Genomic DNA, 288,358 nt, shown 5'->3' with positions numbered 1-288,358 from the left:
GTGTAATAAATGCAACGGCGCCTCGCTATATGCACATCCAGAGAGAAAACGTGAGAAAGCAAATGATTTATTTTACCTCAGTTATTCTTCTGTTTTTGTTCAAGTACGTCACCAGAAATGTTGAAAGTTTAAACCAAGATGGAATTATGGTGATGGACGTATGTACAAACGCTCGCTTGCTCTTCACGCGCTCATAAAGCGAACTTTACTTGTATATTAACACTCAAGTAGTTGGTGGTGAAAATATCTTTGAATGATTCTAAAGGTAAGTAGACCACGGATCGATACCGAAATCATAATTTGGTCTGGTGACTCCAAAGGATTGCCAATGCGTGTTGTAGATGATGGTGTATGGGGCAGAGAGTAAAAATCAAAGAATGTGCTATAATGGGAACAGCCAGTCTATTTACTGCCAGATCCTTGGGGCTGTTGACCCAGAAATTTACCTTAAAAGACCCTTCAGAGCCAGTTTACGAATTTGACTTCATATTCATAAAGAATCTTAAGGCACTTATATACATTCTAAAATTAAGTCCATGTAAAAATGATTGAAGTCCCTGAAAATCATCGATCAGTATCTGTCTCGGAGGCTCTAGGAGGCTGCAAATGATTATTTTCAAATCAGTCTGTTAGTCAGTAAATCGGTGACATGGGCATTTCTTGCCATGTCTCAGTGAGGTCTGGCAAAAATCCACCGTTACTAAGTGCTTTTCGCCTGCCTAGTAGAACAGGTCACTCCAAACCTTTTGTCCTGGACGATTTAGGACTTCATGAAGGAGGATAGGTGAAGGATCTTGAATGCCACTGTAAAGTAAGTTGCTCAAACACCACAGTTCTCCATGTACAGTACTGTCAATTTTCGGTTGGCATACCCGCCCAGTAAACAAGATCTTGTGCTCTCAATAGATATGGATGTATTCCAAGATGACCTGCATGAACTTTATAATTTATATCCTTCATCTTCCAATGATGTGATATTTAACATTCACTTCATTCTGCAGGCTTTGTCTCCAGACCATCTTTATTGGTTACCTCTCTTAGTTTAGCTAACGTGTCATCTTGCATTGTGGCACCTCTTATGACGTCAAGACAGTTTGGCATCATTGTACATTGTGCAACATCGTTTATGTGTGCCACCTTTGTCTATGGTGCATAATTTGTTGGAGTTGATAAGAGCTGGTTAGTCACTGATATATCATTTCCCAGCTTGTATGAGATTGAGAAATATTAGTTCTGAGCATCGGTGCCTGAAATATTTTGCGAGCTTTGGGGAGAGTTTTAACGTTGACTGCCGCCAGTGGCTTGTGATATGTGTGTACTTGAATATGACGTTAATAAATACAGCGATGTAATTTTCCCAGGACAAAAAGTACGGCTAGAATCTTACCCTATCCATTCCATCCCTTACATTGCATGCCTCTTTGATCCCAGATCAAGCCCACGTTAGTCATACCAGTAACACTTAACACCCTGGTGAAATGCGTTATGATAATGCCAGCTGCCATCCTTGTCATAAATGGGCTCTGTACCTAAGATTTACAAAGCTGTTCTAATGACTGTGTTGGGACATGGGATTGAGGGAAAAGATAAAGATGTAGACTAGTTCTCCTTTCTTTACTTTTTGTGGAAAAATTTACAGCAATTTTAGTTCACAGGAATACCTCCAGGTTCCACCCCTCTTTGGTTTATCTCTTTTCCTCCTCCATTTTTAACATGATGAAGGAAGGGGACTGGTCTGAGCATGTTACCTGTGCAGTGGGGTGATGAAGCCAGATACCATCGCATTAAGTTACTTTTTCCATACTATTCGTCAGTGGCCTGGTTGTTCTATGATTGAGACCTTCATAACACTGTTGCACTTATCGGCGGACTGTCCCATGCCTTGGCATATTTGACTAAGACTAAACTCTTGGTGTCACTGGAGTCCCTGCTTATGTAACAGATGACATGCAGCCCCACCATCCTGTGGGAGCACAGGAGGATGGCGACTGAGAATGTGCCTACATCACACTTCACGTAGCTGGTGTGGTAGTGTGACCACCGCCATCTTCAGCCTGGGAAGACCTCTTTTTACACACAGAGCTTCCCGAAGATTATGACCGAGGTGCCTCATTATGAATGAGATGGTCAAGCTGTACTAACCTTATTGCACCACTAACAAGGAGTGCATTCTCAGGCTGACTAGAGCCCTACCTCACTGGGCATGCATACTTGGGCCCCTTTCAGGATTTGCCCCCGAAATGGTCTAGCAGAACCCCAATAGAGATGGGGACACTAGAATCGCTGCCAAAAAGAGAGCAACAGTCGATGCCATTACCGCTGATGCCTCTATGTAAGCACAGTGACCGGGTATAGAGGGTTATAGATGTCATTTACACCCCACGCCAGGATTGTAAGGGGACCCTGCCTGAAGTCCTTCCTCTTATTCTTGGTTAATAACTTCGGGGAAGATGCGAGGGATGTTGTCGAACCATCCTGAAATATTCTAGTCCTTTCCAGGAAGAGGATGAGGGTTCTCATCAGCGACATTTTGCCACCTTGTTGCCACAGCCACTATGAAGAGGGCCATCTTCAAGACTAAGATATGGTTTGGTGTTCGAGGGATTGAGTACACAGGAAGCAAAGCAAGTCAAGGACCACTGCGAGGTACCATTTCGGTTCCCCCTGCCTTGATGGGAACCACTGATGGAAGAGACCTGGTCTCAGTAAGGCAGCAGTTTGTGGACAGGATTTGATTCCAAAGCTGTACCACAGGGGATCTGTGGGAGCTGCCAGGTAAGCTGAGATCGTGGTAGGAGTCCTCCCCTTCTTGTGTACAAAGTTCAGCAGGATGGAGAGAACCAGGGACCCTGTCACTGAAGGATCACGTGCTTCTACCCAGTGACAGAGGAAGGTGCTCAGCAGGACAGGTACTGCTTCATGGAGGAGGCCATTATTGCCCGAAACATTAAGGACTCTAACCTCGGCAAGTAATAGTAGGTTAGAACCTGACAGAGAAACACCATATTTAAAGGTTCAACACAGACTGGAGTTTCTATATCAGAGAGTTGATAAGGCACGTCTGGCCCAGGGGCAGTGGGTTGAGACAGGCCCTCTGTAACATCCCAGACTATGATGGGGTCATCTATCTGGGAGCTGCAGCAAGAGCTTTCCATCTGAAGGCTCGCAGTTTCTGGGCTATGATGAGAACCTCAGTTGCTGGTGGGAGGAACAGGTAAACGAATATCCACCTGTTCCAGTTCTCAATGCATCTGGACCCTCTGCTGTTGTCAGCTCCAGAAGGTCAGGAACCACAGTAGTTGGTGCTTGTCCTTTGCCATGAAGAGGGTGATCTAAGGTTTGCCCCAGTGGAGAATTAGTGAGCCATACCTGCTGTTTCTGAGGGTCCATTTGACCGAGACCTACTTGAACCTGGAGACAACCGGCACTAGTAAGCCTTCTTCTCTGTCAGACAAGCAGGGCAATCGGTCTGGTTGTGCCCTGCTCGCAGATGCAGTGGACCACAACCTGGTTGTCCAAATGGCACCAAACCACCGTCGTTAGTGTGGGATGGATCTCCTTTAGGGCTATGAGAGCCATCAGAAGTTCCCTGATATTAATGGAGGAAGCCATTTTCTCTTCTGACCATGCTTCTTGCTGCTGGTATCCCAGAGACGACTTCATGCCCCATCCCTGGTCTGAGGCATCTGTCACCACACCCAGGTGGTGAAACTCCAGTCCGTTTTGAACCTTCAAATATGGTGTTTCTCGGTCAGGTTCTAATCTTCTATTACTTGCTGAGGTTAGAGTCCTTAATGCTTTGGGCATTAATGGCCTCCTCCATGAAGCAGTACCTGTCCTGCTGAGCACCTTCCTCTGTCACTGGGTAGAAGCAAGTGATCCTTCAGTGACAGGGTCCCTGGTTCTCTCCATCCTGTTGAACTTTGTACACAAGAAGGGGAGGACTCCTACCACGAGTGGAGGGACTCAAGCATGGATCATAGGAGCCTTGTGATGCAGTGAGGCTCAGGTCAGAACACATCTTGTGATTTTCGCCCTACCAGCACCACTTTTTTAGCTTTTGTAAAGTTCAGTTCCCCAAAGAGCAATTCCCACTGCCTCCTGGTCATTGGCCCCAAAACTGTTGCCTTGTCTTGCCTGATGCCCCAATCCAGAACAAACTAGACCTCCTACTACGAGGGTTCGAGGGAGGATTTTTTTGAAGTTGCTAGGAAGACTTTGAAGCCACTATCTCCCACCAATTGCAGGATCCATTCAGTAGCTACAACACCTCCTCTCTGGTGTCCACAGGGAATAGCCAGCTGTCAGAGTACATCAGTTAGTCAACCCCCCTCTGACGCCAGTCTGCATGCCTGCACTTTGGTCAGTTTGAAGAAGACTTAAGGCAAAGACCACAAGGCAAGCACTTGGAAGTCGCGTTATCCACCTTAAATGTCAAGAACTTACAGAAATGCAAGTGAATCAATACATGACAGTGCATATCACTGGGGTTGGCTGGAGAACCGCTCTCCCTATTACAAATGGAGACGAATCTGAGTTGGTGTCAACATCTACAACCAGTTGATAAAAAATTTGTCAGGGCAACTCAGATCCACTATCAGTCTGTCCTTTATCGAATCCTGATTTGGAACTGTAAATGGCTGCTTCAAGAACACCAGCCCCAAACTGGGTTCGACCACTCCTTTTTGTAACATTTCGTTCACGTTTGGCCTCACCTTTGGGCGGACCTGCGAAGGCAATGATGGTACCCAAAGGGAAGGGAACCTGGTCCACAGCCAGATTAGCCCTCACTGTACCACTCCTGTTGCCCAACCCTGTTTGTAGCAGGGTATGACCATGACTGGACAGGGATCCAGGATTGGGCTTAAGGAAACTAGTCTCTTTTGGACCGCTGGTTAAAGAAGAGCTTCCCCTCGCCCCGTTTGTTGCCTTCTGCTTTGTTCTTCATGTGACAACAAAAAACCTTTTATGATGATCAAGACGACTTGAACATTTTGTTCCCCTGGCTGTCACTTCTTAGTGATGGGGACCATTTCCACTTAAGCACTGAGAGAGGAACAACTGCAAAGCAAACTGTGGAAGGGACGACAACATAGGGTTCATTTATCTTCTTCAGTGGAACGAAGAAAGCAGATTTATGGGCATCTGTTTTCGTCTTCTCAGTCTCATGAGTCTGTGAGTGGTGCCTTGTACATGGGGGATAACGACCAGGCCAGAGCTGACATCAAGGGGATGGTTGTCAGAGCAGTTCTAAAGTCATGGATGGTGCAGAGTATAGGAGCTGGCTGATAAGGCCTAACCATAAGGGAGGGAGGCCCCATCACATCCCCACATGACTCTCACACACAAGCGGCAAAGGAGAGGGCAGGCAGAGCAAAGGGCAAGAAACAAGCACAACACAAAACACTCTCAGATGCAGAAAAGTCAAACAGGGCAAAACGCCAACAGCAAATGCAGAGAGAAACTGTAGCACCCTGCAGCGAATAGTAGGAAAACAGACACAGTTTTGTGTCACGTGCATCCCCAAAACATAATGCACACACACACACACACACACACACACACACACACACACACACACACACACACACACACACACACACACACACACACACTGCATTCCAGAATAGGTCAGCTAACGCAACTGAAACACCTACTGTCGTGCAGGAACGAAAAAAAATGCAGGACCAGAGGATGAGTTGAGGAGTGACAAGATGTCTGGTCAGAAGAGCCGCACAGATGAAAAGGACTGCGCGCAGGGTCGAAGGGGCATGGTGTGTCGGGGATGGGATTGGCAGGGGAATTTCTGTTTTAAGCTACTGGCTTTAATTCACCAACGTTTTGGTGATTATGATCTTAATATATAAAGCTCATAGATGGTGGTGGTTCAGATCTGACGAATATGAGCCTAGGCCAGATCATTTAGGTTCATTATAATGAAATACCAATGACTGTTGTTCCATGAGGATAGAGGGGTGGGTTGTGTTGGTGTGCCGGAGGCAAATGCAGCTGTGGTCGGTTTTAGAGAGAGGAGTCGGGCTGGGTTGCAGGAAGGTTTGTGTGTGTGTGTGTGTGTGTGTGTGTGTGTGTGTGTGTGTGTGTGTGTGTGTGTGTGTGGTGCTCACAGGTGGGATGGGGTAGGGGATGTGAGTGTGATTGGATTCCAACAGGGGATGGAAGGGAAAGGGGGAGGGAGGGCAGAGGTGAGTGATGGTATCAGCTGGAGGCAATGAGTGCTGCCGGGGTTGGGGAGGGCTAGAGGGTAGGGAAGACCGAGAGAATGGAATGGGTCATGCAGCAGAGGGTGGGGTTTTTGATGATGCTGTTGGGAGGTTGATGGGACTGGGTATTGGTGTGGTAGGTCTGATGGACTTGGATATTGCTGCAGTGGACTTGTGTCAGGCAGATGGGCGGGCTTAATTCTGTCCAGAAATTGTGTCCCACTGCCCAGTTCAGTTGATTGTGACATCATGCCATGCATGATGGGACACGGATTTTCGAGGTTTGACAGGTGACATTCTCGTGCCCAGTGTTTGATGCGTCTCATACTGGACCATACCACTTATTTGCTGAGGAGGCGCTGTATGGCTTGTGTCACCAGGTGAACCAAAGTGTAAGTGATGGAGCACCATTTGGGGGAACTGTGGAGGAATGTATGGACGTATTTGACTACAAGATACAGTACACCAGAGTGTATGTGGGGAGCCTGGAGTGGAGCATTATTCAAGCCTCAGGGTACTGTTGCTGGCTAATAATACCTGAAGTTCTTTGTCACCTGCCTGGGTCAGTGTCAGTGTCAGTACGGCATAGTCAGTTGGGGTGGCAGATGGCAGGATGGGAGTATTGTCCGTGGCATCATACAGACCTCTGCCTCTGTGTGTGTGGTCTCTGGTGAGGCCTTATTCTTCACCAACATCCGTGGCCTTAGCACAAATTTAAACTCGTTCATTTTTTCCTTCATTCCATATCCCCTTTGGCCTTTTCCATACAGAACCACAAATCTCACCCTTTACTGATATATCCCCATTTTGTTTTCCCGGTTACCATCTCCTCACAAACTTCCTTAACAAGTGAGGCACCTGTTGTTATATCAATCCCAATATGCAGTTGACACTATTTTAAACTTCATTTCATCCTGTTTTGATTATTCATTGTATAAACTAAATTGTCAAAGTATTATCAAATATATCTGTGTAGTCTATTGCTCCCCCAGTGCTTCTTCGGAACCCAGCTTGTTTGATTTCATATCGACACAGTTAAGTAACCTTAACCTTGCCCCTAGCACCGAAATTACCATTTTGGGTGATTTTAATGTACATAATGTTGAATGGTTATTGCATTCTGCCAGGACTGACGACACTGGTCTAGAGTGCAAGCTGTCTGCAGAATCGTTTAATCTCACCCAGCTGGTAAAGCAACCAACCAGAATACCTGATAATCCTGACCATAATGCCCATCTTTTTTATTTATTCCTGACAAATAATACAGATCAATATAGGATAGAGGTACTGTCACCACTTGGATCCTCTGACCACAATCTCATCAAAGCCTTATTAGTTAGCCCCCCCCCCACACACCTCCCTGTTCTGAACCTGTCAGGGTGACCCGATGGCACTTTGATAGGGCAAACTGGGATGGATTTAGAAATTATCTTGCTGACATTCCATGGCAGTCTTTCTTCTCTAGTGATCCCAGTTCTACCCAGTCCCACATTTGCGACTTAATTCTAGCTGGCATGGATTTATTCTTACCAAATCAACAATTCACTAAGAGATCGAACTCTCCAAAATGGTTTGATGGCAACTGTGCCAGAGCAACAGCTCAAGAGTCATTAGCATATAACTCTTACTTAAAATCAAAGACATCTCAATCACTCTCTCAATTTAAAATTGCTAGAAATCATGCAAAAGCTGTAATAAATCTAGATAAATCAAACTTTTTTCAAAACCAAGCTTCAAAACTATTTAACAACCCTAATGACAATAGAATTTTCTGGTCAACTCTTAATTCTTTCAATAATAACTTTAACAAGTCATCATCCATTCCCCCACTAAAATCTTCAGATGGCAACATTACAAATGACCCGCGTGAGAAAGCAGATATTTTCGCCAGTACATTTGCCAGAAATTCTACCATAGAGGATGCCAGCCAGAATGTCCCAGTACTAGAACTTGACTCTCCCGAAACTGTTGCACATAAAATACAGACAAGATACGTAAAATCCATCGTAGACAGTTTACCTACCAACAAAGCTCCAGGCCCAGGTGGAAATCCGCCAATTGTTCTGAAAAAGTGTTCCCCTGAACTAGCCTCTGTTCTAACTAAACTATTCAGACTATGCATACGTACTTCTTCATTCCCAAATTCATGGAAAGAAGCCAATATCCATCCACTTCGGAAGAAAGGATGATCCTCTGACCCCTCTGATCACAGACCAATAGCTGTCACATCTCTTGGTAAGGTATTTGAAACTTTAAATATTATGCATATTGTTAAACATCTTGAATCCAGCAGCTTAATTAGAGATAGACAATATGGTTTTCGCCACAAAAGATCTACCATTGACATACTCAGTCTCCTAACTCATACCATCCATCAATCAATTGACCTACATGGAGAAACTCATGCAATAGCCCTTGATATTTCTAAAGCTTTCAACAGAGTATGGCACCGTTCCCTGCTGTCCAAACTCCCTTGCTATGGACTAACGTCCTTTGTTCCTTTGATTCCTCATATCTCAGTGACAGGAAAGTAAGAGTAAAAGTTGATGATGTATATTCCAATTTCCACTCAGTTAACGCTGGTGTGCCGCAGGGATCAGTTCTGGCACCAACCCTGTTCCTGGTTCATATTAATGATCTCTTATCTGTCACCCACAATCCCACCCACTCATATGCAGATGACACAACACCACATAGTTCATTCACACTCAGGCACCCATTTACGAAGTCTAATATTTCTACCTCTCAACTCAGTACAGCCATCTCCATAAATCAAGACCTATCTACAATCAGTGAATGGAGACAAAACAACCTTGTCTCATTTAATGCTAGTAAAACTAAATATATACAACTTACTAATAGACAGTTATTACCAGATTCGCATACTACCATCAGGGCTACTAATATTCCCATCTCCAAAAGTATTGAAATTCTTGGCATCTCACTTAACAATGCCCTCAGCTGGACCTCTCATGTTAGATCACTTGCAAACACCGCCTCAAAGAAACTTGGTTTATTGTACTGAGTCTGTAACTTCTTCACTGATGAGCAGTTAGCTATAATTTATAAGAGTCATGTGCGCTCTCAGCTTGAATATTGCTCACCCTTGTGGAATGGATGTGGAGAGGTTGCATTAAAACAACTAGACAAAATTCTGAACAAAACTGTTGGAATTATTAACAACCCTGCCATTACAAATAAACTACCTCCTCTACAAGTAAGAAGGAATGCTGCCTCCCTTGCATTATTTTACAGATATTTTTATGGCAAATGCTCAGACGAAGTTATGTCCATGGTGCCACCTCTTCATGCCTTCCCACGTGCTACACGGGCATCTGGTAGCGCTCATGACTGGGATGTCACACAGCCATATTGCAGAACTTCTGCCTATCAGAATTCTTTCATTCCTCGAACTGCATCTGTCTGGAACTAGCATCCCCAGAGCTGTTTCCCTCCAAACTTCAACCTACAGCTGTTCAAGTCTAACTGTTACAAATATTTTATGAACAGAGGACACCAGTGATCTGGTGTATGGATTATTTTTTTTTTATTCATTTGTTTTTCCTTCCTCTGTTCTGTTATTAAAAAAAAAAAAGAGAGAGAGCCACCTTTGCCCTACTCAGTCGTGCCTAGGGAGAGGGTGTCTGCAACCGCTTTATCCTGCCATTCATGTGTACTTCGAGATGAGGGCTGGTTGCCAAAATATCCGTGGGGAGAAGTTTTCACCACTTTGGGCCATGCTGTATGTCAGAGGTTTGTGGTCTGTTAAGAATAGGAATTCCCTGACCTTAAGAAGTGACAGGCGGTGGACGACTGTTATATGGCCAGCAGCTCGCTATGAAGGGCACTGTATTTCCTCTGCATAGCCTCTAGACATCGGCCGAAGAAGGCAGTGGGGCTGAGGGCGCCTTCAAAATTCTTTTACAAGACACTTCCTCTGGCTGAGGCAGAGACATCCATTATGGGAAGTGTGGGTGCACTGGGGCCAGGGTGGACCGGGAGTGTAAGCTTGATCAGGCGGTGTTAGATATTTGCGGTCACCGCATGTGCTTCCATGGTTCATAGAGAGCTTTGTCTCACGTTTGTTTCAGGCTCTTCAGGAGGTCTTTGAGTGGGGCCAGGATTGCCGCAGCTTGAGGTGTTAGATGATGGTAATAGTTGGCAAACCTCACACAATTTATGGGCCGATTGAGGCTGGGGAGAGTCCTTGAATGCCAGTACTTTCTACAGTAACGGATGAAGCTTCAGATATGCTAGATGTCTGAGGAAGTCCTTGGACGACACTCCCAGCGTACATTTAAAGGGGTAAATGGCGTATTTCCGCAGTCAAGAAAATGGTTGCCAGATGTGTTGCTCATTTGTCAGTGCCACTAAGATGTCACTGACGTATACCGTGACTGGTTGCGTTGCATAGATCAAAATGCACTGGTGGGTTCTCGCATAATCCAAATGGTGAAGTGACAGCTGCTTTTTGGATGAAGTCTGGAGTAACAGGGATTTGGCGAAATGCCTGCACTTGGTTGAATTTGGAGATTATGGTATGCCTCTAAAGCTTGGCATGGAAACTGAGTATAAGCAGTATGAGATTAAAGGTCAGGGCGAGTCTTAGCAGTAAGGGCCCGGTTATCCCTGCATACTTTCAGTCCTCCCTCCATAGCCTTTGGCACAGTGAGACGTGGTGATGACCAGCAGGAGTCAGAAGGGTGGATGATATATTCCTGAAGGAATTGGTTGAATTCCTTCATAGCTGTCCGCGTGCGTTCTAGTAGGAGGTGTCAGGGGAATGTGAAGCAGGGGAGGCCAAAGTTATTTAATTTATGCACCATGTCATGTTTCCATGTGGTTGTTAGATGCTTGAGGGTATTGAGCTTGAGGAACTCTTGTTGGAATGCATTGTTGGAGATCCTGAGCAGCGGTGAGTGATGCATTAGATGTCCTTCTCACTTCACGTTGCATTGGTTGAGTTTGTAGGTCTGTGGATGAGTTGTTGGTGTTTGATATTGACTAAGAGGTCCTGCACATACCAAAAATCCAGGCCTGGTATGGGATGGTTCACCTTACGGACAATGAAAAGCCGTGTGAATCTCTCCCAAAGGCTGATATTCAGGTGGATAGCTTTGGTGCCATAGGTGGCTGTCAGACTTCTACTAGCCGCCAAAAATTCGTATGAGTGTTGGCTGTGTACCGTGTCATCACTGAGGACAGTACAGTGCTGACAGTAGCCCCTTTGTCCACAAGAAAGTGTGTGCTGCATGCTGGCCGACGACATGAGAGTGCAGGATGTGGGAGACAGTGACACAGGGCAGACAGTAGTTACAGCCCCCCACTTTGTGCGTATTCCTGCCACTAACACGGATATGTACAACTGTACAAAAAGGTATCGTTATGACGTTGTGCTAAACAATATGACAAACGACGATGGTTTAGGAAAAACAGGCAGAGGGTTAGGAAACTGTTGGTACCTCTGTATATCCAACAGTGTTGGTTATGTATGGGATACAAGTGGCGTTTCCTGTGTATGAGGTAGTAAATGCGGGGAATCGCATAGGGGAAGCAATAGAGGTATGTGAAAGGCAGTGTTCTGTCTCGTCAAGTCGTAAAAACACGTTCACTAATATTGTCTTCCCGTTTTGTTGTAATGACACTTTAATATATTCTGCACACTCCTGTGTAATGACACTGCTAGGAGCTGGGGAGCTTTTTTTTTTTTTTCTTCTTCATTATTTTGTGCTGTGTTATTGTTTATGTCACTGAGGGATGTAATACGGTTTTGCACTGTATTTGGCATTTACAATACATAGAGCTGGAACTGGGTATGGGGAACTTGCAGGGACAGGCAGACCAGACCGGCCACCAGCCTCACTGGCGGTGAGACCTGTATACAGAGCATAAGTGAGCTGACCATATAGGCAGACCATTGCTTAGCCATACTCTCGTAGTGTGCCGGAGTATAGTAGCAGTGTGATTTGGTTAGCCGGATTTCTTGCACTGGCAGGTCTATTCTCGACAGTGTTGTGGGATTGAATGTGGGAGAGTAGCAGTGAAGTGCACTTGCTCTCTATCTTCTAAATGATGTAAAGTTCCTAGACGTTTGAAAGTTGTACTTTACCTTGGGTGTTTCAGAGCAGATTTTATGGCTTCATACAGCGATCCCATTGTATGTACAACTATAAGTTAACTTAGATTTCTACACATACGAAATTCGCGTATGTGAACTCCTATAGCTCATTGAAATATACCATAGCTAATAATTATGTTATCCTACCCTCCGGCCTACCGACCCCCAAGTTGCCTACTTTAAATCCACTGTGAACCTATCTTGGCTCCAGATATGCTTCCTAAGGCCAGCTGTGCAGAGGTAAAACAGACACAAGATAGTGACATAAAGACAAAACGAAAGACTAAGTACGAAATACTGAATTTAAGGCATAGAAAGTAGCAGAGAGAGTGAAAGATTCTTGGACGTTTCAGATAATATGGATGAGATGCATAAAATCGTAAAGCAGATGATCAAAACAAACCAAGATGTAATAAGAAAAAAATGTATTAAGAATGCGGATGATATTTCTTTTAATGACAGTGCAAAGAAGGAAGCATGGAAAAGCCACGATAGCCAGCAGTTGAACGACAAGATGAGTGAAGTAGAGATGATTTAATGCTGACCGAATCAATGCAAGGGCCTCCTGTTTGGACAAAACGAGACTGAGTCAGACAGATGATAACCAAAATGAAAAACAGTAAAGCAGTAAGACTGTTTTCATTGTGGTAGAAGTTTGAAAGCTCCTGGTGGGCCGGATACTGAACTAGTAAACACAATACTACATGACTGCATGGTGCCCAAGATCTAGGGGTGCAGGTACATTGTGAGCTGCTGTTAGGGTAAGGGTGATACTTTAGACCGAGGAAATAATAGAGACCTGAAGCTGATGGGTCATGTTTTGAAAGTGATGGAAGAAATAATGGACAGATTAATAAGGGAACATGTAGATACTGATGTGACGCAATACGGCTCTGTGCCATGCCAGGGACAACTACAGAAGTACCTGGCTAATGGTAAGATATTGTAGTGTGTATGTGTGGACCTGAAAGAAGTCTTTGACAGTTGTCCCAAGGAAAGAGGTAAGGTGGACAATGACAAGGTTGGGAGGTGAGGAGTATATTGTTGTGATAATGGCGATGTATGCGATTGTTAGAAGTAGCGTTAGAGTAAATGGGACTACTAGTGAAGGCTTTTAGATTAAAGTTGGGATAAATCAGGAATTAGTCCTGAGTCCACCTCTGTTTTAAATGGTAACGTAAATATTTTCACGAGGTTTCAGAGGTTACCCATGTACAGTGTTGTGCGCACTGCCTGCTGAAATTTGTGGCATTACCAGACTTGGATCAAACTGTGTCACTAAACTACAGCTACTTTTTGGTAATGTGGTGCACTACCGCTACCCAAGCCGTTACTGCTACTTTAAATACGTAGTCCAGACTGCAGACATTTGTGTAGGTAACACTTCTGCAGTAATTATATACCGACACTTCATACTGATGCTTCTATCAGTAAAGTACATCCCAAATGCAAGTTTTGGCTTTCATTTAGGCCTATTGAAAATCAAATCGCGAGCGAGAACACCAAATTTAGTCACAGTTTGGACCCTCGACATATGTACCCGAGCGAAAGCTTTATCGCATCAGCAAGAAATGGGGGCAGGGGTCGGGGGGAAAACTCCGTAGTACGGTAGCGAACTTTTTTGGATATCTTAGCCAATTTTGAAGTTACAAGAAAGATAGACACCAATTTGGAAATCACATAAAAATCCTCAATTATTTTCATTTCGTAGACAACCCGTAATTTCCCAATAATTTTTCCATAAATCGTGGAAACGATTTTTCATAAGGCAGATTAGCGTAACAGCCAGCTGCGCAAGAAGTAACGGTCTAAGGTTGCGTAAGTAATGCAGCAGTATTATCCGATGATTGCTGAGAGCAACCAGGTTTTGCCTTCTCAGTACAAGTAATACCTTCTGTTTGGCCTTTTTTTTTTTTTTTTTTTTTTTTAATTTTTGACTGAATCCGAGTCAGACTAATACAATACCCTGATTGATGAAAGAAACTCTGAATCTCTGATTTCTGATTCGGATCTGAGCGCACCGACAGATTTGGTGAAAGTAGTTTTTTTGAGTAAGCAAAAAGTAAAGTCAGCATTTGAATACTTTTACTACAGTGTACAGCTTACCAAGTTGCTGTCTTTCTGCACACAACTGCGGTAAAATGTCAGGTAAGCAAATTAAGCATTCGTTACATTTCAAGTATTGAAATCAAATATCAGTTGCATAAATGGTTACTGGATATTTCATTGTGGGATAATAATGGGTTAATGGGTTAATCAAACTGAAAATCAATATTTGGTTTACAAGTTAACCCGTTATTAACCTGCTAGGTCCCAAGCCCTAGACCTAAAATTAATACAAGAGGAGTATTGGTCTTAGGAAGTGTGAGGGAGTATTTTTGGTGTAACCTGATAAGTTCTTTTCAGTATTTTCGGGTCAGGAAATCAGAGGAAGATGCTGAGCTACATGAGACAATATTCAGCACTGCCTGACTTGCTCGCTCACTCACTCATACACGTTCCACACTTTCAGTGTGGGCGCTTATTACGTGTTTGTATATTTATTTCATTTACAGGGATTACTAGGGTCCTTCTGACGTCCACACATCACAGGTATCCGTAAATAGAGCTGACTGAGTTCACCCAGATGCTTAGCTCAGTACGTCACCCAGCTCTTCAAAGATATCAGTTTACATTTCAACTAGGTGGAATCATCGGAGACCCATGTCCCGCTTATAGAACAGACCCACACAACATCAAACGCATAATGCAGCACTGCACTGCACAGCACGCACAGCACATCCCACACTAAGATACAGACACGACATCGACGATGTAGAGAACAACCCAACAGGGATGGCTGGTTGTTTGTGGTCGATGGATTGCTTGGTCAGGAAGACCGAGGTTGAACTAAAACAACAGGATCCTCAAAATTTATCATCAGATTACTTTTTTCCGTACCACATCAAAGTTTACCGATATATATATATATATATATATATATATATATATATATATATATATATATATATATATATATATATATATATAGAGAGAGAGAGAGAGAGAGAGAGAGAGAGAGAGAGCAGTCACCATCCACTCACTCGATGTAGTGCTACTCTCGGGTGTCTGCCCTTTCCTCCGTTTCATCCTTCTTTTCTTCCATCCTCTTCTGTCTTTCTTTCCTTCATTCTTTCCTCTTCCTTCTGCCTGTGGGTGACTCTACACCGAGTGACAAGCCAGATGATTTCCTGTACATCAGAAAACCATTTACTACGCGGGATGGTAACCATATAACCAAATTTTGGCGCCTGGTGGTTTAGTGGGTAATAACTGCTCTCCAATCGGATTGAGCAGATGAAGATTTATTCCCAAGGAGTGGTTGGGGTTTGTTGCTTACGTAATGCCACTCAGGGATGAGTGAGGCTGGTCACTCTCATCTTAAATGTCAGGACCAACTGCCTAGCCCCGGGCTCCTACGCTCCTCATGGGGTAACGTAGGATTGGATGATAGATGGATGGATATATATATATCATTGCACGTCCACTGCTGAACAAAGGTCTCCTTCATCCTGCTCCACGAATTCCTTGACAGAGCCAATCTCTGCCACGTTTTGCCTGCAAACTTCTTTATCTCATCTCTCCACCTCCTGTCAGACCTTTTGCTACTACGCTTGCAGTCTCTTGGAGTTCAGTCACTTAGCTTCTTGTTCCATCGGTTATCCCTTATTCTTGCTACATGGCCTGACCACCTCTATTTTCCTGTTCATTTATAACTTCTCTAATGTCTTTGACTTTAGTCTGTTTTCTCACCCAGGTTGATCTCTTCCTCTCCGTCAAAGATATTCCCAACATTGACCATTCCATTGCTCATGAGAACGGATTAGTTTGTTTTCCATTGATTTTATCAGTTTCCATGTCTCACATCCCCCCTGTGGCGGGGGGGGACACAATCTGGCGGAACTAAGGGGTGGTACTATTACTCTGCGGCCAGGTTGTGTTAGGAAGAATACTGCCACCGTTTTCCCCGCGTGTCGAAAAAGGCGACTAAAAGGGGCGGGGTGAGGGGACTAGGGACCCCCTCCTGTTTGTTAGTTCCTAAAAAGAGACAGGCCAGAGAAAGGGATGGGGGATGGAGCTATCCCCGTACCCTGAAGATTGGGTCTATGAATGTGCGTGGATGTAGTACGATTGAGGCTAAATGAGAGGGGATTGGGAGAATGTTTGTGAGAAGAAAGTTGGATGTGTTAGCTTCGAGTGAAACGAAGATGAAAGGGAAGGGTGAGTCTATGTTTGGAAGTGGGAATGGAAGATTGTCAGGTGTTGACAGAGAAAGGGCAAGAGAAGGTGTGACCTTGTTAGTGAGTCCGGAAGTACAACAGTAGGTGATTGAATGGAAGGAGGTGTCATCGAGACTGATGAGGATGAAAGCGAAATTTGAATGTGAGGTGTGGGTATTTGTGAGTGCATATGGGCCTGGTAGTGAAAGGGATGAAGAAGAGAGGGAGTCTTTCTGGAATGATGTTGAAGAGTGTCTGCAGAGTTTTGGAGCGAATGTGAATGTGGTAATGATGGGAGATCTGAATGCTAGAGTGGGAAATGTAGCAGTTGAAGGTGTAGTTGGTATGCATGGTGTGCCTGGAAGAAATGAAAATGGGGAACGAATGATAGGGATGTGCGTTGAGCGAGAGATGGTGATTGGAAATACTCTGTTTGAAAAGAAAGATATTTATAAGTATACATGGGTGAGACAGGAGGGTGGAAGGGTTGTTGATAGAGCATTGATGGACTATGTGGTTGTGACCAGGAATGTAATAGGAAGTTTGTTGGATGTGAGAGTTCTGAGAGGGGAGGGTGGAGGTATGTCTGACCACTATCTGGTGGAGGGAAAGTTAAGAGTAGGTAAGAGATGGGTGAGAGCTAGGAGGGTTAGGTGTGGCAGGGAGGTTTTGAAAGTGAGTGACTTGGATAAAAGAGAGAAAATGATAGAGTATCAGGAGAAATTGAAAGATGAGTGGAACGCAGTGAAAGATCAGGAAAATGGCAGTCTGGAGGAGGAATGGAAGATGTTTAAGAGTGCTGCGGTGAGGCATGCGGAAGAGGTGTGTGGTGTGAGACGTGTGGGTGGTGGGAGACGTGTGGGTGGTGGTGTAAGAAAAAGAAGTGAATGGTGGTGCAAGGAAGTGAGTATGGCTGTGGCTGAGAAGAGATGTGCATATGAAGTGTGGCTGCAGAGGAAGGATGAGATGTCATATGAGAGGTATAAGGAAAAGAGGAATAGGGCGAGAAGGGCTGTGCATGATGCGAAAGTGGTAGCAGATGAGAGGTGGGGTAGGCGGCTGACTGAGAATTTTCAACAGAATAAGAAAATGTTCTGGAAGGAGGTGAAAAGGGTGCAAAAGGGAAAGTCTGGGAAGGAAGAGCGAGTAAAAGCAGAGGATAGAAGGATGTTAATGCAGATGGATGCAGTAAGGAAGAGATGGGCAGAGTATTTTGAAAGATTGTTAAATGTAGAGGAGGAAAGGGTGGCTGAGATTGTGGCGGATGGAAGGGTGCAAGGAATAAATGTGCTGGGAGAGTTGAATGATTCTTTGATCACAAAGGAGGAAGTGCAGGAGGCAGTAAAGGAGATGAAAAAAAGGAAAGCTGCAGGTATGGATGGGTGTGCCGTGGAATGCCTGAAGGGTGGTGGAGCGACTATTGTTGACTGGTTAGTAAGATTGTTGAATGTGTGCTTTTTAAAAGGTATGGTGCCAATTGACTGGGCAAGTGCTTTTGTGGTCCCGTTGTATAAAGGCAAGGGTGATAAGTATGAATGTACTAGCTTTAGGGGTATAAGTCTGTTGACTGTTGTAGGTAAGGTGTATGGTAGAGTGTTAATTAAGAGAGTTAGAGAGGGTACAGGGGGAGTGATTGGTGATGAGCAGTGCGGCTTTAGGAGAGGGATGGGAAGCGTGGATCAGGTGTTTGCTGTGAGACAAGTGTGTGGAAAGTATTTAGCGAAAGGCAAGGATGTGTTTTGGGCATTCATGGATTTAGAGAAAGCGTACGATAGAATTGATAGGGAGGCTTTGTGGACTGTTTTAAGATTGTATGGACTTGATGGTAGGTTACTAAAAAGGGTGAAAAGTTTTTATGTAAATAGTAGAGCGTGTGTAAGAGTGGAAAATGCTGTGAGTGAGTGGTTTCCCGTGAGAGTGGGGCTGCGGCAATGATGTGTAATGTCGCCTTGGTTGTTTAATATTTATATGGATAGTGTTGTAAGGGAGGTGAATGCAGGAGTTTTAGGTGGAGGTCTGAGTCTGGTGAATGTTGATGGTAGAGAGTGGAATCTGAAGCAGCTGCTGTTTGCAGATGATACTGCACTGGTGGCTGATTCAAAGGAGAGATTGAGACAGTTGGTAGAAGAGTTTGGAAGGTGTGTGAAAGGAGGAAATTGAAAATAAATGAGAATAAGAGTAAAGTGATGAAGTGTACGAGGTCGGTAGATGGTAGGGGGATGAATATAGTTTTGAATGGTGAGTTGCTTGAGGAGGTAGAGTGTTTTAAGTATTTAGGGTCACATGTTGCTGTGGATGGAAGAATAGATGCAGAAGTAGAGTTTAGAATGAATGATGTAGGAAAGGTGCTGAGAGGAATGAAAAAAGTGTTTAGATGTCGTTCGCTTAGAATGGATGTAAAGAGAAGGCTGTATGAGGTTGTTGTGGTACCGACTGCATTATATGGGGCTGAAACATGGAATATGGGTGTAGCAGAGAGGAAAAGTTTGAATGTAATGGAGATGAGGTGTCTGAGAAGTATGTGTGGAGTCATGAGTATGGATTGAGTGAGAAATGATGAAGTGCGAAGGAGAACTGGAGTTGTCCGGGAGATGGCTGGTAGAGTTGAGCAGAGAGTGTTGCGATGGTTTGGGCATATGGAGAGAATGGATAATGAGCGATTGGTGAAAAAGATAACTAGATCTGATGTGAGAGGTGTAAGGCTGAGAGGGAGACCACGAATAGGATGGATGGACAGTGTGAAGAGAGCGTTGGATGCGAGAGGGATGTCTGTTGAGCAAGGAATTGTGACTGTGAGTGACAGAAATAAATGGAGAGAAATTGTGAATGAACAAATTATGACGCAGCCCTGGGGGGATATTCTCCCGCATTTGGTCTGATCAGCTAATCAGGTTAGATGCGGGTAAGGGGATGGGTCTATTATGATGTGGCAGGGGTAAACCAGCTCTGTTGTCGGGCCCTGCTGCGGATGTCACTGATTGCACTGCGCAGTTGACCCTCGTGCGGTGTGGTGTGGTGAGGATCTGTCCCTTCTTCCCTTTGGGGCTAAGATGCGAATGAATGTGTTTGAATGGATGAGTACATGGGGAGTGTGTCGTCCTGTATCAGCTACCTCCCTCTCCTTAGGGGAGGCAGCCAAGGTATATAGATAGATAGATTTCTCACATCCGTACGTCATAGCTGGTAATGTACATACATTCGTTATATACTTTTCGTTTCGTACATACTGTATAGGCAAGCTACTTTTGATGATGTCTCAGTGTTTAACAAAACCTGTACATCCAACCGTAGTGTCTTTTCATTTCGTTTTCATGGTCTTTTGTTAGTTTTAGTATTTACTCCAAGTAACTGTGCACCGTAACTTCTTCAAGAATTTCTTCATTTATTTTGAGGCCCTTTGTTGTATTTAAACAAAAAATCACTATACTTTTTCCCCGGTTCATCTTTAACCCTCTTTGAGACTTTCTCTGTTTAGGTCATTTAACATTTCTTGCAGTGTCTCAGCTGCTTCTTAAATTATGGTAATGCCATTTGCAAACCTTAAATGGTTTGCGTTTTCTCCATCTATGTTTACTCTGTTTTCTCCTATTCAAGCTTTTTGAAAATGCTTTCAGTGGATGCTGTAGATATGAAATGTAGCGTTCCCACTGTTTCACTGTTATTAAAGAGTAGCGCATTACACCTATTTACCAAAAAAAAAGAAGAAGAAAAAAAGTTGCTCCGCTCTGTAGCGTCACTACTTGTACTGCCGCTACTCCCAATATTGCCAATGGAAGCAGGGTTGCGTGCTGATGGCGGAGAGTATAGAAGAAATGGTTGATAAATATCCAAAGATGAAGACAGGGTGTGGTCCAAAAGTCCTAAACACTGAGTAGACAAAGGCCATGATCTGTGGTTGTGACATTGGACCGGTTACGAATCTGGGTAACTGGCGATGCACTATATGTAGGAGGGTGTGAGTAATAGAAGCATTTTCAGTACTGGATGTAGTGATCGGGTTCACAAGAGATGTTAAGAAGTACGTGGTAGTCTGAAGCTGGTGGTGGATTTTAGGTGTTGTAGATGAGGGGGCGCTGCCAGACCACTCGATGGAAGACTAGTAAGATCCGTGGTGATAGGATATGTGATGCAGTTCAGGTACCTCAATGATGTCATCAATGCAGGGGGTGGTGCCGAGCACAGCGCCGTTGAAGGCTGCATAGTGGTTGGGGAAAGGTTCAGAGAATTGGAAGTTGCGAATGTTTTCATTGTCCGCAAAAGGGAAGGTGTTTGATGCCAGTGTTAGGAGTGTCATATTGTATGGCAGTGAAACATGAGGTGTAGAAGAGGAGGGTATATAGAGACATGGGCATGATCTGATAGATGTGTGGAGTGAAGACATTTGTCGGAATATCTTCAAAAGAGCTGAGAGGGCTGCCGGGTGTGGATATGCACTAGGAAGGAAGTAAAAAAGAGAAGATCTAGATATTTTGGACATGTTGAGAGGATTATCCCAGAAAGTTGGGTGAGGAGATGTAGTGTCTTTGTGGCACCAGGCCGTTGATGTAGAGGTACACCGAGGAAGACTTGGGACGAAGTGGTGTGTGCTGACCATAGATATGGATGTATTACAATAGAGCTGGTTGACAATGCACGATTAATGAGTGCTATCAGATGAACCTTTCTGGCCCACTTCACATGGAAATTAGACGTAAAACTGATTATAATGATTTAAGAGGCTAAAGTCAACAAATGGAAAAAGAGTTCCAAAAGGCATACTCTACGGTACATAGAGGAAAAGAAGACATAGGATAGTGACATTAAAGAGGCTCGTAGCAATAATTAGTGAAAAATAAGTAGTAAACCATGCACTTGGCATCCGTTTTCAGTGTGTACGGTGTTTCTGGTTGAGCGTTTTACCACTGTACACCGGGAATCCGTGCATACTGACCCCAAGCCACGCATACGGAAAGGTCGCTGAACTTACCTTCTGTGGATGGTGCATATAATTATGACGTCGTGTATACAGCCAGCCATATCCGCCAGGATGGCCCTTATCTCTGCGTGATGCTTCTGCAGGTCACTGAGGGTAGGGTCTATGAGGCAGGCATCAGCGTGAGGAAGCCAGGTAGAGACGGCCTATGAAACAGTGGCAAGGGACGGGCACTGCTATTGTTGTCATGTTTCCTGTGTACGATAGCTCTGAGAGTCACCGATGAATGAAAAATTCTTTATTATCAAACGGGGACAAGATCTAACTCAGCCCTTGTCATTAGTTTCTACATATTGGGTACAAGTTACAGCACACAGGTCACAGCACACATATACTTTATCAAAACCATTATAGGCGAGGGTAAGAGCAGTTGCAAGCGACTGTGTTTGTGTGTCAAGCTGTGGGTGTGAGTGACGGGGCTGCTGCTTGAGTGAGGGACAACTGCATGAGTTGCTATCTTCGAGATCGGCAAATTACTTCACCGCCAGTCAGAAAGTGTGGTGTATGAATAAAAGAAGAAGTGCCTAGTGAATGAATCAATAAGTTTAGTACATCACAACAGGGTCCGGTGAGAAGGGATGCGATAGAGAAAGGATGAAAGATGAGAGGAAACTGGGAAGGAGGGATCACGACAGGAGGTGAGAAGAAAGCGCAAAAGTGGTAGGGAAACGGGGAAGTGAGGAGGGGAAAGGAGGTAAGAAGATAAGGAAAGCATTTATATCATCTTCCATCACTTTTCGTCTTATCTTGGCACAATTTAATATCCTATATTCTGAAACAAACAAGGTTCTGAAGACTTCAATGATGGGTGGGTGACTGTGTGTCCGATTTCGCTAAACATGATGTAAATTGATCTCCCATTTTCTTTTTTATTTAATATCTGTGCGAAAGCCGGTATTTATTTGTACTCGACTTGTGTGTGTGTGTGTGTGTGTGTGTGTGTGTGTGTGTGTGTGTGAACAAAATATTACAGAAAGATTTCATCCGATTTTAATCCATCTGTGGAAGGGCTGAGGATTAGCCAAGAGGTTGACTTACCTTCTTCTTCCTTTTTTTTTTTTTTTAAAGAATAGGTGCAAGTTTATGGCTGTAGGACTAAGCTACAGTCTGGCTTCGCAAAACCTACTCAAACAAATTTAATCCAATCTAGACCAGAACTCGGTGGAACTGTTGGGGCTAAGTCAAAAACGAAGTGTGTCAGTTTGGGAACAACCAGTCAAAAGTCAGGGTCACAGGGCAAGGTCAGATTTCAAACCGTGTGTCGGTGTTTGAAGAAAATAACTAAAACACTTTTGATCTGACTAGAACCGAACTTGGAAGGGTTAAGAGTCAGCCAAGAGGTTGACCTGTAGTTGTTTGGAACAATTGGTTAGAGTTCAGGGTCACATGGCAAGGTCAGCTTAAAGTTTGTATCCGATGTAGACCAAGTTTGTGGAAGGGTTCAGGGTACGACAAGACTAAAGGAATCAGGTTTTTAAAATAGTTAAATGTCAACACCACAGAGAGAGGTCAAAGGTCAGGGTATGGCAAGGTCAGCTTAAACCGTTTAGATGTGATTTAGGCCAGACTTTGTGGGAGGGTTCAGGCCAACTCCAGGATGAAGGTATTTAATTTTCAGAGCAATCTGTTGAAGGTCAAGGCGCAGGGCAAGGCAAATATTCGGCCCTTAGACCAGTTGGTGGGCGCACAAGTATTGCACTTATTATTATTATTATTATTATCATTATTATTATTGTTATTATTATTATTATTATTATTATTATTATTATTATTATTATTATTATTATTATCATCATCATCATTATTATTATTATTGTTATTATTATTATTATTATTATTATTATTATTATTATTATTATCGTCATCATCATCATCATCATCATCATCATCATCATCATCATCATCATCTTTTTCCCCCTTATCTCTGTTTTCGGAACCAACCTCACCCTTGTTTTTTTGCGAAAATAAAGGTTGGAATTGTGATGATGATGATGATGATGAATCAGACCAAGAAGTAGACGAGTTCACTCTGAATGAACTTGGTGGTGCCTTGGTCACCACATGTCAGCTGGTAGCTGCGCTCGATTCTGAGATTTGTTAGACTGTTGAACTCCGTTTACTTCCCCCATGTCCCTCCTCACCCAGCAGTATAACTCAAAACGTGGATTTTAACCGAAGATTGCTGGTCACATTTTATGGGTAGATTGTGGCTTGGCAAAAACTGTCTATCCTAACCCTTCAGAGCCCTGGATTGCTGCACATGAGATTATGTGGGGAAAGTACTTAAAGTAGCGCACAACCTTTCTCTTACCAGTTCATGTTCACAGAGCTCATTTTTCACTAACAGGGGTACCCGGCGTTGCCAGAGAAAAACTCTATGATCGTGCATATACCGGCATTGCCTGGGACCATAGATGGCCACTCCCCCTGTGGGAGAGGAACCCCGGGGTCAAATTTTACCCAGTGAACCTTTGTTCCTCCTTGGGTCTGTTTCCCAAGGAATATATGGGCATATTCCTGTCAAGGTCCTATTTTCCTACTGCCCACCCACCCACCGACCTATTCCACCCACCCACCTACCCTACTCATCCACCCACCAACCTTCCACCACTCTGCAACCCACTCACCTACCCACGCTGCCTCACCACACCCACCAAACCCTGTCCACCGACGTACCTCACCCTATCATACCCACCTTCCAGTCCGACCATCCAACCGACCCGTTGTAGCTAATAATATTGTGGTGACAGAATTTGGAAAAAAGAAAGAAAAAAAAAAAAGTGGGGGGGGGGGCTCTACGAAAAAATTGACATCAAAAAATTAGTTCTAGTGTCGGTCATCAGGAGCGCCACTTTAGCATCTGTGATGTATTCGCTGTAAAAAGTCACCTCTGTTAAAGCCCTTTAGAGAGTTAAACAGCATATACATCCCCCTCGATTTTCATAGAGGACAGACAGACAGACAAACATTATATATATATATATATATATATATATATATATATATATATATATATATATATATATATATATATATATATATATATATATATATATATATATATATATATATATATATATATATATATATATATATATATATATATATATTTATATATGGAGCCTCTGTGGTACAGTGGTTGAGTGTGCGTTTCGCACGCTGGTGAGCGCGGGTTCGCCTCCGGCCAGAGTTGTATAAACTTTGGGAAGCGTTCACCAAGCCACTTGCTACTTTGGCGGACACAAGGGGTGCTGTGGTTGAACTAGTGTCACATACTAGTATGCTTGCACCCAATCGGCTTAAGGCGGGCTGATTACACTTGGTTCACAGACTACACACACATCCAAAACCACTACTACACTACAATTACACTTACAAGCACTTCTCACCCGACATACAATCTCTACCAGACAGCCTAAGCCACTTGGTAGAGATACATTGGCTGTATCGTCCCTGCTTCGGTAGGGATAGGCCGGTCCTGCAGTGGACCTCAACGGCTGAGGAGGATATATATATATATATATATATATATATATATATATATATATATATATATATATATATATATATATATATATATATATTTCTTTACACATTCTCTCTCTCTCTCTCTCTCTCTCTCTCTCTCTCTCTCTCTCTCTCTATATATATATATATATATATATATATATATAGAGAGAGAGAGAGAGAGAGAGAGAGAGAGAGAGAGAGAGAGAGAGAGAGAGAGAGAGAGAGAGAGAGAGAGAGAGATTATTTATATAATGCCCCACTCAGTTACATTTGGGTGATGCTGAGCTCGAGAGGGTTAGTGACTCCTCCACAGTTGAGGGGGTTAAATGCAATGTAACCTTTCTGTGTGTGTGTGTGTGTGTGTGTTATTACCGTTCTGGTGCGTGTTTCAGTGTTGACGTGGGAGGGGCCGGAGTTAGTGTTAGAGAAAGTAACGCGGGACGACATGGGAGCCTACCTGTGCATCGCCTCCAACGACATCCCGCCTGCCGTCAGCAAGAGAATGATAGTACAAGTCCACTGTGAGTATTATTTATTTCTCCTTCCTGTGAGATGTTGTCCATTTTTGTGTGCCAGATCCTTCTTATTCCTTTTCCGTAAGTTATATTCTTTCCTATGAGTAATGTTAATATCCCTGTAATCATGTTATACTTCATGGCCCATGCTCGCCATTGCCCGCTGCAGTGGGGTGGCGCCTGAAAATAGTAGAGATTAATTTATCATTCCTCCTTCTTAGTTTTTCTGCAGTAAATATTTTGCATCCCTACACCATCATTTTCTGGAACCCTATGGTGATAATCAGACTTATTTTTAGCTTAGTTAATCTTTATATGGTAGGTGGTGGCGTCTACTTTCAGGTGACTAAATGAGTGACAAGGCAAACTGTTTACTTTAATTCAGGAATCCGTTCACTACGTTCAGTGTGTACCATATAACCAAATGACTCGTTGTTATATAGTGAATTAAGGCCCTGTAATCGGATGGGGCCTCAGGGGTTTACATCCGAGGGAGGGTTGAAATTTACTGCTTATATAATGTCTCTCAGGGACAAGTGAGGCTCGCTTTAAATGTTGGGACCGAGTAGCCTAGCCTTGTATCCCACACAGTCTTGATAGGGCACAGTAGGATTGGGTGATGAACGAATGGGTATAGATTCGTGGATAAGAGTTCTTGTTGCGATATTGGATGCAAGGCTCTGGACCCACAAAACTCTTGAAGGACGATGACGTACTGCCGTTTATTTTATTCTTACACGACGCTATTATCCAACCCAAGGGAGACCTCTTATGATGAATGGGATAATAGCATCTGTATCTAATCTCCTCCGGCACGAAAAAGGTCTTCTCTTGGTTGAATAAAATCGTCTGGAGGTAGCAGCAATAATTTAATATAATACCTCATCTTAGTGAATGAGTTAACAAGGGCAAAATCATCATCTGATAGACCCACCTTCGAATCGGGACAGGCATAATGTAGACGATATGTTACACATTCAATAAAATCTGTTGTAAGAGTTGACATCAGTAGTATATTTCTGCCGTTATATGTTCCTCCTTACCCTTTCCTCATTTCTTGGATTACCCTCTACATACTATCATTGTCCCTGTCGTCCACATATTACCACTGTCCCTATCATCCACATAATATCACTCTCCCTATCATTAACATATTATCAACTGTCCCTCTCAGCTACATATTATCGCCCCCTTTACCTACGCCATCTATTACACCTTCTGCCTCGCCCATATCTCACTCCATCTTAACCTCTCCCCAAATTTAACCTCACTAGCACCTCCTCCTTCCCTAACCTTATTTAGCCCACTCACCCCCCATTTATCATCCCTCTCACCCCCCCATTCATCACCCCCTCTCACCACCCATGTATCACCCCTCTCACCCCGCCTCTCCCCGACAGTCCACCCTGTAATCCGGATCCCAAACCAGCTGGTGGGTGCGCCCCCCGGAACCAACGTCACCCTGGAGTGCGAAGTGGAGGCCAGCCCCAAGTCTATCAACTTTTGGACTAAAATGCTCGACGATCTGAGTAAGCATGTAGAGGGTAGCTGAGTTTGTCTTTAAGATTTATGGCGCTCTATAATTTGTACTGTTTCTTATTTGTACACACACACACACACACACACACACACACACACACACACTTCCCTATTATTGTACCAGTATATTCTTCTCTATCTCCCTCCTTCTTCCCCTCATTTCCTTCCCTTCGACACGCCTACTCACGCCTCCCACACTCCCATACATTCTCTCTCTTCTCTTTGCTTCCTTCCCTCCCAACCTCTCTCTTCGCCTTCGCTCTCCCTCTACTTACGTTGTCTTCCTTCCGTTGCCATCTTTTCTTCCCGTCCCTCACCCCATCACTCAGTCTCCGTCTCCCTCACCCCCTCTTAGCCCCACTCCACCCTCACTAGACCTCCTCTCGCCCCAGTCGCATTGTCATCATCCTTTTACTTTCTTCTATCCTCTTTCTGACCCCACTCCACTCTCCTCACACCCATCCTTTCTTCATATTCTTCTCTCCTCCCTTGCTCTCCCATCTCTGTCTCATCTCGCCCTCCACACTTACCCCCTCTCTTCTTTCCTCACCATTTTCTCCTCTCCCCTCATCATCTCGCCACACGCACACCTGCCTCCTTGTCTGTTCCACTTCTCTTCCCTCTCCCCATCTCCTCCCCAACTCCCCACTTTCCCCCATCCCCCTCTGCCACCGTCCATCTCCACAGCCTCCCCCTCCCCCCAATCATGGATTTCTGACAGTAAGTAAACAAGAAGGCTGTAGTTACTGTATTTTGTCTACCTTCTGTCTCTCTCATTTCCCTTGCCCTCTCCCACTCTCCCCTTAACATCTCTCCTCACAAGCCTCAAAATCGACTCGCGAATATGCGGGCATGAAACGACTCCAGGTATACTGTATTCACGTTAACTTGGCCCAGATTTTTGTTCTTTTGAGGCTTGTTTTACGTAGCTCAGCGCTAGAGAAAAAACAAATACTACGACATTACTTTCTTTTCATATCGTTTCTTCGTGACTAGCACATCCTAGACCAAATTAAAGCAAAAGGAGTATAGTCTTTCTTTTCCTTCTCATTTTTTCCATCTTCCTATACTGCCTCCCCTACCCCCTTCTCCCCACTCACACCCTCGTCTCCCTACAGGCCCTCAAATCGTGGACTCCCGGAAGTACGTGAACGAGGAGACGGTGGTTAACCAGTACACCCTCAAGATGCACCTCACCATCAGGGACCTCAAGGCAGACGACTTTACCAGCTATAAGTGCACCGCCAAAAACTCACTGGGCGAGGTGCAGGGATCCATTAAACTGTATGGTAAGTTACGATAGAGCGCTCTCTCTCTCTCTCTCTCTCTCTCTCTCTCTCTCTCTCTCTCTCTCTCTCAAACAGTAAAAATTTGAAATTGCTAGAGAAGTAGAGAAAATCTGGGTAGAGGAGAAGCGGACAGCAGTAGTTGCCCAGGTTAATGGCAACGACCTCTTCCTCAAGAACAACATAGTTGATGCTTCAAAAAAGACTATAGGTGATGCCATGACTCTAGCTGGTGAGATAAAACTCAGGACAAATAGAGGCATGACAATCGGCATATTGCCAAGGGTGTGTGGTGATAACTGTGCCATCAGTAAAGCAGTAGGCATAAATTCCACTTCAGCTGACTTTTGCGCCCGGAGAGAAGTGAAATTTGTTGACCCATTTGATGAGTTCTAAAGGCAACAAAAGTTTACCTTTGTGATAGTGTACATTTATGTGACAGTGGGAAGGCCCATTTTTGTGACTTCCTCGTCCACATCACTTTAGGTTGTTGAGGGCAAGCCATGATGTGGTGTCAAGCTGTCCAGTAGACGCACCAGACATAAACAGATTTCCCGCCAAAGTCAAAGAAACTGCCTCAGAAAGATAAAAGTTCCTTCCTCAGAAAGCCCTACAGTCTGTCCACCACAGATAAAAGATCCCCCAAGAAAGAGAAGTGACTTTCTGTCACGGAACTATTCCACCTCATTTGAGGACTGTCTCATGGCATCTGGCAGACTCCAAACCCCAGAGAAGCAGCCGTGCTCCTCAAGTTAGGAAACCACATTTGCTGAATTCATCCTCTAATGCTAAACAAGGACTGGCCCAAGAAAGAAAGAACTGCCTCCAGATATGCCAGTACCTCCGGGAAAAGGAGACAACTAAGGGGTTCTAGGAAAAGGCCGGAGCCCCATCAGATAATTTTCTCCAATACTAGGTCAGTTAGAAAAAAATTGTCCGAATTCAAGTCATTCATGGCTCCAGAATATTTCGATGTGTTGGCCATCACAGTCATGGATTCATAGTGATGGTAGAGATTCTGTTGGACAGTTTGACATAGCTAGTTACAAAACGTTTCATGAAGACAGTACTAGATAAGAAGGGGGCGGGATTTTAATGTATCTCAGTGACAACTTAAATCCTGTCAATTGTAAACTTATACTCCGTTTTTTTTATTGAGGCGAAGATGCACTTGACAGGTTGATGATGATTGGCTGATTGCAACATGTCCAAAAAATATTTACTAACCCAAATTTCCCTCTCAGATATTTGTTGTCGGTTAATAATGCTAGATTATGAAGTAATGTTGCATTCAGCAAATAATCATCAATCTTTCAAGTGCATCTTCGCCTCGAAAAAAAAAGAAAAACTGAGTTATAGGTCAGACCACGAAATGTTAGGCGTGGACCTTCATCTAAGCAACAGTACATATAAGTAAGTTTTTGTATACAGGCCTTCACATCAGCTCGCTGACAAGGATTAAAATATGTACAGAAGTTTGAGCAGCATAGTTAGCGGTAAAACATCTGTAATTCTTGGTGACTTCAACTGTCAAGTAAACTGGGACAACCGAACAATTGATGCTGAAAGTAGGCGTCTTGTAGACTTTGCTGATGATTTTTTTTTCCCCAGTGGGTTAACGAACCAACTAGAGGCAATAGCATCATAGATCTTGTGTTCACTACGGAAGATGAAAGTGTTACCATCTTGTCTGTTGGTGAACCACTGGGAGGTAGTGATCCCAACCTGATTAGGTTCTCTCCACGTATTTTTTTGCGAAAGATCATATGGATCTCGCTACAGCAAACTAGACTTCCATCAAGCCGCCTTAGCAGGTTTTAGAGAAAGATTATGATGGCAGTAATAGAGGACAGTAATGTAAATGCAGAGTATCACTCAAAGAGCAATTTTCAGAACGACAGGTTACATTCATACTCTCTAAGTCCACAACGCCAAACTCATTTCAGCCAAAGCGGCCTAATAATGAAGTGGCCACTGCAATAAAAGGGAGAAGAGCTGCATCCAAGAGGGTCAAAAGCAGCCAAGGACCATGAAGATTTGGACTCCTTCAAGACTGTATGTAGGAGAGTGAAAGCTCTGATAAAGTTGGCTAAAAGGAATGAAGAAGTCAGGATGGCATCGCGATGCAAAGAGCCCTAAAGATTTCTTTAGCCATGTAAACAGTAGGAAACCTTTCAAAGGTAGTACTGGACCACTTAAGGATCAATCGGGTATAATGCAAAGCTCAGGCTTGGATATGGCCAACACTCTAAATAACTATTTTGCTTCGATCTTTGCGATAGAAGATACTCATGACATGGCAAGACTAGTTCTAGTCTGTGAGAATGAAGATTCCCTCATCCTCTGATGTACATCTGAGGAGGTGGCAGTAAGAACTGACAAGCTAATATTTACAAGTCTTTGGTCCAGATTAAATCCCTCAGAGTTCTTAAAGATGTACATGTCCAGGTAACTCCTTTACTTTCAAAAATCTTCAACAAGTTGCTGGAAACAAGGAAAGTGCCAGATGAATGGAAGCTGACAGATGTGACCCCAGTCTTTAAGCGATAGGATCAGGAATGACGTAAGAATTGTCGTTCGGTTAACCTGACCTCTATCATGGTAAAAATGTTAGAAGGAATGGCAGCAAACAGACAGTCAAAAATCTTGGAAAATTTCAACCTGCTCGAATTTTTCCACAAAATGTTGAGTGTGTATGACAGGAATAAAGCACTAGACACCGACAATGCACCTCACCTCAGACTAGTGTGAAAAGTGCTTGCACTCGGTATATATACAATATATATATATATATACAATATATATATATATATATATATATATATATATATATATATATATATATATATTCATATATATATATATATATATATATATATATATATATATATATATATATATATATATATATATACATATATATATATATATATATATATATATATATATATATATATATATAGGTTTACACATGCGTTATAAAACTGGCTAACGGATGGGAAACAGCAAGTAGTTACCAACGAAATTTCTTCTGACTGAGCTTCAGTCACTTAGAGTTTCCCAAGGTGGTCCACTCCTGTTCATCATTTGTATTGGTGATATAGATGTTTGTCTGTTAAGTGTGATCTCAAAGTTTGTAGAGGATATCCAGATTGGAGCAAATGTAATCAATCTTCAAGGAATTGAAAAACCCCAGGCAGGCTTGTGTAGGCTAGGAGAATGGTCTGAGACACGGCATGTGCCATTTATATTGGAGAAATGCAAAACGATGCATACTGACTTTGACATTCCTAGTTCTGACTATTCACTTTTGAGAAGAACTCTGAGGATGACTGATTTGGAGGAAGGACTTAGATGTACTGGTCAGCAGTGACCTAAAATTTTCCAAACAGTATCGAAGTAGAGAAAAAGGCCAAGAAATTGCTAGGCTACATCCAGAGGAAGTTTCGTTATGGAAAATAAGAGATTGTTCTTAATATGACTGTTTCTGGATAACGCTGTGCAGTTCTGGTAACCTACTGTACACTTAGGAAAGATATAAACTGTATATATAAGACCTGAAGGAATTCAAGCTAGAGCTTCAAAGCTTACTCCATCCGTCAGGAAACTGAGTTATCAGGAATGCCTGAGCGTTTTGGGACTGTTTTCGTCAGAAACTCATAGACTACAAAGTCAGCTTATTGAAGTGTTTAAAATACTAAATGGGTGTGATAATCTTCACGTAGTATGTTGGTTAGTCTCAAAACGAACTCAAAACCCAACAATGGTTGGGAAGATTTAACACCACCATGTGTGAAAACTTTTTCACGTGCAAGGTCTGAGTATGTAGTGGGTATGCATTCCCAAGCATATACGAAGTACCACCTATACTCGGTTCCACGGAGTCTGACGCACTGATTTTGCCAGCCGAGGACAGGTGGATCTGGTAACACTGCGCGACGTACTCGGGCGGTGATTGGTGGATTTCCATTGTGTTTGAATGTGCTCCAAAGTGACTTTGTATTTCAACCAAGGCCCTCATTGATTTGTAAGATACCGGATTATACAGATACAAATTAAAGCAATGATATCTTTAATGTTAAATATGTGCCTTTAAAATTACTAGAGTTAAACCTGAACGACAATGATAACAAAAAGTAAGTAAAGTCGCGACTGGATGCAAACGGACAAGTCAGCGACTGATTTAAATTCATTTAATTATGTTTGATTTCGTTTATACTGCACGCGGTTTTATTATAGCAGCATATTTCAACTATTATTTTCTCATGGAGTTTGCTTTTATCTTACTTTCCTTTCTTCCACCATTAAAAAAAATTCAGTTCATTCTATAATGATGTAATCCATTACTTTCCCGGCTTTTTGTCGAGGGGACAGAGATACATGCTTGAGGATGCACTGTGACCAGGGATAGGATGTCCGTCTGTATGTCTGTCTCTTATGATACGAAAATGTTAGGGAAAATCAAACACCAAACTTATTCATGTAAGAAATAATTCTACTGAATCTGACTGGGAATACAAACAAATGCAGATTTTTAAAGGTACTGTTGCCTATGAAGGTAATGAAAATATGTATGTACACTATATATACTGAGAATGGAATAGCATGTATTGTCCCCAGTGAGGTGTGTGTGTGTGTGTGTGTGTGTGTGTGTGTGTGTGTGTGTGTGTGCTTACACAAATCATAATTATCAAAAGATAAGCTAAGCATATCTAGGGTCAGGTTGTATATTAGCAGATGGGGTAATGAAAGGCATGGTGAAGACTGTAGACTGTGACACTGTGTAGTAGTGGTAGGAAAAACATTCAAGCCTTCACAGGACCTCGGGACCACCTTGCTATGAATGTCTGAATTCCCGCCACAGTCGCTGACTTGTCCGTTTGCATCCAGTCGCGACTTTACTTACTTTTTGTTATCATTGTCGTTCAGATTTATCTCTAGTAATTTTAAAGGCACATATTTATCATTAAAGATATCATTGTTTTAATTTGTATCTGTATAATCCGGTATCTTACAAATCAATGAGGGCCTTGGTTGAAATACAAAGTCACTTTGGAGCACATTCAAACACAATGGAAATCCACCAATCACCGCCCGAGTACGTCGCGCAGTGTTACCAGATCCACCTGTCCTCGGCTGGCAAAATCAGTGCGTCAGACTCCGTGGAACCGAGTTTAGATGTGGACCGCAAAGACTTTAAGATACTAACTTTTTCCTGTAACTTCTTCAACTCTCTCTCTCTTTCTCTCTCTCTCTCTCTCATACAATTTATATCCTTTATTTATGCGAAAAAGTGTGTGAGTGAATGTGTATGCAGGAGAGAGAGAGAGAGAGAGACTTCTTATTCATTCACGTTTTGGAGGCGAGATAAGCCCCGCCCACATTATGTCTCAGTAACCAGTCACAGGCAGTGCACTGTATCCTGGTACAAGCGCTGATAAACCCCTCTGATTCGGTGCTTTTAATGAAGATCACCATCAGTGCCCTTCGCAAAAATGCATTAGCCGAGGGAAGGGTCGGAAATCCTATCGCCCGCCCGCTACCAGGAAAGAAGAGACCCAAGTTACAAGAGCATAACACTTTTCACTTCAGCTCTGAGTATACGTATCCGATTATTTTTTAGCTGATGTAAAAGTATAATGGAGATGAACGATAAGTATATTCAAGGAAGACGTTGGATTAGAGGAACGTAAAACAGCACTTGTAAAATCGACCCGGGTGGGCAGGGGTTATTTTGCCTTCGTGAAGTAAGTGAATAATGGACAGGTGTGAGGCAGTGAGGGGAGAACGCAGACAAGATTACTTTCTCGTCTGGCCACACTCAACGCCACGACGCCAGCGTTGTCCAGTATTTTTAGACCATTCACTGTACTGTAGAGGCTCTGTAGGTTGCCCCCGAATTCCCCTTTCACACACACACACACACACACACACACACACACACACACACAAAGCCATGTTATAATTTTTCCATTCAGCTAATCCCTTCAGTCCGGTTAAGTACTTAATATTACTATAATTGTACTCTACGATGTTCTCTCTACGATTACTCACATGTTCATGCTTCCTCCAGGCGATTTGATTCAGCTGAAGAGAGACTTTTCACTCTGGTGTGGTTATGCAGATCTTTAACTTATTCACTAAAGATATCTCCTATGAACTGAAAAAAAAAAAAATCATTTGGTGGTGACAAGAATAGAATAAAACTGCATGATGGGAGTGAAGAGGTTAAGGTCAATAATCTTTTACTAATATCTTGGGTTCCAAAATAAATAACCCCCGCATGGGTCGGAACAACTCTGGCTTTCGCTGCTTCTTAACATCAGACGATATTATTCATGTGAGAATGATTTACAGGAGCCTGAAAGTGATACACGGGATCCCAACCGTTTGACTATAGATTTTGCTGGTGTTAACGATATCTCATGCTGATAAGACATTTTACAGACTAAAGGCACTGCTGCGGAAAAAAAAAAAAAAAAAAAAAATTCTGGTATGAAACTTCTTAGCTACCAGTGAAAGAATACAGGCAGAAACAAGGTGCGGGTATTACGAGTAAAGGGGCTTGAGCCAGACCGTGATTGCACTTAGGACCGTGTTATTAAGCCTGGCGATTGAAGGTGTGGACAAGCCGATAATATTTACCATCATTTCTGATGGATATAATGATGACGCAGCGTGTCTAACCTTTCTTATTCCTTGTTGCCTGCACTCTAATGTGGCATGCAGGCTGATCACGTCTAACAATTTACAGTTGCAGGTGTTCCCTATATGTCCGTCACAACATAAAAATATTACTTGTTTCATCGCCCACTACTGCCGCCGTTTGATGCATATTACAACAGAGAAGCTAAATGTCAGACCATGCCTTAAGCTTTTTTACGTCATTAACCACATCACTCTGATTTTTCATTTTATTCTTGCTATCTTTAAGCGATTTTATTTAACTCAGGAGAGATTTTTCGAGGTGGAAGAGTTAAGCACATCCTTCATTCATCCCTTCAGTACGAGAGATCTTTCCTTAGCTGAACACAGTCGTCTGATAGTGCCAAGAATAAAGTAAGAATATATATAATAGGGCTGAAGGGGTTAATAGGACGCATGATAATGGTATGGGAGCGTTCATCACGTCGCTGATGTCACGATGTAAACAAACTCCGAACTAAGAGGCGGGATATAACGCTGGTTAAGTACCTACGCAGTTTTATTATGGTCAGTATTTTGAAATTAAATATCAAACATTCGGTGTACATCATCTCAGTCCAACTAATTATTTGTGCATTATGGTAGTTAAATAAGTTCACGTATTTGGTACCTTCATGAACACAAACCCTACAATAAATTTTTATATGTCAGCCTTCATCAGGACGCCATTATCCCCATTATCATCACCACGTGTCAGTCTTAATGTGATCAGTATTTCACCCTGGTGGCATAACTACCTAATCAGGTAGTTTGAGGAATGTCATTCAACACAATAACGTCATGATCAGTGAAGCACCGCAATCTAATTCTGTCATACAGCTGACGTCTGCCAAAGAGAAGCCAGCCCAGTAGTGCTCATTAATCAAATTACTTTATGTTTCTGATTTCTTATAAACAGGTAAAACGTTCACACTTCAGTTCTGACAAGGTTCACTAAAGGATGGGACATTTAGCCTTGACTGCAGTTCGAAAGCCCCATAGGGCAAATATTTTTTTACTGTTATTGTTTTACAGTAATCAGACTTAATCTAACCTAACCTAACCTGCCTTTCTCTTAAGCTAACCTAATCATACTGAACGTCACACAACTTTACTTAACCTAGTCCGAACCTCACCTCACCTCACCTAATACAAACCTCACCTCACCTAACCTAACACACCCCTCACCTCACTTTACCTTCTCTAACCCACCTAACTTAACTTAACGTAACCAAATGTAATTTAAATGTACGCTAACCTTAAATTAACGTAATCGAGTCTAATCCATCTTGAGAAAGAGTAATGTAAAAACAGGGGCTTTTGTCCTATGGGTATCTCCTAGGAGGCTTTTGTCCGGATCATTCCAGGCTTTTTCTTGCAATTTCTTGATACAGTGCTCTGTTTTAGATGTTGAATCATTTTCTTTGGGGTCAAGTTTTGGAATAAGCTTTAAAACCAAAGCAGTTCGATATATGTCCTGTCGTGACTGTAATCATGCCTGATGTGGCAATAGGCTACACTAATACCAGTAGTGTGCTCATTTAACAGCCTATATCTTGGGATACTCGTAGCTGCATCTGCTAGAGCAGCGTTTCTTAACCTGGGGTGCTAGCACCCCCATGGGGTGCTGAAATAAATTTTAGGGGGGTGCTGGAAAATGCTGCATTATATTTTTTCTTACTGGATTTGCTTAGTATTGGCGTCCTTGATTTTTTTTTTTTTTTTTTTTGAGACAGTATAAAATTCAGGTCAGGTGCGAGTAAGGGGATGGGTCTATTATGATGTGGCAGGGGTAAACCAGCTCTGCTGTCGGGCCCTGCTGCGGATGTCACTGATTGCACTGCGCAGTTGACCCATGCGTGGTGTGGTGCGGTGAGAATCTGTCCCTTCTCCCCTTTGGGGCTAAGATGCGAATGACTGTGTTTGAATGGATGAGTAAATGGGGAGTGTGTCGTCCTGTCTCGGCTACCTCCCTTTCCTTGGGGGAAGCAGTCTAGGTATATAGATAGATAGATAAAATAAACTGTCAGGCAGTACTTCACTTTACTTTAACCCTGCAGTAGTGTAGCAACTGCAGTCCCAGTAACCAGATGTAGAGGGGTGCTGGACTGAGACCTTATTACAAGGGGGGTGCTGAGGTGGGAAAAGGTTAAGAAACGCTGTGCTAGAGTATCTGACAGAGTTACAGGTGCTGGGTGTAAATGCTGCCTAACTCACAGCTGGTTGGGACATCTGTTAAACCTAAATGCGCACCTGCTTCCACTTAGATCAAAAGTGCATCTACTGTACATGAATACTGAGCACCTACATCTCGCATTTAAATCCAGTTATACTATGGAAACATTAGCATCCCCAAAGCTGCGCAGTTCTCTTGTTCCATGTTTCCAATTCTTGTTAGCATATGGGTCAAACATAAGTTTCTCATTAACTTTTAGCTTTGATGTGTATCTTGATTTAGCCCGATATCCTACTCCCCTAACATACAGAGGAATCCAGCCTATGTCTGACGAATCTCCCTCTGTTGATACGGGAGACAAAGTGGAGCTGGCGATGTTTTGCCCACACTGCTGCAAGTCGTGATGTCATTTGTTTACTAACGTGAACGCTCCCATAAACAGATTAGCCTGGCGACCTGGTTGTGCATTACATTAGCCTACTGAATACACACCGACCACATCCTCACAGACCTGTTCATATTTATCATCCGAATTTAGAGGAATGCCTTCCTTTCCACGTTCTTTACTACAACCATTTCACTCCGGTGATTTATTTAGTATTGTATTTTTGATATTTTCAGAGGGTTTTATTAAACTTAAGGGAGACGTGTTTTACTGAAGAGGTTAATGGAGACAATACCTGACCCATGGAGCTCAGAAAATCTCTCATGAGCTGAGAAAAAATCGTATGATGGGAACAAGAATACAAGACACGTCATGGTATTCAGTGGGTAAAAAAGAAAAAAAAAAAGCAGATTGTTCCATCGGCCATATTTTGAACAAATTGGGTATGAAACGTCTACCCCAAACTGTGTAATGTCTGGAGGAAACATATATGAAGCATCAAGGCGTCATTGTGCAGAAGGGATTAATGAAGATAGTTTCTCATCCCTTCAGTAAACGTGATGTGTCCGAGGCTGAGTAAAAGCATCTTGAGGTAGCAGTCTGACAAAGAAGGAAGTCATCGTACTGAATTATTTAAGATTGTGAGGATGAAGGTATTGTGACTGTCGTAATGGTACAGTAGGTCTGTGAGCATTAGATGCAGTCAGCTACACGTTACAAAGCACAATCGCCAACGAGATCGAGAAACCAAAACTTCCTTTATTCTCGCAGTTTACAGTTAGAGATTAGGGACATGTGTACACCCTGACGATCTCTGTTTTAAGAGTATGGCTGTCATTTATATGCTTTAAGTCTACAGAGTGGCCATCACCGCTTGCCTCATTACTACCAACACAGAATATAACTCGCAAACAGTCAACTATGCCCTCACTGTAAAGCAGCCCCCCACATCACAAATACTCACCTCATACACATCACTCTCACAGCACACATTGCCTTTCAACACAGTCTCAACAATAAATCTTTGTGAGTGCCTGGCTGAAGTGCTTGGTTTTCTGTTCTCCATGAGGTTCACGTCCAGATAACCCTGAGACCACAACAACAGCCCCTTCACTTCAATGACGTCTATGATATTCATTCTTGTTGTCTCCTAACGATTTTATTTAATATGAGAAAGACTTTTGAACTGGAATACGAGAGATTTTTCTTAAGCTGTTGCAGGGTCTCAGTGGAAGTGGCAGCAGCTAGTTGTTGACAATACCTGTGCAGTGGTGAGCATCAGCACCTGCTGGGGAGATACTGTCACACTCATAGGCCGTCACCCTCACTGCTGTTGCTGTGTGTGTGTGTGTGTGTGTGTGTGTGTGTGTGTGTGTGTGTGTGTGTGTGTGTGTGGTGATGATGAGGGGAAAAATAAGATGGTTTGGGTATGTTGAGAGGATGGAGGATGACTGTTCGGTGCGGAAGGTGAGAAGTGTGAATGTCGGGGATAGGCAGACCGAGCAGCCTGGAAAGTCGCGATTAGGTTACCAAGGCCGATGCATACAAGTATGTTTCGTTTCGTATCGTTTCTTAAAGGCTCCAACATGCTTGCAAACATCAACCTTGGTCACCTAATGGCGGCTGTCCATGCTGCTCGATCTCTGGCAGCTTTCCTGTTTAGTCCCTTATCTCTGAGGTCACACTCAATGTCCTCGTCTCAGGTCTTTCTCGGGCTACCTCTTGCAACCCTAACATTAACGCTTCTCACTGTCTGCACCCAATTATCATCCCCTATCATCTCCATATGCCCAAACCACCTCAATCTACCTCTCCTCATCACAACATCAATACACTTTAGTACCCCATCCTTCCTCTCAACTCTTCTGTCGTAAACCTAGCTCCCCCAGGCCTCGCACTCAAGGACGTACTCGTACTGCACATCCACCTAATCATTGTCATTTCTGTACGTTCAAGCCTGCAAATATCCTCTTCCTTTACTGCCCAGGTCTCACTACCATACATTACACTTCTAATACATACAGCATACAAAGATCCTTTTGCACGGAGAGAGAGCCCCCTCAATGTCAGGAAAGGCGACAGTTCCCTGAACTTCTTCTAACCACTCCTCACTCCGGCCACAGAGCTAGCTCGAGTCCCACTTCCAACACATGTCTCGCAAATAACAAAACTCTTCTACACACTCAAGACCCACCAGCAAGATCAGTCCTTTCACGCCTAACAATCGCCACATGCTCTCCCCGACACACCGCACATATGAAATCAGGATTATCTCGCAGTCTATCTCCAATACAATTACATCTCTTATGCTCCGACATATCACAAGGGCAAATCGCACATGGTCACTCTCCCTCCTTGACAGTACCGCCATCAGCCCTAGATACCATCACTTTTGTTGTGTCTGCATTTTTTCTTAGGCCCTTGTGCCCCATGCCATTTCACCACTTCCTAAATCTTTCCTCCGTCTCATTTCATTCTCTGCAGTCAACGCCAAATTATCGGCATACAACATCTCCCACGGGAGACCATTTCTGAAGTCACATGAAAGAGCTTCAAGTACTATGACAAACAACAGGGGGCTCAAGACGCTGATGCACACCAACATTCACGGAAAACTCATCACTCAAATCTCCATTTACTCCTAACTGGGTGCGAGCACCTACATACATGGCCAAAACCACTCTAACCATGCAGACACTCCTCGATCCCAAACTTTCTCACTCTCTGGGGACTCTGTCAAAGGCCTTCTCCAAATCAACAAAAACAGTACAGATCCCTTTTCTTTCCTATATATTTTTACAGAAGCTGTCGAACGGTGAATATGGCATCAGTAATCGCTTTGCCTGGCATAAACCCAAACTGCATCTCATCAATACTTACTCTTTCTCTAATCATACCTTCTAGAGCTCTGTCTATTACCTCTCCATGTTGGAGCCTTTATGATGGATATGAACTTAGGGAATAGCCAAGCCAGAAATTAGTTGTGCAATAGCCACAGTCCTTGACTGCTGAAGAAACTGCTGTTGTAGACGCTGGGAGAAGCGGATGGAAGTTTGTGTGTGTGTGTGTGCTAGTGTGTGTGTGTGTGTGTGTGTGTGTGTGTGTGTGTGTGTGTGTGTGTGTGTGTGTGTGTGTGTGTGTGTGTGTGCCATGCAGTAAGTACTGCTCTGTATTACAGAGATCGAGTTGCCCAAACCACTGACGACAGTGGGTGAGGCTGTGGTGGAGGGTGGCATGGATGATCACCTGCCTCCCTTCCACCCCTACAACGAGCTGCCCGCCCCTGGTCCCGAGGACTACCACGCCCCCAGCCCCCACCAGGGTCAGCCTGCTCTCACACCTCCGCCGCCCCCCTCCCGCCCCCACAATACCCACCAGGTGCCCTACTCCCCCACTCGGCCGGGGCTGGATCTGGGGGTCGCCGCGCCACCCCCAGCCTCGCAACACCTGCTGGTTCTACTGCTTCTCCTGCTGCCCGTCGCATGGGTATAGGTTCTCCCCTTCCTCGTCCCTCCACCCCCGCCTCCACCGCCCCAGTCCGGCCCCTTGGACGCTCAACACACCGGGACAGGGCACCCTTCATCCCCCCACCCCCACACCCTGTTGTTGTGTTTCTCCACCCTCATCCCTTCACCTCACACTCCATACCACACTGACCCCCACGTAGGACAGTGTTGAGTGGTTTCCCCCCTCCCCTTAACTCAGTCCCCTTCCTCACCCCTCCCCTTATACTTATACCCTTCACCCCGTCCATCTTTTTTCATCTTTCCTTTGCCTCCCCACTCCTAAATCTTTCACCCCTCATCCCTCCTCCCTCTCCATACCCCCTTCACCCCTCCCTGGGCCCTTCAAGTTCCTAACACCCCCCCTCCCTTTCCTCCCCCCCCCGTTCCATGTGTGTGTGTGTGTGTGTGTGTGTGTGTTTGTATGTGTGTGTGTGTGTGTGTGTGTGTGTTTCTCCCCGAGCTTCCTTTGTTCTGTGTGCCTGTATGTGCGTGTGCGCGGGTGTGTGCGTTTGTCCTTGTATAATACTTTATATAGCCTATATATAAACTACAGTACCGTGGTTGTTATATATGTACGTACTGTATGGTTGACTGTGCATTGACCGTGTGTATGTTTTGTATGTACATACAGAGGAGTCTATTGTGCGCGCTTATATGTGTGTGTGTGTGTGTGTCTGTAGGCCTAAGGAAATTTATGTATAATCATGTAGGCCTGTGAATGTTCTTGTGTGTAAGCGTATGTTTGCAGTCCATGTAAATATAAATCTGTGTGTGTGTGTTTGTGTGTGTGTGTGTGTGTGCGTGTGTTGGACTGTATATATATAGACTGTGTGTGATCATAAAAATGTACATGTATGTGTGTCTGCCTCTCCGTTATGTGTACCTTATGCATAAATTTTCCCTCCCTCTTACATATCAGCCTCTCCATCCCTCTCTCCATTTCCCTTCCTCCCTCCCTCCTTCCACCTTTTATTCCCTCCCCTCCCTCATACATGCCTTCTTTTTGTGTAAAAAAAAAAAAAATACAGTACATAAAAATCTGATCGTTTAAATCGGATTTTCTACCGAAATACAATTTTATTTAAGTTTGCATTAACCCAAAGCTATAATGGATACTACATCAAACAAGCGGCGTAGTGTACCGTGGCAATGCCTGTACGCGGCTGTAGTGGCTCCTAATCACGGCCATGAAGTCACACAGGAAGGAAGTTGGTGAGTACAAGACCGACTCCTTCCGGGAAAAAAAAAATAAATAAAAGCTGACAGTGTGGCAGTACTTTGATAAAATGCCTTCAAAATAATGCTAAGGAATTTAAAACCAAATGTACGTTACGTTATTTGGAGTTGAAGCTTTTTGTAAGGAAAAAAATGTTGGCAGCCTCGGTTTCAAATGCTTACCAAAATTAAATATTCCTACTTGTTTGAATCATAGGTTAAGTGTGCGTGGAAAAATGTAGACTGCCGTAAGAACATTTTATGATACTAATCTGAAAATCAGTGTTGGTTGTCCGTTACCAAGTAATTATGGTAATTTTTTTGTCAGAACACTAAAAAGTGAAAAGTAAAGAAGAGGATATTCATTGTATTATTTTAATTACATAAGCAGTAAGAATTGCATGTTCTGGTTCTGTGGGTGAGTGGCAGTACCAATCGTTATGTAAGTTTGTTTTTTTTCTTCCATCCCCTCCTGTGTATGTTCGAGTATAAATGAAACTGTAATATTTGAATCAGTTATTTCTTTACATAAAAATCTTGATTTTGTAATGATGCCAGGTATATGATTCAGCAAGAGTAATATCAAACAACTCTGCATTCCTTCCTCTCCTCTGTGCCATCTTTTCTTCCTTCCCTCTTCGTCATCCTTCCCTTCCTTCATATCTTTTCCCATTTCCATTCTTCTCTTCCTCTTTTCGTGTCTAATCTTTTTTCCATTTCTCCCTTCCACTTCTCTCTCCTTCCCTTCATCCCTCCCTCCTCTTTCTCTTCCTCCCTCCTCTTCATTCATTTCTTCCCTTCCTTCCCTGAATCCCTGTTTCTTCCTTCCATACATTTCTTTTCTCTCCCATCTTATATGCAGCCCCCCCCCCTCCCTCTCTCTGCAGACCCTCAGTCGTTTCTTTGTTTACAAATGTGTATTTTTTTCCATTTCCTTTCTTTTCATCATCAGCAGCAACAGCATCATCATCATCATCAGCAGCAGCAGCAACAGCATCATCATCATCATCATCATCATCATCATCATCATTCCGACCTCTTCTTTTTAATCTAAGGAGGGGGTGAGGCAATGGATCCAAAAAGTAAGGAAAGAGAAAACACGGTACGAGCAGAACTAATCAACAGCATGCCCAGTGAATTAGGCCAGCCACTCATCAACCCGCCATTCAAGCCCCCGAAACCCTGACATTACCTCACTGGCCTATCTCCACTTTTTTTTTTTCGCTTATAGATGCATTTCAAATAAATCCAGCGACTGCCATGTAAAAACAGGGGCTTCATGTGCTCCACTCTACATAAATCATCCAACCAACTTGAGCCTGTCAGTTCCCTGGCTTCACCAACTTCGTTTCTCTGTTCCTAGTTTTTGCTGCGTTCCTTTTCTTACCTCTGTGTCATGCCATCATAACCACCATCATCATCATCATCACCATTATCATGACCTAATTCCATACGTCCTTACCCCATTTCTGATTCTCTCTCTCTCTCTCTCTCTCTCTCTCTCTCACACACTTTTTCTTTTAACCTCTTTTTTTCTCCCTTTCGTACCTCCTTTCCTCCCTCTTTCTTCACCGATATATTTCCTCTTCTCTCCCTCTCATACCTCCATATTTTCATCTTTCTCCACTCTTCCTTCCTTCCCTCCCTCATTCCTTCCTCTTCCTATGTCCTCGATTTCTTTCTCACTGTTCCCTATGTTTTTTTTTTTCTTTCCCCTGATATCTATTTTCCTCTCTCTATCGTCACTAATACCTCCTTCCCTCCCTCTCTCTTTACTTTTCCCTCCTGATACTCTTTATAACCTTCTCTTCTCACCCCTATTACCTCCTTCCTTTCCTCTTTCCCCACTAATACCTCCTCCCCTCTCACCTTCGCCCTAATACTTCCTGGTTTGTTTTCGTAATCTCTTCTTGCCTCACTACAGACCATAACATCCCTCCTTTTCTCCCTGATTCTTCGCCAATGCATTCTCTCTTCCCTCTGTCTTCCCTACTACCTCCCTATCTTTCTCCTCAATCTCTACTTTCCTCTCACTCTCCTTCCTAGAGCCCTAACCCTTCATTTCTGTCCCTTCCTTTCCCCTCCCATTTCCCTTACTGTATCGGAGAGAAACTGTAATATACATTGTACATACTCACTAGGCTGTTTTGGTAGGTCGTAACCCCACACACTCCTATATCAGATGGTGTTACGTGTGCAGATGTGGACAGAGAATTTATATATAACGTATAGTGATGCTGTGACAATAAAAGTATTAAACAACAAACTTTGTCCATGTAGTTTTATTTATACATCAGTGCACTGTTGTAGTAATGGTAACTGCATAACGGGTAGAAAGAATACGTGTAAACATTACTCACCCCACAGTTTTGCCAAGTGGGTTGAAGTGCAATATTTCTCTTGGGTTTCAACTGGGTGGCCACTAACTGCAAATTAAGCCACGGCAGAGGTCCATATAATTTATTTTATCTTTTTAACACGCTGCAAGTAAGAGGATTAGTGAAAATTTTAAATGACAAGGGAATACTAACTCTCATAGGCAGATGAATGCTCCCAAAGTCTGTTTACTGTTTGTCCAGCCATTCAGCATGACTCCTGCAACTAATCCAGTCAACCACGACCCTTCTATCACATCACAGGACAACATGGCACTGGTGGCTGTGGAAGTATCGAATCTGGCCATTACTTACCATTAAATTATGAGTCTGAGATATTTCCAAATCATAATGCACAGTAAACAAGCAGATGACAGCAGCGAACCGATAAAGGAGGGAGTGTGGACTGTCACTGAAAACCAACATTCGCTGTTGACACCTGCTGGAGTTGTATTGGCCGTACTTCAGGTAAGACTGTCAACACGTCACCTTTCCCCGTTATATGCAGCTATGGTGTGTCATGCAGTTACTGTAGGCTTTGCTGATCTTTTCTGGTTTATCTTATTTTCACGGTGTAATTACTATTCTATGTCTCAAGAATCTAGATGTAACTTGCCATCGGCAGCAAGTTACGTCGCCTAATGCTTCTCCCTCCATTAACTTCGAAAATTAAGTCTCCTTAGTTCGTATTAACGAACGATGATGATACTAATCTGTGTCCAAAGAAAGTGGTCAGTATTGGTCGCTGCGAATTCACTAGACTGATTTTTTAAGTCAGTACTGACGAGAGAGGAGTAGGAGAGGCGACGGGACTTTTGCTGCTGACTATACATGTGGATAACTTTGTCACTAATTGTGCTCGTATAGCAGAGTATGAGGTAACAGTAGCCGAGCCAACCTAAATGAGTCATACCTAACCCGTTTCATCCACGCTGGTTATATTGGTGTGTGTGTGTGTGTGTGTGTGTGTGTGTGTGTGTGTGTGTGTGTGTGTGTGTGTGTGTTCGATAAGACATTTTTGAAAATATTATAGTTACTGACAGCTCTAGCAGTATATTAAAACACTGTATTTTAAGTCACATACGTATTTTCTGTTATGAAAATTAAAGCTTGGATTTACCGATTAGCAACTGCAAGTGGGCTAGGTTTACGATGGAAGGATTGAGCAGTAGGATGGGACTGGAGTGTATTGGTATTGTGATGAGGAGAGGTATATTGAGCTGGTTTGGGCATGTGGAGGGTATGGAGGCTGATAATTGGGTGCAGAAAGCGAGAAATGTTAACGCTAGGGTTAGGACTGCGAGTGGTAGACCGAAAAAGACCTGGGATGGTCACTGAGCGTGTCCTCAGGGATAAGGGACTGAATAGGAAAGATGCCAGAGATCGAGCAGCATAGAAAGTAGCCGTTAGGTGACCAAGACCGACGCATGCAAGCATGGTGGAGCCTTTAAAAACGAAACGAAATGAAGTGGTGGTGATGGTGTTGTAAATGGAAGCATACTTGTCTTGCAGGTGAGAGGTCCTGGGTTCGATGCTTGGGCAGACCATGGGACGTTTTAGACAGTATCCCTTGCCCTTGCCTGTTCATACTTAGAACTAAAATATGTATCTGGATGTAAATACACTTGGTCAGTCTTATTCTGGGGACAGAAGTTACAGATTTCTGTCACAAACAAAACGCGGGACACCAACTGTTTCACAAGCACCCACCTCTTCCCTACACACTCTTTTCCAACGCGACATAGGCTATCATGGAGAGGTCCAGGGCCTGCACATTCTGCAAGTATGTCACTATGCTGACATGAGAAACGGCACCCCGACAGGCTGGCCGAGGTCCTCCTCGTAGCAAGCAGGGTAGGTTTGGCACCCAAACTTGAAGTCACAGTTGTTGTTTCTCGTATGGGATGCACGGCGCCATTCCCTTCCAGCGTCATGGACAGGCTTTGGATAACAAAAAGAAACCCTCCTTCCTCTACAGACAGTGTATTAGATCAGCGATGTCCTATGTCTCCCCGGTATGGGCCGCGATCCAACCTAACACCCACAAAAATACCTTACAAATCACACAGAACAACGCCCTACGCATCAGTACTGGCTGCACTAACACAACTCAAACAGCTCACTTACACTTTGAACATACAGTCATCCCTGTTAGAGATTACCTTGATATGGATGACACACAATTCTACGCAGCAGCCTGTGCTGACACACAACACTCCTGTCATTATATGACAAAACCTCATAACACAATAAGGCACGTAAAACATCATCACACAAACGTTACTCAACAACTTCCCACCTCCAGACATTTCAACACTAGTAATGAAAAAACACCTTTATACTCCTGTCATGCGCAGGGCAATATAACACCTCGATCAGAACACTATACTACAAGCCCTCTCTCCTGACATTCACTCATTAGAGGTATTGTTAAACAGAACTGATCGAGTTCACCAACCTCAGCTTTGGTCAGGACATCACCCAGTCTTCCTCAGTTACCATCTTAACTTCGAGATGGGTGGCATCACAGATGACATGTGCCCAGCTTGTAAAACAGACCCACACAATATAACACACATCGTGGTGCACGCCACACTAAGACGCAGACACAACATCAACTGTGTACGTAACCTATGCGATGATCCCATAGGGGCAGTAGCTTACCTGCAGTCGACGGGTCTGCTTGACCAAGCGGGACGGGGTTAAACAACAACAACAATAATTGTGATGATGCATTTTTGTTACTTCCAGACGAGTTTGTTCAACTAAGTAAAAGTCTCGTACTGAAGAGGCTAATGAAGGCAACATCTAACTCTTCCATTTCTAAAGTCTCTCCGAAGGCGAATAAAATAAAGTCCTGAGGAAGTGGCAAGGAGAGAAAGAGGTGATCTGAATGGAAGGGTTAGGTACAGCAATAAGTTTCATGCTGAGGGTCGTATTCCACTTGCTGTGGAGATTTCGTAGCATCTCTTCCATCGTGATTAATTCTGCAAATTACACCTCAGTATCCTCCTGTATGTAACTGATGCGAAATATGTCCATATCAAAAAGATTTTAAAAGTAGAACTGGTTACGTTACCAAGCAATATACAAAATAAATCGGTGATTAAGAGATGCTACGGTCTCCTATGCCGTCTTCAGTGTTTTGCCCTGAGAACCGGTAACAGACGGCTGACCTAAATTACCCACTTCCAGGTTTAGGAGTTGTTATGCAGTGTTCTGTGCCCCGACTTCTCGGGTCCAGTCACGGTGTAACCCTGGGTCAGCACTAGCAGGGAAGGGAAACACAAACACCACGAGTAAACAGATACAGTAATATATTAACAGAGAATGATTACACACACAACGTTCTATGACCAAAGTCGAAATTACACAATGCCTTACACTGATATTGATCTCAATCACTGTCCACCTAGTTCAGCATCTTTGTCTCACATCTGGGTTATATCCTCAGAGTATCACAGGCATTATTTCACCAATATAGCTAGTACATCACCACAGACAGATTTACAGACAACACAGCACAATATATCCACAGGGACAGCTCTTCTAGTTGGGTCCTTAAGCCTAGGTACTCACGTGACAGACGGGTCCTAGCTAGTACATTATCTCCGCATGACGTGTACGGAAGTCTCTAGCTAACTTAGTCTATATACGCGTCACACAGGCCGGGAGTATACTGTAGGTCACATTGGGGGTAAGTGAGGGGGGAAAAGGGGCTTAATGAGGATAGGGAGGGTCTCTCTCTGTGGGGCCGGGTCAGGGGTAGGGAGGAGAGAGGAGAGGGTATAGCACTGAGATACACTGGGCTATTGCTGTGTTCCGTGAGTGATACGGGGCTAGATTGTCACCGTCCGAGAGGAGGGGGGGTTCAACTCGGGGCTGGGGTTATACACTCCGCATGTGATTCACAGGGGCTCGATTGATCGACAGGGAGGGACACTATGAGTGGGGGATGGTGTGTGCACGAGCACGGGGGTAGGGGGGAGGAACACAGGAGAGACTTCGCGCTGGTGAACAGCTCACTGGTAGTTCACTGCAGAGGGGGGGGACTCACAACACTGGGGAAGTATACAATCACGAGACCTGTTACTCACAGTTCTGACGGAGAGGGGACCCCGGCCCACAGGTGAGAGGGCCTATGCGGGGAGCTCCAGGTGGCAGCCAGGAGAGGGAGGCGGGCTGTCCGGGGAGCTGTGCAGGGCAGTGGGGCCCGTGGGGTTGCTACTAGTCCGGGAGGAATGGGGCGGCATCTGGGGCGGCTTCCTAGCCATGTCAGCCCTGCAGGAGGCAGGACTCTCGGGACTGGGACCGAAGAGGACCAGGAGTCGGGCTGCACATCGTTGGCCCTTGGTCATTTTTGGGGTCCAGGGGAGGGCCCGAGGGAGGCCCGGGCTGAGGGTCGGCTGGCAGGAGGGTGCCGCCGGGGCAGGGCGGCCTGCACCCCGGTCTGGGGCAGAGTCAGGGAAGAACTGCGGCCACCAGCATTGGGGGAGGTCCTTCAGCCACAGTGAGCACCTGGTGAGGCCTGCTGGCTCTGGGGACGGCGACCTCTGCTACAGGGGGACGCCGGTAGGGTAATTTTGCGGCCTCGGGTCCTGGCGGAGCCCGTCAGCGTCTGGGGTGGATGGGGCTCGAGGAACTGGACACTGGGCCTCGGAGAAGCCTCGTCTGGTCTGGACTCAGGTGGGGAGCCTGTAGGGGAATAGACTCCAGCCTTCCGAGGAGAGGGCTGGGGGGAAGGGTGCCTTGCTCTACCACCGGGGAGGTGGGATGAGTCAGAGATGACTCCCTTCGTCAGACAGCCCCATTTGACACTGCCTATGCTCCTACGTGGATCAGGGGCATGGGGGCGCTTCTGTCTTAGGACTAGGGCCTCCTGCCCCTGAGACGTCGGGAAGAAGAGGTTGGGCGTACTCTCTCGACTTTCACCACAGTTCCGGTAGAGCATGCCCTCCCTTCATCGGGGTGGAAATACCTGTCCCAGGGACGTCAGGAGGACGAGGTCGGACGAACTCTCGCGGCTTGTGCCACAGCTCTAGTGGAGCATGCTCTCCTTCCGTGGGAGAAGGTCTAGTGCCTGTAACGTTGGGAGGAAGAGATCGCACATACTCTCTCAGCTTTCACCACAGCTCCGGTGGAGCGTGCCCTCCCACTGTCAGGGCAAAGTTGCCTGTCCCAGGGGCGTCGGGAGGACGAGGTTGCACGAACTCTCGTGGCTTATGCCACAGCTCCGGTGGAGCGTGCCCTCTTTCCGTTTGGAAAGGTCTTGTGCCTGTAACGTCGGGAGGAAGAGGTCAGATGTACTCTCTCGGCTCATGCCACAGCTCCAGCGGAGCGCACCCTCCATCAGTCTTGGCAGGGGGATAGCAACCCTAGAGGCTCCTCCTGAGTTCTCAGTCAAATAGGAGGCCGATCCAAAGGACTCGGCATCCGAGGGTGTGCTTAGGAGCTTGCCACTGCAAGTCCCATCCCGATTCTGGCGAGCATTACCTTCACTGGAGAGTAGTGTACTTTCCCTGTACACTGCTGGGTGGTCTGGCTGCACGGAAGAGGGGTGCTGAGTCGCGAGGGAGATATGAAGTTGTTGCTGGGACATTGGCCCAGGTAAATTAGCCCCTACGTCGTCTCCTTGTGGGGTGGGTGCCACGCCCTCACTCTCTCCTCCTGGGGTGGTGGTGTCGGGTTCACCTCACCGTGCAGGTATTTCAGGAGTCTTGGGTTAAACCACTGTAGCCCATTACACATAAGGATTAATGACAAGCCTACTGTCCTTGACTGGCAATGAATGAACAAAAAAAATTGGGTCACATCGTGGGGATTAAACCTGTGCAAGGCCTTAACACTGACCAACATGCCAGTTAATGTTATCGCTCTCATGATTGGGAAAACTCTAGTAGTCTGTTCCAGCTACCGCCAGACAGTTTTACTCAGGTGAATCATTCAGGTGAGCCTGAGTGATAACCATTGCAACCATAATGTACCACAATAGTAACGCCTCGTAGGAAATCGCCTTGTGTGACGTAATTTATATCTCTTAGGTCGCCAGTGATCACAGAATAATTGCCTGATGAAGTTTCAGTGTAGTATCAACAAGGCTGATCTGCTGGTTCACCTGATTTACTGTACTAGATGAATGGAAAAGTTGTGATACTCTGAACACATACCTTATATGAGATTCACAAATATACTTATCAATTCTTCTAGCATGTTTTTTTTTTTCATCTATGCTGCCTGGCTTTTCGTAGGTAGCTCTTTCGCCTGGGTCTCACGGGTAAAGAAGGATGCCTTAAATGCAAAATGCAACTTTCCATGTCAATTAAGGCTCTGGATGGTTGGTACTGTGGTAGTTGGCATCATATTACATGTGTTAACCTCCATGATGATGATTTCACCTTTATGGCAAAGAAACGACCATAAGGTTATCCGCCAGTTCCGTTGCAGCTGCGGTGAAGTTGATAAACTCCTGAGTACCACTGAGGCAGGTCGGGAGGCTGGATCAGCTGACGAGGTTGAGACGTTTTTGATTGGTGCTTTTTATGATTTCATGGAGAATGTAATATCTTCGAGGATGAAAGCTCCGGAGGATACAATCAATGTTCAATAGCTTACCTCTCACGAGTCTTTCAAAACGTTTCTCACCATTATGAAACAGGAATGGAAGGAGTAACGGAAAAAAAAAAAAAAACGGGATGGTGCCAAGACACCATATCACAATTCATCTGGAAACTCTAGAAGTTTTTCAGGCCACAACTAGTTCAATGGAATAATTTCGCACCTACTTGCTGAGAAGCAATTCACGCCTACTTGTTAAGTAGTGTAAATCCCTCAAGTGTAATTAAGCACATCTGATGTCCCACGGGACACGCCCCTTTTCTCTAGTCCTCCCATAAATGTCCAGGAAGTGAGGCCGTAGCTCATTCTCTGTTCTCCTTCAGCCAGAGACAGATGTACACCGCGGCTCCTCCGTTAGCTTCTCCCATGGGAGCTCTCTCACCACTTCCTTTTTTACCTAATGTGGTGAGCTTGCAGTTTTCCCTCTCTCTTGGGCTTTTGGGAGTCAGAGTTCCAGTTTTCCTCAGCCTTTTTCCTGCTGTTTTCTAGCTACCCTTCCTTACTTCAGGCCTTTGGGCCTTTTCTTCTCCACTCATTTCAGTTTCCGTGACGTTGTCAGAGAAGTCCCGATGTGCCTACCCCAAGTGCACTGCTTCGTTAGTAGGAGATGGCCACCTGCACTGCATCTCCCACTCTTCTTGCATCCGGGACAAGTTCTTTGACCCAGTTCTCAGCCCGGTGTGTTCCCCGTGGCTCTCTCGCCTGCGGGGACAACGCCGGATGTGACATCTCTTCTCTTCAGGACGTGTAGCAAAGAGTTCACTCTTCAATGGGCCAACCCCCTCTTAGACGTACGCCTGCACCGGCGAGAGGCAAGATGTCCCCAGGGGAGGGCCCTTATAGCCTCCCCCCGGACACCAGGACTCGGACCCTAGGGGAAAACCCTCCCAGTCTTCCCCCCTAGTCCCCCAACCAGTTCCTGCCCTGCTTCCCTCGGGTTCTCCCCTCCGTCTTCAAGCGGTGGAGCTGACGGCGCTGAGCGAGTGGCAAGGGGTCCCCAGGGGAGGCCCCCCATAGCCTCCCCTCAGACACCAGAACTCGGACCCAGGGGGAGGACCCTCCCAGTCTTCTCCTTCGGTCCCCCAACCAGTCCCTGCTCCGCTTCCTTCGGGTTCTACCCTCAGTCTTCACCACTTCTGGTCCTGTCCCACTTCCCTTGAGTTCTACCCTCGGTCTTCACCGCTCCTGGCCCTGCCCCTCACCGATGAACTTAGGAGCTGAGCAGGAGGCACAGCGTGGCCAAGGGCTCCTTCCCGCTGCCTCCCCATAGACACATGGACACCATCCCAGGAGGAGCCCCCTCCTTCGTCTTTTCCATCTCCTCCCTTGTTGGGTTGCTCTACTGGGGGGGGGGGAGAGCGCTCTATTCTCCCCCTCACCTTCAGCAACAGGGGTAACCCGGCAAGCGGTGGAGCTGACAGCGCAGAGTGAAAGGCAGATGTCCTCAGGGGAGGCCCCCCATAGCCTCCCCCTGGACACCAGGACTCGGACCCAGGGGGAAAACCCTCCCAGTCTCCCCCCCCAGTCCCCCAACCAGTCCCCGCCCCACCTCCTGTGGGTTCTACCCCCACTTTCTCCCCGCTCCTGGCTCCTCCTCACCGCTGAACTCCAGAGCAGAGCGGGAGGCACGGCACGCCCAAGGGCTCCTTCCTGCTGCCTCCCCCCGGCCTCATGTACACCGACCCAGGTGGAGGTTCCCCTCCCTCCTTTGTCACTCCCTTTTCTTCCCTCGTTGGGCAGGCAGTTCAACCTGGGGAAGGGGGAGAGAGCTCTTCTCTTCCCCCCACTTTCAGCAGCAGGGTCGAGCGACGGAGCCGATGCACCTCTTCCCACTGGCTCAGTTATGGGCCCACCCCCCCACCTTTCCCAGCTGGGGGGCAGACCTGGGAACCTCTATTGCCTCAATGGCGAGACAGTCCTTGGAGCAGTTTGGATACCACGCCCCTCCCGAAGACAGAGGCATAATGCTCCCCCCCTCATCTTCACCCTCTTCCTCCTCCTCCTCCTCCTCCTCCTTGAGCTGCCTCTCGCTTCCCCCCCGTAGCAGAGCCCGCCTCGCATGGTGGGGAGGGCCATTCCCGACCAATCAGGGAGCAAGGCCTTGCTCTTCCCCAACACAGGATTCCCTCAGTCCAGTACCACCAATAACTCTCCTCTCCCCGCTAGGACCTGGAGGTGCGACGAGCAACGACAGAGTCAGGGGAGGAGATGTTTGAGTTACGCCGGACCCTGCTGTCCAGGGCCCCCTCAGGGCCTTCCCCTGCCCAGGCCCTCGACGAGGTAGAGCAATTGGCATCAGTGGAGGCTCTTAACCCTCTTCCTCCCTCCTTCGAAAAATTCAGAGGAACCACCCCAGCCCGGATTCCTTCCTCCTCCCCCCACCCTTAGTCTGGCATAGGTTGGACCTTGACGGGGACCTAATTTGGGCCTAGTTTGCGACAGGAGAACCTCGCAGGCTCTCCTTGCCCCTCCCCCCAGTCCCTCTGTTTCCAGGGGACAAGGCCTTCCCACCGGAATGGAAGGAATTTTTCTGGGCCCCTCGCCTCCAGGCTAAGGACTTGCCCTGGCAGGCCTCGCCGTGTCGCTGCCTCCTTGATCTCGGTGACTACAGGCCTGGAACTCTTAGTCAAATGGACCAGGGCTATGACGGATTCCCTCCAAGTTTTTTCCAAGCAGGAGGTTTTTAATGCCTCCACCAATTGGCGACACTTGCTGAGGCTATGGCCTCCTCCTCTGCACAGCACCCTTCACCGCCACACTCGTCCGTAAAGAAACTAGGGACCCACCTGAACAAACACAGGGCCAAATGTGTTTCGCGCCCTGGGCCTCCTTTCTGGCTGGCATGTGGCATTTTGCCCCCCTGGATTACCCGACTGGCAGCCGCCAGGTCTCAGCCATGGTGAGGGAGCTCGTGGAGATGCTAATATAGGGAGTGGTGGAGAAGGCAACAAGGAAAGTATTCCTCTCATGCCTATTCACCTTTCCCTAGAGAAACTCGGACAAGGACAGGCTGATTGTGGTTCCCAACATCCTGAACGGTTTCATTGGGACGATTATTTTCAGGATGACTAAACCTGCACAGGTATGCCTGCACCACCGTCCATGCTTGTGGCTCACAGTGGTCGATCTGCAGGACACTTACTGACACGTCCCTACTCACCCACGGTTCAGGAAATTCCTGGCCTTCCAGATAGTTACAGAAATGTTTCAGTTCACTGTTGTGCCCTTCGGTCTCTGCATGGCTCCTCGAGTTTTCACTCAACTTACAAAAGTGGCGGCTTCAGCCCTGGTTGCTCAAGGGGTCGATGTTATGATGTATCTGGACAACTGGCTACTCATGGCCCCAACAGCAGCCGAGTTAGAGACAGCTGTAGAGAAGACCCTCTCGACAGCTAGCTCTATGGGCCTCTAAGTCAACCTGGAGAGGTCTCACCTTTCCCCCATACAGCCCCTAGGCTGGATGGGGCTGCGATGGGACTCAGGTCGGACTGCCTTTCGTCTGTCGGAAGACAACACGAAGCATTTACGCTGCCGTCTCTGTTGCGAGGTTCACTCTGCCTCATTCACCCGCAGGAATTGGGAGGCCCTCATGGGCCCCCTGAACTTTGCTGCAGAAGTGGTGCCTCTGAGGAGGCTCCACCACAGGAGACTCACCCTACTAGGCAACAGGTGTTTCCCCAGGAGACGGCGGGACAAGCTGCCCCCTTCCCACCCTGCCTACAAGACCTGCTCCATCCCTGGCTCAACCCAGAGGCCCTGTAACACTGGCTCAGCATCCTGATTTTCAGCATCCTGAAAACACCAAGGAATTGTGGGTGGAGGCCCGGTTTATCTTGGACAATCCGGACAGTACTTCCCAAACTGTGAGGTTCCAGTTGGACAACATGACCGCGGTTCATTGCATTTACCGCCAGGGAACCTCAGAGTCGGAAGAGCTCCTAACCACAGTGGAGCTGCTGTTTCATTGGGTTGCAAAGAGGCAACTCCACCTGGAAGCCTCTTACATCCCAGGAGAAGAGAACAAGTGGGCGGATGCACTGTCATGCTTAAGGACACCTCAATAGACTGGACCATCTAGCTGATGATGTTCAGGTCACTCACGGCCAGATAGGGCACACCAGAGGTAGAACTATTTGCTTCCAACGAGTTAGCTCAGCTCCCAGACTACATCTGCCTGTCGGAACGAAAAGCAGCAGGAGGACCTGAAGCATTTCCAGTAGAGTGGAACAGATGGTGGTATATTTACCTGTTTCCTCCACCCTGTAGCTAAGAGTGCATCGAAAGCTCCACTCCTTTCAGGGCAGAGTTCTCCTTCTAGCTTCCCCCCCCCCCATGGCCAGCTCATCCTTGGTGCACAGACCTCTCCAGCTGGTGCCCCAACCCCCTCGTCCTAGGCTCGAGCTTTTTTCTGGAACGACATCCCCCACAGAATGACATCGAGCCTCCGCCTTCACGCGTGGAAATTTCACGTTCCACCCTCCGTCAATCTTTACCGGAGGAAGTAGTGAGGGCAGTCCTGGCTGACCTCGGACGATCGTCAACTCGGCAGTACGAGTCTTGCAGGGGAGTCTTCATCTCCTTCCTGCAGCAAGACGAAAGAGTACCGACCAAAATGTTGGTGCTCTCCTTCCTGTCCCACCTGGTGCATGACCGAGGGAAAGCACCACCCACAGTGGCAGTGCATGTGGCCACCTTAGTGGACCCTCTCCGATTCGGCTTTGGTCTGGAACTGAATGAGAGACTGCTTACCCTGGTCAAGAGAGGTTTATTCCATCTTCGCCCCCCTGCCCAGACGGGCTCCACTGAACTGGTCATGGCAGGAGGTCTGAGACCTACTGCAATCAGACCATTTCACCTCCAATGCTTCCCCCCAGGACCTCCTTGACAGGGCAATCTTTCTCCTTGCCTTAGCGACATGTTTCCGCTCCTCACAGCTCCGAGCTCTGACGGGATATTCCACCCGCACTAAGGTGGCAGAAGGGGATAAGGCTGTCTCTCTCTCCCCCTCTCCAAAGACACTAGTCAAGAACGAGAGGGCAAACTTCAGAATGAGGCCTACGTCAGTTCCTGCCTGGCTCACAGACGTGGCCCACCATCTGCTTTGTCCTGTGGCGGCACTTAGGCAACACATCAATAGTACCATCAGTGCCTCCAAACAGGTCCTATTCGTCCACCCCACCTCCCTCACGCCCCTACGCACCTCGGTCGTGGCAGCTCGGATTTGTGCCTGGATAAGAAGGGCAGACCCCTTGGCCAACCCTAGGGTTCGTGACATCAGGGGATTGGTCTCCTACATACTACTCTTGAGGTCAGGAAGCCTAAACACAGTGGTGGAGGCTGGGCAATGGCCATCCACCTCCACCTTCATAGAAAAATACCCGATCCATCGGGTAGTGGACGTCCCCTGCATAGCAATGACAATGCTACCTCACTCCACTCACGACCAGGAAAAAGTGAGTGCCTAATCCTAAGTGTCAAACAGCGTTGTGCATACCATTGCCTTACTTCACAAATGGGTTGGTGTGTTTATGATAAAGGGCCCCGGACAGTATAATAGACTTCACCGGTCCATTGTCTCAGACCCCAAGCCCTGGCTGCGCCAGTCACTCAGCCACAGATATAAGTTTACTGAGTTGTATGAGGTCTGAGGAGGGGCGATGAGTTCTCTGTCCCCCTCCTTCTCAGACCTCCCTTTAGTCTTACAGTACTCTTCTCGTTATTCCACTACAGGGGTCCCCGGGCAGAGTAATAAACTCCTCAATGCTCCTCGCCCCAGGCACGGATTACAGGATGTGTCTAACACCCAGTAATAGTGATTAACGTTACTGAACTGTAAGGAATCCGAGGCGGGACAATGAAGTCCACCCCCCCACTCGCATTTCCTATGGCCAACAGTACTGGTCACTTTGATATTTTAGTACTGGAGATTCTGGGCAGAGTAAAGAATTTACCCTATAATAGATAATAAGTATTACGAATGTGAAAGTCTGGGGCGGAGTAGTAAAAATCTTACTCCCTCCCCCTCAGGTTTGGTCCCGTGCCATTCATTGCTCCGCACCTTGTAAATTTACTTTACTACTTCAATCATAAACCAGATCTCAGCACAAAATTCCTTTATCGGTATCACACTTCCCCCTGACCTGTCAATGCTTTCACCTGCTACTCCCCGAGGCGAAGGTAGGGACCCCCCCCCTACCTCCGCCCTCCTAAGGTATTAGTGGATAAACAGCTTCGGGGATTTCCCCCCAGTCCTGGGTAAGTTATGGGATCACCTCTCTTTCCCCCCCCCCCATTCCTCGAGATTGGGGGAGGGGAGATCAAGGGACTTCCTCTCTCATCCTTTCCCTTTTGTTGGGGAACTTTTCAAGACACGAAAGGGTTGCGAGTGGAGCAAAGGTTTTTACCCTTGTTTCCATATACTCGTTCGTCATCATAACAGATTCTCGTGCCTCACCAGCTTGGAATTCAGCTATCACACTAGTGAGTCGCTGCTTTTAAAATACAGGCTTTGAAAACTTGAAAAGACCATTTTTAAAAGCAAGTCGAACTAGTGTGAATTTACTACCTCCCCAGCTACTGAACTTCAGTAGTTTCCCGCCCCGCAGAGAATCCTTGATTATTTCACTTTGGCATCTAATGAGCTACAGCCTCACTTCCTGGATATTTATGGGAGGACTAGACAAAAGGGTCGCGTCCTGCGGGACGCCCGGTGTGCTCAGTTATAAGCTTAAGGACTGACACTTAAGAGATTTACACGAATTAACAAGTAGGCGTGAATTGTTTCTCAGCAAGTACGAGCGAAATGATTCCATTGAACTAGTTGTGGCCTGAAAAACTTTTAGTCTTCAGATGAATTGTGATATGCTCACTCATAATTTCGCTCCCGTGACATTAAAAGGAGACGAAAGGTGCATACACCTATCACGTTAGTTCGTCTTGCTTTTAAAAATGGGCTTTTCAATTTTTCAAAGGCTGTATTATAATCCTGCCGCCGACCCCGAACCCCGCCCCACACTGCGGCAAAAGATCAGGAATTTTGGGGAGGGGGGAGAGGATGGTGAGGCAAGCGCACCATTTGCACAGGAAGGTAATGCCATATGAAAACGCTATAATCCATTTTGGTTTGGTTATATGGTTAATTTAACACACACACACACACACACACACACACACACACATATATATATATATATATATATATATATATATATATATATATATATATATATATATATATATGTATGTATTAAGGACCAGATGGAAGTAAGGATCAGATGGAAAGAATATTTTGAAAGCCTGATGAATGGGAATAGAGAGAGCAGAGCGGCTGTAAATATGATTGGTTTTGGGGGGGTGCAGAGAAGGAATGCAGTGCCAGGAGACGTGACACTCTCACAGGTGAAGAGTGCTGTGAAGTGGCTGAAAAGTGGGAATGCAGGTGGGGCTGATGAGGTGTATGCCGAGATGCTTAAGTGTAGTGAAGAGAGTGGAATGAAGTGCTTGTTGGAGATATGTAAGAAGACATGGATGAGTGAAGCTGTGCCTGCAGAGTGGATGAAGGCTGTGACTGTACCCCTGTACAAAAATAAAGGTGAGCGAAGTGAGTGCAAGAATTATCGTGGCATACGTTTGCTGAGCTTGGTAGGGAAGGTATATGGAAGAATTATTATAAAGTAAGAGAAATATCAGAAGTCCTAGCGAGTGATGAACAGGGTGGCTTCAGGAGTGGCAGAGGATGTGTGGATCAAGTATTTGCGGTGAGACAGATAGTACAGATGTAATGCCACAAGAGTCAAAACATGGAAGAGTCATGTAAGTTAAGGCTTTAGTACGTAAGCTATACATTTGTAGTTACCCTAATCCATTCTAGGCTTAAGGTATAGAAACATGCTTGTACCTAGTAGTTAATACATGTTCTTTTATTATTATTATTTCTGTAGCTGTAGGATCATAAATCTCATTTATGCTGTGCTAGTCCTTAAGAATATTTGTACATGTTGTAGGTAGAATATTTGTATATATTGTAGGTGAAGCGTTGCTGGGAGCATACGTGGGATATTTGAGTGGCGTATCGTCTGTACTCATTTTCTATTAAATCAAATCTGATGCAATCACAGTAAAGTCATAATGTTGTCATTAACATGCTTATAGAAGAAATAATATCGTATAGAGGGGGAAAACCGTTAAAAATTTTAGTTAGCTAGTGCCCGAGGACATGACGTAATAGTTGTATAATGTATTCCTCCGCCCAGAGGATGCTAGCGACCGCTGTTGATTCAATTTACGACTCTTTGTGTGGGATAATTAGAATAACTAAATTTTCCCTGTCAGATTGAGAGTAAAGAAAATTAATATCTGTATCCGTTCAGAATCAGAAGTTTAGAGTTGTGACCATCATGGGGTAAAGCAAAAAGTACCCTACACGTCATACAAGTCGATTAGTTTCCCGCATTTTGAAAAGTAACAGAGGGGGGGTATTAGCCAGCTCCTGACTCACTCTCAATTTTGCCCCCATGCTACGTACAGGTGAGTTCCATTACTCCGTTTCCTTCCCTTCCCCCTTGTTCATACTGGCGTTGTGAAAGTTCAGTGATATTATGTGTGCCGTTGTGACCTAAGTTGTTGTGAAACTGACTTTCAGTTTTGCCCCCGGGCCATGTACAGATGCTGTGAAGACGCCACCTCAAAAACTCCCTCTAACCGCCATTTTGTAACTGCCCTAGCAAAGTTCGTTAGGATTTACATTGTGCACTCACCATTTACACAAAACACAGTTATTAGTTCTTTTGATTATGTAATTGTTTAGTGAGTCCCCAAGGCAAACTCCCTCGCCTGATGTGCTCGGAGAAAGCCCTATATGCCCACGAGTGTAGGATGTGAAGTTTCACTGATGTTGGGGAGGAGTGAGATCTAAAGAGTGATAACATTTTGTTGGCTAACTGAGGTATATGTGCATGTATAAAATTCGTTGAGGAGAAAATTCTGTGTACTGTGAACAAAATGTTAAATGATTGAAAAATCTAGAGTTCTATCAAAAGTAAAGTTTCATCTCTTAGAGAAAAAATCAATTTACGTTGTCATTTATTAGTAAATTGAATAGTATAATGTAATGTGATTTAAAGAAAGGAGAGATATTAGTAAATTCAGCATTTTGAAAAGTTTATTGAGTTTCACTGTCATTCCTCTCTTATATCTCTCAAATCCTGTATAACTTCTCATAACCCTCGTGTCTTGGTGGGAATTGTTTTCGACCCCTGTGCTGAATCGGTTTTGGGAGTATAAAGTTGTTATTGCATTGTCACGCTACCCAAAGTTGTTATTGTTACGCTACCTAAAAATTCTCTTATTGTTACGCTACTCACGATCAAGCTACCAAATTTCTTTCTTATTAGTAATTATTCCGAACGGCCAATTTTCCTTGTGTGTGATATTTGATAGAGAGAATTAAATTAATTTTGAATAATCTCGGATCCCAACCGATTCCACAGTTACTCCAATAATATCAGGATAAGGGTCGAACGAACCCTAGGGGTACAATTGTGGTGCTTGTTGTAAGTCAGCCTCAAGCAACATCCAATAATAGGTTGTTTTGTTGTTGAAAGATTCCCTGCACATATAGTGCAGGCCGGGCCATACATTAGCCCGGTCAGTGGTGTATGGGCTGATAAATAAACAGTAAGTGGGGAGAACAGGACCTGGGGATTGCCCAGCACACACGTCCTGTCTCCTGACTGGCTTTGTGGTGTGTGCAATAATAGGGATCGGGCATTACACAGATGGCTTGTGAGAAGGACCATAAGGTGTTTATGACATTAATGGATCTGGAAAAAGCATATGACAAAGTGGACAGTGAAGAATTGTGGAAAGTTTTGCGCATGTATGGTGTAGAGGGTAAGCCGCTAGGTGCCGTCAAGAGTGTTTATGATGGTAGTGAAGCATGTGTAAGGGTTAATGGGCATCTAAGTGAATGGGTCACGATCGTTGTGGGCTTGCGACAAGATTGTGCGATGTCCCCATGGTTGATCAATATATATATGGATGGGGTGATGAGAGAAGTAAAACACGAGTAAAGGAGAGAGGGATGGCATTGGCAGTGAATGGTGATGGATGGAATATCTCAAATTTGTTGTATGCTGTTGATGCAGTACTGTTTGCAAGTACCGGACAAGAACTTGGTAGGTTAGTGCAGAGTTTTGCTGATGTCTGTGAGAGTCGTGCCTTGAGAGTAAATGTAGAAAAAAGTAAAGTAATGGTTATTGAAAGAGAAGGTGGGTCCCAATGCGATGTAACAGTGAATGGTGAGAGACTGGAATTGGTGAGAGTTCAAATACCTGGGTACAGTGATAGAAAAGAGAGGAAAATGTGCAAAAGAAGTTGAAAGTTGAGTGACACAAGGAAGAAAAGTAGCTTGTGCAATGAAGGCCTTGATAAGTGACAGAGGCTTGAGTGCTGCAGCTGCACGAGGCTTACATGGAGTGTTAGTGCCAAGTTTAACATACGGATGTGATACTATGCTGTTGTATGAAAATGAAAAGTCAAGAGTAAGAGCAGTGGAGATGGGACTGCTGAGAAATGTATATGGAGTACAGAGGGTGGATAGGATACGAAATAATGTGATTCGTGAAAGATATGGGGTGAGGAAGTCGGTGGACACCAGAATCGAAGAGAGTGTACTGAGATGGTATTGTCGTGTGGAGAGAATGGATAACAATAGAGTACTGTAGAGAAAATCGTACATCTGAGCGAATTTGAAGGAGGGAGGAGGCAAGGTAGGCCAAGAAGGTGGAGAGATATGGTGGATGAATGTGTGAGGAAGAGCGGTTTGGAAGTCGGTGAGGCTAGGGAACTGAAAGGAGGTCGAGCTGACTGGATGAATGTTGTGAGAAGAGGTGCGTGATCAGGGATATTGGCACCCCTTTTTTAACATGGCAGCATCTGGATTGACTCTGTCGGATACGATTATGTGAAGCTACAGAATGTGGTGAATATTTTTGGCATATATGATAGAGCCAGGATTCCGGGGGCTTGAGTGATGAGTGAATGGAAGTGTGGCCCATTGGATTGGGCAAATTCGGGCAGTCTGGACATTGCTGCTCCTCACCCTGGCCTAGGGTGGGAAAGGAGGTCCGGATGATGATATACACATCTCAAGCAGAGGGATCACTGATGCCATATTCATTGTTCGACAGCTTCAGGAAAAAAATATATAGGAAAGAAAAGGAACTGTAAATTGTCTTTGTTGATTTTGAGAAAGCCTTTGACAGAATCCCTAGGGAGATGCTGAAGTGAGCAGAGAGAAGGCTTGGGATCGAGGAGTGGCTGGTTAGATTGGTTATGATTTTGGATGTGAGTGCACGCACCCAGACGAGAGTGAATGGAAAAATGAGTGATGAGCTTTCCGTAATAAACTAGGAATATCATTTGAAATAATCACATCAGGAGTAACAGCTTGTTACAAGTTGTCACCCATGCTAGAATTGATGCATGACACCCCTTCAGCCATTTTAGCCTGGATGACACTTAATATTTTGATTTAGGACCCTGCCATGGGCCATTTGTTGAAGCATGTCATTCGAAATTTAACTTGTTTTTTACAAATTACTAAAATGCCAATAATATAACTAATCCTACTAAAATGCAGTATAGTGCTCCTGGAGGCGCCCAGACACCCCCACAAGAAGCCCACAGAGGAACAATGACCGCGACGGGACTCGGAGCGACAACGGCATAAGTTCGCCTGGGCCGTGCGCCCCTATGACCTGGAACTCGCCCACTGCCACCATAGCAGGAATACTAGACTACCTTCCGGGCGAGCCTTCTCCAACCAGCTTTGGGGTGGAGCTGTTTCTCCAGCTCCTACCAGCACCCCTGAGACAGCCTGTAGCCGCTTACCCCTCACTAAAGAGACTGCCTGTAGCCGCTCTGAGGGCAATAAGGAGATGGCCTGTAGCCGCTCCTACCTTCGTCAGGAGATGGCCTGTAGCCACTCTGAAGGTGTCTTTCTTGAGACGGCCTGTAGCCGCCCACCCCTTGATGAGGAGACGGCCTGTAGCCGCTCACCCCTTGATAAGGAGACGGCCTGCAGCCACTCTGAGGGTTATAAGGAGACAGCCTGTAGCCACTCCCACCTTCGTACAGAGACGGCCTGTAGCCGCTCCGAAGGTGTCTTCCCTGAGACGGCCTGTAGCCGGTCCGAGGGTAATAAGGAGATGGCCTGTAGCCACTCCTGCCTCTGTCAGGAGACGGCCTGTAGCCGCTCTGAGGGTGTCTTCCTCAAGACGGCCAGTAGCCGCTCACCCCTCCAGATGGAGACGGCCTGTAGCAACTCCCGCCTTCGTCAGGAGATGGCCCGTAGCCGCTTCAAAGGTGCTCCTCTCGAGACAGCCTGTAGCCACTCTGAGGGGAACCAGGAGACGGCCTGTAGCCATTCTGAAGGACTTTTGGGCCTGCTGGTAGCTGCTCACTCCCCCAGGCCACGGCCAGTTGCCGGGCCTTGGCGACGGCTGGTAGCCACGCCCCCAGAAGGCCACAGCCAGTAGTTGGGCCCTACGGCAGGAGATGGCCTGTAGCCACTCCATCTGAAGCCGACGCCTGTCCCCCGACCCATGACCCAGAGGGAGTCTCGGGCCTAGAGGAGTACTGGAGAGGCCCCTTGGTCTCCCCCGGCCTCTGCTCCCTACAACCAGATCTGGGGGAGACCCACCTGAAGGACCCCAATGCAGACCGGTGCCACAGCCCCTTCCTGACGGCGCCGTCAAGCCCTCAGGAACCCCAGACCGCCACCAGGACTCCCAGGCGAGAACTCCCCACACCTCGACGCCAGAGATCTTCGTCCTCCATCAGGAGCCTGAACGAAAGGTTCAGGCAGTTATTCGGCCCCAGCCCTGAGGGCCGTACTCCCGCCCCCAGCCCCGAGAATGTGGGACCCTTCACCACCCACAGCCCTAGACGAGAACGGACGCCCCTGCGCGTGATCCCGTGACCTCTGGATATAGAGGGCCCCGGCCGAACCCAGCCCTGTCAGCAGCAGAGCTGTGACACCTGCACTGCCCTTGTACCTGACCGCCACAACACCTGGATCCAAAAGGAGTGACAGTGATAGTACAGTGTCTGTGACATAGTAATATAGAGGCAGAACAGTGAACTAACCCTCTAATGGAATTCAGTAATGATGCCAAAGTGGTGGAGTGAGTAACAGTGACTGTAACCACTAATACGGCCACCCAGTGAGAGTCGGGTCTATCAGAGTGAATATGCTACCATCAGAAAATACCTCATGATACTAAGACCATGTCCAGGCCCCAGTGCCAAAGAAACACTTATCAGCAAGGAACAATACTAGCAACTCCACAAATATAGAAAACCCGGACTTCCCATAATAATACTCTGCTTCAAGTGCTATTCACTGTGATCCAAGCAGTATCCTGTGCGACTCTGATAACCCATATCTAGACGTAAGAGTTGTAATTGTCCAGTGTATCAGTGACATCTACTCGTTCCCCTGTCCAACTTAGCAATTCACGTGTAAGGTTGTTGCCATGAGTTTTTGTGTCCTACCTCTCTCCTGTTTGTCTAAGCTCCGGTCTAGGAAGAGAGCCCCGCTACACACTAGGTGTTTACGGGACGGGAAGCCGGACTGAAAACACCTAGCATTACAACTACACTTACAACCTTGCTCTTGGTGTCAAAATGTAGGTAATAACCAGATACCTTATGCCTTAAAAATATTGATTTAATATATGGGATATTTTGCTCAAGAAATCAGGAAAATATCCTCTGCGAAAAAAAATAGCTTTAGTTTCATCACTGACATGGAACAAAAATGAAAACTTCACAAATATATCATCTGAAAGCCTCCTAAATTCATTCATTCATTGCCAGACGCCATGTATCCCAAATGGGGTGGCCAAGGGCTTAGAGTTAATTGTTTTACAGGAAGGGTCACTAATCCTCCACCAACCCCACGAGTTAAAATCTGTACCACGCTCATTGGCCGACAGCAGGAAACCTACGTCCTACAAATAAAGCAGCACTGGCAAAGATCTTGGAGAAAGGAGTTACTGTTGATGTTCTGCCAGAGTCATCACATAAGACTTGTTCTATCATAGATGGTCAGGCCTTGGTACAAGCGATTGGAAAACCTACTACAGCTAGATCGATTGGAGATCTAGCTAATGCCTTCAATGCTGCCGCTTTCAGTCATTTCACACACAATTGCTCAAGAGTCAATGTAGTTTTTGATCGATACCGTAGCACATCAAAACAAGGAGAGAAGGATGTTTGCATTCAGTCCGTCACAAGATTGATGGTAGAGACATCCCACTACCTGCCAACTGGAAACAGTTCATGGACTTAGCTGAAAACAAGGCCAATCTTGCAAACTTCTGACTTCACAAATGATGCTGGAGGCAAAACAGAACCACCCAACTTGCGAGTTGATCACTGCTGGTGGCTTTGATGAAGAAACCGGTTGAGTCCTCAAAAATTTCTGAAGTAGAGTTGTTGCAATCCTAACATGAGGAGGCTGATACTCGTGTCATATTATATGCCAAGGCAGCCTGTTGAGAGGGTTTTGAACGTGTCATCATATCATGCAGGGACAGTGATGTATTGGTCTTTCTCACCCACTTCGCAGGACAATAAGTCTGGAACTTTGGCTGAGAACAGGCGCTAAGCAGCAGAGGAGCTATGTAGCTGTACACTATATTGAGCTCACAACTGCTATGCGGGCTAACATTCTGGCGTATCGCATGATCACGGGATGTGACACTGTCAGCCAACCCAGCGGATATGGCAAGAAAATGACGTGAAAAGAGTTCAGGAACACAGTGCACTTCTGAATGAATTGGAACATCGCACACTAAGTGAATCCACTGTTCGGAGCACTGAGAAGTTCTTTTGCAGAATTTATGCACCATGTACTGAAGAAACCAATGTCAATGATGTGCGCTATCGCATGTTTCAGAAGGGTACCAAGTATCAAGAGAGACTCCTCCCCACTCGCATGTGCCTCAAACAGCACATCCAACGTGCACATTACCAGACCCAGGTGTGGCTCTTCGCAGATGTTGCAAGACCTGAACTGGAATCACCAATTGGAAATGGCTGGTATGAGGACTCCACTATAGTGGCCAACTTCACCCACGCATAGTTGTTGATGATCCGTTTCCAATCGACTTTGCAGAAATTGTGTACTAGTACAAAACCTGTGCCACAGCCAGGTGTTCTTGTCGAGTGAAGAACTTGAAGTGTACAGGCGCATGTTCGTTTACTGATGGTGTATGCCACAATCCCCATAGTTGGGGTAGTGATTCAAACTCTGAATTAGACTTGGATTGAGCAAATGACCAGTTTAGGTTTCTGATTGTTGGAAATGACCCTGCAATTAATTTCTTTGTTAATGATAACTAGATCTGAAATTGGTTTTGCAGCATTAACGTTATTTTGTTCGAAATACAACCAAAGTGAACTTATTTTCATTAGGGGGGTAGGTCATGTTTGCTGATATTAATGAATTTTATATTTGCATGTATGCTAAATCTTGGATAATGATATGTGGGATAATAAGAGGAGATAACTTTGGCACGTGAAACACGTCAATATTTGATATATTTGTGAAGTTTTCATTTTTGTTCCATGTCAGTGATGAAACCAAAGCTATTTTTTTGTTTTTTCGCAGATGATATATTTTTTTAATTTCTTGTGCAAAATATCACTGATAGTATTTTAAATCAATATTTTTATGGTGTATCTGGTTATTACCTACATTTTGACACCAAAAGCAAGGTTGTTAGTTTAGTATTAGTTATTGGCATTTTAGTAATTTCGAAAAAACAAGTTAAATTTCGAATGACATGCTTCAACAAATGGCCCATGGCAGGGTCCCAAATCAAAATATTACGCGTCATCCCGGCTAAAATGACTGAGGGGGTGTCATGCATCAATTCTGGCATGGGTGACAACTTGTAACAAGCTGTTACCCCAGTGCTATTTTTAACCCCTTTTCTTGAAAACATTTCTAGTCTATGAATGTTGGCTTGCATCAGCGGTCAGTCTTGAGTCCCTTGCTGTTTGTCATGGTGCTTGAAGTTCTCTCACCTGACTTCAGAATTGGACTCCCATGAGAAATATTGTACTCTGATGACTTCGTGTTGATTTGAGAGAATGGGAGGCGAGGAAAGATTTAGAAGTGGCATGACGGAATGGGGTACAAGGATTTGAGAATAAATGAGGATAAAACAAAAGTGATGACGTCCTTGGCTGGGGACGGTACTATCAATGAAGAGGGAGAGTGGCCATATGCAGTCTGCCACAAGGGTATGGGAAGTAGCTCCTATTTGTGCAGTATTTGTGATAGTGGGTGCATCAGTGATATAGTGATGCAGGAGGTAGACTATAAGACAATGTTGATTTTGTGTGTGTGGTGCGTCGAGGAGAGCACGTGGAGATTGTCAGGTGTGAAGTGATTGATCTTGCTGGTTAGTCTCTTGAGCGTGTGAAAGGTTTCGTTATCTGGGGGACATGTTATGGGCTGGAGGTGGGGTTGTAGCTAGCTCTGTCACTAGGGTAAGGAATGGTGGAGGATGGTCAGGGAGCTGTTGCCACTCCCAACACTGAGATAGCTCTCTCTTTGCGCTAAAGGATGCGGCATGTGCAAAGAGTGTAATGCTGTATGGTAGTGAGGCCTGGGCAGTAAAGGAAAAGGATATTCGTGCGCTCAAACGTACGGAAATTACGATAATCAGATGGATGTGTAGTGGGACCTTAAATGCGAGACCTAGTGGGGCTAGGTTTACGATTCAAGAGATGAGAGGAAGGATGCGACTGGAGTGTGTTGGTGCTGGTTTGGTCATGTGGAAAGGATGGAGAATGACAGTTCCGTGCGGAAAGTGAGAAGTGTGAACGAGGAGATAGAGTTGCGAGAGGCAGACTGAAAAAGACCTGGGACAAGGTCATAGAGTGTGACCTCAGGGATAACGGACTGAATAGGGAGGCTGCCAGAGATCGAACAGCGTGAAGAAGCGCCGTTAGGTCATCAAAGCCAAAGCGTGCAAGCATGTTGGAGCTTTTATATATATATATATATATATATATATATATATATATATATATATATATATATGTTTGTATGAATACACACCGGGTGTCCGAAAATTATCTGTACAACTTCAACTTTTAATAAAATTGATGACGGCACACGTAGAATTATTAAACAAAGTTATTTAGAATCTGTATTTTCCAAAGTTTTTTTTTATTAAAGACACAATGTTACAAACATGCGATATGTGCATCATTAGTGATTCGCAAAATATCCAATCGATACTCTAAATGCTGCCATGTACGCTGCTGCATATCCACATCATTTCGTTTAATAGCAGCTGTGATTTTTGCATTTAAATCATCAATGTCTGTCACCCGCGAACTGTATAAAAGATTTTGACGAATCCCCAAAGAAAAATCACAAGGTATGGCGTCGGCAGCTCTAGTCGGCCAATGAATTGCGCCCCCACTGCCAATCTTCCTGTGTGGGAATGTCTCATTCAGAGACTCATGGACAATCAAGGTCCAATGTGGCGGTGCGCCAACTTGCTGAAGAATGATGCACGGTTGTAGTTCTTCCAGTTGCAGATAAAGTGTTGCAACATGCCCAGGTAGATACTGGAGGTTACTCTTGATTCACCAAAGAAGAATGGTCCAATCACGTGATCATGCAGCGGGCCACACCACACATTCACGTTAGGACTGTCTATAGTGTGCTCTTGTATGCGATGTGGATTTTGTGACCACCAGGAAAAATATATATTGTTATGAAGAGGGGATATGCCAGTTAGAAGTCTCGTACCTTCGAGACGTTTCTGGTACCGTAAGTTCCTGTACGAGTCAGAGTTGTCAGTTAGCCTGCTGTTTGTGAGCTTAGTAATTTCGTAAGTTATGCATCAGTGTTTGTACTCTTTTTCTTTATAATGTTTTATTTAAGTGATTGCTTGTTAAATCATACAGTTTAAGTTCGTATGGTAAATGATATAGAGTGTTATGTAATGTAAGACAACTCTATAATGTTTTGATGTCTCGTAGTTGGTAACTGTTGTTGCTAGGGGCTGATGCAAGACAGTATGTCCTAGAATGTTGGAGAAGTGGACGTTTCTAGAACAATGCAAGCTTATAGAAGGATGGAGAAGAGCTTAGTTAGTCAGTCAGTTTGGAGTTTAGTCGGGTTTCAGGTCAGTTTGTGTGAAGTGCAGTCGGTTTTGGTGCAGTGTCAGTGTCAGTGAAGGTTGTATATTTTTGGTACTTGTGAAAACAGTGGCAATCAGTGACGGGTTATTGAAGTTTGTATATCAGTGGAACTTGAGAAGACAGTGAAGTGTATTAAGTGTAATTACTGTCAGTGAAGATTACTTTCAGTACTTGTGTAATAAGTGAAGTGTTAGCAAGCATTAAGTGTACTAACTGTGAAATGTTGTTAAACATTAAGTGTAACTGCAATCTATAAAGTGTGTATAGCTCCAGTGCTTGTGAGAACAGTGAAGTTGAAAAGCATTAAGTGGAATTATTTGGAAAATAAAGACTGTGAACTTTAAGGAACCAGTGTTTATTTTCGCCTCAGCTGATCTTGTGTACTGCACACCTAAAGGCTGACCATAAGAAGAACAACTCACTGGACAACGTCCTTCCTGTACTGTACTATTGCTGTTGGAACCTGTGGCAGTGTGGGAACTGGGACGTAACACTGGTGTCAGGAGTGTGGGATTATTATTTCAGGGCTGCAGTGAGTCTAACCTTCGACATGGAAGCAGAAGGTGTTCGACAAGATCTCGAGCTGGGCAGGAGGAGGAAATTTCCCTGGCGACAATCGTGAAGCTAATGCAAGCACAGAGTGATAAGCTAGAGGCACAAAGTGAAGAACAGAAAAAGCTCAGAAACGAAATCAAAGAACAACTACAAGCACAGAACGAAGGACAGAAAAAGCTCGAGGAGCAGTTACAGGCACAGAAGAAAGAAATCAAAGAACAGTTGCAGGCACAGAACAAAGAGCAGAAAGAACGACATGAACAGCTTCGGGAGGCATTACAGGGGCAACTGGGGGAGGTGCAATTGAGAGTGTAAGGACGGCTAGGTGCATTCATAGGGGAGTTGAGTGAAGAACAGCAACAGCTTAAGGAGGAAGTAGATGCTAAAATAGAGCAGCAGAAGTATGAGGTAAGCAATAATGTGATGGAGTGTAAACTGCATGTAGACGATCAGTTGAAGTCAAATAGAGAGGAAATAATGAAAGAGTGCAAACAGAATGTAGACAACCAGCTAAAGGTTAGTGAGGGAATTGTTATAGGGTGCAGACAGCATGCAGATAGCCAGTTGACGCATGTAGTCGATCATGAGAAGATAATTAACAAGAATATGGAGGCTGTAGAGAAATATTGCACTGCTGAGCCTCAGGTTTGTATACAGAGAGCATATGAAAGAAGTGGACAATGTATGGTGAATCTTGGCGGATCCCGGGCATCTAAAGATGGCATTGCAGGGTTGAATAACCAGAATGTTGGAGGTTCATATTTTTGATGACTCAGTTTTTAGGCCCCAAACCAGTAAAATGCATGGCTATAATGGGGATCCAGTTAAGAAGAAATCTCAAGAAAGTGATGGTAGGGTATTTTGGGAAACTTACTGTGCACAATTTGAGTTACTTGCGAATCAGAATGGTTGGGATGATAAGAAGAAGGGTGCAGAAGACCCACCACTGAAGAAATGCAAGAGAACATTGATGAAGAGTGTGCGAGAAAACAGAAGGACAGACAATATGCAGCGTAGTAGGAATGGGAATCGTAGGAAGAAGTGCTGCTGTACTGTAGTGACGGGGCCGGCGTCAGACGGAGAAGACCTGGGGAGGATGCAGATGGAGGGTGCAGATTTGCAACCAGTACTGGAGTGGCTGCAGCGGAGTGTAGTGCGACCATCATGGGGAGGAGTTTCCAGGTTGGACCCTGTGACTAGGAGCTGCTGGAGTCAGTGGGACCTTCTTCGTTGCAACGGACTACTGGAGCGTCAGTGGGAGATGCCCAATGGCCTCAGCAAGTGTTGGCAACAGGTGGTTCTGAAGAAGATGAGGTCTGAGATCTTGGATGAGTCCCATAATCAGATCACTAGTGGGCACCTGGGGGTGAAGACAATTATAAGCCGGCTGTGACAGAGGTTCTATTGGATTGGCATGCGTCAGGATGTTGAAGAGTGGTGTCGGGCCTGTGATGTATGCTGCGCCAAGAAGGGACCCAAGAAACGTGATTGTGCCCCTCTCCAGCTGTACCAAGTGGGTGCACCGATGGAAAAATCGCGGTGGACATTGCTGGACCTTTGCCACTCACTGAGAGAGGAAACCGGTACATATGTGTTGCCATGGAGTACTTTACAAAGTGGCCAGAGGCCTATGCCATCCCCAATCAAGAGGCATCGACTGTTGCTCAGGTGCTGGTTGATCAGTTTTTCTGTCGTTTTGGGATGCCACAAGAGCTACATTCAGACCATTGTAGAAACTTCGAGTCTGCTGTGTTCTGTGAGTGCTGCAAGTTATTGGGGATCAAGAAGACCAGGACGACCCCCCTAAGGCCACAGTCAGATGGGATGGTGGAGAAATTCAACTGGACCCTGGGACAAGAACCGGCCAAGTACTGCGCTGATGAACAAACAGAATGGGACCAGAAATTACTTGCATTGCTGATGGCATATCGTTCTGCATCTCATGCGTCTAGCAGCTACACTCCTGCAAAACTGATGTTGGGCCACGAGTTACGCTTACCTGTTGACTTGTTAATGGGAAGGCCACCTGGTGAAGAGCTGCCTACAGACACCACTTGGTATGCGAAACACCTTCAGGAAATGATGGCTGAGGTACATTATCAAGTGCAAGGAGCCCTCAAATTATCAGGAAAGGTGATGAAGTGCAAGTATGATGTCAAGGCAAGTGAGGTGAGCTTCAAGGATGGTGACCAAGTTTGGTTATACAATCCTCAGCGAAAGAAAGGACAGTCACCGAAGCTGCAGAGCCCATGGGATGGGCCTTACATTGTGCTGGACCGCCAATCAGTTGTAACATATCGGATGCGGGGAGGCAGGAAGTCTCGCCCAAAGGTGGTACACGTGAACCGTCTATGGCAGTACCATGGGCCAGGAAAGTACAGCTGGGACGTCTCCGAGGAATTGTGCTCACACGCAGCCGAGGATGTTGAGGAGGACCAAGAAGCTGAAGAGCAAAGGGATGGTGACATTTCCTAAAGAGAAGTGCATCAAGAAGAGGACCAAGAACATCATGGAGGAGTGGATTGGGTGGAGTAGCAAGGACATCGTCAGAAGCATTGTAGAAGATTACCTGACAAGTTGAAGGATTATTTTGTGAATAGTTACATGTTTCATTAGGATTAAGATTTAAGTTAGTATATTCTGTGGAGTTTTGTCGGGACGAAACAAAGGACTCGGGAGGGGGTAGTGTTGTGGAGGGGGGATATGTCAGTTAGGAAGTCTCGTACCTTCGAGACGTTTCTGGTACCGTAAGTTCCTGTACGAGTCAGAGTTGTCAGTTAGCCTGCTGTTTGTGAGCTTAGTAATTTCATAAGTTATGCATCAGTGTTTGTACTCTTTTTCTTTATAATGTTTTCTTTAAGTGATTGCTTGTAAAATCATGCAGTTTAAGTTCGTATGGTAAATGATTTAGTGTTATGTAATGTAAGACAACTCTATAATGTTTTGATGTCTCGTAGTTGGTAACTGTTGTTGCTAGGAGCTGATGCAAGAGAGTATGTCCTAGAATGTTGGAGAAGTGGACGTTTCTAGAACAATGCAAGCTTATAGAAGGATGGGGAAGAGCTTAGTTAGTCAGTCAGTTTGGAGTTTAGTCGGGTTTCAGGTCAGTTTGTGTGAAGTGCAGTCGGTTTTGGTGCAGTGTCAGTGTCAGTGAAGGTTGTATATTTTTGGTACTTGTGAAAACAATGGCAAACAGTAACGAGTTATTGAAGTTTGTATATCAGTGGAACTTGAGAAGACAGTGAAGTGTATTAAGTGTAATTACTGTCAGTGAAGATTACTTTCAGTACTTGTGTAATAAGTGAAGTGTTAGCAAGCATTAAGTGTACTAACTGTGAAATGTTGTTAAACATTAAGTGTAACTGCAATCTATAAAGTGTGTATAGCTCCAGTGCTTGTGAGAACAGTGAAGTTGAAAAGCATTAAGTGGAATTATTTGGAAAATAAAGACAGTGAACTTTAAGGAGCTAGTGTTTATTTTCGCCTCAGCTGATCTTGTGTACTGCACACCTAAAGGCTGACCATAAGAAGAACAACTCGCTGGGCAACGTCCTTCCTGTACTGTACTATTGCTGTTGGAGCCTGTGGCAGTGTGGGGACTGGGACGTAACAATATATATAATAAGTTTCTCTGTAAAATGGGACAAAACTGAAATTTCTACACTTCGTGGTTGACTTTTAATAAGGGATAGAAATTGTATACATAATTTTCGGACACTCTGCATATATATATATATATATATATATATATATATATATATATATATATATATATATATATATATATATATAGTAAACAGTAGTGGAGAAATTATTATGGATTTTACTGAAAACAAGCATTTTCATGTCTGGAAGTCACTGAAACTCATTTACAAATAAAAGTGCATCTGTATTTTAGTAAACCTATATACACATATTCCCTTAATACATTTTTTGACCATCCTTTGCTGAAAGAAGTTTCCGGACACGTCGTGGCATTTCACAAATGTAGGATTGACACAATTACTTAATTTTTTCTGAATGGAACCAAACATGTATTACTTGCTGTATGATTTTTGTTTGTTATTGGTACTTCATGTATTTCATCTTTCAGTTCATTCCATAAACTCTCAACTGGATTCCTATCAGGTGAATTTCCAGCCCATGGTAACAACTGAATACCATTTTGCTTGCACCATGTCTGTACTTTCTTTGCTGTATAGCATGGGGTAGAGTCCTGCTGGAAAATCTCCACACCATTCCCTTTTTTGAGGCTTGAGGCAAGTTGTAAGACCTTGATGTACGTATCTTGGTTGATGATGCCACCAACAATGTGCAAACGACTCATACCATTCACTGATATGGCCCCCCATACCATGATTTTCTGTGGAAATTTCACGGTTTTCTTCAGAAATTCTGCCATTAATTTTTCTCCAGCTGTTCGTCAGACAGTCTGAATGCGATCGTCAAGTACTTGGATGGTGGACTCATTGGAAAACACCAACTGAAGCAAAGTGAAACAAGAAGCCATTAGAATCAATATAAGGAAACTAAATAAACTTCGTGACGTCTAGTGGTGTGTCAACAGAAATTTGAGATGAGGCAATATTTTTTGTGTAGATATCGTTCCATTCTAGTAAATTTCATATGATTTTTTTTTAAAAGCTCATATTTACACTTCAGAATAGTAAGTCAGACTGTTTTACCTTATTCCAGTCATCTGAAGTCTATTGAGCATGTTGCTTGGCCCATTCACAAAGGGACTGCATCACGGATTCACGGTCTTCGTAAGTCGCAATTACTTTCTCGGTTGATAGGCCTATGCACGCAACCCAGCTTCCAGAGGCCTGTTATTCACTGTTTTGGGATACAGATTTACTTCCTCTTCAGCCATCAAACTTACAATAGTTATACATGATAGTCATCGGTTCTCAAGAGCCATGTGTACAGTACTGTCTTCCTATCCATTCTGGGTGTAGTTTTCCTTTTTCTGCCATTCTCCCATCCTTTTTTAGTTCAAATTAGAATCATTTTCTGCTTTTTTTTTTTTTTTTAACAAACTGACAGCTTGTGGCGAAATGTTCAGTTTCATTGCAGTTTCATACATGCTTCTTGCAACAGAACCTTGATTTGCCCAACTTATCTAGGAATCAAATATGTACTCTTTCCCATTTTCAAAAAAAAACTTTTATAACAAAAAATATGCCCCTGAAATTAAAACCAACAAAAATAAATGCACATGGAGTTTAGAAATATAGAAAAAAAAAATCCTCATGCATATAAACGTTGTTATTGTAATGCTTGGTGTTTTAGGGTCGGCTTCCCGTCCCTCTAACGCCTAATGTGTAGCTGGGCTCTCTTTCTAGACCGGAGCTTAGACAAATAGGAGGGAGGCAGTGTTATGAGTCCATATTATATTTACAAATTATAATAGATAGATAGATAAATAGACAGATAGACAGCTCTATGCGAGCCTGGGAATGGGAAATGATCTTGCAAGTTAAACTGAGGAAAAGCTGATGACAGATTAGGAAGTAGCAATGTCAGGAGATGATGCAGTTAGTTTGTCAGCGAGATAGCAGGGGAACAAAGCCTAGTGACCATACACACACATACACACATACTCACACACAGGCTTCTAGAACTTTCCAACCACAGTGAACACACGTGACACGACCCCTGTTTCACCAGAATTTAGGAAAGAGAGCTCAGAAGGAGAAAGGCCATAGAATCGGCAGGTAGTGGGGAGAAAGGCTTAGCAACTTGGAAAAGAGAGAGAGAGAGAGAGAGAGAGAGAGAGAGAGAGAGAGAGAGAGAGAGAGATAGCGGGACTCTACTCACTCGTGTGTGAGAGACTTTGTTAATATTTCCAAGACAAATAAAAAATAGTCCCATACTCTTCTTTACCTCTCCTGTCATTGCATGACAAATGGGAACCAAGATTATCTTCTTACAAACAACTCAAGTATAACAACCGCTCGTCCACAAGTCTAATATATATATAACTTCTCTACAAGTAACTACAAAGTCGTTTATGACATTTGGTAGCAGCGAACGTATACGAACCTCGTCTACGAATCAACAGTGAATTCCTACAAAATATCAAGATTGAAAACAAAAAAATACCTCTCACAACCAACAACTCACAACCAGCTCCTGACAGTTCTCTCCAACCCCCCCTCCATCTCCCCGATCATCACGCTGATGTAGAGGTGAAGAAGTCACAGGACGCCTTGCAAGTAGATTAACAAAGTACTGATACAAACAATCTTGAAATTTCTACGACGAACCAACGAACTACAACCATCTACAATCAACTACAAGTAACAACTCTGTGAGTCGTCTGTATAATCTTCTACACACACCTACAAGTAGCGGCAGTCTTCATCTTACAACGAGTAAATCGCAAGAAAAAAGGACCGAGAATACATCAAGAAAGAAAAAACAAACAAACAAACGAAGAGTGAGATACGACTCACAACTCACAACAACCAGACCTCACCCCGCTCTCTCTGCTACACCCACCCAACCTCCACTGCTGACGCAGGAGTGAAGAGGTCAAGACACACAGCAAAACACCAGAGCCACATTTATAACGCGACTTACTCACCTTTCTTCACCCAGCTTAAGCATCGCTACTCAGTATTCACCACAGCTACCAGTGTGGGAAGCCGACGTCACCTTGTGCTGAGATGACATCACAACGCGAGTCTGCCACGCCAAGCAACGTGTGACTGACACCAGGCACTTCTCACCCACTACTCATTACTCATTATTCACATAGCTCCTACTCATACTCATTTATTTCCACAGTATTGAGTTGGAAATTCGACGTTCTATGCTGAGGTTAACCACCACAAGCACCAGGCCATGGAATTTCCTGAGTAATATCGTCCATCAACACAGCACTAGAATTATCAAGAGATCTTCAATCAATCCTGCATTTTTCTTCCGAGATCGACTTTTGTATCGACACACCTCTACGATCTGTATCAAGTGGGTAAAATTATACTTACTCATTTCTTCTCAGTGATAAAATTAGCTATATTCAAGTTTTTTACTTATTTCCATATATACACTTATACACTCACTATCTATCATTTATTGCAACTTATTTACTCATCTATTTTGTTAGGACATAAATAAACAAAAGGGCGTATTTCATAACACCATATCTTAATGACAGGAATATTTTCGCCACCACCCACGTTAATACCAGATGACACACAATTAGCCACAATAACAGACTCACAATTAAGAGAGCACCAAGGCAACCCACCCCTTGTACAAACCTCACCACAAACTAAAGACCAAGAAACAAATACGGCAGTTTCAGATGATAGTGGGAAATCTCCTCTGACGTAGCAAGTGAGGACTTTGTCGCTGACTTGCACACGTATGCCAATATACTTAACAGGGTTCACCGGTCCGGTCGTACATATTCCACCATTCCCTCACACAACGATATACACGTCTAAGTTGAATTAACAGAGCAAACAGTGAAAATGAATCAAGAAACAAATACCGCTGATCTAACAACCACACCCCAAGTGTTTGTGTATCACGAGGATAAAACTGCCCCAAAATTCTCTGGCACAGACAAAGATCGCATTGATGTCATTTCATTAGTCAGTCAGTGCGAACAAATGTTCATCAAGCGCCACATACTAGATGAACAAGAGAAAATTGCTATTTTTTCATCTTGCATAAGCCAGGAAAGATGTCCAGCAAGCAATTTATTGTGCTCAGATAAGCTCCATAAGGCTAGGACATATGATGAATTTAAAACTGAATTTTTGAAGAAATTTTCTGGAGGTATGAACTTCTTGCCAGGTATAATTCCAGAATTACATAAAATTGTAGATCTTGTAAGGGAGCACACTACAAACCATGTGCTCAGTGAAATAACTGCTGATGTCTCCACAATCAAAAGAACATTGTTAGTTACTTTGGAAAACTCAAATTGGATAACAGATGATGGAAAGATGTCCCCAGACCTCGTCGTGGACATCATTGGTTATGTAGCTGCCTTGTGTAAATTACCTGATAGGACCCTTAAGATCGCCAAGACGATCGCGTACACCCCAGGCATGTGCTTGCTAGACTTAATGAACGAGGTAGAGATGCAGTGCAGTAAAGCAGGTATGGTCGACACACATGCACATTCTAGTAGAATGAGGGTACCTGAGACAGTATCAGCTGTGAAAACATCTACACCGACCCCAAACAGAGAACAAAATCGATCGCGACCCGAAAGCAGGCAGACCAAACAACCAAACATGACAAGGCCTCGATCACAGACGCCGTGCTACAGGCAGTTTCATAAGTTTTCACGCAGCCCGAGCAGGTCTCGCGCCATAAACAACACTACTTATGGGAAATCACATCGTAGGTCACAATCAAGGGATAGGTCCATTCTATGTCATGATTGTGCAAAACCAGGACACACAAGGTATAAATGCTTTATCAAAGCAAAAGAGGACAAACAAAAGACACAAGGATTTGGTCCTTACTGTAGGCATCATAGATACCAAGGGCACTGGACCAGTGATTGCAAAACAGTAGAAAAAATTGTGTCTACGTTCAAATCGGGGGAAGACCAAGTCATGACAAAAAACGAACAAACGTAAAGAAAAACAAGTCTAAAATTCACATAGGAGGCATGTTGGGAAATGAGTGTATCTTGATACCAGCTGTATGTGAGGATCAAAACGTTTCCTTATTTATAGATACAGGCTCTCCAGTGAACTTAATAACACATGAAGAACTAAATGGAATTCTTAAAAATAAAAAGAAAGTAACTTTTCTGGATGAAGCTGATTTAGATTTATACACGGTAGATGGACAACAAATTACAGTGAAAGGTATGATAAGATTAAATATCAGTTTCACAGAGACTACAAGACCATTCTCTGCATTTTTCTATATCGTTGAAAACTTAGCTATTAAAGCTCATATGTTACTGGGCTTAAGATCCATGAGAGCTGAGAACATAACCATACTCCCACAAATGAATGGAATAGACTTTGACAATGAATTCATAAAGGAAATACCTTCAGAGCCCTCACCGATTGGTAAAAGAGCCAAAAAGAATTGGTAATATTAAAGGCTTAAACAAACATATGAGTTTATAGATCCACTCCCACCACCAACCCCATCCTCCAGAATTAGTGACCCAGATAACAATACTGATTTATCAATTTTTCCAGCCCATCTCACTAATGATTTAGTTATACCACCTAATTTCTACATGAAAGTTACCATAAAGAGCAAATTACGGAATAGTACTGTTCTTGTCTTACAAGAATTATGTAAGGTAAAGGGATTGTCAGTAGAAAACTCATTATGTCATACGAACGACGAAGGGCAAACTCAGATATTCATAATTAATCACATGAACAGGGAAGTTCAGTTGAAAAAGGGGACTTGCATAGTTAATATTGAAAAATGTCCTGCCCCTGTGAAGGAAATAGTTATAGCTGGAGTGACAAGTGAGATAAAATTTACGGATAGAGAAAGAATAAAAGAGAATTTAATTCACTCAGGTGAATTTGATGAAGAAAATGATTTGTTAACCCTGCTGGAAACACACAGGGACACCGTAGCATTGCCCGGAGAAAAATTAGGGTGTACTAACTTGATTAATCACATGATTAATGTGCACCCAGAAACACCACCAATTTTCGTACCAGCTTACCGCATACCACACTCCCAACGTACACTTGCAAATCAGTATGTCGATGAAATGTTAAAACTTGGAATTATTGAGCCTTCAGTCTCCCCGTGGAATGCCCCATTATTCTTCGTGCCCAAACGAAATGGAGAAATGCGTGCGGTAGTAGATTACCGTAAACTAAATAATCACACAATCCCAGACAGATTTCCCATGCCATTGCTAAGCGACGTTCTACAGAATATTGGTCCTGAGAATAATATATTCTCGACCATCGATCTCCTAAACGGCTATTATCAGATTCCGGTTTCGGAGGAGTCACGTAAATACACTGCCTTTTCAACAGAGGCCATTATCAATATACGAGAATGCCAATGGGACTGAGGACAGCCCCAGGCACATTCCAGCGTCTTATGAATTACGTATTGTCCGGAATTTTAGGACAAGGAATATTTGTTTATCTTGACGATATTATAATCGCAACGAAGAATATTAAGGATCATCTCAGGAAATTAAACTTACTCTTACAAAAGCTTAGTGATGCTGGTTTAAAAATCAAACTTTCTAAATGCAAATTTTGCTTTAAGGAAATAAATTTCTTAGGCCACAAATTAAGTTCTGATGGTATTCACACCACTGATGACAAAATACAGGCAGTGAGAGATTTTCCTGAAGCCACTACGACTGACGAAGTTAGACAATTTTTAGGTCTGGCTGGGTACTATAGGTCATTCGTACCACAGTTCTTTCATATAGCCTTCCCTCTATTCCAACTACTCAAAAAAGATGCTGTATTCCAATGGGAAGAAGAACAAAAAAGGGCATTTAACAATCTACAAATTAAACTAACAAATGCACCTTGTTTAGCATATCCAGATTACACAAAATAATTTCTTATTTGTACAGACGCATCAGTTAAAGGATTAGGGGCTGTACTGATGCAGGAAGATAAAAGAGGATGCCAGCAGACAAACAAGAGGTGCAGAGAAAAATTATTGCACTACAGACTTAGAGGCACTTGCAGTGGTTTTTGCATTACAAAAGTTTCGAGATTTGGTATATGGTTACGAAATCCATTTATTCACCGACCATAAACCACTGGTGGGTATGTTTAAAGAAAAACTCCTTTCTGGGAGGAGAGCAAGATGGAAATGTACAGTTGAAAACTACAATGTACAAATTCATTATATACAAGGTAAAATTCTTGTTTGTTTTTTTAGTTAGTTGTTTTCCGGGGAGGGGCACTAACCCTCCGCCAACCCTTTTAGTCGCCTTTTACGACAAGCAGGGATACTGGGGGAGTATTCTTGAAAACCCCCCTACCCCCAGGGGGGGTAGTACGTTTAAGTATTTGGGTAGTGTGATGAATAAGGATGGAGGTTTGGAGGGTGAAGTGCTTGAAAGGGTACAGCAGGGAAGAAAGGTTGCTGGTTCCTTGAAAGCAGTGATAAGAAACAGGGAAGTGAGCATCTATATATTCTATAGCCCGACGCCCTAATCCCGCAAAGGGTGGCCGCAGACAAAACGCCTCCACGTCACTCTGTCACCCACCATTTGACTCCCCTCCCCCCAACTCACCCCCCCTCCCTCATATACCTCTCAACTCCATCCCTCCACCTCATCCTCGGTCTACCCCTCCCTCTCCCTCCCTCCACCTCACCTACATACACCCTCTTAGTCAGTCTTTCATTCTCCATCCTCTCCACATGTCCAAACCACCTCAGTGTATTTCTCCTAATCTTTTCAGCCACATCCACATCTACCCCACAACGTTCCTTCACTTCTTCATTCGTCAACCTGTCCCTCCACGTCACTCCACATGCTCCTCTCAAGTAACTCATTTCCACTGCTCTCACTCTTGACTTGTTCCCTTCTTGCAAGGTCCACGCCTCGCTTCCATACGTCAGGGTAGGGATCACAATACCATCATGCAGTGACTTCTTAACTTCCATACTCACCTCCCTATTTCTCATCACTGCTTTCAATGTACCAACAAGTGAGCATGGAAGTGAAAAAGTTACTACATGACAGTATTGTGATACCAACTCTAACGAACGGAAGTGAAGCTTGGACATTGTTGGAAGGACACAAGTCAAGAGTGAGAGCAGTGGAAATGAGTTATTTAAGAGGAGCCTGTGGAGTCACTTGGAGAGACAGGCTGACGAATGAGGATATAAAGGAGCGTTGTGGTGTGGATGTGGATGTGATAGGAAGCGTTATGAGGAACACACTGAGGTGGTTTGGCCATGTGGAGAGGATGGAGGGTGAGAGACTGACGAAGAGAGTGTATGTGAGTGAGGTGGAGGGGGGAAGAGGGAGGGGGAGGCCGAGGATGAGATGGAGGGATGGGGTGGAGAGGTATATGAGAGAGGGGTGTGTGAGTTGGGAGCAGGGCAGTGAAATGGCGGGGGACAGGGCGACTTGGAGGCGATTTGTTTGTGGCCACCCCAAACGGGATTGAGGCGTCTGGCAATAGATAGATAGATAGACAAGGTAAAATGAACATAGTAGCTGACGCATTATCTAGGAACCCGAACACAAAGACTTGACCCAATATGGTCTAAAGTTATATACAAGTTAGAAAGTGGAGATGACATACAATTACCCAAACTGCATGTCCCACTCGAACAATTCACAATGGTCAATAATACATTATACAAGATTAACTCTAAACAACCAAAACGCCAAAGAAATACTAACCAGTTGGTAGTACCTAATGACATGATACCCCAAGTATTACGAACGATACACGATAGCCCACATGCAGGACATCCTGGAAAGGATAAGACATTCAACCAAGCCCAGCTGTTATATTACTGGCCTTCATTACAAAAAGATATAAACAGTCATATAGACAGATGCGAATCATGTGCGAAACACAAAGGATACCCAATCACACCTGCGCCGATGGGTAATTACCCTGTACCACATCAACCATGGGACGTTGTCGCTGTTGATTGACTCAAGATGCCATTATCATACAATAATAACCTATACTTATTCGTAGCAACGGATCATTTTTCCCGTTATGTCATTTTAGCTCCAATTAAAGATAAGACAGCAGAGACAGTAGCAAAGGCAATAACAGATAATGTAATATGTCGCTTTACTACCCCAAAGGTACTAATAAGTGATAATGGAGGAGAATTTAATTCTGAGATCATACAAGAAATATGTAAACAATACAACATAAAAAAGGTTAACGTTTTAGCCTATCACCCAGCATCGAATGGGTTGGTAGAGAGACAAAATAAAAAAGTATCAGATGTGCTACGACACATTCTCAGTGAAAATTATGCAAGCTGAGATGATTGGATTCCCAGAGTAGAAGCCTCAATTAATGGATCTATAAATAAATCCATAGGTGACACACCACATTTCATTATGTACGGAACAGATAAAAAACTACCATATGAGCTCCTAGAAGGTGACAGTATGCCCATATACAATTACGATGATTACTCTAAACTCCGTTTACGTGAATTCCAGGACATACACAAAAGAGTCAAAAAACAATTAACGATGTCCAAGGAAGAAATGACGGAGGCATTTAACAAGAAGGCAAGAGATTCACCTATCAGCTTAGGAGACATTGTTTACGGTATCATTCATACGAGAGAATAAATTATCCCCAAAGTTTGAGGGCCCATACAGCGTAATTAACATAAAAGCAAAGTTTTAATTAAGTCACTGTCAAGAGGCGAAGAGAAACAAGTTCATATTGACCATTTAAAACGAGTTTCGAGGGAATTATCCAATAATTATTCAGCCTCGGATACAACCGAACAGGCGAACGTACCTCAAGAAACCAAGCAAGAAAACAACAATGATTACAAAAAGAAATTAAGGTCATATACCAAACAATCGAACATAGGTGCAACTGTTCCAATAAAATCTACGGTACATCATTTACGAGAATTAAATATCGATTTAAGCTCCTTCTATAAATGAAATAACAATCAACCGTAACGCACATCATCACTATCATCGACCACAGCATGACCATATTAGGAAAATAATAGATTTTTTTTTTTTTTTCGGTAGGTTACGATGAAGGAACTTATGCTATGGATTCTCCTCTACATAGCAAGAGGATATGCGCACTTAGACCCCCAACACATAGTACGACATGGATGCCTCATAGCTCCAACGGCCACGACTACAATCGTTAAGGACGTCATGAGTACTGAAATAAGTCTAGATTACTTGTATGAATTACCTACTTATCTAGACAGCCTTGCGACGCCGATGCGAACTCTGGACTTCATGATAGGAAATTATGTTTCACAGGCACATAACACAAAGGAAGTGAATGAAATGGTAAAGTTAGCGAAATGGAAACTAGAACAGGCAAAGTCAACTATGCTCATCATGATCCAAGATCTCCCATCTTATGGAACGGAGGTACTGAGCGACAGGAACAACATCACACGTACTCGCCAAAAGCGCGGTTTGTTCGACGTGGATGGCGCAGTTCTTGGGAACATCTTTGGATTGGATACAGAGGATGACCTTAAAGAAATAAACAACAAATTTAATAAGATAGCTCAGATACTAACATACCAAGATAAATTCATCACAGGACAGAACTCAGCAATGAAGACAATTGTGAAAAATCTGAAAAAGGCAGAACACATAGCTCTCGAGAGTGTAGATAAAATAAATGAAATGGAAGAAAACATTACACTTTTCCAACACTTCTCCATCATCACAGAACATATTGACACGATTCTACTACAATTAGAGAACACTAGAGATCGTTTCAGGGCACTTTTGCAAGGAATTTCGAATGCTGGTGATGGCAAGATCACAATTGACTTACTCCCAGTTCATGAGCTACGTCAGATAATTAGTCAAGGCATACATAAACATAAATTGAAGCCGTAGTTCCGCATTAGGGAATTCATGCAATATTATCCATATTTAGAAGCAACACTAACACCAACATCAGTAGTAGTTCATGTACCATTCATAACTGAAGACCTGTTCACAGTATACCAAATACATCCCTTCCCCAATAAAAATAACAACACTTTGGTCATCATTAACATCAACACAGACACCGAACTCATCATGGTCTCCAAGAGACGGGACACTGTCACTTTCGCAAGTGAATCAACGATTGAACGAAAGTGCCGCACATCCTTACATGCTGTTCATCTTTGTCCTGCGTACATTTTCACGTTTCAGCCTACTGATACAATCCCTTGTGAAATGGCTATCATCAGAAATGACAATATTCAATAATCATTGCAACTTCACTTTTGCTTCAGATAAACTTGTACACCATCAACGCATTGGATACTCACAGTTTTTTTATTTCACTCATAATACATCAGTTTACATGGTCTGTCCAGATATACCACCATCTCATACTTCAGCCTCAGGATTATACATAGCACCAGACTACTGTGCGGTATTTACACCAGCCATGTCTACTTTATCCACCATCAATCACTACGCCATTCTCAGTCATACACACAAACCTTTCCACCCACTGCCTGATACGAACTTAAACATGAGCACAAGTATTAAGTTGACTTCACCTAAGTTTGAAACTATGCAACTGATCAATGAAACAATGAAGCCCTGGGAAGATCTGAGTTTGAGTATGTTCAACCCATATTATGTGTATAGCCCAGCACCTACTGTCTTTATAATCTTCTGCATTGTATTTGCAGTACTGCTGTTCGCAGTGCACAGAATGCATGCAAGAATTGCTAATTTGGAGTCAGTATTTAGTGGGGGGAGAGTTAACATCCAAGTTAACCCCCTTGAATGAAGTGTACATATTTTGTATATATATATATATATATATATATATATATATATATATATATATATATATATATATATATATATATATATATATATAAAGAAGAATGACCCATGTATGGCATACCAGTACCATTATCTTTAAATGAAATATCAATAACTCTTACCATAATCGTAATTTTAAACTTTTTTTTTTTCTTGCATGTATGCATTTCACTACAATAACCCAAGTACATACTGTATTACAGTTAAATAGTTTACTTTTAATGCATTTATTCAAATATGTATACAACTTGTTTAAAATGTAATATTACTGGATAATTACTATTTACTATGAATTTTATATGTATACAATATTATAATCAATATTATGTACTAATAGATTAGCATATGTCAATGATAATTGCTGTCGGAGGACCTTCAGCGGCGTGGGCCGAGCAATGTTATGAGTCCATATTATATTTACAAATCATAATAGATAGATAGATAAATAGACAGATAGACAGCTCTATGAGAGCCTGGGAATGGGAAATGATCTTGCAAGTTAAACTGAGGAAAAGCTGACGACAGATTAGGAAGTAGCAATGTCAGGAGATGATGCAGTTAGTTTGTCAGTGAGATAGCAGGGGAACAAAGCCTAGTGACCATACACACACATACACACATACTCACACACAGGCTTCTAGAACTTTCCAACCACAGTGAACACACGTGACACGACCCCTGTTTCACCAGAATTTAGGAAAGAGAGCTCAGAAGGAGAGAGGCCATAGAATCGGCAGGTAGTGGGGGAAAAGAGAGAGAGAGAGAGCGAGACAGGGAGATAGCTAGCGGGACTCTACTTATACTCACTCGTGTGTGAGAGACTTTGTTAATATTTCCAAGACAAATAAAAAATAGTCCCATACTCTTCTTTACCTCTCCTGTCATTGCATGACAAATGGGAACCAAGATTATCTTCTTACAAACAACTCAAGTATAACAACCGCTCGTCCACAAGTCTAAGATATATATATAAATTCTCTACAAGTAACTACAAAGTCGTTTATGACAGCAGGACACAAAAACTCAAGGCAACAACCTTACATGTGTATTACTAAATTCTACAGCGGAACGTGCAGATGTCACAAATACAGATATACTGGACAATTATAATTCTTAGGCCTTGATGTGGGTTATTAGTATCGCGCAGGAGATCAAGGTCGGGTAAGGTGAATAGTACTTAGGGCAGAGGGGTTATGCACTATTATTGCAGGATGTCCAAGTTTTATATATTCGTGGAATTGGTGGTACTATTTCACTGTGGGTAATTATTAATTTAACACTGGGGCCTGCGAATGATCTTAGTGTGGTGCGGCATTACTATTTGGTAGCGTATTTACTGTGATAAACCCGCATTTCACTGCCTTGCTGTGTTTGCTGTTTCACTGTGTCACTCATGCTTTTCTCATTGACTTCCTTTACACTGTTAATTCACTGTTCTGCCTTTACTTCACTATGTCACGGACACTGTGCTTTCACTGTCACACCTTTCGGGTCTAGGCGTCGTGATGGGCAGTTACAAGGGCGGTGGAGGTGACTTAGCCTCACTGCTGACGGGGCTGGGTTCCGCCGGGGGCCTCTGTGTTCAGGGGGCCAAGGTATCATGCGTAGGGGCGTCCTCTCTCATCCAGGGCTGCTGGTGGCAAAGGGTCCTGCGCTTTCGGGGCTTGGAGCGTGAGTCTGGCCCTCAGGGCAGGGCCGAATAGCTGCCCGAACTTCTCGCTCAGGTGCCCGGCGGAGGATGAAGATCTCCCAGGTCTGGGTGTAGGGAGGTCCCGCCCGGGGGTCCTGGGGGCGGTCTGGAGGTCCCAAGAGCTGTGGTCCCCAGTGTTCAGAGGTGCCATCAGGAGGGGGCTGTGGCGTCGGCCTACACCGGGGTCTGTCAGGCGAGTCCTCTCAGAATCCAGCTGCAGGGAGATGAGCCCGGTGGTAGTTACGGGGCCTCTCCAGTACTCCTACAGGCTCGGGGCTCCCTCTGGGTCATAGGTTGGTGAACGGCAGTCAGCACCTGACGGAGGAGCAGAGTGGCTACCGGCCGTCTCCTGCCGTAAGGCCCGGCTACTGGCCGTGGCCTGGGGGAGGGAGTGGCTAAATCCCATGAATGTTCTGTGATGGGGGTGTGTCCACGATGGCACGGAGCTCGTCTGGGTCGGGAGATATGCCAGCCTGGGAGATGACATGCCCCAGGAATGAGATGGTTCTGGCGGCCAGGACGCACTTGGAGGGCCACAGTTTGAGGCCTGCCTGTTGGATTCTGGTGAAAACCCAGTGGAGGCACTGCAGGTGGTCGGCCCAGGTCTGGCTGAAAACGATGACGTCATACAAGTAAGCGAGACAGATCTCCCATGTGAGGCCGCTGAGGACGGATTCCATTAGTCTGGAGAAGGTGGTGGGAGCATTACAGAAGCCAAAGGGTAAAACATTAAATTCATAATGTTTCCCGTTGCTGGTCAAGAAAGCGGTTTTGCCTTTGTCCTCCGGACACACTGGGACCTGCCAATACCCTGACTGGAGGTCGAGGGTGGAGAACCAGGAGGCACCGTATAGGGAATCCATGGAGTCATCTATGTGCGGGAGCGGAGTAGCGTCCTTGGTGGTCACGTCGTTAAGCCGGCGGTAATCGATGCAGAACCACATCATGCCATCCTTTTTCTTCACAAGGACGACGGGGAAGGAGCAGGGGCTGGTGGAGGGGGAGACGACTCCGGCTTCAATCATCTCCTGTACCTGGCGGTCTTCCTTTTCCCGCTGTTTTGGGTTCTTCCACCGGAATGGCTGTCGGATCGGTGGGCCCGTCGTGTGAATCTCGTGAGCCAGGTAGATGGTGTGTCCAATATCAGTGGGTCCTGCTGTGAACATCCTGGTAATCCAGGAGGAAGCAGCGGAGGGTGTCTGATTGGTCAGCAGAGAGATGGTCGGGGATGGGGGGGCAGAGGGGTGGGGGAGTGGGAGGGGGAGGGGATGCAGGGCTCGGCTTCCTCCATCTCTCCGATTATAAGCCCTTTAGGAAAAGTGAGGGGCGAAGGGGCAAGATTGGCAATCCGGACTGCTGTGTGATGAGGGGGAAGGAAGGTTGGGGGCAGGAGGCAGGCTGAGAGGGTTCTGGGTGGCAAGATTGGGGAGAACAGGACGGAGGTACCAGAGGGCCGGTTGGGGGGCACCCAGGCTTCGTGGTGGGGGGGAACGGTGACAGTGGAGGAAATGGTGGCGGGAAAAGAGGGGGGGAGGGAGGTCAAGGGGGGGAGAAGGGGGGGACATAGAGTCTTTCGGCCGTGGCCGTGGCGTGCAGGTGCAGACGGCCCGAGTGGGAGGGGGGGGTCGGATGATTTCCAGAACTGGAGCTGTCTGTTGTGGCAATCAATGGTGGCTCCTAACTTCTGCAACAGGTCCAACCCCAGATATCCATCGTAAATGCGGCAGGAAGAGTCGAATACGATGAACTTATGCTGTGTCAACGCCAGCTGATGGGTGTTGATGCGCAGGGCCCGTGTTTCCCCATGGATTGGCAGGGGGCCATCCCCTGCGTCCGCAAGGTGAGTAGCCACTGGGAATAGCGGGCCAAAGGTCGATTTGTGACGGGAGAGGTAGTAGCTATACAGGCAGGATCTGGCCACTCCCCTATTAACCAGAAGTCTGGCTTTCACCTTGTTCAGCTTCATCTTGTGGTAAACTGGGGGGCAGTATTTGGGAGAAGTGGCCCCTGCCACTGTGAGAAGATGCTGGGGTGGTCCTAAAAATCCAACTGCCGAGGACCTCTTTCTTCTTCCTCCGGCTCCTGCTCCCCAGGTTCGGTCTCCTCCTCGGGTGCAGGTTCGGTTCCTCATTCTCTAGAGAGGAAACTTTACCTTGGCCTTGGGTGGTGGTTTCCGTCTGGCAGCTTTCAGTTGGTCCCTGATATCGTGCAGTGGGCACCTGGAGCTGGAAGCAGAGAACTCCTAGGGATTCAACAGGATGAGGTTGGAGTTCTCCCTGTGACTCGGGTGCTGGTGGGTGGGGTGCACCCTCGGCAGGCTGGGTGCTGGGTGGGGCTGGTGAAGGCCATAGGAGGACGTGGCTTGACTGGGGGAGCCGGAATATTCGTGGGAAACTTTTTTACCACGTTGATTTGCTGGGGTGAAGGGCAGGAGGTCAGGAGGCGACGTATCAGTTGGATATCCTTATCCATGTCTCCAGTAGGGTCATGGATTGTAAAGTGCTCTTTGACCATGCTGGGGAGCATTCTTAGGAGTGTATTAAAGGTGTGTTACTCCCAGATTTCATCATCTGCCTCCAGGAAGGCAGCAGTGACCAGGCGTCTAACCAGGATTAGAGTATCATCCAAATTGCCACCGAAGGTCAGGCTATCCAATTGGGATAGCGCCACCATTTTACCTAGTGATGGAGTGATGGCCTGAATCACGAGAGTTTCGTGAAATTCTGCCAGGTGAGCCCCGGACCTATCTTGGGTGCTATATTAGCTGCCGCTTTGCCCAGTAGCGGGAGTGTGGCTGCAATTTTTTGCTTGTCATCCTCGAACCCGATATCTGGCAAAGGTTTAATAATTGCCAGGTATGTGTGAACATCATACTGATCAGGGTCGAATTTAGGTAACATCATACTGATCAGGGTCGAATTTAGGTAACATCATACTGATCAGGGTCGAATTTAGGTAACATCATACTGATCAGGGTCGAATTTAGGTAACATCATACTGATCAGGGTCGAATTTAGGTAACATCATACTGATCAGGGTCGAATTTAGGTAATTGCACATGCGGTTTGGTTGTCTTTTTTTCCGGTATCTCCTGATTACCTCTCTCGTATGCCCGGGTCAAGAACCACCGCTGTCCACCAGTGTAATGCTAGGTGTTTTAGGGTCGGCTTCCCGTCCCTCTAACGCCTAGTGTGTAGCTGGGTTCTCTTTCTAGACCGGAGCTTAGACAAATTTGAGAGAGGCAGGACACAAAAACTCACGGCATCAACTTTACATGTGTATTAATAAATTCTACAGCGGAACGGGTAGATGTCACGAATACAGATATAGCCTACTAGACAATTATAATTCTTAGGCCTAGATATGGGTTGTTAGTATCACGCAGGATACTGCTCGGGTCAAGGTCGGGTAAGGTGAATAGCTCTTAGGGCAAAGGGGTTATGCACTATTATTGCACGAAGTCCAAGTTTTATGTATTTGTGGAGTGGGTGGTAGGCCTATCTCACTGTGGGTAATTATTCCTTTAACACTCGGGCCTGTGTATGATCTTGGTGTGGTGTGGCGTTATTATTTGGTAGCATATTCACTGTGATAGACCGGTATTTCACTGCCTTGCTGTGTTCGTTGTTTCACTGTTACCTTACTTATTCCATGACTCTTTTATATTGTCACTGACGCTATTCTCACTGACTTCCTTTATACTGTTAATTCACTGTTCTGCCTTTACTTCACTAAGTCACGGACACTGTGCTTTCACTGTCACTCCTTTCGGATTTGGGCGTCGTGGCAGTCAGGTACAAGGGCGTCAGGGGTGACTCAGTCTCACTACTGATGGGGCTGGGTTCTGCCGGGGGCCTTTGTGTTCAGGGGCCCTGGGATCACACGTAGGGGTGTCCTCTCTCATCCAGGGCTGTTGGTGGTGAAGGGTCCTGTGCTTCTGGGGCTTGGGGCGGGAGTCTGGCCCTCGGGGCTGGGGCCGAATAGCTGCCCAAACTTCTCGCTCAGGCGCCTGACAGAGGACAAAGATCTCCGTGGTCTGGGTGTTGGGAGGTCCCGCCCAGGGGCCTGGGGGCAGACTGGAGGTCCTAAGGGATGCGGTCCCTGGTGTTCGGAGATGCCGTCAGGAGGGAGCTGCTACGTCGGCCTATGTTGGGGTCTCCCAGGCGAGTCCTCTCAGGATCCGGCTGCAGGGAGAAGAACCCTGTGGTAGTTATGGGGCCTCTCCTGTACTCCTCCAGGCTGAGGGCTCCCTCTGGATCGTAGGTTGGGGAACAGGTGTCAGCACCTGATGGAGGAGCAGCTACCAGCTGTCTCCTGCCGTAGGGCCCAGCTACTGGCCCCGGCCTGGGGGAGAGAGACTCAGGGGCACCTTCAGAGTGGCTACAGGTCATCTCCTGATGAAGGCAGGAGCGGTTGCAGGCCGTCTCCTGTAGGAGGGTTGAGCGGCTACAGGGCGTCTCATTAGGGGCACCTTCAGGGCGGCTACCGGCAGTCTCTCTGTTTGCCTCCGGACCGGCTGCAGGCCGTCTCCTGTAGGTGGGTCGATCAGCTACAGGCCATCACGTTAGGGGAACCTTCAGAGCGGCTACCGGCCATCTCCTGTTTGCTTCCTGAGTGGCTGCAGGCCATCTCCTGTTGGAGCATTGAGCGGCTACTGGCCGTCTCGTTAGGGTCACCTTCAGAGCGGCTTCTGGCTGTCTCCTGACGAAGGCAGGAATGGCTACAAGCCGTCTCCTGTTTGCCTCCAGAGCGGCTGAAGGCTGTCTCCTGTAGGAGGGTTGAGTGGCTACCAGCCATCTCAGGGGTGCTGACTGGAGCTGGAGTAACAGCTCCACCCCGTGGTTGTTGGTGGTTGGCTTGCCCGGAAGGTAGTCTCGTATTCCTGCTATGGTGGCAGCAGGTGAGCTCTGGATCATAGGGGCACATGGCCCGGGTGGACTTATGTCCTTGTCGCCCGGATTCCAGGCACTCTATATATGCTCCTTGGTGGGCTCCTTCTGGGGGTGCTAGGTTGCCCTCCGTGACATTATCCTTATAAAAGGATGGGGAAGACTAGAGGAGAGTTGGTCGGTTTTCAGTTCAGTTTAATGTAGTGCAGTGTCAGTGCAGTGTTAGAGAAGTTTGTATGTTTTCGGTACTTGTGAAAATAGTGAAGTGTTGTTGGCAAACAGTGAAGTGTTATTGAATTTGTATATCATCGGTACTTGTGAAAATAGTGATGTGTTGTCAAGCATTAAGTGTAAATGCAGTTAGTAAAGTTTGTATAGCTCCAGTGCTTGTGAGTGTTATGCTAGCTGTTTGTAGGTCGACTCCTCGCCCTAAGAACACTAGCTGTAGAGCCGGGGTTCTCTTTCGATACCGGAACTAGAATACACAACGAGAGGAACCCTGGGGAACAACCTTATACATGTATTATCTTAAATTCATAAGCCATCAGATACAATGCAGATATGACAAAGATATAATACACTGTCTGGGTACAAAATCAATATGAGGATGGGGGGGTTTATACAATGACAAGGACACAATACTCTGTCACACAATACACTTTTTGGGGCTGAAGTTAATCTCGAGACAGGGGAGGGGGAGTTTATATGATAACAAGGACACAATACACTGTCACACAATACACTGTCTGGGACTGAAGTTAATCTTGGGACAGGAAGGTTTATACAAGGCTGCTGAAATCCTGGACTCCTATAGGTGTTGGCTGGGTGTGGGAGGGGTCACATCAGGTGTGCTTTCCCTCAGAGGGCACAGGACCATCCTCAGAGTCTGTGTTATCTGGAGTGGGTTGCTGGGCGGGATGGAGAGAGACCCGTCTGTAGTGGGGCATCGGTGGGGGGTTCAGTCCCTAGGACTGGGACCGAATAGGGAGAGCAGGCGTGCTTGTCTGTGCCCGCCCTGGAAAGAGGGTTGTCGTCCCTTGGGGCTGGGGAGGTCACACCATGGGGTTTGTGGGGCGCCTCGGGGAGTTCAAGGGGTGCGGTCTCCCTCTGGCCAGGTCGCCGTCAGGTGTGGGCTGCAGCGTCCTCTCCTCTGGGAATCTGACAGCCGAGGTAGTCTCGCCTGGGTGCCAGCTAGATTGCTTTCAATCCTGGGGTCACGATGGTGCTTTGCCAGACCTCCTCCAGACAGGGTAGTTCTTCCTGGGGGTTGCCTCTATGGGGAGAACAGGAGGGACATCCCACTCGGCCACAGGTAGGGTGGGCTGAGCAAGGGACATCCTCTGGAGGGGAAGTCACAGGGGTTGAGAGCCGGATGGTAGGTGGTCTCTCCCTGACGTGGCTAGTGGCCGTCATCAAGGTCCCAAAGGCAACAGGGGTCTGGCGGCTAGTGGCCGTCCCTCTCCCGTCGGTGTGGCTAATGGGCGTCACCAGGGCCTGACTTCTGGCCAAGACTGAGGGTGAGGTGCAGGTAATGGCCAATGTCAGGACTGCAATTATTACAATTATGTAACTACAAACAATATGTAACAATTATGTAACGACAAACGATTGCATTATATTACACTTGCTACAATTATGTAACTACAAACAATATGTAACAATTATGTAACGACAAACGATTTCATTATGTTACACTTGCTACTATTATGTAACTACAAACAATATGTAACAATTATGTAACAGTTGGATTAACAAGATGTAACTTTTATGTAACTTTAACTACAATTATAAGGCCAACACAATTATGTAACAGTTGCATTAACAAAATGTAACTACAATTATAAGGCCAACACAATTATGTAACAATTGCATTAACAAAATGTAACTACACATTATAAGGCCAACACAATTATGCATTACCACAATATTATGTAACAATTCATAAAATGTTACAATTATGTATTACTACAATGTTAATACAATGTAACAATTACAATACAATTATGTAACAATTCACAGTTACAATTATGTATTACCACAATATTACCACAATAATATAAGTCATACAATTATACCACAATTCTGTATTACCAGTTTCATCATACAAGTTAGGTGAAATATTAGACATTACTATGTAATGTAATAACCTAGCAGTATTACCATTGCGCAATTATATGCGTATGTCTGTTATACATACACATCTTACAAATTCAAATATGTATACAACTTGTTTAAAATGTAATATTACTAGATCATTGCAATTTACTATGAATATTGTATGTGTACAATATTATAATCAATATTATGTACTAATAGATTAGCATATGTCAATGATGATTGCTGTCGGAGGACCTTCAGTGGCACGGCCGAGCAATGTCAGGACTCCATATTATAATTACAAATCATAATAGATAGATAGATAAATAGATGGATGGACGGAGCTCCAGGCAAGCCTGGGAAAGGGAAATGATATTGCAAGTTAACTGAGGAAATGTTGACAATACACAGGAAGTAGCAAGTCAGGGGATGATGTAGGTATATAGTGTGTCAGCGAGATAGCATATGAACAAAGCCGAGTGACATACACACATACTCACACACAGGTTTCTAGAACTTTCCAACCACAGTGTAACACACGTGACACGACCCCTGTTTCACCAGAATTTAGGAAGCAGAGGGCAGAAGGAGGCTAGCCATAGAACCGGCAGGTAGTAGGGAGAAGGGCTTAGCAACACGGAAGAGAGAGAGAGAGCGAGACAGGAGGTAGCTCGCGGGACTCTACTTAACTTCCCTCTGTGTGAGAGACTTTGTTAATATTTCCAAGACAAATAAAAATAGTCCCATACTATTCTTTACCTCTCCTGTCATTGCATGACAAAAAGGGAACGAAGATTATCTAATTACAAAGCTACTCACATATAACAACCGCTCGTCCACAAGTCTAATATATATATATATATATATATATATATATATATATATATATAACTAATCCACAAAACTCCACTACAAGTTTTTACAAAGTTACTGTGAGACCATCACCTGTCCACAAGTGCGGTTAATGGCCGTCAACGAGGTCCTGTGAGGGGAGGCGAGGCTAGTGGCCATTGCCTCTCCTCTGGCATGGCTAGTGGCCATCACCGGGGCCCTGTTCTCCTGACAGACTGTGAGCTGGGTATGGTTAATGGCCGTCACTCGTTCACTGGTGCAGCTAATGGCTGTCACTGAGGTTCTGGGAGGAGAGGAGAGGGCGGGCACAGTGCAGCTAGTGGCCGTCACCTGCCCGTTGGTGTGGCTAATGGCTGTCACTGAGGTCTCGCTCCCTGTGGCAGCTGCAAGAGGGGAGCAGCTAGTGGCCGTCTCTCCAGTTGTGCGATTAGTGGCCATCACTGGTCCCTGCAGAAGGGGAGAGATGCAGTTAGTGAGCAGCTAGTGGCCATCTCTCCACTTGTATGGCTAGTGGCCGTCACTCGGGTGCTGACTGGGAGTGAATATTCAGCCCCACCCCTAACCTAGAGAGGGCTGGTTCGGCTGGAGGGTAATGCCCTCGGACTGAGTACTCCTGGTTGGGTCCATTGCAGAGAATAAGAACGCAAGGTAGTAGGGGACTTAGGCCCATACTGCCTAGGTAGTGCGCGTGCCTTCGAAGCCCCTCCATGGTCTCCCCCTGGGGTGGGGGTCACAATGTCCTGGTGGTGCTTCGTCACAGGTGATAATTCACCACTGTCTTGAGTGGGAAAGTCACGTCCCAGTGGCTGGAGGTAGTAGGTGTCTGTGGTGGTGGTACTGTGATATGGTGTGAGGTGATGGAGGTTGGGTGGTCCAGTGGGGGGTGGCTGTGTCTTGGTCCCGGTGGTAGGCATACGTGATGTACAAGGTGCAGGTCTGGGCTGTTTCCTGAAGGAGCTGGAGGAGATGGTATGTCCCACGGATGCGCCGTTTCTTCCCGTGGGCTGGGGCCCAGGTGATGCATTGTACCTTCATAGCGGGTGATGGTGGGCGATTGGTGCTCCCTAGCTGAATGCTGGCGACTGGTGAGATGGTCGGGGTTTTATGCAGCCGTCCAGGATAGGTGCAGATGGGAAGTGGGGCTGGCAAGAGTTTCCACTGGGCCTTGTGTAGGAGCAATGTTATGGGGGATGTGTTGGGTGTGTGGGGGGTAGGAGTAGGACATCCTGATGGTGTGGGTGAGACTGGCGAGGTGGGTGATGATGTGGTGGAATATCTGGCCGGTGGGCGCGAGAGGTGGCCAGATCGAGTGGTGGTGGTGGTGAGGGTGGTCGTAGATGGCGAGGGGGGAGTGCGGCCTTGTGGTGTGGTGGTAGGGGCACTGGGGTGGTCCGGGTGTGTGGTGGTGATGCGGCAGGGGTGGCGATTGGGGAGTGGGTGGTTGGTTTGGCGTGGGCTGTGAGGTGAGAGGGGAAAGAGGGGGGAGATGGTGCAGGTGTAGAGGTGGCTGCGGGTGGTGTGTGGTGCTGGAGATGCGGTGGGGTGGCCGGGGGTGGGCTGGGGGCCCCTGGGCTGGCTGGCTGGGCCTGTGGTGGTGGTGAGGCAGCTGGATATGAGGTGTGTGGTGTGGCAGGGGAGGTGACTGGAGAGGAGGGAGTGAGGGAGGATGGCAAGGAGGAGGAGGGTATGAAGTAGCAGGTGCATGGGTCCAACAGGGAGCCTAGAGTGGTGAGTGTTGGTTGAATACTATGGATTACCAGTGTTATTGGGGATGTGTTGGGAGTGTGGGGGGTGGGGGTGGGAGGTTTTGGTGGTGTGGGTGATATTGGGAGTGTGGGTGAGGGTGTGGCTGCATACCTGGCTGGTGGGCGGGAGAAGCGACCAGATCTGGTTGTGGTGATGGTGAGGACAGGTGAGGGTGGTGAGGAGGTGGGGCCACGTGGAGTGGTCGCTGAGCGCGGGTGGGCAGTTGATTTTTTGGGCAGTGGAGTCCGCGTGTTCGGGGGTGGAGTGATGGTGGCGATGGTGGTGGGGATAAGTTGGTGTGTGGTTTGGTGTAGGTCGTGGTTGTGGAGCAAAGGGAGTGTGGGGAAGAAGACTGTGTGGGTGTAGGGGTGGCAGCAGGTAATGTGTGTAGCATCGGAGGCATTGTGAGGGGGTCGTGGATGGGGGGGGGTCTCTTGGTTGGGTGGCTGGGCCTGGGGTGGTGGCGTGGTGGTTGGAGGTGAGGCATCAGGTGAGGTCGCCAGGGATGCATTGGGGGTCTGTGGGGATGGTGAGGTGTGGGTTAAGGATGGGGTGGGGGAGGCGACCGTGGAATGGGAAGTGGATGAGGATGACGAGGAGGAGGGCATGATACAGCAGGCATATGAGTTAGTTGTGCTGGCGGGGGAGGTGAGTGGTGGTGCAGTGTGGTGGGTGGGAAAGTAGGTGTGGCGTGGCCGGGAGGCGGCGTGTGAGGTCAGTGATGAGGGGTGATAGGTGGGAGACAGTAGACAGGAGGAGATGGTTTCAGAAGGATGGTTAGGGAAGCATAAGGTATAGGTTCTGGTGGGCCTGTTAAGGTAGAGACAGGCCTTGTGCTGAGGGAGAACAGGAAGGGAGGAGGCGATGGTAGTGGGGAAAGTGGTGTGTGGAGGAGCGGGAAGGTTGGGAATAGGAGAGGGTAAGGTAGAAGATATAGCGGGGGGAGAGGACAGTGAGGTGAGGGAAAGGATGTGGGAGTGCACGTGCAGTGTTGCCGGGGGGGATCTAGAGACATCTGAAAATGGAGATGTCTCTTGTGGCAGTCAATGCTGACATGTAATTCTGCAGGAGGTCCAGCCCCAAGTAGCCATCATAGGCATGGCAGGTTGAGTTGAGGATGAGGAATCGGTACCGAGCTGACACATTCTGATGAGTGTCGGCACGCAGGGCCCGGGTTTCCCCGTGTAGCCTATAGGCAGGGGGCTATCCCCAGCATCCATGAGATGGGCTGAAGTGGGGAGGAGCGGGCCAAAAACTGAGGCATGGCAGTAGAAATGATGATAGAGGCAGGATCTGGCAGCTCCCGTATCGACCAGTAGCCTCGTTTTCACCCTGTTCAGTTTCTTCTTGTCATAGACTGGGGGTGATGTTTTCGTGAGGTGGCCTCCGCCAATGTAGGGAGGTGCAGGAGTGGTGTGGGGCATCTTTTTCGTCGAGCTCTGCCTCCTGGGCGCCTCCTTTGTTGAGCTCTGCTTCCCCCAGGATCGGAGTAATCGGCATATGAGGTGTCATCCTTGGCGCCCTCGTTGTCTGGTAAGGAGACTTTTAGGCCCCCTGGGTGGTTGTCCTGAGCAGCTTTTAGCTGCTCACGTATGTCGTGGATAAGGGCATCTGTGGCTGCAGACAAAGAACTCCCATGGGTTAATGGAGATGTTATTAGTATTTTCCTTGGAGATGGGTGTTGCTGCAAGGTTTGGGTGGGTGTGGGGCACTGTCCTCTGTATGAGGAATTTATTGATTGCGCCAATGTGCTGTGGGGTGAAACAGGTGGCTAGGAGACATCTCACCAGCTGGATGTCTTTAGCCAGGTCTCGTGTTGGGTCCTGTGTTATAAAATGTTCTCTGATGACACTGGGGAGGATCCTAAGGAGTGTGTTAAACATGCGTTGCTCCCGGGTTGCGGCATCAGTTTCCGGGTACACGGCAGTGACAAGCCACCTGGCTTGGATGAGTGTATCATCCAGGTTGCTGTTGTAGGTTAGCATGTCGAGCTGTGACAATGCCACGACCCTGTATTCATTTTCACCACCTGAGAAAACACGTCCTCTTTAATGAATGCGATGAGTTTTCTTGGAAAGATAAAAGGAGATAAAATCGTTGTGAGATATGTGATGAAATCAGCGCCGTGTTCATCTCGCAGCTATATCACACACGGTAAACATCCTGGCAATCGATAGTGATGCCGGTAAGCGATACACAAATAAAGTCAAAGCAATCATATGATCTCAAAGCCCGTATCGAACACTTTGTGGCAACTTTGATGAGCAAACCAGAAGACAGCCAGTGCCCATAGTGGAGGGAAATCGTCAGACATTTCCTGGTGGTCTGGCGCCGGCCATGAGCCAAGGACCCTGCCATCCTCAAAAAGTTGCCTCTTTAACCATATTGTTTTTCTGTACTTTTCATTGTTTTCTTTTTTTACAATTGCAACAATTTATATGCTACACGGAGTTATTTATTTATCTTTTCAACTGCCTTGCGCATGGTCATATTGCACTCAATCGCTTCCGACCACTTCTGACTACTGGTCGACGTTACTGCCTGACCAGCTACTTAGCAGTTTGGACAACATCACTTTCATGCCTGGCAGACTGTGACCGATGAGAGCACAGTCCGCCAGTTACTGCCCGATAGTCGAGAGTGTGGACGGGGCTTAACAACTTAGTCTACGTCCGGGGACTGACTAACGTCAAGCAACATAATTATGTATTAAAATGAGGGAACAACCTCACGGCTGCCAGTGTTAATTGACGCTAGTTACCCATTTGGTAGCCTCTTCATTCCACTGTCTTCATCGTTGTCTCTTTCCTACCATCTCCTCCAAGCAGTGTGGGGGAGGGATCGGTGTTGGTTAGGTGCTGCAAATGAAAACTGAATATTTGGTTGTGTAGTCACCTGTTGGATGTTATAGAACGATGTCTTATGCACCTCATGGACGTGAAAGTAATTAAGTGGAGCTGCTAGGAAGAATTTTAAGGTAACCATTTCATAATATATGAATGTTGCTGATTATCTTATTATATTTTTGCGTTTCTAATGCAATGCATTTATATTGAGAATGAGCCCCGAGAGGGGGTATTGTCTACGGAGACGTGGGCGAAAGGGTTTTGGCACCCCTTTTGTCTCGAATCAATCCTTTTCAGCTCGTCAACTGTCCCTCGTTTCTTTCTTTTTTCCTCGTGCTTGTTGTCCTTCTCTATTTCCTCCTCCCTTGTGCTACAAGGTCTTAGTGGCTTAGTACAGTCTTCTCTCTTCTTATTTCAGTATATTTGGTGAAATATAAAAGGTAGTGTAATGCTAGGTGTTTTAGGGGTCGGCTTCCCTTCCCGTAAAGGCCTAGTGTGTAGCAGGGCTCTCTTTCTGGAGCGGAGCTTAGACAAATAGGAGAGAGGCAGGACACAAAAACTCAAGGCAACAACCTTACACGTGTATTACTAAGTTGTACAGTGGAACGGGTAGATGTCACGGATACAGATACACTGGACAATTACAACTCTTACGTCTAGATATAGGTTAACAGTATCGCGCAGGATACTGCTCGGTTCAAAATGAGTAGCACTTGGGGCAGAGGTTTATGTGTTATTAGTTACAGGAAATCTAAGTTTTATATATTCGTGGAGTAGCTGGTGTTGCTTCACTGTTGGTGTCTGTGTACGGTTTTAGTATTAGGAAGTGTTATCAGATGGTAGCGTATTCACTATAATAGACCTGTATCTCACTGCGTGGCCGTGTTCACGGTTGCACTGTCACTTTTACTCACTCCACCACTTTGATATTATCACTGGTGCGTTCATACTGACTTCCGTGATGTGGTTAGTTCATTGCTCTGCCTTCATGTCACTGAGTCACGGACATTGTGCTATCACTGTCACTCTTTTCTGATCTGGGCGTCGTGGCGGTCAGGACAAGGGCGGCGGAGGTGTCACAGCCTTTACTACTGACAGGGCTGGGTTCTGCCAGAGGCCTCTACATCCAGAGGCCACGGGATCACGCGCAGGGGCGTCCTCTCTCGTCCGGGACTGCAGGTGGCGAAGGGCCCCAAGCTTTCAGGGCTGGGGGCAGAAGTACAACCCTCAGGGCTGGGAGCCCGAACAACTGCCTGAACTTCTCGCTCAGGTGCCTGAGGGAGGATGAAGATCTCTGGCGTCGGGGTGTGGGGAGATCCCGCCCAAGGGTCCTGGGGGCAGTCTGGGGTTCCCGAGGGCTGCGGTCTCTGGTGCTTGGTGGCCCCATCAGGTAGGGTCTGCGGCACTAGCCTACGTCAGGGTCCGTCAGGTGGGTCCTCCCCAGAGCCGGTTGTAGGGAGAAGAGGCCAGGGGAAGTCACGGGGCCACTCCAGTACTCCTCCATGCTGGGGACTCCCTCTGATCAGTCGTGGGTTGAGGAGCAGGAGTCAGCTCCTGACGGAGAAGCGGCTACAGGCCGTCTTCTGCCCTAGGGCCCGGCTACTGGCTCTGGCCTTCTAGGGGGGCGGCTATCGGCTGTCACCAAGGCCTGGCAACTGGCTGTGGCCTGGAGGAGGGTGCAGCTACCAGCAGACCCATGGGCACCTTCGGAGCGGCTGCAGGCCGTCTCCTTCAAGAGGGTTGAGCAGCTACAGGCCGTCTTGAGAAGGGCACCTTCAGAGCGGCTACAGGCCGTCTCCTGACGAAGGTGGGAGCGGCTGCAGGCCGTCTCCTGATTCCCCTCAGAGCGGCTACAGGCCGTCTCCTTCAGGAGGGTTGAGCGGCTACAGGCCGTCTCGAGGAGGGCACTTTCAGAGCGGCTACAGGCCATCTCCTGACGAAGGCAGGAGCGGTTGCAGGCCGTCTCCAGATTTCCCTCAGAGCGGCTACAGGCCATCTCCTTCAGGAGGGTTGAGCGGCTACAGGCCGTCTCCTGATGAAGGCGGGAGCAGTTACAGGCCGTCTCCTTATTTCCCGCAGAGCGGCTGCAGGCCGTCTCCTTATTTCCCTCAGAGCGGCTACAGGCCGTCTCCTTCAAGAGGGTTGAGCAGTTACCAGCCATCTCAGGGGTGCTGGCAGGAGCTGGAAGAACAGCTCCACCCCGATGTTGGTTGGGGAACGCTCGCACGGAGGTAGTCTGGTATTCCTGCTATGGTGGCGGCGGGCGAGCTCTAGGTCATAGGGGCGCGCGGCCCGGGCAGACTTATGCCATTGTCGTCCCGAGTCCTGGCGCTCTGTCGTTGCTCCTCTATGGGCTCCATGTGGGGGTGTTGGGTCGCCCCCTGTGGCACTATACTGCATTTTAGATAGTAAGACAACAAATAGTTTAGAATTAATTTACTGCCTATGTATATTAACAGATATCATGTGTTATAGAGCATAATAACCCTTCAAATTGATGAAATGTAATACCAGTATTACATTCGTTAAAGAAAGCATTGCTGGTTCTCTTCGTTAGAGGTCAACATCTATTAATCTGATTCACTAGACTTCGTTTCCACTGCTTCGAATATTATGAATAAACGAAATTACCGGCTGACATGCTACTCTTCTCTGCTATGTTGCCAATTACGTTTTACAAATTGTTGACGCTTATTACTCCATTATACTCCACGTTCGATCACGAAATACTTAAGTATTCTCTATACATTATTTCGTACCACTCATTACTTATTAACCTTGATTTACTTATAATATGATGAGAATTTGCTGCACCACCATTCGAAAGTTCAGCCAATCACGGTCCACCTTACGTAGGCTCTAGGTTCTGAGCAGTTCATTCATAAAAATACGTGGACTTACTACGGGGAACTACCAGATGTCTCCATATACCTCAATATTTTTTCGCACTTTCTACTTGCTCAACTGTACAAGCCAAGGTAGGGCAGTGGATGTTGGAGTGGCCCTAATGAGAGAGGGTAGTGTTTGGAAACTCCTTGTACTGTTGTTTGCAAATGATACTGTGTTGTAAAGTGAAGACGATGGGGAGCTGCAAGGCTTGGTGGTTGAGTTTGGAAGAGTGTGTAAGAAACGGAATCTAAAGGTGATTGTAGGGAAGAATAAAGTGATGATCTTTGAGAGAGGTGAAGTCAGTGAATGTACAGTGAGGTTGGATGGTGAGGAAAAATAGTAGAATGGATGTGGAAGATGTGCAGATTGGCCTGGGAGGAAGGTAGAGTCCCGGAGGATTGCAAGTCAGGTATAATTATTCCCTTGTACAAAGGAAAAGGGGAAAAAGAAGTGTGTGGTAATCATAAGGGCATTTGTCTTCTTAGTATAATAGGAAAAGTGTATGGTAGAATACTTATAGACAGAGTCAGAGAAAGAACACAGAAATTAGTTGGAGAAGAACTGGGAGGCTTTAGGAAGGGAAGAGGTTGTGTAGATCAGTTATTCATTCTTAGATCTTTAGTGGAAAAGTTTCTAGAGAAGGGAAAGAAGTTGTATGCAGCTTTCATGGATTTGGAGAAAGCATATGACAGGGTGGATAGACAAGGATTGTGGAAAGTGTTAAGAATATATGGAGTAGATGGGAAGTTGTTGAATGCTGTGAAGAGTATGTACGATGGTGCGAAGGCTGCAATGCGTGTGGATGGTGAACTGAGTGAATTTTTCTTCTTGAAAGTTGGTTTGAAACAGGTATGTGTCATGTCTCCATTGTTGTTCAATCTGTACATGGATGGGGTAATAAAAGAGGTACAAGGTAGGGTAGTGGATGTTGGAGTGGCCCTGGTGAGAGAGGATAGTGTTTGGAAACTCCCTGTACTGTTGTTTGCAGATGATACTGTGTTGTTGAGTGAAGACGAAGGGGAGCTGCAAGGCTTGGTGGATGAGTTTGAGAGAGTGTGTAATAAACGGAATCTAAAGGTGAATGTAGGGAAGAGTAAAGTGATGGTCTTTGAGAGAGGTGAAGTTAGTGAATGTACAGCGAGGTTGGATGGTGAGGAATTGGAAAATGTGAGTACGTTTAAGTACTTGGGTAGTGTGATGAGTAAGGATGGAGGTTTGGAGGGTGAAGTGCTTGAAAGGGTACAGCAGGGAAGAAAGGTTGCTGGTTCTTTGAAAGGAGTGATAAGAAACAGGGAAGTGAGCATGGAAGTGAAAAAGTTACTACATGACAGTATTGTGATACCAACTCTAACGTACGGAAGTGAAGCTTGGACATTGTTGGAAGGACACAAGTCAAGAGTGAGAGCAGTGGAAATGAGTTATTTAAGAGGAGCCTGTGGAGTCACGTGGAGAGACAGGCTGACGAATGAGGATATAAAGGAGCGTTGTGGTGTTGATGTGGATGTGATAGGAAGTGTTATGAGGAACACACTGAGGTGGTTTGGCCATGTGGAGAGGATGGAGGGTGAAAGACTGACGAAGAGAGTGTATGTGAGTGAGGTGGAGGGGGGAAGAGCGAGGGGGAGGCCGAGGATGAGATGGAGGGATGGGGTGGAGAGGTATATGAGAGAGGGGGGTGTGAGTTGGGAGCAGGTCAGTGAAATGGCGGGGGACAGGGCGACTTGGAGGCGATTTGTTTGTGGCCACCCCAAACGGGATTGAGGCGTCTGGCAATAGATAGATAGATAGATAGACTACGTTTAAGTACATGGGGGGTGTGATGAGTAAGGATGGAAGTTTGGAGGGTGAAGTACTTGAAAGAGTACAAGAAGGAAGAAAGGCTGCTCCTTGAAAGCAGTGATAACAGGGAAGTGAGCATGGAAGTGAAAAAGTTACTACATGACAGTATTGTGATACCTACTCTAATGTATGGAAGTGAAGCTTGGACGTTGTTGGAAGGACACAAATCAAGAGTGATAGCAGACGTGGAAATGAGTTATTCAAGAGGAGCCTGTGGAGTCACATGGAGAGTGTAATGCTAGGTGTTTAAGGTTCGACTTCTCGCTCCTAGAACACCTAACAGGGAGCGGGGTCCTCTTTCGAGACCGGGGGTTAGGACAAATAAGAGAGAGGCAGGACACAAAAACTTCAGGCAATAACCTTTGCACGTGTATTACTTAGTCAGACAAAGGACAACAGCAGATGAGACAGCACAATATTTGGTCAATTACAAACTCTTATAACTAGGTTCTCAGTATCACGCAGGATACTACAGTAGTAAGTAGGTGGGATAACACTCCAAGGGTAATGTACAGAATTAGTATAGTCCAGGGTATTGGTGCACGTGGAGGGGTGAGTGACAGGGCTCACTAGGGGAGGGTATAAGGTCTAATTGTATTTATAGTGGTATGAGGCAGAGGTTAATGACAGCACGTTCACATTGTATTTTCTAAGTACAAAGGGTTATTTGTTAATTATCACAATACTATCCGAGGTGGTGGCACGCGTGGGGGGAGGGGAAGGAGAATTTAAGGTAAAGCTCACTAGGGGAGGGTGTAAGGCACTGGGATCTAATTATGTTTATAGTAATATGAAGTGGAGGGTATTGATAGCGTGTTCGATTTATTATTTTCTAGGAGCAGGGGACTTTTAGATCAATTACTAATCTGAGTTCCACAGCTTTGTTGTTACACTGAGGATAATGTGGAGGGAGTCGTACACGAGTCTTATGCACTGTCACTTGGGTTTCACAGGGACTGCTCACTACTCTGCCCTTTCTGTATTTTAGGTCTTCATTTCCTTGTCACATAAACACTTGGCCTGGTGCTAAGAGAGTACACTATCTCCTTGTCACTGTTCCACTGTACTCAGGGCGAAGTCACTGTCTCACAAGTTACTTAGAGGTGGGTGCAGCGGGGAGACACGCAGGTGACAGCTCGGCCGGGGCAGGGGCACCGCCAGGGGAGGGTGTGCCGAGAGGGCACGGTATGGTGTGCAAGGGCATCTTTTCTCGTCCAGGGCTGCAGGTGGTGAAGGGGCCCCGATTCTTCCAGGCTGGGGACAGGAGTATGGCCCTCAGGACTGGGGCCGAACAATTCCCTGAACCTTGCGGTAAGGTCTCGGCCAGATTTGGAGGTCCTCCATCGTCGGGGCGTAGGGAGGTCCCGCCCGGGAGTTCTGGGAGGGGCCTGGAGTTCCCAGAGGCTGTGGCCACCAGAGTCAGGTTGTGCCGTCAGGAAGGGGCCGCGGCACCGGTCTGCGTCAGGGTCGTCAGGTGGGTTTTCTCCGGGGCCAGGTGTAGGGAGCAGAGGCCATTGGAGACGATAGGGCCTCTCCAGTACTCCCCCACGTCCACTGCATCGGGGGACAGGACACTCGTCTCAAGCTGGGGCGGCAGGACTGCTCTCTCCTGGTTCCGCCCATGGGGCCTGGCTACTAGCTGTGGCTTCCCAGGGGTGCAGCCATAAGGCGCCGAGGCCCGGCTACTGATCGTGGCCTGAGAGGGAGAATAGGAACCAGCGCACCTCGGGATATCTTCGGAGCGGCTACCGGCCATCTGACGAAGGCTGGAGTGGCTATAAGCCGACTCCTGCAGGAGGGGTGGGGAGCAGCTACAGGCCAACTCGAGGGCAGCACCTTCAGAGCGGCTACTAGCTGTCTGATGAAGGCAGGAGCGACTACAGGCCGTCTCCTTCTGCTGGTGTGGGGAGCAGCTACAGGCCGTCTGACGAAGGTGGGAGCAGCTACAGGCCGACTCCTGTAGGAGGGGTGTGGAGCGGCTACATAGGCCGACTCAGGGGCAATGCCTTCGGAGTGGCTACTGGCCGTCTGACGAAAGTGGGAGCAGCTACCGGCCATCTCCTTCAGGAGGGGGTGTGGAGCGGCTAACGGCTGTCTCCGGAAGAACACCTTCTGATGAAGGCGGGAGCGTCTACCGGCCGTCTCCTGATTACCCTCAGGTCGGTGCTGGACTGATTCCTTTATGAGGGGCGGACGGCTACAGGCCATCCCAAGAGGGAAGACACTTTCAGAGAGGCTACTGGTACACTCCTGTAGAAGGCGGGAGTGGCTACAGGCCAACTCATGAGGGGCGCTGATCGAAGCCGGACAGACAGCTGCACCCCGAGATGGTTTGGTGGAACCCCGCCCGGAAGGTAGTGCCGGATTCCTGCTATGACGGCGGCGGGGTGGCTCCAGGTCACAAGGGCGTATGGCCCGGGCTGGCTTGTGCCGTTGTCACGCCGAGACTCGGTGTGCTGCTGCTGCTCCTCCGTGGGGTCCTTGTGGGGATGTCGGCGAATTTCCGGGGGCACTATGCTGAAGCTCTGGTGTGGGGGATTGAGCACTCCCGGGGACACTATGCTGTATTTCACCACTGTCCCCCTTGAAAAAGTCAAGTCCCCATGACTGGAGGTGGTAAACGTGAGTGTCATGGGTGGCATAGGCGGGTTGGAGGTGCTTGAGGGGGGCTTGCCAGGTAGTGGTGGTGAGGTTCTCCTCCTGCTCCGCATCACAGGTGAGGAAGAGGGTGGAGGCGGTGGGGGAGGAGCAGAGGAGGTGGAGTAGGTGGTGCGGCCCTCGGAGTCTGCGATTCCTACCCAGGGTAGGTGCCCATACAGCTCGTCTGATGCGCATCATTGTGGTTGTTGCTGGTGGTGTGGTATGGTGCTGAATGCTGGTGATTGGAGGCAAAGTATATACTTTGATTGGAGGCAGGAGCTGGGTTTTGTGCCGGGGTAGTGCGGTGTAGGGTCTCTGGGGAGTATAGTTGGCTGGGATTTGGGCCTGATGTATCATGATGGTGTGAAGTTGTGGGGAGGCAGGTGGGGTGAGAGAATGAGTGTATCAGGCGGGTGGGCATGAGAGGCTGCCAGAGCAGGTGGCGGTAGTTTTGAGGGTGGGTGTGGGCAGTGAGGTGGGTGTGCTTGGTGGGCGGGGGCGGGAGGTGCGCACCATTGGGCATGGGGTTGGTGAGGTGTGGTGTGAGGAGGTGGGCGTGGGCGTGTGTAGGGGCAGTGGGTGGGAGGGGGTGGTGGTGGTGGTCGGGGGCAGTGGCGGTGTGGTGGCGTGGGCGGGACACGCGGAGCTGGGCGTGGAGGAGGGGGTGGTTGGAGGAGGTGGTGAGGGAGAGTGGTGGGAGGGTGGCTTTGCAAGCGAGCTGTCAGGTGAGGTGCGGGGTGGGGTAGCGGCCGGGGAGGCGGAGGTGGTAGGGGGAGTGGAGGGGGAGGGAGAGGGGGAGGAGGAAATGTAGCACTTGTATGTGGAAGGTGGGGGTGGTGCCGGGGTACGAGGAGGGATGGGGCGTGGGGCTGGGGCAGCAGGGGTCGGGGCGTGGAAGGGATACATGTGGCGATTCTGGAGAGTGCAAGGGGCGCCGTGGTAATCCACGGTAAATTGGTAAGGGTTGGGGACGCGGGTGATAGTGTGGGGGCCCATGAAGCGGGGGTCGAGTTTGTGCAGGATGGGGAGTTGCGCGACCACGATGGTGTCACCAGGACGGTAGGGGTTGGATGCTGTGTCAGGGCTGAGGTCCAGGTTACTTTGCAGGTGCACCAACCAGCTCTTAAGGTGGTGTAGCGGGTCTGTAGTTGGAGCAGAGGTGGGTGGTTGCAGGTGCTGCCGAAGGTGCAGTAGGAGGGGTGTCTCACCGAAAATCCGCTCGTAGGGTGAAACTGCATCTTCTCTGGGGCAGGAATTGATGCCTCATTGGACAATTTTGACATGAGCAGGCCAGTCGTCATTTTTAGTGGCCTCGATGCGTGTGCGAAGTTGGTTCATAAGGGAGTGATGGCTGTGCTCGCACACTGCGTTTCCTTTTGGCCAGTAGGGGGAGGAGTGGGAGATACTGTATCCGAAGATTTTTGCGAGTTCCTCCCAGACTTTGCCTGTGAACTTGGGGGCGTTGTCCGAATGGATGGCCTGGGGATTGCCAAAGTAAGGGAAGACGTGTCGGAGTAGGGCGTCCGCTACAGCGACGGCGTGATGTTCCTTGGCTAGGCAGGCTACTACGAATTTAGAGTAAGTGTCCACGAACGTGATCACGTACTTGTAACCCGATTTTGGGGGAAGAGGCCCCACCACATTGATTGCCAAAAGTTGCCAGGGTTTATGGGCGGTGATGCGGCCCGAAGGTCCTGCGGTCCGTGTGATGTCTTTCCCTAGCGCACAGGCGTCGCAACTTTGAATAATTTCCTTGGCGAGGGTGGAGGAGTTTGGTGCCCAGTATGTGTCATTGAACACCTGTAGCAGTTTTTTGGTACCCAGGTGGATTCCATTATGGGCGTGAAGGTGGCGTAAGGCGTCGAGAGCGGTGTCATGGGCCAGGATTATATGACCGGAGGGGGTTAGGAGGTGGTCACCCTGCCGGTGTAGATTTTTTAATAAGTGTGGGGGAATCCACGGGGGTCACTCCTTGCGGTGCCACTGCTGCAGGAGGTCGGTTTCTGGCTGGATGGTGTGGATGGGGAGCCGGGAAAGTGCGTCCGCGTTGGTATGGAGCTTGCCTGGTCTGTAGGAGATTTCATAATTAAAATCTTTTAAGGTCTCGCGCCACCTGATGAGCTGGGCATTGTGGGAAACCGATTGATGTAACCACTGAAGGGACTGGTGGTTCGTAATGATGGTGACCTGTGTCCCAGATAGATATGCCCTGAAATGCTGGAGGGCCCATACTGTCCCTAGGCATTCCCGTTTAGTGACGGTGTAGTTCTTTTCTGCCTGGTTCAGGGTACGGCTGGCGCAGGCAATGATGTGCTCGCGGCCCTCCTGAACTGTGCTAATACGGCTCCTGTGGCGGAGAGGGAGACATCGGTATAGAGGCGGAAGGGGAGGGCATAATCAGGGAAGGCTACAATGGGGGCAGAGACGAGTTTGTCTTTCATCTGCTGAAAAGCAGTTCGTCTTTCCTCCGTCCAGATGAACGGTTCCCCTTTCTGTGTTAGGTCATGGAGAGGTTTGGCGTTGTGGGCAAACCCCTTTATGAACCGGCGGTAGTAGGACGTCAGTCCTAGGAAGGCACGGATCCCGTGGACGTCCTGTGGTGGGGGTATGTCTTCAATGGCGCGGAGTTTGTCGGGGTCGGGGGAGATTCCTGCCCGAGAGATAACGTGTCCCAGGAATGAGACGGTCCAAGCGGCCAGGACACACTTAGAGGGGCGGAGTTTGAGGCCTGCCTGGTGAATTCTGGTGAAAACTCGGAGGAGGCTCTGCAGGTGGTCGGCCCAGGTCCGGCTAAAGACGATGACGTCGTCTAAATATGCTAAGCATATTTCCCACATCAGGCTGCTGAGGACAGATTCCATCAGCCTGGAGAAGGTGGCGGGGGCGTTGCAAAGTCCGAACGGCAAGACATTAAATTCATAATGCTTGCCGTTACTTGTTGAGGAGGCCATTTTGCCTCTGTCTTCTTGGCGAACGGGGACTTGCCAATATCCAGACTGAAGGTCCAGGGTGGAAAACCAGGACGCTCCGTAGAGGGAATCTAAGGAATCATCGGTTCGAGGGAAGGGAGTGGCGTCCTTGATGGTGACGTCATTAAGGCGGCGATAGTCAATGCAGAATCGCATCGTGCCGTCCTTCTTTTTCACCAGGACGACGGGGGAGGACCAAGGGCTGGTGGAGGGGGAAATGACGCCGGCCTCTATCGTTTCCTGCACTTGACGGTCCTCTTCTTCCCGCTGTCTGGGGTTCTTCCGCCGGGAAGGTTGTCGTATGAATTTCGTGCGACAGGTAAGTGGTGTGCCCTGTGTCTGCTGGTCCTGCCGCAAACAAATCCTGGAAATCCAAGAGAAGGCGGCGTAGGGTGTCCGACTGCTGAGCGGAGAGATGGTCAGGGATGGATGGAAGGGGGGTGGGGGAGTGGGAGGGGGAGGGGGCATAGGGCTCGGTTTCCTCCATCTCTCCGATTATGAGCCCTTTCGGGAGCGTGAGGGGGGAAGGGGCGAGGTTGGCGATGCGGACGGCCGTGTGGTGAGGAGGAAGGAAAGTGGGGGACAACAGCCAGGCCGAAAAGGCTCCTGGTGGCAGGAGGGGGAGAACAAGACAGAGGGGCCAGAAGGCCGGTTGAGGGGCACCCAGGCCTCGTGATGGGGGAAATGATAACGGCGGCAGAGACGGCGGCGGGGAACGAGGGAGGAGGGGTAGTGGGTGGGGGCACGGGAGGGGAGGGAGGATGAGGGGGGTGGGGGAGGGAGGGAGCGGGTGAGTCTTCCGGCCGGGGCCGTGGCGTACAGGTTCAGACGGCCCTGGTGGGGTTGGGTGGGGCGCGGAACTGGAACTGCCGGAAGCAGCAGTCTATGGTAGCTCCCAGCTTCTGGAGTAAATCCAGTCCCAAATACCCGTCGTAGCTCCGGCAGGAGGAGTCAAAAATTATGAACTGGTGCTGGGTCGACACCGGTTGGTGGGTCTCGACCCGTAGGGCCCGTGTCTCCCCACGGATGGGCAGGGGGCCATCCCCAACGTCCACAAGGTGAGTGGCTGCGGGGCGGAGCGGACCAAAGGTCGATCTATGGCGGGAAAAGTAATGGCTGTAAAGGCAGAATCTGACTGCTCCCGTATCGACGAGCAGTCTGGTCTTCACGCCGTTTAATTTCATCTTGTGGTACACTGGGGGGGGGGGCGATATTTGGGGGTAATGGCCCACGCCACCGTGGGTTGGTGCGGGGGCAGGCCTAAAAATCCAGCTGTCTGGGGCCTCCTGCTTTTTGTCCTGCTCCTGTTCCCCAGGATCGGACTCCTCTACGGTTGCCAGTTCGTCCTCGGGTCCCTCGTCCTCCAGCGAGGACACTTTGCGTGAACCCGGGGTTGTGGGCTTGCGGCGTGCAGCCTTTAGCTGGTCCCGTATGTCATGCAGGGGACACCGCGAGCTGCAGGCTGTGAATTCCCAAGGATTCACCAGAATCAAGTTAGGATTTTTCCTGGGGATGTGCTCTAGACGGGCTCGGCGCCGGGGTGAGGCTGGTATGAGGCATGGGTGGACGTGGCTTAACTGGGGGAGCCGGAGTCTGTGTGGGAAACTTTTTCACCACATTGATCTCCTGGGGTGTCGGGCGGGCGGTCAGGAGGCGTCGTATAAGCTGGATATCTCTATCCATGTCTCCGGTCGGGTCATGGATTGTAAAGTGTTGTTTTACAACACTGGGAAGCACTCTCAGAAGAGTGTTAAAAGTGTGTTGATCCCGGTTTTCCTCATCTGCCTCCGGGTAGGCAGCGGTCACTAGGCGTCTTGCCTGAATTAGGGTATTATCTAAATTCCCGTCAAATGTAAGGCTATGGTGTGGATGTGGACGTGATAGGAAGCGTTAGTAGGAACACACTGAGGTGGTTTGGCCATGTGGAGAGGATGGAGGGTGAGAGACTGACGAGGAGAGTATATGTGATTGAGGTGGAGGGGGGGAGAGGGAGGGGGAGGCCGAGGATGAGATGGAGGGATGGAGTGGACAGGTATATGAGAGAGGGGTGTGTGAGTTGGGAGCTAGGCAGTGAAATGGCGGGGTACAGGGCGACGTGGAGGCGATTTGTTTGTGGCCACCCCGTGCAGGATTGAAGCGTCTGGTAATAGATACATAGATAGAGTTTTCATCCTCTTGAAACCTTTCACCCTCTTTGTATGGACTACTTCCTGCTGTCCTTCCTTTCTTCTATTCCTCCATTGCACTTGAACCTTGACATTCACTACCACAAAGTGGTGGTCAGAGAGCCCATTCCCCCAACCTCTGTATGCTCTTGCATCCATTACATACTTTCTCATTCTCTCATCCACACACACGTAATCAATCATTGCCTTCCGTTCATTCAATTTACCACCCACCCTTCTCATCACTCGCCACATATGCCTGTAGATCATTTTGTGCCTAAAGAGAGTATTGGCTATCACCAACCCCCTTCCAGACACTAATATTCACTAGAACACTGTCATTTTCATCCACTTCTGTAGGAACACCCAACTTACTAACTACTCCATCCACCTCCACATTCCCTACTTTTCCATTCGTCCCTCCAATCAAAAACACTTTCATTCCTCTCAAACTTTTCTATGGATGCTTCCATATTTGCCCAGAACTCTTCTTTCACTCTGCTTGCATACACGCATACGTACACACAATCGCCCACGTTTGTAATCCTACTTTCAATCTTACCCACAAAATCCTTGAACCAACTGATTCATCCTCCATTGCACACAATACTGTACATGCATCCTCTTTCGCCCTCACATTCTTACCTTCTCCCGTGCATATAGTCCATCCATACTCCCACTCTCACTTATTTTCTTTTTTATCGTTCTATCGATTTATTGCATACCAAACTGTCATACCGGATTGTGACTGTATACCATAAATACTTATTTAGCAATGAGACTTTATGTGTAGTTAGAATTCATGTATGTTTACGCTGAGAGTCAGGGCAGGATCTGACCCGTCACATTATTGAGGAGACAGACATTGGATAATTGATACAGTACTGTAAAGGTTGTTTATCTGCTGGGACAGACAACAGTAATACTGCACCACTCATACACTGCAAAATGTTTCCCTATTAAGACTAGTACCAGGAAGTTTCAAACCATACTGTAGCACAATGACAGAACACAATGCATGTTATCTGCTCTATATAAGCTTCATCTTCTAGACCCAACAAGGTTGAAAAATAATACAACATTTCATATGCCACAAAAATAAATTTTATTCATTAATATTCTCTACCTTCTAATCTAGACACTACAGAGACCAAAAAATAGCCACAAGTTATTCTCAAGGATTGAAAACTAAAAGACTGAAAAAGGAAGTTCTTATGAGGCTGGAGGCAGGAAAAGACTGGGTGTGTATGGCACAAGGTGGGCAGCAGCAGGCAGGATCAATATACAGTACATTACAGCAGCAATTGGCTGACTGTCAGCTCGATGCCAAAGCATGTTTGGGACAGTATTAATAAAGCTAGACTATGGTCAGCAATGTTGGAGGCAGTACAGTATATGTCTGGGATTCAGCTGGCATAAACTAAGCAATCTTTATTGAGGTGGAATACATCTAAGATTTTGCTGGCATAAGCTAAGCAATCATTCTTAGGCAGTATATGTCTTGGATTCTTCTGGCATAACCTAAGCAATCTTTCTTGAAGTGGTGTATGTCTGAGATTTTGCTGGCATAACCTAAGCAAGCTTTCTCACAGTATACTGCAAATCTGGGATCTGTGGGTAAAAACTAAGCAATCTTTCTTTAGGAGGTGTATGTCAGGGAATCTGCTGGCACAAACTAAGAGATCTTTCTCAACTAGTTTCATATCATAATACCTCTGAGCTGTAAGCCAAGTTACAACTCTGGTCCAAAACACTGTGGCCACTGCCAAATGCCCATGTGAGGTCAAGGTGGATTATACTGTATTCTGAGCCAGTACTATATACAAAACTTGTTGTTTGGGTTTGGGGTCAGCATTTGTTCAGCAGGTGAAGGGATTGCTTAAGGACAAAAAAATTTTTGGCAAAAGGGGACACCTGAGCTCTTGTGCCAAACACACACCAGACTAAACTGTGTCTGCCTTCTGCCTTACTGTTCTGAAGTCTGATGCAAAAATAAGATATATGAAGTGAACAAAAAAATAATAAGGGATATAACTGATACTAAGAGTTCCAGTAAATCTGTTAATCAATGGGTGAGAAGATCACACATTTATTCGTTCGTCTCCTCAACCTTTGATCTTGGCATTGACATTTTCACAGGTATAACTTAATATTTGCTGTTTAATCACAAAATTCAACCTATGACACAATATTCTCTTCTTTCTTTCTTTTTTTTTTTTTTTTTTTTTAAAGATAAGTGTTTCTCCTTTTCCTTGCTGACTTTCTATATTAAGTCTATCAACAAGGGTAAATGATAATAGGGTACAGTATTATAATAACAATTTGGTCTCACTGGGTCCTGTGGAAATGCTCCTTAAATTAAACACTACAAGGGAAACTTGACTTAGATTGTAATCTGGGCCTCACTCCTCACCACTCCCACCACACAAACTGACTCACAGATGAAACAAGAGGTCAGTTTCACCTCAAGAGAAGTCACAAGCAACAACCAGGAAACAGAAAACATACAATGTTCTGGTGCTTTCGGTTCCTGATTGCTACATTGTCTTCTGTGTGGTGAATACTTCTCCGAATGAATTTATATTTTTTACATGTACATGGGTGTTATTACAGCATTATTAACATGGGCTTCACTGAATGATGACAAAGATCTTTGTAATTCAGTCCCAAGGGTTTGGTTTTAGTCAGAGTGCGGGAGGTGTGTGAGGGTGAGGGATAAGGAGGACACTTCTCGTCTTCCAGATGCATACAAAGAAATCACAAATATCAGGTAACAGAGGACCTTAACAGCTAATGAGGAGACACAATACTCCACTGATTTATTATTGGTTCCTGTAAGATTTCGGCCCCTCTCAAAGTTTACTCTCCTCCTACAACTTTTGGCTTGACAAAGGTCCGGGCCCACTTCTGTAAGATTTGTCCATAGCTTTTTGTTTGATGTGTTTAATGTTGCATAAAGAGCCCTGAAGTGTACTGGGGGTCAGAGGTGGTGCAAGTCAAGAGCAGAATCATACTGATGCTTCAAACTCAAGAGCAAATATATGCAGGCACTCCTTACTTTAATACCTAGACTGCATGAAGGTAAAATGCAAATTTAAAGTACTTTTAAGTTATAAACATACTGCATTTCTGGTTTTAACTTAAGAGCATCAACAATATAAAAACAAAAACACTAACTTCTAAAATACTTAATAGTGAAATCTGGACTAACTTATGTGATGGCAGGTGTTACATAATATGTGACTTAATAATGAAACACTGAGGACTGCCTGGAAACACATCTTCTTGGATATTCTCATAATCAAATGACTGAAGAAGCAAGTTTGTACATGATCAATGGCATTTCTGGATACAAAATTTATCAAGTTTGCCATCTGTAATATGAAATACTTATACCAAAACTTTCATGTAATACAGTCTTTCTATTTTTCTAATCAAAACTAAACGGCTGCATATGAGGGAAAAAGGGATGAAGATCCAGACCAGTGGAGCTCTCTTACATCAAAGCTTCAAATTATATGATAATATGTAAAGTGTTGTTTACATTAAAATCAGCACTGCTAAATCAAAATGCTGCAATGAACCAGTAGTTCTCAACCTAACAGGCTGGCTAAACTCTGAATCTCCAAACTGATATAGGGGTTGCCTTTGTACTATCATTATGAAATGTGGTAACCCAATCAAGTTATTTATAGAAAATATTGCTGAGATGAGATGATGAGTACTGCAAATCTGTTAAAGTATCTTATACAATGTTCCACCCATAAACTACAAAAGATAACAACTCTAATTTTACTGAACTTTCAGAAAATTACACTCTGGAACTGCTACTGGTCATGGAATAAGTTGTCTCCATTTAAGTTCATGAAAACATATAAAAAAGTTCTGAGTATCATATTCAGCAGCAATGTAAATGAAGTCACCAAGCTTGAAGTCGGTCAATTAGAGGGTTAAGCCATACATAAGAATACAGTTGAGAATTACTGGTGTAGAATTTAGTCACTGCTCCCTGGGTAAAATTTTCAATGTACTCTCCATTTAGGATGTCAGCTTTTCTGGGTTTGTGAAGAAACCACAAAAGTGGCATCAGCATCAATTGGATGAGGACAAGAGAAAAGAAGAGAAGAGCAAGACATGTAAAAGGATACAGAAAAGGAAGAACTGGGGAAGGAAGGATGGGGATGATTTAAGGGTAGATGAAACTGGGTTGGAAAAAAAGGGGAGGCTGAGGTAAGGCCAGCCTTGCCACCACCACTAGGACTCCCCCAGCCTGGGGCTTCAGCTGGTCTACAAAATACACACCACAAGTCACCTTTGTAAATGATCACTTTCAATATGTAAATTTTCAAAATTCCATTCACTTTGAAAAATCTGTCCAAGACACAAGTAGCATAAAGTACACATGAGCAAGTTACTGCTTTATGTGTGTACTGGACTCAGACTTTCATGTGTACTGACACTGGTAAGATACACACGTGTGGAGTAACACTGGTAAGATTGATACATGTGTGTACTTAATACTAGTAAGATTACTACACATATGTGTCCTGTGCTTGACACACTTAAGACTGGTACACTTATATGTGTGTACTTAACACTAGTAAAACTGGTTTACTTATGTTCTCTGTACTTATCACTAGAAGACTAATCCAGTGTCTGCATCTACAGCACTACAACACAACCGAATATCAGCCCCATTAGACTTAACTCTTGTCTGAAATGCTGTATATACAGTAGCAGACACTGTAACAACACCTGGGAAACCAATATAAATACAATACAAGGGTGAAGTGTAGTGGGCAGGTGTAGCAAGCCACTATCTTAGAGTGGCACCAGGCAAACACATTTACAGTTGTTGCTTTATCCCAGTCTGTCTGGCCAAGCAGGCCTGCCAACCACAGGTAAGCAACTGCTCCTGTGGGGCCATACAGCACATACAACGTGTAGCGATCCAGAGCTCCCGTGTGGTAGAAAGCACCTTACCTAGGTCAGACCAGGGTTCTTCCTACAGCAAGCTGCAGGGATGGTTTGGCTCTCGGGTGGATGCTGCAGCTGCTCCACCCAGGGTACACAGTGCCATCATGTGTAGGCTCTTCATCACTGCCACACATTTACAATACAACCAAGTAAGCACTTGGGGCTGTATCCTCCTTGGGTTAGAAGGCTTTCTATTACATCCTCCTTATGGATTTATCTTTCATAGTGCACCTCAATAATCACTTTATGTATTATTTACTTCTTTTTTTTCAGTGACAACATTTGCATATCACACGCCGAGAATATTAGAAGGCCACATGCAGAAGACACACAAGAAAAGCCAACAAAGAAAATACAGCCCTTCTCCACAATCTAGGTCAGCTCGACACACCTCAAACTGAATACTATACTGTACCTTCACACCACTACACTCCACCACCTATATTCTTAACTCTTTCTGCATAATGACCTATTCAGTACTTTTACAGTCAGATATTTTTACTCAGTTTATGGAAGATCTCTAGAAATGAGAGAATTCTGAAAACACACTCCCTTGGCCTCTTCACTATTAGATGTCTCCCCTTAATGAATATAATCATCTGACAACTGCAAGAATATAATATACAATGATGAAACACTGAAGGTGTTACAACCAAGACTGCATGGAGGAAGGAATCTCATTTCTATATAGTAGAGCTTGCCTGAACTTTCCGCCTCACTGCTGATCATACTCCACAGTCTGGCATGCTAGTTAATAACATTCTATTCTCATGTAATGCAAGGATGACAGTCAAAAATTAATCCCTTGATTCTGGTGGTGTGCTTTTTAGTTCATTTTTGTTATTTCCAAGATTATTTAACTCAGCTTTGGATTTAAACAAAAGAAATTAGATTCATTAACGCCTTCACTACTATACTGTGGATCCAATGTTGAAAACAGTTATCTGAAAGAGGAGGAATAAAATAAAATGTATGTTGCCAGACTGAAGGAGTTATACCTTCATCTCAACTACAGTGTATAGCAGTTAATATATCTTAATTTGGCAGCAATACCTTTGTAACCTATTTCCCACAGCTCAGTGGCACAATGTGACAATCCTGCACCTCTAAATTGTTTCCATGACACTTCTTCATGACCAGCCTCCTATTCTAGTCTGAATTTCTTGTTAACAGCTCAGCATTTAAGATGGAGAGATGACACTTTAAGGTCAGGGTAAAGTGGACAAAACATAGAATAGGTCATGGGACTTCATAAAAGGAATGATAACTGATGTGGAGTATCAGGCAGTACAAGAAAATGCATGATACTTTAAAATTATACCATCTGCATACTGTAAATCACAAAATATGCAGTACACAAGTAATGCTTAGCTAGCACTAAAGAACCAATTTATATTCCCTATCCTCACATACCGTTCAAACAACGTTCTATTAGCATATTTATGTATATTTATTACCTTTGCTGTTAAACCGCTTCAGTACAGTGTTTTTTCAACTTTATTCTTGCTACCACCATTTTTTTTTCTTTTTTCTTAAGAAATCTCTAAGTAAAGGGGTTAATGACAGTTATTTTTCACCCTTCCTGTTCATAAGGTTATTCCAAAACTGGAAAAATCTCTCTCTCTCTCTCTATATATATATAACTAGGCCCTTGCTATAATGAACTAATTAGGGGAAGCCAGATCCAATAAAGGTCACCATATCTGATGGTCCCTCCCTAAGGTGGGATTTCATGTATAGGTTAAAGAGAAAATAAGTACCACAGTATATTCTAGTATTAAAAATGAAAACTATAGCCTTTTCATACTAACCTGGCCCTAATTTCACTCTTTTCCAGTTTATTTCACATCCTTGTCACTGCACTTCTTCATGACTAGTATAGTATTACTATAGTCTGTTACTAAACTCAGCATTCATTATGGGGAGGGGGCAATTTCAGGCCAGGTTGGAGTTTAAGAGTAGGAAACACATGTACCGTGACCCACAGAATCCCATTTAACACATATTGTTCTTACAGCTGATAGAAGGTTAGTGGCCTTCGTAGTGTCCATTACATCCAATATCCGGTCAATCAAAGTCTGTTACAGTGAGGGTCTACTGAATGTAGGTACAGACAGATAGATAGATATGAGGAGTCTAGAATATGAGGGGTGCACTTGCCAAAACTAAGTTTTGAGATACAAGCATTTAAAGATTTCCAATAACACACAGCAACCACACTTTGAAACACACTGTCACAAATAAGTGCATGTTATTTTGCTGGTATTAACTATATTATACCTCAAATGCATCATTACTACTGAGTCTGTGCAACCTTCATAAAGTGAACACATCTGACAATGTGTCATTCCAGTCCCAAAGAAAATTGCCTACATGAAAAAGGGACATAAATACATGGCAAATATTATTTACATACCTTCCTAGGGAAGGTGCTGGGCTTATCTGATGTGTGTGTGTGTGTGTGTGTGTGTGGGGGGGGAAGGTTATTCAATAATTGAGGAGTCTTCTAGAATGACCTCCTCCTACTGCTATCTCCAGTCATTGTAGGGCCCTGCTCCTGCTACTTGAATAGGTGATGGTAATACCTCTTAAAAATGTCTGGCACATGGGAAAGCAGAGCCCTAAGGTCAGCAATCCTGTCTACAGAAATCCTTACAGGGGCTCAATGCAATGCAGGGAGGGCTTGAATGCCAAGGTTGATGGCAGACACCCTCTCTTTTTGCAATCTGATATTGCTTGCATAGCCACTGTAGGAGTGCTTACCCTCCTAACAGTGGCACTGTAAAGGACCAATCTGGCAACCTAAGTTGGCACCCCAGTCCTACTGTCTTGTTGCCAACTGTTGCAACACACTAAAGTCATATAAATGATCGTGCTGCAGTAACACAAGTAAATGGTTTTACATGCCTTGCCTCCCTGAAGTGCCCTTAGTGGGGTACACACATCAGCTGCATGGACACATTGTTCAATGTGGCCAAACTTCCTATGCATATTTCGGCTAACTAGAAGCAAACTGGACTTGGCACATTTTCATGGTCTGAAAGAGGGAGGACTGAAGTGTATTCAGCGATAAAAAAATGAAAATGGGGAATCTGGCGAGCTCATCCCTTGTATTCTAGACTTGTCATACATATATCTATAAATCTATATACAGTATATATATATATATATCCATCATCCAATCCTACATTGCCCCATGAGGAGTGTAGGAGCCTGGGGCTAGGCAGTTGGTCCCAACATTTAAGATGAGTGACCAGCCTCACTCATCCCTGAGTGGCATTACATGAGCAATCAACCCCAACCACCCCTTGGATATAAACATTCACTGGCTCATATATATATATATATATATATATATATATATACTGTACATACATATGTATATATATGTATGTGTGTGTGATTTGGGGTTTATTGCTCATGTAATGCCACTCAGGGATGAGTGAGGCTGGTCACTCTCATCTTAAATGTCAGGACCAAGTTTTCTAGCCCCGGGCTCCTACGCTCCTCTTGGGGCAACACAGGATTGGATGATGGATGGATGGATTATATACATTTATTAAGGCCCCCACTTATGGGTGTTTAATTTAAGCATTTCTCCATTTATGCAAGCAGCAAAATATTCATTCAAAAATTATCAGTTTATGCAAAATTAACTCATTTTATTGGGCTTGCTACACACAGTGGCCTAAATTCAGGGAGAAACACAATTATGCATGCACTCCATCATTTTATGCGAGGCTGTGGTGGCCTGGCTGGTGCCGGGCTGAGAAAGAAAGAGAGAGAGAAAGAGAGAGAGAGAGAGAGAGAGTTCGCCGAAAATCATAAAATTTTATACTTTATTCTCTGCCAATTTACTCATGTAATATCTATTTTAAAATAAAAGTAATAGAAAATAATTGATTACTGACCACAAAAGTAATCAAAATAATCGATTACCGGAAAAAGTGAGTATCGCCCATCACTAGTGGATGAGTGGAGTTGCCGCCAGCTGGTTATGCGTAGCTACTGCACCACTTGTGAGTCAGTTTCAGAGTTGGCCAATATTCTGCCACTCCTGCCATTTGAACATAGTGCTCAGTCTGCCCCTGGCTTGCCCTCCATTGACCTCACGATTGTTTGCCGGAAGCACAATTTCGCTTATTTTCGGACAGTCTGAGTTGCTTATCGTTTGGCTGCTATTATGCCGCTAAGTCGGAGGGAAACATAAGAGTATCACTCTACAGATGAAGTGAGAAGTTATCGAGAGAAAAGAGAAAGGAGAGGGTAATACAGCCATCAGCAAAGCTATGGGGTTGGGTGAATCATCAGTGAGAGCAATTAGGAAGAACAAGGTGGAAATTTTGAAAAGCATCAAGGCCTATGGCTTGTCTGGCCTAGACTCTCGCAGTTAAACTACAGATGATCAGTAGAATTACGGTAAACAACCACCTGTACATTGTTCTTTGTTTATTATTGTACTTTAGTTTGAATAAATATCATTGTTCTTTATAATGGAGGAGTATTAATGTCCATGTGAGTGTGAATATAATAAGTAATCATATGTCTAACCCCTAAAGTGGGGATCGTCTGTCCACCAAACTCCATTTTTCCCATAATGCCTGTGGTTCCAATTATGCGTTTCCCATTTATGCATGCTTGTTTGTCCACCAAATTGTTGCATAAATGGGGGCCCTACTGTATATATATATATATATATATATATATATATATATTACCTTCCAGCAGTCTAAATAAAAAAAGGCAGCACCGACGTTGTTAACCACTTCAGTGCCATGATGCTATTATATTATAATCTTGCTACAACTATACTACAATATTTTATTCAGTTTGAAAGAGAGGTCTGGTAGTACAGGGGGTTTCAAACTCTACTGACTCCTTATGAAGTCTCCTCTTGGCTGAATAAAAATCTGGTTGTAGTAAGAACTAGCTATAAAAGAAATAACTGAAATGAATTAGTCAGAAATACTGGCATCCACCGACCAAGAGTTAAGTGGCTTATATTCAAAAGCATGAGGCAGCACTGGCAGACAAATACAGTAGTATGCACGTGAGGGAAAATCTATGTGAACTAAAAAATATCTGAAATATCACTACACTGTGCAAAGTTCAGCAGGTATGGAAATGGAGAGAGAGAGGTGAGGTGGCTTGTGCAAGGAAACACACAAAGTCACACTTCTTTTCAAATCCTCTTCTTCCACTTTTTGTCCTCTATTAGACTCCATTTCTTTCACCTCAATACTCCATTTCATCTTGATCCCTCCACAAGTTTTCCACTCTCTACTATTCCACACTTCTTCCTTAATCCTTCACTACTCCACCACCACCTCTCCTCTCCCTCTCTCCAATTTTGCTGAGAGCATAAAAGCACAACTGCAAGACCAATCATGGATCAACAGACACTAACAAGGAGCCTCTATTTCATAAACAAGATAAAACAATACAATGCTTCCTGTGAAAGAACTTAAATTACTCAAATGACAACACTGGGCTTCTGAGGAGATCTATGGTATACTATGGGTAGGGTAACTAAATCGTACTCAAGGAATTGCATAGTAATATAACAGTGGTAACTAAAGAAATGTAGGGTCAAAACCTTAGTTACAGAATACTCAGTAACCCATTCACACAAAGTGCCCTGCACGTAATATTCAAAAGTATGTTTTCCTTGACTTTCAAAATGAGGCTAAATACCTCAACCAGCCCATATATACTTCTTATATTTTCTATTAGAATGGGTGAATGAAGAATCATAAAATCACATACAAAAGAAAAGTATGAACCAGCCCAGGCCAAACCACTACACTAGTCAAAAGAGGAATGTTGAAAAGAGGTACATGAAGTTATTTAATACAGAAAGTGACAAAGATATGTCATAATCTATCACACAAACACACACAAATGCAAACTTCATCAGGTGAACTTAAATACTTCTTACTGGCAAAACACACAGGGTATGATAAATCAATAGTAGAGTAGAATTAAGATAATGACTAAATGAAACATTAAATACATGTACTTCTTGGCACCTGGGACATGTGTGTGTGTGTGTGTGTGTGTGTGTGTGTGTGTGTGTGTGTGTGTGTGTGAGTGGGGGGGGGGGGAAATGAGGTGAAGGATGTGGAAAGGAGGGGAAAGGGAGAGAGGGGTAACAATGCAGACATCCTACACCACCTGATTCCCCTGTGTGCCTCTAAATACAGATCAACAAGCCCAGATAGCCAACATCACATTCTCAGACAGAGCTGTTCACAAGCTCCTCTGAGGTCAACTTCAGAAAACATAATCCTCAACAGGCAATACTGGAAACAATCCCACTGTAACATAACAACCCTAACATACCAATACCAGTAACAACTGATAAACAAAAAGAATCCTTCCTTGTAGGTCACCAAGTAAGCTGGTAACCTTGTTTTAATGAGTGTATCATAGAAAGACCAGGAATCTCACTAATCTGGTCATAAAACCACTTAAACTGGTGATACACACACACACACACACACACACACACACACACACACACACACATATATATATATATATATATATATATATATATATATATATATATATATATATACAGTATATATAATATCTATCTATCTATCTATTTATCTATATATACATACATATACTATCTATCTATCTATATATACTGTATATATACATATAACACACACACACACACACACACACACATATATATATATATATATATATAGTCCACTGCTTTGCAAAAGCAACACCAAATTATACACCACTGGTTTATCCAACACCCTAACCCAGCTGATGATCACTGATGCATATAGTGCATGCCCCAACAGATTCAGTGGTTCTAAGTTTCAACTGTTTGGAAACCATGTCTTAGAATACCAGGTCTCTCCCACAGTGGCAAAATTCAACAAACAGACGTAACTTGTATGAGAAACCTAATGTGGACCATGGCACACTACAGACAACAGAGGGAGCACAATGGGGGAACAGGGTGCAGGGAATAACATCAAATTCAGCATGACCCCAAACCTCTCCTAGGCTCTGTAGCTCCATGGGATGCGTGATTTTCACCCATACATGAACTTCAGCAACCTTATGGGGAAGTCGTAATATTTCTAGCATCTGGAGATGGATGGGAATAAGTCAGTTTGCCACGTACAGATCAGAGTGGTGTGATTTGCTTCCTAGTCTAAGTACATGCGTATATCATATTCTCATGGAGGATCCTAACCAACCTGTATTGTCAGCAAAAGGGATGCATGGATTACTATGACAATAAAGGTAAATCATATACATATATGATAAAATATATATATGCATATACTGTATATATATATATATAGCTATATTATATATCTTATGATCACACATTCCTCCTGTGGATTATCCAGGATACTATCAAGACCAGAACTGGTTGGTTACATTCATAATTCAAAGTAATGACAATGTATGGTATGACTGAGTACTGCATCGGTATTCCAGTTGCCCTGGGCAATTATTTGTACAAGCCAGTGGTCCTGCAACACGGTACTCTTCCCTGGCTGGGTTACAATGATGTGTCAGAGGTCCATACCTTTTAGTAAACAGATTTTGAATAAGTTCTATCACGGTGGTACTTCTGTCACCTGTCAAGCCAATGTAATCACTCTTGATTCTAGTGATATGTATGACAAGTTGATCATACCAATCAACTAAAGCTTGTGCTTTCACTGACTTGGTATGTGGCAGATGTAACATGATGGTACAAGTTGTACCAAGCCTGTTCACTACAGGGTCTCTTGTGTGAGACGGCAACACACTACCACATGCACAACCATATATTACACTCTAAGAGGGTTTCATGAATCAGTATGTTGCACAACTATCTGGTGATGTGCACTGCAAGTGGGTCAGGCCAAAGAGCAACAATGTGAAGCAAGAAATTTGGCTTTGTAGCTGCAGTTGAAGAAAACAGTTCATTTTAATTCAGAGGCACAGTATAGGTATATCAGAGTATGAGGATAGCAACTGCAAGACTGATTTGGTGACAGGTCTGCTCAGTAACAGATTGTGAGATGTGCATAATGTGGTTTGAGTTGTTGTTTCACATAAAAAATGGCCCATATGACTTACCATTAACCAGTCAGCATGGGATAAATACTACAGAGAGTGCACATAATCATCTTTAACTAAGGAGGAGCACAACCACTTTCCTTCACTTAAGCCTTATCAGGTACTTGTTGAGTGGTCGGGCCAGAGTCGGGGGGCTGGGGAGCTGGGGGAGTGACCACTGGACCATTCTGTGGGTCTTACTTTTAAAATATATTGCCAAGACTTTGCTCTTTCTGACAACTACACACTGTGCACATAGAAGCTACTTTCAGTAAACCACAGGTAATATGCTGTACGCATATTTCTACGGCAACATTTTGCTGAGCGCATGACAGGGGCAAAGCAACACCCAGCTTAAGTATTGAAAGTAAGACTCTGTGCTCTCTCTTACGATAGCTGTAATGCCAACACATGATGTGGGAGGTGAGGTGGGAAAGGCCATGTTCTTGACACCCTGGTACAGGGCACTACCAGTGGCAACTCAACTATGTGAAGAAACTTATATAACATGCTAAGGTTACTGCCAGTACAGAAGTGGGGAAGATTTGTGTATTTACAAATAAATTAATGTACACTGATGCAAACTGAATGCAGCGTGTACTAAAGGACTCCATAGAATATCCTAAACTCAAACATAACAATGTGTACTACTGCATACACATGCTTAAATCTCTTAAACTTATAATATCTAGCAAGCAACACTTAGGAATCCACATAAGTTTATAAACACCATTTTTCTTTTTTCCAAAGATAATTGTACTTATACCAGCACCTTAATCAATAATAAATCCCCTGAATTTGAAGTCCACACAAACCTCAGCTCGTAGGTCACCATTGGCTGCTCACTTCACAAAGATGATTATAATAATAGTAATAGTAATAATAATAATAATAATAATAATAATAATAATAATAATATTATTATTATTATTATTATTAATAGTAAAAAAATAATAATAAATAATAATAATAATAATAAACAATAGTAGTAGTAGTAGCAGTAGTAACTAGTAATAGTAGCAAGTAGTAGTAGTAGTAGTAGTAGTAGTAGTAGAAGTAGCAGCAGCAATAGTAGCTAATAAATTTAGAAAATCAACAAATAAATAGGCCCATGACCAAAACTCTGGCCAACCAGCAGCATATTAACTGTGGCACAGTAGTGTGTGGGATGACGGGCCCACCTGGCAGCTTGATGATGCGAGCTGAGATGGGGGAGTGGGGAGGGGTGGGCCTCAGTGGGGCAGCCACATTCGCACTCTACAAGGAATTACTTTGTGGGTATGGGTCTGTTTTGTGCTCCACGCTTCTCACCGGGTGAAGGTGTGTGAGCTCACTTCTATACTAAAGAAAGACCACAAGTACATGTAGTTAACAATAAGCATCCATATACAGTACTTCAAAAAAATAATCTTTGATTCCTCTTAGAACAACAAACATAAAGACCTTATTAGCCATTCCTTTGGATAAAGACTTAACTACTCCACATCCATTCACTACCTTCCTAAAATAAATAATATCACTACAATATTTTTAATTAATGTTGCACATTTCACACATAGGAAATGTCACCTAATCCACTACATAAAATTTGTATAAAAATCATTTTCTTTCCAAACTGAAAGGAAGTTTAAGACTTTGGTAAGACGATAAAAATAAATCTAATTTTCACTATGACCAAGGGCACTACCCAAGAGTATGATGCACAGCCACCACACCATCTTACAAAACCAACTACTATACAACTAGACTTTAAGCCACTTGTACACTCTCATCAAAGCCTACTGTACCTAATTGAAATCAATATTTTCACATTAAAATTTTCATTACACTTTGGTGCCTATATAGTTCCTTACAAAAAAAAGAAAGCTCTTTGTGCATATATAAATTAAGGTCCCTTACTAATTGAAAAGACTTTATACATGAGCTATAAGCTCAAACCAATTCAAAATTTAACATTTCTGGCCAAATTTCCTGATATAATTCATCAATTCCATAATACCTTCTACAGAAAATACTTCAGATCACTAATATGTCATATATTAAAAAGTATGAGAGATTTGTAAAAAAATAAAAAGGAAAAAAGAAAAAAAAGGAAGCAATGGACTGCCATAAAAATCAACAAAGGAGAAAAGTAAGCATTCTGACTCAAATGACAACTCATATTTACCTCTTCAGCATGAGGATCCCGTTACATTATTCTTGATATACCTACATGATTTTACTCAGCTTATGAGGTGTTTTCTGAAACAGAAGGGTCAGCTGTAACCTTCATTAATCCCTTCCTTATATAAGATCTTTCCTACAATGAATAAAATCATTTGAACGTATCATGAACAATCATAAATTCAGTCCTCAAGTTGAAGGGGTAAAGAGTTGCACCAGAAACGTGACCACTAGAAGCAGCACAAGCCACTGTGGATCTGCAGGCCACGTGACATAATATTATTTATAGCGCTGCAGCCAGGAAAATTATTGGCTATGAGAGCATCTTTACACAACTTTGCATTACTCCCATGGGCCACTCTACTAGCGTCTTCCTTTAATCTGGGTTATGAAATTCTGCTTCTCCTACTCCGGTACCACACTCTCTAGAGCTTCCTGTCTACAACATTTCTCTTCACCTCTCTTTCTGCCTCTATTCTCGATCATTTTTCCAAATATCTGCTTCTCAATTTCTGTTTTTCCTGTTAACACCATCAATCCATACATACTTCTCTAATTTCTCTCTACATCTCCTCTTTCTCGCACCAATATATTCTCATTTTCTTCTTTTTATCTGGGTTTTAAATTCTCCTGGATAAATTCTCCTATTACCAATTTCTCCATACCTTCTTGTCCCATCAATCTCTCTTTTTTATCAGTGTGTCTATCCATCTGTCACTCTGTCTCTGTCTGTTTGTCTGTTTCTGCTCCAATACACTCCTTGTCTGTGCCAAGCTTACTCTCGTCGTGCCCTCTTGGATCTTCCACCTGCATGTCCACTCTCCACCTCTCCTCCACTACCGCCACCTCCCCGTTTCTTGCTCATTGTCACCTGCAAGTACATGGTTAGCATATAATTAATTTATTCAATTAGATGTCAAAATATGGCAGAATGACTGGAGAACACTGCCAAAATAACGAATGGTACTATACATACAGCAGGGTTTATGCAGGGTATTTTTTTGGTTTTCAGTGATTTTTCTGCACAATTTTCTTGGTGTTTAACATTACTTTTGATATTCCTTTGTGTGTTTTGATGTCTAAATATGCCTGAATGACTGGAAAACACTTCCAAATTAAGTAAAGGTACCGTACAAATGGGTTAGTTATAAGTTGGAGCTTGGGTATAGGTAGAGTCTGGGTATGGTATTGGAATAGTGTCCATTATCCGGATGTTGCCACTACTCGGACATGCCTTAGGCTCTATTATTCTGGATAAATGAGGGATTACTGTATATATATATATATATATATATATATATACAGTAATCCCTTTAAGACCCGGATGCCCAAGTCCCGGACATTTAAAAAAAAAAAAAAAAAAATGTGTTCATCTCTAAATATGCTGCCCAGTGACGAACAGCTGTGTTTTGGTGTGTAGTTCCGGCGATGTCTGCTAGAGTGCCCCGGCACCCTCCCCAGTTCCTGCCTACCTAGTGTCGTTACTGCACGCTCGCCACGGCTGCCCAAGTCCTCGCTTTTGTGGTGGACAGTGAGTAAACTTCAATACCTCGCCACCAGGCCACATGGGAATTTACAGTGTTGTGCAATGTTAAGAAATTAGACTTCACAGTGCAAAGAATTAAGTGCAGAGAGCAACACTGGCATGTTGCAACTGGTGTGGTGCAAGTAAGAACAGAATGTGCAGTGTTAAACAATTACAATTCACAGTACTGTACAAAGCATTAAGTGCAGCACGACACTGGATTATATACAGTATGTGCTTCAAGTGCGAGCCATAGAGGAGGCACGTTAATCTTTGCGATGGTCACGGACATGTCATAAGTACCCCGTACACTACTTAATATTTTCCATGTTCACTTCTGATTTCTCATTCTCTGGTTCCTTTTCATTTATATTATGGTTTCTTTCCCTTATTTGTGTGAATAGGGTCTTAAATAGGTGCTGTGCATGTCTGGTAGGGAGTTATTTAGTTGGCTTTCAAAGTTAGGTTGGGTTGGTGTCTATAAGTACCTGTCCAGAGGTATTTTTCCCAAGTCCCGGACATGCCTTTGGCTCTATTACGTCGGATCTTGGAGAGATTACTGTATATACTACATATATATATATATATATATATATACTGTATATATAGACAGATAAATAGATAGATAGACAGATATATATAAAACCTTCAAATATATTCTCAACAGCCATAGGAACATCACACAACCCAGTCTCATGCCAACACTGATCATCAAAATTGACTTAGCTATCCACCTACCCCTATGCATGCTTCACTATCATCATAAAAGCTCTTAACAGGACTCAACTGTTTACCATCTGCACCATACAGGCACATAACCTTCCATAATCCCTCCTATTTACCCTGCAGTATGGTTTTCCAAATCCACAAATACCATAAATTCCTTTTGGTCCTCTCACAAGCCTTCTCCACTATCTGCCTCACTGCTAATATCTAATCCAAACATCCTCTACCACTCCTAGAGCCACCTTGTTTTTCATTCACCAGCCTCCTGATATAACATTTACTTTCTCTTTGACATCTCTTCCTTGTGCATTTCCTACAACACTCAAGAGATTTATGCCACAACAATTTTTGCACTCACTTCATTTGTTTTTATTCATGTACAGCCGTCCACACTGCCGCGAGGTACACCACAGAGCGGTGGCAACGCTGGGGAGACATAGTAAAGAAGCAAGTGAAACGCTTCGAAACCCTCCCCCCGATTAAAGCACAGGTGCGCGCTGAATATTTGTATTGAATATTTGTACTGAATATTTGTATTGAATGACCTCTTACATCACTCGTAACTCGTACGATATGTGGATTATGCCTCCCATTCCCATCTCTCCCTCCCACCAGTGACTGCATCGAATGAAGTTCGAAAACTTGAGGTTCCGGGTTACCGTCTTGGCCAGCGTTGCCAACGTTCTGTGATGTACCTCGCGGCAGTGTGGACGGCTGTACATGGCTGCATAGCCTTTTTCAACTCTGTCGGTGAGTTTCACTCATCCACACCTTCTTACAGATTTGTAATAAACACTCCATTCTACTCTCTCTACTACACTTAATCATCTCTGCATGTATCTCATCAACACCTGCTGTTTTCTCTTCTACTGTTTCACAGCACAGTCAATCCTTCATTAGTGCGCACTTTGAGTAACGTGTTTTTGTTCTAACACAGTCAGTATACTGCGACAGGTTGTAAGCAACACAGGGAAAAACTCAAGCTTACAGAGCTTACGCAGGACATCAGCTGGCCTGACAACAAAATTTAAAAGACGAGCTTGGTCGTATCACCCAGCAGACTTGCCATGATTGGCTGGTTCACATTCGGGTACCTGCCCTGGACACACTCAAGGCTGTATACTTAGATAAAAATTTATACGTCTGCAATCTTAGGGGACGAAATAGAACAAAAAAGTTTGCTAATCAGAAATAAATTATTCTTTCATCCACGTCCTCTCATAATATAGCGATCAGTTCCACATTCTTCGTTTGATTTCATGCTTCCCATTTTGGATTGACTAAGCATACGGCTACCAGTCCTTTTTCACATCTCATTGAGTTCTATCCATGCTGTGCAGCAGGATTTTTTTGTGTTTGAGTGTCGAGCAAGGACACTGACTCTTAGTCATGCTGCATGATCTGCCCCAGCCACCCAGAAAGCAGCACATCTTCACGTATGCCCAGAAGTATGCGATAGTAAAGGAATAAGAGCAGGGGAAGGGGCAGGCAGAAATGGCAAAAAAGCATGGCATGAATGAAAGCACCATCAGAACGATTTGGAAGGACCAGGAGAAGATAAAGAAGATCGTGTGTAGGAACCCTGGTGATGCAAACCTGGCAGCAGTGAAAGTTCGTAACGTTGTCCTGAAGTTGACTAAGAGGTTCAAAGAGTGTTATACGGAGCGCCAGTAAAAGAACAACGTCCCTACCAAAGGACGCATGATATGGGAGAAGACGAAACTTCATGACAACAACAACACTGGGGGTGGAGGGCCGGAGGGAGAGTGCAGGGGAGCTACACATCAACAACACATGGGTACCCAGCTTAACTTTTGTTTTTGTCAATGCTATTTTAAGAACATTCATGTTCTTAATCCATCCATCGATCATCCAATCCTACATTGCCCCAAGAGAAGCGTAAGAGCCCAGGGCTAGGCAAGTTGGTTCTGACATTTAAGATGAGAGTGACCAGCCTCACTCATCCCTGAATGGCATTATGTGAGCAATAACCCTAACCACCCTTTGGATATAAACCTTCACCAACTCCATCCGATTGGAGTGTCGCAATTACCCACTAAACCACCAGGCGCCATAATTTGGTTATATGGGTACCACCCAGTGTGGTACATGGTTTCCTGTGAAACCATTTGGCTTGTCACTCAGGGTCGTCACCATAGGCTGAAGGAATCGGAAAGAATGATGGAAAGACAAAACAGGGAGTGTAAAGTCACCCACGGGAAGAAGGATGAGGAAAGAATGAAGTAAAGAAAGACAGAAGAGCATGGAAGGAAAGGGCAGACACCCAAGAGCAGCACTACATTGAGTGAGTGGATAGTGAGCACCCCACCTACCACATAGAATGTTCTATTTCTCTTTCAGTGTTTTACCAGATGGTAAGTATAAGCAGAGTTTATCTGGGGTAAGGTGGAAAGAATGGGTAAAAGCATGTTTTGGAAAGCTGTCAGAACATGCAAACGTATTGCTTGAATGATGCAGATTTGAGTAGCATGGTCCTTGTCCAGTCCTTGTTGTCGATGACAGAGCATACTTCACTTCTGCCAATGTCACTTTTCCTGACATTACACTGCTTCTCTGTACACCACCAAAACCAATCACGCTCACAGCCACTCTGCTTTCACCATTCCCATTCATTGCCTTTCACCATACTCTTTCCATCTGCTCCTTACTTTACTTCCACTGGTTAGTATTCTTCCACTTTCATCCCTCACACTTTCACAGTTCTTTACACTTTCTCTTCTACATCTCTGCACCTCTTTCCAGAACAATTTCCTATTTCAGAGTAGTTTGCATGCATATTTCTTCCAATATCATCATTTACCTCATTTTTCCTCTTCACTAGTCTCTCTGCATGCATCTTATTCTCAATGTATTCTCCTCTTTCATTTGAATCCCCTTCCTGCATCCACCCCAACCACTTCGTCCTCTTTTCCTTCACATCTCCCTCCCCCCCTTTATGCCACTAAAACAGGAGTTCCCAACCTTTTTAGCACTGCGCCCCCCTTTGGTCAGGACCGTATTCATGATGCCCCACCCCACCCCTCTGATGCCAAAACAACGATGTTTTTTTCTGTTCCATATGGATGCTTAAGAGGCTTGGCAACACTACACATGGTTGCTTGAAATGACGGTTGTGAAGTTTTCCCATCAAAGTTTCTTATTCATACATATCTTTGGGAGTACCCTGTATGCATCTGAATGGCCTAGCCCTATGTTGAACTTTGATTACCCCACGCCCCCCCCTAGCAATCTCAAACACCCCCCTAGGGGGGCACGCCCCCCAGGTTGGGAAACGCTGCACTAAAATGTACCTTTCTTATTTGCTAACCTCATGATACCGCCCACTGCTACAGCATTCCTACCTAAACATTCCCTATATGTATTCCACAGTTTGTCCAGATCCAGCAGCTCCCAATTCACTGACTACAACTACTCCACTGCTGTAGCCTGTTATTCATCTCAGCTTCTCCACTTTCAGTCTTTTGCTCTGGCTACTTCTCTCTCTCTCTCTCTCTTTATCCATCTAACTTCTCCCAGCTTAAACTTGCATACCACAATCATATGATCAGACAGACTTCTGCATCGTCCTCTCACTGCCCTTGTATCAGCAACACTCCAAAGTATCAGTCTCTCTAGAAGTATGTAATCTATGAGGCTCCTTTCAGCATGGTCTCCATTCCCTCTGTGTCATGTATATTTGTGTGCGTCTTTATGCTTAAAACATGAATTACAAATATATTAACTCCTTTCCTGGCACATGCCCTTCAGCCACCTTCCATTATCATTCTCCTCTAATACTCCATAGTGACCCATTACAGTATGTCATTTACAGGACCAGTTTCAACTCTTTCATTCATGCTACTCACCACAATCACTTTACAACTCCTGGGCATCTGTCCCATTATGTCATCCAGCTGATCCTAGAACCCATCTTTTTCTGCCACAACCCTATCATCGTAAGGCACATGCACAACAAATGCTGCCGTATTCACCACCATGAACTGGAACTTGGCATTGATACCATACACCTGAGGCTGACATATCTGTAATCTTTACTCCCCTCTGCCACTCATGACTCATCAACAATGATGAGCATTTGTACCCGACCTTACACACTTCACATCCTCCAACTACTCCACTTCACACCCTTTCATATTCATTTCACACAGTGCCACCACAGTATACCTAGCAGTCTTACACACAATCACCACTTCTACCCTCTTATTCTCCTCATTCATGCCTCTAACATTCCACACCGCCAGATGAATCTGCCCATTTGGCTGGGGCCCTGAGCAGTTACTGGAGGGTCCGTGAATTTCTTTCCATGGTGATATGACTTAAAATATGGGAATCAGGAGGACATTACCCTGACCAAACCTCAGGTTAGAATTCGGAATTTTCCTTCTGGGTCGACTGCTGACCAAGGCTAATGAACATGTCAGCCTTGCACTCTTCTCCATCCAACCATCCATCATCCAATCCTAGGTTGCCCCATAAGGAACACAGGAGCCCAGGGCTAGGCAAGTTGATCCTGACATTTAAGATGAGAGTGATCGGCCTCACTAATCCCTGAGTGGCATTACATGAGCATTAAACCCCAACTACCTCGTGGATATACACCTACAAAGGCTCAATCCAACTGGAGCACCTTAATTACCCACTAAACCACCAGGCGCCATAATTTGGTTATATGGTTACCACTCAGCGTAGTAAATGGTTTCCTGGTGTACAGGAAACCATTTAGCTTGTCACTCAGTGTAGTGTCACCCACAGGTAGAAAGAAGAGGAAAGAGTGAAGGAAAGAAAGACAAAAGAGGGAGTGTAAAGTCACCTGTAGCCAAAAGGAAGCAGAAAGAATGAAGGAAAGACAGAAGAGGAAGAAAGGAAGAGAGGAAAGGACAGACACCCAAAGCAGCACTAAGCTGAGTGTGTGGATGGTGAGTCACCCACCTACCACTTTAAATAGATTTCAATACTCCACATCTTACATGAATATCTATGTTTCACAGCCTATTCACTCTACACAAACTAAAAACATTCCCTAACAATTCCACTTCCACTGCCCTGGCTCTCTGACTTTTCATACACATGCCATACACAACTGACATCCATATACTGATGTGCACAATAACAACTTCATGAAATTCTCTAGCAGCTTCCATACTCATTCCTCTGTTTTGCATCAAAAGGCTTTCAGAGTAAAGGCCCTCTCCTCCTCAAGCCACTCTCCATTTCATTTACAATCCTGTAAAGTAAAAAAAAACAATCAAATTTCCTAATAAGAACCTCATACCTGGCTCTGTGCAGTAAGCTGGAGTGAAATGGCCTGTGAATTGAGCTTGTCAGCCAACAGGAGGTCTCGCAGGCCTCGCATCTTTGCTGAGGCCAATCTCACAGGTGGCCACCGGTGTAGCAGCTCACTCGGCTCCATCTCCTATGTGGGTCAAGGTGGGAGTTGTCAGTGGTGGTATGGCAGGTTATCAGACAACTGTCTTAACTAAGTAACCCTTTTGAGAGAGTAGTGTCTTAAATAAGTCATGTTAACTTTTCAGTGGTTGTGGCTCTTAGAGTTAATATTTTGGATTAAGAGGACTCTCCCTTTGTGCTAAGGGATCTTCATATGAGGCATGTGTTAGGAGTAGTATACTGTATGGTAGAGACCTGGGCAGCTGAAGAAGAGAATAATCATAAACTCAAATGTACAGAAAAAACAATGATTGAATGGATATGTGGTGTGTCCCTGGATTTGAGGCCTGGGGGTGCTAGGATTGTGATTAATGAGTTGAGAGGAAGGATGGGACTGGATTGTATTGGTGGTGTCAAGAGGAGACGTAGACCAAGATGGTTTGGGCACGCAGAGAGGATGGAGGAAGATAACTGAGTATGAAAGGTGAAAAGTGTGAAGGTCTGCAAGAGGGAGACTGGAAAAGACCTGGGACAAGGTCATAGAGTGTGACCTCAGGGATATGGGAATGAATGGGGATGCTGCCAGAGATCGAGCAGTGTGGAAGGCCGCCATTAGGTGACCATGGCCAACACATGCAACTATGTTGGAGCCTTTATTAAACGCATGCATGCATGCACACACGCATGTGCGCCCTCACACACACACACACACACACACACACACACACACACACACACACACACTGGTAAAGATGAAGAAATAAGAAACAGAATCTCTACAGACCAAATGGAGATGGTAAATATAACGACCATGCTGAAGGAAGTATCTAATGACATCTGTGAGAATAACATAGAGGAATGCAAAAGGCTAGGGAAATATGAGAGAAACAAGTCAAGGTCTCTGAAAGTAACCTTCCAAAGTGTGAACATTGTAGAAGAAATATTGAAAAATGCTAACAAACTCATGGAAGCAGAGGAATTAAAAAAAGTATGGATGATGATGATGATGATGATGATGATGATGATGATGATGATGGATAAGAAGATGCCTAACTCAGGAGGAATGGGGATTACTAAAAGAAAAAAGGAAAGAAGCAATAACAAAAAATGAGGAAAAATCAGAGGAAGTGAGGAGTAAATTTTTATACAAAGTAGTACGGTTACATGTAAGAAAATGGCACATAAACAACAGGGACTAGAAAACAGGAAAGTAGTAGACTCATACTATGTCAAATATGTAAGCAACATGATTAAGATGATGTACTCAAATGTAGATGGAATGGTATCAAAATTATTAAAGATAAAGGACTATTACAAAGAAAAGGAACCTCATATTATTTTCTTAACTAAAACAAAATTAACCCCAAGGATATCCAATGACATCCTAAGCTTTGATGGACACAATATATGGAGAAGAGATATCCATCCATCATCATCCAATCCTACACTGCTCCATGAGAAGCGTAGGAGCCCGGGGCTAGGCAGTTGGTCCTGACATTTAAGATGAGAGTGACCAGCCTCACTCATCCCTGAGTGGTATTACACTAGCAATCAACCCCAACCACCCCTTAGATATAATCCTTCACCGGCTCAATCTGACTGGAGCGCAATAATTACCCACTGAAACCACCAGGCGCCAAAATCTGGTTATATGGTTACCACCCAGCGTAGTAAATGCTTTCCTGGTGTATAAGAAACCATTTGGCTTGTCACTTAGTGTAGAGTCACCCACAGCCTGAAGGAAGAGGAAAGAATGAAGGAAAGAAAGACAGAAGAGGGAGTGTAAAGTCACTCGTAGGCAGAAGGACAAGGAAAGAATGAAGGAAAAAGAGATATAAATTTGAAAAAAGGAGGAGTTATGATATTAACAAATAAAAACCTCCTAGTCAAAGACACTGAACTAGATATACCCTCATAAGCAGAATTATTGCAGTAGAGATCAACACATCTGAAGGGAAAATAATGATGGCAAATTTATACATGCCACCCAAAACAAATACTTGGGATAGAGGTGACTATGAGGACTTGGCAGAAAGTGTAATACAGAGTTTAAGAGCCCTACTACATAGAATGGAAAAGAAATTTGAAAAAATTATACAAACTGGAGATTTCAACACGAATATAAATTGGAATAATCTAGCTCTAAGAAGATAAGAAAGATATTCGGACCAAAAGCTCCTGGATTTTATTCAGGAGTTTTTCCTAACACAACATGTAGAGGAAAACACCAGAAAATGGGGACTAGAAGAAACATCTTTATTAGTTATTATATTTACTAAGCAATCTGTACATGGATGGAGTAATAAAAGAGGTACAAGGTAGGGTAGTGGATGTTGGACTGGCCTTGGTGAGAAAGGATAGTGTTTGGAAACTCCCTGTACTGTTGTTTGCAGATGATACTGTGTTGTAGAGTGAAGACGAAGGGGAGCTGCAAGGCTTGGTGGATGAGTTTGGGAGAGTGTGTATGAAACGGAATCTAAAGGTGAATGTAGGGAAGAGTAAAGTGATGGTCTTCAAGAGAGGTGAAGTTAGTGAATGTACAGTGAGGTTGGATGGTGAGGAAATGGAAAATGTGAGTACGTTTAAGGACTTGGGTAGTGTGATGAGTGAAGATGGAAGTTTGGAGGGTGAAGTGCTTGAAAGGGTACAAAACAAGGAAGAATGGTTGCTGGTTCCTTGAAAGCAGTGATAAGAAACAGGGAAGTGAGCAGGGAAGTTAAAAAATTACTACATGACAGTATTGTGATACCAACTCTAAAGTATGGAAGTGAAGCTTGGACGTTGTTGGAAGGAAACAAGTCGAGAGTAAGAGCAGTAGAAATGAGTTATTTAAGAGGAGCCTGTGGAGTCACATGGAGAGACAGGCTGACAAATGAGGATATAAAGGAGCACTGTGGTGTGGATGTGAATGTGATAGGAAGCGTTAGCAGGAACACACTGGAGTGGTTTGGCCATGTGGAGAGGATGGAGGGTCAGAGACTGACGAGGAGAGTGTATGTGAGTGAGGTGGAGGGGGGGAGAGGGAGGGGGAGGCCGAGGATGAGATGGAGAGATGGAGTGGAGAGGTATATGAGAGAGGGGTGTGTGAGTTGGGAGCAGGGCAGTGAAATGGCGGGGGACAGGGCGACGTGGAGGCGATTTGTTTGTGGCCACCCCGTACGGGATTGAGGCATCTGGCAATAGATGCATAGATAGACAGAAGATGATGATATTGACAACAGAGAGTATCACCATCCTTTTGGCAGAAGCAACCATGCAGTATTAAACTGCATCTTCAGGACTACACATGATACAGTTAGCAGTAATGAAAGTTACTAAAAGAGCCTAAACTACAAAAAGGGCAACTATCATGACCTAAAGCAGCATTCTATAAAAATAATAAAATATATTGGGAAAAGAAGCTTGGAGGGCACGATATAAATGTTGTATATAGAAAATTCTGTGAATTTTATGAAACATGAATCCAAAAATATATCCTTCAGCACAACGAAACAGAAATACAGATAAAGAAATGGTTTAATACAGAATGTAAAAGAGCAAAAGAGAAAAGAGATTTGCTGTGGAATAGATACAGAAGACACAATAGTGAGAGGGCATATAACAACCATAAACAAGCAAGAAATGATTATACAAGGATAAGGAGAGAAGCTCAAAGACAATCTGAGGAAGACATTATAAATAAAAGTACTGACCAACTAAAGCTGTTTTATGGCTACATCCAAAGCAAAACCAAAGCTAAAGATAAAATACAGTCCATCAGATGAGGGGAAAACCTATTTCCAAGAAGAAGATATTTGTGAAGTACTTAACAAAAATTTCCAATCTGTTTTTACAGATGAAATTATCTTTGAGCGAGATGATAAGGAACTCGAATGCCCACACACATCAATATCGGAGCAAAAGGTCCAGGAAGAGTTGAGCAAATTAGACAATGGAAAAGCAAATGGTCCTGTCGCGATTTCAGGTTGGATGTTACATGAATGTGCAGAAGAGTTAAGCAGACCAATACATTTAATATCCAAAGGATCCTTAAGTCAAGGTATACTACCTGATATTTGGAAGCAAACATTATTCCCCTATTCATGAAAGGAAATAAGAAGAATCCACTTAACTACCGACCAGTATCTCTGACCAGTGTTGTAAGATATTAGAAAAGCTGATCAGAAAAACTTGGGTAAAACATCTGGAAAAATGCAATATGATAACAGATAGACAGCTCAGTTTTAGAAAGGGAAAATCATGTGTTAGTAATCTATTAACCTACTATGACAGTTGCAAAAACACTACAGAAAAGTGAAGGATGGGTAGACACAATCCATTTGGATTTCATGAAGGCATTTGACTGAGCACCACACCAAAAACTTTTATGGAAACTGTATCAAGGAGGAATCCAAGGTAGCCTGTACTGTTGGATGAAAGATTTTCTCCCCCCCAAAAAAGGGACTTGAGAACCATACTAAGGGGAAATTTACTCATCATGGAGAGAAGTGACTAGTGAAGGCGCACAGGGCTCAGTGCTGGTTCCAATTATGTTTTTAGTATGGGGTGTTTCGAAAGTAACGCAATCCTGTGGGAAATTTCTAATATGTTTTACTTTTCCAGGTGGTAATAGAAGCACAGAACAGTACTGAGCCATGGTATACACACTGGAGCACAGAGTATTCACTGTGGAGCATTACATCAAGAGTGGAAGTTATGCAGCCACACAAAAGGCCTTCAAAGAAACTTTCGGCCCGGAAACGCCCGCACCGAAGAAGTCTAGCATCAAACATCTCTATGACAAGTTTAAAACAACTGGAATACTCATGAACGTACCAAAATTTGGTCGGCCCACAGTGCTGACAGAGGAAAAACTGATAGATGTCAGAGCAGCAATTTATGTGAGTCCAAGGAAATCCATCCAGAGGCTTTCAAGTCAGAGCGGTCTATCTGTCGAAAGCGCTCATAATGCCTTGAGGTCGTCATTAATAATGCATCAATACAAAATCCGCACCATGCAGCAGCTGATGCCAAGTGGTTTCAAGGCTCGCCAACATTATTGTCAATAGTTCATGGAAATGATCGCCCCTGATATGAAGGAACTTGATGACTGGTATTGGTCAGATGGAGCACGGCTTCACCCAGATGGATACATTAATGGCCAGAATTCTCAGATATGGGCAACTGAAAATCCCAATGTGTTGCATGAGACGCCTCTTCACTTTGAGAAAATCGGTGTAAGGTGCGCAATGAAGCACCGGAGGACATTCATGAGTTTCTTTCACAAAACGGTTAACAAAGCTCATACATTACGATGGTGGAACCAGGGCTGGGGTCAATTATGAACTGAATTGGAATGGATTTGGAAATGATATAAAAAAAAATGTGAATTGGAATTGAACTGGAACTGAGAATAATATAAAAATAATATTAACTGAACTGAATTGGAATTGATATAAATGAATTGACATGAACTAATGACAGAACTGATAAAACAATATTTTATACTGTAATATGCGAATTCATTATTGTACAATAATTAACTTACGGTATACTCAAATAAACAGTAAAATATGCAGTTTGCTATCACAAAAAAAAAAGTTGAAAATATATCACGTGAAGTAAACTATTAAATTTATACTAATTTTCATTTAACTGAGAAACTACTTCCTGCATAATTAGGAGATAAAAGATTTGAGTAACTTATGATGATCAGATGCAATCCTCAGCAACCTAGACTCAGTCTTGTTTTGTTTACTAATACTGTACAAAGAATTAAACAATTTGAACTTTTACCTGAAAAAGAATGTGATTAGTTTGTGTGGTTGAGCATTTTTGATAATAAATAAAGATGTTAATTAAAACCTCATTTTTATTTCTTTCTGTTAGATTAATAGTACTGGGTAGATTAAAACTGATTTTGAATTGAAAACATTTTAATTGAATGAAATATTGACCATAATGAACTGAAATGAACTGGAACTGCAGATTTCTTTTTTTAAGAATGAAATGAATTGAATTGAAACTGATTAATTCAAATTTTATTCTGAATTGGAATTGAATTGAACTGACAAAAATGAACTGATCCCCAGCCCTGGGTGGAACAGTTTGTGATCATGCTGTCGAAGGAAAACGTCGACAAGACATGGTTTCAATAGCACAAGCAAGAGCTCACATTGCCAGGGCAACAATGGATTACCTTGAAAGTGTGTTTCCAGGACAAATGATTTCAAAACATTGTGGCTGGCACGATCCCCAGACTTCTTCCTTTGGGGATATCTCAAGGATATAACATATTCAGATCATTCCCACACAACTCAACAGCTGCAGGCAAACATTCAATGGTGCGTGGACAAGACATCAACTGAGGCATTGCAGAGGGTGTATACAAACATGATTTGTCACGTATATTGTGTGAAATGCAAAATGGTGGACATTTCCAACATTTGTTATAATAAATGTTATGTCCCCATAGGGTTGCGTTACTTTCTGAACACCCTGCATATATAAATGATACTGAGAGCATCACTGGAAATGGATGCTATTTAAATATGTTTGCTGATGATGCAAAAATACAATGGAGAATTACAAACACAGACTCTTGCAGAAAACTACAAGAAGAATTAAATAAGCTTCATGAATGGAGACGGCAAATGGAATTCAATGCAGACAAATGCCATGCAATCAAGCTTGATAACAGTGGAAAAAGAACAGACTGCATTATAAACTAGGAAATTCAACCCTACACACATCAGAAAAGGAGAAGGACCTATGAGTGATAATCAGTAACAGACTACCTCCGGCTGACCACATCAATGAGAAAGTACGAAACATGTATACACTACTGGCTAATAATATTCATGAAAGAACTTTCACATATATAAATGAAAATACGCTAAGAAAGACAATCATATCATTCATTAGACCAATCCTGGAGTATGCACCAGTAGTCTGGAATCCACAGCTCAAAAACACAGATTAGATTGAAAAGGTGCAGAGGGCTGCTACAAGATGGGCACCAAGCTTAAGGGATCTAAGCCATGAAGAAAGACTGAAAAATTAAACCTATCAACATTACAAGAGAGAGGTAAAAGAGGAGACATAATTATGTTATATAATTGCATCACAGGGAAAGAGAAAATGGGCATAAACGAGTATATAACCTATGGGGAAGCATCAGCAAGAGAGCACTGCAATAAAACTGCATAAAAAGTGAGGTGATAAAGACATAAGGATATTCAATTTCCCAAATAGGGCAAATGTGGAATGCATTACCATTTGAAATAGTATGTGTCAAAGCTATTCACAAATTTAAGGATATGTATGATAGAAATGGTTCAATACACAGGACAGTGAGAGCTTGACCCATTCCTGTAAAGATACAATTAGGTAAGAACAATCAGAAAACACACACACACACACACACACACACACAAAGTTATAGCTAAAGGAAAGCCCTAACATTCAGCATATCACCATAACTATGGATATAATGCCTGTCACACAAGTGAGTTGTGTCAGGTAAGAAACACTCATTAACACTGTGGAAATATAATTAATCAGAAGTTTATTTATTCATTCACTGAATATAACTTCTGGTTAATGATGGAAATATGTTGGGTGGCCAGACAGGTGTATTCTTGTGTGACTTTACCTCACCTTATCAATGTCCAAAACCAACCTCCCTACAAAGTACACAAGCATACAAAGGAAAGCAAACAGCAACAAACCTAGTGGTCCATTTGAAGCAGTTTGTTACCGTGAGGACTATAACTGTGCTATCTAATTGTATAAGCTAAAGATAAGGATAGCAGAGCAAGACGATTCCCCCACCCATCCATCCACCAAACCCTGAAGTCCCGAACAACCTAAAAAACAAGACACTTGTACTGCCACTATAAACCACAGCAGGTAAATTACTAAGCATAAAACAGGACGAAATCATTATACTGTACTGTCAACAAACACACAGTCCAACTCCCACCACATGATCAGCTGTTAGGACTTGGTAGCTTCATACTACTGTTCACACACATCACACAATTTTCATCACTTCAGAGTCATAAAGAACTTTAATGCACATGATCATACTGATGATAACTATCACTAAAGGTAAACTACACTTTAATCTTGGGTAATGTAATCTAAACTAAACCTGAATCTGGGGTAATGTAATCTTTGTTCATGTGGTGGGGTACTGTGGAGGGCTATTTCTGCCAGTAATCAGCTGATGGGAGAACCTGGTAAATACAGTAGAGTCATCATACAACACGAGGTAGGTTATGCACAACCTCGTGCAAAATCGATTTCGCGCTAAACGTGACATATATTTACATGGAAACTGGAGGTTAGGTTCTAGGAGCCTCATATTTTTTCTTAAAAATATATTTAAAGATGGATTATTACAAATACATCTGCCTTAAGACACTGAAGGCTGTGTGTTTACTTACAATCCCACCGACTGGGCACATTAGTGCATAGCTACTGCATTCTAACCTAACTTAACCAATTAGTTTTGTCCCCTAATACTCCCCATAAAGCCACTTAGCCTCTTGAAAGACCTCATTAAAAATCAAGCAAAAACTTGACCTAAAGAACACGAATAATGGCTGCCCAGCATCACGCATATTTGGTCACGAATCACTTTCGGCACTCATTAAAAAAAAAAAAAAAGGCAGTGTGAAGCTTTTTGAAAGTCATTAGTCATCAACAATAAAGGAAAAAAAACTATAAAGAAGTCGTCAGCATCGAGTGACTGCGTATCTCACTTCTCAGATACACACAAATGCTGTAATCACGAAAAACACACAAGGCAGCCAAGCAGTATTATTTGTATGACAGTATAATTCACAAGAACTGAACTCACATAATTATCTTACCTAACTATTTATGTCAACACGTAGTGTCTTCACGAATTGTAAGATCCGAATTTACTTGACGAAAGACCGTCAGTTCATAACAAAGATCGAACACAAAGCTTTTTTTTTTCTTCCTCGTTGCACTACAGGTGAATACATGAATTTTACAGCTCCATCATTAACTTTTTTTTCCAACAAAGAAAACTATCCACATTGAAAACATCCCGACTCATTTTATGTCTGATTATTTGCATTTAAGCTCCAATACCACACACTACTTCGTCCAACAATTTTATATTTTCATTTAGAATAAATGCTCTGCTTGTGTTCATAGCACTTTCAGGGTGCTCAGGCTTAACTAAAGTTAGTTTGGAACCACGTGCTCAGAGTTCTGAGAGGAAACGAGGAGCAAGAAAATAAGGAAATAAACTTTTCATCACAGCGACCGTTCACGCAACACCGAGGTAGGAAGCAAGGTTCAGCAGGCTCGTGGCAGGTGGTATGGAGGTCATGTGGGTCGGGTTGGGTATAGGAAGCCAAGCAGTGACCAACAAAAGCATAAAACATGAGTTGTATCTGGAAATCCAATACCAAAACACCCATTTCCCAGAGTTTCTCTCGCGCAACTGAGTGGTATTACCGTGCTATTAGGTAATTATGGGAGAAATTAAAAGCCTATGTTTTTGTAAAATCATTGTTTCGTTTGGTCTTAAATCGCGACTCTGCTGTACCTCAATATACAGATACCCCGGCTTAATGATGAGGGTTGAAATACCACCATACTCTGCCTAACGATGGCCAAACCCCGATTTAACGATGGGTTTTGTTTTATCCCAAGTTTGATGATATTTTAGACTAAAACTGTGTGCTTAGGTTGATTTGTAAACTGTTTTTAGATTTAGATTAATTTGTTTTACCCATAGGTGGGGTGAACATTGCCATTTTGGGTTCCAGTTTACTATGCTTGATTTTTTTCCAGATGTAGATTTGATGATTTTCAGATTTTATTTGTTGGTTTTAGCGAGTTATTTACAGGTATTAGGCTTACGTTATGGAAGTGATGCTTGGACCTTTTTGGAGGGACAGAAGTCAAGAGTGAGAGCAGTGGAAATGAGTTCATTTGAAAGGAGCCTGTGGAGTCATATGGAGAGACAGACTGACAAATAAGGAAATGAAGGAGTGTTGTGGTGTGGACGTGGATGTGATAGGAAGCATTAGGAGGAACACAATGAGGTGGTTTGGCCATGTGGAGGGGATGGAGAGTGAGAGACTGATGAGGAGAGTGTATGTGAGTGAGGTGGAAGGGGGGAGAGGGAGGGGGAGGCCAAGGATGAGATGAAGGGATGGAGTGGAGACATATATGAGAGAGAGGGGTGTGAGCTGGAAGCAGGGCAGTGAAATGGCGGGGGACAGGGCAACATGGAGGCAATTTGTTTGTGGCCACCCCTTACGGGATTAAGGTGTCTGGCAATAGATAGATAGACAGACAGGCTTAGGTTAGCTTCTTTGACAGCTGTTATGCCATTTAGATTGGCTTTAAACTTGTTTTGGGGCTCATTTGGGTGGGTTTTGGGCTTGGTTTGGGGGGAAACCCAAGGCTGGTAAACACTCCACATTACTTTACACGTTAAAAGTACCCCGATATACGATACCTCGCCTAATGATGGGGTTTTACCTAACCAATTACATCATACAGGTATGCCTGTTATTTTATTAGTGCCTACATATTTTTATTTAATTGCTGTCACTTTCAAGTCCGAAAAATATGAACAGCAATTGATAATTATAAGGAACTGACCATATTTAGAATAAATATGTCACATTTTGACTTAAGGTGACATAATGATTGTCTGGCAGTAAGTTACAGTATTCCCACCCAGCTGTTCCTGTTATTAACCCCAATTTTTTTCGTCAAGTAGACCCATCAATTGCAGGCAAGCAACCACCCCTTCAGAGCTGTCCCATGCAGTGAACAGATTACAGCATCTTGTCACAGCAAGGCGCAGGAAGAGTGTGGAAGTTTGGCTCCTAGAAGGATGCCACATTTACATCTCCCCTCCCAGCTAACAGGGGCACCAAACTAAGTTGTATGGTTACCATCTAGAGTTGCAAATGGTTTCCTGGGTTACAGGAAACCATCAGGCTTGTCCCTCAGTGTAGACACACACACACACACACACACACACACACACACACAAATGTAATAAACAGTCACAGGAAGGATGGACGAAACAGCAAGAGAGAAAGGCAGAGAGAAAAAGAATGATAAAAGTGAAGGATGACATAGACAACACTACACCATGTGAGAAGATGACAGTGATACGGTGATCAGAGGATTTGATATTTTTATTATTCACACATATCATTCTATTTTTGCCACTTAAGAACTCAAAAAACATTAAACATCATTCAGAATTCCAATACACAGGTCTCAGAAAACATTACTGAACCCAATGGATTCAGAACCAATTGTAATGTTTTTCCACTGTGGCAACTGTTAGAACAGGAATGGGCTAACTGCTTACTTGAAAAGTGTTAAAAACTGGCAACCATCAAGGTAAAATAACGTATACCAGAAGATCATATAACAATGTGCACCTGTAAATACTATCTCTATCTATCTATTGCCAGACACCTCACTCCTGTAAGGAATGGCTACAGACAAATCGCCTCAATGTTGCCCTGTCTACCACCGTTTCACTGCCCTGATCCCAGCTCACATCCCCCTCTCATATACCTCTCCACTCTTTCCCTCCATCTCATCCTCGGCCTCTCCCTCCCTCTCCACCCCCTTCCAACCCACTCACATACACTCTCCTCATTAGTCTCTCACTCTCCATCCTCTCCACATGGCCACACCACCTCAATGTATTTCTCTTAATGCCTTCTATCACATACACCACAATGCTCCTTCACTTCCTCATATGTCAGTCTGTCTCTCCATGTAACTCCACATGCTCCTCTCAAACAACTCATTTCCACTGCTCTAATTTTTGTGTCCTTCCAACAAGGTCCAAGCTTCACTTCCAGACGTTAGGGTAGGTATCACAATACCGTCATGAAACGACTTTTTACTTCCATGCTCATATCCTTGTTCCTTATCACTGCTTTCAAGGAGCCAGCAACTTTTCTTCCCTTTTGTACCCTTTTAAGCACTTCACCCTCTAAACTTCCATCATTACTCATCACACTACCCAAGCACTTAATGCACTCACATTTTCCATTTCCTCTCCATCCACTGTACATTCAGTGGCTTTACATCTCTCGAAAGCCATAACTTTACACTGACCTACAATTGCCTTTAGATTCCGTTTCTTACATACTCACCCAAACTCATTCACCAAGCCTTGCAGTTCACCCTTGTATACAGTATCTGCAAACAACAGTACAGGGAGTTTCCAAACACTGCCCACTCTCATTAGGGCCACTCCACCATCCACTGCCCTACCTTCTACTTCTTTTATAACCCCACTCAAATACAGATTGAACAACCATGGGGACATGACATCCTTGTTTCAATCCAACATTTAGAAAAATTCACTCAGTTCACTGTCCACATGCACTGCAGCCTTAGCACCCTCATACATTCCCTTCACGGCATTCAACAACTTCCCATTTACTCCATGTATTATTAATACTTAGTGAGTAATTACGGCGCTCCAATTGGATTGAAGGTTTATATCGAAGAGGTGGTTGGGGTATGCTGCTCACGTAATGATACTCAGGGATAAGTGAGGCTGGTAACTCTCAACCTTAAATGTCAGGACCAACTTGCCTAGCCCCGGGCTCCTACGCCCCTCATGGGGCGATGGATTGGATGATGTTGATCTATCTACTTCCATCTATTGCCAGACGCCTCAATCCTGTTCGGAGTGGCCACAAACAAATTGCCTCCATGTCGCCCTGTCCCCCGCCATTTCACTGACCTGCTCCCAACTCACACCCCCCTCTCTCATATACCACTCCACCCCAACCCTCCATCTCATCCTCAGCCACCCCCTCCCTCTCCCCTCCTACACCTCACTCACATACACTCTCTTCGTCAGTTTTTCATCCTCCATCCTTTCCACATGGCCAAACCACCTCAGTGTATTTCTAATAACGCTTCCTATCACATCGACATCCACACCACAACGCTCCTTTATATCCTCATTTGTCAGCCTGTCTCTCCATGTGACTCCACAGGCTCCTCTTAAATAACTCATTTTCACTGCTCTCACTCTTGACTTGTGTCCTTCCAACAACTTACAAGCTTCATTTCCATAAGCTAGAGTTGGTATCACAATACTGTCATGTAGTAACTTTTTCACTTCCATGCTCACTTCCCTGTTTCTTATCACTGCTTTCAAGGAACCAGCAACCTTTCTTCCCTGCTGTACCCTTTCAAGCACTTCACCCTCCAAACCTCCATCCTTACTCATCACACTACCCAAGTACTTAAACGTACTCACATCTTCCAATTCCTCACCATCCAACCATGCTGTACATTCAGTGACTGCACCTCTCTCAAAGACCATCACTTTACTCTTCCCTACATTCACCTTTAGATTCCGTTTCTTACACACTCTCCCAAACTCATCCACCAAGCCTTGCAGCTCCCCTCATCTTCACTCAACGACACAGTATCATCTGCAAACAACAGTATAGGAAAGTTTCCAAACACTATCCTCTCTCACCAGGGCCACTCCAACATCCACTACCCTACCTTGTACCTCCTTTATTACCCCATCCATGTACAGATTGAACAACCATGGAGACATGGCACATCCCTCATTCAACCCAACCTTCAAAGAGAAAAATTCACTCAGTTCACCATCCACACACACTGCAGCCTTAGCACCATCATACATACTCTTCACAGCATTCAACAACTTCCCATCTACTCCATATATTCTTAATACTTTCCACAACCCTTGTCTATCCACCCTGTCATATGCTTTCTCCAAATCCATGAAAGCTGCATACAACTTCTTTACCTTCTCTAGAAACTTTTCCACTAGATATCTAAGAATGAATATCTGATATACACAACCTGTTCCCTTCCTAAATCCTCCCTGTTCTTCTCCAACTAATTCCTCTGTTCTTTCTCTAACTCTGTCAATAAGTATCCTACCATACACTTTTCCTATTATACTAAGGATACAAATGCCCCTGTGATTACCACACACTTCTTTTTCCCCTTTTCCTTTGTACAAGGGAACAATTATACCTGACTTCCAATCCTCTGGGACTCTACCTTCTTCCCAGGCCAATCTGCCCATCTTCCACATCCATTCTACTACTATCTCTCCCCCATGCTTCAGCATTTCACCACACACTCCATCAATTCCTGGGGCTTTCCCCAATTTAACTTTCTTCATTGCTTCCACAACTTCTATCCTATTGATTTCTTCCTGTCTTCTCACCTCCCTCCTTCCCCCAGCCACTTATACTCGCATTACTTCCATCCTCTGTGTTCAAAAATTCCTTAAAGTGTTCTCTCCATCTGCTCACTTTTTCTCCCTTCTCCACTAGTAATCTACCATTTTTATCTTTCACTCCCCTGCTAACTTCACTTTCACCCTGTCTTACTCTCTCCACCTCTTTCCAGAACATTTTCTTACAGTCCCTCCACTTTACACTCAAATTCATTCTAAATTCCTCATCCACTCTCTTCTTACTCTCTCTTACAAATCTTTTCACCTCTCTCTTTCTTTCAACATATAACTATCTCTTCCGCCTCCCAACTTCTTCCACGCCCCTATTTCTCATCCATTCACTGTATGCTTTCTTCTTTTGTGCCACAGCCTGTCTCACCTCTTCATTATACCACGCTGGTCCTTGCACCCCCCTCCGTCTTCTCTTCATCCCACACACCACATCACATGCTGCGCATATTTCTTCTGTGATTATCCTGCACACACCTTCCACATCCCCCATCTGCTCCAATTCATATTTGCCCAATCGTTCCTCCACTTCTCTCATATATTCTGCCTTTTTCTCATCCGCTTGTAACCTTTCCACTCTCCTTGCAAATACTCCTTCTTCCCATCCTTCCCTTCTTCTATTTCTCCATCTTATTTGTATCTTGATTCTGGCCACCACCAAGTAGCGGTCAGAATGTCCACTTCCCCAACCTCTATAAGCTCTTCCATCCATTACACATCTTTGCATCCTTTCATCCACACACACATAATCAATCATTGCCTTCCTTTCATTCAGTTCACCACCCACCCTTCTCATCACTCGTGAAGTATATCTGTGGATCATTTTATGCCTGACGAGGGTATTGGCTATCACCAACCCCCTCCTAGCACAAATGTCCACTAACGCACTGCCATTCTCATCTATCTCAGCAGGCACACCCCACTGACCAACTATTCCATCCACCTTCACATTCCCTACATTACCATTTATATCACAGATCAAAAACACTCTCTCATTCCTTCCAAACTTTTCCATGCAAACTTCCACATTTGCCCACAACTCTTCTCTCACTCTGCTTGCACGATCTTGCGTTGGCGCATACACGCACACAATCGCCCACATTTGTATTCCAACTTTCAATCTTACCCACACAATCCTTTACCCAACTGATCCATACTCTCTTATGTTCTTCTTCCATCTTTTACTCACAACTATACACACTCCTTTTTTTGCCCTCTCATTCTCACCTACTCCTGCACATATACCCCATCCATACTCCCATTCTCTCACACTCTCACCTCTCCATTTAGTTTCAGTTACTCCACATACATCAACTTCGCACCCTCAAGCACCTTTCCACATTCCTTGTCTATCCACCCTGTCATATGCTTTCTACAAACCAATGATGACTGCATTCAACTTCTTTCCCTTCTCTAGAAACTTTTCCACTACTGGCCTAAGAATGAATATCTGCTCTACACAACCTCTTCCCTTCCTAGAATCTCCCTGTTCTTCTCCAACTAATTCCTCTGTTATTTCCCTAACTCTGTCAATAAGTATCCTAACATATACTTTTCCCATCACACTAAGAAGACAAATGCCTCTATGATTACCACACACTTCTATTCCTCCATTCTTTTATACAGGGGAATAATTATACCTGACCTCCAATCCACCAGGACTCTACCTTCCTCCCAGCACAATCTGCACATCTTCCATATCTGTTCTACTACTATCTCCCCCATGCTGCAGCATTTCACCACACACTCCATCAATTCCTGGGGCTTTCCCCATTTTGACTTTCTTCACTGCTTCCACTATTTCTATAATGATTTCTTCCTCTCTTCTCACCTCCCATCTTCTCCCAGCCATTCCTCAGCCACTTATACTCACCTTACTTTCATTCTTTATGTTCAACAATTCCTTAAAGTGTTCTCTCCATCTGTTCACTTTTTCTCCCTTCTCCACTAGTAATCTACCATTTTTATCTTTCACTCCCCGACTTATTTCTTTATCACCCTGTCTAACGCTCTTTACCTCTTTCCAGAACATTTTCTTACATTCCCTCCACTTTTCACTCAATTTCCTTCTAAAAACCTCACCCACTCTCATCTTACTCATCACCATCATCTTCATCATCTAATCCTGTATTGCCCCATGAGGAGCATAGGAGACCGGGGCTAGGCAAGTTGGTCCTGATATTTAAGATGAGAGTGACCAGCCTCACTCATCCCTGAATGGCATTACATAAGCAATAAACCCCAACCACCCCTTGGATATAACCTGCACAGGCTCAATCCGACTGGAGCGCCTCAATAACCAATCAACCACCCAGTGTAGTAAATGGTTTCCTGGTATACAGGAAATAATTTGGCTTGTCACTCAATGTAGAGTCACCCATAGGCAGAAGGAAGAGGAAAGAATGAAGGAAACAAAGACAAGAGGATGGAAGGAAAGATGGAAGAGAGGAAAAGGCAGTCATCTAAGAGCTGCACTACATCAAGTGGGTGGATCGCGAGCATCCCCACCTACCACTAAGAATAATCCCCCGAGCTAGACCTTATTAGATCATATAGCCCTGCTAGGGTGACAGGAGAGCACTACACCTCCCAGCACGGCAGCCACCCGGGTGGGGCATGAACTCTCAACCTCATGGTCTCGAGCCCGACACCCTACTCTCCTACTAATCTTTTCACCTCTCTCTTCCTCTCTACATATAACTCTCTCCTCCATCTTTCAACTTCCTCCACGCTCCTGTTTCTCATCCATTCACTATAGGTTTTCTTTTGCTCCACAGCCTGTCTTACCTCTTCATTCCACCATGCTGTTCCTTGCAACCCCTTCACTGTGCTGTTCCTTGCAACTCCTTTACTGTACATATTACATCACATAATCCCTCAAAACACGAGCTACACCAGCATTTGAACAACACACCACACCACTCCTCCACACATCATCCTTTACACCTCAAATCACATCATTTCTCACACACTGCACCTACTATCAATCCACACACCACACCATCCATCAGGCTAAGCATCTGATCAAAACTCACCTCCTCTGAGAGATTGATGCAATCTGCAGCCATGTTACCATTCTGGTCTTGAGATGTTTTGGCCTCTGCAGTAACCTTCTCCAGACCAGGACCCTCACTCTCCTCCACTACCTCTGTTGATATAAATGGTGTTGAAAATGAAGTGATGTTATACACCATGCACACTTACAGAACCATACTAATTAGTATTCATATCTAACCCCATCCTATGGTGGGAAGGAGGTCTGGATGATGATGATGATTAAAATGATGACTGTCTACCAAACATAATTATAATAATAATAATAATAATAATAATAACAATAATAATAATTGTGGTAGGTGGGGATGCTCACCATCCACTCACTCGATGTAGTGCTGCTCTCGGGCGTCTGTCCTTTCCTCTCCTCCATCCTTCTTTCCTTCCATCCTCTTCATTCTTCCTTTCCTTCATTCTTTCCTCGCCCTTCTGCCTGCGGGTGACTTTACACTCTCTCATCTGTCTTTTATTCTTCATTCTTTTCTCTTCCTTCTGCCTGTGGGTGATTCTGCACTGAGTGACAAGCCAAATGGTTTCCTGTACACCAGGAAACCATTTTATGCTAGGTGGTAACCATATAACCAAATTTTGGCGCCTGGTGGTTTAGTAGGTAATTACGGCGCTCCAATCAGATTGAGCCAGAGAAGGTTTATATCCAAGGGGTGGTTGGAGTTTATTGCTCACATAATGCCACTCAGGGATGAGTGAGGCTGGTCACTCTCATCTTAACCCGCCCCGTCCCATCGATGTATGGGTACGTTGCAACATTTTGCATTTGCCAGTCCCGGCGACGTACTGGTAAGTCGTGCAATTGCAAGGTCCCTAATTTGCACAATTTTCAATTTTCGCACGTGATTTTTCGTACGTATACACGAAACACCTTCCTCTATTCCTCTACAAGATGCCAAGCAGGGACAATGCCTTATACCACATAACCTCTCTCCTCCCCCCCTCACGACATTGTCTTGGCAATTCACCTGTTACCAGTGACCTGGCCAGTAAAGATATTCAGGGCCAGAGTGATTCCCCAATCGATGACAATGTGGAGGACAAAGTTTACATAGCATTAGAAGAAGAAACAGTCAGATATAATGATCAGGTAATGTGGCAAAAAAAGGTCAGGTATGGTGATTAGTTAGTGAGTGAAACAATGCTTATAATGCCTATATTACTGCTTGAAAACCAATATACTCTCATACTACATATAAATTCGTACCAAGTAAATAAATAAATACCGTTTATGAGTTGTGTGAAATAGTTACCCTCCCATAGAACTCGTTTTCTTTGGTGCCAGCATGTTAGAAAACCCAGTCAGGTAAGGAGGAACTCCTACCTGGATCGAGTATTTTAAAGCTCAGGTGAGCAATTTCTCTATGAATTTTCAATGTTTCTCACCAAAAGCGGAGGTTTTAGCCAAAAAAAAAAAAAAAAAAAAAAAAAAAAAAAAAAAAATCCCTCGGGATTGGGGGATGTTGGAGGTACAGAAAACCTCGGGACGTGACGGGTTAAACGTCAGGACCAACTTGCCTAGCCCTGGGCTCCTACGCTCCTCATGGGGGATGCAGGACTGAATAATAATAATCCATCCATCCATCCGTCATCCAATCCTACGTTGCCCCATGAGGAGCGTAGGAGACCGGGGCTAGGCAAGTTGGTCTTTGCATTTAAGATGAGAGTGACCAGCCTCACTCATCCCTGAGTGGCATTACATAAGCAATCAACCCCAACCACCCATTGGATATATGTAAACCTTCACCGGCTCAATCTAATAATAATAATAATAATAATAATAATCCATCCATCGATCATCCATTCCTATGTTGCCCCATGGGGAGCGTAGAAGCCCGGGGCTAGGCAAGTTGGTCCTGACATTCAAGATGAGAGTGACCAGCCTCACTCATCCCTGAGTGGCATTATGTGAGCAATAAACTCCAACCATCCCTTGGATATAAACCTTCACTGGCTCAATACGATTGGAGCGCCGTATTTACCCACTAAACCACAAGGCGCCAAAATTTGGTTATATGGTTACCACATAACATAAAATGCCACTCAGGGATGAGTGAGGCTGGTCACTCTCATCTTAAATGTCAGGACCAACTTGCCTAGCCCCAGGCTCCTATGCTCCTCATGGGGCAACGTAGGATTGGATGACGGATGGATGGATGGAAAATAATAATCTGCCCTTTTGTTTCTCAAAAGCGCTAGTTCTTCCAAAGGGAATTCACTAGCGCCCGACTCCCATATACATTATTTTTACAATTATGTGAATTGTGACATCCCTCAAATACAATACAAACTTCATCAGAAAAAAAAATATGAAAGAGGCAATAATTAAACCCTATAATCATCCATCATAATACCTCTCTACAAGTCGTAGCAATTAGAAAAAAGAAAGGCTTTCAGCTGTCTCTTAAAGGATTCAACAGAAGAGAGTTGTCTCATGGATAATGGCCATCTATTATATAATCTAGGGGCTCTATACACAAAAGAACGATAAGAGCAAGATGACTGGTGAATGGTTACAGGCTCGTCAAGATGCAACAAATCACCTTCACTACCATACGTGACATCACACCTGGGAATGCTGATGGGAATTTTAATCATTCAGAAAGATACTTCGGTTCTCCAAACTTAAGAACCTTGAATGTAATAAGACACAGTTCAAAGTCTATTCTAGCCTTTACTGGTAACCAATGCAGCTCAATCAGGAATGGGATAGTTGAGGTTCTCGGGAGGAGACCAGAGATAAGCCTTGCTGCCCTGTTCAACACAGACTGAACTTACGTTAGTATATTATTTGGAAGACTTATCCACAGTGAATTACAATAAACAACAGGAGACAACACCACTGCACGGACCAATGTTAAGAGGCAATGTCTATTCAAGAATTCTCCCACAGAGTACAGATTTCTGATATGCAAATTACACCCCCCAACAACTTGATTAATACATTCTTTGTAATTTAACTGTGAATTGAAATAAACACCCTGAATTCAAACAGAACTGACTGGATAAAGCTGTGACACACGTGTTCAAGGCCAAGGCATTATCAGTGTCGTCATCCCTTCTGTTTCCTCTGATGATGACGATCTCAGTTTTACCATAATTCAGCTCAAGTTTCCTCCTAGCCATCCAAATCTTAATATCAGACATTAGAGATTCAAGTTTAGTCTTGGTCTCGTTAAAAACTGACATCTTAACAAAGAGCTGAGTGTCATCAGCATAAAAATGATAGGATACGTGAGCATCAAGTAAAGACAATAAACTACTCGTGTAGACAGTAAATAGAATTGGACCCAAACTGATCCCAGAGGGACTCCGAACAGAGGGGAAGCAGAATCAGAGCTAGTGTAATAAAAAATCACTCTCTGAGATCTGTCCAACAGATAGGACTTAAGAAGCAAAAGAGCACTATCATCTATCTATCTATCTATTGCCAGACGCCTCAATCCCATTTGGGGTGGCCACAAACAAATCGCCTCCAAGTCGCCCTGTCCCCCGCCATTTCACTGCACTGGAAAGTGGATTAGGGTGATGATGTATGGTATGGTACGGAATGTTCGGGATATGGGCTTACTGCTGAGGCAGGATGAGGGTGCTTGTAGGCCATTGTTTCTTGACAGCCATAAATTAACAGCTGCATATGATTTCTGACAATTAGTTATTTGGTTAGCTTGTGTAAGTAGCTAAATAGCAATACATTTAATGGTGATACTGTACATGTGTTTGGTGTATAGCATTGCTTGACTGTTAACATTATGATTATGTTACATTTGGTTTATTATTAGATAGATTAATAATATAGTGTATACTATGATGATCCCCTAAAAAGTTTTTAGTGTACATCTATCTATCTATCTATTGCCAGACGCCTCAATCCCGTTTGGGGTGGCCACAAACAAATCACCTCCAAGTCGCCCTGTCCCCCGCCATTTCACTGCCCTGCTCCCAACTCACACCCCCCTCTCTCATATACCTCTCCACCCCATCCCTCCATCTCATTCTCGGCCTCCCCCTCCCTCTTCCCCCCTCCACCTCACTCACATACACTCTCTTCGTCAGTCTCTCACCCTCCATCCTCTCCACATGGCCAAACCACCTCAGTGTGTTCCTCATAACGCTTCCTATCACATCCACATCAACACCACAACGTTCCTTTATATCCTCATTCGTCAGCCTCTCTCTCCATGTGACTCCACAGGCCCCTCTTAAATAACTCATTTCCACTGCTCTCACTCTTGACTTGTGTCCTTCCAACAACGTCCAAGCTTCACTTCCGTACGTTAGAGTTGGTATCACAATACTGTCATGTAGTAACTTTTTCACTTCCATGCTCACTTCCCTGTTTCTTATCACTGCCTTCAAAGAACCAGCAACCTTTCTTCCCTGCTGTACCCTTTCAAGCACTTCACCCTCCAAACCTCCATCCTTACTCATCACACTACCCAAGTACTTAAACGTACTCACATCTTCCAATTCCTCACCATCCAACCATGCTGTACATTCAGTGACTGCACCTTTCTCAAAGACCATCACTTTACTCTTCCCTACATTCACCTTTAGATTCCGTTTCTTACACACTCTCCCAAACTCATCCACCAAGCCTTGCAGCTCCCCTTCGTCTTCACTCAACAACACAGTATCATCTGCAAACAACAGTACAGGGAGTTTCCAAACACTATCCTCTCTCACCAGGGCCACTCCAACATCCACTACCCTACCTTGTACCTCTTTTATTACCCCATCCATGTACAGATTGAACAACCATGGAGACATGACACATCCCTGTTTCAACCCAACTTTCAGAGAGAAAAATTCACTTAGTTCACCATCCACACGCACTGCAGCCTTCGCACCATCGTACATACTCTTCACAGCATTCAACAACTTCCCATCTACTCCATATATTCTTAACACTTTCCACAATCCTTGTCTATCCACCCTGTCATATGCTTTCTCCAAATCCATGAAAGCCGCATACAACTTCTTTCCCTTCTCTAGAAACTTTTCCACTAAAGATCTAAGAATGAATATCTGATATACACAACCTCTTCCCTTCCTAAAGCCTCCCTGTTCTTCTCCAACTAATTTCTCTGTTCTTTCTCTAACTCTGTCAATAAGTATCCTACCATACACTTTTCCTATTATACTAAGAAGACAAATGCCCCTATGATTACCACACACTTCTTTTTCCCCTTTTCCTTTGTACAAGGGAATAATTATACCTGACTTCCAATCCTCCGGGACTCTACCTTCCTCCCAGGCCAATCTGCACATCTTCCACATCCATTCTACTACTATCTCTCCCCCATGCTTCAGCTTTTCACCACACACTCCATCAATTCCTGGGACTTTCCCCGATTTAACTTTCTTCATTGCTTCCACAACTTCTATCCTACTGATTTCTTCCTGTCTTCTCACCTCCCTCCTTCTCCCAGCTATTCCCCAGCCACTTATACTCGCATTACTTCCATCCTCTACGTTCAACAATTCCTTAAAGTGTTCTCTCCATCTGCTCACTTTTTCTCCCTTCTCCACTAATAATCTACCATTTTTATCTTTCACTCCCCTGCTAACTTCACTTCCACCCTGTCTTACTCTTTTCACCTCTTTCGAGAACATTTTCTTACAGTCCCTCCACTTTACACTCAAATTCCTTCCAAATTCCTCATCCACTCTCTTCTTACTCTCTCTTACTAATCTTTTCACCTCTCTCTTTCTTTCTACATATAACTATCTCTTCCGCCTCTCAACTTCTTCCACGCCTCTATTTCTCATCCATTCATTGTATGCTTTCTTCTTTTGTGCCACAGCCTGTCTCACCTCTTCAGTCCACCACGCTGTTCCTTGCACCCCCCTCCGTCTTCTCTTCCTTCCACACACCACATCACATGCTGCACATATTTCTTCTGTAAATATCCTATACACACCTTCCACGTCTCCCATCTGCTCCAATTCATATTTGCCCAATCGTTCCTCCATTTCTCTCTTATACTCTGCCTTTTTCTCATCCTCTTGTAACCTTTCCACTCTCCTTGCAACTACTCCTTCCTCTTGTCTTTCCCTTCTTCTATTCCTCCATCTTACTTGAATTCTAATTCTGGCCACCACCAAGTAGTGGTCAGAAAGTCCACTCCCCCAACCTCTATAAGCTCTTGTATCCATTACACATCTTCGCATCCTTTCATCCACACACACATAATCAATCATTGCCTTCCTTTCATTCAGTTCACCACCCACCCTTCTCATCACTCGCCATGTATACCTGTGGATCATTTTATGCCTGAAGAGCGTATTGGCTATCATCAACCCCCTCCCAGCACAAATATCCACTAACACACTCCCATTCTCATCTATCTCAGCAGGCACACCCCACTCACCAACTATTCCATCCACCTTCACATTCCCAACTTTACCATTCATATCACTGATCAAAAACACTCTCATTCCTTCCAAACTTTTCCATGCACACTTCCACATTTGCCCAGAACTCTTCTCTCACTCTTTTAGTACGATCTTGCGTTGGTGCATACACACACACAATCGCCCACATTTGTATTCCAACTTTCAACTTTACCCACACAATCCTTGACCCAACTGATTCATACTGTCTTATGCTCTTCTTCCATCTTTTACTCACAACTATACATACTCCTTCCTTTGCCCTCTCATTCTCACCTACTCCTGCACATATACCCCATCCATACTCCCATTCTCTCACACTTTCTCCTCTCCATTTTGTTTCAGTTATTCCACGTACATCCACTTTCGCACCCTCAAGCACCTGGACAATCTCTCTCTCTCTTTCACCTCATCATTCGCTCCCCTTACATTCCACGTTCCGATAACCACGTCCTTTGTCCGGTCCTTGGTCGTCATCGTTTGGTCAGTCCTTGTCCGAGGCTTATTGTTTGTTTTTTTAGTTAGCTGTTTTCCGGGGAGGGGCACTAACCCTCCACCATAAAAATACAGATCATCCAACAACAGTTTATGATCTATTGTATCAAAAAGCTGCAGATAGATCCAACAGAACTAGGAGAGACGGCATCCCACCACAGGTGTTTGCCACTTAGTCACTAAGAATCCTTGTTAACCCCTAACCGTCGGCTGAAGTGTATAGCAGTCACGATATTGGGCGCGGAGCAACACCAGTTGATGTGTATAGCCGCAAGCATCTTCCCATTACCCTTTGAACTTTAACTTAGGGACCACCTAGGGACGTAGGGATACTTTCAACTGAAAGAGGAAGAGTTGTTGATTCTTATGTACCTTAAATTTTTTCTCTAGCTGTTATAGTTTGGCAGTTATTAGGGTTTGAAGTAAGGGTATTTTTTTCTGTCACGGATATCCCCCATAGGGAGGAGCGTGCAACATCAGAAACCCCCCCCGCATGTAGGGGTTAATGCAGTTTCAGATGATTGGTATTTTTTATATGCTGACTGAACAACGGGAACAACTCTGTTATGTTCCAGTAGTGGTAGGAGTTGATCAAGTATGGCCTGCTCATTAATCTCGGATAAGAAAGACAGGTTAGAGACGGGATGATAACTTGTCATGCTCTCAACATCAAAGCCTGGTTTCTTGATTAGGGGCCTAAGTAAAGCACATTTCTCAGACTGCACAAAATTACTCTCTAAGAAGCATCTATTTATTGTGTTGCAGATAAAGTCTGCTGCGTGCTCATACACATCAGGCAGTTGTGACAAGTTACACGGATCGAGTGAACAAAATGTTTTGTTAAGTTCTCTAATGTAACATTTGACTTTATTTACATCCGGTGGGTGAAATGTTGAAAGGAAATGACCCTCTGTGCACCGTAGTTGGAAGTCAACTGAGTACACTTGACTAGAAGAACTGTTGTCTAAATCATTTATTCTACAAGATAGCTGTAAAAATGAAGCAAAATCAGAAGCCAACTGGGCATCAGACACAGACGCTGGTTTAACAATTACCTTCCTACGACCAACCAAACTGTTCACAACTGCATTTTTTTTTTTTTTTTTTTTAAATCACCACCACATGAATCAACTTTCCATCCAACCATCATCCAATCCTATGTCGCCCCATGAGAGGTGTGGGAGCCCGAGGCAAGGCAAGTTGGTTCTGATGCTTAAGATGAGAGTGACTGGCATCACTCATCCCTGAGTGGCATTACGTGAGCAATGAACCCCAACCACCCTTTGGATCAGGCTCAGTACGACTGGTGCGTCTTAATTACCCACTAAACCACTAGATGCCATAATTTGGTTATATGGTTACCACCCAGCATGGTAAATGGTTTCTTGGTGTACATGAAACCATTTGGCGTCTCACTCAGTGTTCAGTCACCCATAAGCAGAATGAAGGGGAAAGAGTGAAGGAAACAAAGGCACAAGAGGGAGTGTAAAGTCACAAGTAGACAGAAGAAAGTGGACAGAATGAAGGAAAGAAAGAAGAGGAAGGATGGAAGAGAGGAAAGGGCAGACATCCAAAGCAGCACCACATCGAGTGAGTGGATGGTGACCGACCCCACCTACCACTAAGAATCAACTTTATTTTGATAATACCTTGCCTCTTGGGCTTTTACAGTGTGAACAACTGCTCTTCTCGCAAAAACATACTGTAAACGAGTTAATTTGGTCTGTTACAAGTGCCACTCATGTTCTGCCTTCCTATGTAATCTATGCAAAGAATTAATAGATGGACCATACGACGGAGAATTATCACATACAATGATTGTTTTTACCATCTCAGGACAGTAATGATAAAAAATTGGCCTAAGCTCATTGTTCTATATATCAACCAAAACAACAGAAAAAAGATTTGAAGAATCAATGTAGTTTAAACGCTGATCAATTTCACATCAAATGGCGACCAACATTCTCGTAATTTCTAAACCTGATGACCTTTCTATAGGAAGGAGATTTTGGGATATCAAAACTACAAGTGAGCAGAGCATGGTCAGAGATGAGGAGGTCAACTGAGTCGACCTCCACATCAGATACACATCTGCAACCAACAAGGGAGAAGATCAAGTCAAGGACATGTCCCACGACATGAGTTGGATCAATCACATGACTGAAAAAATGATTCTGGGTGATCAACTCAAGGAATTCTGAAGAATGTGGTTTTGACTGCAGACTGTCAACCCGGTAACTGAAATCATTGGAAAAAAAATCCTCCAGATTTATGAGAAAACACTTCAACAAACTGCCTAAACTTCTCCATAAACCTTGATCTGTGCCCAGATGACCTGGTCAATAGACAACTGCAATTCTAATGGCATTCTGATGGAATTATATTGATATTTCCATAAATTCAAATAAAGATGGGGTCAGGTCTGAGTCCATGAGAGAAAGGGTTGCAAATGCTGCCGAGTAGATGAGTGCTACGCCTCCTCCCTGACAGTCTGCAGCAGGCCTGGGAATACTTATGACAGAATGTGTCTTAGGCAAAGTACTTATTAATATCACACTCATACAACCTGGTTTCAGTCAAGCACAAAATGTCAAGCTCGTGCTGATTTAGAGTTTCATTAAAATGATCTCTCTTATTACAGATGGAACGAATACTTAAAAGACCCATCCTTAACTGGTTCAAGAGAGACTTAGTCATTTTTTGAATGATCGAAATTGGTGTTTTCAATCACTCTATTCCCATGAGAAATCATAACTATACAGTTTCTGCTAGATGCAAAATGGGCAACTGACTGTGAGTTAAGTATTAGCTTCTTGATGTCTTAAGGAAGAGAAGTTGATGCATTTAGGAGAATTTCTGTCACTACAATCCTTAGATTTATGGGCTCCAGCACAAAAAACACATTTAGGTTCATAATTTTTTCTAGAACACCTCTCAGATGGATGACAAAAACTCTGACAATGATGATAGTGTGTAACCCAGAATCTGTCAAATGCACGGCATCTTGTAAGATCCACATAGATATAGTTGTCCTGTCTACAATGGAAGATCTCACTTCCGGCGACATCTAGACAGCGGTTATAGTGTCATTCCTTGTTCTTGAGAAGAGAAGGTTGAGGGTACAGCCTCGATCAACGAGCATCTTAATTTTATTGTTTTTATTCAGAATGTGTGGGATGATGTCAGAGTCGTCCAAGGAAGATGAAAGGCCTGTCACGGTCATTTCTGGCGGCAATTTCCAGCTCTGATATGCAGAAAGTGTCATCAGAGCCAAAATATCACTCAGTATCCCAGCCACTTCACCTTTAGCCTTGGCTGATGGAAATTTCATTACTAGGCCATCAGCCTTGGTCTTAACCCGTCACGTCCCGAGGTTTTCCGCACCTCCGACATCCCCCAATCCCGAGGTATTTTCGAAAAAATTTTTTTTGGCTAAAACCTCTGCTTTTGGTGAGAAACATCGAAAATTCATAGAGAAATCGCTCACCTGAGCTTTAAAATACTCGATCCAGGTAGGAGCACCTCCTTACCTGACTGGGTTTTCTAACAGGCTGGCACCAAAGAAAACGAGTTCTATGGGAGGGTAACTATTTCACACAACTCATAAACGGTATTTATTTATGTACTTGGTGCGAATTTATATGCAGTATGAGAGTATATTGGTTTTCAAGCAGTAATATAGGCATTATAAGCATTGTTCCACTCACTAACTAATCACCATACCTGACCTTCTTTTGCTACATTACCTGATCATTATTTCTGACTGTTTCTTCTTCTAATGCTATGTAAACTTTGTCCTCCACACTGTCATCGATTGGGGAATCACTCTGGCCCTGAATATCTTTACTGGCCAGGTCACTGGTACCAGGTGAATTGCTGAGACAATGGCGTGAGGGGGGGAGGGGGGAGGTTATGCAGTGTAAGGCATTGTCCCTGCTTGGCATCTTGTAGAGGAATAGAGGAAGGTGTCCCATGTATACGTACGAAAAATCACGCGCGAAAATTGAAAATTGTGTAAATTAGGGACCTTGCAATTGCACGACGTACCAGTAAGTCGCCAGGACTGGCAAATGCAAAATATTGCAACGTACCCATACGTCGACGGGATGGGGCGGGTTAAAGCAGCTATCAACCGGTACTGAGTCAAGTACATCTCTGATGTCTTCTGGTCCCATCTGACTCGTCACAGCATCAGCACCGCTCTTTGGTTTTACAATTAGTAGCTGTTGACCACGAGTGGCTTTTTCTGGACATGACCAGTGATCTCAATCACGCCCCCATGCAGATCCTTCCCACTCCCCACCAGAGACCCCTCAACAGCATCTGCAAATGACTTGGCCTGGTCTTGGGTAATGAGACCTTGGTCTCTAGTGCCTCCAGTCTGCTTGAAACATCTTTGATAGCCTGAAAGATTGGCCCAACAACCCCATCTTCCAGCTCCTTCTTAGTGAATTGTACTTCCTTCACCAGCCAAGACCTCATCCGCTGGTGCAACACACTGGTTGCACAGCCAGCGAAAGCCCAGGCGGTGGATCTTCTTCATAAATGGATAATCATTAGTATCCACATTTTCTCACGCCAAATGAAGCCACTCGCTGCAGTAGGCACACTTCAGTGCTTGCGCACTTTTTTCTGCAGACCTACTGCAGCAAGGACACTGGTGTTGTTTGCTCATGGATGGGTAAAAAAACTAAAAAAAAAAAAAAAACAATGACAACAGCAAAAAGTATATACAATACTACCCGAGATAAACCTGGGTAGCACTGCCCCCATCTGTGTCACCCTAATTTAGGAAAAAAAAAAAAAACAGGATGTCTGCGAGGTTACCACGAGCAGGTGGGGCACGACTTGACCACCCTTCTAGGAATGGTTACCTAAACCGAGGTGCTGCAGAAGTTCTGAGATGATATTTTACAACTTTTTCCCAAGTTGAGCTTTATGGCAGCAGCAAATACATCACTTAGGCAAGACCTCATTGGTTACAATACTGCCACTACATCAGACTGTGCAGCAATATCACACATCAACAACATGAAGCATACTATCCCAGAATGTATTATTATTTTATAATCTACTGCATATTCTGCAGCAATATCACACAACAAGGACATTTAGCATATTATCCCAATATGTATTATTATTTCATAATCTACTGTACAGTACTTACCTATCGTTAAAGCAATGGTTACACATCACAAATGTGTTGCTGTCATTACAGAAATGATGTAAAAGGTGGAAGAAGAGCATAAGACAGTATAGATCAGTTGGGTCAAGGATTGTGTGGGTAAAGTTGAAAGTTGGAATACAAATGTGGGCGACTGTGTGTGTGTATGCACCAACGCAAGATCGTGCTAGAAGAGTGAGAGAAGAGTTCTGGACAAATGTAGAAGTTTGCATGGAAAAGTTTGGAAGGAATGAGAGAGTGTTTTTGATTGGTGATATGAATGGTAGAGTTGGGAATGCGAAGGTGGATGGAATAGTTGGTGAGTGGGGTGTGCCTGCTGAGATAGATGAGAATGGGAGTGCGTTAGTGGACATTTGTGCTGGGAGGGGGTTGGTGGTAGCCAATATCCTCTTCAGGCATAAAATGATCCACAGGTATACATGGCGAGTGATGAGAAGGGTGGGTGGTGAACTGAATGAAAGGAAGGCAATGATTGATTATGTGTGTGTGGATGAAAGGATGTGAAGATGTGTAATGGATGCAAGAGTTTATAGAGGTTGGGGGAGTGGACTTTCTGACCACTACTTGGTGGTGGCCAGAATCAAGGTCCAATTAGAATGGAGAAATAGAAGAAGGGAAAGACGAGAGGAAGGAGTAGTTGCAAGGAGAGTGGAAAGGTTACAAGAGGATGAGAAAAAGGCAGAGTATAAGAGAGAAATGGAGGAACGATTGGGCAAATATGAATTGGAGCAGATGGGAGACATGAAAGGTGTGTGTAGGATACTTACAGAAGAAATATGTGCAGCATGTGATGTGGTGTGTGGAAGGAAGAGAAGACGGAGGGGGGTGCAAGGAACAGCATGGTGGACTGAAGAGGTGAAACTGGCTGTGGCACAAAAGAAGAAAGCATACAATGAATGGATGAGAAATAGGGGCGTGGAAGAAGTTGAGAGGCGGAAGAGGGAGTTATATGTAGAAAGAAAGAGAGAGGTGAAAAGATTAGTAAGAGAGAGTAAGAAGAGAGTGGATGAGGAATTTGGAAGGAATTTGAGTGTAAAGTGGAGGGACTGTAAGAAAATGTTCTCGAAAGAGGTGAAAAGAGTAAGACAGGGTGGAAGTGAAGTTAGCAGGGGAGTGAAAGATAAAAATGGTAGATTATTAGTGGAGAAGGGAGAAAAAGTGAGCAGATGGAGAGAACACTTTAAGGAATTGTTGATCGTAGAGGATGGAAGTAATGCGAGTATAAGTGGCTGGGGAATAGCTGGGAGAAGGAGGGAGGTGAGAAGACAGGAAGAAATCAGTAGGATAGAAGTTGTGGAAGCAATGAAGAAAGTTAAATCGGGGAAAGTCCCAGGAATTGATGGAGTGTGTGGTGAAAAGCTGAAGCATGGGGGAGAGATAGTAGTAGAATGGATGTGGAAGATGTGCAGATTGGCCTGGGAGGAAGGTAGAGTCCCGGAGGATTGGAAGTCAGGTATAATTATTCCCTTGTACAAAGGAAAAGGGGAAAAAGAAGTGTGTGGTAATCATAGGGGCATTTGTCTTCTTAGTATAATAGGAAAAGTGTATGGTAGGATACTTATTGACAGAGTTAGAGAAAGAACAGAGAAATTAGTTGGAGAAGAACAGGGAGGCTTTAGGAAGGGAAGAGGTTGTGTATATCAGATATTCATTCTTAGATCTTTAGTGGAAAAGTTTCTAGAGAAGGGAAAGAAGTTGTATGCGGCTTTCATGGATTTGGAGAAAGCATATGACAGGGTGGATAGACAAGGATTGTGGAAAGTGTTAAGAATATATGGAGTAGATGGGAAGTTGTTGAATGCTGTGAAGAGTATGTACGATGGTGCGAAGGCTGCAGTGCGTGTGGATGGTGAACTAAGTGAATTTTTCTCTCTGAAAGTTGGGCTGAAACAGGGATGTGTCATGTCTCCATGGTTGTTCAATCTGTACATGGATGGGGTAATAAAAGAGGTACAAGGTAGGGTAGTGGATGTTGGAGTGGCCCTGGTGAGAGAGGATAGTGTTTGGAAACTCCCTGTACTGTTGTTTGCAGATGATACTGTGTTGTTGAGTGAAGACGAAGGGGAGCTGCAAGGCTTGGTGGATGAGTTTGGGAGAGTGTGTAAGAAACGGGATCTAAAGGTGAATGTAGGGAAGAGTAAAGTGATGGTCTTTGAGAAAGGTGCAGTCACTGAATGTACAGCATGGTTGGATGGTGAGGAATTGGAAGATGTGAGTACGTTTAAGTACTTGGGTAGTGTGATGAGTAAGGATGGAGGTTTGGAGGGTGAAGTGCTTGAAAGGGTACAGCAGGGAAGAAAGGTTGCTGGTTCTTTGAAGGCAGTGATAAGCAACAGGGAAGTGAGCATGGAAGTGAAAAAGTTACTACATGACAGTATTGTGATACCAACTCTAACGTACGGAAGTGAAGCTTGGACGTTGTTGGAAGGACACAAGTCAAGAGTGAGAGCAGTGGAAATGAGTTATTTAAGAGGAGCCTGTGGAGTCACATGGAGAGAGAGGCTGACGAATGAGGATATAAAGGAACGTTGTGGTGTTGATGTGGATGTGATAGGAAGCATTATGAGGAACACACTGAGGTGGCTTGGCCATGTGGAGAGGATGGAGGGTGAGAGACTGACGAAGAGAGTGTATGTGAGTGAGGTGGAGGGGGGAAGAGGGAGGGGGAGGCCGAGAATGAGATGGAGGGATGGGGTGGAGAGGTATATGAGAGAGGGGGGTGTGAGTTGGGAGCAGGGCAGTGAAATGGCGGGGGACAGGGCGACTTGGAGGTGATTTGTTTGTGGTCACCCCAAACGGGATTGAGGCGTCTGGCAATAGATAGATAGATAGATGTACACTAAAAACTTTTTAGGGGGTCATCATAGTATACAGTATATTATTAATCTATCTAACAATAAACCAAATGTAACATAATCATAATGTTAACAGTCAAGCAATGCTATACACCAAACACATGTACAGTATCACCATTAAATGTATTGCTATTTATCTACTTACACAAGCTAACCAAATAACTAATTGTCAGAAATCATATGCAGCTGTTAATTTATGGCTGTCAAGAAACAATGGCCTACAAGCACCCTCATCCTGCCTCAGCAGTAAGCCCATATCCCGAACATTCCGTACCATACCATACATCATCACCCTAATCCACTTTCCAAAACTTATATGGCGATAATATTCTGAAAAAGATTCTATGACCTAAATAGGGACAAAAAACTGTAAGGAAAGGATGCTGCAGGTATAATAATAATTATAAGTCTTGCTCTAACTGTCACAGAACAATAGGTAAAAACTGTAACAGCAATCCCAACGTTATTCCTTCAAGATGCAGGAACCTAGGGCTAGCATACCATATGGAAAAAAAATAAATAAAATAAATAACTTGCCTTTGCAACTGATGGCATTACATCCATCCATCCATCATCCAATCCTACGTTGCCCATGAGGAGCATAGGAGCCCAGGGCTAGGCAGTTGGTCCTGACATTTAAGATAAGAGTGACCAGCCTCACTCATCCCTGAGTGACATTACGTAAGCAATAAACCCCAACCATCCCTTGGATATAAACCTTCACATGCTCAATCCGATTGGAGCACAATAATTACCCACTAAACCGCCAGGAGCCAAAATTTGGTTATATGGTTACCACCCAGTGTAGTAAATGGTTTCCTGGTATACAGGAAACCATTTGGCTTGTCACTGTGTGTACAGTCACCCACGGGCAGAAGGAAGAGGAAAGAATGAAGGAATGAAAGACAGAAGAGGGAGTGTAAAGTCATCCACAGGCAGAAAGACGAGGAAAGAATGAAGGAAAGAAAGAAGGAAGGAGGAGAGGACAAGGCATACACCCGAGAGTAGCACTACATTGAGTGAGTGGATGGTGAGCGCCCCCACCTACCACATGGCATTACATGATAAAAAAATCTCCAACCACCTCTTGGAGTTTATGACATGAATTTTACACCACATCCCAGCTGCTCAAGCCAGATGTCCCTTCCTCCTTCCCTCCTTACCTACCTACCTCCATCTCTACTCACCTGTGGAATCAGGGTCTACACAGAATATCTTGACGTGTGACCGAACGCGGGCATCAAACTTGGCTATGGTATTGAAAAGTGCCTTGGCCCACCCAATATGCAGGACAGGAGTGGCTGAGCCCTCTTCCCATGCACATATTCCATCATAGAATTCCAGCAGGTAACCAAAGCACTCAGGGTCCTTCAGGATGGAGCGCGCTGAGATGCCTGAACTCACCACTCGCATGATGTGTGGGATCAATTCATTTGCAATCTCCAGGAACTCTTTATAGATCTCTTCATCATCTCGGGAGTAGTTGTAACTGAAATGTTAATAAAATAATATGGTACATTAACTCTTTCAGTAAAATAAATGAATGAAGGAGGTGTTTACTCTTCTAGTACAATGACATCTAAATTTAGTTCTTACTATCCCAGGATGATTTAATGCAATTCGTACTGAAGCAATTATGGGAAATCGTTCTTATCCCCTCCAAGTATAAGACGTCTTTCATACTCTAAATAGTCATCATGTAATTGCGATATTGGGGGGGGGGGGGAAGAGAGAGACATCACAGTTGCTGAAAGCATTAAGATATGAAGGAGGGAATGCCAGGAACCTGTATAAGCATTGTATACATCGGTGTGGCTAAATTAGATCTGGTGATGTGGGCTGGACTTCTCATATTCATATCATACCACTTTCTCACTCAAATACTTATGTGAATACCTGCACAGCCTCATACAGTCTCTGCATTTAGTTTTCTGAGCGGTACATACAACTTCATTGAAATGCCATTTCTCTTCCTTGAGTCACTCACCTTTCCACTTCCTTGAAAACTCTTTACTTCTTTTAATATCAGCACAAAAGTACTTTAGTATTTTACTGATGGAAACTTAACTCCCAGTATTAGCAAGTGGAAGGAGAATATAAAAGAGTATGGAACAGTCGGTGCAAGGATTGTATGGGTGAGCATGAAAGTAGGTATACAAGCGTGGGCGATTATGTGTGCATATGCACCGACAGAGGACCAAGTGGCAAGAGTGAAAGATGAGTTTTGGGCGAGTGTAGAAGCATGTGTGGACAAGTTTGAGAGGAGTGAGAGAATGTTTTTGATTGGAGACATGAATGGCAAAGTCGGGAATGTACGAGTGGATGGAGTGGTTGGTCAGTGGGGTGTGCCAGCTGAAGTAGATGGGAATGGTAGTGCTTTGTTGGTCATCTGTGCTGGTAAGGGATTGGCAATAGCTAACACCTACTTTCGACAAAAGATGATTCACAGGTATACATGGAGAGTTATGACGAGGATGGATGGTGAACTTGTTGAACGAAAGGCAACGATAGACTGTGTGTGTGGATGAGCGAATGACAAGACAAGTGGTGGGTGCAAGAGTGTGGAGAGGGTGGGGAAATGGAGTCTCAGACCATCACTTAGTGATGGCCAAGGTAAAGCTGCAAAGAAAATGGTTGAAGAGATGAGGGGGAAGACAGGAGGGAACAGCTCCTATGAGAAGAGTGGAGAAATTGCAAGACAGTGAGAAAATGGCAGAGTATAAGAGCATAGTGGAAGAAAGATTAAGAAGGTATGAGTTAGTGCGAATGAAAGGGGTGGAAGACGTATGTAAGATATACACGGAAGAGATAGGCGCAGCGTGTGGTGGTTTGTGGAGTGAGGAGGAGATGTAGGGGTGTGCAAGGGACAGCATGGTGGAATGATGAGGTGAAACAAGCTGTCGAACAAAAGAAGAAGGCATATAGTGAATTGCTAGCAAGTAGAGGTAGGGGAGAAGATGAGAGAGAGAAGAGGGAGGTATATGTGAGCAGGAGGAGGGAGGTGAAGAGATTGGTGAAGGAGAGTAAGAAGAGACTGGATGAAGAGTTTGGGACAAATCTCAGTGTGAAATGGAGGGATAGTAAGAAATTGTTTTGGAAGGAAGTAAAGAAAGTAAGGCAGTGGGAAAGAGGTAATAGTAGGGGAGTGAAAGATAGGAATAAAAGATTGTTGGTGGAGAAGAGAGAGAAATTAAGGAGATGGAAGGAGCACTTTGAGGATTTGTTGAATGTAGAAAGTGAGAGCAGTTCAATTATAAGTGGTTGGGGAATGGCTGGGAGAAGGAGAGATGAAAGGAGGGAGGAAGAGATCAGTAGGGCGGAAGTTGTGGATCCAATGAAGAAGATCATGTTGGGAAAAGCCCCAGGAATTGATGGAGTGTGTGGTGAAATGCTGAGGTATGGGGGTGAGATTGCTGTGGAGTAGATATGGAAGTTATGTAGACTGGCTTGGGATGAGGGAAGGGTTCCGGTATAAATGTTCCTTTATACAAAGGAAAAGGGAAAAGAGAAGTATGTGGTAATCACAGGGGTATTTGCCCTCTTAGTGTGACTGGAAAAATATATGGTAGAATACTCATTGACAGGGTTAGGCATATAACAGAGGAGCTTGTTGGAGAAGAACAAGGGGGATTTAGGAAGGGAAAAGGGTGTGTAGATCAGATATTTGTTCTAAGATGTTTAGTGGAGAAGTATCTAGAGAAGGGAAAGAAAGTGTATGATGCCTTCATGGACTTGGAGAAAGCTTATGACAGAAGAGACAGACAAGGTATGTGGAAGGTATTGTGAATACATGGAGTGGAGGGGAAATTGTCGAGTGTTGTGAAGAGTATGTACGAGGGAGATAGAGCTATGGTGCGAGTGGATGGTGAGCTGAGTGAGTTCTTTGATCTCAGTGTGGGACTGAAACAGGGTTGTGTGATGTCTCCATGGCTGTTTAATATATACACGGATGGGGTTGTAAAGGAGGTGCATGGTAGGGCAGTGGATGTGGGGGTGGCTCTAATGAACGAGGGTGAGATTTGGAAGATTCCGGTGTTGCTGTTTGCTGATGATACAGTATTGTTGAGTGAAGATGAATGGGAGCTGCAAAGTTTGGTGAATGAATTTGGGACAGTGTGTGGGAAGAGGAATCTGAAAGTTAATGTAAACAAGAGTAAAATTATGGTGTTTGAGAGGAATGAAGTCACAGAATGTACAGTGAGGTTGGATGGTGAAGATATGGAGAATGTGAGTGCATTCAAGTACTTGGGTAGTGTGATGAGTAAGGATGGAACTTTGGGGGATGAAGTGTGTGAAAGGGTACAGCAGGGAAAGCTGTTGGTTCACTGAAAGCAGTGATGAGAAATAGGGAGCTGAGTATGGAAGTTAAGAAGTCACTGCATGATAGTATTGTTATCCCTACCCTGACATATGGAAGCGAGGCATGGACCTTGCAAGAGGGGAAGAAGTCAAGAGTGAGAGCTAAGGAAATGAGTTACTTGATAAGAGCATGCGGAGTGACATGGAGGGACACGTTGACGAATGAAGAAGTGAAGGAACGTTTGGATGTGGATGTAGTTGAGAAGATTAGGAGAAATACACTGAGGTGGTTTGGACATGTTGAGAGAATAGAAAATGAAAGACTGACTAAGACGGTGTATGTAGGTGAGGTGGAGGGAGGGAGAGGGAGGAGTAGACTGAGGATGAGGTGGAGGGATGGAGCTGAGAGGTATATAAGGGAGGGGGGAGTGAGTTGGGGGGAGGGTGGTCAAATGGTGGGTGACAGAGCGACTTGGAGGCGTTTTGTTTGTGGCCACCCTTTGCGGGATTAGGGCGTCGGCCTATAGATAGATAGATACACCAGCATGTGACATATGGAGTTAAACAACCTAATGCAGTACTCAAGTTACATCATCCATAAGAACAGAAAGGAATGAACAGAGATTTCATCACTATTATCATCATCATCCAGTAAGTATTCCCACTGCTATAAAGACTGTGTTAGATCAGATAACTAATAATAATAATAATAATAATAATAATAATAATGTGTGGTAGGTGAGGGTGCTCACCATCCACTCACTTGATGTAGTGCTGCTCTCGGGTGTCTGCCCTTTCCTCTCCTCCATCCTTCTTTCCATCCATCCACTTCTGTCTTTCTTTCCTTCATTCTTTCCTCTTTCTTCTGTCTGCGGGTGACTTTACATTCCCTCTTGTGTCTTTCATTCCTTCATTCTTTCCTCTTCCTTCTGCCCATGGGTGACTCTACATTAAGTGACAAGCAAATGGTTTCCTGTACACCAGGAAACCATTTACTTTGCTGGGTGGTAACCATATAAAAAAAATTTGGCTCCTGGTGGTTTAGTGGGTAATAAAGGTGCTCCAATCAGACTGAGCCGGTAAAGGTTTATATCCAAGGGATGGTTGGGGTTTATTGCTCACGTAATACCACTCAGGGATGAGTGAGGCTGGTCACTCTCATCTTAAATGGCAGAACCAATTTTCCTAGCCCCAGGCTCCTACGCTCCTCATGGGGCAACGTAGGATTAGGTGATGGATGGATGGATGGATCATTTTCGTTTTTGTTTTTAAAGGCTCCAACATGCTTGCATGCGTCAGCCTTGGTCACCTAATGGCAGCTCTCCATGCTGCACGATCCATTGCAGCCTCCCTGTTCAATCCCTTAAACCTGACGTCACACTTAATGACCTGGTCCCACGTCTTTCTCGGTTTACCCCTCATAACCCCACCCCCAATATTAACACTTCTCACCTTCCTCACCCAATTATCATCCCCCATCCTCTCTACTGTACATGTCCAAACCATCTCAATCTACCTCTCCTCATCACAACACCAACACACTCCAGTCCCATCCTACCTCTCAACTCTTCCACCGTAAACCCAGACCTTGAACGCAGGGACGCACAACACATCCACCTAATCATTGTCATTTCTGTACATCTGAGCCAGCGAATATCCTCCTCCCTCACTGCCCAGGTCTCACTACCATACAGCATTAAACTCCTAATACATGCTGCATACAGAGACCCCTTAGCACATAGGGAGAGTCCTCTCAATGTCAGGAGAGGCAAGAACTCCCTGAATTTCTTCCAACCACTTCTCACCCTAGCCACAGAGCTAGCTCCAGCCCCACCTCCAGCACACAACATGTCTCCCAAATAACAAAACTCTTCCACACACTCAAGAGATTCACCAGCAAGTTCAATCCTTTCACGTATGACAATCTCCACCTGCTCTCACCGACATGCTGTACACATAAAATCAGCATTATCTCGCAGTCTACCTCTGATACCACTACATCTCCTATGCACCCATTTATCACAAACACCGCACAAGATGGAATTACTTCCCACGCCCTTGTGGCAAACTGCACATGGCCACTCTCCCTCGTCTTTGACAGTGCCGCCACCAACCCTAGATATCATCACTTTTGTTTTATCTGCATTTACCCTTAAGCCCTTGTGCCCCATACCATCTCTCCGCTTCCTAAACCTTTCCTCCGCCTTCCTTTCGTTTTCAGCAATCAACACCAAATCATCAGCATACAATAACTCCCACAGGAGTCCATTTTTAAAGTCACATGAAAGGGCTTCAAGTACCATGATAAACAACATGGGACTCGAAACTAACCCCTGATGCACACCAACATTCATGAAAAACTCATCATTCAAATCTCCATTCACTCTTACCTGGGTGTGAGCACCCACATACATAGCCATAACCACCCTAACCAGCCACTCCTCCATGCCAAGCTTTCTCATTGCCCACTTCACCACCTCTCTAGGGACTCTGTCAAAGGCCTTTTCCAAATTAACAAAAACAAAATAAAGATCCCTTCTCCTACCAATATATTTTTCCTGAAGCTGTCGAACAATGAATATGGCATCAGTGGTCCCCCTACCTGGCATAAACCCAATCTGCATCTCATCAATATTCACTCTTTCTCTAATCATACCTTCTAAACCTCTCTCCATTACCTTCATTATCTGATCTAAAAGATTTATACCTCTATAATTTCCTCTTTCCAGGGCATCACCCATCCCTTTATACACATTTACAATTACAATCTTCAGCCAATCATCTGGGACAACACACTCATAAATAATCTTATTTATCAGGTCAGCGACTAACCTCACCCCTATATCGACTGAGGCCTTCAACATTTCGGCAGTCAACCCAGACACACCTGCTACCTTCCCCACCTTCATCCTGCCTATTGCCTCAATCACAGTAGCAGCATCAATCAAAGGCCAAGGGCCAGACACTGGATCTGTTGGCTCCAAACCTTCCCTATCCCAGTCAAACTCCTCATTCAACAACCGGTTATAATGCTCTCTCCATGCGTCTTTAACATCCTCACTGTTCACCACTACCCTTCCTTCATCATTCTTCACACACTGCACACCTATAATATACCGATTATCCCTCTTCACCTGACCTGCCACCCTAAATATCATATTTTTCCTTTCCCCATGATTTAGGTTATCAAGTAAAAGTCTCTGTGACTCAGACTTTGCCCTGTATACCTCTCTTCTAGCCCAACGCTTGGCAGCCAAATATTCCTCTTTGCTACCACCCTTCTTCCATTCCAGGAAAAGCCTTCTTTTCTCCTTAACTGCAACTTTTATACCCTCATCCCACCACCAAGTTACTTTATGTCTTGGTGGTCCTCTTGTCCAACCGCATGTTACATCAGTAACTCTTAAGAGATTGTTCTTGGGGGCTCTGTACTGTTCATTAACACCTCTGTCTACAGCTCCCTGTTCAGCCATCACTATCCTCAACTCGCTATAGAAGGCATCCCTTACTACTTGGTTTTTCAGCTTCCATATTTTCCTCCTAGGTACATAAGTCCTCTTTTTCATCATTCATTCTTTAAGCACCATATCACTAATCAAAAGTTTGTACTGCTGCACACACTCCTCAATTCCTAAAACTTTAACATCCCTCACTAATCTCCTATCGGCCCTCCTAACCAGAAAATAATCTATCTGGCTGCAATTTCCCCCAGACTCATACGTAATTAACCTACTGTCTCTTTTCCTAAAATATGTGTTGCACACAATCATGTCCATTGCCTCCCCAAACTTGAGTATCCTTTCCCCTTCAGCATTCCTTCTACCATACGCACATCTCCCAAGCACTCCTTCATGACCTTGTGCTGCTTCACCTACATGACCATTTAAGTCTCCTCCCAAAACCACTATCTCATCATCCCACATACCACCCACTACACATATTAAATCATCCCAAAATCTATCTTTCTCTGCTTCATTCAATCCTGCCTGTGAAGCATATGCCGATGTAATCGCAGCTATCTTTCTACCGAACAGAATTTTCACTACCAATATCCTATCACTTACTCTCATAACATTCATAACATATTCCACCCATTTCTCTGCAACCATCACACCAACACCTCCATATCCATCTGTCCCCCCCTGCCAAAACAACTTATAGCAACAGTCCTTCCCGACAATCTTTCTGGCTGATCCACCCCTGTACCGGACTTCCTGTAAACATGCCACATCCACCCACCTCCTACTGAATGCCTCAACGACTTCCCCCACTCTTCCCCTCAAACTTCCCACATTCCATGAACCCACCCTCATCCCCCTGGGTGATTCACTGTCCTCAGGATTGCTTTGAAACTTATTCTTGTGTTTTGTCATTTTCAGTATTAATAAAGGAGGATAGACATACCACAGGCCCCACTCACTGCACAGTCCCAGGTCCAGGCAATGGATCTGGGACCCCTAGCCCACCACCTTACCAGTGGCTGTGGTAGTGGATGGATAATAATAATAATAATAGTAACAATAATAATTCATTCATTCATTCATCATTTAATTACACGCTGCCCCATGAGGAGCGTAGGAGTCCAGGGCTGGGCAGTGTTGGTCCTGACATTTAAGATGAGAGTGACCAGCCTCACTCATCCCTGAGTGGCATTACATGAGAAATTCAGTTCAAATCATTTACATGGGCTCCAACAAACTCCCATGTGTCAGCCTTGGTCACCTACTGGCAGCTCTCCATGGTGCTCAATCTTTGGCAGCCTTGCTGTTCAATCCCTTATCCCTGAGGTCACACTCTATGACCTCATCCCAGGCCTTATTCGGTCTGCCTCTCGCAACGCTCCCCCCAACATTCACACTTCTAACTTTCCGCACCCAACTGTCGTCCATTCTCTCTACAGGCACAAACCATCTCAATCTACCCCTCCTCTTCACAGCATCAATAGACTCCAGTCTCATCCTTCCCCTCAACTTTTCAATCGTAAACCTAGCCCCACCAGGCCTCGCATTCAAAGATGCACTTCACATCCATTTAATCACTGTCATTTCAGTACGTCTGAGTCTACGAATATCCTCTTCCTTTACTGACCAGGTGTCACTACCATCCAGCATTACATTCCTGACACATGGAGCGTACAAAGATCATTTAGCATGGAGGGAGAGCCCTCTCATTATCAGGTGAGGCAACAGCTCCCTGACCACTCCTAACACTAGTGACAGAGCTAGCTCTAGCCATACCTCCAGAACATAACACGTTCCTCAAATAACAGAACTCTCTCGCACACTCACAAGACTCACAAGCAAGATCAATTCTTTCATATCTGGCAATCTCTATATGCTCTCCCAAACACATCACACATACAAAATCAGAAATTCTCACAGTTTACCTTTAATATCACTACATCTCTTATTCACCCACTCATCACAAATACTGCATAAGATGAAGTTACTTCCCACCCCCTTGAGGCAAATCTTCACACAGTAACTCTCCCTCTGCTCTGACAGTACTCTCATCAGCCCTAAATATCATCACTTTTGATATAGCCACACTGGCACCTGGTGGTTTAGTGGGTAATTAAGGCACTCCAATCGGATTGAGCCTGTGTAGGTTTATATCCAAGGGATGGTTGGGGTTTATTGCTCACATAATGCCACTCAGGGATGAGTGAGGCTGGTCACTCTCATCTTAACCCGTGGATTGCGCAGTTACCTTTTTTTATCCCACCCCGTAGCGTGCAAAAAATGAAGAAAAAAAAAATTTAGTTTCTGTTTATTATAAACTTGAAGATAAACATCCAGAGCATCATCTGGTAAAAAAAAATAATAATAATCTCTCTCTTGTCTCTGCGTAGGGCCTTGCATAAGTTTACGTAGAGGAGTCGTGAAAACATGAAAAAACAAAAAAACTTTTTTTTTGTTTTTGTTTACTATAAACTTGAAGATAAACATCCAGGGCATCATCTGGTGAAGAGAAAAAAATCTCTCTCTCTCTCTCTGCGTCTTTACATAGTGCCATACGTAACTTTGCATAGCGGTGGAGTAGTTAGCGGTGATGCACGGACAGCACAGCCTGAGCTGTGGCTCACAAGGGGACGCTACCCAGCCTGAGCTGTGGCTCACAATCCATGGGTTAAATGTCAAGACCAAGTCAAATAGCCTCGGGCTCCTATGCTCCTCATGGGGCAACATAGGATTGGATGATGAATGGATACTCTCAAATCCTTGTGCCTCATTCCATCTCTCCACTTCCTAAATCTATCCTCCACCTCCCTTTCATTCTCTGCAACTAACGTCAAGCCACCAGCATAAAACATCTCCCATGGGATTTCATTTCTGAAGTCACATGAGAGAGCTTCAAGCACCATGAAAAACAATATGGGGCTCAAGAATGACCTCTGATGCACACAAATATTCACGTAAAACCCACCACTCAAATTTCCATTCACTCTCACTTGGATGTGAGCACCTACATACATAGCCATAACCACTCCACTCCTTGATCCCAAGCATCCTCATTGCCCACTTCAACACCTCCCAAAGGGCTATGTCAAAAGCCTTCTCAAAATCAACAAAAACAAAGTACAGATCCTTTTTCTTTCCCATATATTTTTCCGAAAGCTAGTGAACAATGAATATGGTATCAGTGGCTCCTATGCCTGGCATAAACCTAAACAGCATCTCATCAATATTTTGGAGGCGGTAGCTCAGTCGGTAGAGAGGTGGCCTGTAGTCCTACCATACCCAGGTTCAAATCCCCGCTGGGACAGGGAACAGTTTAAGGATCTGAATTCAATAAAAACAGACTTAACTGATCTACCAGAAGACCTGCCGGCATGTCGTAAAAATACCCCCGCTAATACCAATACACCAGTCCTGCATTAGACAGCCCTAGCATGTGTTCAGTATGGACGGTGGGTGTTAGTACCCAAGTGGTGAGATGTAGAGGTGTATGGTATGTAGGAGGACTACTGGGCCTTGGGAGCAGGCTGTGAAGCCTATGCCCAGAGTAAAAAAAAAAAAAAAAAAAAAAAAAAAAAAAAAAACTAATCATACCTTCTACGACTTTCCATTACCTTCATTGTCTGGTCCAAAAATTTTATGCCTCTATAATTTCCCCTTTCCAGGGTATCAACGTTCCCCTTGTACACATTTACAATCATGACCTTCAGTCAGTCATCTGGGAATATAATCATATTTATCAAATCTGCAACTAACCCACTCCTATATCTGCTGAGACTTCAGCATTTCAGCAGTCAACCGAGACACACCTGTCACCTTCCAAAACTACATCTTGTATATTGCCCCGCTCACAGTAGCAGCATTAATCAAAGGCCAAGGGCCAAACAATGGATCTGGTGAAAAACCTTCCCAGTTCCAGTTAAATTCCTCAATCAGCAACTGTTTGTAATATTCCTTCCGGGTACAGTATCTTTAATATCTTCACAGTCCACTGCTACCTTTCCCTAATCATTCTTTGCTGCTCACCTAGGATATCCCTGTTTTGCCTCCTCATCTGATCTGCCACCTGCAATACCATATTCTACTCCTCAGTGCTATTTAGGTTATCCAGTAAAAGTCTCTGAGACTCAGACTTTGCTCAGTACACCTCCTTTCTTGCCCTATGCTTGGCAGCCAAGTATTCCTCTCTGTTATCACCCCTTTTCCATTCCCGGACATGCCTTCTTGTTTCCTTAACTGCTGCTTCTAAACCCTCATCCCATCACCATGTTACCTAATGTCGTAAAGAGCCTCTTGTCCATCCACACACTGAATCAGTAACTCTAAGGAAACTGTTCTTCAGAGCTCTGTACTGTTCATTCACACTTTTATCAACAGCAACCTGTTCAGCCACAACTCTACTCATCTTGTTATAGATAGCATCTCTCACTGCTTGGTTTATCAACTACCATATTTTCCTCCTACGTGGATAGGACCTCTTCTTCACCACCTGCTCCCACCACGTCGCGTATCAGTAATATATACTGCTGCACAAACTCTTCGCTCCCTATTACTTTAACATCCCTCACCAACCTCGTATCACTCCTCCTGACCAAGAAATAGTCAATTTGGCTACTATTTCCCCCAGATGCATATGGAATCAACCCACTCAGTTGAGTAACCTTGACCTTGCCCTTGGCAATGAAATTACCATTTTGGGTGATTTTAACATACACAATGTTGAATGGTTATTGCATTCTGCCCGGACTGACGACGTTGGTCTAGAATGCGAGCTGTTTGCGGAATCGTTTAATCTCACCCAGTTGGTAAAGCAACCAACCAGAATACCTGATAATCCTGACCATAATGCCCATCTCTTGGATTTATTCTTGACAAATAATCCAGATCAATACAGGATAGAGGTACTGTCACCACTTGGATCCTCTGACCACAATCTCATCAAAGCCTTATTAGTTAACCCTCCTACACCTCCCCATTCCGAACCTGTCAGGGTGACCCGATGGCACTTTGACAGGGTAGACTGGGATGGATTTAGAAATTATCTTGCTGATGTTCCATGGCAGTCTTTCTTCTCTAGTGATCCCAATTCTACCCAGTCCCACATTTGCGACTTAATACTAGCTGGTATGGATTTATTCATACCAAGTCAACAATTCACTAAAAGATCAAACTCTCCAAAATGGTTTGATGGCAATTGTGCCAGAGCAACAGCCCAAAAGTCATTAGCATATAACTCTTACTTAAAATCAAAAACATCTGAATCACTCTCCCAATTTAAAATGGCTAGAAATCATGCAAAAGCTGTATTAAATCTATCTAAATCAAACTTTCTTCAAAAGCAAGCATCAAAACTACTTAACAACCCTAATGACAATAGAATATTCTGGTCAACTCTTAATTCTTTCAATAATAACTTTAACAAGTCATCTTCCATTCCCCCACTAAAATCTTCAGATGGCAATATTACAAATGACCCACATGGGAAAGCAGATATCTTTGCTAGTACCTTTGCAAGAAACTCTACCATAGATGATACCAGCCAGAATGTCTCAGTACTGGAACTTGATTCTCTCGAAATTGCCCCACTTAAAATACAGACAAGATTCGTAAAATCCATCCTAGACAATTTACCTACCAACAAAGCTCCAGGCCCAGATGGAATTCCGCCAATTGTTTTGAAAAAGTGTTCCCCTGAACTTGCCTCTGTCCTAGCCAAATTATTCAGACTATGCATACGTACTTCTTTATTCCCAAATTCATGGAAAGAAGCCAATATCTACCCAGTTCCGAAGAATGGAAGTTCGTCTGACCCCTCCAATTACAGACCAACAGCTGTCACATCTTCTCTTGGTAAGGTATTTGAAACTTTAATTAATAAGCATATTGTTAACCCGCCCCGTCCCGACCACTTTTCGACCACTGGTACCCCCCAATCCCGACCATTTTTCGACCTTTTTTTTTTTTTGCTTAAACTTTCGCTTTTGGTCAGAAACAATGGTCGGTGGCAAAGAAATTGGTCCCCGGGGTCCCTAATTAGCTTAACCAGGTATGCCTTGGTCCCACCTGGTCCCGTGTTCTCCCTAGGTGGTCTGAGCCTCAAACGTTTTCTATGGTATTATAAGTCTGGGAAACCAATGAAAGTAAGTAGAAATGAATTTATTACAAACATAAAAACATGTGATAAAAGAGTATATTGGATTTTATACAAAAATAGAGCAGAAATAAGCATTGTACCATCGTGCGAAACGAGCAAAATTGGCCAACTTGGTCACGATGAATCGCTAACATTCTAAAATCATGATACATATAATTTTTTTTACTTACATAATACTTCTACAAAAACATTATACCATTTTACATTTTATTGAACTGTTTTTATGTATTCACAGGCCTTTTGATAACATTTGGCGTAATGTTAGCGCTTATTTACGTAGTGAGTGAACTCGCTGTGACTGTTGTTTCAACTCGTATTGTGCTTTTTCTACTTACATAATACATTTCTAATATTATTATACACTTTTCAACTTTACAGAACTGTTTTGAGATTATTTCAGGCCTTACGTAAATATATAGCATAATAATAGCGCATAATAACACACACGGTGAAGTCGCTATGACAACTATTTCAACTTACAACCTATTTTTGTACTTATATAATAATTCTCCACTAACATTGCACACGTAAACAATTGATATAATTGATATCACATCATTTCTGAACTTACGATGGAACTGAGCGTCATATTTGCGCATACTTACGCAGGGAGTGTTATCGCGATATCATCTGTTTCATCTTACACTAGTAATCAACTTATAAAATACCTTACTACTAACATTACAACATCTTCCACTGTATATAATTCCTATCACATACTTACTGACCAGAATGTGGGTGTACTCGTGACATCAATTATGACAACTTACAGTAATGTTCAACTTATACGTTTTATTCATGCTAACATTACACTCGTTTCAACTTTATTTCCTTGCTATCACATATTTACTGACCAGATTTACACAGTGGGTGTAGTTTTGATAACAATTCTTTCCACTTACACTAACCACGTCACCATCGTCCCCTTCGTCAGGGTGGGGAGGTGAGGGTGGTGGGGGAGGTTGGGGAGGTGGAGAGCGGCGCCTCTCATCACTCGCACTTCTCTTCCCTCTCCCTTTTCCTTTACCCTTTCCCTTCCCTTTCTTTCCTTTCCCCACATCCTGGGGCTGTGGGGAGGAAGTTTGGGAATATTCAGGGGCGAAAGAAGTGCTGGGGAGTGACTCAACCTCCTCTCCCCTAGGCCTACGAGCACCACGTGCTCGTGCTGCCTCCCTCACACCACTTGCCCCTTCACCCCGCACTACCCCCACACCACTCTCACTTTCACCCCGCGCTGCCGCCACAACACTTTCCCTTTCTCCCAGCAATCCCACCACACCACTTGCCACTTCCCCAGACAAAGTACTTTCACCATACCTTATGTGTCGTCTCACCCCACCTTCTGATCCTCGTGGTGATATTTTCTCTTTTCCCAACCACGCGGCGATATCACGTCCTAGGCCTCCGTCATCCTCATCGTCCTCATCCTCGTCCTTATCAGATTCAAGATGGAGAGATAGCTTTGCACATGGTTGGGGAGCAGGCTGGCCTTCCCTTGCCTTACGGTATGTCACATACCGCGTTTTTCGGGGCGAAGGGACCTCCTCATCACTGCTACTTATTTCTTCCCCTTCGTCAGGGTGGGGAGGTGAGGGTGGTGGGGGAGGTTGGGGAGGTGGAGAGCGGCGCCTCTCATCACTCGCACTTCTCTTCCCTCTCCCTTTTCCTTTACCCTTTCCCTTCCCTTTCTTTCCTTTCCCCACATCCTGGGGCTGTGGGGAGGAAGTTTGGGAATATTCAGGGGCGAAAGAAGTGCTGGGGAGTGACTCAACCTCCTCTCCCCTAGGCCTACGAGCACCACGTGCTCGTGCTGCCTCCCTCACACCACTTGCCCCTTCACCCCGCACTACCCCCACACCACTCTCACTTTCACCCCGCGCTGCCGCCACAACACTTTCCCTTTCTCCCAGCAATCCCACCACACCACTTGCCACTTCCCCAGACAAAGTACTTTCACCATACCTTATGTGTCGTCTCACCCCACCTTCTGATCCTCGTGGTGATATTTTCTCTTTTCCCAACCACGCGGCGATATCACGTCCTAGGCCTCCGTCATCCTCATCGTCCTCATCCTCGTCCTTATCAGATTCAAGATGGAGAGATAGCTTTGCACATGGTTGGGGAGCAGGCTGGCCTTCCCTTGCCTTACGGTATGTCACATACCGCGTTTTTCGGGGCGAAGGGACCTCCTCATCACTGCTACTTATTTCTTCCTCTGGCTGGACGTAATCACGATCCACCACATCATCATCGAGTGGAGAATCACTGTCTCCAGTGAAGGCTTCCAGGACGGATGCGATTTCCTCGTCTGAGAGACCTTTCCGCGCCATGTCTGACCTGGGTCACTGCTAGCAGGTGAGTGACCGAGACAAGGGCGAGCACGGGTCACGCGGGGTCTAGGACGCTGCCCGCCTGGCGGCAGGTAGGGGAGGCTTGGGTACCCGGGCGAAACGAAAATCTCGCGCGAATTTTGAAAATTGTGGAAATTATGAACCTTGCAATTGCAGGACGTTGAAGTACGTCCCCGGGATTAGCTGTGACAAAACGTGAGGACGTGGAAGTACGTCCCAGGGACGCCGCGGGTTAAACATCTTGAATCCAACAACTTAATTAGTGACAGACAATATGGTTTTTGCCACGAAAGATCCACCATTGACATACTCAATCTCTTAACTCATACCATCCATCAATCAATTGATCTTTTTGGAGAAACTCATGCAGTAGCTCTTGATATCTCTAAAGCTTTCGACAGAGTATGGAACTGTTCCCTGCTGTCCAAACTCCCTTGCTATGGACTAACTTCTTTTGTTCCTTTGATTTCTTCTTATCTTAGTGACAGGAAAATAAGAGTAAAAGTAGATGATGAATATTCAAATTTCCACTCAATTAACGCCGGCGTGCCGCAGGGATAAATTCTGGCGCCAACCCTATTTCTGGTTCATATTAATGATCTCTTATCTGTCACTCACAATCCCATTCACTCATATGCAGATGACTCAACACTACATAGTTCATTCACACTCAGACATCCATTTACAAAGTCTAATATCTCTACCTCTCAACTCAGTACAGCCATCTCCATAAATCAAGATATAGCTACAATCAGCCTTGTCTCTTTTAATGCTAGTAAAACTAAATACAGTAGAACCTCTTTGGTCCGGACCCCTTTAATCCGGATTTCTGTTAATCCGGACAAAATTTAAAATAATAAGCTCCAAAAATATGTTGAAAGTAATTCTGAAGTCATTTTCAGTATCGGCGCAGAAAACGATCGTCATTCGTTTAGTCTCGGATCACGCTAGGTCGCAACATGGGCGCCTGTTTAAACACACGCTAGCATTCGTTCCATCAACTAGTTCACCAACTATTTATATTTTTACGCTGTATTTCAAAAGTTAATCCTCCTTACCATGCTCCTTAATGCAAGTGTAGCTTCCGTAATGAATAAAGGTGTTAAAAGGAGGAGTTTGCTTACAAAATACAAAAAAATGGGTCAGAATATTCTGCAGTGTTTAGTGATTACTGTAGGTTATTTTTTGTACTTAAATGTGCTTTACTTGTACATCAAACATTAGCTTCTTGCCCATATGGGTGTTATCAATATGCCAAAGATGACAATGTATTTTTTGCCTACATAAGTTTTATTTTTATTCCAAATATTACAGTTAATTAATTTATTTATTTTTTTGCCTACACGGGCCTTAGTCACTTACTACAATTTAAAATGTAGGCTAGTTTCTTGTCATGGCCTTACCTGTAAATTATGCAATACAAAACTATCGTACATGATTAGTTTTGTTATTTTAGTACCGGTACCCTTTCATCTTTTGCAGTTACGTAGGGTTGACATATGCCACATATGTTAATAATTAACAAACATACCATATATAGATAGAGTTTGGTATGAACTGGAGATTACCCTGATGGTCCGGACAATCTGCTAATTCGGACAACCCTTCCCCCCACATAGTCCGAATGAGAGAGGTTCTACTGTATATACAGTTTACTAATAGACAGATATTGCCAGATTCGTACATTACCTTCAGTGCTACTAATATTCCCATCTTCAAAAGTATTGAAATTCTTGGTGTCTCACTTAACAGTGCCCTCAGCTGGACCTCTCATGTCAGATCACTTGCTAAAACTGCCTCAAAGAAACTTGGATTATTGTACAGAGTCCGTAACTTCTTCACCGATGAGCAGTTAGCTATAATTTATAAGAGTCATGTGTGCTCTCAGCTTGAACATTGCTCACCCTTGTGGAATGGTTGTGGAGAGGTTGCATTAAGACAACTAGACAAAATTCAGAATAAAGCTGTTAGAATCATTAACAACCCTGCCATTACATATAAACTACCTCCCCTGCAAGTAAGAAGGAATGTTGCCTCCCTTTCATTATTTTACAGATATTTTTTTGGCAAATGCTCAGACGAAGTTGCGTCCACGATGCCACCTCTCCATGCCTTCCCTCGTGCTACACGGGCATCTGGTAGCGCTCATGACTGGAATGTCACTCAACCATATTGCAGAACTTCTGCCTATCAGAATTCTTTCATTCCCCGAAATGCATCTCTCTGGAACTCGCTTCCCCAGAGTTGTTTTCCTCCAAATTTCAACCCACAACTGTTCAAGTCTAACTGTTACAGATATTTTATGAATAGAGGACACCAGTAATCTGGTGTATGGATTTTTTTTTTTTCCCCCATTTGTTTTTCCTTCCTCCGTTGTAAAAAAAAAAAAAAAAAAAAAAAAAAAAACTCTCTCCTTTCCTATAATGCATATAGCATACAATCATGTTCATTGCCTTCCCAAATTTTAGTATCCTTTCCCCTCCACATTCCTCATACCATATGCATATCTCCCACGTACCCCTTCATATCCTTGAGTTGCCTCACCCACATCATCATTTACAGTAACCCCCATTCCAAAACTACAATCTCATCATCCACCATTCCACTTACCACACGTATCAAGCCTTCCCAGAATCTATCTTCTTCTAAATCATCCATAAAGAAGAACATGACAAAGGAATGGCATCTCTGTATTAAAATTTGATAGCCAATGGACACTGGATTGATTATATGGAAGACAATGTTATAAGCATCCAGAAAAAAAGGGAAAAGATAAAAAAGATGAAAGTAAGCATGGATGGCTAGTTGTGTGAGGTAAAGCAAAATTCTGGGGGTTTGAATGGTGTGCGAGTCATTACAAAGCCCATTTCACTGGGTATTCTGTTGATAGCTCTCCTTCTTTCAAGTTTTCTCTTTCCCTGTTTTCTAGATTCTACCTTTACCCTATCCTTAAAAGGAAAAAATTAGTTGTCGTTTTCATGATGATGACGATGATGATACTGTAATACTAAAGAAAAAAATTCAAATAAAATGAACAAGTTTACTCACTTTCTGATGACTGATGCAGCACGCGCCCAGTATTCGAGAGCCAACTTGTACATCTTGTTGCGGTAGCAGTATCCACCAAGGTATGTGTATGGGTAGACATGCTGATCGTGGTAGTACTGTACAGCACTTGTGATGGCTTCCTTATACATCTTTGTGGCTGGGCATCGTCCCTTGGTTGGCATCATCTCTTCCAGGTCACCCAGGTTGTCTAATGTTGGAAGGCTTTAGTTACTGGCTGATAAATCTTTTATGAAAAATCTTTCCAATACTAATATAAACGGAATGGAGGTAGCGAGAATAATTACCATAATCCTAACACTACTTTCCACAAAATGTTGTAAGGATGCATATAATAAAAGCTATAAAATTATCAACAGACTGCCCAGTGAAATTAGCCACACATACTTTCACTCATTACTTGCTTTATGATGAAAAACTTTATAAACGCTTGCATGAGTCAGCCTTGTTCACCTGATGGATACTCCCACACTACTGGTGTACAATCTTTATCAGCATCATTATATCCCCTAAACTTGAGGTCATTTCACTGGACCTTATTTCACTTCTATTTCTTGGTGCTCCACCCACCCACCCAGCCACCCACAAAACCCAACCCACCAATGGCCATTGGGTACTTGGTGAGGTGTCCAGCATCATACAGGAGCCAGAGCAGTGCCTGCTGTAGCAGCATCACCTCCTCTGAGTCTGTTGTAGCATTTATACCTGGATTCATGTTTGACACTATTGTAGCCACCTGCAAGAAGAACAAAAGACTACTTAGAATAATACTGCAAGAGTCTAGAGGGCAAAAGAGCTGAGACTATATTTTCACCAACTTAGGATGCTCCCTAAAACTTCCCAACCAATTTACTTGTGTAAACTGCCTGAGACTATAATTCCATCAACTTAGGATGCTTCCTAGACCTTCCCTACCAGTTTACTCATGTAAATTGCCAGGGACTATATTTTTGTCAACTTCGTGGGCTTCCTTAAACCATCCTACCAGTTTATTTAAGAAAATGGCCAGAGATCATATTTTCATCAACATAGTAGGCTTCGTAAAACTTCTCAACCAGTTTACTTACAATAATGGCTAAAGGCTATATTTTCATGAACTCAGTACAGTAGGCTTTCTATAACCTCCCAACCAATTTACTTATGTAAATGGCACATTAATACAGACACACAATGCCATGCATTAACCCCCACCACACATTAATGTCACAGAAGTTCTACCGAGCAAGAGGAGATAAAAGTTCACCGAGCAAACTACTCTGCACTTTACCCTCATTGTAATGCAGCCCTGCACATCATCACAACATGTGTACTCACCTCATGCATCTCACATGCACAACACAGTCTTATCTTATGCAAAAACCTCAGCAAATGAATAAAATAATAAAGAAAGAAATAACAACAAACACCTAGCTAAAATGACCAATTTTCCACAGGCCACTGGGTTTACATCCAGAACATCCTAGGGCCACAACAGCAACAATGACCACAGATGTTCATAAGAGAAGCATATCAGGGGCGGTATTTTCATCAGGTTACAAGGTTCCACAGCATATCTTCCTAACCAATTTCCTTCCACATATGGCATGTAATATTCTCTTGTGAATTAGGACTGTTATCTATGTCTTTGTCAAACACACATAAGAAATAATCATGTCTATATCAAACTGACATTATAAATAATTTGTTCATATCAGAGACAATAAAAACATGCAGTATAATACTAAAGTGTAAAATGTAAAACAAATTATTAAAATTTGCCAGGAAGCCTCCTAGGCTCATGAAACAAAGTACCAAGAGGCACTTCTTAGTTCAGGAATATATATATATATATATATATATATATATATATATATATATATATATATCTATCAATCTATCTATCTATTGCCAGATGCCTCAATCCCGTTTGGGGTGGCCACAAACAAATCGCCTCCAAGTCGCCCTGTCCCCCGCCATTTCACTGCCCTGCTCCCAACTCACCCCCCCCCCTCTCATATACCTCTCCAACCCATCCCTCCATCTCATCCTCGGCCTCCCCCTCCTTCTTTCCCCCTCCACCTCACTCACATACACTCTCTTCGTCAGTCTTTCACCCTCCATCCTTTCCATATTTATAAATTTTGGCACCTGGTGGTTTAGTACAGTAGGTAATTATTGCGCTTCAATTGGATTGAGCCGGTGAAGGTTTATATCCAAGGGGGGGTTGGGGTAGATTGCTCATGTAATGCCACTCAGGGATGAGTGAGGCTGGTCACTCTCATCTTAAATGTCGGAACCAACTGCCTAGCCCCAGGCTCCTACGCTCCTCATGGGGCAATGTAGGATTGGATAATGGATGGATATATATATATATATATATGAAAAACAATGGAAACTTCATACAGAAGATACAAACTCTTCTTATGAAGGACCTATTGTACTCAGAATACTGTAAACATTTGAAGGCAATGGACCCTCTCACATAATGTCACTCATTCATTCATCATCTAATCCAATGTTGCCCCATGAGGAGCATAAGAGCCAGGGCTAGGCATGTTGGTCCTGATATTTAAGATGAGAGTGACCAGCCTCACTCATCCCTAGGTGACATGAGCAATAAAACCCAACCACCCCTTGGATATAAACCTGCAACGGCCCCATCCAACTGGAACGCCTTAATTGCCCACTAAACCACCAGATGCCTTAATTGGTTACCACCCAGCATAGTAAATGGTTTCCTGGTGTACAGGAAACAATTTGGCTTGTCACTCAGTGTAGAGTTGCCCACAGACAGAAAGAAGAGGGAAGAAGGAAGGAAAAAAAGACAGTAGAGGAAGGGTGGATAGAAGGAAGAAGAGGAAAAGGCTGGCAACCAAGGGCAGCTCTACATCATGTGAGGGGATGGGGAGTGTCCCCACCAACCACTAACGTAATACTGTATGTCACTGTTCATTACAGTATATCCCTTCAGGCTGAGTATATAATTGTTATATTCCAGCTACTACCTAATAATTTTGTTCAGCATAGGAAAGCATTCTAGTAACGAACTTGTTAATGAAAACTATCCCTACCCTTTCCAGTATGAAGTCTCATTACGCTGAATTAAATCACCTACAGCAACCATGAATAAGATAACAATAATGCACTGTATATGAAATGAAAGAGTTAAGTAGTGATGATGTCCAGTACTAAAGCAGGGTTGATATATCTTGCATTAGCATTTAAAATATCAGTTCATATTTTCCACTTGAAGTTTATCGTGATACACTATGAAGTTACTGTCCAGTCACAAAAGACTGTCCGTTGTGCTTATAACCTTTCAACCATGACAAAGAAGTACTGTACATATATAACTGTACTTACAGCTGCCTCACTCGATGTAATATTATGTGTTCCACTTCCTATACAGTGAACCCTCAATTATCCATTGTAATTCAGCCACGTCTCCTATACAGTTAACTCTCAATTACTCACTGTAATTCAGCCACACCCTATGCTGAATAAAGTACACCCCCATAAGCTCAACATTAGGTGTCAAGCATGATATCATGTTGATATCCATCTCAACCCCCTACCCTAAAAACTTTCCCATGTGTAAACAATTAAAATCATGCATAAAATACAATACAGTATTGATACAGTACACTCATAAGCACTAATTACTGTTCAGGGGTGACCCCTTCCTACCCCTGTATATCCACAGAAGAGGGGGGGGGGGAATGAGCTCCACATGCCTCTACCCCAGCTCCCAACCCTCCCCCATACTACTACCCAACCCCTAAATCCCCACCGGTCCTTCTTAATTGGCAGTTAAATCTCAAACTGACCTCCTACTTAATCTTGGTCACACTACTACTACACAAACATAAAACAATGCGATATATATAAAGTAAAGTACATAATATAATTATAAACATGCTGCAGCAAAAAACTAATGCACTACAGTATAATGCTGAGACTTTAACAATATCATAAACAATGGCCACCCCAGGCCTCATGCATTGGGGTTGCTTTATTTTGTTCTCTCACATGTACACACACACACACAAGAGAGCTGTGAGAGAGAGGATGTCACGTCACTTCGCTCTGCACTGGCCAGTGATGGCTGCAACTGGTCACACCTGAATAGCATCTTTACATGAGCCAAACTCTGTATTAGGTTAAATTAAGTGATGTTCTAATATAGTAAAGCAAGTATAAGCAAAAGTGTTGTCCAAATAAAAGGATACATCCAAGTTTGTGCAAGGAATCTACTGATACAATGCATCAGCTGGGTGTCGTCATTATCACCAGGCAGGTAGCAGGGAGATGCAAACTTGTAAGTAAAACTTATCTTTCTAGGTAAGAACTACCTTTCTGCATGATGACCATCTTTAGTAAAGTGAATATTGATGGAGTTAAAAGAAGGAATATAGGTGGAAAACAGGATGATGATTTCTACCCCAAACTGGTTGAAATGGAAACATACACTGTAATAAATTAGCAGAGAAAGAGAATACAATGGAGAAAACTTTTCATAGTAAAATAGATGAAATTAAGAAGGAATTATGCATGCAGAAGGAAGAAAATGAAAAATTAGTAAAAGAATTAAACAAAAAAGACACAACAATACATGAGCTGTCAGATGTGGTAGTTTCACTTAGAAGGAAGACTCGTGAAATGGCGTGTACAGTTATCAACCATGAGAGCATTATGGAGGAGTTCAGCAATGATAAAGAGACAATTAGGCAAGCAAGCAGTCTGATAGACCAAAGCAGTGATAATGAGAGAAGATAACTCAGGTGAAAGAAATGATGAGAAATTGCAAAAGATGACGTACAAACTACATATGCTGAAATGGTGAAAGTAAGGCCTTAGAAACAAATGTCGAAAAAAATGCATTAGAATGGAAGTGAAAGAAATCATTAAAAACAACCCAAAAGTGGTCAAAGATTCAGCAGATATCAACAAATCTCTAGTAATCACTAGTATAGATGAAGAAGAAATAAGAAACAGAATTTCGAGAGACGGAATGATGGCAAATAAAATGAACATACTGAAGGATGTATCAGAGGATATCTGTGATAAAGATATAGAGGAACACAAAAGGATAGGGAAATATGAGAGAAATATGTCAAGGCCCCTGAAAGAAACATTCCAGAGTGTGAACACTGTGGAGGATATACTAAAAAATGCAAACACATGGAAAAAGAGGAATTTAACCCACCGCATGCCAGTGCCATTTTAAAACGGTCTGACATAATGTCGCGGCCAGTGCCAGTGCTGTTTTAAAACGGTCTAAAATAATAAACTTCACTGTGACCGCATTTCTCAAGATTCGTGGGTAAAAATTGGCAGGCATGTAAGGTAACTGTTCCTCTACCATCCCCCAGGCTGTCAAGGCCATACACTCACTCGCTCCTCCCCTCACGCTTGCTCTGCCTCATTTTGCCTGTGTGCCTAACCCAGTGCTGTACATAGTGAAGGCATTTTGTAAATACAATATTTTCATGTAAGTGTAAGTTGTAAATATTTTCCTGTAAGAGTAAGGACTATATAGTGAAGTCAAGTTGTAAATACCTTCTTCTAAGTGCCAGGACTGTACGTAATGAAGTCAGGTTGTACCTATCTTCAAGTAAGTGTAAGATAATGCATTCACAGTGAGAAAGACACGCAAATTGTGATAGATGCTGAAGTAATAAGTGATCATACAAGTGTACTGAACATTGCTATACCTTCCCAGCATAAATACCTTAGTATACCTTACACAGAAAACGGCTTTCTCTCACGTACGTGGTGAGCATGAGAGAGCAGCTATACCTGTACACAAGTATGCAAGACTCAATAAAACTAATTTCCGAGCTTCGGTGAGCATATTAATGGTGAAATTCGTTGTTTCCAAATCAAAATCTATCATATTAGGGAAAAAAAAAAAAAAAAAAAAAAAAAAAAAAAGGCCGGCACTGGGTTGACCCAGAGAGCTAAAAATAGCCGGCACGCAGCGGGTTAAAAAAGTATGGATAAAAAGATGCCTAACTCAAGGAGAATTAGGAATACTAATGGAGAAGAGGGAAGAGACTAAAACAAAAAAATGAGGAAGGATCAGAGGAAGAGAGGAGTAATTTTTTTTTACAAAGTAGTGGGATTACAATTTAAAAAGAAAATGGCACATAAACAACAGGGACTATGAAAAACGAAGGTAGTAGACTCAAGCTATGGCAAATATGTAAACAACATGGTTAAGTTGATGTACTCAAATGTTGATGGAATGGTATCCAAATTATTAGAGATAAAAGACTATAGCAAAAAAATGGAACCACACATTGCCTAACTGAAACAAAATTAACCTCAAGGATATCAAATGTCACTCTAAGCTTTGAGGATTACAGTGTATGGAGAAGAGATAGAAATCTGAAAAAATGGAGGTGGAGTTCTGGTAATAACAAACAAAAATTCAAAAGCCAAAGAGATAGAACTAGAAATACCCTCACGAGCAGAATTAACTGCAGAAGAGATCAACACATCTGAAGGGAAAATAAAGGTGAGAAATTTATGCATGCCACCCAAAACAAACACCTTGAAAAGAGGCGAATGTGAAAACCTGGCGGAAAGTACAATTCAGAGTTTAAGAGCAATACAACTATGAATGGAAGAGAAATATGAAAGAATTATGTTAACTGGAAAATTCAATACAAATATGAATTAGAATACTCTTGATGTAAGATGCTATGAAAGCTACTGGGATCAAAAGCTCCTGGATCTTTTTCAGGAATTTTTCCTAACACAACATGCAAAGGAAAACACCAGAAAAAGAGGACTTGATGATCCATCATGACTACTGTATATATTATATTTGCCAGGCAAGATAACGATATCAACAACATAATGTGTCACCCTCCATTTGGCAACAGCGACCATGCAGTATTAACCCGCCCCGTCCCATCGATGTATGGGTACATTGCAACATTTTGCATTTGCCAGTCCCGGCGACGTACTGGTATGTCGTGCAATTGCAAGGTCCCTAATTTGCACAATTTTCAATTTTCGCGCGTGATTTTTCGTACGTATACACGGGACACCTTCCTCTATTCCTCTACAAGATGCCAAGCAGGGACACTGCCTTACACCGCATAACCTCCCCCCTCCCCCCCTCACACCATTGTCTCGGCAATTCACCTGTTACCAGTGACCTGGCCAGTAAAGATATTCAGGGCCAGAGTGATTCCCCAATCGATGACAATGTGGAGGACAAAGTTTACATAGCATTAGAAGAAGAAACAGTCAGAAATAATGATCAGGTAATGTGGCAAAAGAAGGTCAGGTACGGTGATGAGTTAGTGAGTGAAACAATGCTTATAATGCCTATATTACTGCTTGAAAACCAATATACTCTCATACTACATATAAATTCGCACCAAGTACATAAATAAATACCGTTTATGAGTTGTGTGAAATAGTTACCCTCCCATAGAACTCATTTTCTTTGGTGCCAGCCTGTTAGAAAACCCAGTCTGGTAAGGAGGTACTCCTACTTGGATCGAGTATTTTAAACCTCAGGTGAGCGATTTCTCTATGAATTTTCGATGTTTCTCACCAAAAGCGGAGGTTTTAGCTAAAAAAAAAAATTTTTGAAAATACCTCGGGATTGGGGGGGTGTCAGAGGTGCGAAATAGCTCGGGACGTGATGGGTTAAATTGCAACTTCAGGATTGCACATGATATAGTTAGCTGTAACAAAAGTTACAAAAATGGCCTACTCTACAAAAAGGGAACCTACTGGGACTTAAAGATGTATTTCACAGATATAGACTGGGAAAAGGAGCTTAGAGGACATATAAAGAAAATTATGTGAATTTTATCAAACAGGACTCCAAAATTATATCTCACAGCACAAAGAAACAGAAATTAAGATAAAGAAGTGGTTGAACATAGAATGTAAAAAAATAAAAAGAGAAAAGAGGCTTGCTGTGGAATAGATACAGAAGACACACTAGTGGGAGGGCATATAACAACTATAAACAGGCAAGAAATGATTATACAATGACAAGGGGTGAAGCTCAAAGACAGTTTGAAGAAAATAATGTATTATAAACAAAAGCAGTGATCAACCGAGAGGCTTTTTTACAGCTACATCTGAAGCAAAACCAAAGTTAAAGATCAAATAAAGTCCATCAAGGATGAGGGGATAACCAATATCCAAGAAAAGATATTTGCGAAGTTCTTAAAGAAAATTTCCAATCAGTATTTACCGAAAAGAAATTTTGAGAGGGATGACAGCGAAAATGAATGCTCATACATACCTGATTTACGAATATCGGAACAATAGGTACAGGAAGGGTTGAGTATATTAGACAAAGGAAAAGCAAATGGTCCTGACAAAATTCCAGGTTGGGTGCTACATGAATGTGCAGAAGAGTTAAGCAGACCAACATGATTAATATTCAAAGAATCCTTAAGTCAAAGTAAACTACCTGATAGTAGGAAGAAAGAAAAGTGTTCCCCTGTTTAAGAAAGGGAACAGACAGAATCCACTCAACTACCAACCAGCATCCCTGACCAGTGTTGTAAGCAAAGTACTAGAAAAGCTAATAAAAAAATTCGGGTAAACCATCTGGAAAGATACAATATGATAACAGAAAGACACTTTGGTTTTAGAAAAGGAAAAACATGTGTTACAAACCCATTACACTACTATGATAGAGCTGCAGAAACACTACAGAAAAAGACGGAAGGGTGGACAGTAGATTTTAAACCCTGCATGCCAGTTGATGTGTATAGCCATCACGATTTTGGGCGCGGAACAACACAGGTTGATGTGTATAGCCGCAAGCATCTTCCCGTCATCCTTTGATATTTAACTTATCCTCACCCATCGACAAGACCACCTGGAGACGTGGGGATACTTTCATTTGAAAGAGGAAGATTTGCTGAGTCTTAAGTATCTTTAATTTTTTCTCTAGCTGTTATAGTTTGGCAGGTATTAGGGTTTGAAGTATGGGTATTTTTTTCCATCACGGACATCCCCAGCAGGGAGAAGCATGCGACATTGGAAAACGCAGCACGCAGGGGTTAAGAAAGCATTTGATAGAGTACTGCACCAAAGACTTTTATGGAAACTGTACCATCAAGGAGGAATCGAAGGTAATCTGTACTATTGGATTCAGGATTTTCTCAGCAAAATGGAAATGAGAACAGCACTAGGAGGAAATTACTCAACATGGTGGGACGTGACTAGCGGAGTTCCACACGGCTCAGTGCTGGCACCAATAATGTTTTTGGCATACATAAATGATACAGACAGGAATATTGGAAATGGAAGCTATCTAATATGTTTGCTGTTGATGCAAAAATACAAAGGAGAATTACAAACACAAACCCTTGCAGAGAGCTACAAGAAGAATTAAATAAGCTTCATGAATGGAGCAACAACAAATGGAACTTAATGTGGACAAATGCCATGCAATTAAGTTTGGTAAAAGTGGAAAAGGGCCAGATTCGGATTATAACCCCCGAGCTGTGACATGCAGCTCTGAAGAAATCTGCGGTAGCCTGCGACATGCAGCTTGGAAGTGACTGTGCAAAATCAAAAACTGCCACCAAAATTTTGGTGGGGATATGACTGGTATTCATCCGCCGATGCTCAGGCTTGACATATCGCACCATTAGGTACCCTCGACCATATTATTGTATTATGCTTGTAAAGTAATGATTATGAAGTGCTAAACGAAATAAGTTATTACAGTGCAAAAAAAAAGTGTACATAAGTGGGGCATGTTAGAGGCCAGAGTGAGTGCATAGGGAGCAGGAGGCTGGTGGAGGGGTGGCTCGACTCACTCAGCGGCCTGGGAAAAGGCGAAACAAGTCCTTGCTTCAACCTACCCCTACGGCTACATTGGACAATCTAGCGCTTCACCAATGGCTCAAAGGTAAGTTGAAAGGTGTCGGCTCCTGATGCATTTTTTTTTTTTTTTAATTCCTTGTGTATTTATGAGAAAATTCGTCGAAGAAAAATAAGCAGTTTTCCCTCGACTGCCACACCAGGCATATGACATCACTGCCACAGCAGAAGGGATAAACTAGGAAGTTCATCTCTACACACAACAGAGAAAGAGAAGGACCTACGAGTGATTATCAATAAGAGACTATCACCGGCTGACCACATCAATGAGATCGTATGAAACATCCATACACTGCTTGCGAATATGAGAATAGCATTCATATAGACAAATGAAGACATGCTGAGAAAGATAATAACATCATTCATCAGACCAACCCTGGAATATGCATCAGTGGTCTGGAATCCTCATCTTAAAAAACACACAGATATGACTGAAAAAGTACAAAGGGCCACTACAAGATGGTTACCAAGCTTAAAGGATCTAAACTATGAAGAAGGACTAGAAAAAATGAACCTACCAACATGACAAGAGAGAAGGAAAAGAGGAGACATGATTACGCTATATAAATGCATCTCAGGGAAAGGGAAAATAGACATCAATGAGAATATAACTTATGAGGATGCATCAGCATGAGGACACTGAAAAAACTACATAAAAGGAGAGATGACAAAGATGTAAGGAAATTCAGTTTCCCAAATAGGGCAATCGATCACTGGAATGGACTATCGAATGAAATAGTGTGTGCCAAAACTATTCATAAATTAAATATGTTTGACAAAAATGGTTTAATACAAAGGACAGTACGAGCTTGACTCATTCCTGTAAAGAAACAATTAGGTAAGAACACACACACACACACACACACACACACACACACACACACACACACACACACACACACACGTTCGCATGCAAGCATGCACACGCATGCCTGGAGAAACACACATTCACGCACACACACACACACACCCATGCATATGCTCTCTCTCTCTCTCTCTCTCTCTCTGTGCTTATGTATGTACAGTATTTATATGTGTGTGTGTGAGAGACAAACAGAAAGAGAGAGACAGACAGAGACTGAAATGGAGACTGCAACAGCTAAAGAGCTAGCAGTACAGACAGGCACTGACATTAAAAGTGAGTGACAGAAAACAGAAGCATATGCAGAGAGAGACTACTGAAGCATATGCAAAGAGAGAGAGAGAGAGAGAGAGAGAGAGGCAGCTATCACACCCACCTCCATATGCCTGTTGCAAATGACAGGATGGCCATTAACATAGAGCCAGGACTTGCTGTACACATCATGCGTAACCGGAATGCCTCGCTTGTCTTCATTACCTTTACCTGCAAAACAACATGGATCAATATTATGCTGGATCAAATTATTATGAAGCTTGATAAACAACAGAGGAGATAAACATCATCCTGGATAAACATCAGACAGGATAAACACAATGATGTACACATTATGCTGAATAAACCTAAGGAAGAATGGATACGATAAAAATGAGAGTATACACAAGCATTTGGCCTGATACATACAAGACAGTATGAATAAAAATGAGAAGGTGGACAAACATCACACAAGAGAGAAATGCTAAGATGGATAAAGCAGGACAGGTTAACATTACACTGGATAATTAATAATGAGAACACATAAACATTGCACCGGATAAACATGAGGTACATAAACATTTGGCTGATGAGGCACACATTACACTGGATAAGTATAATAAATAAGTATTTGGTTGGATAAACAAGATTGATAAACATTACTCAATAAAGATGTGAGGAGAGACACAGCAATGGGCTGGATAAACATAAGAATATCTTTAAAAAAATAAGTAGAAAAAAAAAAAAATCAATCCCATACTATGGTATAAGAAAAATCCCAAAATGGGTAATGAGGATGGAAAGTGTTGGTGGAGTGAAGGGTCAAAATGAAATTTCAATAATGAAGAAGGACAAACCAAATGGTTTCTTGTAACCCAAGAGAGTGGAAACCATTTACTTTGATGAATGGTAACAATATGGTCTAGTAAGTTACAGTGTTCCAACCAGATGAGGCCTGTATGGGTTTACATCCAAGCGTTGGTTGGAGTTCAGTACTTACATACTAGTATTGCAACTGTGAGGCAAGTGACTCTGGTCACCTTCACCTTTAATATCAAGACTTGGCAGCCTAGCCCAAGGCTCCTACATTCTGGATGGGGCAGAAAACAAATGGATCATGGAAGGATGGGTGAAGGAAGGAAAACAAGAAAAATTAAACACTGAGGAAAAATTTGAGATATTAGGACAGCTCTATGTGGGTGATGAGAAGGAAATACAAGTCACATACAAACATGTATTCCTGACTGGTTTCGCATGGCGGCTTTTTCAAAGAAGCCAATGTGCAAAACTGGTCAGGGGGAAACGATCAGTGTGACTTATGTTTCCTTACACTGAAAAAGCCACTGTGCAAAACTAGTTGGGAATAAACATCTGTCTGCGATGTGTGTTTCCTTACACCAAAGACGCTACTGCGCAGAACTAGTCCAGAATAAATGTCTGTCTGTGACTTATGTTTCTGTACATCACCCAAATACAAATGATGATAAAGACAAAATTAAACTCAAAACAATTACTAAGAAGATGAACAAGAAATTAAAGGAGACAAAGATATCAAACTGAAGAAAAATGAGAATAATGACAATAACAACAACAACAATCAAGTACAATCACCAGAGTTACTGATTTTTCTTTTCTTTTTTTCAAATAACAGAAAAGAGGAAGGAAAAATAAATGAATAAAAAAAAAATCCACACACCAGATTACTGGTGTCTTCCATTCATAAAAAATCTGTAACAGTTGGACCTAAACAGCTGTAGGTTGAAGTTTAAGGGAAACAACTCTGGGGAAGCAGGTTCCAAAGAGATGCAGATTGCGAAATAATAGATTCCCGATAGGCGAAAGTTCGGTTATACAGCAGTGTGACATTCCAGTCATAAGAGCTGCCAGATGCCTGTGTAGCATGGGAAGACATGGAGAGGAGGCACAATAGATGCAACTTCATTTGAGAATTTGCCATAAAAGTACTTACCTGTAAAATAATGCAAAGAAGGCAACATTCCTTCTTACCTGTGGGAGAGGTTGTTTATTTGTAATAGCAGGGTGATCAATAACTCTAACAGCTTTGTTCTGAATTTTGTCGAGTAGCTTCAGTGCAACCTCCCTACATCCACTCCACAATGGTGAGGAGTATTCAAGATGAGAGTGCACATGACTCTTATAAACTATACCCAATTGCTCATCAGTGAAGAAGTTATGAACTCTGTACAATAATCCAAGTTTCTTTGAGGTGGTTTTAGCAAGTGATCTGACATGAGACATCTGGCTGAGGTCATTCTTATGTTAAACACCAAGACTTTCAATACTTTTGGAGACAGGAATATTAGTATCATTGTAGGTAATACACTACACGAATCAGGCAATATCTGTCTGTAAGTAAATTGTACATACAGTAAGACCTCACTAAAATGGACTAATTGGGGCCCAAGCCATTACGAAAAAATCAAAATTCCGATAAAAGTGACATCAGGACTTCCCCCTGCTAACCTAGACATTTTCCAATATATCAGACATTAGTCCAGAAAATGTGAAAGGGTGAGAGAATGGGAATACAGCTGAGGAATATGTGTGGGAGTTAATGAGAATGAGAGGGAAAGAGAGGGAGTATGTTTGATGATAAGCAAGAAGTGGAAGGAGAATATATGAGGGTATGGACCAGTGGGTGCAAGGATTGTATGGGTGAGGATGAAAGTAGGTATACAAGCATGGGCGACTGCATGTGCATATGTCCCGACAGAGGACCGAGTGGCAAGAGTGAAAGACGAGTTTTGGCCAAATGTAGAAGCATGTATGGACAAGTTTGAGAGGAGCGAGAGAGTGTTTTTGATTGGAGACATGAATGGCAAAGTTGGGAATGTACGAGTGGATGGAGTGGTTGGTCAGTGGGGTGTGTCAGCTGAAGTACTGTAGATGGGAATGGTAGTCCTCTGGTGGACATCTGTGCTAGTAAGGGATTGGCAATAGCCAACACCTACTTTCGGCATAAGACAATCCATAGGTATACATGGAGAGTCATGAGGAGGATGGATGGTGAACTTATTGAACGAAAGGCAATAATAGACTACGTGTGTGTGGATGAGCGAATGAGAAGGCAAGTGGTGGATGCAAGAGCGTGGAGAGGGTGAGGAATGGAATCTCGGACCATCACTTAGTGACGGCCAAGGTAAGGCCGCAAAGAAAATGGGTGAAGAGAAGAAAGGGAAGACAGAAGGAAACAGCTCCTGTGAAAAGAGTGGAGAAGTTGCAAGAGACTGAGAAAATGGCAGAGTATAAGAGCATAGTGGAAGAAAGATTGGGAAGGTATGAGTTAGAGTAGATGGAAGGGGTGGAAGACATATGTAAGATATTCACGGAAGAGATAGGCGAGTGTGTGAGGTGGTTTGTGGAGTGAAGAGGAGATGCAGGGGTGTGCAAGGGACAGCATGGTGGAATGATGAGGTGAAACGAGCTGTCGAACAAAAGAAAAAGGCATATAGTGAATGGCTAGTGAGTAAAGGCAAGGAAGGAGATGAGAGAGAGAAGAAAGAGGCGTATGTGAGCAGAAGGGAGGTGAAGAGATTGGTGAAGGAGAGTAAGAAGAAAGTGGATGAAGAGTTTGGGACAAATCCCAATGTGAAATGGAGGGAGAGTAAGAAATTGTTTAGGAAGGAGGTAAAGAAAGTAAGGCAGTGTGAACGGGGAAAAAGTAGGGGAGTGAAAGATAAGAATAACAGATTGTTTGTGGAGAAGAAAGAGAAATTGAGGAGATGGAAGGAGCACTTTGAAGATTTGTTGAATGTAGAGAGTGAGAGCAGTGTGAGTACAAGTGACTGGGGAATGGTTGGGAGAAGAAGAGATGAGAGGAGGGAGGAAGAGATCAGTAGAGCGGAAGTAGTGGAAGCAATGAAGAAGATCAAGATGGGAAAGGCCCAAGGAATTGATGGAGTGTATGGTGAAATGCTGAAGTATGGGGGTAAGATTGTTGTGGAGTAGATATGGAAGTTGTGTAGACTGGCTTGGGAAGAAGGATGGGTTCCAGAGGACTGGAAATCAGGTATAATTGTTCCTTTATACAAAGGAAAAGGGGAGAGAGAAGTATGTGGTAACCATAGGGGTATTTGCCTTCTTAGTGTGACTGGAAAAACATATGGTAGAATACTCACTAGCAGGGTTAGGTATATAACAGAGGAGCACTTTGAGAAGAACAAGGGGGATTTTAAGAAGGGAAAAGGTGTGTTGATCAGATATTTGTTCTAAGATGTTTAGTGGAGAAGTATCTAGAGAAGAGAAAGAAAGTGTATGCTGCCTTCATGGACTTGGAGAAAGCATATGACAGAATAGATAGGCAAGGTAGGTGGAAGGTATTAAGAATATATGGAGTGGAGAGGAAATTGTTGAGTGCTGTGAAGATATTGTACGAAGGAGCTGGGGCTACAGTGCGAGTGGATGGTGAGCTGAGTGAGTTCTTTGATCTAAATGTGGGACTGAAACAGGGCTGCGTGATGTCTCCCTGGCTGTTAAATATATATACATGGATGGGGTTGTAAAGGAGGTGCAAGGTAGGGCAGTGGATGTGGGGGTGGCTCTATTGAATGAGGGTGAGATGTGGAAGCTTCTGGTGTTACTGTTTGCTGATGATACAGTATTGTTGAGTGAAGATGAATGGGAGTTGCAAGGTTTGGTGAATGAATTTGGGACAGTGTAGGAAGCGGAATCTGAAAATTAATGTAAACAAGAGTAAAGTTATGGTGTTTGAGAGGAATGAAGTCACAGAATGCACAGTGAAGTTGGATGGTGAGGATATAGACAATGTGAGTGCATTCAAGTACTTGGGTAGTGTGATGAGTAAGGATGGAACTTTTGGGGATGAAGTGCTTGAAAGGGTACACCACGGAAGGAAGGTTGTTGGTTCACTGAAAGCAGTGATGAGAAATAGGGAGATAAGTATGGAAGAAGGCACTGCATGACAGTATTGTGATCCCTACCCTGACGTATGGAAGCAAGGCATGGACCTTACTAGAGGGGAACAAGTCAAGAGGGAGAGCAGTGGAAATGAGTTACTTGAGAGGAGCATGTGGAGTGACATGGAGGGACAGGTTGATGAATAACAAAGTGAAAGAACGTTGTGGGGTGGATGTGGATGTGGTTGAGAAGATTTGGAGAAATACACTGAGGTGGTTTGGGCATGTGAAGAGCATGGAGAATGAAAGACTGACTAAAAGGGTGTATGTAGGTGAGGTGGAGGGAGGAAGAGGGAGGGGAAGACTGAGGATGAGGTGGAGGGATGGTGTTGAGAGGTGTATGAGGGACGGGGGAGTGAGCTGGGGGGAGGGTAGTCAAATGGTGGGTGACAGAGTGACTTGGAGGCATTTTGTCTGCAGCCACCCTTTGCAGGATTAGGGCGTTTGGGTATAGGTACCAATACACCAGCCCTGTATGAAACAGCCCTTTCATGTATTCACCATGGACGGTGGGTGTTAGCGCCGAAGTGGTGGCATGTAGAAAGGTGTATGGTACCATATGTAGGAGGACTACTGAGCCTTGAAAGCAGGCTGTGAAGCCTATGCCCAGAGTCAGTCACCTAAAAAAAAAAAAAAAAAAAAAAAAAAAAAAAAAAAAAATGTCCAGATCGCACCAACGGTTTTTAAACTGTTTTCACTACCACTGCAGTACTGTACTGTATTATACCTTTACTATAATAATCAAATGGTATAATATATATAATAAAACTGTACTGACACTGATAAACATGTCTTTTATTTACCTTATCGTGGTGAACATAGCTGATGTGGTCAGGCAGTCCTCGCTGCTTGTGGCTTTATCGGACTTTTTCTGATATCTATTTAGTCCAGTAGCTCCTCGATTCTGATAAAAGCGAATTCCGGTCTATGGAAGCCCGTTATATTGAGGTTTTACCGTATTTGGTTTTACTAGCATTGAATGAGACAAGAATAAGTGTGGATGGACTTGGTGTCCCCCCCCCCCCAAGACAAACAAGTAACATGATGGTGGGATGAGGGTGAAGCTGCAGTTAACCCGCCTCATCCCGGCCGATTTTCCACCACTGACCCCCCCCCCCCCACTCCCGGCAGATTTTGGATTTTTTTTTCTTAGGATCAAACCTCCGATTTTGGTGAGAAACGATGGCAGATCACAGAGAAAATGCTTACTTGAGACTAGAAATGGTCAAAACAGGTGAGCCACCATGCACTTGGTACCGTATTCCGTAAAGGCACTCGGCTGCTGTCCCGTTTTCTATGGTTGAGGTACGTATTGGAAATCACTCAGAATTGGTAGATATTTATTAATTTGGAGCAAAATAACATGTACGACAAGAATATACTGGTTTTCACACAAAAATATAGGCGAAATAAGCATTGTTCCATTGAGTGAGCATAGCGAAATTGCCCAAATCGGTCACATATGATTCGCTATGACTGTTTTTCAACATAAATTTCATTTTCTCTTCTTATGTAATATTTTCCCACTAACATTATACCAGTTTCCACTTTATGGAACTGTTATCACAAATTTACAGGTCTTACGATTATATTTAGCGTAATATTAGCGCACATTTACACAGTGAGCGAACTCGCTATGACTGTTGTTTCAACTTATTCTTTTTTTTTTTTTTCAACATATATAATACTTTTCCACTAACATTACACCTGTTTCCACTTTACAGAACTGTTATCACATTTTACAGGCCTTACGATTATATTTAGCGTCATATTATCGCATATGTACGATGAAAGTCAAAACTATCTTCCCAGTTCCGTCCAAAGATAATCAACACCTGGCGAAATACAATGAAAAGCCAATCTCTACTACTGCGTCTTGCAAATGGTTCAATTTTTCCACTATATGTTCATCAAACTTTGGGAAGATGCTTGTGTCTTTGTACGTATTGAGTGAACTTGCTATGACTGTTGTTTCAATGTGCACTCTAGCTTTCAACTTATATAATACTACTCCACTAACATTATACCGTTTCCACATTATATAATTGTTATCACATATTTACAGGCCCCACTATTATACTGAGCGTCATATTATAGCATATGTACAATGAAAGTCAAAACTATCTTCCCAGTTCTGTCCAAAGGTAATTTACACCTGGTGAAATACAATGAAAACCCAATCTCTACTACTGCATGCTGCAAATGGTTCGATTTTTCCGCATTATGTTCGTCAAAATTTGGGAAGCTAGCTGTATCTGTACATAGTGAGTGTACTCGCTATGACTGTTGTTTCAACTTACACTTTGTTTTTTAACTTACATAATACTTTTCCACTAACATTACACCAGTTTCCACTTTATATAATTATCGCATATTTACAGGCCTTACTGTTATACTGAGCATCATGTTATCACATATGAACATAGTGAGTGAACTCGCTATGACTTGTTTCAACTTCCATTCTATTTTTCAACTTATATTATACTTTTCCACTAACATTAAACCCATTTCCACTTTATATAATTGTTATCACATACTTACAGGCCTTACTATTATATTGTGTGTCATGTTATCGCATATGTACAGGCCTTACTTTTACAGTGAGTGTCATATTATCGGAAGCACACACAGTATCAGTAATGTAACAAGGTGTGATATTCCTTGTCAGGGTGGGGAGGAGAGGGTGGTGGGGGAGGTTAAGGAGGAGGAGAGCTGGTGCCCTTCCCCACTCGTGCTCCTCTTCCTTCTCCCTTTTCCTTTCCCCCTTCCCTTCCCATTTCTTCCTTTCCCCACATCATGGGGCTGTGCGGAGGAAGTGCGGGAATACAGCTGGGCGAAAAACATGCTAGGAAGCGGCTCCTTCTTGCCTGCCTGCTGCCCATGTACATCATGTGCTCGCACTGCCTCCCTACCACCACCACTTTCCCTTTCACCACTCACTCCCACCACACCACTTTCCCTTTCAACCCTCACTCCCGCCACACCATTCATGCCTTCCCTAGACAACACAGAAGGACCATACCTTATTTTCCTTCTCGCCGTACCTTGCCTGCATATATGTACCAAAAATCACACGCGGAATTTGAAAAATGTGCAAATGATGGACCTCGTAATTGCAAAACGTATCGACATGTCGTCGGGTGTCACCGCGACAAAACGTGGGAACGTCGTCGGGACTCCTCGGCTTAAGGAGCAAAGAAGGCTTTTCTGGGAATGGAAAAAGGGTGGTAACAAAGAGAAATACTTGGCTGTGAAGCATAAGGCTAGAAAAGAGGAATACAGGTGAAAAACTGAGTCTGAGACTTTAACTATATAACCTAAATAGGGTGAAAAAGAAGAATATGATGCTTAAGGTGGCAAATCACGAAGAGGGAAAACAGGGATATCATAGGTGAGCACTGTGCGAAGAATTATGAAGGAAAGGTAGTGGTGAACAGTAAGGACATTAAGGATACCCGGAGAAGGCATTATACTGTAGAAGTCTAATTATTTTGCAGCTCACTATTCGGTAGATTGGATATTTTGGCAGTTTTGAATAATAGTCCCATTTACGAAAGTCTCTGATTGTTTGGCAGATGTTCGGAATTATCTCAGCAGTCCAGGAAGTGTTATCTGTGAATTGTAGGCCTACTGTGTCATCACACTTGTAATGCTCACTAATTTATATATATTTCAGATTCAGGTATAGTACTGTATTGAATACAGTATTGTACAGTTATCATACAGTATACACTACTCTCTCCAAACACATTTGTAATACTATAAGTGGTGATGACAATGTTCACCAGTACATATAAGGTGCTGAGTGGGTAGGTTTTTCGATTATTCGGCAAATCCAATTTCTCGGCATCGGCCTGGTCCGGTAGATGCCGAATACAGTAAAATCTCAAATTTCGATGGACATATGTACCAAAAAACCACATCTAAATTCAAAACATCGAAATTTAAACTGAACTTCTTATGTGAAAAATCAGTTTGGGTCCAGGGCCTCCCAACTTCACCACGTAGAATCATGATTTTTTGCCCACGCTCCCTGTAAACTTTATGAACTATAAATGTGGTTAAGTAACTGTAGTTCTGCACTATATTGCCATACTGTACTGTAGTGTAGAATACAGCAAAATTTGTTTCAGTTTGTCAGTATCCTGTCACAGTTTTTATTACAGTAGTTACAGCACACTGTACAGTACAGTACTAACCTTAGGTTATGGAATATTATCACTTGGCTGGCTGGTGTTGGTGGTGTGTGGCAGGGGTGGACCACTTAGTTGAAGTAGCCTCCTCTGTGGAGGTATCCAACCCAAATTCCTCAAAATGAAAATCATCCTTGAGTATCTGGACATCTGCAGTGTCAACATCTTCCTCCTCATCCTCTTGGATGGTTATATCTTGCAACACCCTAGTAATTGGCCTGAAGAAGGTGATGATCTTTGACTGTTTCTGCTTATGAAGCCATTGACAGCATCGAAATTCGCCATTTTGCACTGAAAAGTGAGGTAGGCAGACCACTCCAAAATGCATCTAAATTCGAATCATCGAATTCTAAACTGTCGAAATTTGAGATTTTACTGTAACTGGACTTTTACTGTAATTGGTTGCTGAATAAGGAATCTGACTGGAACAGAGAAGGTTTGAAGTCAGCAGATCCAGTATTTGGCTTGTGGCCTTTGATTGATGCTGTTATTGTGAGCAGGGCAATATGCAAGATGCAGGTGGGGAAGCTGGCAGATGTGTCTTGGATGACTGCTGAAATGCTGAAGGCCTCAGGAGACACAGGAGTGGAGTTAGTTATTGATTTGACAAAAAGGATTACATACGTGTTGTCCCAGATGATTGGCTGAAGAATGTAATTGTAAATGTGTACAAGAGGAAGGGTGATGTACTGGAAAGAGGAAATTATAGGGACATAAAACTTTTGGAACAGATAACGAAGGTCATGGAGAGAGTCCTAGAATGTATGATTAGAGAAAAAAATGAATGCTGATGAGATGCAGTTAGGCGTTATGCCAGGCAAAAGGGCCTACTGATGCCATATACAGTGTCTGACAGCATAAATATATATAGGAAAGAAAAGGGATTTGTACTTTGTTTTCGTTGATTTCACAGCAGCTTTGATAGAGTTCCTAGGGAGGTGGTAAAGTAGGCAACGAGAAAGCTTGGGATCTAGTGGCTGGTTAGACCAGTCATGACTATGTATGTGGGTGCTCGCACCCAAGTGATGGTGAATGGAGATCTGTGTGATGAGTTTTCCATGAATACTGGTGTGCATCATGGGTCAGTACTGAGCCCCTTATTACTTTTCATGGCACCTGAGGCCCTTTCACGTGACTTCGGAAATGGCCTTCTGTGGGAGATGTTGCATGCTGATGATTTGGTGTCGAATGTACAGAATGAAAGGGAGGCAGAGGAAAGATTTAGGAAGTGGAGAGATGGCATGGGGCACAAGGGCTTGAGAGTAAATGCAGATAAAACAAAGATGATGGTATTACTGTCTAAGAAATGGGTGAGCGACCATGTGCAGTTTGCCACAAGGGCATGGGAGGTAATTCCATCTTGTGCAATGTTTGTGACAAGTGGGTGCATAAGAGATGTAGTGGTATCAGACATGGACTGGAAGATAATGCTGATGTCATGTGTGAAGTGTGTCAGGGAGGAGAGCATGTGCAGACTGTCAGGCATGAAAGGATTGAGGTTGCTGGTGAGTCTCTCGAGTGTGTGGAAGGGTTTTGTTATTTGGGAGATATGTTCTGCGTTGGAGGTGGGGCTGAAGCTAGCTCGGTGGCCAAAGTGAGGAGTGGTTGGAAGAAGTTCAGGGAGCTGTTGCCACTCTTGACACTGAAAGGATTCTCCCTCAGTGCTAAAGGATCTTTGTAAGCAGCATGTGTTAGGAGTGTAATTTAGTATGGCAGTGAGGCCTGGGCAGTAAAAGAAAAGGATATTTGCAGGCTCAAATGTACAGTAATGACAATGAGTAGGTGGATGTGTGGTGCATCCTTGAATGCACGGCCTGGAGAGTCTAGGTTTGTGATGAAAGAGATAATTGGAAGGATGAGAGTGTATTGGTGTTGTGATGAGGAGAGGTAGAGTGAGATGGTTTGGGCATGTGGAGAGGATGGAGGATGACAACTGAGTGCAGAAAGTGACAGGTGTTAACATTAGGGGCTGAGTTGTACGAGGCAGACTTAAAAAGAGCTGGGGTGAGGATGAGGTCAGAGAGCGTGACCTCAGGGATAAGGGACTGAAAAGGGAGGCTACCAGAGAATGAGCAGCATGGAAAGCCAAAATTAGGTGACAAGGCTGATGCATGAAAGCATCCTGGAGCCTTTATAAACGAAATTAAACTAAACGAATAACAACATTTTAAAAAGGCATTGCTCTAACATACAGTAACCCCTCCATTATCTGACAAAACAGAGCCAAAGGCAGTAACCCCTCCATTACCTGACATAACAGAGCCAAAGGCAGTAACCCCTCCGTTATCTGACGTAACAGAGCCAAAGGCATGTCCGGGTAGTGCTGATGTCCGGATAATGATCAATATCCCCCTACTATACCCATACCCTACCTATACCCAACCTCCTACCTGTACCTAACCTATTTGTACAGTATCTCTGTTTATTTTGGTAGTGTTTTCTGGTCATTCTGGCATATTTATACATCAAAACACACATAGGAATACACCTATGAAAATTAATGCAAAATACTAAGAAAACCATGGAAAAAAAAAAAAAAATTTACATACAGTACCCCTCCTAAGTTTGGCAGTGTTTTTCCATCATTATGACACATTTTGACTTCAAAACACACATAGGAATATCCAAAGTAATGCTAAACACCAAGGAAACCATTCAAAAACAAATTAAACAAAAAAAATACCTACATGTACAGTACCCCTCCATATTTTGGCAGTGTTTTCTGATCATTCTGCCATATTGAGACATCAAAACACACATAGGAATAGCCATATTAATGCTAAACACCAAGAAAACAATGCATAAACAACAAAAATCCATAAAAAACCAGAAGATGGTTGGAAAATCAGTTATCTTTCTGGGACACGAGTGAAAGCTGCTCCCGGGGCACACACAAAAAATTCCACGGCCACATAAGCCACCGGAAATTGGTTATATTGGTATAAATGGCACAATATCATCTTCACTGGTGTTTATACTATAAAATAAGAAAGTAAAAACACAGAAAACTGATGAGTAACATGACAAAACTGCAGTGAGAATAAATGTTCTAATAAATGTTGTTCAAGAGTAAAACTTACCTTCAATTAACTTCCCACCATCCTAACACAAAAGATTTGCCTGCACCTTCCAAAAGCTAAGCATATGTCTAGATGCTGAATTTCATGAGCTTTCTCATGATGTTTTTTGAATTTTGATATGGCCAAGAGTATTCAAATACATCACCAAAAAATTTAAAAACTCATGGGTCAGTGCTTTCAGCACAAAGCAGGGAAGGGACTGAGGGAGTGAGGGGGGAGTCAGGAGGCAGGCCCAGCAAGGCAGGGGGCATGGAAGGGTATGGAGGAGGGACGAGAGGAGAGAAGAAGCAAGGCTGTGGGCAGAATTTTCACCCTTCCATCATGAGGTAGACAGGCGCTTTCACCTGACTTGTGGCTTGTGGTCTGTGTTACAAGCACGGTGGTAGTTGGGAAAGACTAATCCCAGTGGCTGCGCAACTTTGGACATTCGGTGGGGATGCTTACATGCGTTTTGGCACCGGTTATGGGTTACAGTCGGTATTACTCGGGTGCTGGAGGTTCGTAGGTAGTGGTCGGGCCAGTACGCAACTTTGACCATTCAGTACAGGAGCGAACAGACATTTTCGCTCAGGTTGTGGGTTACAGTCTATTTCCCATGCACGGCTAGAGCCCAGCGGCCACGATATCAATTGTCTGAACGCGTCGGCTGGCCGGCCAAAGTTCTCGGGGAAGTTTATGTTCAGATAATGACAAGTAAATTCGGATAATGGTTTAACAGAGCCAAGGCCCCAAGGTCCAATATCCGGATAATGAACAGGTCTGGATGCTGCATGTCTGGATAAATGTGGGCTTACTGTATGTACAGCCATGTACTGTACATACATTTGTCTCTCATTCCACCACTTCTGCTTCTCACTGTATACTGGTAGCTAACCTATCTATGCCAAAGGTGCCTTAAGTGTGTTTTCTAGCTAAAGATGACTTTCTTTGATGTGATGCTTCTGGGAGAAATGCGACTGACACACATTAAGTGTTAAGTACAATAAACCCTCGATATACCGAACCCTCTTTTAACAAATTTTGGATTTAACGACCACCATGAGCTGGCCAAATATTATGCTCATTTAATGAATTTTGTTTGGTAAAAGGATGGATGTGCGGAAAACATCAACCAGCATGGCTTCCCTAAACGGGCGTGCGCACACACACACACACACACACACACACACACACTCTGCATCCTGCAGAATGCCGCATCAGTCTCTGGGTGAACAGCATCGTGAGAGGAGCCATAAACAGAGCATTTATTGCGAAAAAGAGCCATTTAGACCTGTCTGTATGTTAATGCGTACGACTGTATGGCTGAACAACGCTCTATACAGTAAAACCTCACTACAATAGACTAATTGGGGCCCAAACCATTCCAAAGAAGTAAAACTCCGATAAATGTGACACCTGGACTTCCCCTTGCTAACCCAGACTTTTTCCAATACAGTAATCCCTCCACTTTCCGATGTAATAGAGACAAAAGCATGTCCGGAAAGTAGTCCCGTCCGGATAGTGGGCCCCAGCCTCCTGGACTTGTACTTATGGACCCTAACCTACCCTGACTCAGAAAAACACCAATACAACTCCCTCTGTACATGCATAGCACCTATTTAAGACCCTATTCACAACAATAAGGGACATAAAAGACTGAAATAAATGCAAAAGAACCAGAGAATGAGGTTTTAGAGGTGAATATATACAATATTAAACATTCTGGGTACTTACAACAAGTCCCTGGCTCCTGGACTGGTACTTATGGACCCTAACCTAGCCTAACTCATAAAAACACCTCCCTACTGCACATGCATAGCACCTAAGACCCTATTCACATCAATACGGGACATTAAAGAGTGAAATGAGGCTTTAGAGGTAAGTATGGAAAATGCAGTACAATATGAAACATTCTGGGTACTTACAACAAGTCCCTGGCCATCTCGATGAATAACCCACCTCCTCTCAGACTCTAACAGTAAAACGGAGTACCTGAAGCATCTGCAGTACACTGTACACGAAGTCTTGCACTGAACTTTGTCATTTGCCCTCAGAATTTCATTCTCTTAACACTGCGCACTCTAGTCTTACTTGCCCTTCATTGCATCTTAATGAAATAAATGTTGCACTCTGCACTTAAGTCTTTGCACTCATGAATCCATTTTCTTAACATTACACACTCTAGTCTAATTTGCGCTCCATTGAACTTCAATAAAATCAGTGTTGAACTCTGCACTTTAGTCTTTGCACTCACAATTCTAATTTCTTAACACTACGCACTGTTTTTTCACTGCACAACACTGTAAATTTCCGTGTGCTCTAGTGGCGAGTGCTTGCTGTTTATTCACTGTCAGAGTTTGAGAGTAGCTGATGCAAGTGGTCTAGGGGTGCGTCGCTGGGTTGTGGTGATGGAGTACCCACTGCAGATAACTCTGAAGAGAGGCGCAAACTCACATCAAGTGGTGACTCCACCGTGCCTGATGTGCTGGGCTGTGGCTCAGAGGATGAGGGCCTGTCTAGGGGAGGCAATGGTGTGGAGCCAGGGCTGGGCACAGCAGGGGTCACGGGTCTGAAAAAGTTGTCAATGGTTGATTGACGCAAGGAACGATGATTTTGGCGATTAATGATGCGCTGCCTGAAAGCGCACACTTCCTCCACAAGTCCCAAGGGTCCCATCTCCCTGTCACAGTTCGGGTGTTCCAGGTAGTCGAGAACGAACTCTACATATTCCCAGAGTGCGCTCAGCTTGGGGATGGCTGGAGTAGTGTCACGCTGAGAGGAGTCCGCATCATCATCGCTGTCCTCGTCGGAATCTTCAAGCTGGGTACTGACACCTGCAACTGAAGATGCGATCTCGATATCAGACATGGTCTGATACCCAGGATCGCCCTCGTCATCATCCAACCACCCACACACTTCGTCCACATCAACATCGTCGCCAATCGCACGTAGACATGCATGGAAGTCATCCATGTCAAAACTTAGGAAATCGTGCTCCACATCCGTTCCGAGAAGCAGAAGAGACCAACCATTTTCTAGAGTCTTGACAGGGACCTCCTTCCATGAACTGCCCCAGTTGTAAATGGCAGACTTGATGTTGTAGCGGAGAAGGTTTTCCAAAGTCTGCTGGCCTCGTGTGTCCTGTCCCTCCCTGAGTTCGTCCTCGAGAACAACCATCACTTTGTCCAGGAACTTCCTTCGGTACAGCCTCTTCGTGGCCACGATTACTGCTTGGTCCATTGGTTGGATGAAAGCAGTTGTATTAGGTGGCATAAACATGCACCTAATGCGCCCATTCTCAGCCACCAAGTCCTTGTCGCACGGGTGAGCAGGTGCATTGTCGAGGAGAAGGAGGGCCTTTACCTGGTCGCGTGGGATTCCCAGTGTGTTTGTCTGGTAATGGATGACCTCCTTGACAAAATGGCAGTGGAACCAGTCTTTGAAGATCTGGGCAGTGAACCATGCCTTCAAAGAATGGTACCAAATGATAGTAAGGACATCCATCACCCCACAAAGACACCGAGGCTGCTTTGCACGGCCAACAATAATGGGCTTAAACCGGTGCATGCCGTTAGCATTGGCACAACACAAAGCAGATATCCGTTGCTTGGAGAGCTTGCAGCCTGATACACACTTCTCCGTCTCCTCTGCTAGAGTGTTCATTAGCAAAGAGCATTGTAGACCTGTCCGAGAGTGAGGCCCTCCCTGTTAATCAAGCCCTTCACCTTGTGCTGAAACTCCTCTACTCCATCCTCGTTGGCGTCCAAAGCTTCGCCATGGGCCTTACGGTTGGTAAGGCCATGTCGTAACATGAATGCGACGAACCAACCCTCGGATGCCTTGAAGTCTGGGGCATCGTGAAGCCTTGCAAACTTAGCAGCAGCCTTCAGCTTCATGCCACGCACCAGCACACCAGCAGCACATTGTTGTCGATACCAAATCAATATGGAACAGTCGACTTCAGCATACCGGGGAGTAAACATCATCTTCCTCTCCACGTTGCGTTTGCTCTTCGGCGAGAAGTCAGCCGTGTACTGCATGAGTTTGTCTTGGGATCTCTCGATATCAAACAAAGTAGATCGGGCCAGGTTGAATCCACGGAGGATGCGTGAGGTTGACCATTCCGCGTCCACCTTATCCAATATCTCTCTCTTCTTCTCCAGAGTCAAAACCACTCTCTTCCTCTTCTCAGGCGGCGGGGCCATCATCACACACACTAACAAGAGGCAGGAGAGCAGCAGCAGAGCCTGCAGCAGGTAAGGCACCACCACAAAAGCGAGAACGTGGGCTGCCATGATGACGAGCGTGCACTCATGACAAGAGACGGGCAGTAAGTGGGGAGGATGCTGGGGCACTCTAGCGGACGGCGGCGGAACTACACACCAAAACACAGCTGATCCAGGCCGCACATGCCGAGTTGAAATTACAGGGGGAAAAAAGTCAGATTTTTTTCAAATCTTTTGCAATTTTTGGCCCATTTTGGGAATATTGGATCCCAGGACCAAAATATCCGGTAAGTGGGGATGTCTGGTAAGTGGGCGTCTGGATAGTACGGGGATTACTGTATATCAGACATTAGCCTGGATCGCACCAACGGTTTTTCACCGTGGCATCACCAACTGTTTTCACTACCATTGTAGTACTGCACTGTATTATACATTCACTACAATAATCAAATGGTCTAATACACAGGCACACCCTGATTTACGATACCCCTAGATGCGATACCCCAGAATAATGATGGGGATGGAAATAGCACCCTACCCTGCCTATTGTAGGCCTACCCACAGAGTTGCGATGGGTTTTGATTTTTTTATAATGATTTTGATGATATTTTAGACCTAAATTTTGTGTTTAGGTTGATTTATAAACTGACTTAGATTAATGTGTTTTAGTCACAGGTGGAATGAACACTTGTAGTTTGGGGTACAGATTCTTGCCCATCAGAAGAGGTACAAAACTGTGTGGACAACTAAGGTGACTCAACAGAGAATATTTCGTGTTTGACCACTGAACTGTCATCTAACCTATCGTGGAATACATAATAATAATTATAAATAAATATCAATAATTATGAAAACCTTGGAGAGTAAATATTTCATGCACTGATGAAAACTGTGACATCAATAAATCATGTGTTTATATTCGGGCTGTTCAGGGAAAAAACGCTTTGAAAATACAAAGGAATTTCTAAATAAATGTTGGAAAATAATAGAGAAGAAAATAATACAGGAGTTTAGCAACCAGAACATTAGCTAAAATGATGTAAAATGGAGCCGTTGAAAGGGCTCTCCCAATTGCATCACTGATCAATAAATCATGTTTTTACATTTGGCTTGTTCAAGGGAAAACACTTTGAAAATACAAAGGAATTTCTAAATAAATAATCAAAAATAAGAGAGAGGAAAATAAAGGAGCTCAGCAACCAGAACAGTAACTAAAACGACACAAACAGAGGCTTTGGAACAGGCTATACCGATCGCACCACAGACAGATAAATCATGTGTTAACATTCGGGCTGTTCAAGGGAAAACGCTTTTGAAAATACAAAGGAATTACTAAATAAATGTTGGAATATAAGAGAGAAGAAAATAATGAACCTCAGCAACCAGGACAGTTACAAAAACAACATAAAGAGGGGCCGTTCAAAAGGCTCTCCCGATCGCATCATCAATCTCATTCCCAGTCAACAGAATTCCCCATCAACACATCAACAATTCTCCATCACAACAATTCGCATCTTGGACAAATCTGTGTCATTCATACCTTACCTTCATACAGAGTTGTCTGGCTAAAAGGCTTAGGTCTGTATCTATCTATCTTTCTATCTACCTATAGCCTGATGCCCTAATCTCACAAAGGGTGGCTGCAGACAAAACGCCTCCAAGTTGCTCTGTCACCCACCATTTGACTACCCTCCCCCCAACTCACTCCCCCCCTCCCTCATATACCTCTCAACTCCATCCCTCCACCTCATCCTCGGTCTTTCCCTTCCTCTCCCTCCCTCCCATCTCACCTACATACACCCTCTTAGTCAGTCTTTCATTCTCCATTCTCTCCACATGTCCATAGCATCTCAGAGCATTTCTCCTAATTTTCTCAATCCCACCCACATCCACCCCACAACGTTTTTTCACTTCTTCATTTGTCAACCTGTCCTTCCATATGTTCCTCTCAGGTAACTCATTTCCACTGCTCTCACTCTCAACTTGTCCCCCTCTAGCAACGTCCATATGTCAGGGTAGGGATCACAATACTATCATGCAGTGACATCTTAACTTCCATACTCATCTCCCTATTTCTCATCACCACTTTCAGTGAACCAACAACCTGCCTTCTGTGCTGTACCCTTCAAGCACTTCATCCCCAAAACTTCCATCCTTACCCACCACACTACCCAAGCACTTGAATGCACTCACATTCGCCATAGCCTCACCATCCAGCCTCACTGTGCATTCTGTGATTTTATTCCTCTCAAAAACCATAACTTTACTCCTGTTTACATTAACTTTCAGATTCCTCTTCTTACACATTGTCCCAAATTCATTTACCAAACCTTGCAACACTCATTCATCTTCACTCAACAACACTCTATCATCAGCAAACAGCAACACCACATACACCTCACCATCATTCATGAGAGCCACTCCCACATCCACTGCCCTACCTTGCACCTCCTTTAATATCCCATCCACATATATATATTTAACAGCCATGGAGATATCACATATTCCTGTTTCAGTCCCACATTTTGATCAAAGAACTCACTCGGCTCACCATCCACTCGCACTGTAGCCCTAACTCCTTCGTACATACTCTTCACAACACTCAACAATTTCCCATCCACTCCATATATTCTTAATACCTTCCACATACCTTGCCTGTCTACTATGTCACATGCTTTCTCCAAGTCCATGAAGGCAGCATACACTTTCTTTCCCCTCTCTAGATACTTCTCCACTAAACATCTTAGAACAAACATCTGATCTACACACCCTTTTCCCTTCCTAAATCCCCCTTTTTCTTCTCCAAGTAGCTCCTCTGTTATATGCCTAACCCTATCAAGAAGTATTCTACCATACATTTTTCCAATCACATCAAGAAGGCAAATACCCCTATGGTTACCACATACTTCTCTCTCCCCTTTTCCTTTGTATAAAGGAACAATTATACCTGATTTCCAGTCCTCTGGAACCTTCCCTCTTCCCAAGCAATATATACACAACTTCCATATCCACTCCACAACAATCTCACCCCCATACTTCGGCATTTCACCACACACTCCATCAATTCCTTGGGCCTTTCCCATCTTGATCCTCTTCATTGCTTCCACTACTTCCGCCCTACTAGTCTCTTCCTCCCTCCTCTCATCTCTTCTTCTCCCAGCTATTCTCCAACCACTTGTATTCACACTGCTCTCACTCTTTACAATCAACAAATCCTCAAAGTATTCCTTCCATCTCCTCATTTTCTTTCTCTTCTCCACCAACAATCCCATCTTTCACTCCCCTACTATTTCCCCTTTCACAGTCTTACTTTCTTTACCTCCTTCCAAAACAATTTCTTACTCTCCCTCCATTTCACACTCAGATTCCTCCCACACTCTTCATCCACTCTCTTTTCTACTTTCCTTCACCAATCTCTTCACCTCCCTTCTCCTGCTCACATATACCTCTCCCTTCTCTCTCTCCTCTTCTCCCCTATCTCTACTCACTAGCCATTCACTATATGCCTTTTTCTTTTGTTTGACAGCTCGTTTCACCTCATCATTCAACCATGCTGTCCCTTGCACACCCCTGCATTTCCTCCTCCCTCCAAAAACCACCTCACACAGTGCGCCTATCTCTTTCGTGAATTTCTTGCATACTTCTTCCACCCCTTCCATCTGCTCTAACTCAGACCTTCCCAATCTTTCTTCCATTATGCTCTTATACTCTGCCATTTTCTCACTCTCTTGCAACTTCTCCACTCTTTTCACAGAAGCTGTTTCCTCCTGTCTTCCCCTTCGTCTCTTCACCCATTTTCTTTGCAGTCTTCCCTTGGCCATCACTAAGAGATGACTCGAGATTCCATTCCCCCACCCTCTCAACACTCTCGCATCCACCACTTGCCTTCTCATTCACTCATCCACACACACATAATCTATCACTGCCTTTCATTCAACAAGTTCACCGTCCATCCTCCTCATGACTCTCCATGTATACCTGTGGATCATCTTATGCAGAAGAAGGTGTTCGCTATTGCCAAGCCCTTACTAGCACAGATGTCCACCAGAGCATTACCATTCCCATCTACTTTAGCTGGCATGCCCCACTGGCCAACCACTCCATCTACTCGCACATTCCCAACTTTGCCATTCATGTCTCCAATCAAAAACACTCTCTCATTCCTCTCAAACTTATCTATACATGCTTCTACACTCACCCAAAACTCATCTTCCACTCTTGCCACTCGGTCCTTTGTTGGTGTATATGCACATACAATCACCCAAGTTTGTATACCTACTTTCATCCTCACCCATACAATCCTTGCACCCACTGTTCCACACCTTCTTATATTCTCCTTCCACTTCTTGCTTATCATCAAACATACTCCCTCTCTCGCCCTCTCATTCTCACCAACTCCCACACATATTCCTAAACCATATTCCCATTTTCTCACCCTTTCTCCTTTCCATTTAGTTTCAGTCAATCCACATACAGGGTCAGTCCACGAAGACATCAACCTTTTGTGTCAAAATCAGAATTGTTTGAAAGTATATAAATTATACATCATTTTAATGCATAATCATTGAATTTTATGCATCTGAAGAGAAAAAGAGCCTAAACTGTCAACTAAGGGAGCTGCATGAAATATTGTCACATTATGTATGCGCCAACGCAAGATCGTGCTAGAAGAGTGAGAGAAGAGTTCTGGACAAATGTGGAAGTGTGCATGGAAAAGTTTGGAAGGAATGAGAGAGTGTTTTTGATTGGTGATATGAATGGTAAAGTTGGTAATGTGAAGGTGGATGGAATAGTTGGTGAGTGGGGTGTGCCTGCTGAGATAGATGAGAATGGGAGTGCGTTAGTGGACATTTGTGCTGGGAGGGGGTTGGTGATAGCCAATACCCTCTTCAGGCATAAAATGATCCACAGGTATACATGGCGAGTGATGAGAAGGGTGGGTGGTGAACTGAATGAAAGGAAGGCAATGATTGATTATGTGTGTGTGGATGAAAGGATGCGAAGATGTGTAAAGGATGCAAGAGTGTATAGAGGTTGGGGGAGTGGACTTTCTGACCACTACTTGGTGGTGGCCAGAATTAGGATGCAAGTAAGGTGGAGGAATAAAAGAAGGGAAAGACGAGAGGAAGGAGTAGTTGCAAGGAGAGTGGAAAGGTTACAAGAGGATGAGAAAAAGGCAGAGTATATGAGAGAAGTGGAGGAACGATTGGGCAAATATGAACTGGAGCAGATGGGAGACGTGGAAGGTGTGTGTAAGATATTTACAGAAGAAATATGTGCAGCATGTGATGTGGTGTGTGGAAGGAAGAGAAGACGGAGGGGGGTGCAAGGAACAGCGTGGTGGACTGAAGAGGTGAAACAGGCTGTGGCACAAAAGAAGAAAGCATACAATGAATGGATGAGAAATAGGGGCGTGGAAGAAGTTGAGAGGCGGAAGAGAGAGTTATATGTGGAAAGGAAGAGAGAGGTGAAAAGATTAGTAAGAGAGAGTAAGAAGAGAGTGGATGAGGAATTTGGAAGGAATTTGAGTGTAAAGTGGAGGAACTGTAAGAAAATGTTCTGGAGAGAAGTGAAAAGAGTAAGACAGGGTGGAAGTGAAGTTAGCAGGGGAGTGAAAGATAAAAATGGTAGATTACTAGTGGAGAAGGGAGAACAAGTGAGCAGATGGAGAGAACACTTTAAGGAATTGTTGAACGTAGAGGATGGAAGTAATGCGAGTATAAGTGGCTGGGGAATGGCTGGGAGAAGGAGGGAGGTGAGAAGACAGGAAGAAATTAGTAGGATAGAAGTTGTGGAAGCAATGAAGAAAGTTAAATCGGGGAAAGCCCCAGGAATTGATGGAGTGTGTGGTGAAATGCTGAAGCATGGGGGAGAGATAGTAGTAGAATGGATGTGGAAGATGTGCAGATTGGACTGGGAGGAAGGTAGAGTCCCGGAGGATTGGAAGTCAGGTATAATTATTCCCTTGTACAAAGGAAAAGGGGAAAAAGAAGTGTGTGGTAATCATAGGGGCATTTGTCTTCTTAGTATAATAGGAAAAGTGTATGGTAGGATACTTATAGACAGAGTAAGAGAAAGAACAGAGAAATTAGTTGGAGAAGAACAGGGAGGCTTTAGGAAGGGAAGAGGTTGTGTAGATCAGATATTCATTCTTAGATCTTTAGTGGAAAAGTTTCTAGAGAAGGGAAAGAAGTTGTATGCGGCTTTCATGGATTTGGAGAAAGCATATGACAGGGTGGATAGACAAGGATTGTGGAAAGCGTTAAGAATATATGGAGTAGATGGGAAGTTGTTGAATGCTGTGAAGAGTATGTACGATGGTGCGAAGGCTGCAGTGCGTGTGGATGGTGAACTAAGTGAATTTTTCTCTTTGAAAGTTGGTTTGAAACAGGGATGTGTCATGTCTCCATGGTTGTTCAATCTGTACATGGATGGGGTAATAAAAGAGGTACAAGGTAGGGTAGTGGATGTTGGAGTGGCCCTGGTGAGAGAGGATAGTGTTTGGAAACTCCCTGTACTGTTGTTTGCAGATGATACTGTGTTGTTGAGTGAAGACGAAGGGGAGCTGCAAGGCTTGGTGCATGAGTTTGAGAGAGTGTGTAAGAAACGGAACCTAAAGGTGAATGTAGGGAAGAGTAAAGTGATGGTCTTTGAGAGAGGTGAAGTCAGTGAATGTACAGCAAGGTTGGATGGTGAGGAATTGGAAAATGTGGGTACGTTTAAGTATTTGGGTAGTGTGATGAGTAAGGATGGAGGTTTGGAGGGTGAAGTGCTTGAAAGGGTACAGCAGGGAAGAAAGGTTGCTGGTTCCTTGAAAGCAGTGATAAGAAACAGGGAAGTAAGCATGGAAGTAAAAAAGTTACTACATGACAGTATTGTGATACCAACTCTAACGTACGGAAGTGAAGCTTGGACATTGTTGGAAGGACACAAGTCAAGAGTGAGAGCAGTGGAAATGAATTATTTAAGAGGAGCCTGTGGAGTCACGTGGAGAGACAGGCTGACGAATGAGGATATAAAGGAGCGTTGTGGTGTGGATGTGGATGTGATAGGAAGCGTTGTGAGGAACACACTGAGGTGGTTTGGCCATGTGGAGAGGATGGAGGGTGAAAGACTGACAAAGAGAGTGTATGTGAGTGAGGTGGAGGGTGGAAGAGGGAGGGGGAGACCGAGGATGAGATGGAGGGATGGGGTGGAGAGGTATATGAGAGAGGGGGGTGTGAGTTGGGAGCAGGGCAGTGAAATGGCGGGGGACAGGGCGACTTGGAGGCGATTTGTTTGTGGCCACCCGAAACGGGATTGAGGCGTCTGGCAATAGATAGATAGATAGATGTCAACGAAGAAAAATCAATGCTGAATTTAGCAATCTTCATAACATCATTGGTCAGGGTATGTTATTGTTTGGAATGCTGACATTGTGTTTTATTGAAAAGGCGTCTGTTTGAGTTGTGACTGACACTACAGTTGTTTACATATATGTTGTGGTCAGAATATGGCATGACCTTTAAATGGAAGTATTTCAGGAGTAACGTGTCTCACGTTTTTTCCCCATTTTTCCCATACACAGCTAACAAATCGGAGAATACCAATGTAACTTTATATTATAAACAGGCATCCCAAGGCCTTAATAATGTAACGCTGGGATACTTTGAAACAAACCCTGGTAAGCAATATGGTCCATCACACACGTTACGTGCCCACTGTGAGCATTGTTACCTGAAAATGATGTAACGTTTCTCACGCACACCTCTGAACAAAAAATCAATCTGTGACTGTTTACACAGCAGTTGTTCATTATGTCAAAGATGGAGATTGCTACAAAGCCATTAGCAATAATTTCAAATACAGCCTCACACTCTAGCCCTGATGTTCAGGTGTTTAATAGTGATATTTTTGATTCTTTGATTTCTGCTGGTATTCATTTTACACATGTATCATTGTGGACCAATGGGGCAGCAGCCCACATCAAGAATAGGTATTCTATGGCAGCTCTAACCTATTACAAAGACTCCACAACTGCACTTCGAAATGAAACTTTCAAGAAAGTTATCATGGCAAGGGCCCTCATGATGGGATTGGAGCTTTACTAAAATGGAATGTCTACAGGCGAGTTTTGCAAGCTTGCTGTACAGTAAGGTCTGCTGTAGAATTTTATGAGGCTGAATAAACAACAGATAAAACTGAACTAATGTATGTGTCTACTGAATATATAAACATTGAAAGTCAAAATATGTATAGATCTGGAAAAACTGCAAAGCAGCAAAATCCATTCGGCAGTGCAGGTCAGTAAAACCTCTTGGCCACTATATCGTAGCATTGTATCATTTGACAGCAGACCAATCATCTTTTAAGCAGTGCTATCTTCAGGAGACTGGCTATGACCCACAATCTGACTCCAGTACTAGCAGTGATAGGGAAAGTACACCATCTCTTGCAGAAGTGTCAGTCATTCATGTCCCAGCCTGAGTCACAGAGTACTACTGATATTGAGGCAACACAAAAACCATCCCCAGGTAACTATGTACAAGTTCATTACACTACCAAGAAGTTGTAGAAGCATTATGTTGCAGTAGCAGAATCAGTTCCGGAGCCAAGCATGTTTGAAGTTAATTATTTAAGAAAGAGAGGCACTGACACAATGGGCAATAGCCAGTTTCATTTTCCTGACAACCCGGACAGAGACGAGATCTCAGAGGATATGGTTATGCAGGTATTGCCAACTCCTCATGTGTCAAGAATGACACACATTCAAAGGGGTGAACTTTCCTTCCTCAATCAATTAGTCTAAAAGGATGAATTTTCCATCTTCGATGAGCAAGTACTTGATCTTTAATTTTGGTGTTGTTTACATCACTGGTGTGATATACAGGTAACCTTATCATGTAACTTCCACATCAATTACTGGCTGTAGGGTTACCTACATGTTACAGGGTAATTTATGTTCATAATATTCAAAATTACATTGTAAATTTTCTCAATTCAGTAAAGGTTGCTTTCCCAAATTTGTATCTTCCCAGCCTATATAAAGCTCATCTCTTGGCACCACGTTTCCTCTTATCACCTGGAACCCAATGACCACATGATCACTTTTTCCTATAGGACACAGATATTTCAAAGATTCAGTTATGTCAGGTTCATTGGTTAGCAGTAAATCTAATCTTGCTGGTGTGTCATCACCTCGGAATCGTGTCTCTTCATTAACCCACTCCGTCATTACATTATTCATTGCTACATTTAAAAGTATGGTGACCCACAAATCTTCAGTGCCTCATGAGTCTCATTCCTTCCAGTTCACCTCTTTACAATTAAAATCACCCATTAGGTGGTAGGTGGTAGCAACCATCATCCACTCACTTGATGTTGTGCTGCCTACTTCTTCCTTAGCCTTTATCATTCTTTTTCTATGCCTGCCCTTCTCTCTTCCTATTTCTCCCATCTTTCCTGTCACTTCTTATTGCTTTTCTTTCCTTTACAGGTGGCTTTACATTGAGTGACAAGCCAAATGGTTTCCTGTAGGCCAATAAACCATTTACAACACTGGGTGGTAACTATATAACCAAACCATACGCTCCCTACGTGCCAAAATGAGGGTTGGTGGAGGGTTAGTCCCCCTCCCCGTAAAACAAATAACTCAAAATCAAATGGCCACCCCTTATGGGATTATGGCGTCTGGCAGCAGATAGATAGATAGACATTGTTCTTTTCCACTGCATCACCCTGCTTTACAAGAATCATGTTTTGGTTAATTTATCATGTGTTTCACATTAATACATGATTTACATTATTTTGTGATACTTACAATTACAGTAATCCCTCCAATATCCGACGTAATAGGGCCATAGGCAGGTCTGGATAGTGGTCCTGTCCGGATATTGGGCCCCAGCTTATGGACTTGTACTTATGGACCCTAACTCAGAGAAACACCTATACAACTCCCTCGGGACATGCATAGCACCTATTTAAGACCCAAATCACACCAATAAGGGACATAAAAGACTGAAATAAATGCAAAAGAACCATAAAATGAGGTTTTAGAGGTGAGTTTATACAATATCAAACATTCTGGGTACTTACAAGTCCTGGCTCCTGGACTGGTTTGAACTGCCAGTTTGCAGTCCACAGTTAATCCTCTGCACTCTAAATTCTAATTTCTTAACACTGCACAACACTGTATATTTCTGTGTGTTCTAGTGGCGAGGTATTGCAGTTTATTCACAAAAAACAAGCACCTGTGGCTTGCACTGCTATGAGCATCTGCTCTCGATTGGAGTTAAGCTGTGACTGTTGATGATGGCGGGGTAACAGAGTTGCCAGATCGCAACGGCCACAATACCAATCTCCTCAACATTCATTCACTCTCCTTATAATTAACACCATGTTGATTATTTTCACGCTATGTAGGGTAGCAGATTAATCAGAGAGAGCAAACAATCCACCATCTCCATCCTGTGTATCCTCATACATGTGAAAAATCCATCTGGTAATGCATTATTCTGATTCATTACCAAACGAATTTTTCATTACCAAATTGGCCCACACTTGGTAATGAAAAATACCAAATGGCAACCCTGACAGGGGAGGGGGGAGGGGGGAGGAAGGAAGGGGTGAAGGGACCATGGTGTAACAGCTGTTCGGCGCCAGGCGGCAATTTCAAATTACTGGTGGGAAAAAAGTCAGATTTTTTTCTAATTTTTTGCAGTTTTGGGCCCATTTTGGGAATATTGGATCCCAGGATGATTATGTCTGGTTAGTGGGGATGTTCGGATATTGGGCGTTCGGATATTAGAGGGATTACTCTTCATGAGAGATGATTTTGTAATTACAGTAAGACCTCACTATAATGGACTAATTGGGGCCAAAGCCATTTCGAAAAAGGCGCAATTCCGATAAAAGCGACATCCAGACTTCCCCCTGCTAACACGGACTTTTTCCGATATATCAGACATTAGTCCGGATCCCACCAACGGTTTTTAAACTGTTTTCACTACCACTGCTGTACTGTACTGGATTATACCTTCACTACAATAATCAAATGGTATAATATATATAATAATACTGTGCTGTACACTGATAAACATGTCTTTTATTTAACTTACTGTGGCGAACATGGCTGAAGTGGTCAGGCAGTCCGGACTGCTTCTGGCTTTATCAGACTTTTTCTGATATATAGGAATTCAGTCAGGTAGCTCCTCAAGTCCGATAAAAGCGAATTCCGGTCTACTGAAGTCCGTTATATCGAGGTTTTACTGTATATGAAAAACAAAATTCGCACAAGTAACGTTTCTCACTTTTCCTGTAACGTGTCTCACGGTCACATTTTCCTTACCCCTTTAACCGCAGGTGTCATCCCAGAATGACATTGCAAAAGCTGGACCAAATTGCGGGTGTCATTCTCGAATGTTTGTGAATATTTTGAATACCGCGCGTTTTATCCGAGCGCCAATTGTTTCAAGGGAGAGTAGCTATTAAGTTCTTTCACTCCAGCCGACCTCTACCTCCCTCCTCCCCCCCCCGGGCCCCCACCACCCACCCCCTGGGCCCCCCACCCCACCCTGGACCAAACACGCATCAGTATCTGTCCAGCTGTGTGAGTGACAACACTGCTGATGTGGCAGTGAAGTGCAGGCAATTACAATGCCTTTTACCTGCCTCAGTGAACACGGAGTGGGTGTTTATCGTATGTGCAGTGTTCATATATGTTTATGGTATTATTATCAGAATGAGGTTGGCATTTGGTAATGGTGTGTGAGCGAAAAATAGTGATTACAACACCGCTGATATGGCAGTGAACTGCGGGCAATTACAGTGCATTTTACCTGCCTCAGTGAACACAGAGTGGGTGTTTATCGTATGTGCAGTGTTCATATATGTTTATAGTATTATTATCAGAATGAGGTTGGCATTTGGTAATGGTGTGTGAGCACAAAATAGTGATTACAACACCGCTGATGTGGCAGTGAAGTGCGGGCAATTACAGTGCCTTTTATCTGCCTCAGTGAACACAGAGTGGGTGTTTATCGTATGTGCAGTGTTCATATATGTTTATAGTATTATTATCAGAATGAGGTTGGCATTTGGTAATGGTGTGTGAGCGAAGGTGATGGTGTGTGAGCGAAAAATAGTGATTTTAGATCGCTCACTTCCAATGGCACTGCCCATCCAGTGATAGTCAACGAAATCATGAAACCTACATCATTGCAAAGCCGAAGGTTAGTACTTTCTAATGGTACCTTATTTTTCGCTCTAGATTTATTCTGTGCAGAGTTATAATGGTTTAAAGTTTGTTTACATTTTGGCTGGAACCCCCGAGGGAGAGTCCAGTCGGGGCAAAACAATGCCCACGGTTAAAGGGTTAACAGGAGCAAAATTCTTAGGAGAAACAGAATTTGCTGGGTGTGGTTATGATCCTTCTCATATACTGACATATTACTGACATAAAGCACTTCTTGACTGAACCAGTAAAATCACAGAGTTATTGAAAATACAGGTACTCATGCAAAGTAAAAGGTGGGGTTGCATCGCAGTAAGGTTTCTCACGCCACTTTTAAAAATCTATATAAAATCAGAATAAAAACAAATGAATAATCAGATTATCGTATAATGTAGTGTGAGGTGTTGGTAGTATACCTTGCAAAGAGCATTTATTTATGATACCTATATAAGAAAATACAAGTGAGAGTAGATCAGTAACTTGTCTCTGAATGTAACGTTTCTCACGTTGGAATGACCCTACATCCACTCTTGCATCCTCAAGCACCTGAACAATCTCTCTCTCTCTTTCACTTCATCATTCACTCCTCTCACATTCCACGTTCCCATCCTTAGAATGTCCTTTGTCCGTTCCTTGGTTGTCCACGCATGGTCCGTCCTGGTTCGAGGCTCATTGTTCATTTGTTTAGTTAGTTCTTTTTATGGGGTGGGCATTAAACCACCACCAACCCTTTTAGTCGCCTCATATGACAAGCAGGGATACTGTGAGAGTATTCTTGAAACCCTGGGACCGTCTGATTGTGGGATTGTATACACTCCTGCTGCTTCTTCTCTACCGAGTTTGAATATGAGTCAGAAATCACATTCTCCGGTGACCTTAACTGGGTACAAGCAGGAGGGGCGCTGGTTTTAGGTTTAGGTTGGCTTCTTTTACAGCTCTTAGGCCATCTAGATTGGCATTAAACTTTATTTTAGACTCATTTGGGTGGTTTAGGACTTGGTTGCGGGGAAAGGCCAAGGCTCAAAAACACATCCCTATACTTTACATGTTAAATCTACCCCAAGATATGATACGCCAGCCTAGTGATGGGTTTTTATGTGACCAAATGCATCGTTAAATCGGGGTATGCCTGTATAGACAGTGGGTACCCAAGTTTAGCGTTTACTTTATTCTGGCCATACCAGGGTGAACTCGATGTAAATAGCCATGTTCCTTCTGACTCGCAGCAGTATCCACTCAATTTTACCTCTTAGCCCAAGTTACTCTCTCATATAAAACTACAGTATAAGCAGTCTGCTGCACAACACGAATAATTTTAGCAAGGTTTAGACTCAATAAAGGCAACGTAGGAGGAGCAGCCTGCAGCATCAGTCGAGCACGCCAGTACTCCCAAGGTGGATGGAAAGCTAACAACAGGGAGAGCTGGAGCTCCCGTTTCATCAGCCCTCAGGACTAGTTCCTGACCATCCCCTTTCCTGAACTTTTTCAGTGTTTCAGTAACACAGAGAGTAGGCCACTATGCTCTCCAATTCAAATTATTTCTGTCAGCATCAAACTACATGCAAGTACACACTACACTTCTTTTTAAAAATTAAAAAAGAAAAATGACACCTAATAACCAAGCCTTGGAGTCCCCAGGGAGGGGGTGGGGACCATAAATGCCCCCACCATCCGCCCCTCTCCCGGTGAAGACTCAACGAGCTGCCTGGAACCACTGTCTGACTGACTTCTTCATTTCTGCAACATTTGTGGCCTTTCCTCTAACTTTCTGTTCAGCATCACCTCTCCTCCACTAAACCTCACCTTCTCTTCTTAACTGGGACTTGGCTGTCTGAGGCAACTGATAGCAAATGCTTTTCTGTATCCTCCCACTTCCTCTATACTCATTTCAAAGCCACAGGTGGCTGTTGCATATAAGCATGCAACGACTTATCTTGCTCTCATGTTCCTGAACTTGATTCTTATGAATTCTGTACTCTCTGGCTTTGGCTTTCCTGTCATTCTCTGACTAAATATGTCTGCGCTGTTTACTTATCCCCTAATTCTACTGACTATGAAAATTTCTTTGACAATCTTACTTCTATGATGGAACACATTTTATCCATTTCTCCTTTCTGTGAAATTTCCAGTATAGGAGATCTCCATTCTACGAGATTTCAATACTCACCACCACCTTTGGCTCTCCTCTCCTTTCATTGATCCACTTGGTGAATAAGCCTACATTTTTTCTAACCTCAATGACCTAGAGCAGCTTGTACAGCACCCTACCCATATCCCTGACTGCCTTGGAGAGAGCTCCAACATACTTGACCTCCTCCTTACAACTAATCCTTCTGCTTACTCTGTTAATCTTTCCTCTCCATTGGGCTCCTTTGATCACAACCTTATTACCTTAACCTGTCCTACTGCTCTGGTAAAGCCTGTGGACCCTCCAAAGAAATGTCGATCGTGGCACTTTGGAGCTGTGCATTGGGAGGTCCTCAGGCAGTATTTCTTTGATTTTCCCTGGAATGAGTATTGCTTCCATGGCCGGGAGCCATCTGAGTGTGCCTTGCGCACACTCAGGCATGGAAGCATACATTCCCTTCTCATATCCTCTGACTAATGCAAGAAAGCCTTGGTTTAATCATACTTGTTCTAATGCTGTCCACAACAAGGAGAGGGCCTATAAAAGGTACCAAAGCCAACCCACCCCTGAATCACATCTATTTTATGTTTCTGCCCGGAATCATGCTAAGTCTGCTCTTCGCACTGCTAAAAATAGCATCATCCGTATTAGATGCTCTCAACTCTCCAACTCGAATTTTTCCTGCTCTTTCTGGGACCTTGCCAAAAACCTTCCTAACAACTTTACCTCATCATCCTTCCCTCCTCTTTTCTACTCTGATGGCTCTGTAGCTATTTCTTCTACTGATAAAGCAGATCTCTTTGACCAGACTTTCTCCTCAAATTCCACCTTAGACGATTCCGCTGTTGTTTCTCCATCATTTCGCCCCCTCTGACTTCCTCATGGTTGACATTAAAATTTCTTCAGCTGATGTATTTTCTGCCATCACTGGCCTCAATACTAACAAGACATATGGGCCTGATGGAGTCCCTCCTGTTGTTCTCCAGAACTGTGCTTCTGTGCCTACACCCTGCCTAGGTAAACTATTTTGCCTTTGTCTATCAACTTGTACCTTTCCTTCTTGCTGAAAGTTTGCTCTCATTCAGCCAGTCCCAAAGAAGGGTGACCATTTCCAACCCTCTAACTATTGCCCAATTGTTTTAACATCCTGTGTCTCAAAAGTTTTCAAGTCTATTCTTAACAGAAAAATTTAAAAGCATCTTTCCTATCACAACCTTCTTTCTGATTGTCAGTACGGGTTCCGTCAGGGACGCTCCACTGGCAATCATCTACCTTTCGGACTCCTGGTCATCCTCCTTTCAGGACTTTGGTGAAAGCTTTGCCAGTGCACTTGACATCTCAAAGGCTTCTGATCGAGTCTGGCATAAATCTTTATTTTCCAAACTGCCCTCTTACCATTCCTATCCTTCTATCTGTGCCTTCATCTATAGCTTCCTTTCTGGTCATTCTATAGCCACTGTTGTAGACAGCCATCGTTCTTCTCCTAGATTTATCAACAATGGTGTTCCTCAGGGCTCTGTCCTATCACCAACTCTCTTCCTGTTATTCGTCAAAGACCTTCTAACCTGTACACCTAACCCTGATACGCTGATGATTCCACCCTTCACCTTTCCATTAGGTTCTCGCAACGTCCATCCCAACATTTACTTCAACAAACAAGGGATGTGGCTATGGCACACAATGTCTGACTTGGCTCATATCTCTGACTGGGATAAAAAAAAAAAAAAAAAAAAAAAAAAAAAAAAATCTTGTTTTTAATGCATCAAAGACTGGACGTTCTATAGTCGCTGTTGTAGACGGCCATCGTTTTTCTCCTGGATCTATCAACAGTGGTGTTCCTCAGAGCTCTGTCCTATCACCAACTCTCTTCCTGTTATTCATCAATGACCTTTCTAAGCTGCACATCTAACCTTATCCATTCATACGCTGATGATTCCACCCTTCACCTTTCCATTACGTTCTCGCAATATCCATCCCAACATTTACTTCAACAAACAAGGGATGTGGCTATGGTACACCTTATGTCTGACTTGGCTCATATCTCTGACTGGGAGGGAAAAAAAAATCTTGTTGTTTTTAACCCCTTAAACGTGGATCGTCTCGTTTGCGACGCTCAGCAAAAAGGACATAACGGTGGATCGTCGCATTTGCGATTCTGGTAAATTTTGAATAACCGCGGGCAAGCAGGCTCCAGCTGGTATTGTCTATCAGTACCACCACCCTTTAGCTACAATTAGCATACTTTACCTTTGTACTACTGACCTCAGTTGTTGCCAAGTATCGCGTTTTTCCCCCGTCCCCCCACCACCACGGCCCGGCCAGCCTGGCTGTGATACATGGCAGCGCTCTGAGCGCTCAGAACTGTAAATCTGCGCTCTCCTCTCACAAGCAGTTTATGCTAATAGGAAACGCTTGTTTCCCCAGTTGTAACACTAGCTTTTTTTCTCACGGTTTGCCCCTGTTTAGCGTCAGTTTACTGCAGGCTTTCAAAGTGACATTATGGCGAGTTCTAGCTCTTCCCAGTCAGTGCAAGCGGCCGACAGGAACAAGAATAAAGTGGCGGGCGTAAGGCAGAATAAAAAGTGCGCCGTGGTGATCTTTTGGGAAGTAATATGATTGAAAATAATGTAGTATACATGTTTTTAGCTGTGAAAATGGAAATGTTTGTTGAGTGACGGGAAGACCGCCGCCACGGTGCATGTCGGCTGTATGCTCCGTTGATTTTAGCCTTATTTTCAGTGCTTATTGTACAAATACAGATTCCACACTACCTTTACGTTGTAGTATAAAGTTTACTGTGACAGAATGAGGCTGTGGTAGAGGGGAAACCGGGTTGCTGGAGGTGTGAAAGTGAAGATTTGGTTACCCAACTTTGCAAGTCTCCACAAGTCCTTGGGTAGTCCACGAAGGCTCAACACCTGTCTCTGGAGAAAGCTGAATGTAAGTACTATCTGCCATACCAAGTATAATGTTCTAGGGTTAATCTCTGATTTTTGGCTAATATTTTCCTACAGGTACTCAGACCGCGATACAACCCCGCCACTCGGGGGGGGTCGACTGTTCACGGCCGCGTTTAAGGGGTTAATGCATCAAAGACTCAATTCTTACACCTATCGACTCGACAAAATCTTCCACAGGAGTACTCACCAATGTTTAATAATATCCAGCTCAATCCTGAATCATCCTTGAACATGCCTGGGGTTTCATTCTCTCAGAACTTATCTTGGAAAGATCAAATTATTGTACATCTCTTGTAAAATCTGCTTCCAGGAGATTAGGTGTCCTAAGCCGACTCCGTATCTTCTTTACCCATGCACAGTTGTTGACTTTATACACGGGTTTTATTCGCCCGTGTACTGTAGAGTACAACTCTCATGTGTGGGGCGGCTCCCCACATACAGCTCTTCTCAATAGGGTGGACTCAAAAGGCTTTTCGTCTCATTAACTCTCCTCCTCTTACAGGCTCCCTTAAACCTCTGTCTCTTCGCTGCACTGCTGCTTCTTTATCTCTTTTCTATTGTTACTTCCATGGTCACTGCTCCTCTGAACTGTCTGCTTGCATCCCTCCACCTCTACGACAGGCCCGTAGCACCCATCTAGCAACAAACTCTCATCCTTTTTCTGTCCAACTCTCTAGTGCAAGAGTTAACTGTTACTCCCAGTCCTTCATTTATGCAACAGGTCAACTCTGGAACTGGCTCCCTCTGTCTGTATTTCCTACATCCTATGATCTCTAGTCTTTCAAACGAAGTGTGTCTAGGCATTTAGAAATGAACGTATCTTGAATTTGGCTTTCTTTTGTATTGTTTTTGTTTCTTTCTTGGAAGGAACGGTTTTGCGGGCTCCTGGCCTTTGGTTCCTTCTTCCTTAAATATAAAACACACACACACACACACACACACACTAAGCTGAACCAAACAAGAGTAGCAGGAGTTGAGAAAACAGCAGAGAGGAATGTCCAGGAGTTAAAAAAGGTATGGGCAGTAACTAGAGAGTTGCAGGAACGGACCTTAGAGCAGGAGAAAGATATCAAAATTCTACAGAATAAACTGGAAAAAGTTTGCACATGCAGTGATGAACAAGAAAGCCACAGAATTAAAAGTGAGTAATGAATCTGCCTCAAATGAAATAAAACAGCTCAAGAGGGAGAATAAAAGGTTGGAAGAAAAAAGGAACAGGATGAAAAGTAAACTAGATGAGTATGAATCCAAATCAAGGATGCAAGATGAGCACATTAAGGAAATCAAGGAGCAACATAAGGGATGGAAGAAAATTCAGGAGGAAGGAAACATAAATTGAAAGAGAATATGGAACAACAAAGCAAGGAAAAGGTGGAGAAGGAAGTGGTTAAGGTACTGAGAAGTAGAGAATCTTTAGTCAGGGATGTAACAGATAAGAAAAAATGTGTAATAATTTCAGGAGTAAAGGAAAAACATATGACAGTAAGATCAGAAAGAGAAAGGGAAGAACTGAGTAAGGTTAAAGAAATAATATCTGTAGTTATGGAGGTTAACAATGAAGCTCAAGAAGAGATTGAAGAAGTGTTTAGGTTAGGAAAGTACAATGAAGGAGGGGCGAGGCCATTGAAGGTAAAGTTTAAGTCCAAGGTAATGCTAAATGAAATCATCAATAGAACATGGAAATTATCAGACAAAGAAGGGTTCAAAAATGTCTGGAAAAGAAGAGATGCGAATCAGGAAGAAAGAGCTAAAATAAAGGAGTTAGTAATGGAAGCAAAGGCAAAAAATGAACAGAGAATGGAGGAAGAGAAAACAGTGTTTTATTGGAGAGTTATGGATCAGAAATTGAGGAAGTGGTACTGATGGAGAGAAGAAGAGAAGAGGATATAAAAAACAACAAAAATAATTTGAAGGTGGCATATACTAGTGTTGATGGTTAAATATCAACAAGGTTAGAAATCAATGATTTCTTGAGGGTACATGAACCTGATGTTATGTGTTTTGTAGAGACCAAGTTAAGAAAAGATATTTATGACCATATGGGATATGGTAAATACAAACTGTGGAGAAGAGACAGAAAAGAAAAAATGGTAGGAGTGATGATAGCAGTGAAGAACAACATAAATGTAGATACTGTGGAAATGGGAGAGGGTAGGGCCGAAGTGATAAATATGAAATTAGAAACTGGAGAGAACGGCAAGAGAGATATGGCGGCAGTGTATGTTCCCAATAAGACAAGAGCATGGAATGATGATGAATACCAGATGTTGCCAGACAATGGCTAATTATCTACAGAAAATGATTGAGAAAAGCAACAATATAATTTTAATGGGTGACTTTAATTGTAAAGAGTTGAACTGGGAGGAATGGGACTCAGGAGGCAGCGAAGATTCGTGGGGCACTATATTATTAAACATAACAATGAATAATGTGATGACGCTGTGGGTCAAAGAAGACAAACAATTCCGAGATGAGGACACACCTGCAAGATTAGATTTAGTGTTTACCAAAGAACCCGATGTAACAGAATCTTTGAAATATCTGTGTCTTATAGGAAAAAGTGATCATGTGGTCACTGTATTCCAGATGATAATAGGGAACATGATGCCAAGAGACAAGCTTTAGAGGCAGGAAAGATACAACTTTAGGAAAGCAAACTTTACAGGACTGAGAAAATTTTTCAAAAATGCGGATTGGAGAAAATTCATAGAAACAAGAGAGATACAGAGGAAGTGGGATATCTTTCTAGACCTCTATAATTCGGGAGTGGAAAAATACATGTCAAGAGTAAGGGGGAAAGAAAATGGGAAAAAGGAGTGGTTTAATAGAAGGTGTAAAATAACAAAGAAAGAGAGAGGCATGGCGTGGAACAACTGGAGAAAGAGATGTAATAACAGAACAAAGGAAGAAAATAAAAGAACTAGAAATTAATATACAAGAATACACAGAGAGGAAGAAACTTTGAAAAAGGTATAATAGACAAATGTAATGATGAACCCAAACTGTTTTACAGATTTGTCAATGGCACATTGAAACAAAAGGATGGAATCACCAAACTGAAAGTACAGTACAAGGAGAGGTCTATAAAGATGAAGCAATGCAACCTGAAATACAGTAAGACCTCACTATAATGGACTAATTGGGGCCCAAGCCATTCCAATAAAAGCGAAATTCCAATAAAAGCGACATACGAACTTCCCCCTGCTAATCTGGACATTTTCCGATATATCAGACATTAGTCCTGATTGCACCAATGGTTTTCGAAGTGTTTTCACTACCATTCCAGTACTGTACTGTATTATACCTTCACTACAAAAATGAAATGGTCTAACACATACTGTATAATAATACTGTACTGTACACTAATAAACATGTCTTTTACTTACCTTATTGTGGTGAATATAGCTGAAGTGGTCAGGCAGTCCGGACTGCTCCTGGCTTTATTGGACATTTTCCAATACATAGGAATTTAGTCCGGTAGTTCCTCGAGTCTGATAAAAGCGAATTCCGGTGTGTTGAAGTCCGGTGTATTGAAGCCAGTATAGATGGATCTTTTGTTCGTTTTTGTGTTTATATGTGAAAGAGTAATGATGCAAACAGTAATGTATCCCATTAACCCCTTAACCTCCGGCATTGAACAACCCTTTACAGTACCGATGTCACTGATGTCAAGTTAGTGTGAGCTATAAAAAAAAACTGAACAATTATGGGGAGGGAACGAAGGTCACTGATATGTTTACACGACTCTAGCTATGATTCTAAGCAGTCAGGGGGTCGCTTTATCTCAGACATTTTCGCCCATTTGGTAAATGCACCGTAACTTTTATCAATTCTTCCATGACTCAAACCGAATCATAGCATGGGTTTAGGAAGCTAAATAACACATTGCAAGTTGCGCCAGACGATTATCTTCACATCTTTAAGAAAAATATATTGATTTCAGAAGAATGGAAGAAACTTACTCTACGTACTCAAAGAGGGATTAAATTTCTTCCATTCTCTTGAGTATGTGAAGATAATCATCTGGCACACCTAGCAATGTGTTATTTAGCTTTCTAAACCCATGCTATGATTCACGGGACAATTGAGGAAGTTACGGTTCATTTACCAAATGGACGAAAACATCAGAGATAAAGCGGCCCCCTGACTGCTTGGAATCGTAGCATAGAGTCGTGTAAACATACCAGTGACCTTCGTTCCCTTCCCATAATTGTTCAGTTTTTCACAGCTCACACTAACTCGACATCACTGACATCGGTAATGTAAGGGGTTGTTCAATGCCGGAGGTTATTAACCCGCCCCGTCCCGTCGACGTATGGGTACGTTGCAAAGATTTGCATTTGCCAGTCCCGGCGACGTACCAGTACGTCATGCAATTGCAAGGTCCCTAATTTGCACAATTTTCAATTTTCGCGCGTGATTTTTCGTATGTATACACGGGACACCTTCCTCTATTCCTCTACAAGATGCCAAGCAAGGACAATGCCTTACACCGCATAACCTCCCCCCTCCCCCCCTCACGCCATTGTCTCGGCAATGGACCTGTTACCAGTGACCTGGCTAGTAAAGATATTCAGGGCCAGAGTGATTCCCCAATCGATGACAATGTGGAGGACAATGTTTACATAGCATTAGAAGAAGAAACAACCAGAAAAAATGATCAGGTAATGTGGCAAAAAAAAGGTCAGGTATTGTGATTAGTGAGTGAAACAATGCTTATAATGCCTTTATTACTGCTTGAAAACCAATATACTCTCATACTACATATACATTTGTACCAAGTAAATAAATAAATACCGTTTATGAGTGGATAAAATAGTTACCCTCCCATAGAACTCGTTTTCTTTGGTGCCAGCATGTTAGAAAACCCAGTCAGGTAAGGAGGAACTCCTACCTGGATTGGGTATTTTAAACCTCAGGTGAGTGATTTCTCTATGAATTTTCGATGTTTCTCACCAAAAGCGAAGGTTTTAGCCAAAAAATTTTTTTTTTGAAAATACCTCGGGACTGGGGGATGTCGGAGGTGCAGAAAACCACGAGACGTGACGGGTTAAGGGGTTAATGGATTAAATTACTGTTTGCATCAATACTCTCCCTTTCACATGTAAACAAAAAAACGAACAAAAGAGCGCTAAACGTACATCTAACTTTCATCAGAAAGACCTTACCAATTCATATTCCTCCACTTTATTTTTGTAATTTTCCAACTATTTTATTTTGTGTTTTGAAAAAGTACTGTATACAGTACTCACTCCAAACATATTTGTAATAAGTAGTGATGACAATGTTCACCAATACAAATGATGTACTGAGCTGATAGGTAATATTCTGTATCATTTCGGCCATCCAGGAAGTGTTATCTGACTTGTAGGTCTACTGTGTCATTACACTTGTATATGTTCACTAATTTATATCTATATTTCAGATTCAGGTATAGTACTGTATTGATTACAGTATTGTACAGTATACAGTACTCTCTCCAAACACAGTTGTAATACCATATGTGGTGATGACAGTGTTCACCAATATATTTAAGGTACTTAGCGGGTAGGTTTTTTGATTATTCGGCAAATCCAATTTCTCGGCAGCAGCCCGGTCCCATAGATGCCGAATAATAGGACTTTTACTGTATATACAATTTACTAACAGACAGATACTGCCAGATTTGTATACTATTTTCAATGCTACTAATATTCCCATCTCCAAAAGCACTGAAATTCTCAGTGTTTCACTTAACAATGCCCTCAGCTGGACCTCTCATGTCAGATCACTTGCTAAAACCACCTATGAAAAAAAATAAATAAATAAAAATAATAAAACTTGGATTATTGAACAGAGTCATTGAGTTCTTCACTGACGAGCAGCATAACGTATAAGAGTCATGTGTGCTCTACCCTAGAATACTGCTCACCCTTGTGGAATGATGTGGAGAGGTTGCACTAAAACTAGAAAAAATTCAGAGCAGAGCTGTTGGAATTCTTAATAACTATATTACAAGTAAACTACCTCCCCTACAAGTAAAAAGGAATGTTGACTCCCTTGAATTACAGATACTTTTATGACAAATGCTCATTGTGCCACCTCTCCATGCCTTCCCTCGTATTACATGGGCATCTGGTAGAACTCATGGCTGGAATGTCACACAGTCATATTGCATAACTTCTGCCTAACAGAATTCTTTATTCTCCCAACTGTATCTCTCTAGAACCCGCATCCCCAGAGTTGTTTCCCCCCAAACTTCAACCTACAGCTGTTCAAGTCCAACTGTTATAGATTTTTATAATTGGAGGACACCAGTAATCTGGTGTATTGGTTATTTTTTTATTCATTTTTTCCTTCCTCTGTTCTGTAGAAAAAAAAAAAAAAAAAAAGTAGGTGTAAAGAAATATAGTTGCTAGTAAAAGTGAAAATATAGATCTAGCAAAAAGAGTGCTAAACTGGCAACTCTAATGGGAACTGGAGGTGTAGCAAGTACAGTACCTTGCATGATGTGTACTGAGTGATTAATGCTTGGTGTCTTAAATTTAATATTAATATTAATATAGACCACTTTCTACTTTCTTAGCATTTAAAAAATACTTTATTGTCACAACTTAATTTTAAACACTTTTCAAATACTGTACTGTACACTTTACACACCATATTATTTACGATCTTACGAACTAATGATGTTCACTTTGTCTGCATATTTCACTTATCACTCGTCATCCTCGAGCAGTATATCAGGGACTTCTGGGGAAATGATGTGGGTCAGACTGAGGCAGAACACAGGGGGGCAACAGAGACACTGCCAGCCAATCACCAACCAATGCATGACCACACAAACTGTGCGAACAATGCGGCCGCTCAGGACTGAGGTCAGGTAGTGCGGACCACTTCTAGCTTTATCAGAGTTTTCCCAATATATATATGAATTTAGTCCGGGTTGGTTCCTCAACCTTGATAAAAGCGAGTTTCGGTCTACTGAAGTCTGCTGTAGCGGCTCACAGGGCTGGGGTCAATTGTGAATTGAACTGGAACTGAATTGGAAATGACTGAAAAAAACAGTGAATTGGAGTTGAACTGGAATTGAGAAAAATATAAAAATAAAAATAACTGAACTGAACTGGAATATCAATGAAATAGTATGAATTCATGACTGAATTGAAAAAAAATAATATTTTATACTATAATATGTGAATTCATTATCGTACAATAATTAACATACAGTATTGATATAGTGTTGCCTACTTCTTCCTCAGCCTTTATCATTCTTTTTCTGTGCCTGCCCTCCTTTCTTCCTATTTCTCCCATCTTTCCTGTCACTTCTTATTGCTTTTCTTTCCTTTATAGATGGTTTTACATTGAGTGACAAGCCAAATGGTTTCCTGTAAGCCAAGAAACCATTTACAGCGCTGGGTGGTAACTATATAACCAAACCATACGTGCTCCCTATGTGTCAACAAGTGGGTCAGTGGAGGGTTAGTGCCCCTCCCCGTAAAACAAATAACTCAAAGTCAAATGGCCACCCCTTGTGGGATTATGGCATCTGCCAATAGATAGATAAAGAGATACTCAAATAAACAGTAAAATATACAGTTTGCTGTACTGGGTAGATTAAAACTGATTTTGAATTGAAAACATTTTACAGGTAACTGAATGAAATATCGACCATACTGAACTGAACTGAATTGGAACTGAAGATTTTTTTTTTTTTAATGGATGAATTGAACTAAATTGAAATTAATTCAAATTTTATTCTGAAATAGAATTGAATTGAACTGACAAAAATGAACTGAACCCAACCCTGGGAGATTTTACTGTATACAGGTAAGCCCTTAATTCACGCAAGGGTTAGGTTCCCAGACCCTTCGCGTATGTGGTAAATTCGCGTATATGTTCTGCCCTTGTTTGCACATAATTACGCATGTCTATACGTATATTACATCTGAATAATACTGTTTATGCACTACATGCACCTTATAAACTAACATAAAGTATTAAAAACAACAAAAATGTAAAAAATTTAAAACTGAAACCTGACAAGCACAGGCGTAGGTGGAGACACTTCAGCAGTCTGGTGCACTAGCCCTCACTGCCTCCTGTATGCTACATTCTGCCTTCTTTATTGTATGAACAGTTAACTCTTTCACCCCAAACATGCAGTTCCAAGACAATTCACAGGCGCAGGTGGAGACACTTTAGCAGTCTGGTGCACTAGCCCTCAATGTCTCCCGTATGCTACGTTCTCCTTCTTTATTGTATGAACAGTTGACTCACCCCAAACATACGGTTCTGAGACAATTCACCATCAAGTCAATTCACCGTCAAAACATGGACAATTCCCCGTCATTCTATTAATATACTTATTATTGATTAATTAATACTTTAATAACCAATTTTCAGGGGGATTTTATAACTCATATAAGTAAAAAACTAGTGTACTGTACTTGCTAAATAAACTGGTATGTAAATAAATGACGGGGAATCGTCCTGACAAAGAATTGTTGGAGAATTGTCGCCGACATTCCACCCTGAAGTTTGTCCAACACTTTAACTTTGTCAGTGACACCACTTTACCAGCCCGCTTTGGTGTGTTACCACATGCATCACTAGCACTACGCTTAGGCCCAATGTTGGCAGACAAGGCAAGCAATCACTGGAAGGCAGAAAAATAAGCCACAAATAACGATTCTCGATCTCGAGTCACGCATGATTCGACCGTCGGATTCAAACTGACTGTGTGGTGCGTGGTAGACCAACCTCCCAGGCTCCCACACACACATACATATATGTGTGCACACAGGCAGCAGGTAGGCATTTTTTATATTTTATTTATTTCTCTTGTATACTGAAATTACTTATTTGAATACTATAATTTTGTTTTAATTATTGTACGAAAAATTCGTGGATAACCGAAATCGTGTGAAAGAAGTTCGTGTGAATTAAGGGATAACCTGTAAAGGGAACTGAGTTTGGTAAAAACCATGATACCTGGGACATTACCAAACAGCATGTCATTTGGCTTCAACAAACTATAGCCTTTAACCCCTACACCGCGGGCATGTTTACCAATGTTTTGCGTGTGCCGCGGGGTTATTCGGGCTCCGACACACTCTCAAAAAATATTTGCCAAAAATCAGTTATTAGTCCTAGAATATTAAAATTATATATGCTTATGGCACATACCTTCAGCTTTCTCCTGGAATGTTTGTTGAGCCTTCGTCGGTTACCGTAGGACTTGTGGAGACCTCTGAAGTTTGGTAACGAAGTCTCCACTTTACACTTCCCGACAACCCGTAATATGATTACCACAGCCAGATATTAACAATATAAACACTACTCTATGATTTTCAAGTAGTTTGGGATCCATACTCCAAAAAAACAACAACTGTGAAAGCAATGAAAATTACGAGCGCGTCTGACCGTCGCACTTGCGCTAGTTCGCTCTTGGTGCTCTGTCATTTATTATTCATATAACCCCTCACACTTTATATTTCTATTACTATATAACACTTATATATATCTACAGTCTTTATCCATAAGTTTCCTTCAGTAGTATTAGTTTATTGTCACTGTAGGGATTCAATTTCTTTCAGTAAAATACGTAGCATTCACTTTCTCGTCCTGTATACTAGCATTGAGAGTGAATATCACTTTCAATTTCCCTCTCATAACTCATAGTATTCAGACATGCTAGAGTGAAACTTTCACTTTCATTACTCCTAGGGTATATACTCGTATTCTTATAATACTACTCATTTACATTTCTATTTACGTTCTCTATTTTATTTACGTTATTTACATTTCTATTTTATTTACACTGTGTTATGCACTGTCAATTGAAGTAACTTATAAAACTATTTTCCACTGTTCACGTATATTTACATTCATTACTTTCACTTGCTGTTTACACATTATTTACACATTATTTACAATTCCACTTGCACTGTTTTACTCAATAGAAAGATCGTAGTTACTCTTTTATCAATTGTCAGCCCTTTACCTCTTTCTACACGAGGTTTAGTAGGGGGTAAAGGTCACAGCGCCCTTTGCATGGGGGTGAAAAGGCCCTGAAGCTAGCAAGAGCAAACAGACGTACCCCCACACTGGAAGATGAGAGTGAACTGATAAGGGTGGGCCGGGGTGGAGGCCTACCTAGGGAAAGCAGTACTGCCAACGTTTAGCCTCTTGACACAGCTATTTATAGCAATGAAATGATTGGCAGGAAATCTAGACAATACATTATAAATTTGGTAGTTCCAGGTGAATGTAAATATCACTTAGGCTTCTCCCTTCCCTCCTTATATGTTTATTTATTAAGAAAATAGATTATACGGCATATTTCAAGGGGAAATAAACAGCGAAAATTAGCGAACGAGTGCACGTGAAGTGTTGTCAGGTGATAATTAGCCAATTCCAGGTGTATGGCACTCTCACTTACCTTATTTCTTTCTTGTATATATTATTTGGTATAAGAATAGGGCATAGGGCTTATTTCAATGGATGAAATCAGTGAAAAATTCCAGGGAAAATTTACTTAGCGTAGCACGGCCAGGCAGGCGAGAGGATAGGGTAATGAGAGGGGGGGTAGGGAGGGGAGTCAAGAACGGGGAGAAATGGCTAAATTGTCAACAATGGATGGGAGTACAGATGAGATTAGGAGTGCTGACTAGTGTTGGTCATTGGCAGTACTGATAGATGATACAACCCCCCACTTGGAAGCCCGGGTGAATTCAAAATAACACAGAATCACAAAAGTGACGCCCCGCGGTATGATCCCTTGCTCCCAAGCGTCACGAAAGTGACGCCCCACGGTTAAGGTCAAGGGTCTGGTACCAATTAGTTCATTATATCGAGGGTGTACTGTACTGTAAACAAGGTGGATAATTAGAGGCCCTATGACCCTGACTGTACCTAACATGAAGCATCACAGGTAGAAACAACGTGGGAAAAAAAAAAAAAATGATGAGGGGAATGTGAGCTATGGGGAAGGGAAGGTCAGAGAAGAGAAGGGAGGGAGGGAGAGAGAGATGCTGGGATGCAAGGGAAAGGGAGTGAGAAACTGGGAGGAGGGGGGAAGCAAGTAAGAAATATAGGTAAGGAGGAAGAACTACAGAGAGGAGGAAGTGAGAGCGGTGAGAGGGGAGGGAAGGAGACAGGAAAGGAGAGAATGAGAAGAGGAAATGAAAGATACTGGGTGGGAAGGAAAGGAAATGCATACAGGGAAAGCTAGAGATGTATAAGGAGGAAGGGGAGAGATGACAAGAATGGGAAAGGAGGAAAGGAAGTGGGAGATATAGGAAAGGGAGATGAGGAGGTGCTGAGATGCATAGGAATGGAATGAAAGGGAAAGAGTTGACTTTAAGGGCTGGTAGGAAATGAAATGGCAACAGGTGGGGCAAAAGGTAAGACAGTGAGATATAAGGGGAGTGGGGGAGCTCACCATCCACTCACTCGATGTAGTGCTGCTATTGGGTGTCTGCCCATTCCTCTCTTCCATCCATCTTTCCTTCCATCCTCTTCTGTCTTTCTTTCCTTCAGTCTTTCCTCATCCTTCTGCCTATGTGTGACTTTACACTCCCTCTTCTATCTTTCTTTCCTTCATTCTATCCTCTTCCTTTTGCCTGTGGGTGACTCTACACTAAGTGACAAGCCAAATGGTTTCCTGTACACCAGGAAACCATTTATTATGCTGGGTGCTAACCATATAACCAAATATTGGTGCTGGTGGTTCAAGTGGGTAATTATTGCACTCCAATTGGATTGAGCCGGTGAAGGTTTATAGCCAAGGAATGGTTGGGGTTTATTGCTCACGTAATACAACTCAGGGATGAGTGAGGCTGGTCACTCTCATCTTAAATGTCAGGACCAACTGCCTAGCCCCAGGCTCCTACGTTCCTCATGGGGCAAGGTAGGATTGGATGATGGATGGATGGATGGGAGGGATTATGATATCTGACAAGGAAAGGGGAAGAGCAGAGGAAGAGGGAATGGTGAAAAGGGAAAAGAGGGAAAGGAGGAAAAAAGGAAGTCAAAGGAGAGAGGAGGAAAGGGAATAAGGGAAGGAGTAAGAGTTATAGGGGAGGTACAAAGGGATGAGGTGAGAGGAGGAAAGGGACAGAGAGGGGCAGGGAGTAAGAGATATAGGGAGTGCAAGAAGGGTGGAGGAAGAAAGAGTGAGAGTTCTCAGGAGGGGAAGAAGGAGGAGGGGGAAGAAGGAGGAGGGGGAAGAACAGAAGTGGAAGATGTAAGAAAACCTAAGAGGAGGAGATGAAGGAAAAGAGGGAGAGAGGAGAGAGATAAGACCGTAAGCAGTTTCAAGAGAGGAAGAGGAAAGGGATGCAAGCTTTGGAAAGGGAGGTAATGGGAAAGGGGATGGAGCATGAGCAAAAGGGAAGGGATGAGTGGAAAGGGGGAAGGATTAAGAGCTACAGAAAGGGGAGGAGAGGATGACAGAGCAAACATACGAGGGGGATTGAGAATTAATGGAAGAAGATGATGGGATGTATGGGCAGGAGGAAAGAGAAGAGGGAGAAAAGAGAGGGCAATACACGGAGGAATCAAGGTCAAGGGTGATCAATAAGTTACACTGACTGAAGCGAGGAGAGGAGGGGTGGAGGGAAAGGAGAGGGAAAGAGGAAAGAGTAAAAGGTATGAGGAGAAGGAGAGGAAGGGAGGTAGTGAAGTCTGGGTAGGGAAGGGGAAGATGTAGGATGGCAAGTATGCGGTGAAGGAGGAGGGAAAGAGATAGGGCAGAGAGGGGTATGGAGATGGAGTTAGAGATAAAGAGAGAATTGGCAAAGGAAATAGAAATAATGGATGGAGAAGGGAGTATAGACTAAGGAATACTGGGAGGAGAAAGAGGATACTAGTCAGTGGGAAAGGAATAAAGAGCACCAGGAGAAAAGGAGATCAGGGAATGTTATGTGTAGGATAAAGAAGAAAAGGGGGGTATGGAGTAAGATGCTGAGAAGAGTGGGGAAAGATGGATGGAATGTAAAGAAGAAAATGGGAGTGAGTGACATGGGGCAGGGAGAGGAAAGAGAGGGGGAAGAGGAGGAGAGAGGGGGGGGAAGAGGAGGAAAGAGAGAAGGGTAAGAAAAGTTAAGGAAATGGGAAGGAGAGCAACGAGGAGGAAGAAAGATTGAAGGACAAGGTGAGAGAAGAGAGGAGGAGGAACAAAGAGAGCAGGGAGGTACTTGGGACTGGGTGGAGGATGAAGGGGAAAGGGCAGGGAGAAGGAAGAGAGTGGACAAAGGGAGGGAAAGGAGAGGGAAGAAAGACTACATGAGGCACAAGGTGGGGGAACAGAAAGTGGCTAAAGACATACAAACAGAAGAAAGAGTGACAGGGATAAAAGAAGAAAGATGTGGATGAACATGAGGAAAGGACAGATAAATGGAATGAGGAGGAAAATGGAAAGAAAAAATGAAAGGATAAAATTTTATGGTAAAAAGGAATGGAGAGAGAGAGAGAGAGAGAGAGAGAGAGAGAGAGAGGGGGGGGGGGAGGCAGGTGTAGGGGCTGGCCAGTAGCTCTGTGGGATGGATCAATAAATGTAGGCTAGTACACAGTTGTCCCAGCCAAGCCAGCCACCCAGCCAGCCACTCGCTCACCCATCCACTTCATTCACCAGCTGCTACAATGTACTCCACTGTCCATACTAATTACCCAACTGTTCCATCCACCAGAAGTAGCTCATCCACACAGTCTCTCCATCCCTGGCACCAAGTATCCATTCCACCCATATCATCAATCACTCATCCACTTCATCTCCTGCACACACCAACCATCCACTTCATCCAGCATTATGTTACTCATCCACTCAATCACTTCAACTCTTGTAACAGCCAACCGGCCAGCCATTTCATCCACTTGCTGCCAGGACAGACTCATCCACTCCATCTCTTGTATCAGTCAGCCATCAAATTTCATTCAACACAATTTATTAATACACTAAGTTGCTCCACCCCTAACATCATTCAGTCAGCCATTTCATCCAATATCCTCTAGTAATTTTATCTACTCCACCACTCTTTACTTTCATACTGGCCAACTATTCACTTTATCAACTAGTTAATCATCAACTTAGTTGATACAGCCCTCATCTCATCCATCTATCTACTTCATCCAATCACCTTTCATCCATTAATAATGTCATTTACTTCATTTATGCCCTACAGTACAAAAAATCCTCCCACAGCTGGACACAACTGTCTGGCAATAGCAAGAGTTTTATATATATATATATATATATATATATATATATATATATATATATATATATATATATATATAATATATATATATATATATATATATATATATATATATATATATATATATATAAATACTGTATATACACACAAATGAGGGGGGGGGATCATTATACTGGTGAGGTTAAATGAGAGTCCCTTCACAAACTGAATAAAATTAATGGTAGTGGAAAGACTATGAAAAAAGGCCATTGTGCTGAAAGAGATTAATCCATTTGACATTCTTTCACTAATTCATCAGTTAAGCTTCCTGTGTATTCATCTATCCAGTTATCCATTACTACCACAGTGTATTCATCAACCATGTACAAGCACAAACCATATCCACCAACAACAATCACAATCCCAACAATACTGCCAACACCAGCTTGTTGTTATGTATTCACAAAATGGTTCACACTTCATCCACCAGACTACTGATCAGCTTACCTCCCCATTCATTCATCTTTTGAACTGCCTCAGACTCACCCCCTCCTCTCTTTTCTGCTTCTTACCCCGTTGATCTTAACCTTACTCTTGCTCCCCCTTCCTTCCTCCCCCTACCTCTCCCTCTTCTTCCCCCCCCCCTTTGACTCTACTCTCTTCCTACCCTCACTCCACCCTTCTTCTCTTTTCTGTTTCTTCTACCCCCTCTCCCTCCTTCTTTCATCTTACCTTCACTCCTCTTCCTCCTTCCTCTCTCTCTCTTGCCCCTTACTACCTCTACCCCTCTCTTTCCTCTCTCCTCCTCCTCTCTCATGTACTCTGTCTTCTACTGCAGCTCTCTCCAAGATTTTTGTACTCCATTCCACAATTCCTCACTCTCCTCTCCTTTCGGCTCCCTTTCCTTCCCTCCAGCTTTTGGTCCCCTTCCTCCCTCTATCCTTCATTCTCCTTCTCTTTCCCTCCTCTTTCTGATACCCACTCTGTCTTCTACTGGAACTCTCCTCTCTATTTTTGTACTCTACCCTTTATTTTTGTACTGTATGCTACACTCACTCTCAATCTTTTCTCTCAACTCCACTTCCCTCACCCTCTTCTACTCCCTTCTCCCCTGCTTCTACTGTATGCCTTATTTCCATAATCATCTTCTCCCTCTGACATTCTTGTCCCACAAACCATCTTTACCATGGGTACTATCCTCCCTCTCCAAGTATTCTTAATCCCCCATCTACAGTACTTTCCCAACTGTTAATATCCCCAAACTCCTCCTCCCCCCTACCTCATGTCCCACCAGTTTTCCAGCACCTTCCATGTCACCTGTCTCCCCTAACATCCTCTTACCATCTCCCTCCCACGTCACTTCACCTCACTTCCCCACGCTCGTTGTCTCTTCCACTGACTTGCATCAACTGCGTATTATCTAACACCCACCCTCCCTCCACCCCACCTCTTACTCTCCTACTCCCTCCCACCACAGTACTCCCAGGCTCCTACACCACACTCTCCTCCACTCCCACTCCGACTCAACTCTCTCTCCCTTCCTGACTCCCACTCCCTGTCTGTTCAGTTGACAAACACACTCCTCCACCCTTGACACACATCCCCTTCAGGTTCAACCAACTCACAACCTGACATATATCCATTTCAGCTCTCCCAGACCTTGACACATATCTGAACACACAGCCCCAGCCCACCACTCAACCCTCTCCCCCTTCCTGACTCCTACTCCCTGTCTGGTCAGTTGATACACACACTCCTCCATCCCTGACATGCAGCCCTTTCAGGTTCAACCATCTCACAACCTGACACATATCCATTTCAGCTCTCCCAGACCTTGACACATATCTGGGCACACAACCCCAGCCCAGCACTCTCCTAACAAAACTCCACATGAGGCAACAAACACAAACTTAAGCCCATATGACATGTGAGCAGAATATTCACAATGTTGTAACAGTGCATCCTAGATAGAGTGGAGCCCCGGGTGCCTCTTATGTAACTGTCCACTGATCAATAACACTGTGCGCCTGACCTAAAGACTGCCTCTGCTCCTCCCACACTCACGCAACAACCCTCCACAGCTGAACCTCATTAGTCCTGGTTATGGCAGAGATGGAGAATGGGAGAGGGAGAGAGATAAAGAATAAGATAGTGACATAGGGAGGCAGAGATGAGAAGTGAGACAAAGACTGAAAGATAGAGGTAACTGTCCAAAAAATGTATTTATATAACACTGCTACACCAATAATAAAAGGTGTGTGTGTGTGTGTGTGTGTGTGTGTGTGTGTGTGTGTGTGTGTGTGTGTGTGTGTGTGTGTGTGTGTGTGTGTGTGTGTGTGTGTGTGTGTGTGTGTGTGTGTGTGTGTGTGTGTGTGTGTGTGTGTGTGTGTGTGTGTGTGTGTGTGAGAGAGAGAGAGAGAGAGAGAGAGAGAGAGAAATGAAGAATCAGACACAACCAAACAAAAAGGTGAAGATAAGATGACAGACTTAACACTAACAAATGGGGCATGAAGAAGAGAAAATCATAAATATAATAATGCAAACAGTATGCTAATAATGTAAAAATAATCTCATCATTATGAATCTTCTTTCAACTGCATAAAACAGTCTGGCAATTGCAAGAACATAATAAAAACCACATCATACTAAAAAGGTTAACAGTTCTCACACACACACACACACACACACACACACACACACACACACACACACACACACACACACACACACACATCGTAAAGAGAAGTGATGATAGCAGTGAAGTGTAGCATAAATGTCGGTAATGTGGAACTGGGAGATGGCAGGGCAGAAGTGATAAATATGAAACTAGGAACCAGAGGGGAAAGCATGAAAGAGCCGAGAGACGTCGCAGTAACATATGTCTCCCTTAAGAGATGGGCATGGAATGAGGCGGAATACCAGGAGATGTTGTCAGACATGGTTAGACACCTACAGAAAGTAACTGAGAAAAGCAACAGTATAATCCTGGTGAGCAACTTAAATTGTAAAGAGGTGAACTGGGAGGAGTGGGACTCAGGAGGTAATGAGGATTCGTGGGCCAGTATAATGTTAAATAAAGTGATGAATAACGTAATGATCCAGCGGGTCAACAAAGTGACAAGATTTAGAGGTGATGACAAGATTACATTTACTGCTACCCAAAGAACCTGACCTAACTGAATCTCTGAAATATGTGTCCTATAGGAGAAAGTGATCATGCACTGACTGAGTTTCAAGTGATAGAAGGGAACGTGGCACCAAGAGGTGAGCTATAAACGCATGAGTGATAACTTTGGGAAAGCAAACTTTACAGGACTGAAGAAATTTTTCAAGGAAGCGGACTGGAGAGAACTCAGAGAATCGCGTGATGCGGGAGAAGCGGGATATCTTTCTAGGCCTTTACAACTTGGGTGTGGAAAAATATGTGCCATGAGTTAGAAGGATTGGTTCAACAGGTGTATAATTAAAAAAAAAAAAAAGAAAAAAGGATGTGGCATGGATCAAATGGAGAAAGAGAGGAAACAGTAGAACAAAGGAAGAACACAAATGAACTAGAAATGAATATACAAGAATCCACAGAGAGGAAGAAAGAAACTCTGGAAGAGATATAATTGACAAATGCAAAACGGAACTTAAATTGTTTTATAGGTTTGTCAATGGCAAACTTAAAAACAAGGAAGGAATCAATAAGCTGAAAGTTGAAGGGAAGGTCTATATATATGCAATAATGGATGATGAAATAATAAACAAAAGTTTCCAATCAGTTTTCACTAAGGAAAGTGTTTTTGTGGTGGGGGAGGGACTGACAAAAATGTAGTGTTAAAAGATATAAAAGTGGAAGTGCAGGAAGTGTATAAATTACTGGAAACTCAAGATGTAAGGAAAGCCCTAAGGCCTGATGGGATCTCTAATTGGATACTAAAGAAGGGCAGAGAACAACTGGCGGATAAGACACATAGTTTAACAGTGTGTTCTCTAGAGGAAAAGAAAGTGCCTCGGGAATGGAAGAGGGCCAAAGTGGTATCAATTTACAAAGAAGGGAATAAGGAAAAGCCCTTTAATTATAGACCAGTGTCCTTGGCCAGCACAGTCTCAAAATCGTGCAAAAGAATCTTGAAAGACAGGTGGATAAATATCTGGAGGAGATGGACATTTTGGCAGAAAGTCAGTCTGGATTCAGAAATGGAAGGTCATGTGTTGAGCTTCTACTCAAGGGATAATGATGTGCTACAGAAGAGAGACAGTTGGGTGGACTGTGTGTACTTAGATTTCATGAAAGCATTTGACAAGGTACTCCATAAGACTAATGTGGAATTTAAGCACATAGAAGGACTGATGGGAAAACTCTTGGAGAGGATGAGACTTCATAAGAGACTGACATGAGGATAGTAACAGAGGACAAGATGTCAGGGTGGAAGGAAGTAACTAGTGGAGTCCCGCATGGCTTGGTTCTGGCACCCGTAATGTTCCTGATTTGCGTAAAAAATATGGTGGATGGAATGAACAACTATGCAAGTCTGCTTGCAGACAATGCAAAGCTCATGACGAGAATATAAGCTGAAGAGGATTACAAAATGCTGCAGGAAGATCTGGAAAAGATTTACAAATGGAACTGGGCATGAGAAATGAAATTCATCCATCCATCCATCCATCATCCAATCCTATGTCGGCCCATGAGGAGTGCAGAAACCTGGGGCTAGGCAAGTTGATCCTGACATTTAGGATGAAATTCAATGCAAAAAAATGTAGAATATTAGAAATGGGTAAAAGTACAAACAGGCAATCACTGAATTACTTGATGGGAAAGGAACCAATCACAAAAGTGAGAGAAGAGAAGGAGCTGGAAGTGTAGGTCCAGGATAATTTGTCACCCAAAAAACACACTAACAAGATTGTCGAAGAGATATATAAGCTCTTAACAAACATAAGAGTGGCATTTCATAACATGGATGAGGAGATGAGGAGCAAATTCATAGTGGCTACGATCCACCCCAGGTTGGAATATGCGACAGTAGTGTGATCCCCACATAAAAAGAAAGATATAAACAAGATCGAGAGAATACAGAGAACAGCAACCAAGATGGTCCCTTGCCTGGCAGATCTATTGTACTAAGAAAAACTAGAAAAGCTGGGTCTGCCTTCCTTAGAAGAATGAAGAGAGAGAGGTGACATGCTTGCAGTGTTCAGGGCCATGATGGGGGTAGACTAAATAGACAGTGAATCTGTTTGTATGGGATGGTCGAGCAACGAGGGGACATGGAAAGGAATTAAAAAAGACAAGTTGCCTGGAAGATATCAAGAAACAGCTTTCCATACAGATGCAGTGACCTGTGGAATAGCCTGGACAAAGGGATCATCCAGTCAAAAAACTTAAATGATTCAGGTCAATACAACTAGGTAAATACACACAGACGAAACCTACCATGCCAGGTGACCTCAATAGTGTGTTGCGCATGTTGGCCGAAAACAACCCATGTATGATCTTCTGAGAGGGCCAGGTGGACATCATAGTAGCCCAGAGCCTGACATGCCGCAACCACCGCCAGGGTCGTTCCGGAGCTGTCTAACTTGGCACCTGAAACAAACAAAATTCACGATGTCATTTTCATACAAAGTAATACATACCTTGGGATATGAAACGAATAATCATTACCTTTCATACAGACACAATTACATAACACAGCACTTGAAACAAGGAACACTCAAATTACCTTTCCAACATAAATGCTTACCCGGTATATACTGTACTTGTTTTGTTTCTGCCTGATTAACCCCTTAACCGCAGGGTGTCACTTTCGTGACGTTCGGGCGCAATGGATTATACCGCAAGGCGTCACTTTTGTAATTCTGTGTTATTTTGAAATCGCCCAGGCTTTCAAGTGGTGACTTGTATGATCTATCAGTACTGCCAGTATCCAATAATAGTCAGCGCTGCTAATGTCATCTGTACTCCCATCCATTGTTGACAATTTAGCCATTTTTCCCCATTCTTGACTCCCCTCCCTGCCTCCCCTCCATTACCCTCTCCTCCCATCTGCCTGGCCACGCCGTGCTAAGCAAATCTTGCCCGGATTTTTCCACTGATTTCGTCCACTGAAATGAGCCCTATGCCCTATTCTTATACAAAATATACATAAAAAAGAAAAAAAGTAATTGATAGTGCCATACACCTGGAATTGGCTATTATCACCTGGCAACACCCCATATGCACTTGTTCGCTATTTTTCCCTACTTATTTCCCCTTGAAATATGCCGTATGACCTATTCTCATAATAAAAATATACATAAGAAAGGAAGAGAGAAGCCTAAGTGATAATTACATTCACCTGGAACTACCTAATTTCTTATGTATTGTCTAGATTTCCTGCCAATCATTTCATAGCATATATATTTGCAGCTGTCACCACACTGACATTATCAACCCTTGCCTGCCCATATATGCCACGTCATTCAGTTTGCTGTCGTCTTTCAAGATGAAACCATGTCGGATTCGTGCCCCTCCATTTCCGCAACTTCTGCACCCACTGCAACAGGGCCCTGTGACCTCTACCCCAACTAAACCTCATGTGGGAAGGGGTAAAGGACTAAGTGACTCTGCTGCTGAACATGAACTGGCTGATTTATCGATGAAAATGATAGATAGTGACTTTGATCTTTCGGATGAATCGTATGATGAGCCTGGGGAAGAAATGGTGACAGAAACTGCCAGTACGAGCGTTTCAGTGTCCCAAGTTCATCCTGGCTCCAAGGGAAGGGAACCCATAGTGCAGCAAGGGAAGGAATTTGGGAAGGGAGTGAAGAGAAGGTGGGTTAGCCCCGGAACAATGGCCCCGTGTGACCCTGCCCGCCATGAGTCCCTAGGTGAATCACCTCCCCTCCCTCCCAGCCCCACTTCACTAGTATCTTCCACCTCTTCAGCCGAAATTTCTCCTGAGTCTTCGTCATTGAAGTCTCCACCAGCACCTACAGTGAAGGCAAGCCATAGGGGACGAGGTAAATCCCTTACTCGTCGTAAAAGTAGACTAGCTTCTAGAGCAAGGGCTGCTAGTGGTACACGGCAACCTAGGGTCAGTCGGAGTGACCTTGAAACGGCCCAGTCTGCCTCACAGACACCCTCACCCAGCCTACACCGCCACGAGAGGGAACCCTGGACGCCTTCGTGTGGATGGAAGGTTCCAATTTCATTCCTGAACAACTCCACTTTGACGAGAGTTCCTCTGGGATACAGCCTGCCTTCACTCTTGACGAGGATTCTGAGTGTGTGGACTACCTTCTAGCTTTCCTTGATGACGAAGTCATGCAGCACATTTGTGATGAGACCAACAGGTACGAGTCACAACGTGCTGCAAGTGGTGCAGGTGCAGTGAAAATGCAACAGTGGACCATGCTTGAAGTGCAGGAACTGTATGTGTTCTTCACCTTCATGCTTCTCATGCCCCATTCAAGGAAGCATGAGTTGGAATATGCAATGTAAGGGGAGCGAATGATAAGGTGAAAGAGAGAGAGATTGTCCATGTGCTTGAGGGTGCGAAAGTGGATGTATGTGGAATAACTGAAACAAAATGGAGAAGAGAAAGTGTGAGAGAATGGGAGTATGGATGGGGTATATGTGCAGGAGTAGGTGAGAATGAGAGGGCAAAGGAAGGAGTCTGTATAGTTGTGAGTAAAAGATGGAAGAGGAGCATAAGACAGTATGGATCAGTTGGGTCAAGGATTGTGTGGGTAAAGTTGAAAGTTGGAATACAAATGTGGCCGATTGTGTGTGTGTATGCGCCAACGCAAGATCGTGCTAGAAGAGTGAGAGAAGAGTTCTGGACAAATGTAGAAGTGTGCATGGAAAAGTTTGGCAGGAATGAGAGAGTGTTTTTGATCGGTGATATGAATGGTAAATTGGGAATGTGAAGGTGGATGGAATAGTTAGTGAGTGGGGTGTGCCTGCTGAGATAGATGAGAATGGGAGTGCGTTAGTGGACATATGTGCTGGGAGGGGGTTGGTGATAGCCAATACCCTCTTCAGGCATAAAATGATCCACAGGTATACATGGCGAGTGATGAGAAGGGTGGGTGGTGAACTGAATGAAAGGAAGGCAATGACTGATTATGTGTGTGTGGATGAAAGGATGTGAAGATGTGTAATGGATGCAAGAGCTTATAGAGGTTGGGGGAGTGGACTTTCTGACCACTACTTTGTGGTGGCCAGAATTAGAATTCAAGTAAGATGGAGGAATAGAAGAAGGGAAAGACGAGAGGAAGGAGTAGTTGAAAGGAGAGTGGAAAGGTTACAAGAGGATGAGAAAAAGGCAGAGTGTAAGAGAGAAGTGGAGGAACGATTGGGCAAATATGAATTGGAGCAGATGGGAGACGTGGAAGGTGTGTGTAGGATATTTACAGAAGAAATATGTGCAGCATGTGATGTGGTGTGTGGAAGGAAGAGAAGACGGAGGGGGGTGCAAGGAACAGCGTGGTGGACTGAAGAGGTGAAACAGGCTGTGGCACAAAAGAAGAAAGCATACAATGAATGGATGAGAAATAGGGGCGTGGAAGAAGTTGAGAGGCGGAAGAGAGTTATATGTAGAAAGAAAGAGAGGTGAAAAGATTAGTAAGAGATTAGTAAGAGAGAGTAAGAAGAGAGTGGATGAGGAATTTGGAAGGAATTTGAGTGTAAAGTGGAGGGACTGTAAGAAAATGTTCTGGAAAGAGGTGAAAAGAGTAAGACAAGGTGGAAGTGAAGTTAGCAGGGGAGTGAAAGATAAAAATGGTAGATTACTAGTGGAGAAGGGAGAAAAAGTGAGCAGATGGAGAGAACACTTTAAGGAATTGTTGAACATAGAGGATGGAAGTAATGCGAGTATAAGTGGCTGGGGAATGGCTGGGAAAAGGAGGGAGGTGAGACGACAGGAAGAAATCAGTAGGATAGAAGTTGTGGAAGCAATGAAGAAAGTTAAATCGGGGAAAGCCCCAGGAATTGATGGAGTGTGTGGTGAAATACTGAAGCATGGGGGGAGAGATAGTAGTAGAATGGATGTAGAAGATGTGCAGATTGGCCTGGGAGGAAGGCAGAGTCCTGGAGGATTGGAAGTCAGGTATAATTATTCCCTTGTACAAAGGAAAAGGGGAAAAAGAAGTGTGTGGTAATCATAGGGGCATTTGTCTTCTTAGTATAACAGGAAAAGTGTATGGTAGGATACTTATTGACAGAGTTAGAGAAAGAACAGAGAAATTAGTTGGAGAAGAACAGGGAGGCTTTAGGAAGGGAAGAGGTTGTGTAGATCAGATATTCATTCTTAGATCTTTAGTGGAAAAGTTTCTAGAGAAGGGAAAGAAGTTGTATGCGGCTTTCATGGATTTAGAGAAAGCAAATGACAGGGTGGATAGACAAGGATGGTGGAAAGTGTTAAGAATATATGGAGCAGATGGGAAGTTGTTGAATGCTGTGAAGAGTATGTACGATGGTGCGAAGGCTGCAGTGCGTGTGGATGGTGAACTGAGTGAATTTTTCTCTTTGAAAGTTGGGTTGAAACAGGGATGTGTCATGTCTCCATGGTTGTTCAATCTGTACATGGATGGGGTAATAAAAGAGGTACAAGGTAGGGTAGTGGATGTTGGTGTGGCCCTGGTGAGAGAGGATAGTGTTTGGAAACTCCCTGTACTGTTGTTTGCAGATGATACTGTGTTGTTGAGTGAAGACGAAGGGGAGCTGCAAGGCTTGGTGGATGAGTTTGGGAGAGTGTGTAAGAAACAGAATCTAAAGGTGAATGTAAGGAAGAGTAAAGTGATGGTCTTTGAGAGAGGTGAAGTCAGTGAATGTACAGCAAGGTTGGATGGTAAGGAATTGGAAAATGTGAGTACATTTAAGTACTTGGGTAGTGTGATGAGTAAGGATGGAGGTTTGGAGGGTGAAGTGCTTGAAAGGGTACAGCAGGGAAGAAAGGTTGCTGGTTCTTTGAAAGCAGTGATAAGAAACAGGGAAGTGAGCAAGGAAGTAAAAAAGTTACTACATGACAGTATTGTGATACCAACTCTAACGTACGGAAGTGAAGCTTGGACGTTGTTGGAAGGACACAAGTCAAGAGTGAGAGCAGTGGAAATGAGTTATTTAAGAGGAGCCTGTGGAGTCACATGGAGAGACAGGCTGACGAATGAGGATATAAAGGAGCGTTGTGGTGTGGATGTGGATGTGATAGGAAGTGTTATGAGGAACACACTGAGGTGGTTTGGCCATGTGGAGAGGATGGAGGGTGAAAGACTGACGAAGAGAGTGTATGTGAGTGAGGTGGAGGGGGGAAGAGGGAGGGGGAGACCAAGGATGAGATGGAGGGATGGGGTGGAGAGGTATATGAGAAAGGGGGGTGTGAGTTGGGAGCAGAGCAGTGAAATGGCGGGGGACAGGGCGACTTGGAGGTGATTTGTTTGTGGCCACCCCAAACGGGATTGAGGCGTCTGGCAATAGATAGATAGATGAGTTGGAAGATTACTGGTCCATGGACTCTTCACTACCCTCACCCACCTTCAATAAGTACAAGGCCAGAGATCACTTCCGTAACATTATGGGAAGCCTGCACTTCAACAACAATGATGTACCTTCCCAGACTGACCCACTCTGGAAGATCAGGGAGATTCTGAACAGAATGAAGGATAAATTTATGTCATTTTTCCACCCATTTCAGAAGGTTGTCATAGATGAATCCTTGATTCTGTTCAGAGGACGTCTGAGGTTCGTACAGTTCATTTCAAGCAAACATCATCGGTTTGGAATCAAGTTCTTTGTACTGTGCGACTGCAAGACGGGGTACATCCTTGACTTCGTCATCTATTCAGTCAGCACTATTGATCTGGACAAAACACACCCCCTTGGCTTCTCAGGCTGTGTAGTGAAAGTGTTGCTTGAAAGGTATTTTGGTGGGAATCATGTGCTGTATACTGACAACTATTATACAGCACCGAAACTTGCTAAATACCTTTCAGAGCACGGCATCGGCTCCTGCAGCACTGTCAAGAGTAATCGTGCCCACTTCCCCAAATTCCCCGAGGCAGTAACTTTGCAGCGGGGAGACGTGCACCTACGCAAGTCTGAGAAGATGCTGGCAATACGGTGGCATGACAAGAGGGTCGTGCACATGCTCACCACTGTACACAAGGGGGAACTCCAAGACAGTGGGAAGGTCGACCGTAGGACAGGCGAACCTGTGAGGAAATCTGATGCTGTCACTGACTACAATATCAACATGCGGCTGGTAGACAAGTCCGATTTGATGATTGGAGAGATCAACTGCTTCAGGAAGAATACTAGGTGGTAGAGGAAAGTGTTTCTGAATCTCACTTACATCCTATACAAGATGAAGGTAAAGCCACCAAAGTCATTCTCCCTGAGGTTGTTCGCCAGGATTTGTGTTCAACAGCTGCTTGAGAGGTATGGTAGGGTGACAGCAACAGCTCCAAGGTGCCATTCTGTTAGACTTCCTGACGGACTTGAGCCGAGGGCGTACATGGATCGGCACAGACTGGTGCAAATGCCTGCCACAACGAAGAGGAAGGCTGCGATCCGCAGCTGCCAGGTGTGTGCACATTCCGCCAGATGCACACCTGAGCACAAATGCACCTCTTGGCAGTGCGCTGAGTGCCAGGTTCCCCTCTGTGTACCCTGCTTTTTTATTACCACAGCCTGAAGCATCTCTAGAACAGTGCAAGTGGAAATGTAAATAATGTGTAAATAGCAAGTGAAAGCAATGGATGTAAATATAATTGAACAGTGGAAAATAGTTTTATAAGTTACTGCAAGTGACAGTGCATAACATAGTGTAAATAAATTAGAAATGTAAAAAAGGTAAATAAAATAAAAAATGTAAATTGGTCGCGACCATCATCCACTCACTTGATGTAGTGCTGCCTACTTCTTCCTTAGCCTTTATCATTCTTTTTCTAAGCCTGCCCTCCTCTCTTCCTATATCTCCCATCTTTCCTGTCACTTCTTACTGCTCTTCTTTCTTTTACAGGTGGCTTTATATTGAGTGACAAGCCAAATGGTTTCCTGTCAGCCAAGAAATCATTTACAACGCTGGGTGGTAACCATATAACCAACCCATAAGTGCTCCCTACATGTCAACAAGTGGGTTGGTGGAGGGTTAGTGCCCCTCCCCATAAAACCAGTAACTCAAAGTCAAATGGCCACCCCTTACGGGATAATTGCGTCTGGCAATAGATAGATAGATAGAAACAGAAATGTAAATAATTAGTAATATAAGAATATGAGAACAAATACTAGGAGTAATGACAGTGAAAGTGAAAGCTTCGCTCTCTACGCTAGTTTACTGAACGAGAAAGTGAATGCCTAGAGTGAAAATAAACCACAATTACTGAAGGAAACTTATGGATAAATACTGTATATATATATATGTGTAATAAAGTACTACGAATATAATGTGTGAGTGTGTTTATGAATAATAAATGACAGAATATCAGCGGGGAACGAGCGCAAGTGGGAAGCTCGTACACACTCATAATTTACATTGCTTTCAGTGTTTTTTTTTTTTTTAAGTATGGATTCAAAACTACTTGAAATTCATAGAATAGTGTTTCTAATGATAATATCAGGCTGTGGTAATCATATTATGGGGTGTCAGGAAGTGTAAAGTGGAAACTTCATTACCCAACTTCAGGAGTCTCCACAAGTCCTACGGTAGTCGACGAAGGCTCCACAAACATCCCATGAGAAAGCTGAAGGTATGTGCCATATGCATATGTAATTATAATATTCTAGGACTAATAACTGATTTTTGGCAAATATTGTTAAAAAGTCAGTCGGAGCGCGACTATCCCCGCGGGACGTGCATGGACTGCCTCCAACATCCCCATGGTTAAGGGGTTAATCATGATTTCAGACTATTCAGGTACCCCTTCACACCATATACCCTATATAATCGGGCTATCTATGTATCATCCAATTATGCTAAAATTTGGTATCTCAAGAGTTTACACCTAAACTCACAATACACACTGCCAGCAAACAAAACACTGCAGAATTATTTTTCCTCCTTAGTAAAATCTATATATACACCCACTGCAAATTGACTTAGGACCTTCACACTGAATTGCTATCGTAGAGTTGTCTGTCTTTGCTTTGTGTTTCCACCTCTATCAAGTGAATTTTTCGGCAAGAAGTAACTGGAAACTCCTCTGGTGTTGGCGGGAGGTGGTGAAACACTCAGCACGTCAGTGCTTGCCCAGAAGTGAGAGTGGGAGTATACAATCCCGTCACTCCGAGCTTGCACCTCCCCCTTTTATCGTATGCATTACTGTTTGCCCTGTTATTTTCCTAGAATCGAGTTGTCATGCCTGGAAAGTACTGCTCAAGGGATGAGAGGGTCCATATCATTGCATGGAGACAGGATAATGTCCCTATCAACACGATTTGTGAACGTACTGGACGCACAAAGCCAACTGTCATGAAGATTCTTGCTGCAGCGCGCGGCCTGCCACCTGATGTCATACCAGAGCACAAGCTTGGCGGTGGAAACAGGATGACTTCCAGAGGTAAAGATACACTTCTGAAGAGGGAAGTAATCAAAAATCCTTGACTGACAGCAGCAGAATTGAAAAGAATGCATCCCCAGCTGTTACAAGACGTCTCAATTCAAACTATCCAACACCGCTTGCAGAAAGAGCTGGGTTTGCTAAGCCACACTGCAGTCAAGAAACCGCTTCTTACTGATCGCATGAAGAAGCAGCGCATTCAGTTTGCCAAGGAGTATGCACACTGGACATCAGATGAGTGGAGAATAGTTATGTTTTCCAATGAAAGCACATTTCAAGTGTTCCAGGTGCATTCTGCCAAGGTTCAACGCCCTGCCTCCCGTAGTCGATATGACCCTGCTTACACGGTGCTGACTGTTAAGCAGCCACAATCAGTAAAGGTATGGGGGTGTTTCTCAGGTGAACAGGGAAGGGGAGGCCTCTACTTTCTTCCTAAGAACTTGAAGATGAATGGTGGCCGGTACATTCAAGTTCTGAAAGATCATTTGTTAGACTTTTATGCTTATTCATGGATGCGACTTTTTCATGCACGATTTAGCTCCATGTCACAGTAATGAAAGGTGACAAAATAGCTTCAGGATAATTGGACTGAGGTCCTCGACTAGCCTGGCAACAGTCCGGATCTAAATCTGATAGAAAACTGCTGGGCAAAGATGAAGAAAATCATGGCAGAGAAGAAGACACCCAATCTGGACAACCCCAAAACTGAACTGATAAATGTTTGGTGCAAAGAAATGTCCTCAGATTACTTAAGAGATCTAAGTGATTCCATGCCAAAATGCATCCAACTGGTCCTGAAAAACAAAGGAAACATGATTTCATATTAATGAATGGCATTTCATGAACAAACATTGTGATATACTATGATTTCTGTGTTTTTTAATACCTTGTGGGGGGAGGTCCTAGGTCAATTTGCGGTCGCTGTACAAGTGAAAAACCTTGCTTTTTTTTTTTTTTTTTTTTTTTTTTTTTAATGCGAGTCAGAAGGAATCAAAGGCTAGGAGCCCGCAAACAATTCATTCCATGAAAAAAACAATAACAATACAAAAGTGAGCCAAATTCACGTCGGGATGCCAGGACACACTGCGTTTGAAAGACTGGAGATCATAGGAAGTAGGAAATACAGACAGAGGGAGACAGTTCCAGTTGACCTGTTGCATAAATGAAGGACTGGGAGTAACAGTTAACTCTTGCATTAGAGGGTTGGACAGAAAGGGGATGAGAGTTTGTTGCTAGATGGGTGCTATGGGCCTGTCGTAGAGGTTGGAGGGATGCAAGCAGACAGTTCAGAGGAGCAGTGACCATGGAAGTAGCAATAGAAAAGAGATAAAGAAGCAACAGTGCGGCGAAGAGACAGAGGTTGAAGGGAGCCAGTAAGTAGAGGAGAGCTGATGAGACGAAAAGCCTTTGACTCCACCCTACTGAGAAGAGCTGTATGTGGGGAGCCTCTCCAAACATGAGAGTTGTACTCTACATGGGTGAAAAAAAAACGTGTATAAAGCCAACAACTGTGCAGGGTTAAAGAAGGTACAGAGTCAGCTTAGCACACGTAACCTCATAAGCTCATCATGACTGCAAAATCAGACAATAGCAAAAATTATTTATTTTCACATTTTTTCTCAGAAGATGACAATTTTCTTGTAAAAGGTGCATTTTTTGCCATTATCATAGTAAAAAAAAAAAAAAGGAAACTTCACAGTCACTTCCTATTAGAAAAGTACCAACATAAGTCATAATAAGCACCTTCATTTTGGGGGGAATGGAGAATGAAAGACTGACTAAGAGGGTGTATGTAGGTGAGGTGGAGGGAGGGAAAGGGAGAGGTAGACCAAGGATGAGGTGGAGGGATGGATTTGAGAGGTATATGAGGGAGGGGGGGGGTGAGTTGGGGGGAGGGTAGTCAAATGGTGGGTGACAGAGCGACTTGGAGGCATTTTGTCTGCAGCCACCCTTTGCGGGATTAGGGCGTCGGGCTATACATAGATAGATAGATTTTGGGGGGACTTAGGCCACGTCCAGGGGAATGACCAAGAAATGCTAGGTCATGGCCAAAGAGCTAACCAGCCACTTGATTCCACGCTTTCTCATTGCCCACTTCACCACCTCTCTAGGGACTCTGTCAACGGCCTTCTCCAAAAGAAACAAAAGACTGATCCCTTTTCTCTCCTATATATATTTCCTGAAGCTGTCAAACAATGAATATGGCATCAGTGGTCCCCTTGCCTGGCATAAACCCACATTGCATCTCATTAATATTCACTCATTCTCTAATCATATCTTCTGGAACTCTCTCCCTTACCTTCATTAACTGGTCCAAAAGCTTTATGCCTCTATAATTTCCTCTTTCCAGGTCATCACCCATCCCCTTGTACACATTTACAATTACACTCTTCAGCCAATCATCTACGACAGTGGTTCTTAACCTTCATTGAGTCACGGAACCCTTTGAGAATCTGGTGAAAGCTATGGACTCGTTCTCTAGAAAAAATGCACATTAGCATATAAAACATTTTGCATACAATGAATATACCTTGCATTATTGAAAACTACCTCATGCAGTGTATGAAATACACAAAGTATAAAACAGTCTTTACAAAGAATTATGTTTCTCACCCTTCTGGGGGCAAAAACTAAAGGCCACTCAATGAAAAATTGAAATACATCCAACTTGTGCAAATTAAACAAAACTATAATTCTGCCAAAAGTTCATTTCAGTGAGAAGATTGTTGTTGTTTGGTATGAATAAGATGAAATTGTGGAATGGTCTTTGACAAGGTAACACGTATGGCATCTCTGATATCCAGTTGATTTTGACTTTTCGTTTTGACAGAAACAAAAGCTGAAACCCTGACTCACAAACGTATGTAGTAGCAAACGGAATCAGAGCACCCATAGTTCGCTTTGCCATGCAGACGAGGGAAGGCTTGTGTCAACGAACACCAGAATTCTTCAAGATTCTTCGATTTTTTTTTTTTTTTTTTTTTTTCAACTCATGCTGCCAAATAGCATCAAGCAATATTGCTACATTGTTCTCAATTGTTCTGACCTTCACGGACCCCCTGAAGCCCATCCATGGACCCGCAAGGGGTCCATGGACCCCAGGTTAAGAACCCCTGATCTAGGACAACACACTCATATATGATCATATTTATCAAGTCAGTGACTAACCCCACTCCTACATCACCTGAGGCTTTCAACATTTAAGCAGTCATCCCAGACACACCTGCTGCCTTCCCCACCTGCATTCTGCCTATTGCCCTGCTCACAGTAGCAGTGTCAATTAAAGATCAAAGGCCAAGCACAGATCTGCTGGCTCCAAACCTTCCCTGTCCCACTCAAACTCCTCATTTGGCAACCAGTTGTAATGCTCTCTTCAGGCATCTTTAACCCTCTCAGGCATGTTGACGTGATTCGCGTCTCATGTGTCTTTCCTGGTAAACACACATTGATGCCAATCGTGGAAAAAAAAAAAAATTGCCAAAAATTAAGTTTTTTGCCGATTGGCATAAAATTTTGGTGCGTTCTAGGAGGCGAGTCTCGCCTCAGAAGTAAACATTTGGCAACACTATCGTGCCTTCTATGGGACTGTGCGCAGCGGTAAATCTCAGTGCCTCATGACCAGCCAGGCTATAGGGTTGCGCTGCAAGTGTCGTCCCTTTAACTCCTCTATTTCTCCTCCTCTCACCCAAGGCCAAAGCCCCGATTGACTGATTGTGATTATATATTGTTTATGAGTATACTGTGAAGTGAATGTGTCTATGCAACATAAATATATTGTTCGTACAGCATTGAGGCCTACAGGCAGAACTCGAGTTCGCTGTAGCGAGGTTCACCACTCTGCTTCACCCTACCCAAACTGCTGTAAGTATATTACGTATATAGTGAAACCAATGCCTAAACTAAATATTGTGTGAAAGATATAACGACTGGCTTCATGAAATAAGTGAACCAGCAGGAATAACGTACGCCATAGTCATAGTCAGGAATGGAGCAGGCGTCACGTGTACACCGTAATCGGGAAGGGAATAATAGAGGAGTTAGGGATGGAATCATTGTGATAGTGATAATATACAGTAATCCCTCTAATATCCGAACGCCCAATATCCGAACATCCCCACTAACCGGACATACTCGTCCCAGGATCCAATATTCCGAAAATGGTCCGAAAACCGCAAAAAAAAAAAAAAAAAAAAAAAAAAAAAAAATCGGGGGGGAAGATTTCCCGCCCATAATTTGAACTTGGTGCGCGGGGCACAGGACAGCTTTGTTGTGGCGCGTCATTCCTCCGACGTCCACTAGGGTGCCCCTGCATCCTCCCCACTTTCCACCTGTCTCTCGTTGCGAGTGAACATTTGTCGTCATGGCTGCCCACGCGCTCACTTTTGTGGTGGTGCCTTACCTGCTGCAGGCACTCCTGCTGCTCTCGTGCCTCTCCTTCGTGTGTGTGATGATGGCCCCCCCGCCTGAGAAGAGGAAGAGAGTGGTATTGACTCTGGAGAAGAAACGGGAGATATTGGAGAAAGTAGATGCGGGGTGGTCTTCTTCCCGCATCCTCCGCAAGTTCAGCCTGGCCCGATCTACTTTGTTCAATATTAACATATCCCGAGACAAACTCATGCAGTACACGGCTGACTTCTCGTTGAGAAGCAAACGCAACGTGGAGAGGAAGGTGATGTTTACTCCCAAGTTTGCTGATGTTGAATTGGTATCAACAGCAAAGTGCTGCTGGTGTGATGGTACGTGGTACGGAGCTGAAGGCTGCTGCTGAGAAGTTTGCAAGGCTTCACGACGCCCTAGACTTCAAGGCATCCGAGGGTTGGCTCTTCGCGTTCAAGTTATGGCATGGCCATACTAACTGTAAAGCTCATGGCGAAGCTTTGGACGCTAACGAATATGGAGTTGACAAGTTTCGGCACAAGGTGAAGGGCTTGATCGACAGGGAGGCCCTCACTCTCGGTCAAGTCTACAATGCTGACGAAACTGGTTTATTCTATCGCTCTTTGCCAACGAACACTCTAGCCGAGGAGACGGAGAAGCGTCTACCTGGCCGCAAGCTCTCCAAGGAACGGATATCTGCTTTGTGTTGTGCCGATGCTAATGGCATGCACTGGCTTAAGCCCGATACTGTTGGCCGTGCAAAGCAGCCTCGGTGTCTTCGTGGGGTGATGGATGTCCTTCCTGTCGTCTGGTACCATTCTTTGAAGGCATGGTTTACAGCCCAGATCTTCAAAGACTGGTTCCCCCGCCACTTCGTCAAGGAGGTCATACATTACCAGACGGAGACACTGGGAATCCCGTGCGGCCAGGTAAAGGCCCTCCTTCTCCTCGACAATGCACCTGCCCACCCATGCGACAAGAACTTGGTGGCTGAGAATGGCCGGATTAGGTGCATGTTTCTGCCACCTAATAAGACTGCTCTCATCCAACCAATGCACCAAGGAGTGATCGTGGCAACAAAGCGCCTATACCGAAGGAAGTTCCTGGACAAGGTGATGGTTGTTCTCGAGTACGAGGACAAGCAGGGAGGGACGGGACACGCGAGGCCAGCGGACTTTGGAAAACCTTCGCCGCTACAACATCGTCTGCAATCTACAACTGGGCCAGTGCATGGAAGGAAGTCCCTGTCAAGACTCTAGAAAATGGTTGGTCTCATCTGCTTCTCGGAACGGATGTGGAGTACAATTTTTTGACGTGGATGACTTCCATGCAAGTCTACATACGCACGGCGACAATGTTGATGTGGACAATGTGCGTGAGTGGTTGGATGACGACGAGGGTGATCCTGGGTATCAGACATTGTTTGATATCGAGATCGCATCTTCAGTTGCAGGTGTCAGTACCCAGCTTGAAGATTCCAACGAGGACGGCGATGATGATGCGGACTCCTCTCAGCATGACACTACTCCAGCCATCCACAAGCTGAGCGCACTCCGGGAACACCTAGAGTTCGTTCTCGACTACCTGGAACACCCGGACTGTGACAGGGAGATGGGGCCCTTGGGACTTGTGGAGGAAGTGCGTGCTTTCAGGCAGCGCATCATCAATCGTCAGAATCGTCGTTCCTTGCGTCAATCAACGATTGACAGTTTTTTCAGGCCCGTGACCCCTGCTGTGCCCAGCCCTGGCTCCACTCCGCTGCCTCCCCAAGACAGGCCCTCATGCTCCGAGCCACAGCCCAGCGCATCAGCCAAGGTGGAGTCACCACTCGACGTGAGTTTGCATCTATCTTCAGAGTCGTCTGCAGTGGGTACGCCATCACCACGACCCAGCGATGCACCCCTAGGTCACCTGCCAGTGATACTCTTGGACTCTGACAGCAATTAAACAGCAAGAACTGCTCCACTAGACCACACGAGAATTTACAGTGTTGTGCAGTGAAAAATACAGTGCGTTGTGTTAAGGATTTACAGTTGTGAGTGAAAAGACAATTTTTGAACTAAATTTAACGTAAATAGACTTGTTTGTTTTTGCTTTAGAAAATGGTTAGAAGAGTGGGAAAAGTTAAAATGCAGAGTGCAACACTTAGTAAGTTACAATGGAGCATAAGTTAGACAAGAGTGCGCACTGTGAAGAGAACGGACTTCTGAGTGCGATTGACTATGTTCTGTGCAAGACTGCATGAAAAGTGTACTGCAAGTGCTTCGGGAAATCCTTCTTACTGTTAGAGTCCGAGAGGAGGCGGTTATTCATCAAGATGGCCATGGACTTGCTGTAAGTAGGCAGATTGTTCCATACTGTACTTTTTTCCATACTATACTTACCTCAAACACCTGATTTCACTCTTTAATGTCCTTTATTGGTGTGAATAGGGTGTTAGGAGTTATGCATGTGCAGTAAGAAGGTGTTTTTCTGAGTTAGGCTAGGTTAGGGTCCATAAGTACCAGTCCAGGAGCCAGGGACTTGTAAGTACCCCGAAAGTTGAACATTGTATGAACCTACCTCAAAAACCTCATTTTATGCTTCTTTTGCATTTATTTCAGTCTTTTATGTGCCTTATTGGTGTGATTTGGGTCTTAAATAGGTGCTATGCATGTCCCGAGGGAGTTGTATAGGTGTTTCTCTGATTTAGGGTCCATAAGTACAAGTCCATAAGCTGGGGCCCAATATCCGGACAGGACCACTATCCGGACCTGCCTATGGCTCTATTACGTCGGATATTGGAGGGATTACTTTTGCGTATGATTTAGTGTGAAATATACATCCAATATGTTGCGAGTGTTTGTGTAGAAGTGTGGTGTGTGCCATACTGCAGTGCGTCATACCCTCGAGGCGAAGCTGCGTCACATGGTATGCCGTAGTCAGGAATGGAATAATTGCGGAGGTAGGGATGGAATCATTGTGACAGTCATGTATTTGCGTATGATTTAGTGTGAAATGTTTGTGAAATGTACTGAGAGTGTTCGTGCATAGCGTGTGTTAGCAGAACCTAAGCGGAAGGAGGGCAGTGGATGGAAGAACACCACGCAACCATGGACTTCAGCGAACAGGTACTGTACCATGCTCAGACATTTATAGAAAACTTATGGTTTATGTGAAATGTTCGTGAAATGTGCCATGAGTGTTCATGAAGAAATATTTAGGGTGCACAGCGTGTGTTAGCGGAACCTTAGCGGATGAAGGCCAGACAACAAAACAACGCCACACAACCACGGATGTCAGTGAACAGGTACTGTACCATGTTCAGACATTTGTAAAAAACTTATGGTTTATGTGAAATGTTTATGAAATGTGCCGCGAGTGTTCGTGAAGCAATATTTTGGGTGCATAGCGTGTGTTAGCAGAACCTTAGCAGAAGGAGGACAGGGGACGGAAGGACGCCATGCAACCAAGAACGTCAGTGAACAGGTACTGTACCATGCTCAGACATTCGTTGATAACTTATGGTTTAAGTGAAATGTGCCGTGAGTGTTCATGAAGCAATATTATGGGTGCATAGCGTGTGCTAGTGGAACCTTAGCGGAAGGAGGGCAGGGGATGGACGGACGCCATGCAACCATGGATGGCAGTGGACAGGTATTACACCATGCTCAGACATATATAGGTTACTTATGGTTTATGTGAAATGTTGGTAAATGTGCTGCAAGTGTTCATGAGAAATATTTAGGATGCACAGCATGTGTTAGGGGAACCTTAGGGGAAGGAGGGCAGAAAAAAGAAATATATGGGACACAACCAAGGACGTCAGTGGAAAGTTACTGTACAGTGCTCAGACACTGATAAGTTATCGTTTATGTGGTGTTCATAAATTGTGCAGCAAGTGGTCATGTGGAAATACATCATATCACTTGCGTAGTGCTACTCTCGATAGAAGGTGTTGCATGACAGTGAATAATATCTCTTTTTTTCAGTAAAAAATCATACCTCAGACAGAACTTTTGTATCCCTGTGCTTGCCACCATGGAGAGAAAGGGGTTGTCATCTGAGGAGTGGCAAAGGGTTCTTTTTGAAGAGGAAACCAAGAGCGAGGATTGGGACAAAGTCCTGCGCCGTTCTTGTCAGGAGGTTTTGCCCCGACCACTACCACCACAGGAGCAGACACCACCACCAGTAGCGGGACCCACAGCCCAGCCATCACCACCACTAGGACCTCTCGTTCCTGCAGTATCCCGGTCCCTCCACCTCCATTTCCCCCTTGGCCGAACCCATGTCATCAGTTGTGGGGCCAAGTTATGCGACACTGGCACCTGCACCTACCGCAGTGTCTGTGGCACAGCTGGTGCAGGATGCGACTGTATCGTCCCCTGCCCGGTCAACGAGGGCACTGTCACCAGCAGCTTTCATCCCCCCCCCCCCCCCCGACATGCAGCAGCAACAACAGCCAGCTTTGTTGTCAGAGCCATCACCACCACGACGAGGTCACCGGGGGCCGCGGCCTGGCTACGGGAAGCAGTCAATGGGTGACCGAGGAGGCCGAAGGGTGTCAGAAGGCCGACCCACTGCCACCACTGTGGGAGGTGTTGACGCAGAGGATCCAGGGTGGAGCAGTGGCCCCTTCACACCACATACTGGGCCCTTCACAGGATCCCCAGGAATGAAAGTGGATCCACCAACAATGCCCCTACAATTCTTCCAATTGTTCTTCACCCAGGAGTTGTTGTCGTATCTCGCACGCGAGACCAACAAATAGGCAGCGTTCCTGGGGACTGCATTGGATGCCTGGTTCATCTGCAATGAAGAGGAGATGGCCAAGTTCCTGGGGCTGCACTTTTCATGGGGATCGTGGACATGCCACCCATCAGGCACTATTGGAGAAGTTCCTCACTCCCTGACTATCCACAATTCCGGAAAGTGATGAGTGGGAGACATTTCAGAGCGATCCTGAAACACTTGCACGCCTTCATCTCCCTCGCCATACCCCAGGACAATCAAGATTGGCTCATCAGAGTTTGCACGGCGGTTCCAAGACACCTTCCTACCCAAGGAGAAACTCAGCCTCGACCAGGGCTCACTGGGATGGAAGGGGCGCCTCAGCTTCAGGGTGTACAACCCCATGAAGCCCTCGAAATATGCCATCAAGCTGTACATCCTGGCTGAATCTTCCTTGGGCTACATCTGAAGCTTCAAGGTGTACACAGGGCAGAAGAAGACCCTGGAGAACACCGTTTGTGGCCTCGTAGAACCACTTAAGGGCCAGGGATACAAAGTTTTCATGGGCAACTATTATAAATCTGTGTCCTTGTGCAAATGACTCTACAGTGCAGGAACCTATGTGTGTGGGACCCTACACCCGGCAAGAGGAGCACCGAAGCAGCTGCAGGCCATCGCCAAGGCTAAGAGCCTTGGGGGGGGGGGGGGGGCATGACAGCAAGGCACAAGGACAATGTGATGGTGCTGCTGTGGAAGGACAAGCACATCATCAACATGGTCTCCACCTTCCACGGCACAGACACCGTCCCAAAGCAGGTTCGAGGGAAGGCCAGGGCTCCTGACGGGAGGAAAACCTATGTCCAGAAGGTTGTGGACAAGCCCGTCATGGTGGAGGACTTAACCAGCACACGTGGGTGGGGTTGATCAGTTCGACCAACTGGTCCAGCATTTCCCCATCCAGAGGCGGACCGTGAAATGGACCAAGAAGATCACACTCTACTTCATCCAGATGGCCACCTTCAACGTGTTTGCCCTATATAAGAAGTGCTCATATGGGACAGTGACTCTGTTTGACTTCCTGGAGGAGCTCACCCTCAAGCTCCTTCAGTTCAACGAACGGGAGTGGCCCGCGTCAGGGAATGTCATCCACCATGCCCCAGACCTTACAACCCAACGGCCAGCAGCAGCACCAGCTGGCACTCTGCTGGCACTTCTGGCACTTGCAGCAGCACAGCACAGATCCCAACACCATCATCTCCTGGAGCAACACCAGCACAGGTGCCAACACCACCGTCTCCTGGAGCAGCACCAGCATGGGAGCCAACACCACCATCTCCTGCAGGACCAGGACGGGTGCCGAGACCACTATCTCCAGCAGTTCCTTGTCCATCGGGAGAACCTGCCGCCGCTGCCATGCCAGGCCATACAGCTGCACCTCCAGGAAGACAGGACCAGGGAATGTCAGGACATCCAATCAAGCGTCGACGAGTCATCGACAACGCAGTCCGGTTGGATCACACATTGGGCCATCGATGGGAGAAGATCCCCAACCAGAGGAGGCTCCGGTGTGCCTTGTGTGCCCTGGCAAAGATGAGGAGGGACACAATTCACATATGTCCTGTTTGTGATGTGCCGCTTTGCATGGGTGATTGCTTCGAATGGTACCATGCCGATCGAAGTACAGTACAGTATTCCCTAGTGGAGCGTACACACACACACACACACACACACACACACACACACACACACATGGAAAAGATTCACAGTTTAATTGTGTGTTCTCAGGAAGAGGGGAAATGTGGTACCAATTTATAAGGGAGGAAACAGAGAAGAACCCCTGAATTATACACAGGTATCCCTAAACAGCATAGTCGCAAAATTGTGCAAGAGAATCCTGAAAGACAGATGGATAAAATATCTGGAAGAGATGAATATTTTGGCTGAAAGTCAGTTTGGATTCAGAAGTGGAAGGTCATGTGTTTCCAACTTTTTGAGCTTCTACTCAAAAGCAATTGACATGCTACAGGAAAGAGATGGTCAGGTGGATTGTGTGTATTTAGATTTGGAGAAGGCCTTCGACAAGGTACCCCATAAGAGACTAATGTGGACACTAGAGCATATAGGAGGACTAAAGGGAAACCTCCTGGAATGGATGAAAGACTTTTTTGAGTGACAGACAAATGAGGACAGTAATAAAGGATAGGATGTCTGGATGGAGGGAAGTAACAAGTGGAGTCCCACAGGACTCCGTGTTGGTGTCAGTAATGCTCCTGATTTACATAAACGATATGGTAGATGGTGTGAACAGTTATTTAAGTCTGTTCGATGATGATGCAAAGATCTTGAGGAAGGTAGAGGTTGTGGAGGACTGTCAAATGCTGCAGAAGGATCTGGATAGGATACATGATTGGAGCCGGATGTGGGAAATGAAATTCAACGCAAAGAAATGTAAAATATTGGAGATGTGTAAAAGTACCAAGAGGCCATCACTGAATTATTTGATGGGTAATGAACCAATCACAAAAGCAAGAGAAGTGAAAGATTTGGGAGTGCTGGTCCAGGATAGTTTGTCACTTGAAAAACGTATTAACAAGAGAGTTTGAGAGAAGAATAAACTCTTGACTAACATAAGAGTAGCATTTCATTACATAGATGAGATGATGAAAAAATTGATAGTGGCAATGATCCAGGTTAGAATATGCAGCAGTAGTGTGGTCCCCACACAAAATGAAAGATATAAACAAGATTGAGAGAATACAAAGAACAGCAGCGAAAATAGTCCCCAGCCTGGCAGATGTCGTACAGAGAGAGGCTGGAAAAGCTGGATTTGCCTTTCTTAGAGGAAAGGAGAGAGAAGGGTGACATGATTGCAGTGTTCAGGACCATGATGGGAGTAGACAAAATTGACAAAGAAGATCTGTTTGTATGGGATAAGAGAGTAACAAGAGGACATGGAATGAAACTGAAGAAGCCAAGCTACTTGAAGGATATCAAGAAATATAGTTTTCCTTATAGATGCATAGACCTGTGGAACTGCCTGGACAAAGAGATCGTCCAGTCTAAAAACTTAAAACGAGTTTAAAGCAAAATTTGACATCGAGAAACAGAGACGGGACCCCATAAGCGTAGCTCATATCCTGTATATCACAATTAGGTAAATACAATTAGACAAATACACACACACACACACACACACACACACACACACACTACAAAACTCCTCATCTTCAAATCCCTCAAAGTCCTGCCAGCAGCTCAACACCCTTGGAGAAAGTGAATTTTCCAAATTTTGTTGATTTGTATACAGACCTATTTCAATATTTCTATATTTTTCACACAAATAAGCATTGTTTTCTATATATAACCATATGACATGAAAGAAAGTACAGCTTCAGTATCAGTAACTAGCAAAAAGACTAGTGGCCATGTCGGGTTTCTTATAGCACTATCAAAAACCTTTGGATATTTTATATGTAGACTTTGAATAAAACAAAACCTCTAGTGAGTGAAAATATGTAGGTGTGGGTAAGGCAGAAAAAACTGACAGTGCACTAGGAGGTATGTTGTACTCTTTCATCCAGGCAATAGTCGTGTTGATGTTTTGACAACATCATGAGAAAGCACATAAAAATATACATCTGTAAAAAAAAAAAAAAAAAAAAAAAAGCTTTGGAAACATATTTTTTAGGTAAAAGCAGGGGAAGAGAGTGTTTTTATCTTGCTTGCGGTAAAACTACGCAGCACTACGAGGAGTATTCTACCTTTGTCGTCATTTACTCGAAAAGTATTGGATGTATTGATTTCCTGAAAGAACCATGATAAAGCACAGTAAATTCTACGTATGTATATGACATTAAAAAAAAAGAAAAAAAAGCAGTCTCTGGAAGTATATATTTTAGGTAAAGGAGGGGGAAGAGAGTGTTTTTATCTCGCTTGGGGTAAAACTATGCACCGCACTAGGAGGGGTACTCAACCTTTGTCATCCATTTACTCAAAAAGTATTGGACATATCGATTTCCTGTAAGAACCATCATTAAGTGCTGTAAAAAAAAAAAAAGGCTTTGGAAGCATATTTTTTAGGTAAAGGTGGGGGATGAGTGTGTTTTTTTCTCACTTGCGGTAAAACCATGCAGTGCTAGGAGTATTCTACCTTTGTCGTCCATTTACTTGAAAAGTATTGGACGTATCAATTACCTGAAAGAATCATGATAAAGCGCAGTAAATTCTACGTATGTACATGATATAACAATGTAAAATCTTTGATGAAGAGATGTAGGCGGGAATATAACGGTTGTTGTGTGCGGATGACAAAAGTGCAGCACGGGTGTGGGTACCCAGTAGTTTTTTGCAATTTACTTGGAAACTATGAGGTGCATGAAAAATCTGTGGATACCATGAGAAAGCCCATGAAATTCTACACAAAATTATGAAATAAAAACATAACCTCTGCAACTGAAGTAGACTGTAGCACCAGTCGGGCAGGGCAGTACTCCCAAGGTGGATGGAAAGCTGATGACAGGGAGAGCTGGCGCTCCCGTTTCATCAGCCCTCAGGACTAGTTCCTGGCCATCCCCCTTTGCTGAACTTTTTCAGTGACTCAGTAACACAGAGAGTAGGCCAGCATGCTCTCCTATACAGAGATAGCCCGATTATCCGGGCTATATGGTGTTAAGGGGTGCCCGCTTAGTCCGAAAGCACGATTAATCCGGCGGAAACACAAGTACTGTACTGTTAGACTTATTTATTTACCGGTAAATGTACACTTTAAGTACCAGAAAGACCTTTCCAGTTCAATGTATATTCCTCCAGCTTGTTTCAGTATTTTTCGGACTATATTCATTCGGTAAATCACGTTTTCTTACTGAAAGATTTCCTCCCTGTTAGTATCGTCTCGTTCCAAAGCTGTACCTACGATTGTTTCCAGCACAATGGACGAAACTCATCGTACTCCAATGTGGACTTCATTTCCCAACTTCCCAACTGAAGATTGGGTTAGGTTACATTATTAGGGGCAGTTAAGCTAGGTTAGGCCAGGTTTAAACACTTAGATTAGAACAGCGTCTTCTGCCGCTACGTTAACGAATCAAAGAATCGTCACACCAGAACAGCTAAAAACAGCGGGGAAAGATTTAACAAGAAATGTTTATTTACCAACCCAGAAATAATCAGAAAAATATAACAGACTATCAGGATGAACTGATTTGGTAAGGTGCTTTTACTCCTTACAGCAAAGCGTATGTTTACCCCCCTCAAATCTTCAATGTTCGTGAGTTCAGAAATTTGTGTGCTCCCGTGGCAGACCTTGAAACCATTTTTTTAAAGTTATAAAGTCAGTTTCTTTTTCTTACAGATTTGAAAAGACTCGTCTGGTACACCTGGCTTTTTCCCCTCCTCCCTAAACCCATCTTGTGATTTGTTATGATTCGTGAAAGAAAATTAGGGGGCATGTTACATTAGAATTTAAACATTAAGTTGGGGTGCATTTTACTTTAGCATTTAAACATATTGGCGCAAACATCTGGGATGAAAGGACCGCCGAGCTGTTTGAGATGGTAGAGTAGGGTCGTGTAAACATACCAGTGACCGTTCCCTTCCCATAATTGTTCGCAGTTTTTATGGCTCTCCCTAACTTAACGTCACTGACACTGGTACAGTAAAGCATTGTTCAAGGCTAGCAGCCATAAGGGGTTAATGGAATACATTATTGTTTGTATCAATACTCTCTCTTTCACACATACACGAACGAACAAAAGAATGTGCAATAAATGTACACTTAACTGTAAGGAGCAGAAATAACTGCATGCTCTGTCGGTCCAAAATGTGTTGGGAAGCGACATCAAACAAAGAATGTGGAACTGAATGCCACCTTACGAGAACACTTGAGATGAAAGTATTTTTTCTTATTAGTAAACATAATTGTTCCAAGCATACACCCTAATAACCTTACCAATTCAATTCATATTCTCTAGTTTGTTTTCTGTATTTTTCTAGTTTGTTTTCTTATTATCGTAACGTTCCTTAAGCCTTACCTATGATTGTTTCCGGCATAATGGAAGAAACTTACTCATAATTAGGGTGCATGTTACATTAGCATTTAAACATATCGGCAAAAACATCTGAGATGAAGTGGCAGGCCGCCTGACTGTTTGAGATGGTACAGGAGGGTTGTGAAAACATACCAGTGACCTTCGTTCCCTTCCCATAATTGTTCGCAGTTTTTTATAGCTCTCTCTAACCCAACATCCCTGACACCGGCACAGTAAACCATTGTTCGAGGCTGACAGCTATGATGGGGTTAATGGAATGCATTATTGTTTGTATTAATACTCTCTTTCATACATACAGTACACTTAAGAACGAACAAAAAGAGTGAACAGTAAATGTAAGAGGAAGAAATAATGCTCTGTTGGTCCGAAATGTGTTGGGTGGCACGATACCTAACAAAGAATGCAGAGCTGAATGCTAACTTACGAGAACACATGAGATGAGTAATTTTTTTTTTTTTTCCTGATTAGCAGACATTCTTGTTTCATTTCGTTCCCTAAAACAAGGAAACCCATTACTTTTCGCCTAAGCATACAGCCTAAAGACTTCACCAATTCACTTCATATTCCTCCAGTTTGTTTTCTGTGTTTTTCTATTTTGAGGGTAATAAATTACCTTCTCTTGCTGAAAGATTTTCTCTTTTATCACGTTCTTTAAGCCGTACCTACGATTGCTTCGGGCATAAAGGAAGAAACTCGTCGTACACAAAAGTGGATTTAGTTTCCCAATTTCCCAACTGGAGCCCAGGTTAGGTTAAATTAGGTTAAATTATTAAGTAGTTAAGCAAGGTTAGGCTACATCAGGAGTATCAGTTGCCTCACCAAACTCCACCCTACCACCCTTGTGATCGAGTTGTGAGCAGGTGTGGGTGGGGGCAGGGTGAGCAAGACCCTCTCTGGTTTATCCATGCCTCTCTCCCTAGCAACTGGATGCTTCCTGTTTAAACCTGAGCATTCGTACGGATAATTCTATGAATTACTGTACCATTGAACCATTGGGTCATGGCCCGGATATACCGAAAGCTGGATAATCCGAACCTGGATAATCGAGCTTCCGCTGTACTAGTTTCTCTAACTTTCTACACCAAACTACATGCACAGTACACAATACACTTTCTTTTCCAAAATTCAAAACAAAATTATGGCAGCTCAACACATGGCCTCGGAGTCCCCAGGGAGGGGGAACCATATATGCCCCCATCTTCCGCCCCTCTCCCGGTGACAACTTGAGCTGCCTGGAACCACTGTCTGACTCACTTCTTCTTCATTTCTACAACATTCATGGCCTTTCCTCTAACTTTCGATCTGTTGAGCACCACCTCTCTTCTAAATCTCACCTTCTCTTTCTAAATGAGACTCAGCTGTCTGAGGCAACTAACAGCAAATCCTTTTCTGTACCCTCCTACTTTCTCTATACTCATTTCAAAGCCAAAGGTGGCTGTTGTGTATATATACGCAATGACTTCTCTTGCTCTCATGTTCCTGAACTCGATTCTTCTGAATTCTCTACTCTCTTGCTTCGGCTCTCCTATCATTCTCTGACTAAATATATCTGCGCTGTTTACTTATCTCCTAATTCTACTGACTATCAAAAATTCTTCGACTATCTTACTTCTATGATGGAACACATTCCATCCATTTCTCCTTTCTCTGAAATCTCAATTTTAAGAGATTTCAATGTTCACCAACACCTTTGGCTCTCCTCTCCTTTCACTGATCCACCGGGTGAACAAGCCTACATCTTTTCTATCCTTAATGACCTAGAGCAGCTTGTACAGCACCCTACCCGTATCCCTGACCGCCTTGGAGAAAGCTCCAACATACTTGACCTCTTCCTTACATCTAATCCTACTGTTTACACTGTTAATCTTTTCTCTCCATTGGGCTCCTCCGATCACAACCTAATCACCTTAACTTGTCCTATCTCTCCGGTATGGCCTGTAGACCCTCCAGGGAAACGTCATCTATGGCACTTTGGAGCTGCGAATTGGGAGGCCCTCAGGCAGTACTTCTTTGATTTTCCCTGGAATGATTTTGCTTCCATGGCCGAGAGCCATCTGAGTGTGCCTTGTGCATTATGGAGGTTATTCTCTCAGGGATGGAAGCATACATTCCTTTCTCATATCCTTTGTCTAATGCAAGAAAGCCTTGGTTTAATCACGCTTGTTCTAATGCTGTCCGCAACAAGGAGAGGGCCTATAAAAGGTACCAGACCCAACCCATCCCTGAATCACATCTTTTATACGTTTCTGCCTGGAATCGTGCCAAGTCTGTTCTTCGTTCTGCTACATAAATGCTCTCAACTCACCAACTCAAATTCTTCCAGCTCCTTCTGGCACCTTGCCAAAAAACTTTCTAACAACTTTACCTCATCACCCTTCCCTCCTCTTTTCAACTCTGATGGTTCTGTTGCTATTTCTTCTACTGATAAAGCAGGTCTCTTCGCTCAGACTTTCACCTCCAATTCCCCCTAAGACGATTCCGGTGCTGTTCCTCCTTCACTTCCCCCCTCTGACTTCCTCATGGCTGACATTAAAATTTCTTCAGCTGATGTATTTTCTGCCATCACAGGCCTCAATACTAACAAGACGTATGGGCCTGATGGAGCCCCTCCTCTTGTTCTCAAGAACTGTGCTTCTGTGCTTACACCCTGCCTAGGCAAACTCCTTCATCTTTGTCTATTAACTTGTACCTTTCCTTCTTGCTGGAAGTTTGCTCTCATTCAGCCAGTCCCAAAGAAAGGTGACCATTCCCAACCCTCTAACTATCATCCAATTGCTTTAACATCCTGTATCTCAAACGTTTTCGAGTCAATTCTTAACAGAAAAATTTTACAGCATCTTTCCTATCACAACCTTCTTTCCGATCGTCAGTATGGGTTCCGTCTGGGACACTCCACTGGCGATCTTCTCACCAACCTTTTAGACTCTTGGTCATCCTCCTTTACGGACTTTGGCGAAAGCCTTGCCATTGCACTCGACAACTCAAAGGCTTTCGATCGAGTCTGGCATAAATCTTTAATTTCCAAACTGCCCTCTTACGGTTTCTATCCTTCTATCTGTGCCTTCATCTCTAGCTTCCTTTCTGGTCAATCTATAGCTGCTGTTATAGACGGCCATCGTTCTTCTCCAAGATCTATCAACAGTGGTGTTCCTCAGGGCTCTGTCCTATCACCAACTCTCTTCCTTTTATTCATCCATGACCTTCTAAGCTGTACATCTAACACTATCCACTCATATGCTGATGACTCCACCCTTCACCTTTCCATTCAGTTCCCGCAACATCTATCTCAGCAGTTACTTCAACAAACAAGGGATGAGGCTATGACACACCTAATGTCTGACTTGGCTTGTATCTCTGACTGGGGTAAAAATAATCTTGTTGTTTTTAATGCATCAAAGACTCAGTTCTTACCCCTATGAACCCAACAAAATCTTCAACAGGTGTACCCACTAAAGTTTAATAATACTCAGCTTAATCCTGCATCATCCTTGAACATGTTTGGGGTTTCATTCACTCGGGACTTATCTTGGAAAATCATATTACATCTCTTGTAAAATCTGCTTCCAAGAGATTAGGTGTGCTAAGCCGACTCCGTTCCTTTTTTACCCCTGCACAATTGTTGAGTCTATATACGGGTTTTATCCGCCCCTGTGTGGAGTACAACTCTCATGTGTCGGGAGGTTCTCCACATACAGCTCTTCTCAATAGGGAGGAGTCAAAGGCTTTTCGTCTCATTAACTCTCCTCCTCTTACTGGCTCCCTTCAACCTCTGTCTCTTCGCCGCACTGTTGCATCTTTATCTCTTTTCTATCGCTACTTAAATGGTCGCTGCTCCTCTGAATTGTCTGCATGCATTCCTCCACCTCTACGACGGCCGCGTAGAACCCGTCTACCAGCAAACTCTCATCCCTTTTCTGTCCAACTCTCTAATGCAAGAGTTAACCGTTACTCCCAGTCCTTCATTTATACAACAGGTCAACTCTGGAATTGTCTCCCTCTGTCTGTACTTCCTGCTTCCTATGATCTCCAGTCTTTCAAAAGAAGGGTGTCCAGGCATCTCGAAATGATCGGATCTTGAATTTGGTTCTTCTCTTGGAAGGAACAGTTTTTGTGGGCTTGTGGCCTTTGGCTCCTTCTTCCTAGCATAAAAAAAAAAAAAAAAAAAAAAAAAAAAAAAACTTTTGTGCAAGAGCTCCCTGCACAAAAAATCAGTTTCTGGTAGAAAATGCCTTTTAGTTTTAGCTATTTTCTCAAAAACTACAAATCCTATCACAAATCCGCAAAGCTTATTAGAAAACTGATGAAATTTGCTTTCTCAACTTCTAATACAGTAATCCCCGTACTATCCAGACGCCCACTTTCTGGACACCCCACTTACCGCTCATTTTGGTCTTGGGATTTAAAATTCCCAAAATTGCCCAAAAATCACAAAAAATTTGAAAAAATCTGACTCCCTCTCCCCCTGTAATTTCAACTCAGCGCGCACAGCACGGACCAGCTGTGTTTTGGTGCATAGTTCAGCCGCCATCCGTTAGAGCGCCCTTCCATCCTCCCCACTTACCGCCCATCTGTTGTGAGTGCATTCTCGTCATCATGGATGCCTACGTGCTCTCTTTTGTGGTGGTGCCCTACCTGCTGCAGGCTCTCCTGCTGCTCTTCAGCCTCTTCTTTGTGTGTGTGATAATTGCCCCACCGCCTGAGAAGGGGAAGAGAGTGGTTTTGACTCTGGAGAAGAAGAGAGAGATATTGGACAAGGTGGACGCAGGATGGTCAACCTCATGCATCCTCTGTGAATTCAACCTGGCCCAATCTACTCTGTCTGATATCGAGAGATCCCATGACAAACTCATGCAGTACACGGCTGACTTCTCGTCGAAGAGCAAACGCAACGTGGAGAGGAAGATGATGTTTACTCCCCGATATGCTGAAGTCGACTGCTCCAACTTGATTTGATAATGACAACGTGCTGTTGGTGTGCTGGTGCGTGGCACGGAGCTGAAGGCTGCTGCTGAGAAGTTCGCAGGGCTTCACGACGCCCCAGACTTCAAGGCATCCGAGGGTTGGCTCTTCGTGTTAAGTTACGACATGGCCTTACCAACCGTAAGTCCCATGGCGAAGCTTTGGACGCCAACGAGGATGGAGTAGAGGAGTTTTGGCATAAGGTGAAGGGCTTGATCGACAGAGACAGCCTCACTCTCAGTCAAGTCTACAACGCTGACGAAACTGGTTTATTCTATCGCTCTTTGCCAACAAACACTCTAGTCGAGGAGACGGAGAAGCATGTACCTGGCCACAAGCTCTCCAAGCAACGGATATCTGCTTGTGTTGTACCAACGCTAGCAGCATGCACCGGCTCAAGCCTATTATTGTTGGCTGTGCAAAGCAGCCTTGGTGTCTTCATGGGGTGATAGATGTCTTTCCTGTCATTTGGTACCATTCTTTGAAGGCTTGGTTCACTGCCCAGATCTTCAAAGACTAGTTCCACCACCATTTTGTCAAGGAGGTCATCCATTACCAGACAAACATGCTGGGAATCTCGCGCGATCAGGTAAAGGCCCTCCTTCTCTCGGATAATGCACCTACCCACCCGTGCGACAAGGACTTGATGGCTGAGAATGGCCACATTAGGTGCATGTTTATGTCACCTAATACGATTGCTCTCATCCAACCAATGGACAAAGGAGTGATCGTGGCAACAAAGCGCCTATACCGAAGGAAGTTCCTGGACGAGGTGATGGTTGTTCTCGAGGACGAGTGCAAGGAGGGACAGGACACACGAGGCCAGCGGACTTTGGAAAACCTTCACCGCTACAACATCAAGTCTGCAATCTACAACTGGGAAAATGCATGGAAGGAAGTCCCTGTCAAGACTCTAGAAAATAGTTGGTTTCATCTGCCTCTCAGAATGGATGTGGAGCACGATTTCCTAGGTTTTGATGTGGATGACTTCCCTGGATGTTAACATGCGACTGGCATCGATGTTGATGTGGACGAAGTGCGTGAGTCGTTGGATGATGATGAGTGAGATCCTGGGTATCAGAACATGTCTGATATCGAGATCGCATCTTCAGTTCCAGGAGTCACTACCCAGCTTGAGGATTCTGACGAGGACAGCGACAATGATGCGGACTCCTCTCAGCATGACACTACTCCAGCCATCCACAAGCTAAGCGGACTTCAGGAACACGTAGAGTTCGTTCTCGACTACCTGGAAAACCTGGACTATGACAGGGAGATGGGGCCCTTGGGACTTGTGGAGGATGTGCGCGCTTTCAGGCAATGCATCATTAATCGCCAAAATCATTGTTCCTTGCGTCAATCAACCAATGACAGCTTTTTCAGACCCGTGACCCCCCGCTGTGCCCAGCCCTGGCTCCACACCATTGCCTCCCCAAGACAGGCCCTCATCCTCCGAGCCACAGCCCAGCACATCAGGCATTGTGGAGTCGCCACTGGACGTGAGTTTGCGTCTCTCTTCAGAGTCGTCTGCAGTGGGTACTCAATCACCACGTCCCAGCGACGCACCCCTAGGCCACCTGCATCAGTTACTCTCAGACTCTGACAGTGAATAAACAGCAAGAACTCGCCACTAGACCACATGGAAATTTACAGTGTTGTGTAGTGAAAAAAAACAGTGCGCACTGTTAAGAAATTGGAATTCTGAGTGCAAAGACTTCAGTGCAGAGTGCAACAAAGATTTCATTAAGGTACAATGGAGCACAAGTAAGACTAGAGTGCACAGTGTTAAGAAAACGGAATTATGAGTGCAAATGACTAAGGTCAGTGCAAGACTTCATGTACAGTGTACTGCAGGTGCTTCAGGTACTCCTTTTTACTGTCAGAGTCTGAGAGGAGGCGGGTTATTCATCGAGATGGCCAGGGACATGTTGTAAGTACCCAGAATGTTTCATATTGTACTGTATTTTCCATACTTACCTCTAAAACATCATTTCACTCTTTTATGTCCCTTATTGGTGTGAATACGGTCTTAGGTGCTATGCATGTCCAGTAGGGAGGTGTTTTTCTGAGTTAGGCTAGTTAGGGTCCATAAGTACCAGACCAGGAGCCAGGGACTTGTTGTAAGTACCCAGAATGTTTAATATTGTATATATTCACCTCTAAAACCTAATTCTCTGGTTCCTTTGCATTTATTTCAGTCTTTTATGTCCCTTATTGGTGTGAATTGGGTCTTAAATAGGTGCTATGCATGTCCAGTAAGGAGCTGTATGGGTGTTTTTCTGAGTCAGGGTAGGTTAGGGTCCATAAGAACAAGTCCAGGAGGCTGGGGCCCACAATCCAGAGAGGACCACTTTCCGGACATGCCTTTGGCTCCATTACGTTGGATAGTCGAGGGATTACTGTAACAATTTTCTGTATGATGGAAAACATTCGAACTATGAAGTTGGGAAGTGAGACTGATGTTCTGAAATGTTTGTTCACACCAGCCTAATGTACTTCTATTCGTACTGTTCTGTATTTTTTTTTTTTGCTTATCAGCTAGAACAAACATCGACGAATAAGGCAACGTAGGTTTCATGGCAATATATATGTGTTCGGGTGGCAAAAATAAGGCGAGAATACATGTTTTCAGAGGCGCGCAGGGAGGCTAGCAGAAAGGAGGGTGGACTAAAATTGTGCGCCAGGAAACTTACTAAAACTTACCATGCGCGAGAGGGTTAATATCCCCACATTCACCACTACCTTCCCTTCATCATTCATCACACACTGTTCACCTAAGATATCCCTTGTTTCCCACTTCATCTGATTTGCCACCCTAAATATCATATTATTTCTTTCCACATTATTTGCATTAAGTAAAAGACTCAGAGACTCGGACTTTGCCCTATAAATCTCTTTTCTAGCCCTACATTTGGCAGCCAAGTATTCCTCTTTGTTACCACCCTTTTTCCATTCCCAGAAAGGCCTTCTTTTCTCCTTAGCTGCAGCTTCACCACCCCCATCCCACCACCAAGCTACTTTATGTCCTGGGGGGACCCCTTGTCCATCCACACACTGAATCAGTAACTCTCAGGAGGTTGTCCTTGAGAGCTCTGTACTGTTCATTAACACTTCTGTCATTGGATCCCCGAGCAGCCACCACTCTACTCATTTCACTATAGAAGGCATCCTTTACGGTACTACTTGGTTTCTCAACTTACATATTCTCCTACTAGGTGCACAGGTCCTCTTTTTCATCACTCACACCTTCAGCAATATGTCACATATCAACAACTTGTACTGCTGGACACTCCTCACTCCCTGTAACTTTAACCTCTCTCACTAACCTCCTATCAGCCCTCCTGACCAGGAAATAGTCTATCTGGCTGCTACTTCCCACATACTCGTTTGTACAGTAAAACCTTGATTTAACGGCATTCATTCAAACAGCAACCCCAAACTAACGGCACAAATCTCCCGAGGAATATTTATGCAAAAAGATGTTCAAAATTCCCCCCAAATGGGTAAAAATTAGAAAGAAATTCAAATGTGGCGGGCACCCCGTGCATCTAGACTGTCTGTTTGCAGTTTCCCGCCAACTGGGTATGTTTGTGCTCACCCAGTCTTCCTCCCGCCTAGCCTCACCCCAAAGTGAAAAAAATTAGCATGTAACGTTAGATTTAAGAACTAGTGTTATAGACTTCATAACTTAGTGAACTTATTTACGAAGTGTCATCTATTCTACTCCAACCTGCCAACTAATACTTACCTGGATTGCAGTAGAGTCCCGATTTAAGACCAAACGAAACAACGATCTTACAGTAATACGAGCATTTAATTTCTCCCATAATAATATAATAGCACGGTAATACCACTCAACTGCATGAGAGAAACTGTGGGAAATGGGAGTTTTGGTACTGGATTTCCAGATACAACTCGTGTGTTATGCTTTTGTCGGTCGCTGATTGGTTTCCTCAACCCGACCCGACCCACGAGCCCCCATACCAGCAGCCCACCTTGGCCTTGCTGCCTATCCCAGTGTTGTGTGAACGGTCGCTGTGATGAGAAGTTTATTTGCTTATTTCCTTGCTCCTCGTTTCCTCTCAGAACTGAGCACGTGGTTCCAACCTAACTTTAGTTATGCCTAAGCACCCTGAAAGTGCTATGAACACAAGAAAAGCATTTATTCTAAATGAAAATGTAAAATTGTTGGATGAAGTGGCGTGTAGCGTTGCAGCTTAAATGCAAATGATCAGACAGATAAAATGAGTCAGGATGTTTACGATGTAGATTGTTTTCTTTGTTGAAAAAAAGTTCATGATGGAGTAGTAAAATTCATGTATTCGCCTTTAGTGCAACGAGTGTGAAAAAAGGAAGAAAAAAAGCTTTGTGGTCAATCTTTTTTATATAAACTGACGATATTTGATCAAGTAAATTTGGATCTTACAACACGTGAAGACACTACGTGTTGATATAAACAGTTAGACAAGATAATTATGTGAGTTCAGCTCTTGTGAATTATACTGTCATACAAATTATACTGTTTGGCTGATTTGTTTTATTTTTCACGATTTCTGCATTCGTATGTATCTGAGAAATGAGATATGCAATCACTCCATGCTGATGACCTCTTTATGTTTTTTTTTTTCCTTTATTGTTGATCAACGGCTTTCAAAATGTTTCACACTGCATTTTTTCTATTAGTACCGAAATTGATTCGTGACGAAATATGCATGATGCTCGCCGGCCATTATTCACGTGTTGTTTAGGTTAAATTTTTGCTCGATTTCTAATGAGGACTTTCAAGAGGCTTAGTGGCAATCCTTGGTGTAAAACAATGAACTCTAAGCCGTTGGCCACCCTGTTTGGGATACATGGCATCTGGCAATGAATGAATGAATGAATGAATTTTGGGGCAAAACTAATCGGTTAGGTTAGGTTAGACTGCAGTAGCTGTGCACTGATGTGTCCAGTCGGTGAGGTCGTATGTAAACACACTGTCTTCGGTGTCTTAAGGCAGACGTATTTCTAGTAATCTATCTTTAAATAATTTTTAACGAAAAATATGAGGCTCCTAGAACCTAACCCCCTATGGTACATGTAAATATATGTCACGTTTTAACGCAAAATCGATTTTGAACGAGGTTCTGCATAACCTATCTTGTGTTGTATGAAGACTCAACTGTACTGTACTGTACTTACCTGGATTACTGTACAGTACTTTACAACAACACCACACCTACCTGCTTTCTTTTGTTCTAAATATAATTTTTTTTTTTTTTTTTGTATGTCTGCACATGTTTATATGCTTAAAAATGTGTTAAAATATGTTAGCGTGAGTTCCGGGGGTATCGATAGGTGTAGCCCCTAAGTAACAGAATTTCGTTTTTTTTGGCATGCTCAGGGCCCCCTAGGGTGCCGTTAAATTGAGGTTTTACTGTAATCAACCTACTCTCTCTCTCTTCCTAAAATGCGCAGTACACACAATCATGTACTTTGCTTCCACACACTCAAGTATCCTCTCCCTTTCCATATTTCTTGTAACATATGTACGTCTCCCATGTACATATGCTGCTTCACCTACATCATCCGTGGTCAGTTGGTGGAACTTTGTGGCAAGGCACCCTCTAAACGAAAGCATTTTAGTATTCCAGATGCAGGAATAGATGACTTAACAGAAGCTGTGGAAGACGTTTTTGAGAATGCGAAAAATGACAGCCTTGTTATCACGCATATAGGTACCAATGATGTTGTGCAAACCCGATTCAGAGGAGCTGACGGAGAAGTACAGAAAGATGATCCGACGCTACAAGCAGGAAACTAGCAAAATTTTGATTTTAGGCATATTCCCAAGGATTAATGCAGGGAATATCTTCTTCAGCAAAGCATTTAGTATAAACAACTGAGTCAAGACACTTTGCTCACAGGAAGGAGTTGAGTTCATCGACACCCGGAAACAATATTACCAGCAGCAAAAACTATTTGCGAATGATGTACTACAACAGATGCCGTTGGTTCTGTCCGTCTCGGTTGCTTGCTTAGTGATGCAGTAATTCTTTTCTGGAGAAAAAACAAGCATCACGGCAGGTGGACATAGACATCACGCGATCTGATAAATTAGTATGTAATGGAGGCTCCCATCTTCATAAACACATTAACCCCTAGGATATGCAATTCGATCGACCGAACTTCCCTGAAAACCTGTATACAGAGCCGATTTTTCAACTCTTACAAAAGTAAAAAGTTTTATGCCCAAGGTTTAGAGCTTGAATTCACACACCTTATGCCACAAACCAGAGCATTTTAGACCAACTGGTTCATGAGCTATAGCCCGTCAAAGTTGAAAAAAATTACCCTCCCACGCCGGGCGACTCCAGTTTTCTATGCGCTCCCACCCTATCCCACCCTCATTCCTCCCCTCCCATTACCTTCCTCACCCACTTCCACCATACCCCCTCTCTTCCTCCCCTCCCCCTTCACCCCTACCCCCACCCTTCAGAATTTTCCAGTTTTTTTTTTTTTTCTCCCAAACAATAGCATGCACAATAATTATGTCGGTGTTCCTCACTCACTCCCAACATCTTCCCCAACACTTCTCCCTTCCCCACCTTCCCTCCACCCGTCCCATTCGCTCACAGCTGTGTAGCTGTCAAAATAAAATAAAAAAATAAACCAAAGCATGCAAAATCCTTTTCTTGGTGTTACTCATACTCCACCATCCCCTCTACCCTCACCTCTTCCCTTCCATCCCCTCCTCTCAGAGCTGTCAAATCAAGAAGCTGTAAGAATTTCAAAGGTGGTTTGTATCATCAATCAGTACTGCCAATGTCCAACACTAGTCAGCACTAATAATGATAATGGTGTAAGAGAATGACAAACACACAAATACACCATTCCCCCCAAAAAAAAAAAACAAAAAAAAACATGCAAACAACTGGAAATTCATAAAAAAAAAAAAAATGAAAAAACACACATTCTATGTTTCGTGCATCCGTGAGTGCAAACAGTAATTTGGTACTGAACAAAAACACGTGACATGAATAGTCACAATGACATACAATACTCTAGGCGAGGGGGTGTGTGAGGTAAGCAGATGGCATACTACAGGGGGTGGGGGTGGGGGTGGAGGGTGGGGATGGGGTGGGGAGAGGCCTGGAGGGGTGGTACAGAAGTGAGAGATAGACACCACAAGACAAAGAGGAAAAGCAGAGAGGGAGTACAGGGGTGTGCAGGGTGGATAGGGGGGATATAACCCTCCCCAGGGAGACAGGGAGGGGAGAAAGGGGGGGAACCACGGTGGCATGATGGAGGATGGTCGGGGAGGGAGAGGGAGGGAGGGAGGGAGCAGGAGACGGTCAGAGGCAAGGGATGGGGAGAGGGAACAAAGGTGTTGGGGTAGAGGAAGGTGGCGAGAGGGCGGTGGGGAATCACCCCCCACACCATGGGCAGGGGCCCGGATCCCCCCCCCCCTACTTAGGACTTAGTTCTCATTGGTTTGCATCAATATACGTCACTATTGGGCCGAAGCCTAGTGTCTGCAGTTTTTACAAAGGCTCCTCTATCGATCACATTTGGTATCTATCAAAATTCTAGAAAAGGATCGATCGATCCTATTAGTACTTTAAGGGTTAAAGCTCTTCTGGTTGATTCACATAGTCTGTGTAATAAATTTTCTGATTTAGAGGCCCTTGTCTTTACAGAAGATTATGATGTACTGTAGCTGGTATACCAGAATCGTGGCTAAATACTGAGCAAAGAGATTTTCTAGCAGAGTTTAATTTACCAGGCTATGACATTTTCATGCACGTAGTCAGTGTAATAAATTTTCTGATTTAGAGGCCCTTGTCTATACAGATTATAACGTACTGCAGTTGGTATAACAGAATCGTGGCTAAATACTGAGCAAAGAGATTTTCTAGCAGAGTTTAATTTACCAGGCTATCACATTTTCAGTAGTGAAAGGAAGAACAGAGCAGGGGGCAGTGTGTTGTTATACAGGCTGTCCCCAACTTACGAAAATAGTTGGTTCTTAACCCTTAACTGCGAGGCGTCACTTTCGTGATGCTTGGGAGCAAGGGATCATACCGCGGGGCGTCACTTTTGTGATTCTGTGTTATTTTGAATTCACCCGGGCTTTCAAGTGGTGGTTTGTATCATCAATCAGTACTGCCAATGTCCAACACTAGTCAGCACTAATAATCTCATCTGTACTCCCATCCATTGTTGACAATTTAGCCATTTCTCCCCGTTCTTGACTCCCCTCCCTACCCCCCCTTCATTACCCTATCCTCTCGCCTGCCCGGCCGTGCTATGCTAAGTAAATCTTCCCTGGAATTTTTCACTGATTTCATCCATTGAAATAAGCCCTATGCCCTATTCTTATACCAAATAATATATACAAGAAAGAAATAAGGTATGTGAGAGTGCCATACACCTAGAATTGGCTAATTATTACCTGACAACACCTCACATGCACTCGTTCGCTAATTTTTGCTGTTTATTTCTCCTTGAAATATGCTGTATAATCTATTTTCATAATAAAAATATATATAAGAAAGGAGGGGAGAAGCCTAAGTGATATTTACATTCACCTGGAACTACCTAATTATTGCAGGCCACCACACTGTATTCTACGCTAAGTAAATCTTCCCTGGAATTTTCCACTGATTTCATCCATTGAAATAAGCCCTATGCCCTATTCTTATACCAAAAAATATATACAAAAAAGAAATAAGTGAAAGTGCCATACACCTGGAACTAGCTAATTATCACCTGACAACACCTCACGTGCACTGGTTCGCTAATTTTCGCTGTTTATTTCCCCTTGAAATATGCCGTATAATCTTTTTTCATAATAAATACACATATAAGGAGGGAAGAGAGAAGCCTAAATGATATTTACATTCACCTGGAACTACCTAATTTATAATGTATTGTCTAGATTTCCTGCCAATCATTTCACTGCTATATATTAGCTGCTGTCAAGAGGCTGACGTTGGCAGTAATGCATTTCCCTGGGTAAGCCACCCCGGCTCTTCCCTATCAGTTCACTGTCATCTTCCAATGTGAAGGTATGTCTGTTTGCTCCTGCTAACTTCAGCCACTTTTCACCCCCATGCAAAGGGCCCTGTGACCTTTACCCCTCGTGTGGAAAGAGGTAAAGG

The 288,358-nt window shown here is 43.8% G+C and overlaps 2 protein-coding genes across 2 annotated transcripts in view; one reads left to right on the top strand and one right to left on the bottom strand.

Moving 5' to 3' along the window:
- LOC145406715 (lachesin-like) overlaps positions 1-47,467 on the top strand; it is a 146,666-nt gene extending 99,199 nt beyond the window's left edge. The window contains exons 5-9 of the mRNA XM_080277814.1: positions 25,473-25,601; positions 26,996-27,124; positions 28,253-28,423; positions 40,844-41,151; positions 47,225-47,467. Of these exons, the coding sequence (XP_080133940.1) occupies positions 25,473-25,601; positions 26,996-27,124; positions 28,253-28,423; positions 40,844-41,151; positions 47,225-47,467 (980 nt within the window). The remainder of the gene's footprint in view (positions 1-25,472; positions 25,602-26,995; positions 27,125-28,252; positions 28,424-40,843; positions 41,152-47,224) is intronic.
- Positions 47,468-128,262: 80,795 nt separating this feature from the next.
- Mnn1 (menin 1) lies at positions 128,263-251,171 on the bottom strand (the record flags this gene model as incomplete). Its single annotated transcript, XM_080277914.1, has 8 exons — positions 128,263-128,358; positions 135,032-135,172; positions 152,443-152,555; positions 168,589-168,890; positions 186,712-186,919; positions 187,330-187,465; positions 197,823-197,929; positions 251,015-251,171. Coding segments are annotated over 8 exons (1,260 nt in total), but the record flags the coding sequence as incomplete, so codon positions are not given.
- Between the last annotated feature and the right edge of the window lie 37,187 nt (positions 251,172-288,358).

Source organism: Coenobita brevimanus, chromosome 71 (genome assembly GCF_032717465.1).
Source record: "Coenobita brevimanus isolate Jiangsu-jjx chromosome 71, ASM3271746v2, whole genome shotgun sequence".
NCBI lineage: Eukaryota > Metazoa > Arthropoda > Malacostraca > Decapoda > Coenobitidae > Coenobita > Coenobita brevimanus.
Note: the sequence above shows the minus strand (reverse complement) of the source record. Positions and strands in the feature narration are given on the sequence as shown.